Source organism: Thamnophis elegans, chromosome Z (genome assembly GCF_009769535.1).
Source record: "Thamnophis elegans isolate rThaEle1 chromosome Z, rThaEle1.pri, whole genome shotgun sequence".
Classification (NCBI taxonomy): Eukaryota; Metazoa; Chordata; class Lepidosauria; order Squamata; family Colubridae; genus Thamnophis; species Thamnophis elegans.
In genome coordinates, this window is record NC_045558.1 from 124,115,112 (window position 1) to 124,375,631 (window position 260,520).

At 43.6% G+C, this 260,520-nt stretch overlaps 5 protein-coding genes and 1 pseudogene across 11 annotated transcripts; 2 read left to right on the forward strand and 4 right to left on the reverse strand.

The window, feature by feature from the left end:
- Positions 1–22,103: 22,103 nt before the first annotated feature.
- On the reverse strand, positions 22,104–105,393 carry HSD3B7 (hydroxy-delta-5-steroid dehydrogenase, 3 beta- and steroid delta-isomerase 7). Of its 3 annotated transcripts, XM_032235218.1 has the most exons (9): positions 105,160–105,392; positions 100,637–100,764; positions 85,860–85,923; positions 52,600–52,764; positions 36,788–36,931; positions 29,953–30,061; positions 27,694–27,793; positions 25,050–25,212; positions 22,104–23,316 (listed from the first exon to the last, which is right to left on the reverse strand). In XM_032235218.1, the coding sequence occupies exons 2-9, from the start codon at positions 100,646–100,648 to the stop codon at positions 22,877–22,879; spliced, it is 1,197 nt and encodes a 398-aa protein (XP_032091109.1). In that variant the 5' UTR covers positions 100,649–100,764; positions 105,160–105,392; the 3' UTR covers positions 22,104–22,876. The 3 variants fall into 3 exon arrangements, with proteins under 3 accessions (XP_032091109.1, XP_032091110.1, XP_032091111.1); XM_032235219.1 differs by lacking the exon at positions 100,637–100,764; XM_032235220.1 differs by lacking the exons at positions 85,860–85,923; positions 100,637–100,764 and having other exon boundaries at positions 105,160–105,393.
- Positions 105,394–116,612: 11,219 nt separating this feature from the next.
- Positions 116,613–147,082, reverse strand: SETD1A (SET domain containing 1A, histone lysine methyltransferase). Of its 2 annotated transcripts, none has more exons than XM_032235616.1 (20): positions 146,838–147,082; positions 145,106–145,241; positions 143,591–143,743; positions 140,478–140,573; positions 139,131–139,401; positions 138,910–139,016; positions 138,253–138,473; positions 137,065–138,100; positions 135,112–136,032; positions 134,396–134,572; positions 133,342–133,429; positions 132,495–132,628; positions 132,005–132,077; positions 130,638–130,913; positions 126,770–128,230; positions 125,164–125,333; positions 124,079–124,189; positions 123,247–123,366; positions 121,259–121,396; positions 116,613–120,796 (listed from the first exon to the last, which is right to left on the reverse strand). In XM_032235616.1, the coding sequence occupies exons 3-20, from the start codon at positions 143,726–143,728 to the stop codon at positions 120,623–120,625; spliced, it is 5,712 nt and encodes a 1,903-aa protein (XP_032091507.1). In that variant the 5' UTR covers positions 143,729–143,743; positions 145,106–145,241; positions 146,838–147,082; the 3' UTR covers positions 116,613–120,622. The 2 variants fall into 2 exon arrangements, with proteins under 2 accessions (XP_032091507.1, XP_032091508.1); XM_032235617.1 differs by having other exon boundaries at positions 146,724–147,082.
- A 10,281-nt stretch (positions 147,083–157,363) lies between these two features.
- On the reverse strand, positions 157,364–177,345 carry ORAI3 (ORAI calcium release-activated calcium modulator 3). The gene is made up of 2 exons (XM_032237759.1): positions 176,755–177,345; positions 157,364–159,515 (listed from the first exon to the last, which is right to left on the reverse strand). Exons 1-2 carry the CDS (start codon positions 177,007–177,009, stop codon positions 158,946–158,948), a joined length of 825 nt encoding a protein of 274 aa, XP_032093650.1. The 5' UTR covers positions 177,010–177,345; the 3' UTR covers positions 157,364–158,945.
- An 11,909-nt stretch (positions 177,346–189,254) lies between these two features.
- FBXL19 (F-box and leucine rich repeat protein 19) lies at positions 189,255–233,760 on the reverse strand. 2 transcript variants are annotated; one of them, XM_032236958.1, is made up of 13 exons: positions 232,409–233,760; positions 232,168–232,218; positions 223,505–223,709; positions 217,498–217,641; positions 217,310–217,396; positions 215,970–216,179; positions 214,015–214,047; positions 211,955–212,095; positions 206,072–206,784; positions 203,171–203,334; positions 198,683–198,844; positions 195,684–195,902; positions 189,255–193,601 (listed from the first exon to the last, which is right to left on the reverse strand). In XM_032236958.1, the coding sequence occupies exons 3-13, from the start codon at positions 223,676–223,678 to the stop codon at positions 193,384–193,386; spliced, it is 2,265 nt and encodes a 754-aa protein (XP_032092849.1). In that variant the 5' UTR covers positions 223,679–223,709; positions 232,168–232,218; positions 232,409–233,760; the 3' UTR covers positions 189,255–193,383. The 2 variants fall into 2 exon arrangements, with proteins under 2 accessions (XP_032092849.1, XP_032092850.1); XM_032236959.1 differs by lacking the exons at positions 232,168–232,218; positions 232,409–233,760 and adding an exon at positions 231,006–231,228.
- Positions 233,761–239,618: 5,858 nt separating this feature from the next.
- Positions 239,619–243,679, forward strand: LOC116520476 (zinc finger protein 22-like). Of its 3 annotated transcripts, XM_032234701.1 has the most exons (4): positions 239,619–239,802; positions 240,663–240,771; positions 241,275–241,397; positions 242,224–243,679. In XM_032234701.1, exons 2-4 carry the CDS (start codon positions 240,711–240,713, stop codon positions 243,132–243,134), a joined length of 1,095 nt encoding a protein of 364 aa, XP_032090592.1. In that variant the 5' UTR covers positions 239,619–239,802; positions 240,663–240,710; the 3' UTR covers positions 243,135–243,679. The 3 variants fall into 3 exon arrangements, with proteins under 3 accessions (XP_032090592.1, XP_032090593.1, XP_032090591.1); XM_032234702.1 differs by lacking the exon at positions 240,663–240,771; XM_032234700.1 differs by lacking the exon at positions 239,619–239,802 and having other exon boundaries at positions 240,556–240,771.
- Positions 243,680–245,379: 1,700 nt separating this feature from the next.
- On the forward strand, positions 245,380–245,558 carry LOC116523131 (annotated as a pseudogene).
- The last annotated feature ends 14,962 nt before the right edge of the window (positions 245,559–260,520 follow it).

Genomic DNA, 260,520 nt, shown 5'->3' on the forward strand with positions numbered 1-260,520 from the left:
CCCCTCTTTTTTTCTCATTCAATTGGTTCCATGGAGGGAGGGGGAATACTCTACCACTGGGGAAATGGTGGAGCGACAGGAAACCTGATGGTAGCTACTAGGGTGGGGAACCCAAGAAGAAGGAAGGATGGCAGAAAGAAGATCTCTTTTGTGACTGTATGCCTGTACATGTTTGTAATGTGCATGCATGCACATGGATTTGCTCATGCAGGAGGACACAACAAGGAAGTAAGCATATCTCACACATCTTTCTGGCAAGAGCATTATGAAGAGGGTCGAAAAACTCACTTCTCCCTGTCAATTCTCTCTCAACATAAATGTGCCTCTCTGTTCTTTGCACGGGAATCCAGTAACACCTGTGAAGCTAGAGGGGAGAGGATGTTTTCTTGGACCAAGCGCAAGAGCTGATGTGAAATTGACAAGAGTTTGGCAGTTTCCTCTTTGGGGGAAGTGCCAGCCAGAAGGGTAAGTCTCACCCATCTTGTGGTCCACTAATGGATGGGCGAAATGCTTCTCACCAGCGAACAACTCCTACACGGAGAAGGAGTAGAACTGGATGTTTTCAAAGGTCACTTCCAACTATATGACTCTTATGATTGTGGGAGGTTGTAAGTGAACAGTTCATTTTTTCCAAGAACTGAAAGTGAAGAAATGAAAGAAATTGGCACTCACCTTCCCAGCAAGGGTGGGAGGAATAGAGCAAGGGATAAGAAGCCACTGTAGATTTTCTACAAGTTAACTACAGCAACCGATTGTTAACAGAGGGTTTTATTGTTAACAGAGGGTTTTGAAGTTTAACTCTGCTGTTGGTTTACCTGTTAACAATTTGTTTTTACATAGAGTAGTAATAGCAATAGCAGTTAGACTTATATACCGCTTCATAGTGCTTTACAGCTCTTTCTAAGCAGTTTACATAGTCAGCATATTGCCCTTCCCACAAAAGTCTGGCTCCTCATTTTTCCAACCTCGGAAGGATGAAAGCCTGAGTCAGCCTTGAACCGGCAGGATCAAACTGCTGACAGTCAGCAGAATTAGCCTGCAATACTGCATTCTAACCACCACACCATCTTGGCTCTGTAGTAGATCTGTCTGTCTGTCTGTCTGTCTGTCTGTCTGACTGACTGACTGTCTGTCTGTCTGTCTGTCTGTACTAAACAGAGGGCAGACCAAGTCAGTCCTAAATAGATGTAGAAGTTTATAAATTGTGGGCCTGCTTGGCAAGAAGGAGAAATTAACATTATTGCAGTAATCAGCCAGGGGGATAATATATGTACTGTATATGTGATTTTTGTTTTTTTTTCTTCCTTTTTAATGCACATTTTAAATGTTTAATCTATTTTTGCTTTCTTTTTGTTTGTATTTTTGGGGGGAGGGATTTTTTTTGAATTTGTATTTTAACTTTCTAAATAATAAAATAAAATAAAAAATAAAATTGAAATGAAATGAAAGAAGCAGGCGACCACAGCCATGAAGGGGCTTGGTAAGAATAGGTAAAGGTCCCCCTCGGACATATGTGGTAGTCATTCCCGACGCTATTGGGCGGTGCTTATCTCAGTTTCAAAGACATCTCCTTGGTCATGTAGCCAGCATGACTAAAAGCCAGAGGAGCACGTAACGCTGTTACCTTCCCACAAAAGGTTGTTACTATTTTTCTACTTGCATTTTTATATGCTTTTGAACTGATAGGTTGGCAGAAGCGGGGAGAAGTAAAATAGGTAATTAAGTACAAAAAATAATAAGCGTATTGTATGTTCGGGAAGTTAAGGGAAGTAGAAAGGACAATAAATCTGAAGGCAGAGTGGAGCTGACAAATACATACAGGGAATTGAATATGGGGACATAATTATAACTGATACGCCTAAAATGTCAAAATTTGTTTAATCTGACTTGTTAAGATGAAGGAAATTGGGAATCCCTTGGGCATGTTTCCCATCAGTGAATGATAATAAGGGAAGATTTAGAGATGAATTTGAAGGGAAAAAAAACCCAGAATAAATGTGATTTAAGTGAAAGATTTATCCTATTTGGTGACATAAATTAGTAGTGACAATGTGACATAAGAATAGAAATAAATAAATAAATAAATAAATAAATAAATAAATAAATAGTGACCAACAATTCAAAAATCCGAGAATGGCAATTATCTGGATAGGATCTGCTCAGGAAAGTAAAAAACCCATTCTGACTGTGTGGTTTAAGCATTCATATTCATGTATGGAAAAGGAGGGAGAGTGGAATATCTCTAAGAAAAAAAGTTCTGCATGAAAAAGAAATTACTTCCAACCGAATACATGAATTACAGAATAATGGATAGAAACCTATCAAGGAGAGACTTCCTATGGTGACATCATCGTGCTTGGAGCTGAGGATCGGGAATTCTCCTAACCTCTAATTCTAACTTCTTCGTTTGAGCTCATTTCTGAGCGCTTTGGATCCTGAAGGGACTGGCAGATTAAGGGGGAAACTCTGAAGACACTGGGGCGATAAGGCAAATCTCCCAGTGGGTAGGAGAAACCCACTAAACGGATGAGGATCCATCCTGCCACTTGGTCAGGACCGGAGCGATGGCGACCGCATAAAAAGGAAGCAGAGAGAGAAAGCAGTTGAAATCGAGACATCTATTATTATTATTGACAACCCAAAAAAAAGGAGGACAATGCGAAATTGGCAGAGAGGGTGAGCTGGAAAGAAAGAGGCTCTGGGAAGGAAACTGTTTTTACAGTTCAGATTTTTGCTGAAAAGTAGTGAGAGCAGAGACACTGAGTTGGAATTGACAGCATGAATAACTTGAACAAAAGTGGCCACAGTGAGAACAAAAACCCAGCATGGACAACAGGAGTGGGACATAGTAACTGCCGAGAAGACTTGGAAAGCACAGAAAGGATTGTTTAACAGTTGTGTGGGTTGTTGACTTTTTTCTTCTTGCTCTTCCTTCTACTGTTTTGTTTTTCCAAAGAATAGCTGAACTTACAAGTATATGGCATTTATTCTTCCCACAACTTGGAATGGTCCCAGAGACAGTAGAGAGAGAACTGTTTTGGAATGATTAGAGGGCTTCTTTACACACCCACCCTTTATTTTCCTTTGCCGCTGGACTTGTTGTATTAACTGATTGACATTATCAGTGATACTGAGGAGAGGGTAACACCTAGTGGACTATAAATTTGAACCGTGAAGTCTGATGCAAGAAAACCAACGGTGACATAAACTGATATATATACATAGAAAGAAACTAATTACTAGAATTGAATACCTGTATAACTGACACAATTGAGAGACATCTATTTGTATAAGATAACACTGTGATATATAACTCTGTGATATATAATAATTAAGGATAAAAAACAGAATAGAATAATACATATCAATGTTTAGATATTGAAACGTGATATTAAGGAAGGTTAATTATTGTTAAATATTGAGATATATAATTATTGATACCATTGATATTGCTGATAAAGTAGAAGTAAAGTAGAATTTATATGCAATTGTGGGCAAGGATAAATAGAGGGATAAGAATGGCAACTTCAGCAAAATTAGTGAAAAAAACTACACCCAATCTGACTTCGGCAACACCTCTCTCCTCAAATCAAAGATCACTTGAGAGCGCATTGGGGCTGGAGAAAGGCAGAACGATGGCAGGAACAATGGGACCTGCACCAACAATGCAAAGTATGCAATTGATGCTCCAGATGATACAAGAAACATTGATGAAAAGCCAAGAAGTAACGGCTACAAATCATGAAGAGAGAAGGAGGAATCATGAAGAAATGAAAAATGAAATGGGAGAATTGAAAGGAAATATCAAAAACGTGGATGACAAAATTGAAAGGATATAGAATGCCTTAGCAATCAACCAACAGAAAATCCAGAACATCGAAACAAAAATAGAACAAACAGATCAGAAGATGGAAAAAATGGAGCTGGAATATAGACAAGTTAATAAAGAATTAGAGTTATCAATAATCCGACTTGAAAATGAAAGAGCTACATTTTATCTAAGATTCCAAAACATACCAGAAGAGAAGGAGGAAGACCTGAAAGGAAAAATGATTGAAATCTTCACTGAAATTCTACAAAGAAAAGAACAAGAGTTGAGAGGGGACATCAATGAAGCTTACTGTGTGCATACTAATTATGCCAGAAGACATAGGCTCCCGAGAGAAGTGCACATAAGATTTGCCAAAAAAACAACTAGTGATGAAGTGTACAAAAAAACCAGAGAAGGGACGATTACATTATAGGGAAAAGAGTTGATCACGCTTAAACAGATTCCACTGAGAATTCGTGAACAACATAGACAATACCAATTTTTAACAAATCAGTTAAATAAAAACAGAATAATGTACAGATGGTTGGTACCAGAAGGGGTACTGGTATCTTGGCAAGGAAAAAGATATAAGATAGAGAATATAGAAGACGCGCAGGAATTCTATGAAAAGCACTACATAAGGGAAGAAGAACAAGGAAGTAAAGAGGACCTAGAAAGTAGGAGTCAAGAGGAAGAAACATCAGAAGACAAGGAAAGAAACAGGAAAGAAGAACAGAGGCAAGAAAGAGAGAGAGAAGAAAAGGAAGGCGCAAGAGGGAAAAGTCAGATACAAACCAGAAACAACAAAAAACACCCTATCTAAAGATGGACCAGGAAATAACAATCTTGATAAACTTGAATGGACTGAACGCACCAAAAAAAAGACCACAGATGTTTAATAAACTTAAGAAACTGAAGGTAGATATAACCTGTATACAGGAAGTGCATATTAAAAGGGAACATAGGAACTTACTGGAAAACAAAAAATTGGGGAAATTATGTACAGCACTGTCAGATTAAAAAAAAGAGGGATAGCAACCTATATAAAGGGAAAAACTCCAAAGAAGACTACTCTGATGAAGAGGGCAGGATGCTAATGATTGAATTAGAGACAACAGAAAAACCAATATTATTAATAGTCATATATGCACCAAATCAGAAACAAGAGGAATTCTATAAGAAATTACGCAACAAAATAAATGAATTACAATATGAAAATATTTGCTTAATTGAGGATTATAATGCAATAGTGGATAAAAAAATGGACTATGAAAGCAAAAAAAAAGTTACCCAAATCCTTTTTTGAGATGGCAATGGAATATAAATTACATGATATTTGGAGAGAAAGGCACAAAACAAGAAAGCAATATACCTTTTATTCGAAACCCCACCACTCAATATCAAGAATTGACATGGCTTGGATTTCATCTGGTCTATGTAATCAATTAATCAAATTGAAATAAAAGCAAATGAGTGGGCAGATCATAATCCAATAAAATTAAGATGGAAAGGTCCAATAGCAATAGCAATAGCAATAGCAGTTAAACTTATATACCGCTTCATAGGGCTTTCAGCCCTCTCTAAGCGGTTTACAGAGTCAGCATATTGCCCCCAACAACAATCCGGGTCCTCATTTTACACACCTCGGAAGGATGGAAGGCTGAGTCAACTCTGAGCCGGTGAGATTTGAACAGCCGAACTGCTGAACTGCAGTCAGCTGAAGTAGTCTGCAGTGCTGCATTTAACAACTGCACCACCTCAAAGAAGAAGAAAAAGATGGATGCTGAATTCAAATACTGTAAATGAAAAAAGAATACACTCAAATGCTGGAGAAAGAATTAAAACTATTTTTTAGAATAAATGAAAAAGAAGACACCTCAATTCAAAATCTCTGGGGCACTATGAAAGCATACACAAGAGACCTTATGATTGCCTACATGGTGAGAAAAACTAGAAAACAAAAAAAAAGCAACAAGAATGTATGCACGAAGAATTTATGGAAGCCAAAGATGAACTACAGAAAGACCCAAAGAATAAAATTAAAAAAGAAAAAAGAGAGATGATAAAACATAAGATCAATTTAATAACTTGAAAGGAATTCGCACAGAAAATTAAAGCGGCCAGACAAAATTACTTTGAACAAGCCAACAAATCTGGACGATGGCTGGCATACAGATTGAAGAATGAAAGAGAAAAAAGGATGATATATCAATTAAAAGATGATGAGGGAAGAATTCAATACAAAGTGGAAGAAAAGAAGCATATTATTCATAAATACTTTGCAAAACTATACGCACAAGATAGTATGGAGGAAATCAAAATAAAACATTATTTAAACACAGAAAAGGTAACACCGATCTCAAAAGAACAAAGGGGAGGCGATAAACAGGCCAATAATATTAGCCGAAGTGGAATTAGTCCTGAAAAACCAGAAAAATAATAAAACCCCAGGACCAGACGGAATACCGGTGGAGGTATACAAATATAATAAAATAATATTGGAAAAGCTAGGAGTGGAAATGTTTAACAAAGTTTTAGGAAAAGCCAAGATACCTGAATCATGGACAGAAGCAATAATATTGCTAATCCCAAAGAAGAAACCAACCTACAAGAAATTCAAAATTACAGGCCAATTTCATTACTAAACTCCAATTATAAAATATTTGCAGCAATTATGGCAGGAAAAATTAAACAGGTTTTAAATGAACAAATACACCCGGACCAAAATTGATTTTTACCTCACAGACACATTAAAAATAATATGAGAGTCATCCTAGACATAATAGAGTATTACGAGGCGCACCCAGAAAAACAAATGGTACTGGTTTTCCTTGATGCACAAAAAGCATTTGACAACGTAATCTGGAAATTTATAATAGCACTATTGAACGAGATGAAATTCAGAGAAAAAATTATAAAAATGATAGAAGGATTTTATAACAGTCAGACAGCCAAAGTTCTGATGAATGGAGAACTAACAGAGAAGATAGAAATAAAAAAAGGAGTCAGACAGGGATGCCCCCTCTCCCCTTTCCTGTTTATATTAACTTTGGAAATTTTATTAAATGAAATTCGGAAGGACCAGGGAATAAAAGGTTTAAGACTCAAAACTGAAGAATTTAAGGCCCAAGCCTATGCCGATGACTTAGTATTTGTTCTAGAGGATCCATTAGAATCCAGCCTGAAATTAATTCAAAAATTAGAAGAATATGGCGAAGTGGCAGGACTAAAGATCAATAAAGACAAAACAAAAATGATAACCAAGAGCATGACAAAAAAGCAAGAAGAGGAACTGGAAGTAGCAACCAGAATGCAAATAACTAAGAAAATGAAATACTTGGGGATCTGCGTGTCGGCAAAATGTTCCACAATTAAAGACGATAATCATAATAAATTAGTAACACAAATAAAGAAAGATTTAGAAAATAGGAAAAATATTCAGCTATCACTCATGGGATGTATAGCAACAATTAAAATGAATATTTTACCAAGAATTTTATTCTTCTTGCAAGCCGCACCTATTAATCCGGGTAAAACATTCTTTCAAGAATTAAACAAAATAACCGCTAGGTTCATTTGCCAGGGATGAAAAGCAAGGATTAAACTAAAGTCAATGCAAGACAGCAAGGAGAGGGGAGGTTTAGCATTACCAAGTTGGGAATTATACACATCAGCAGTAACAATAACATGGGTGAATGATTGGATAGTGTGAAAATGGTCGCTAAGTGTGAAAAATGGTCATCAGTCACTTTTTTCAATGCCATTGTAATTTTGATCACTATACCACCTTTCTTGCCACAGTTCTTAAGTGAATAACTGCAGCTGATAAGTTAGTAACATAAGTGAATCTGGTTTCCCCATTTGACTTTGTCAAAGGTCACAAAAGGCAATTAAAATGACCCCAGGACACTGAAGCCATCATAAATACGAATCTGTTGCCAAACATCAAAATTTTGATCGTGTGACCATGAGGATGCCGCAACGGTCGCTAAGTGTGAAAATGGTTGCTAAGTGTGAAAATGGTAATCAGACACTTTTTTCAATGCCATTGTAACTTTGGTCACTATACCACCTTTCTTGCCACAGTTCTTTTTGATTATTAATTTTTTTTAATTTTTAATTTAAAACAAGTACAACATCTTTCTTTACATGCTATAGAAAGTGTGTCAGTCGGTCACAAATAAACTTTCGTGCATCTCCTCCACAGTCAACAAACATAACTCATGTTAACTCGAGCATTTTAACTCAAATATTCATACATATCACCATCATCATATATCCATTTTCATTTGACTGTAATTATTATTTAAAAATATTAATAAAAATAATAATCTTAAACAATACATGCCCACACCAGTTGGAAAAGAAAAAATATTTAAAAAAAGACAAAAAGAACAAAAGACAAGGCAGGGAAGAAAAAACAAAACAAAAAACAAAAACAAAAACAAGAAGAAAAAAAAGAACACAGGTATATATTATATAAAAAAAAGTATATCAGCTGGTTACAACATGTTTTGGTGCATCTCTGTTAGAAATCGTGACTGTCCCGCCGAAATCGTGACGTCTGGTCACCTTATTCTTGGGTGAGCTGATCCTGCTGAAGCTTTCTTAATGGCACACCTACTTTCTCCACTTTGGCAATGAAGCACATGGAACAGTTTCTTTTTAATCTTGGCTGAAGTTGTTCTCCAGGCACCCAAAATCGCCCTTCTTACCAACTGCTGCTTATTATGAAATTGTATAAACTGTTACTCAATGCCATCCTTTACTGTTTGTAAAATGATCAAAAATAAGGCAGAAGAAACCACCTAGCCAATCCATAGCATTAAACCATCAAGAACTGGGTTGGGTGGTGCGTATCCAAGCCATTGCAGCTTGTAAAGTGTGATATGCAAAATCAGCCCATTCTGGTTTATTCATTCATAATTCCAGTCTCTGCATCTGTTTGATTTTTTTTTAGAAAAGGAAGGCTAACAAAAATGGTATAAGTAGTCCACAATTTACGACCATTTGTTTGGTGACAGTTGCAAGCACAAGGGAACTGAAAAAAAGCTATTCATTATCATTTTCATAATGACGACTATTGCAGCATCCCCAGGGTCATATGATCAAAATATGGATGGTTGGCAACTGGCAGGAAATGTTCCCTCTAATTATTTTTTTCCAGTGTGTGTGGAAAAGTATAGTGTTTGAGTGGCACATTTTCATGCCCGAGTATCTGAATATTTTTAGCTATAATTGCCATCAGAGCAGATGTTGGGGAGATGGGCAAGGGGGAAAAGGGTCCCCTCCCTCTCCCTCAGACCCCCAGGAAGGAAGGAAGGGAAGGGAGGGGGAGAGAAAGGAAATGGGAAAGAAAAAAAGGAAAGGATGAAGGGAGGGAAAGTGAAGGGAAGAGAAAAGAAAAAAGAAGGGAAAAAGAAATAGAAAGGAAAGGAAAAGGAAAGGAAATGGAAAAGAAGGAAAGGATGAAGAAGGGAGGGAAAGGGAAGGGAAAAGAAAAAAAGAAGGGAAAGGGAAATAAGGAAAGGAAAGGAAAAGAAGGAAAGGAAAAAGGAAAGGAAATGGGAAAGAAGAATAGGAAAGGATGAAGAAGGAAGGGAAAGGGAAGGGAGAAGAAAAAAGAAGGGGAAAGGAAATAAGGAAAGGAAAGGAAAAGAGAAAGGAAATGGAAAAGAAGGAAAGGAAAAAGGAAAGGAAATGGGAAAGAAGAATAGGAAAGGATGAAGAAGGAAGGGAAAGGGAAGGGAAAAGGAAATAAGGAAAGGAAAAGAGAAAGGAAAGGAAAAGGAAAGGAAGATAGAAGGACAGAAAGGGAAAGGAAAGAGTGGAATGGATTGGTACTGCTCAAAAATCAAGTCTCAAGATCCCGTGGACTCCTTTGGCTCAGGCAGTCCAACTCCACACTGCTTCCCTCTCTCCGCAAAGTGAAGGGATCGCAGAGAGGCTGCTGAGCCCAGAACGGGCCTTCAGACGACACAATGCCTGAGCAAAACGGGATGTGCAGAGAAATGCAGGCTACAACCCGCGAATCGTGTTTTCCCTGGAACCGACAAAACCCCAGAGGAACCAATGGGAATTCTCTCTTCTGCAGCATCATTGGTCTCCAGGCAGAGTCATCCTTGACTTCACACACTGGAGGAGAGAGTTCGGTGCAGAGAGAGGAGGGAGGGAGGGGGAATATTTTAAGTCATATTTTTAAGACATTAAAAAACACTGTGTGACAGTTGGAAACTGCTGCACAGCGTTTTCTTGTTATATGTGCGGCCGTTGGATTTAATCTAAACTAGTGAGCCAGAAGGTCGTTCTTTCCTCAGGCTAAATTTTGCAAAGGAGCCCAGATATTCCTCATAGGCCCCTTCTAGCTAATCATGCTGAAATGTCGAGGATTCCCAAGGTGGCCACATGGGTGGAGAGGAGAAGAAAACATGTGGTGACCGCATCTATTGCAACATTTCACAGTTGAGACGTCTTATTTGATCACCAGCCAAAGGTGACTCTCATTTATTGGATTACGCCTTTTTGGCAACCCACTTGATATTTATTAGCCTTTGTTGTCAAGCCAACACCAGCTGTCAGCATATGACTTTTCCATTCAGTCGAGTGGACTGAGACATATCAAACATCCTCAAGATCTCACTAGCGGTAAACAAAGTGGGGAAATTATAGAGCTAGGGGAAGAGTGTGTCTCGGTCACAATGACCTTCCCATCCTGGCCTTGGTGTCCTGAGAGTTCTTTCACCAAAGTTCTATAAAAATGGATTCTCTGACCAGATCCTTCAGAGTCTCCCAAATTGTAAGAGGAGATAGAACATAGAATCATGTTGGTTTGGAAGGGACCTTGGAGGTCCTCTAGTCCAACTCCCTACTCAAGGAGGAGATCCTATACCACTCCCAAAAAATAACTGTCCCGTCTCTTTTTGAAAATCTCTAACGATGGGGGGGTCACAACTTCTGGATTGCCATTGCATCCTGTACAATGAAATTAAATGTGATCTTCAGTGTACAATGACAGTTCAGGTTGTGGTTGTTAAGGAATCATGTGCAGTCATTAAGCATAGCATCAGGTGGTGGTTGGTTTCCTCATTGACCTGACTTATTGGAAGCTGGCAGTGAAAATCATAAGTGGTGATGATATGACTGGGAAGCTATGACCATTGTAACTGTGTACCGGTTGCCAAGTGCCTCAATCATGATACTGTGACTGTGGGGATACTGCGACAGCCAGAACTTCAAGGACCGGCCATAAGTCTTCTTGTTGAGCACTGTTATAACTTCAAATGAGGTGAGGACTACCTCTATAGTCAAAAACCCTTCCCTATCTTTCATGATTGACAAAGGATAATGATACCCCTGACGACAACAATCGGACCAACCCAGTGGTGGGTTCCAGATTCCGTTGCAACCGTACCGGTTGCAACGGGGCCCGGCGTCCTCCACACGGCAGAGCATCTCACAGGTGCTGCTGTATACGCCGTGCACATGGGTGGAAGCACCAAAGAGTTTAAAGACAGGTAACGAGGGCGGGTGGGTGGGCCCTCCAGAGCACCGTACCTGAACAGTACCCGGTGCTCCGGACAGACTCCGGTACGCCCGTACCAGGGTGTACCTCCTGCAACCCACCATTGGATCAATCACTTGATGGGCTCTGTAGTACCCTGGGGTCTCTGGCCTGCTGGCAAAACCATGGTTTTTGAAAGAATGTTGTCGTGGGGGGGGGGGGCTTATTATTTCTGCAAGGATGATGTTCCACATATATCTTCAATTCCTCTCAGCTTAAAAAAACGCATGAACAGCATCTTCTCTTTCTCTTCCTGTCCCACAGTTTTCTCCGCATCTTCCGCCTCCTTGCAGGGATAGTAATCCATGGCTCCCCCAGGGGCCTAGCTGCCTCCTCCGGTATTATATGAGAACGTATAAAATTGCCTGTAACAGTCTTTTCACATTTCAATCCAATTTGTAACAAGGCTGGCCGACTATAGACCCCCCCCCTTGCCCCACAGGGTTCATCCATGGGCGCAGCCATCTTGAATGGAAGTTGGAACTAACTTAACTTCATTAAGCTCTTCTGTGTGCTCTCTTTGTAGAGATGTTGAAGGATGATGTTGTGGCCAGCTTTTCCAAAGGCTAAATAAAGGCTCGCTGACTGAAAATGCCCCTTGCCCCACAGGGTTCAATCAAGGGGAGGGGGAATCCAATCCACCCCATACCCTGAAAAAAGAAGTGCCCAGCTGCAGCATCCATGTGCAACTTTCTCCTCCAGGTGTTACTGTTGCTTCTTACCCTACCCTCAGGTGCTTTGGACAATATCTTGACCTTCCTCTTCTCAGTGATAGCCCTCCAAGTACTGGAAGCCTTCTATCAAATCACTTCTACATCTTTCTGTTCTCATCAAGCCAGTATAAAGCAGTATGATCACTGCACATGATTTTGAAATTATCCCTCTGTTGATTCAACCTAGGATTGCATTAACTTTTTTGGCAGCTACAGCATGCTGCTGGCTCACACTGAAGGGTCTGCTAGGACATCTAGATCCCTCTCACAATTGCTGCTGATGAGCCAGGTGCCACCTATTCTATAGCTGTGTGTCTTTTTTTCTTGCCCAAGTATTCTACCTTACATTCTTCACCACTGAATTGCATTTTGTTGGATGGGTTCCTTGTCAATGTGTCAGATGAGGCAAAGAGCAGCCCTTAGTACACCATTCTCCCTTTGAATCATGTGAATAACAGAATTGGAAGCGACCTTGGAGGTCTTTAGTTCAAGCAGGAGACCTTATACTATTCCAGGCAAGTGGCTAACCAGTCTCTTCTTAAAAGCACCCAGTAGTACCCACAACTTCTGAAGGCAAGCCATTCCACTCATCAATTATTCCCACTGTTGGGAAATTTCTCCTTAGTTCTAGGTTGGTTCTCTCCTTGATAAATTTCCATCCATTGCTTCTTGTCCTGTGTTCAGGTGCTTTGGAAAATAGGCTGTTCCTCTCTTCTCTGTGGCAGCCCATCAGATATTGGAACACCACTATCATATCATCTCTACTCCTTCTTTTCTCTAGACTAGACTAACCCAATCTTGCAACCATTCCTCATGTTTGACCTCCAGTCCCCTAATCCTCTTCATTTTCAGAAAAGTACAATAAAGAGCAGCCAGAAGAGAATGTCAAGTACTATTAGAACTCAGCTGGGACTGGTCAATGGCGTGCATCATTCAACTGACCATTCTTGGACATCTGTCTGATTCAGGACTAGATGAATTATTATGTAACCAGAAAACGATAAAATGGCCTTCCAGCTTGTGAAATAGCCCCCAGATTATTGGAAAAGGGAAAACTCCCAGAAATGTCTTTTCCAGCAACGCAACAAAGAAAATCAGTATATTGTAATAACTCAAATAATACTGCCTGCCCTTTGGGGATTAAAAAAAGCCAGCTGCTAAAGTCAGCAACCTCGCTTTGCCAGCTGGTAGAACTGGATTTCTCTGCAGTGCCCTGAAGTGAGGGAAATGGACAAAGTCTTGGAAAACAGGATGTTTGTGCTACAGTTGGAAGAAGAAAAAAATTAAAATGGAAAGTACAAACAACAGGATTTATGGTAAAAGAGAAAAGAATTGTCACGGATTTCCTTTCTTGCATCTGAAAAACATTTGCCGTATTATCTAAAAAAAAAAAATTCTTGCCTGCTGAAAAAACGTAAATGTTAGAGAGCTTGTAAATTTGGAAATCAAATTGGATTATCAATTTATGGAATTACAAGGTTGTGCTATTCACAGGCATCAAGCTATACATTTAGACAAATGTAGGAAGCTTTCCCTCTTCTCCAGGGAATTTTAGCAGATAACAGTCTAGGAGAAGATGTACCTAAGATTTGTTAAGATAAATCACTGCACCATTCCATTGTTTCTAATTCCCAGAACATTTTAGCGCAGCATGTCTCAATTAAAGCCAAGGCATGCTTCTAAGAATTCCACTTTGTTCTGTGTTGGTTATTATTTATTACTAGCTGATAACCTGGTGTTGCCAGAATATTTATTTATCCCAATTCTGTTTTAGACAGTTTGCATATCAGCACCACAATCACAGCAAAGGGAATCTTTCCAGCCCCATTGATTCAGGGCAGAAGCAATTCTTCCAGTTTCACATTTAATTCAGTTTTATCGAGACAGAGTGAGGCAGGTTTAAATTGGCTGGTTTGGTAGAGGGATCACTAATAGCTAGGCCACAAGAAGGTAACTTGGACCATTCTTTTCTCCAGGCATTCTCGGGGGTCATTGCCCACCTTGAATGGTGTGTCCAGTTCTGGGCACATGACATTAAGGAAGGAATCAGGCATTCTGGAACAGATTCAGAGAATGCTAAAGGAAAATAGCAGTCTAGAAAATGTTATACAGATTGAAGAATCTGGAAAATGCTGAACCTTGAAAAAATAAAATAAACGAAGAGCAGTGGACATCCAAAGTATTTGAAAGATGTTTCACCGAAGAGAAAAACCTCTTCTCTGTTTTTCCAGAGCTCAAGAGTCAGAACAATGAATATAAGATACGAGGAAGCACCTTTGAACTGAATGTTTGGAAATATTTTTTTTTTAAAATAAGATATGTTTAATGGTAAAATGTGTTCAAGCATAGAGGACACATTTCCTCTCTGGGAGATGTTTTAATTCAGATTCCTGCATGAAGAACGGTTGACTTTGATGGCCTCCCAACATCTATATTTCTGAAAACTTACCTTTAATTTGTGCTTTGAGGCGTTGTGCAAACATTCACACTAACCCATCATACTTGAACCTAGAAGATGTGGTTACATCATGATTTATGGAAACGCGGCACAAATAATGGGTTAGGGCAGCTGGTAAACAAGACACTAGCATTTATTTAAATCCCAGCGGTCAGCAAATTCTGAGATTTTGGCTTGGAAGCCCTTTGATCTTTGTAAATCCAGAAAGAGTTCTGGCTTCTTCTTTCTCCTAAATCTTACAAAATTATTATTCCAAGAACTGCTCAGACACACAGATCTCTCTTTTGGCAGCTATTGCAGGAACTGCCCCCAAATTCTGTACTCTTTTTGGTCAGATATATTTTTATTTTGAAATACTCCCCCTTTTGCTCACAGGGCAAAGAGAGACCAAGGCCACAGCCACCCTCGAGTTCTAAAGCTTGACCGAATGTCCAGATATTTGTTTGCTTCTTTCACAACTAGCAGTGATGTAGGGATTTATTGGTGCCTTTGATTTTTATCTTCTTTTTATTTACAGGTTCAAGGCAGTGTAGGTAAGATAGCCAGGGCAGGACAAAGAGAGGTTGACCTAGAGTAACAGAATAAAAGAACGATAGAGTTGGAAGGGGCTGTAGAGGTCATCTAGGCCAACCTTTGTTTTGTAGATTATCAAGCAGGAAACCCAATGTCATTTCAGAGCCAGGGGTGGGCTTCCAAAATTTTAGCAAGGAGTTCTCGGTCTGGTTGCTGGGTGGGCGTGGCCATGGTGGGTGTGGCCTAGTCAGCCTCCTGCACCACAGGGAGGGGGTGCTTTTGGCTTCCCTGGGCTTCGGGGGCTTTTCTTGATCTTCCAGGAGGGCAAAAACGGCCTCCCCAGGCTTCGGAGGCCCTTCTCAATTTTCTGGTAGGCCTGTTTTTCGTCCTCCCTGAGCCTCTGCATGCGCCCTGCACTTACCTGCATCCAAAATGGGCCACGTGAGGACTCCTGGAAGGGGTGGGGGGCAGTCAGGAGTGGGATTTGGGCGTTCTCTGAACTGCACAGAATCTTAGCTAGAGGTTCTCCTGAACCCCGGCGAACCCCCAAGAGCCCACTCCTGTAATCAAACAATTGGTTGTTCAGTTCCTTTTTAAAAGCGTGACCTGTCAAAACCACGGAGGACAAAATCGCGCTCAATGAAAGCGCACATGTGACATCATCACAGCGCGACAAAAAAAATTAAAAATTGAAATAAAATTAAAATTAAAGCAAGCCGATTCACATAAAGGTAAGGGTTAGGGTTAGGGTTAAGTTAAGGGTTAGGGTTAGGTTTAGAGCGTTAGGGTTACGTTTAGCGTTAGGTTAAGGGTTAGCGTTAGGTTTAGCGTTACGTTAACGGTTAGGTTTAGGGTTAAATTTAGGGTTAGGTTAAGGGTTAGGGTTAGGTTAAGGGTTAGGTTTGGGGGGGTTAGCGTAAGGTTTTCGCTTTATTTTTACATTTTTCGATCACAGCGCGATGTTTTCGTCGCGCTGTGATGACGTCAAATGCGCGCTTTTGTCGAGCGCGATTTTGTCCTCCGCGGTTTTGTGGTGGAATCTTTAAAAGCCTCCAGTGTTGGAGCAACCACGACATCTGGAGGCAAACCTGTTCTCCCAGTAAGGAAATTTCCTTACTGTCCCCCCATATTTCTCCTTGGTTCTTGGTTGGATCACTCTCTGATTAGTTTTCATCCATGGCTTTTTGTTCTGCCTTCAAGAGCAGGACAAGAATCAATGGGTGGAAACTAATCAAGGGGAGAAACAACCTGGAACTAAGGAGGAATTTCCTGGCAGAACAATTAAACAGTGGAACAACTTGCCTCCAGAAGTTGTGAATGCTCCAGCGCTGAAGGTTTTTAAGAACAGATTGGACAACATTTGTCTGAAATGGTATAGAGTTTCCTGCCTAAGCAGGGGGTTGGACTAGAAGACCTCCAAGGTCCCTTCGAACTATGTTATTCTAGTCTAGTGCTAAAGTCCACACATTTTATAGTCTCTGAGATTGAGAAAAACTGCTCCAAAGGTTGATCTCTTGATGTTACAGATATACATACAGTGCGTGTAAAGTGTTTCCAACACTTAGGGATGTATTATGGTAGGCAGAGAAAGCCTCCATTATGTAGATGGTGCTTGCATGTTTGCAGCTACACTGATTATATTACCTTGTGGTTTGTATGTACACCGAGAGCTTACACACCGGAGACAAATTACTTTTGTGTCCAATCACACTAGGCCAATAAACAATTTCTATTCTGTTCTTTTCTATTCTGTTTGATGGCTGATCACACAACTCCATAAGCTCAGAACTTTAAAAAAAAAAAAAAAACTGAAACCCCAGATTTTTTTTAAAAATCCCTCTCTTTTGCCAGATTCTCTTCATTTTGTTCACGGATTCTTTGCCGATTATCAGCCTAGTTTAAATTCCCAAACTTTCCCTCCGATCAATCATCCTGGAACACAGTTTACCTTTGGATTGTTTCTAGGAACTGAATTTCGACAAGCTTGTCTGCGTCAGCTGGCAAGGAGCTGGGGAATATATGCCTCAATCTCTTTTGCTTGTTGTTGCACAGGAATGCAGCTCCAAGGAGATGGCCTTTTTAAAAATCCCCATTACAGTTGGGTTGGTAGTTTGTATCTTGTCAATATGGGAGTGGCTGTGAGGCGGAAAGAAAGCCTCATGCCTGGAACAACCAAACCTCTGGCACTGAGCAGCAATAAAACTCCGTAGTTTTATTCAAAGAGCATTTAATAAATCAAGGAAACCTTTGCTGGCTTGTACAGGTAGTCCTCGACATATTTAGTAACTGTTCAAAGTTACATCATCACTGGAAAAAAAGTTATTTATGACAGTTTTTCCACACTTCGCAGCATCCTTGTGGTTCTATGATCAGAATTCAGACACCTGGCAATTGACTCATATTTATGACCTTTTGTTTGCAGTGTCCCAGGATCCCCTTTTTGCGACCTTCTGACCAGCAAAGTCGATGAGGAAGCCGGACTCACTGAACAACCAGGCTACTAACTTAACAACTTCATTGATTGACAATGGTGGCAAGAAAGGTCATAAAATGGGACAAAGCTGACTTCACAAGTGTCTCACTTAGCAACATAGATTTCTGGCTCAGTTGGGGTTGTAGGTTGAGGACTATTTTTACAGTTTGCCTACTGTCTCACAGCTACTATCATTCTGACTGGCCCATGCCAACCTTCTTCATTTATCAGATGGAAAACTCAAATCTAGGAAGCCCCCCCCCCCCCCCCCCGGGCACTTGCTCAATATCTGCTCAACAACTTTAACACCAATTCCAAATGGAAAGCCAATTTACTTGTTGAATGTCCAGTCATAGGAAGACATATAAATGATGCCACAAAAAAGGTGCCTGGCTTTGGACTGCCACACCAGCAATGAAGAATCCTGGATAGGATTCGCACCGCACACAGCATCTGCTGGGGCTCTTCGTATCAATGGGACATGGTATCCTCCCCTCAATATGACTGTGGGATCCCACGTCAAACTGTAGATCACGTTGTGACCGGCTGTAAGCTGAGGGCATATATGGTCATATAAATCAGTGTTTTTCAACCTTTTTTGTGCAAAGGCACACTTTTGTCATGAAAAAAATCACGAGGCACACCACCATTAGAAAATGTTAAAAAAAATTAACTCTGTGCCTATATTGACTATATATAAAGTAATTTTCCCACGGCACACCTTACACTATGTCACGGCACACTAGTGTGCCACGGCACAGTGGTTGAAAAACACTGATATAAATGACGCTGCACTTTAATGGTATCTAAATATAGATCTTATTTAACATTCATATTTCATTGTGCTCTTTGATCTAGGTAGGTGAAATGTAAATATACAGTACATTGCAAATCCATGTATTATATGCAGTGGTGGGAGGCAACCGGTTTAACAACTAGTTTGATGAGCGCACAAACATTGCACACACACAGAAATAATGCATGCTTTTGTACACGTACACAGCGTTAAAAAAACCACCCATTTTAAGCTTTAAAACTTACTTTCTATGTCAGCATTGGTGAGTAAAACAGCTGACGTGCATCGCGCGAATCAGCTGAGCTAAAAAATAGGGAAATATAGGACAAGAAAAGGCATGGGTGGGCAGCTGGGACCAACTGCTCCTTCCCGCTCCTTTTAAAGGCTGCGGTGGTGAGACCCCTCCTGAAGAAGCCGTCTTTGGATCCAGCCATCTTGAGTAACTACCGTCCAGTTTCCAACCTCTTCTTCGTTGGGAAGGTTGCTGAGAAAGTGGTGGCCTTTCAACTCCAGCGGTCCTTGGATGAAACCGATTATCTGGATTCCTTTCAGTCTGGATTCAAGCCTGGCTACAGCACGGAAACTGCTTTGGTCGCGCTGATCGATGATCTCTGGCGAGCCAGGGATAGGGGTCACTCCTCTATCCTAGTGCTCCTTGACTTAGTGCTCAGTGGCCTTTGATACCATCGACCATGGTATCCTTCTGCGGGGGTTGCGGGAGGTGGGAGTGGGAGGCACCGTTCTTCGGTGGTTCTCCTCCTACCTCTTGGACAGGTCGCAGTGTTGGTCCGAGGGCAGAGATCGACCCCTAGGCCCCTTAATTATGGGGTGCCACAGGGTTCGGTCCTGTCCCCCCTCCTATTTAACATCTACATGAAGCCTCTGGGTAAGATCATTCGTCGGCACGGGATAAAATACCATCAATATGCGGACCAATTGCGACCCTACCTGGACCGGGAGGCCCTTCGAATAGTCATTCACGCCTTTGTGACCTCAAGATTGGACTACTGTAATGCGCACTACATGGGGCTGCCCTTGAAGAGTATTTGGAGACTTCAGCTTGTCCAGAATGCAGCCGCGCGAGCGATTGTGGGTGCACCTCGGTACACCCACGTGACACCTATCCTCCACGAGCTGCACTGGCTGCCTATTGGGGTCCGGACACGCTTCAAGGTGCTAGTCGTTACTTTTAAAGCCCTACATGGTATCGGACTTGGGTACTTGAGAAACCGCCTCCTGCCAATTACCTCCCTAAGACCGATTAGATCCCACAGATTAGGCCTCCTCCGAATTCCATCTGCCAGCCAGTGCCGACTGGCAAATCCCCGGGGGAGGGCCTTCTCTGTGGCTGCTCCGGCCCTCTGGAACGATCTCCCCGTGGAGATCCGGACCCTCACCACCCTCCAGGCTTTCCGCAAAGCCACGAAGACCTGGTTGTTCCGGCAGGCCTGGGGCTGATGAATTTCCAGCCCCACTTGAAATGTTGTGACTGTTGTTGTTTTTTACTCTGTCTGTCTTTTGTCCTATTTGTATCCCCTTCCCCCCTTTGGTTGTTAGCCGCCCCGAGTCCCTCGGGAGTGGGGCGGCATACAAATTAAATAAACATTCAAACATTCAACTGCTCACTAGAACTACCGGTTTGCCCGAACCGATCTGAACCGACTGAATCCCACCCCTGGTTATATGCCGTTCACTAAATAAACTTTCCACAGTTTGGCTGGTTAAACCTAGCTTTGATTTTGAAGAAGTACTACTTAGGATAGGTGACGTTCAGACAAAGGGCTCTTCCACCAGAGACCTGCAGCAGCGTCCATCACAATTTCATTGTGACCTGGAACATCTTGGTTGATCTAGATTGTCAAGTCAAATGTGGCTTGCTACACATGGTTGTGGTCAGCTGGGCCCTTTGTGATCTGATCTGATCTGAATTGGTTCCCTGTTCCACCCATCAGTGGAAGATCTTAGGATCAGTTTTGGACACAGTTTTCCCTTTTACTAATGAATGATAAAGGTTTTTTTTTATCTTTTCACCTCCCACTCACCTGTTCGTTAAACTATCTACGATAGCAGTTTGCTGGCACTCATCTCAAATTCAGGAAAATTTCAAATGAAGTCGCTTTGGCCAAACATGTAACATTTGTCAAAAGATGGATGTTCCTTTAGGTCTTGGGCCTGTCTGTTTCTTGGAACCTAGAAGGAACTTCTCACTTCAGTTGAGGTCTGGAAATGGAGCTGCACATATATATCCAGGAGCTGGACTCAAAAGGGGACTTAGTAGGCTTATACTGGGAAAGGTCAAGAGGACAAAGTAACAGCATGACATTTGAACTGTAAGCTGCCCAGATTCCTTCATTACTTGATTAAGATGGGCAGCTACAGAAGTTGAATAAATAAAATAAAGTGCTCTAGAACTTTGTATCAACAAACTTGCTTTAAAAGGAGGGGGAAATTAGCGGATGTTAGTTACAATCTGGAGGGACATGGTGGCTCAGTGGCTAATATGCTGAGCTTGTCAATCAGAAAGGTCGGCAGTTCAACAGTCCGAATCCCTAGCGCCGCATAATAGAGTGAGCGCCTGTTACTTGTCCTAGCTTCTGCCAACCTAGCAGTTCGAAAGCATGTAAAAATGCAAGTAGAAAAATAGGCACCATCTTTGGTGGGAAGGTAACAACATTCTGTGTGCACCTTCAGTGTTTAGTCATGCTAGCTACATGACCACGAATATTTATTTGGACAGCGCTGACTCTTCGGCTTTGAAAAGGAGATGAACACTGCCCTCTATAGTCAGGAACAACTAGCATGTATGTACAAGGGGAACCTTTACCTTTACCTAGTTACAATCTGGAGGTTGTATTTAAATATTGGCTAGGATCAATCATCGGTTAAGTCATTCTGTGGAGTTCTTGTGCTTTACTGAGGCTCCTTAAGAAGCAAATACAGCTGACATGTGAATTCAGTCAGCAAGCCACAGTTCAACAAACTAGACTTAATTAATCAACAAACCATAGCCCATAACAAACTGTGGCTCAGAGTCTTAAAGGGCTGTGCAGGGGAGCAGCATCTGTGTTTAGCACTTGGGATAATTTCAGGTTGCATCCAGGGCTCTCTTATAAGAGGTATAAAGTGAAAAGACGAACAAAGCTGCAGTTGCCTTGCTGTTTTTTTGAACTACCCATCCATAGTTATTCCTATGGAAATGAAACATGTAACTTTCGTCACAGACAGAAGCCAAAAAACAGAGAAATTCATTGTTATGGAAGAAAGCTAAAAATAATTGTACATGATATACAGGGTTAAAAAAAAAACCCTTCATGGCATCCAATCTTCAACAATATAAACAAATTTGTAGGTGAAGCCCCCAAAGTGCTTTTTCAAGAGGCAACTGGACTTTCTGGTTTTTCTTTGAAGACGATTCGCTTCTTATCCAAGCAGCTTCTTCAGCTCTTCACTTTTCAACTGAAAAAGCTTATTGAATAAGAAGCAAAACATCTTCAAAAGAAAAAAAAACAAGAAAGACCAGTTGCCTCTTGAAAAAGCACCTTTGGGACAGCCATGACCTGGATGACTGAGAATCTCTATAGACTTCTAGGTGAAGGGTCTAAAGAACACTACTGGTTATACAGCAACAGATTTTACTCAAGACCACTAATTCCCATCATCCACTGCTTCCAGCATATGACATTCAAATATGTCCCCTCAAGCTCTGTCTCTTGATCCACTATATCCCTCTTTCTTAGTTTCTAAATTTCTCACAGACATCATAAAAGATAACGCTAGCTCTCATGAGAATATAATATATTTATTTGCTTGTTTAACTTAATTGTTGACCACCAAGGAGGTTTTCTAGTCATACATTTCTATTGCACAAGTCATGTAAGATAATTGAGGCTAGAAAATAATATAACAGCTTATTAGTCTCCTTTCATACTTAAGAGTATCTGCTTACTCAGATAAATAGTGACTAGCTAGATTACATCAAAAACATGAATTTCCATCCTTATTGCACTTAGGGGTCACTGAGGTAGGAAGAAAAACACGGAACTAGTCTGTAGTGACAAGGAATGGATCAACAATCCATCTTCCAAAGCTAAGGAATGGTAGAAGATGAGCTGACCTTGCAACCTTCCAGTTAAACTTTGGAGCATGCTAAATCAAAGCCTTGCGAGTAGGTTGGAATGTATGACATGATGGTAACATTGAAGACCATCATCAAAAGTCATTCTGTTTGGGACTTTGGCTGGGGGAAAAAAAAGGCTTCATCGAGTTTGAAAAGGAGACATTGGTGCACTCAGCCAAAATCTAAAATGCATTTCTTTGGTATTTGACATTTCCACCTGGGGAAACAGAGGGTCCACCCATTCTTGCAAGGCTGTAGAGCTGCTTCCAAAGGTCACCTAAGGGCAAAGGTAGCTACTGTACAAATTTCTAACATCACCGTCTAAAACCAGTCAATATAAGGCCATAGCTTGATATTGCAATTATTCTGAGTTTAGCACATCCAAAATCCAGATTTCTAGTCCCCAACCAGGTTCCCTGCAGAGATCACACCATTCACATCGACCCGTCTTGCTTCTCCACCTGCTTCTCTGCCGTAACCTCTTTGAGCCAACCAATTGTGCGATTCCGGCTCTCTTCCCAGGTGAAACAAGGTTGGTATCCAAAGTGTTTCAGGGCCTTGTCGGTCTGTATGGTGAAGGTAGTGCTGGCAATGATCAGGGTGTAGGGGTTGAGGATGGGGGCATAGACGCAGAAGGGCTTCAGGAGCCACTGCAGGAGAGCATTGAGCAGAGCTATCAGATGGAGGAGAAAGAACGGCAGCAGGGGACGGGACCCCAAGAGGCGGAAGCCACATGGCCTCAAGAACTCCATGTTAAAGTCCTCGTAGCTCTTGTATGGAGAGTCATCGTAGCAAAAATAAACTTGGCCCCCGATGATTGAGGGGTCCTCTTGGATCTTCTGAGCCACCAGGAGATGCATCCAAGCCACGTTGCCTACAGAAGGGGCAAGTTAGGAGACCAAAAAGATAATCAAGTGAGAGACGTTTCACTAGCCAATGTCACTTTTGTGAAAACGCAGAGATAACATAGAGACACAATAACGCAGCACCGTTTACTCAAGAAGACACAGCAGGGATAAGATCTCAAATGAATGCATTTCTAAAAATAGTGCTTCCTGCACTCTGCAAATTAGAAGTCTTAACACAAGATCCAATCACACAAGACACTGAAATAGGAATTGTGTGCTTTTGTGTGTGTGTGTGTGTGTGTGTGTGTGTATAGAGGTGTGCTTATTTTTTGAGAAATTTAGAACCATTAATCAGTGGAATGACTTGCCTGCAGAAGTTGTGGGTGCTCCAACACTGGAGGTTTCTAAGATGAGATTGGGCAACTATTTGTCTGGAGTGGCCTAGGGTCGCCTGTTCGAACAGGAGGTTGGGCTAGAAGACCTCCAAGGTCTCTTCCAATTTCATTATTCTGTTATTTTCCAATTTATACTGAGAACAGGGATTTTGGGGAAAGGGTTAGGCCAGGAGTGTCAAACTTGCGTCTTTATGTGATATATTGTGACTTTTCTCCCTTTGCTACACTGCCAGCATGGACATGGCCAGCGTGTGATGCATCTGGCAGGTTGCGAGTTTGACAGCCCTGGGTTAGTCCTTGCTTTTATTTATACTGCAATGGAGATGGCAAATAAATCCAGCAGCTAAACTGAACTCATCTTCTTTTCTTTCTTTCTTTTTAATTCTTACAACATGGGTTTTCAAGTTTCCTGTCCAAATCTCTGAGGGAGTAATAAGTAACTGGTGGGGGCTACACACTTTAAAAAAATTGAAACCTGATCAGGCAGACAAAATGCAAACAATGTCAAGACTCACTGCAAACTTTGCTCCTTTTTTCCTTGGAAAAGGAGGGTGACTGCTGGCTTGGAAAGTTTGAGAAATGTTGTGAGAATTACTAAGGCGTGAATTTGTTTTTTTTCATCTAACCTAAATAATCTAAACATTTTTATTCATGGGGAAAGGATACATTCACTTTTTCCTCTAAGGGCCCAGAGTACCCCACACTTTGAGAACACGTCAAATTAATATGAATCCATATCTGGCTTGTTTCTTGGGTCCGAAATTTATATCCAGGAGCTCTTACTACCAAATGGTAATTCAGAGATGTACTTGAAGTGCAGAGAGTAGGGCAATGGTTCTTAAGAAGTCCCAATTAAAAATAATATCTCCAGCTTAGGGTTGAATTGTGGGGTTCCTGGTGCTCTCTGAATTTGGTTGTTTTCTCTCAGACATTTCATTACCTGATAAGATAATATCAGTGTTGCAAAGGATTGCGGAGTTTGCTCCCTGTTTATTTATAGCAGTTTGCCCTGCCAATGTTAGTGGAGGTGTGTCATCTGAGAAACAATCAAGTAGAAAACAATACCCTAATCAAGGGACTACCAAGGGGGAAAAAACCACATTCCACCAACAAAGGCAGGGGAAGGTACTGTATATAAGAGCAAAACCCACCTTCCTTGGCATTGATGATATTACCTAGTCGGGTAATGAAATGTCTGCAAGCAAACAACCAAGCTCAGAGGGCACCAAGGACTCCACAGTTCTTAAGAAGTTCAGAACCTGATATAAAGATGTACGTGTATATGGGAACACCCCCAAGAAGAGTAAAAGTATCTAAATAAAAGAAGGTGGGTCAAGAATGCACCAGGCACCATCATAACCTACCTACATAGACCCTGCCATGCTCCACAGAGGCTGGGATGGCCCGGATCATGTATTTCTTTGTCATCAGCCCGTTCTCATAAAACTCCTTCATCAGCAGATGGTTCTCCCCATAGATGCCCGTTGGACGAAGGGCACAAGTGACTAGCCGCTTCCCATTCGGCATCTGCAGAAAAGAAAGATTCTCTGTTGCTGATTGGCACATCTGAGCAGGTTGTGGGTGGACAATCCACCATCGAGGCAAGTTAGAAGTTGGTGGCAAAATCTTTGTTTATGTGTTCGTTTGCTGAACTTTCATGTCAATTCAAGCAAGGGATTTAGCCACCCTTCCTCCTGGCTTCCCCTAACAACAAGCTTGAGAGATAGGTTGGGCCAATGGAGAGGAAGACCAAGGTCCAAAGTCACTTTTCCCGTGACATTTCATGGCTGAAAGCGGATTACACCTGGGCTTCTCCAATCGTACTCCATTAAGAGCTCGGTGAGGTAGATTGCGCTAAGACTTTATATGGCCAAGGGTCACCCAACAAAAGTCCATCATTGAGGATGGATTTGAATCTGGGCAAGGGTCAAATACTACCGGTTCACCAAATTGATAGTAAAAAAATGCTACCGGTTCAGGCAAACCGGTATTTCCGATGATCACCTGTGACACACGATTTATATTAGCTAGAAACAGGATTTTCTGCTTTCTATATAATCTAAATCGTGTGTGGCACAGCGGATTCCCCCCTCCTTTGCTGTTCTACTTACCTTTGCAGGCACACTCGGTAGCAAGCTCCACCCACCCACCCACCCGGACGTTATCACATCCATTTTTGACGCTCTGCGCATGAGTGAAATGTCCTGCGCATGCACGGAGTTGGTGCGTGCGCGCTCACTCACATTGCTACTGAACCAATAGCAAAGGTAAGTTGATTTCACCCCTGAATCTGGGACTTCCTTCGCCACTTAATCAAGACAACAGCATTGGATCAAGGGGTCTAGGGTTCAAAGCCCACAAAAATGACTGGGGGAAAAGAAGGCAATGTAACAACACTATACAGCATTGTACATTTGTATTTTGTATTTGTATTTATTGATATTTGTATGCCGCCCTTTTCCCCAAGGGGACTCAGGGCGGCTCACAATTCAAGGGGAGGGGGAGACAAACCGAGTTACATATAGGACAATACATCATTAAAAGCACAACATTCATACAATTCGGGTACGGTGAAGGTCTTTAGCCCCAGGCCTGTCGGGACAGCCAGGTTTTAAGTGCTATGCGGAAGGTCTGGAGGGTGGTGAGGGTACGAATCTCCACGAGGAGTTCGTTCCATAGGGTCGGAGCTGCCACAGAGAAGGCTCTCCTCCGCGTAGTTGCCAGTCGACATTGACTGGCTGATGGAACTCGGAGGAGGCCTAACCTGTGGGATTTAATTGGTCGAGTGGAGGTAATTGGCAGTAGGCGGTCTCTCAAGTACCCAGATCCAATACCATGAAAACAACTAGACAATTTCTTCCCTTGTGCCCTCACTCTGCTGAACACCTATCGCATTTTTCATAGTATAAGAAAGAGGGTAAAAATCTGGGTGTGTCATATACATCGAATACAGCATTTTTTGCTTTTTTGAAGACCCGCCCCTTCACCAAAAAGTCTGAGCATACCGTTATGGAGGCTTTTAGAGAGCTCCTGGAAGCTGGGAAGGGAAGAAATGAGCAAAAAATGGACCATTCCCCCCACCCCCAGTCCCAGCAGCGCTCTATAAGGCGCCATAAGGCTATGCATGCAAATTTTTTTGGCAAAAAACAGGCTCTATCTATCTATCTATCTATCTATCTATCTATCTATCTATCTATCTATCATCTATCTATCTATCTATCTATCTATCTATCTATCTATCTATCGACCTACCTACCTACCTACCTACCTACCTACCTACCTACCTACCTATCTACCTACCCTCTCTCCCTACCTACCTACTGTATTTCTCTATCTCTCTCCATTTCTACCTACCTACCTACCTACCTACCTACCTACCTACCTACTCTCTCTCTCTCCCCATTTACCTACTGTATTTCTCTCTCTCCCTCCCTTTCTATCCCTCTATGTACCTACCTACTTTAAAAAAAATTGCCTCCAAAACCTTGGTGCGTCTTATACTCTGAAAAATATGGTAATTCTCGCAGCTGATAGAAAATAGAGTGACTGCTAAGTGTTTTGTTTGTTTGTTTTTGCCTGAGGTGTATGTATATGAACTCATAGGGTATGGCTGAAGGATTATTATTTATCCCTGTTATTATTTTTTACTTCCTCCTCTTTATTGGCAGTACGCTTCAGTATTGTTATTATATTGTGTTGTTTTGCAAGTACAGAAAAATTTCTTGTGTGTCTAACTCCACTTGGCCAAATAAATAAACCATATCAGTATATACGTAGGTGCAGCTGCTGCAAGTTAGTCTTCTCCACCCCTGAACTCTGCAGATAACGTGACCTGCAATGCACAGATCAATCCGCAGTCATCACATGCTGTCAAAATCTTTTGCAGAGTGCCAGTTTCAAGGAAACAGACCAAGAGACAGGCAGGGTTTGAGATAGAAGGATGCCAAGAAGCACATGGCTTGGTTAACTCGGAAGACATTCAAACTCCTCTCTCAAATTCTAGCTTACCACTTGCCCATTGGCTTCGATGACAAGCCGCTCGGCCTTGGCTTTGCTAAGTGGGTAAGGATGGTGGTGTATGGCCTCATATTTTGTGTCCTCATTGCACCTGCAAGCAAGGAAGAAAGCATCACAGGCCATCAAAACCCTATGCTTGCAACAAGAGCAGTTAACCAGGTTACAGTTAACAGTTATGTATCTTTCTTAAAAGATTAACAGAGTTGGAAGGGACCTTATAGGTCATGTAGTCCAACCCTCCACTCAAGCAGGAGACTCTAACCCTACACCATTTCTGACATATGGCAGTCCAATCTCTTCTGGAAAGAATCTTAAATACACTTTAGCGTTGTTCATTTAAATCCAGTGTAATTGCTACAGTGGCTGCTGCCCCCTGCATTACATAGGAGAGGATAATGCTCCTGAAATGATATGGGGAAGGGGATAAAGGGGGGGGGATCTGTTGCTTGTCTTTACTCCCCATGATGGAAAGGGGTGTATCCAGGGGTGAAATACAGCAGGTTCGGACAAGTTCTGGAGAATCGGTAGTGGAAATTTTGGGTAGCTCAGAGAACTAGCAAATGCCACCTCTGGCTGGCCCCACAGTAGGGTGGGAATGGAAATTTTGCAGTATCCTTCCCCTATCACGCCCATCAAGCTCCGCCCACCAAGTCACAACACACCCACCAAGCCACACCCACAGAACCAATAGTAAAAAAAATTGAATTTCACCACCGGTTGTATCTAATAGGTTTTTCCTACAGGCATCCGTTAAAAGTACAGGTAATCCTCAACTTTATGATCACAACCGAGCCCCAAATTTTTGTCACTAAGTGAGACAGTTGGTAGGCAAGTTTTGCCCCATTTTACAACCTTTCTTGCCCCAGTTGTTAAGCAAATCACTGCAGCTGTTAAGTGAGTAAGATGGTTGCATAGTGGATACCCCATTGGCTTTAGTTGTCAGAAGGTCGCAAAAGGGGATCATGTGACCTCGGGACCCTGCAACCGTTGTAAATATGAACCAGTCGCAACGGTCATAATAAGTGTGAAAAACGGTCGTTAGTCACTTTTTTTCAGTGCCGTTGTAACAGAGCGGTTGAGGATTCCTTGCACCCTGTAGTGAAAATTTTTCAGATTTTCAAGCCTTGGGGTGACTAAACTTCTAACTACGAACAGCAGTCAACTTTCCCTACTTGTTAGAAGGGAGAGCAGAGCCGTTGGCCCACACCCACAGAGAGCGGTAATCCACTGTGACTGTTATGAACTGTATCCCTGTTGCCATGGCAATGCTAGGAGAACCCAGGGAAACCCTTGAATAGGGCCAAAACATGTGGGCTTGCCTAAATCAGGGGAACTCCCTGTTATTTGCAACCAACACTGAAACTCAGTTAACTCTTTAGGGGCTCCATTCCATTTTTAAAAAAATATATGCACATTTAGATAGCTAAAATAATGCGAGAAGACTCAAAAGAATAAGAAACTCCAAATTAAAACATAGAATAATAGGCTTGAAAGGGACCTTGGCCGCCTTCTAGTCCAACCCAAGGGAAATACAATAGAAATTGTATTTTTCAAGAGGCAACTGGACTTCCTAGTTTTTTTTTCTTTGAAGACGTTTCGTTTCTCATCCAAGAAGCTTCTTCAGCTCTAACGGGATAGTGGGGAACAGAAGGATTTATACTCCTTGCAGACAGCTGGTCATTTGCAACCTTTTTAGAGAATAGTTGAGGCCACTTGGAAGTTTGTTTGTGTCCTCAGGTTCACCTGAGTAGGGAGAATGGGTGTGGAGCCTTCTTGGAACTGCTGCAAGGACTGTGTTGTGGAGCTGTGTGTGTTTTTTTTTCCACTGCCCTGTGTTCTTTCACTATTGAACACAGGTGCAGGCTGTCGGGGATGAGTCTGTGTTGTCAATTTGAGGTGCAGACAACAGAGGAAAACATCCTGCAGAAAGCACAGCTCCACAACAACTCAGTTCCACCTATGTGCACTACTCAGGTGACCCTGAGGACAGAGACACTCTAAAAAGAATGCAAATGACCAGCTGTCTGCAAGGAGTATAAATCCTTCCCTGCCTCTTGGATGAGAAGCTAAACATCTTCCAAGAAAAAATAAGAAAGTTCAGTTGCCTCTTTAAAAATCACCCTTGGGACACCCACAATCTGGATGGCTGAGAATCTCTACAGACAACAGAAACTTTAAAAAATTTCCCCAGTTGTCTTAGTCTAACAGAGCTCATCATCATCATCATTTTGAAAAATAAGCAACTCATACCTGTAGAAAGGGTGGCCTTTTATGTTAGGTCCTACGACCTCCATGCTGCTGGTGTAAATCAGATACTGGACTCCTTGCGTGACACAGGCCTCAATTACATTTTTGGTTCCTAGAGAGAAAGGGGGGGAAAAAAGGGAATGAGGAAAGGAGGAGAAACAATGCAAAACCTGGCTGTCCATCAGAGCTCTCACCTGCTGGAAAAGAAACAGCTCTGCCAGGAATGAAAAAGGAGCGATGAAATCTGTGGGGTTTTCCTTGCATAGGAACCAATTGTTTCAGCACCTCATTTTCCTATAATAAACAGAGGCAGAGTGCTGTTGCAACTTTGGTCCCTAAATGAACTGCTGTGAAGTCAAGGACTACCTATGCTGCCTTTGGTGATTGAACGCCATTCTATTCTATTCTATTCTATTCTGTTCTGTTCTGTTCTATTCCATATTTTGCTCTGCTCTGCTCTATCCTATCCTATCCTATCCTATCCTTTGCAGAAGAGATCTTGGAAGGAAGTAACTGGGGAAGTCAAAGTTATTTTGTAAAAGCCAGGATACCTTTGACCTTGTTCAAGTAGCCCTTTCTTTTTTTGCAAATCAAGCTTTTTCCTACACATTTGTCTCATATCGAACATTGCAGATGATTCAGCTAACGGAAAGGCGTATTATTGTAATTCAGCATATCCACCGCTGAGAATGGTTGCACACCCCACCTCTGCTGTGGTCCTGGGGAAAAAGAAACAGGCCCCCAGGGCTGCCTGGAATAACAACAAGGTCAGCTTGTGAATTTTCCCATGCCACAATTGTATGACAAGGATGCAAGCTATCTGCTGAGGCCGTGTGTGTCTCTAGACTGCAGGCGTGAATGATAACAGGAAAAGATTTGGAAGGGATTTGTGGCAAACCCCATTTCCCAAGTTTGTGAACCACAAGAAGCCTGAAGCTAGGACTTCCAGATAGCCCTTAGGAGACGTGTGGGACCCGGAGGCTAAATTCACACCCGGTTACAGAAAACAACAGCTGTCTTTCAAATTTGGCAGTATAACGATAACTTGATCCAGTCTAAGCCTCTGAAGAGATAATAACAGGACGTGGTCAGATGGTCCAACCAATTACAAAATCTATTTAGTATTATTATGATCTGTTCTCCTTCTAACCCCGATCTTATTGTTTCAGGGAATAAGAGTTCTTGGGTTAAAGAAGTGTTTACATTTTCAGTCAATTATCTTTTTTTTTTTTAGGTCTCTTTCGTCTTCCATGTTACTAATTCTGTATATATTACGGCTCTTGGCTATTTCAGAACACTCTTTGACTCACTTCAGAAATTAGAGCAGCTCTGTCTTAGTCCATGTAAATATAGCACTATCATGTAAGAATAGATTGGATCATGTATTGCTTAGTCTATTTAGTTGGTTGTCACAAGCAAGTTGTCAGTGTCGGAGAAAACAGGCGTTAGGCCTGGCTTCTGGAATCATAAACCAGCTACAGCAGTTGTGTTTGCAGGATGCAACTAGACAAGTTTGCTGCTTGTGGTGTCATGAGAAGGCAACCAACAAGGATTACAACACTCCCTTTCTAGCATTTCTGGACTTTTCAATGTTGGCAACTTTAAGATGTGTGAACTTCAACTTCCAGAATTCTCCAGGTGGGATGCTACTTCAGGAATCCTGGGAGTTGAAGTTTACACATCTTAAAATTGCCAAGATTGAGAAACACTGATTGCTAAGGGAAAGTTTGCGGGGGGAGAGGAGGGGACAAAATTTCTGAGACAAAAATTAGGTTTGTCAAGGAAGCAAAATAGAATCATCCAAACAGTTGAGTTTTAGGTAGGCATCCTTTCATTGAAAAACAGAAACAAAAAAGGTGTCAATCACTGAGGGATCTGAGGGGCTCTCCTTTTTCTGGCTTGCAAATGAAAGTCTCTGTTTGTAAAAGATTAACCCAGAGATGTAGAATTTTACACGGTTGGAAACTATTCTCTTTAAATGACTTTGCTATTTAAGCCATCTTGATCTGGTCTGATCTGGTCTTGTTTGGCATTTTGAAATAAACTTGCTGGCTTTAAGATCCAGTGAATGTCAAAAGTCAAATCTCAACCCCAGATATACTGACATCCGCATTCATTCGTTTATTTGTTCATTCTAGTAAACCTTTTCGAGCAGAGATTCCTTGATTATAAATCATAACAATTAAAGAGAGATATAAAGAGTATTGAAAATGACAATTAGTGCATTTCTTGCGTGGCACGACATAACCGCGAACGTCAAAAGCGCGCCGGCAAAAGCGCGCCGACAAAACCGCGATGTCAAAAGCGCGCCGACAACAGCGCGCCGACAGAAGCGCGATTTAAGTTAAGGTAAGGTTTAGGGTTAGGTTTAGGGTTAGGTTTAGGGTTAGGTTTAGGGTTAGGTTTAGGGTTAGGTTTAGGGTTATGTTACAGCGCGCATCTGTCGGCGCGCTGTTGTCGGCGCGCTTCAGCGCTCATTCGTCTCCGCGGTTTTGACGGCGCGGTTTTGTCACCGCGCTTTAGTCACACGCGCTTTTGTCATACGCGCATTTGTGGTGGAACCCATTTCTTGCTACTACAACTTTTCATGCTTGTTTGATGGGATTTTAATATATTACAGGTAGTCTCCCAGTTACCACCACAATTGAGCCCAACATTTATGTTGCTAAGCAAGATAAGGGGAATTTTGCCCCACTTTGTGACCTTTCTTGCCACAGTTGTTAAGTGAATCACTACACTGTTGAATTAGTAACACGATTGTTAAATGAATCTGGCTTTCCCATTGACTTTGCTCAGCAGAAAGTCGTAAAAGGTGATCACATGATCCCAGGACATTGCAATGGTCATAAATGTAAGTCAGTTGCCAAGAGTTTGAATTTTGATCACATGACCACGGGGATGTTGCAACGATTGAAAGAGTGAAAAATGGTCGTATCATTTTTTTCAGTTACTTCGAATGATCACTAAATGAACTGTTATAAGTCAAGGACTACCTATATCTCTGATAGCGAACCTATGGTACGCGTGCCAGAAGTGGCACGCAGAGCCATCTCTCCGGGCACCGGAGAGTCATCTCCTGTTGCTCTTCTAGGTTCCGGCATGCTGGCCAGCTGGTCTTCTCAAGCGCGGGAGAGCCGGAAACTGGAAGAGCCCAACATGCATACACACGCCGGAAACATGATCTTCCGGGTTTTGATGTGCTCATATGTACTGGCCAGCTGTTCATTGCACATTCATGCACATGCCATAAACCAGAGGACCAGGTGGCCGATGTGCATGCGCATGCAAGAAACCAGAAAATCATTTTTCTGTTGCGCGCATGAATCCCTGGGCAGCTGCTCTTCCGGTTTCTGGCATGTGCATGCAGGCACACACACACACTCCCATTTCAGCATTCGGTGCCAAAAAGATTCACCAGCATTGACCTATATATTTCAACATAGGATGGAAAATAATTTCAACTTGAAGGCCTCCTGGTAGGATCTTAGGGGAGCCTAGGCCACGTTTTCCTACCTAAACTCTTCAAATTGTATGGACTTCAACTCCCAATAATCTTCAAAACTAGTGGATTTGAAGAAGGGATTTGCTGAGTTTTAAAACTAGAACTCAGGGAAAGCCTAATGGAAATTCACTCTGAACAGCTGAGCTGTGGTCCAACCTCACAGGGTCATTGTAAAAGCAAGAAAATGTGTGTTTTTAAAATATAATAAATAGAACAGCAGGGCATTTCTCCTCTAGAGACCTCTCAATTCTGCTTCCCAACAGGTTGTTTCTTTTGAAAATTGAGCATTTGTCATCCTGACAGCTGAGCTTGTTAGTTGACTACAAAGTATTGTTGCAAAAGGCTAAATGGAAAACAATAAAATTCCTCTTGGATCATCCTTTTCTTTGCTTGCTTGATCCACCCTAGGACATTAATCATGCAAACAAAAGCGTAAAGATGCCTCATATGTGTGTTTTGTTATTTTTGCTCCTGACTCATCCTAGGCACAATCTTCAAAAGCAAAATGTTTCTCTTAAAAGCCCCATGAAGCTTCTCCCTAATGATCAGAAGGATCATTGCATTGGGCCTCCGGAGACAAACCAAATTAGCTCCAGAAAGGCCAGAAAAATAGGCAAGGATCTTGGAGGCTGGCACACAGCAAAAGGCGAGGGCGGAAGCCTGTGGCATTCCAGCTGGGTCCCTGGGAGTGGAGAGATGAGCAACTTTCTTTGAGGTCAGAAGAATGTTAAAAATAAAATCAGGAAAAATAATACAAAACTAGAAGAGATATTTCAAATACAAATTCTATTGTGTTCCATTCCATTTTTTGTTCTGTTCCTTCCGTCCTATACAATGTAACATTTGTATCAACACTGAACATCACTAATATGATTATACCCCATGCACCAATTTGGGACAGGAATTATAATTTTAAAAAAATGGTGAGAAAGTCTGGACACAAAGCTTGGCTTTCCTAGAAGACCCTTTCCCAGCCCTACCTGGCAGCCAGGGAACTAAGTAGCTAAGCAATATTTCCAGTTACCAACTATAATTCTTTCAGGCCTTGTAAGCCAGAGGTATAAATGTTTTGTTCTTGGAAATGTTGATCATATTTGTTCACAAACAACACCTACAGCCTTCATCTCATTTTCTTCTCCCATCACGTTCAATGAGCCATCATTATATTGTGCCCACACTCATAGTGCAATGCCCTTCCTGCGGCACATGCACCCACACACCCCCCTATGCTCCCCCCTGCACATGCGCGCAGCCCTCACTGAAGCCTCTGGACCTCCGGTAGGCCCGTTGGGCCGTTTTTGCCCTCCCCAGGCTTTAGTAAAGCTCTGGAGCCTGTGGATGGTGAAAAATGGGCCCGATGAGCCTACTGGAATTTCAGAACCACAGGCTCCAGAGGCTTTCCTGAAGCCTGAGGAGAGCGAAAACAGCCTCTTCCCGCCCTCCAGAAGGCCGAAAATCAGCTGGCCAGCGTGCATGTGCGCTGGAGCTGACATAGGGCAATGCCTTGCGTGCCCTCAGATATGGCTTCGCATGCCACCTGTGGCACACGTGCCATAGTAACGCCATCACGGTTATAGTATGTCATGTCTCCATATTCAAGGTTTTAAGAAAATAATCAATGGGTTGGTTCTCTGGCAGATCTACTCCAGCAGTCTGTTCTTCCAGGGGAAAGCCAATTGCAGGAGGAAGCCCATCAATCTCCCAGCAGATGTTCTTCAGCGGCATTACCATCAAGGAGCCATCAATCTACCTGATTTCCATGAATTGCTTCCGCCTTCTTGGGAAACTAAATTACCTCATTTCAAGGCGACCAATTCCAAAGTTGGATTAGACGTTGTGTAAAAAAAGAAAAGAAAAGTCCTTCCTTTTGTCTGTTTATTCTTGCAGTATTCAATTTCACCTCTGGTTCTAACAAGATTTTTTTTTACCTGATTAGGCTGTTGCTTCCTGGGGATCAAACAGGAAATCAGTGACCTAACCATTTATGAGAGAGACTTATCTGGCAGCCACATTAGCAGTTGAGCACTTTTCTTTTCTTTTTTTAATATCAGGCTTTTGAATTGTCTTTAATTGTACTTTAATTTATACTGTTTTAGATTTAAAAAGGTAAAGGTTCCCCTTGCACATGTGTGCTAGTCTTTCCTGACTCTAGGGGGCGTTGCTCATCTCCGTTTCAGAGCCGAAGTGCCAGCATTGTCTGAAGATATCTCTGTGGTTATGTGGCTACATGACTAGACGCTGAAGGCGCACGGAATGCTGTTACTTTCCCACCAAAGGTGGTTCCTATTTTTTACTTGCATTTTTACATGCTTTTGAACTGCTAAGTTGGCAGAAGATGGGACAAGTAACAGGAGCTCACTCTGTTATGCGGCACTAGGGATTCAAACCGCCAATCTGCCAGCCTTTCTGATTGACAAGCTCAGTGTCTTAGCCCCTGAGCCATCGTGTCGCTTGTTTACCAGGGCCTAATTTTCATCCATTACTTCATTTGATTTTATTGAATATACGCTTATATTAAAATTGTATTGTTTAGTTTTGTTATAAACTACTCAGGGAACTTTGGTTACTGAATTGGCTAGATATTTTGATAGACAGACAGATATTTACCAGTAGACTTTAAAAGTACATGCTATCAAGGATGTAGCAAGTAATCTAATTCCCGTTGTTCTAAATTGGGATTTTGAACCAAAGGGTTCAAAATTGCAAACAGATGGCTCAGAAAAACTACAGATGATTCATTCAGATTCATTCATGCTGCCCCACCATTATACACCCCCTTCTGACCACAGATGAAAGAGATAAATTAGAAAAAGCCAAAACATTTTTGGGAAGCCAGTTCTATTTATTCTTAAAAGATGGGATTCAAATAAAAATGATCAAGTTTGGCTTAAGCCTTGGAATATACACTCAAGTTCCTCCAGACGTTTCTGTTAAGTTAGATACGTTTGATGTGGCAGATGGAGTAAATAACCCAACATATAGGAAATGACATCCCCTTAATCAAATCTAAATGTAAAAAGGACTTTCTCTGCTCCTATCCTCTTTGTGGAGTGGAATCTTTCCCACAGGCTGAAAAAAGCACAGCGTTGAAGGTTCCATTCTACAAAATGGGGGTGTGCGTGAATGGATGCAACGATGACAAAATTCCATTAACCTCCATAAGGCAAGCAGATTCAGCAACAAAATGATTTTTTTCCTTCTGCAATTAATTTTGTGCACCTGCCATACCCTTGTTGCTGGGACAAATTCCACAAACTCAGAAGGGGCATCTTCATCTCATTTGCGCTGTGTAGAGAAACTGATCAGACATTCAAAGGTTTTCCTGCCAAAACTTACCTTGCACATTAACTGCCATGATCTTCTGGGGTGGGACTCTGCCCCAGACGTCCACCAGACTGGCTGTGTGAATGACGACATGGGCGCCTTTGACTGCTGGCGTCACATCTTCTGGATTGCTGATGTCTCCTTGGATGAGAGTCACTTTGATTTTCCAGAGCCAAACAGAGAGAAAGAGATAAATTAACTTTTTTAATTAGAGAAAAGACACAATCCACATCAATGGGTGCCTCAAAACTTCTTAAGGGCTTTTTGTGTAAAACTTAAAAGAAAAATGAAGTTGGGATGTATGCCTTTGATGTTTAGATTAGATAGATTATAGAAAAGATAATATTATGAAATAACTTTAGAGACAGGAGTTAAAATACAATTGTTCCTAAAACCGTTGTGAAGAATATCAGAAGCAAATTCTCTGTAGTTCTCCCCCACCCCTTTTTCTTAAATATTCTTGCCTTTTTGCTTTTTCTTTTTTTGGACTAATTGCTCCTTTTTAAAAGTTTCAATAAAAACCATATAAAAAACAAAAGAAAGAGTGGATGGATAGATGGATGATGTTTTTAAGTGTTACACAGAAGCCTGCAGCACAAGTGTACCAACAGAGAAAAACACATAGAAGCGAGAAACACACAATGGAATAAAACTGATACAGTATTGTTGACTTGTTCCTTTCCCCGGGCAAGAGCAAATGGGCAGAAGAGAAACAAGAGGACATCAAGAATAGAGCAACAGCTCCAACTTGGGGGGGGGGGGGGTTGGAATATGTGAATGATGCCTGAAAATAGCAAATGGAAACCCTGCCAGAATTCGATTCTGGACCTTGTGTAATTCTAAACAACCAGAAAGTTCATTGAGGCAGCAATATTTGGCTGCAATGTCTTTTAATGTCAGTGTTCTTCAAATTGGTTTTAATGTTATTTTTAATTTGGTTCACCGCTCAGGGTCATTTGTTAAGATTGAAGGAATCTCCAGGGAAGGAGGGTGGGAGGGGAGCTGGGAAGGAGAAAAAGAGAGGGAGGAATGGAGGAAAGAGAATTAGGAGGGAGGGGAGCTGAGAATGAGAACAAAAGAGGGAGGGAGGGAGGAAGAGAAGGAAGAGGTAGGTAGGTAGGTAGGTAGGTAGGTAGGTAGGTAGGTAAGTAGGTAGGTAGGTAGGTAGATAGATAGATAGATAGATAGATAGATAGATAGATAGATAGATAGATAGATAAACACTGACCTATAGTGCTTGATAAGATTAGATCCAGGAACATGGGGAGGGAGGCTATTAAAGAGGGAAACATTGATAACTCTTCCAAACCATTATTTGTTACTGAGAATAGAGTGTAGAGTAGAGTAGACGCGAATAGAATAGAGTAGAATAGAATAAAATAAATAGAATAGAATCAAATAGAATAGGAACAGAAGCTTTATTGTCACTTTAAATGTACACTAGATCAGGGTTTGAATGCTCTCACATTTATTTTAGGGAGCTCACAGTTACTTCTGACTTTGCTCTCAATGGATTTCCCTTGGAATCCTTACAGATTTAGGACAATCATCCTCATAATGAGGGGCATACCATCTCAAGGGAACTACAAGACAATTAATTGGAGTGCGGTTAAAAAAGATAAATTGTCTATTTATATTTATTATTTAATCTTTAAAAAGAGTGAAAGAAATTAAGCTTTACTTATTACAGGAGATACAAAATATCTGTGGGGTATATTTTAGAATGTAGGTAATCTCATAGTAGCATTGTACAGGTATACTGCTTTATTTCTAAATAAATATACATAGCATATTAGGGGTATCACACAAAAAAACCCTTTACTGCTCAGGTTAAGATGATCAAACAAAAAGTTTTGAGACCTCCCAGTTTAGAAAACCTAGGCAACTTTCTGTCACTTTTCTTGCTTGGAAGAAAACTAAATACAGGTAGACCTTGGCCTATGATGAGTTGAGACCAACTGTTGTTAACATTTGTCATGGCAAATGTTACCATCTTTTTTGCCATGGTTGTTAAACTCGGTTAAGTAAATTGTACAGTCATTAAGCAAATCTGGCTCTCCTGCTTGACTTTGTTTGACGGAGGTTGGCTGGGAAGGTTGCAAATGGCAATGTGACTCCGGGATGCTGTAACCATCAGAGGTAGTATTCAGCCGCTTCTGACTGGTTCGGGTGAACCAGTAGCGGAAATTTTGAGTAGTTCAGAGAACAGGCAATACCACCTCTGGTTGGGCCCTCCTCCCACCCCATCGTTTTCTGTCCTATATTCCCTTATTTTTTTAGCTCAGGTGATTCATGCAGCAGAGCAGATTGCCGCGCCTCAGCCAGTGGTGTGGCCTGCTTTCCAGGTCCACTGGTGGAACCTCTTCTAACCGGTTTGGTAGATATGACGAACCGGTTCTACCGAACTGGTGCGATCCGGTAGGAACCTACCTCTGGCCTCAGCTGAGCTAAAAACCAGCTCACCAGCACCAGCACTGAGACCAAGGATGGTCTTTGAATACTGCACGCGAAGAACGAGTGTGCAAAGCACACTCTCAAAGAACCAGTAGGAAAAGATTTTGAATCCCACCACTGGTAACCATGTCAGACACATGTCAATTGCCAAGCAACTGAATTTTGATCAGGTGACTGTAGGGATGCTGCAATGGTTATAAGTGTGAGTACTGGTCGTAAGCAGTGGTGGGATTCAGCCGGTCCGCACCACTTCGGGAGCACTGGTTGTTAAGTTTCTGAGTAGCTTGGTGAACTGGTTGTTGGAAGAAATTATTAGGGCCGAGAACCTAATCCCACCAGTGGTCGTAAATCACATTTTTCAGTGCTGTTGTGACCTTGAATGGTCGCTAAATGGATGGTTGTAAGTCAAGGACTACCTATATCTCAAAAATTCAGATCACGGTGTGGAGTGCTGCAGGGAAGGTGAATAATGGGAAAACCTCTATGCAGTTTAGCGAAACCAGGCCCTTGATTTTCCTATTTCCACCTACCTTATCAAGCACATCTGCACATATTCTCAGTAAACCGTTGTAATTGTGAACTATTTCAACCGCTATGACTAATCTTAGTCACAAACTGGGTTAACCACCACCTGGAAGGGACTGTGCTTTTAAAAGGAAGGAACAGACTCCAGCAGAGCAATAGAACAGGTGTTTCCTCCCTGCAACAGCATTGCTTTTGGGTTATATACAACAGGACGTGGTGGGGTGGGGAGGAGGAGCAAAAATTGTGCCATGGGAACTCTAGGCAACACCATCCATAAATTACACAATACAATTTTGTAACTCTGGATGACAACATGGTGCAATTCTAGAATTTTACTATGCTGGAGAGTGTGTAGCAGTTAGCACTGGTTCTGAGAAAGAGATTAGCAATTGGGGCCCAGAATGCCCAAACCTCCCTCTTTCCTCCTCACTCCCTTTCCTATTATGTTACAGTAGTGGCCAAAACTGTGGAAACCTTTTTGGAAAAGTGTATTTTTGAGGTTTTATGGCTAATAACATCACTTTTTCTTAGTAGTAGTATATAATTTTAATACATAAAATTATATATTAATGGAAAAATAATTTAATTCAACAAAGTTTGTTCAATTATCTGTATTCTATGAAAAGTAATAGCCAAAAAAAACAGAAAAAGGAAGCACAACTTGCTTAGGTTGATATCAGGTAGCTTTCCTTCATCTGATTGTAACCAATGAGCATGAGTGTTTACAGAGTCAATCAGCTGTCATCTTGTTTTGGTAATGAGCCAACCAGATCACAGCAGAATTCAGTTATTGATGTCATGTATTGAAGCTGAGAGGAGGACATTTGTCAGTGTGTTATGTGATTGCTATCAAGTTAGTTGAGGTTTTTTGCATTCTTTCATTTAGTGAGTTTGTAACGTAATAATAAAATTAAAGTAATTATGCAAAGAGTTGACTGGTCACCCAGAAAGCGATGTGACGAAAATAATGTGGGTGTATAGAAAATGAAATGGCGCAATGCAATGTGAAATTGAGGGCAAGGATTGTTTGGTGCAGACTGCAGAAATTTGGCCTACAGTCTAGCATTCCACACAAAAAGCCACTTTTATCTCTCAAACAAAGGTTGAAAAGATTTAAACATTTTACCTGGACAGAGGATATATAATTTTATGATACTACTCCAAAAGAAAAGTGGTGTTATTAGCCATCAAACCTCAAAAATACTGTGCACTTTTCCCAAAAAGTTTCCACAATTTTCCGCTACTGTATGTCTTCTGACTTCTTTACAGGTAGTCCTCGACTTACGATCACAATTGAGCTCCAAATTTCTGTTGCTAAGTGAGACATTTGTTAAGAGAGTTTTGCTCCAGTTTACGACCTCTCTTGCCATGGCTGTCCTGTGAATCTCTACAGTTGTTTAGTTAGAAACTTGTTTAACTGAATCTGACTCCCCCATTGACTTTGCTTGTGAGAAGGTGACAAAAGGTGAACACATGACCCTGGGAAACTGAAACTGTCGTAAATAGGAGTCAGTTTCCAGGCGTCTGAATTTGGATCACGTGACCATGGGGTTGCTGCAATGGTCATAAATATGAAAAATGGTCATAAGTCATTTTTTTCAGTGCCTTTGTAACTTTGAATTTAATTGTTGTAAGTTGAGGACTACCTGTATATTAAAGAGAGGACGACCTTACTATGTAAGCTCCTCAGGTTAAGAAGTATGGCATAAATATTGGACATAAGCAAAAAGCAAAACTGCCTTAATCGAATTATCTTTCTATCTTTCCCAGGTCCTGCCTTGAATCTCATTTTGCAACACCGCCTGCATTTGATATTCACCGATGCCCCAAGCTTCAGGAGAGAAATGTGGAGCAACTTTTGAAACTCAGCGTTATGGTATGTGGGAAAGGCCTTGGGGACAATGGGTGGAGGAACGCTGCAAAGGAAGCATCAGATAAAAAAACAGAAGCACCACAGTGGACAAGTAACAAGGAAACACCCTCCCTAGTTTCTCAGGCTGTAAAGGAGAGGTGGGGAGATTGTACTTTCATTCTTGCAAGACTCTGTCAATGTAGCTTTACAATAAATAGAATACAGGTCACTAATCCTTGACGTGCGATCACAACAGGGCCCCAAATTGAGGTTGCTATGTGGGAAATTTGTTTGAGTGAGTTTTGCCCCATTTTACCACTCTCCTTGCCACATTTGTTAAGCGAACCCCTGCAATTGTTTAAATTAGTCACATTGTTGTTAAGTGAATCCGGCTTCCCCCATTGACTTTCTTGTCAGAAGGTCGCAAAGGAGATCGCAGGATGCACCCCCCACCCCCACCGGGGCACTGGAACAGTCAGAAATTTGAACCAGTTGTCAAGCATATGAATACAAATCACACGACCATAGGGATGCTGCAACCTTAAGTGTGAAAAATGGTCTTAAGTCCTCTTTTTTCCAGTGTCGTCGTAGCTTTGAACGGTCACTAAATGAACTGTGGTAAGTCGAGGACTACCTCTAAATGAATAGCATTAGCTCCTCTGATTGCACGATAGTGATTCCTATCTGGGTAATTCTGTGGGATCAACATCAATTTTGCAGCTTAAATGTTGCAACAGCACCGTTGCCAGATGCCTGGCAAACAAACAGAATCCCTGGAGCATTAGAAGCCTGAAATTTTTCTTATTGGAAGAGAGTAGATTACTTGCAAGATTGATATGGGCCTCTTAATCAAACAAGCCAAGCTGCATCCTAAATCAGATGAACTACGGAACAATCTCCCCGTGGAGATTCATACCCTCACCACTGTCCAGGCCTTCCGCACAGCCCTCAAGAACTGGCTAGCCTGTCAGGTCTGGGGCTAAGCCTATTTTCGCCCCTCCCGAATGTTGAGTGAATGTTGAGTTTTAGTGTTTAATTTATTTTTTGTTCACATTTCTTTTTGCACTGTCCTACACTCCCTTTCCTTTGTGATTGTAAGCCGCCCTGAGTCCCCTCAGGGAAAAGGGCGGCCTATAAATGTTCAAATAAAATAAAAAATAAATAAAATAAAAAAATAACTAGATCTAAGATGGAAACAATAAGGTTAATAAGCACTGCCAGAACTGTAGGATTAAGCAATTATCTGCAAATTAGGTGTGGATAAATGTTCAATTATTGTGTATTTGGAACAACAATCTTTTACCATGCCCATAGGGGCTTTTAGTTAGCTGACCTGGCTTCCTTTGGAAATGGACTGGTTGCAATACAGATAGTCCCCGACTTACAGCCATAAATTACCACCGACAATCATGATGGTCATACACAGGGTCATCATGCGATCAATCTGATTTTATGACCTTTTCTTATGGCAGTCGTTAAGCAAGGCAATTATAAGGCAAAAGCCACATATGGCAATTATAAGGCTAACGCCGCAGTGTCTAGGCAAACCCATTGTTCTCCATGGGCCAATTTTTTTGCTGAAAATTGGAAATAAACCCTGGATTCTGACCAAAAAAAATATGATTCATTTTCAGTCATGTGATAACAGGACACGGCAAATAGCCAGAAATACGGCCTGGTTGCAGAGTGTCCAAAGTTTAGTCAGAACTTTGGAACCAGATCATAAGTAGCTTTTGGTGAGTCCGTCGTAACTTCAAAAGGGTGCTAAGTGACCGTCATAAGTTGAGGACTACTTGTAGAATCCTAAAATGGGGGGAGGGGACTAGTGCAAAAAAACTCTGGTTGCAGTCTGTGTTATGAATGGGCTATGAGGATTTCCTCAACCCTGACATAACCAAGGTAATGCATTTATTACCTCCTTCTGATAGGCAAGTGGCTTAAAATTTTGCTTACCGACCATTTTAAATTGGAAAGAGACCAGGGGTGGGCTTCAAAAATTTTAGTAAGGGGTTCCCTGTCCAGTTGCTGGATGGGCAGGGCCATGGTGGGAGTTTCCTAGTTGGCCTCTTGCACCACAGTGGTGGTGGGGGTTTGCCCTCCCCGGGCACTGGAGGGTTTTTTTGAACCTCCGGGAGGGTGAAAATGGCTTCCCCAGGCTCCGGAGGCTCCCTGGAGGATGGAAACAGGCCCATTTCTGGCCTTCCTGAACTTCCCGTAGCCCCCTTTTTTGCCCTCCCTGAGCCTCCCGCACGTGTCCTGCATTACCTGCATCCAAAACGGGCCGCGTGGGGACTCCTAGGAGGGGTGGGGCAGGGTGGGCGGGGCCAGCCAGGAGAGGGATTTGGGGGTTCTCCAAACTGCACAGAATCTTAGCTAGATTCTGAATCCCTGCGAACCTCCAGCAGCCCTCCTCTCATTAAGAGACAAAGGAAGAATGTAGATTAAAAGTCTCCAAAATACTACCCGTGATTAAAATGTGATTAACATTTGTCCCTTGGAAGCCTACATGGGATGTGTTTATGGAGATTTTCAGTCTCCAGGTCATGATTGCTCCAAAGACGCTTTATTTTCAAGGGGCAACTGGACTTCCTTTTTTTTTTCTTTGAAGACATTTCACTTCTCATCCAAGAAGCTTTTTCACCGCTTCCATTTCCCACCATCCAGTCAGAGCTGAAGAAGCTTCTTGGATGGGAAGTGAAACATCTTCAAAGAAAAACTGGATAGTCCAGTTGCCTCTGGAAAAAGCACCTTTGGGACAGCCACGACCAGGATGACCGAGAATCTCCATAGACATCCACAGGACATTGTTCACTGCAATGCAATCCTATGCTGAATTTGTATAAAATGCAAAAAAATACGTAGTAGTAGCGGTAATAATAGTAGCTGATGTACAGGCAGCCCTTGACTTACAACAGTTCATTTAATGACCGTCCAAAGTTAGAACAACACTGAAAAAAATTGACTTGTGATCATTTTTCACATTTATGACCGGTGCAGCATCCCCACGTTCACGTGATCAGAATTCAGAGGCTTGGCAACGGACTCATATATTTATGACGATTGCCAATATCTCGGGGTCACTAAATGGGGTTCCATTTTTTGACTCTCTGACAAGCAAAGTCAACGGGGAAGCCAGATTCCCTTAACCCAGTCACTACATTAACAACTGAAGCAATTCACTTAACAACTGTGGCAAGAAAGGTTGTAAAATGAGGCAAAATTCACTCAACAAATGTCTTACTTAACAACAGAAACGTTGGGCTCAATTGTGGTCCGGACACACGGACTTCTTGTAGTAATAGCATGGCCAGTCTGGAGAAGAGAAGGACCGGGGAGACTTGATAGCAATATTCCAATATTTAAGGGCCTGCCACAGAAAGGAGGGGGTCAAGCTATTTTCCAAAGCACCTGAAGGCCAGACAAAGAATAACAGATGGAAACTGACCAAGGAGAGATTCAATCTAGAAATAAGAAGAAACTTTCTGACAGTGAGAACAATCAACCAACGGAAGTTGCTTTCAGATGTTATGAGGGCTTCATCTCTGGAGACTTTCAAGAAGAGATTGGGCTGCCATTTGTCAAGAATGGTGTAGGGTCTCCTGCTTGAGCAGGGGGTTGGACTAGATGACCTACAAGATCCCTTCAAACTCTGTTAATCTGTTAGTAGTGGTCATAATTGCTAGTCTTGCAGGTGACTCAAGACTGATGAATTTTCAGGCCAGAAATGAGATCTATCCTGCTAGTGTTTAACAGAAAGGAAATTCTCGTGGGGCTTTGAGATGTCAAAGTAGTTCAAAGCCAGGGGAACAGAAAAACAAAAAACAAAACAAAAATCTCCCTGGATTTTATGAAGGTTTTTCAGATTCAGAAAATAATTCATTCTTCCTCTTCCATTGCGCAGACCGGAAATCTTCTCATGCCCTCCCAGGAAATCCTGTAGTGACAAAATGCTCACATCACGTGCCAAGAACCCATCTGTCAGGGTTTTTCCATGGCTGTTCCTGAAAACCGGTTTGTTCCACAGATTTATTTCATTTTCCGTCCACCAGCCTTTTAGGCCCTGAGTTCAGAAAGGGCCTCGCACTGGTTTCTTTTTCTCCAGATGGGCAGAAGCTACACTTCCATTTTTTATTTTATCTCTGGGGTTTGGGGTTTTTCAAAAACACAGTCTTGGGTAGCCCTCAAGCCAAGCTTAATTGCAAGATGCACCCTAGTTGCCTTACATAGGCAGTCCTTGACTTATGACTGCAATTGTGATCAGAATTTCCATTGTTAAGGCATTGAATAATGCTTTAAGACAGGCCTGATTTTATAGGGTTTCCTGCCTAAGCAGGGGATTGGACTAGAAGACCTCCAAAGTCCCTTCCAGCTCTGTTATTCTATTCTAACCTTTTTGTCATGGTTGTTAAGTGGATCGCAGCAGCTGTTGAATGACATGCTGTCATTAAGCGAATCTGGCTTCCACCATTGACTTTTCTTATCAAAAGCTTTCAAATGGCCATTATAGGACCTGGTTCTATCATGTTCGGTCTCTGAGCAACTTCAGCTGAGTTAAAGCTTTCCAGTCCAATTAAGGTATAAAAAGTTGAGAGGCTGGACATTTACAATGGTCTTGGTCAAGGACCCTGGCAAAAAATAGCATTAAAATACTCTATTTCTTCACAAACACTTGAATAACCAAGAATGATAGCAGCTGCCCAAGGTCTCCAGCTTATAGCAACCTTTGCTTACATAACCTGGTCATTTAAAAAATCATAGGAATGTTCTCTGATAATGGCCAGTTAAATTAGACTTTTTCCATCTTCAGATCCTTCCTGGCATTGTCTTGTTCATCTTGGCTTGTTTGGTTCAGATCTGCTAGTCAAGCTATGAGAACATGCAATATGGTTGAACAATGGAATATGAAACATTTTTAAGAGTAATCTCACATTCCTTTTTTTTTTGTCCCTGGCAAGTTTATTCCCCAAATTGCTTTCACTTTCTCTTTTCAATGATCTGAAATGAACCCTTCAATGACAGCTGGATTTATAATGAAACAAGTCGCTACTTTCTGGCGATGCTTCAAGTGCTCCGCCCAACTGGCCCTCCCTACTAGTTATTATGTCTCATACAGTTCATACCATCTTCCATAACCTGGGAAGATCTGGAGGTTTCAGAAGTATTTAGGTGAAGAACCCTTATTAAGCTGTTTTAAGTCGACAACTACCTGTACTCTTGGGCTAGTTGTCCGGTTGTAAGTAACATCTCTCAGGGCATGGGTGGGTGGGTGGGTAAAGGATAGCAATAGCAGTTAGACTTATATGCCGCTTCATAGGGCTTTCAGCCCTCTCTAAGCGGTTTACAGAGTCAGCGTATTGCCCCCAACAACAATCCGGGTCCTCATTTTACCCACCTCGGAAGGATGGAAGGCTGAGTCAACCCTGAGCCAGTGAGATTTGAACAGCCGAACTGCAGTAAGCTGAAGTAGCCTGCAGTGATGCATTTAACCACTGCGCCACCTCGGCTCTATAAAGGATGGATAGATGATAGCTGGAGGGAGGAAGGGAAGATAGATGGATGGATGGATGGATGGATGGATGGAACGAGAGAAACACAGATATGATGGATAGATAAATACATACATTGATAGCTGAAGGGTAGCTGGCTGGATAGCCAGACAGACAGAGAGATGAGAGTGGGGCAGGCAGACTGACAAGTAGCTAAAGCTAGATACATACAGATAGAAATAGAGATAGGTAGAGATATAAATACTAGACAGACAGACAGACAGACATAGACAGACACATAGACAGAGGCAGACACATTGATAGATGAATCTTTTACTTATCTATAATTCTTTTTACAATCTCTAGGCCTCATTTTGCCCACATGTCACAGAATGACACAGAAGACCTAAATCCTACAGATATTTGAGGCGCTAAGTCCATCTGCTCCAAGGTTTACAATTACACCCTGCTGTAGAGAACCACAGAGAAATAAGGCACAGATGACACTTCCAAAGATATAGGATTTCAGCCTGGCTCATATTGGTTCTAACATCATTCATGGGGCTAAAAGGGGGGGGGAGGGGAAACCAGTTTTTGCTAGTACAGGTAATATTAAGAATTCTGGTTAGAGACTGTTTCCTGACCTGTATTCTTTCCAAGCATGGTGGAACTTATATCCATCCCACATTAAACCATCAAACCAAGGACTAAAGCCCAGTCTTACGAGCTTCAGCTTTTCAATTATTGAGAAGAATGTCACATGCCAAGCCAAAAGAAATGACACACAGTGGGATGCATGATCAGCTGGCCAGCATTCACAAGCCTCTGGGGCAGGTGTCTCCAACTTTGGCAACTTTAAGTCTGGAGGACTTCAACTCCCAGAATTCCCCAGCCAGCAAAGCAAAGTTGGCTAGGGAATTCTGGGAGTTAAAGTCCACCAGGCCTAAAATTGCCAAGGTTAGAAACCCCTGCTCTGGAGAATGCAGAGTGTGCGTGTTTATAAGCCAACTGCTTTCAGAGAAAGAGATGGTATCTAATGATGACATATTACAGTGTAGAATTTAAATTAAAGGATGCAGCATTGAATATTGGCCCAAAAAATTTCAGTGGCTTTTCTGTGCTGCCATTTATTTATTTATTCAACTATTTTAATCTTGCAAAGTTGATGGATTTTAATGTGTTTCGCTTCCTAGAATCACATTTTCGAAATACATTTTTCAAGCTGCACACGGCTTGTCTTGGACAGAGACCAAGCTGGTTTGCAGCAAAATCCAAAGAGGGAAGAGTCCAAATGTGAATTCACACCATCTCAGCGGAAGCCAATCCTATTGGGCATTAACCTTGGCAGTATCCTTAAAGAATACTGGAAAATGCAGGAAAATTGTATTGTCCATATTTTCCCTTCTTCCTGTTTATCATCTCTCTGCAGAGTTGCTAGCTACTGAAGGCGCTTTGCGCTTTGCCAAAAACACTTCGTCAAAAAGGGTTTGGTTGAAGGATGCAGGCCAGGCGTGTGTCTTAGAGCAAATTACAACCATCTGTGTTTTTTTTTTTATTTAGCTCTGACCCTTCTCTGCTTCTTTGCTCATATGCACACATATATTTGTCTCTGGCTTGGCTTTGTGTTTTCTTTTCTGCGTTCAAAAAGGTCCTAAGGAAAGCAAAGCATTTCCTTGCGTGACCTTCAAGTAGAACAAGGCACTTCCTTCCATGACCAAACCCTCTTAAGAGACTTCAGAGCAGTATCTCATCTCAGGGTATCATGCTTTTAACAGCTGGTCAGCAGGTCTGTGGTTGCCAAAGGGCAGTTCGGTGATGGAAATAAGTCATCTTAGTTGGCTGTTTTTATGGAAGACTCATCTCCTGGACTGGATGACACACCCCAAATGTCCATGACTGAAGATCGGAGTTCCTCCACTGTCAATCCACCTTAACTATAAACCCAATGTTGGTTCTTTTTTTAAAATTCACAAATCAAATAGATTAAAATCATAAGCATGCCTATTCTGAACAGGACATACAGTTCCACCATAAGAATTTTAAAATAGTTATATTGTCTCAGGCCAAGACTTATCTTGGTCCACCATATGGTTTCTCAGAAAGAGCGACCAGATACTTCTAAGGTCTCACAACTGGGACAGAGAGAAATGCTATTCTTCTCATCTTGTTCTATAAGTACCATCAACCTGAAGGTAACACTGAATCCTGAAGACCAGCAACCCTTCATAGATAAACAGTAACAGAGTTGGAAGGGACCTTGGAGGTCATCTACTGCCAAGCCTTTCTGATCGACAAGCTCAGTGTCTTAGCCATTGAGCCACCTAGTCAGGCGATTTTCCTTCATGAATTTCTCTTTGAATCAGAATACTTATGAAGGGACCTTGGAGGGCTTCTAATCCAACTCTCTGCTCAAGCAGGAGACCCTATAATATTTCAGACAAGTGATCGTCCAGGCTCTTCTTTAAAATCTCCAGTGATGAAGCCCCTACAACTTCTGAAGGCAAGCTGTCCCACTGGTTAATTGTTCTCACCCTTAGGAAGTTTCTCCTTAATTCCAGGTTGCTTCTTTCCTTGATTAGTTTTCATCCATTGAGAAACAAATGAATGGATTTTTGCCCTGCCCTCTGGTACTTTGGAAAATAATTTGACCCCCACCCCTCTTCTTTGTGACAGCCACTCAAATACTGGAATACTGCTATCTTGACACTCCTAATCCTTTTTTCTAGACAGAGATTCTAGACTAGAGATTCTGTAACCGTTCTTCATATTTTTTGGTCTCCAGGCCTTTAATCATCGTAATTGCTCTTCTCTGCACTTTTTATTAGCTTTTTTGGCTGCTGCCACATCACTCGTATTTAAGTGATCATCCACTAGGACTCCAAGGTCCTCTCACAATTACTGTTTTTGAGCCAGATTTCTCGTAATCTGTACTTGTACCTTTGGTTTTTCCTGCCTAAGTGTAAAAAGCCTTAGGCTTCTCCACATTAAATTTCATTTTGTTAAATAGGGTCCAATGTTCCAGTCTGTCAAGCTCCCAAGCTGGCTAGGGAATTCTGGAAGCTGAAGTCCATATATCTTAAAGTTGCGGAAGTTGACAAATGCAGACCTATGCTAACTTGAAGCTGGTCCCATTTGAAACCAGTTGGGTAGGAGGATTAAAATACATGTTCACTGAGAACCAAAAGAAGTCCCTCCTTTGTTCAAGTAAGCCAACAAGGGGCTTAGTTTGTCGCAACAATCTTTCCAAGGTTACAATTTTCTAAATATAAGATTTCTTTTAAAATATGCCCCAACGTGGCAATTTCAGTTGTGCCAAAGTAATTCAAAGGTCAGGCATTGAGGAAAAAATGAATTATTGGCTGCCATGGTGCATTTTTATGTCTGCAAACTACAAATCATATATATAGACTTTACTCGTAATTTTTGAAGAGACCTCTTGAAGAGAGAGAAAAATGGAAACAGCTGCCTTTTTTTAAAAAAAGGGGGGGGAGGATCTTTGTATATGAAGGTGCTGCCATCATTTACAAACAGGATCTCATCCAAAAACCTTAAGAAAATTAGCATTGTTTGGGCTGATAGACTGTAAAAACATACATTCATCACCAAAAGTGGTGGGGAAAATATTTAATTTTTCCACTTATATAAAAGCTTAATTTAACCTAGGACTCTGTAAGAAAATCTGGCAGAACAAGATAGAATAACAACTTCGCAAGGATTAGATTGCCTTTTTAAAGCAAATCCTATTTTAATAGCTATATTTTTATAGTTTTTATAGGGTTTTGTTTTAAGCCAGATAGATTTAGTGCTGAGGTTTTTTATTAAATTATTTTTTTTACTGCAGGTTGTTTTAAAGTTGTTTTTCCTTTCATATTCTGCCCTGGGCTCTTTCCGTGGAACAAATGGTATAAATATAAAACTAATAATGCTAACAAGTAATAACTTGGAAAGAAGAGAGAATGACTTAAAACACATTCTCCTCACTGCCTAGCAATGGCAAGTAATATTAAACCAGCAATTTGGGGTACAGAGTTTTCCAAAGATCCGGATTTTGCTTAAAATGTCTTATGAGCCCACAAATTTCATTTGCTTCCTAGAATCATTAGAAATGAAGAGTCTAAATAAATCACAATACAAAATATTTTTGTTAAAAAAATTGCCTTCCCTTTGAGGCTGTCACCCCAATGGTATTATCACACCCACGCCAAAGATAATGGAACACAGAGACCCTTTTGTATTGGACAGCGGTCAGCAGAAGGCCACTTGGACAAAATTATTGTTTTGTTTCATGGAAAAGTGCCTCCTATAATTGTTAAGAGAGCCAGTTGGTGTAGTGGTTAAGGCACCAGGCTAGAACTCAGGAGATCATAAGTTAAAGTCCCACCTCAGTCGTGGATGATTGGGCCAATCACTCTCTCAGCCCAACTCACCTCACAAGCGGTGTTGATATTCTACCAGTTCAGACCGGTTCGCATGAACCAGTAGCGGAAATTCCAGGTGGCCCCACCCATACGCCCCGGTTCTACAGTATCCCATTTAGGCCCTTTTTTAGGCAAAGTGCATGCACGGAAAGCAGAACACATGCATGGATGTAGTGCTTGCGAGCAAAGAGAGCACACAAGCCCACATTTGCAAAACAGTAGGGAAGGTAAGTGATTGCCCCCCCCCCTGTCCACAAGGTTATTATTGTGGGGAACATAGGAGGAGGAAGGTATGTTAGATATGTTTGCCTCCTTGAGTTATTTGTAAAAATAATAAGGGCAGGATATAGACAAATGGTGTTGAGGAAGACTCTTGAGAGTCCCTTGGACTGAAAGGAGATCAAATCAGTCAATTCTGAAGGAAATCAACCCTGGCTGTCCCTTGGAAGGACAGATATTGAAGTTCAAATACTTTGGCCACCAAACGAGAAGAGGGAAAACTCACTGGAAAAGACCCTGCTGTTGGGAAAGATGGAAGGCAAAGGGAGAAGAGAAGGGATGAGCTAGTTAAATAGTATCATTGATGCAATGAACATGAAGACAGTGGAGGGCAGGGAGGCCTGGCGTGCGTGGGGTCACAAAGAGCCGGACATGTCTTAGCATCTGAACAAACAAAGGAATAAATTGCTATGAACAAAGAACATGGAGAAATAATAAGTGGAGCTTCGGTCCCAAACTCAGAAACAGAGTTTCTCTGATCTCTTTGGCTTGGAGATGCAAATGAACAACTCTTCAGAGAAAGGGGGACAACTCAGAGATGTAATCAGGGGTGGTATTTACTTACCTTCCCTACCGGTTCATGAATGTGAGCATGTGCCCACCTATGCACAGGCACTTTTTGCTAAAAATGGGCCTAAATGGGATGCCGTAGAGCCGGGGAAACTGGTTCGGGGAAACCGGTTTGGGAAACTGGTTCGAACCGGTAGAATACCACCCTCTGGATATAATGATGATTTAATCCAAGTGAGCACGTACCAATGACCAGGTACGTGCGCTTTCCTTGTGCATAGAAAAAAGGGACTGACTCACCTCTGTCCAAGCTGCGCATACTTTGATCCAGATGCAAGTCAAAGACCCGTATTTCGGCAAGGTTGGGTTCTTGTTCCAGAAGCATTTCGACCAGATGTTTTCCCAGGAAACCACAGCCTCCCATGACCAAGTAGGTCTGGTTTTTGCTAGTCAACCTCATCTGTGCTGGAAAGGGAGAACCAAAGAGCACACTTAAACCAGGACTGCGAGAAATCGGAATGAGTGGAAGTAGGCAAACCAACAAAAGCAGAAATAGTAGATTTCCCTAGGCGGAGATTATAAACTCAAGAGCAACCGTAAAACCACATGTGTCACATATGGGGAAAAAGGAAGGACCCTGAGACAATACTCCAGAAGGGGGAGGGAAGGAGTAAAAAAACAAACCGCTGGAATGCATCTGTTCTTTCCCACAATTTCTAGGAAATGCACTGACTTTCCAAGTGGCCTTTTCCAAATAGAAAGGCAGTGAACCAACAGTCACGGATCATCACTGCCTTTCATGCGATTGCTCCTAGAGATTGTTGGCATCACTGCTGTCTACCAGAAGGACAACAGCTCCCCTACTTCTCCAAGTTCTCAAATACTCAAATGTTGAGTATTTTTCTAAATTGTTTTGGAACTTCTGGATGTAGGCAAGGAGAGAAAATGGGTTTGAATCAGCTCTTCACCATAGTTTCAATTGGGAAACTGTGACCATCCTAGACCAAACCAAGTTCCAAAACACTAGGGAATTTCTAGAAGCCTGGCACTAGCTATCAATACACAGCCATGTATAATACCTATAGACCAGGGGTGGGTTGCTGCCGGCATCACTGATGCTTCATTGCGCAAAAAGGTTTGCGCAAACGCACAATGTTAGAAAAGGGAGGGGGGAATTACATTTTTGCAATGAAAATTGTTCTGTCCATGCCGAGAAACAAAAATCAAAATGGCGGTGCCATCAATAGAACCGGTTCGGGGGTGTAGCAGGCTGAGTTACTACCTATGCAGGAACCCACCTCTGCTATAGACACTGCAAAAGAAATAATAAGTCAAAGGGGGGAACAAAGAGATCTCAGCACCTCTCCATCAGCAATCAACACCCAGATGAGCATAGATTAACACCATGATTAACATTAGACCAACAATCAAGTAAACAATACCCCAATCAAGAAACTGTTGGCCGAACAAGCCAACAGTAAACAGCCCAACCAAAGAACCTCTAAGACCATTCTAGGGCAAACCACTAGAATATAAACTGGGAGTAAACCCCACTCCTTACCAGCACTGATGATATTACCTAGTTTGGGTAAGGAAACGTCTGCAAAAAAGCCAACAAGCTAAGAGAGAACCAAGAAATCCACGAATCAACCCTAATTGCAGGGTGTGTGTGTGTGTGCTTCTCTAATTATTGCTGAAATCCATGGCATTATTTAAGCCAGGAAGCTTACTATAATGCCACAGATTACATCAAGGACTACGTGACGTTGTGCTTGAGACACAACCCAGAGAAATAATAGACCGCACCACAATGACAATAACTCTACAATACATTTGAACTCAGCTATTGTTCTGGGTTGTTAGTTTTACCTATACAGGCATTACTTGACTCACAACCATTCATTTAGTGATTGTTTGTAGTTAACAATGGTCCTGGGGGGGAAAAGGATATGACCAATTTTCACACTTACAATCGTTGCAACATCCCCACAGTCACATGATCAAAATTTGGGAGCTTGGCAACTGGCATGTATTTAAGATAGCCGTCATCACTATCTTCCCAACCAGCTTTTGACAAGCAAAGTTAATGAGGGAAAACCAGATTCACTTAATGACTGCATAATTCATTTAACAACTGCAGATTCACTTAACAACTGTGGCAGAAAGATCATAAAATGGGGCAAAACTCATAACTGCCTTGCTTAACAATACACATTTTGGGCTCAGTTTTGACTGAAAATCAAGGACTAATGATATCTTAGTTTCAAAAGACCAAAGACGACAACTTTAAAGTTTAGATTAATTTGCCTGTGTTCTGTCTCTTTTTCTTTAATTTGTATCTCTTATCACCCTGTCATCAGTTCAAAGAACACATTTTTCCTCCTAGTTGGATGTGTTGCAAAAACATCTCCACAATATCTTATTTTGCTCTGGATGTCGAAAAATGTACATTATGAATAAAAGGAAGCTGACAGATGAAACAGGGTGGTAATTGCTGGCTTCCTCTGTTTTGAACTTTGGACCACAACCCGAGATGCTACAGCAGTGTTTCCTCAATTGGCAGCCAATTTAAGATGTGTGGACTTCAACTCCCAGAATCCCCCAGGCACCATGGTCAGCGAGAAGGGAAGTCAGATCTTTTAAAAATATACCTGTCTTCTCCAATGCACTACCTTTCAGATGTAATCAACTGAGAGAAGATGCTAGCTAAGAGCCTGGGGCGGGGGGTGGGGAAGCAAATTCAGACAAGTAAACAAAATACAAATACAGATTTCCCTCCATCAAAACCAGTCCATTGACATTCCACTTTTAAGAAGCGCAAAAAATGGGAAAACAAAGACTAAATAAACCACTGATATTTCTGATATTCAGATCGACATGGGTGGTGCATCTCTAACCTCAGAGTCCGGCTGCTTTCTGGTGAATCACGATCCAAGATGTCCAGAGAGAGAGAGGGAGATCTTTGGACTGAACGTAGTATGGAAGGATCGCTTTAGCAGGCAGGAATGCAAGTAGTTCAGCCAAACTTTAGACTATATTGCCAAGTGGAACCTCCCTGTCTTTTTGGATGCTCTGAGTTAATTGAAACATCAGGACCAACTATTTCTTTGCCAACAGACAAATAAATACAAAAACAAGGTGTTCCTTACTTATGATTGATTGGGTTTTTTTTGTTTTTGTTTTTATGTAGAAGATTTATATGGACGCCTACTCACTCTCAGTGATTCTGGGAGGCTTACAAATAAGACTTTTTACTCCCCTGTTTGTCTCTGTGTAAGCATTAGCAGGGTGAAACAGTGCATTGTAGGCAGGGGTGAGATTCAGCCAGTTCTGATTGGTTCAGGCAAATTGGGTGCTAATTTTACATCTGGTTCGCTGAACTGGTAATTTCAAGGACTGGCTGGCCCCATTCTCCAGCCCCTTCCCTCCCATGAGTCTCCATACGGCCCCCTTTTGGATGCCAGGTAAGTGCAGGACCTGCACGGAGACTGGGAGAGCAAAAAACTGTTTCCAGACCTTTTTCTGGCCTCCGGAGCCCAGGAGACGCCGTTTTCAATCTCTTGGAGGTCGAGGAAAGCCTCAGGAGCCTGGGGAAGGCAAAAATGGGCTTCCCAAAAGTCTGTAAACGGTCTGTTTTTGGCCTCTAGAGGACCTCCGGAGATGCCGTTTTCACTCTCTTGGAGGTCGAGGAAAGCCTCAGGAGCCTGAGGAAGGCAAAAATGGGCTTCCCAAAAGTCTGTAAACGGGTCTGTTTTTGGCCTCTAGAGGACCTCCGGAGATGCCGTTTTCACTCTCTTGGAGGTTGAGGAAAGCCTCCAGAACCTGGGGAGGGTGAAAACAACCCCCCCACCCCGCCATGGTGCAGGAGGCCAAGTAGGCCATGCCCACTATGGTCAGACCTACCCACCAACCAGGCAGAGAACTAGTTGCTAAAATTTTTGAATCCCACCCCTAATCGTAGGGCAACAATTTTTAAACCAAGGTACCTCAGATGGGCCAACTTACAAAATGTATCCAAAATCCACGACAGAAGGCTACTGTGGAACTGAAATTTGGCAAAACATATAAAACATTTCATGACATAACAGGAAATGTCATAAGACATTGATTCCGAACCTGCGGTTCACGGACCACTGCCCCCCCTCCGGGCGATATCATCACAGGGGGTCAATGAAGAAATGTTATGATTTAAATCTTGAGTTAAATCTTGGGGGTCTGTGGCCATTCTCTGTGGCCATAAAAGGTATTTTAAGCTGGTCTGTGATGAAGAAAAGGTTAAGAACCGCTGATAAGACATCTCCTCAGAACAAGTCCTGATGATTAATTATGGCATGTACTTCACCGGGGCTATTTTCAAGGTAAATACATCTCTGAATATTTCATTGAATTTTTAAGAACCTTTTCCAAAAGAGGCAGTACATTGGAGGGTCTAGGACAGAGGTCCCCAACCTGCAAACCAATACTGGGCCATGGCCTATTGGGCACCAGGCCATGTGAGTAGCTGGCTGGTGCATGCACATGCACATGCGACCCCACTCACATCACCATCACGAGTGTCACAGGCACTCACCACCCCAGTCGCATGGGCACTCACACCCCCTTTTGCGTGTATGCCACCATGAGTATTGCAGACACATAAAGCCCCACTTGTGTGGTGCTCAGAGTTCATTCACGAAAGTGTTGCCACAAGCATTGGGTGGGTGCTCGTGGCCCCACTCACCGAGCATCATTGCAGGCACTCACGTACCCACTCACATGAGCAACGAGTCTCGTGTGTGTACATACATGCACATGTGCCTACCCCTCCCAGATAACCAATCCCTCTTTCCTCTCCCCCACTTTGGACTGTCAACTCAGAAAGAGTTGACAGTCCAAAGGGGACTCTGGTCAAGGACATTCGCCATGGCCAACTTGCCGTGGCCATTTCACCACAGTCATCTCACCACGGGACAACTTGCCATGGCCAACTTGCTGTGGGACAACCTGCCACAGGAAATTCCACACAGGATAACTCAATGCAATCGATGTTATCCGCCACTGTTTCTTTGACATTATTTCCATTCACAAAAATGGAAATTATGTCAGAGAAACAGTGGCGGATAGATAGCATTTGTTTTGTTGAGTTATCCCCCCCCCCCTGGAATTTTCTGTGATGAGTTGTCCTGTGGCAAGTTGGCCACGGCCAGCTGTCTCCTGGCTAGTTGGCTGCACCAAAATGGCCAAGTCGAATTGGCCATGGCGATATGGCCATGGTGAAATGGCACAGTGAGTTGGCTGCAGCGAATTGTTCCATTCCCTACATTAGAAGTTCTGTCAGTGTTGAAGGCATGAAGGAATCTGGTAAAGAAATATCTCTAAAATAACAGATCATGGATCGTCTAGCCTCTATTTTGAACTGTTCATCATCACAAGTGAAAACATGCCTCTTAGTCTAGACACCAATCTCATTTCTTTGCTTAACGGGAACTCATCATCCAACTGGAAGGGGGGAGTATACGGAGGGAGACAGTCCCATCTAGAAAAACACCCTAGACAACTCCATAAAAGTAATAATGTTCTGGTGAGGAGCATTTATGGATCAGCGACATCTGAAAAAGTTCCCTGGTTTCAACAGATGCCAGCAGCCCCGGAGATATTTCATTTATTAATCACAGTGTTATCAGCTTGCCAAATTAAATACAGAACACAGAACATAGAGTAATAGGGTTGGAAGGGAGATAAGATAGATGAGAGATGAGATAAGATAAGATATAAAATAAGATGTAAGATGTAAGATACGATTATAAGCAGAGGTGGGTTGCTCCTGGATCCGCCTGGATCAGCTGAACCTGTAGTGGTGGTGCTGGGAGGCTCCACCAACCCGCCTGGACGCTTCTGTGCATGCACAGAAGCATTGCATGTGCGCGCGAGCACACAAATGAAGAAGAGCAAATCGGTAGCACCAGGATTTGAAATCCACCTCTGATTATAAGATGCAAGATGTAATATAAGATAATTTTATTGTAATATTTTTTTTTACTGTGAGCACAGCGACCCACATTAAAAATGAAATTCTGTAGCCTGTTCTCAAGAGAAAGTGTATATCTATCCAACACATACATAACACTCACCATATATATATTAATCACTGTTCACTTTGAATACGTAGCGGAAAGAGGAAATTTGAGAGTTCACAAGTTTGATGCTATATGGAACAAAACTGTGACTGAATCTAGGACAGATGTTCTACTTCGGATACCACAAAGCCTCCTCCCCAAAGGTAACAATGAAAAGAGGTCATGAAAAGGATATGTAGCGTCCCAGAACATCTGGTGGATTCTAATCCAACCCCTTGCCCAAATAGGAGACCCTATACCATTCTGGACACATGCCTGTCTAAACTCTTCTTGAAAACCTCCAGTGATGGAGTAGTTTGAGAAACTGGGTATTTTAAGCATGAAGCAATAAAACGCTGTCTTTATTATCACATACCAATCCCGCGAAGAACCTTGACTTGCCTTTTATTTTATTTGGCTACAGCAGGCAAATATTTAAGAGAATTCCTCAGAAAGACCAAGGCACGTACAATTTAGACAACAAGAGAAATTATGTCAGATTATTTAGATGATGTTTAATTCCTCAGTTATTTTTAGTGACTCATAACTTCTTTAAGCCTTCGTATGCTCATTTATGTTCACGCATTATTGTTTTAAAGCACTCTCACACAATTTTTTTTAAAAAAAACAATGAACTGAGCACATAACCCCTTCTTAGCAGAAGGGGTTATTCGCAGCTGTCTTAAAAACAGCATCCTTTTAGACATGCCCTTGGTTTTACTCTGGCCTAAAATTAACTGGTAAGGATCTAAATGCTGCATTTGTTTTGATTACTCAAACTAAACCATTTTACGGTTCATATTATGCAAGGGTATTAAATACACTGTTAAAATGTAGAAATGTTACACATTCCCAAGGCTGAAATGCATGCAGAATGTAAGCAAGTTTTAGCATGAGTGCATTAACACAAACAATGAAGTAAACTGTTTGAAAGCCTTACCAGCCAAAGCTCGAAGCGGAAAATGATCCAAACAATCAGCGAGCAAAAACAAAAGAGGCAGTTGTCACTTAGCACTTTTCTGGAGGCAGACTTGAACCTCAGTCTCAGTCACCAGGTGCGGAAACGTGTCTCAGAACACAGAGGCGCACAAGCTCTCATATAGGAGAGCAAAGAGGAAGCATGGAAGAAAGGAAGTGTCATAACGAGAAAGGTGTAATACTACTCATTTCCTTCCTCCCGTGCTAAGTTCCTATCACAACCCCGAATGTCTGGAATTGGTCAAAGAGGTGGACAACCCGATGGCCTCCAGACCTTTAGGTAACTTCCCCCAGCCAGCTCCATCCATGAAGAGTATAGTCCAAAATACAGGTGGCCCTCTACTTACAACCACAAGTGAGCCTGGCATATCTGTTGCTAAGTGAGACATTGGTTAATTTGAGTTTTGCCCCGCTTTACGATCTTTCTCACCACGGTTGCTAAGTGAATCACTGCAGTTGATAAGTTGGTAACCCAGTTGTTAAGTGAATCAGACTTCCCCATTGACTTTGCTGGTCAGAAGGCCGGAAAAGGTGATCACGTGACCTTGGGGCACAGCAGCAACCGTCATAAAAATGAACCAGTTGATAAGCATAGGAATTTTGATCTCATGACGATGGGGATGCTGCAGAGGTTGTGTAACTGAAAAATGTCCATAAGTCACATTTTTCGGTGCCGTTGTAACTTTGGTCACTAAATGAACTGTTGTAAGTTAAGGACTAGCTGTACTTGGAAGGTACCACATCAGAGGTGGTATTCAGCCGGTTCTTTCCGCTTCAGGTGAACCGGTAGCGGCAGCAATGGGAGGCTGCGTCCACCAGCCCCAACATCATGCGCGAACACTTCACATGCGCAGAAGGCAGTGCATATGTGCAGATGCGGTGCCCACTCATGTTTGCAAACTGGTAGGGAAGGTAAGTGTACCATATCATCCACAGCTAGTGGTTAAGAAGCAGTTGTGAATTTTCTTCTGTACAAGTACTCTCCAACTTCTATACAAGTAATCCTCAACTAAACAGTTCATTCAGTGACCATTCGAAATTGTAATTACACTGAAAAAATAATCTATGGTGGTTTTTCACACTTACACCATTGCAGAGTCCCCAGGATATGTGATCAAAATTCAGACAATTGGCAATAGACTTATTTGTGATGGTTGCAATGGCCTGGCATTATGTGTGATCACCTTCTGACAAGCAAAATCCACAGGGAGGCCCAATTCATTTAACAATCGTGTTAATGACTTAACAGTTGTAGTGATTCACTTAACAACCGTGGCAAGAAAAGTCATAAAATGGGGCAAAATTCACTAAACAACTGTCTCGCTTAGTAACAGAAATGTTGGGCTCAACTGTGGCTGTATGTTAAGGACTGCAGAATAACAGGATAACAGAGTTGGAAGGGACCTTGGAGGTCTTCTAGTCCAACCCTCTACTCATGCAGGAAGCCCTCTACCATTTCAGACAAATGGTTATCCAACATCTTCTTAAAAACTTCCAATGTTGGAGTATTCACAACTTCTGGAGGAAAGTTATTCCACTGATTAAGTGTTCTGACTGTCAGGAAATTTCTTCTTAATTCTAAGTTGCTTCCCTCCTTGATTAGTTTCCACCCATTGCTTCTTAACCTACAGCCCGCATGCAAACTAAGCTGTCTTCAGTTCTCATTTAAGAGTTGAAGGGGACAAATCAAACAAACGTGGCTGAAATTCTCCCTGACTGGGTTATTCCTCGTCTGAGCTACCTTGATATGGAGAAGTCCTGTTTTCTATCTTAGAATCAGGCGGTTTCTCAATCTGTTTAGAGGAAGAGACAAGAAAAGCCAAGCTATGCGGGTCCAGGTTTCAAAAAGGCTTGATGCATCTTTCAAAATAAAAATTTTAGTCTAATACCATTTGCAGTTCCTCAGCATTTTCTTCCACATCCCTGGTTAGAGACACATTACAATAGTTTACTCTACAAAACTGCACAATCAATTCATGCGCTGTAAACTATGGAGCATGCAAAAAAAAAAAAAAAAGTAAAATAAAATAGTAAATAAATCAGCCATTTTTTTTAAAAAAAAGGAGGGAAATCACACTGGTTAGTATAAAATACCCCAGCCACCTCTTCCCACCAATTTCCATGAAACAGTAATATTTTAATTGACTTATTTGTTTTTATTTTAATCTACCTTTATTATTTTTATAAATAAGTCAAGGCAGTGAACATACTAATACTCCTTCCTCCTCCTATTTTTCCTGTAAGGTTGGTTGAGTTGAGTGAGGCTAACACAGGTCCAACATCACCCAGCTAGCTTTCATGCCAAAGGTAGGGCTAGAACTCACATCTCTAACCAGGTGCCTTAACCAATAGACCAAAGTGGCTCTTAAGCCTTTTAAATAACTGCTACTCCATAAAAAAATTCAGGTGAAATCAATTTCAATTTCCATGGAAGTGATTTCATAATTTCGCAAGAACAGTCTCAAAGATTTTATCCTCTTGTATTTCAAATATTTGGAGGGCAGCAGCTGCCAACCTGTGCATTAACAAGAATGAAGACAATATTTCATGCCAGCTATCTATAAAATAAATGAAGTAAGCATCTGCATTGCAAAGTACCATCTGATTAAAATACCATCTGATTTCATTGGAATTTCGCTCCTGGTACAGTTGGCCGGAAAGAAAATCCTATTTTCTCAAATCTTTTCCGTTTGCGATTGCTATTTATCTGGCACCTCTCCTGTTTACCCCATGAATCAGAATCCTGCTCCTTGAGAATGTGATGTTGGAAAAATAGAGGAAATAGCAGTGGTGCAGATTTGCACATAGGCAGCTGTGGTTACATTTCCCAGGAATCTGAGGGGATGATTTATTTGGTCTCTGACAGATTTGATTCGGTTGGGCTTTATTTTTGTTTTTATGATTTAGAGTTTCTCAGATATTTTTCTATCTTGTACTGTAAACTAGTTAATTCATCAAGGGATGGCAAAGGAAAGGAAGCACGTGGACTTAGTTGCTCAAGTTGGAAGAGAACTTTTCCATTCTCTGGATGACTCTCCTGGCAAATCCATTTCAGAATAATTAATCCTTTCACATACTACTCAAAGGCTTAGTCAATAGCTTTCATGCATTTAATTTCTGGGAGGAATCATGATCCAACAGAAATCCTGCAAAATTTAGGGGCAGCCTAGAGTCAATCCATTTTTCTCCAAATCCTGCAAACGCCATCAGTGGAAATGCTGATCTCATGTATAGCTGACCCTATTATACATATGAAAAGGGCAGGGGGGGACTCAATAGATTTTTGTATTTTACAAAGCAGAAACCCTATTTTGGCTGCTTTTTCATAGTTTAATGATGGAGGGAGGCTTTTAGGATTCTTAATGCTTAATAAGAAAGGCCCGGCTCTTCTTTAAGGTGTGGATGTGTCTTTAAGACTGATTGGGGAAGACTGTCTGAACTACTGTATAACAGAGGCAGTAGTGGGTTTCAAAATTTTTAGAACCTCTTCTGTGGGTGTGGCCTGCTTTGTGGGAGTGGCTTGATGGCCATGTGACCTGGTGGGAGTGGCTTGCCAGCCATGTGACCGAGTGAAAGTGGCTTGGCAATCATGTGACTGGGCGTGGCCAACTTGTAAAATGTGGTGAAACTCACTTAACAACGCTCTTGCTTAGCAACCAAAATGTTGGCTCAGAATCTCTGGCATTTGAAGCACGCAAGTCTTAAAGCTGTCAAGTCACCCCTAACCCTTTAGAAAAAAAAAAACAAGGATGTTCAAACTTGACAGCTTTAAGACTTGTGGACTTCAACTCCCAGAATTCCTCCTCCAGTCATGTTGGCTCAGGAACTCTGGCATTGAAGTGTGCAAGTCTTAAAGCTGTCAAGTTACAAGATCCTTGCACCCCTAACCCTTTAGAAAAAAAAAACCAGGAGTGTTCAAACTTGACAGCTTTAAGACTTGTGGACTTCTCGTGTGGAGAAGTCTTGATGATGTGTGGACGGGCGAGGGGAGGGAGCTGGAACTGGTTCTAAACGGCACTGTAGATTTGTGGAACCTCTTCTACAGAAAAGGTTAGAACTGGCAGGAACCCTCCCCTGAACAAAGGCCTCATTCTGATAGTGTTAAACTACAGCTCCCAGCAGCCCTCAAAACTGATCAATGCTCTTTCAGAGTCCTCTTTCAGCCAAGATGCACTGATTGGTTTTGAGTTATGAGATTCATGTAGATCTCCCTTTGTTTTATCCCTACAGCAACTTTGTGGGGTAGGCTAGGCTGTTTTTTGATAATTAAGGATGGATGTAATTCGAATCAGGGGTGAGATTCAGCTGGTTCGGACCGCTTCAGGGGAACCAAATGCTAATTTTACATCTGGTTCGCCAAACCAGTAGTTGGAAGGACTGGCTGGCCCTGCCCACTCCACTCCACCCATCCCAGGAGTCTCCACAGAGCCTGTTCATCATGACAGGTAAGCGCAGGGCTCGCGTGGAGGCTCTGGGAGGGTGTAAAACAGGCCTCCAGGAAGTTCTGGAAGTCGGGAAACAGGTATGTTTCTGACCTCTGCAGGGTCTCCGGACCCTGTAGGAGGCCGTTTTCAGCCTCCAAGAGGCTCAAGAAAAGCCTCCGAAGCTTGGGGAGGGCAAGAAATAGGCCTCTAGGAAATTCCGGAAGTTCGGAAATAGGCTTGTTTCTGGCCTCCGGAGGCTGTGGGAGGCCATTTTCCTCTTCCCGGAGGCTCAAGAAAATCCTCTGGACCCTGGGGAGGGCAACCCTCCCCCCTGCTGTGGTGCCAGAGGCCCTCATGGCCATGCCCACCCAGCAAACAGGCAGAGGACAGTTTGCTAAAAATTTTCAATCCCACCCGATTCTAATCCAACAATCTAATCATTCCATCATACATTAAATCATCAGGTTTATTTGCTCTTTGGCTTGTCTTTGCCCTCAGATTATGGATTTTAAGGCTCTGTCTCAGGGTTCCTCAACCTTGGTAACTTTTAATGTAGACTTCAACTCCCAGAATTCCCCAGCCATCTCCCAGAATTCCCCAGCCAGCATATGTGTGACTTCAACTTCCAGTATTCCCCGGCCATCTCCAAAATTCCTCTGCCACCATATATGTTACTTCAACTCCTAGAATTTCCCAGCCATCTTTCAGAATTCCCCACCCAGCATATACGTACGTGACTTCAACTCCCAGAATTCCCCAGCCAGCAAATGCAAATACTGGCTGGGGAATTCTGGGAGTTGAAGTTCACACTTTTTTCAGGTTGCCACGGTTGAGAAACCCTACTCCATGCCATGGTTTGTGCAAAGTATTCTCTGTTTAACATCCAAAGAGAGGGAAAACTCTACATTAGATTGAGGATGTTCAAGAACTACCTATGGGACCAGTTATTTTTTTAACAAGCATGAGAGTAGAAAGGATTGAGTTTTCATGTGCCAAATGTAAATACTGCCTTTTTTTCAAGGAGCAAATGGGAGTTGAAATCCAGTCTTAAAGTTGCTGAATTTGGAGACCTCTGTTCTAGAGCCAATAGTCTCCTTCGTTTTACACTAAGACCTTAATAATATGTCCCAGATATAATTCAACACCCATTTCTACCATGGTCAGGCAGAAATAAAGCATCTCACAAGGAACCACTGTATCCCACCAGCTCTTACACCCCACTCCAGCCAAAATACCCAATACACTGATCTTAAAGAAGATGTCAATCATGTAAATTGTAAACAGTGCTTTGAAAAGGAGAATTGGAAAATTTTGTTACTAAATATTATGGATGTTTAGCTAGAATAGGACATAAGGACACAGTATTATTGGAGGATTTTAGAAATAGTAAATGAAATGCCAGTATGTGGTTATGTATTAAATTTTGGTATATTTTATGATGAAGCACGTCTAAACAATGATAGTCAAAAAAAACTGGAGGTATGATTATGGTAACATGTATAAACATTTGAGATAAGATATTAGAGTTAATATGATCTATACTTGATGACGGTGGAAGAGATGCACGAAAACCTTTTGTAACCAACTGAAACACTTTCTACAGTATGTAAAGAAAAAAGATTTTATGTGTCATGTTTGTTTTGAAAATAAAAAATAAAAAAGAAATGGTTAAAAAAAAGATTTCAATTATTCAGTTGCAAAACAAATTGCCTCAAATCTTCACAAGTACACCAGTATCTCATACATAAAGAAGGCAAATAGCATGGGATCCACATGTCAAAAAAGGCAAGATGGCTGTCACAACCATAAGAGCCGTGGTGGTGCAGTGGTTAGAATGCAGTATTGCAGGCTGCTTCTGCTGACTGCCATCAGTTCAGCAGTTTGATTCTGACCGGCTCAAGGTTGACTCAGCCTTCCAACCTTCCGAGGTCAATAAAGTGAGGACCCTGATTGCTGGGGGCAATGGGATGACTCTGTAAACCACTTAGAGAGGACTGTAAAAGCACTGTGAAGCGCTATATAAGTCTAAGTATTGCTGTCTGATCACATGGTTGGGACTGCCATCTTTCCCTCCTCTTCCTTGTGGTGATTTCTTAAATTTATTTTTTCTAAAGTTTTTGTTTTATTTTAATATATACAATCCATCTTCCATTAAACAGTGTGCCATTCCGAGTACAAATACTTTGTGCAACAGCAATTAAAATTTATAATCATATTCATTATTTAATCTATTCCCAGCTTATTACCAATACCTTAAATGTCTAATACTATAACAATCCCCTTCTTGATTTATTTAACTGTATTAATCATATTAACTCTATTGATACATTTTCTATATTTTACCCAACTATTTTTACTTCTAATTCTTATATTTATTCTCTAGCCATCAATAAAATGATTCCCATGTAATGTAACAATCTGTTTGTTCTTTCTCTTTAATCGCCAGTGTTAAACTGTTCATTGCTGCACATTCTAATATTTTCCTCATCATTTATTAAATTTATTATGGTTGTTTAGAGTTTAGAGTTTAGAGTTTTATTTCATTTGTATGCCGCCCTTTTCCCTGAAGGGACTCAGGGCGGCTCACAACTCAAGCAAAGGAAGGGAGATACAGACCGTTGACAACAACACAAAACAATACATAATTTAAAAGCGCAACAATCATACCATTCAAGATAGGGGCAATGATTCTTTAGCCCCAGGCCTGTCGGAACAGCCAGGTTTTAAGGGCTATGCGGAAGGCCTGGAGGGTGGTGAGGGTGCGAATCTCCACGGGGAGTTCGTTCCAGAGGGTCGGAGCAGCAACAGAGAAGGCTCTCCTCCAGGTAAGTCGCCAGTCGACACTGGCCGGCAGATGGAATTCGGAGGAGGCCTAGTCTGTGCGATTTAATCGGTCTGGTGGAGGTAATTGGCAGCAGGCGGTCTCTCAAGTACCCAGGTCCAATACCATGAAGGGCTTTATAAGTGACGACTAGCACCTTGAAGCATATCCGGAGACCAATAGGCAGCCAGTGCAGCTCGCGGAGGATAGGTGTTACGTGGGTGAACCGAGGTGCACCCACGATCGCTTGCGCGGCTGCATTCTGGACAAGCTGAAGTCGCCGAATACTCTTCAAGGGTTGCCCAGTCCAGTAAGATCCTCACTTTTTAGATCCCTTCCCATAAGACGATTTTGAGCAGAAGGGGAAGCCATGAAAACTACTTTACGGAATATGGCACAAAGGGGCCCCCACGGGTGGGTTTTGGCAGTCGCTAAAGCCGGTTCACTGTGCATATGAGCAGTGCAATAAAAATTGCTCTGTGCAGGCACAGAAGCAAAAAAACAAGATGGTGTAGCCTACGGTGCCGCCGGGAGAACTGGTACAGGGGTATGGCAGGTTCTAGCAACCCAAGCCACCAAACCACTACTGGTTCAGTCAAACCAATCCGAGCCGGTAGGAACCCACCGCTGGGATGGTCCTTGTCTTACATCCACTTGTTTAATGACTGTTCAAAGATACAATAGTATTGAAAAAAGGTGACACGACCAGTTTTCACATTTACGAGCATTGCAGCATCCTCCCAATCATGTGATCAAAATTTGGGTGCTTGGCAACGGGTATGTATTCATGATGGTTGCAGCATCCCGGAGTCATGTGATCACCATTTCCCAGCTGGCTTCCGACAAAGTCATTGGGGGAAACGAGATTTGCTTAATGACCGCATGATTCACTTAACAACTGCAATGATTCGCTTAACAATGGAGGCAAGACAGATCATAAAATAAGGCACACAGCATTTCACAACTGCCTTACTCCATTGTGGTCGTAAATCGAGGACTAATGTACACACACACACACACACACACACACACACACATATATATTCCTGTTCAGCTTAGAAGAATGAGTTTGTTTTTTTTAAAGGAAGGAAGTGGGAAATGTTCTCTATTCAGATGATGGAAAAGCCCTCACTTTTTTTCCTTTCTTTTTTTTTTTGGCAAAAGCAGCTGTTTCTTTTCTGGCTAATTCCTCACCTCTTTTGGGACCAGTAAATATCAGAAAAGAAAAAGAAAGAGATTTTCACTTTCCATTCAAACTTCTGTCATCACTTTTTTTATTCATTTATGTTGATGCACAATTGACCAGAAGAAATGGGTGTGCCACATCTTAAGTTTGAGTTTTTGTTTATAAGAGATTTTGAAATACAAGACCTTGTCACAATGGTGACAAATAAGGATAGATTTTTTTCCCCCAAAAATTCCTAGCAATTTTTCATCTTGATTAATGAATCCTGTCATACCAATTGCTTTTGCTCATTAGTGAACAGTGATTTGGTTTCAATTATTCTTTCAAAGTGATATGATTGATTATATTAATATAAAAATCATTTCTGTGTTTAATACCTAACATCTAACAAAGTGAAATTCAACATGGAGAAAAGTAAAGTTTTACACTTAGGCAAGGAAAACCAAATGCACAGGTATAGAATAGGTGGTAGTTGACTCAATAGTAGTAACACGTGAGAGGGATTCTGCAGTCCTAGTACATAATCATTTGCTCAGTTTACATATAAGCAGTACAATGAAATAGGCCATGTGCAGATCTGTACATTGGGGAAACAAAACAACCACTTCATCAACAAATGGCACAATGGAACAAACCCATCAGGACTAGATTCACTAGTAGTCCATTTGCATTTAAAAGACAAAGGCCATTCTTTTGAAGAATGTCCACATTTTCCACAGAAAGGATAATTGGTTTGAAAAAAAGGTGAAAGAGGCCATTTATATCAAAACTGAACAGCCCTCTCTCCCCAGAGGGGGAGGGATATGATATCATCTATTTCCAGTCTACAACACAATCTTTTCAGCAGTTCCTAGAAGGCTCCACACCCATTTGCACTACTCAGCTGACCCTGAGGACAAAAATAAACCTCCAAGTGGCCCAGAGGTGGTATTCAGCCGGTTCACACCAGTTCAGGCGAACCGTTAGGGGAAATTTGGCCTGGTTCGCCAAATTGGTAGCGACAAAGTTGACTTTGCCTACCACCCCCGCCTGGCTGCCTGGTCACCGCTCGCTTGCTCTGCCTACCTGGTTACCACTCGCTCACCCTGTCCGCCTGCTCAACGCTCACCCCATCCATCCCAGCCCTATATATGTTGCCTTTACTTCACCAGGTGGCCCAGCTATTCGCCTCGCCAGTTGCCCCCAAGCCTCGCCCGCTCAGCTCAGCTACCAAATGTAAGTAAGCATGCCACCCATTCACCCGGGGCCCCAGGGACGTGCCATTCCCCAGAGCCACCGCCCGCCTCAGCCACATCAGGGAATGCACCATTCCCTGGCTCCGGCCTTGCCCCTGTGGTCACCCGCTTGCCGCCTGCTCTCTCTTCACCAGTTGCCCTGTTTCCCCTCCTTCAGAGGCCCCAACCTAACCCGGCTTCCTCTCCCATGACTGGATCTTTCTTCGGCTTACCTTCCTCCCACAGTGGCTGATCCGGACTTTGGAAGGCAAGCTTTCTTTTTCAGTATGACTCCAAGAAGCCTCCCTACCGCCACCTCTTTGCCAGCTGCTTCCCAGCAGATGGCTGGAGGCTACTGAAAACTACCAGAGGTACCAGAAAAAGCCACTGCCATTGCTGCCCTGTTCTTCATGCCAGCTCACGTGCGCATCCCATTGCCTGCTGCAATGCTCTGCTTGGAGTTGCCCGGCCAGGTCCCTCTGCCACAGCAGGCAATGGGATGCCTGTGCATGGCCGATGCGAAGAACAGGGTGGCAACGGCAGCAGTTTTTTCAGCGACCTCCGGTAGCTTTCGGCAGCTTCCAAACAGTCGCTGCTGGCGGGAAGCGGCTGGCAAAGAGGTGGCCGCTGGGAGGCTTCTCGCAGTCACACCGAAAAAGAGACCTTGCCATCCGGCGTCTATTTAGGATCATCCCAAAATTTGACCCCATACCAAAAAGATACAATGTGAATTAGAATAAACACTCAAAATCAAAGCCAAAAAAAAAAAAAAAAAAAAAGACAAAATACTGAAAATATTCTAAAATACTAGGACATTGCTTATAGCTTCATCTAAAATGATAATTATTTCTCCTTTGATCAAAAACGTTTCCATCTGAGCTGGAATTATTTAGCCACTGCTTCCCAGCACTAAAAAGTGAGCAGGTATGGGTAATCCTCGGTTTATGACCAGAATTGGACCCGTGTTTGTTAAGTGAGTCACACCTGATTTTATGACGTTAAGTAAATCACGCAGCTGTTAGGCAAATTCAGTTTTCCCCATTGACACTGCTTGTTGGAAGCTGGCTAGGAAGGTCACATGATCCCAGGATGTTGCAAACATTGAAAATGTATGCCCTCAATTCTGATTACTGGATCGTGAGATTCTGTGACAGTCTTAAGTACAAGGACCGATTATAGGTCACTTTTTTCAGTGCCATTGTAACTTCAAACAGTCGCTAAACAAATGGTTTTAAATCGAGGATCATCTGTAATCACAATGAAAAGGGAATACATGTTTATTTATTTTGTAGAAACCATGGTTTCAAACTCACAAAGCATGTGAAATGGCTAAGATACTTTCAATTTTTGAAAAAAGAATGCAAAGCTCTCAGTTGGGCTTAAAAGCCATCCATAGACCACCCTTTTGTTTTTGTTAAAAAGGTAAAGGTTCCCCTCGCCACATATGTGCTAGTCATTCCCAACTCTAGGGGGCGGTGCTCATCTCCATTTCAAAGCCGAAGAGCCAGCGCTGTGCAAAGATGTCTCCATGATCATGTGGCCGGCATGACTAAACGCCAAAAGGACACAGAACAGTGTTATCTTCCCACCAAAAGTGGTTCCTATTTTTCTACTTGCATTTTTACTTGCTTTCGAACTGCTAGGGTGGCAGAAGCTGAGACAAATAATGGGAACTCACTCCACTACACGGCACTAGGGATTTGAACCGCCGACACTTCTGATCAACAAGCTCAGCGTCTTAGCCACTGAGCCCTTTGTTTTCGTTAGGGTTAGAAAAAAAGAAATGTACTGACAAGGGATTGATGGAAACTGCACTACAGCATTCTTCTAAGTTGCGGGGAAAGTTACCCAGCTAATAACAGAACCAACGTTTCAAAACATAATTCAAACAGAGAGGTGAGAGATGGAAAATGAAACTTCTGGGCATTGACAGGCATTTAACAACAAAGCTTAGAATGTTGAATGTTTATGTTGAATTTTATTTATATGCCGCCCTTTTCCCCGAAGGGGACTCAGGGCGGCTCACAACTCAACTAAGGGAGGGGGATACAGACAAAAATTAAAACAACGCGCAGCAATACATAATTTAAAACACACAAGAGTCATACCATTCGAGAAGGGGGTAGAAGCTTTTTAGCCCCAGGCCTGTCGGAATAGCCAGGTTTTAAGGGCTTTGCGGAAGGCCTGGGGGGTGGTGAGGGTTCGAATCTCCACGGGGAGTTCGTTCCAGAGGGTCGGAGCGGCCACAGAGAAGGCTCTCCTCCGAATAGTCGCCAGTCGACACTGGCCGGCGGATGGAATTCGGAGGAGGCCTAATCTGTGGGATCTAATCGGTCTAGAGGAGGTAATTGGCAGCAGGCGGTCTCTCAAGTAGAGGAAAAAGGTCTGCATTTTGCACCTTGCATTTTTCTGCACGCTACGCTGCAAAACAATGGGGCATTATGTCAACAAGGAGGGGGCAGCAATACAACTTGATTAATTGAGCAACCTGATTCATTGAGTAACCTGTGGTAACACCCTCATTGTTCCATGAGAGTTAATCAGCTCACTCGGTTATGCGGCGCTAGGGATTCGGACTGCAAAACTGCCAACCATTCTGATCCACAAGTTCAGAGTCTTAGCCACTGAGTCACTGCGTCCCCTTCCAGCTCTATTCTATTCTAAAGTATGTCAGCCTGATTACTCACGAGGAGGCAGCCTTGCCCCCCTTGCCCCCACCCCGCCCCGGCTATTTAGCACAGCCGACAGATAAAGGCGATGCTGGGAACAATGCATCTGTTTCCTAGCTGTGTGTTTTCTGGTCATGATACTGCCTTGCTTTGGATTTACACCGTGCCTTGACTTCGACTGTGCCTCTTAAACCTTCTTGTGGATTTAATTTTTCCTCGTGGGCTCATTGGCCATTGCTGTATGGACTAGCATTGGTCTGCTTTTGGCTCATTTCTGGGGCTTTGGTGAAGGGAAATTCTGGGCCAATTAATAAACCCACCTAACCACTGGTGTGTGTGAGTGTGTGTGTGTGAGAGAGAGTGTGTGTGTGCAGAACAGCATATCTGAGCACAATTCAGAAACTTTATTTTTCATGCTCTGGAAGAAATGAGGTTAGATTATTGGGCATGGCTAGTTTAGTGAAGAGAAGGACCAGGGGAGACATGGTAGCAGTGCTCCAATATTCGAGGGGCTGCCACAGAGAGGAGGGGGTCAAGCTATTTTCCAAGGCACCTAAAGGACAGACAAGGAATAATGGATGGAAACTGACCACCAAGGAGAGATTCAACCTAGAAATAAGGAGAAATTTTCTGACAGTGAGAAAAAAACCAACCAATGAAACAGAAGTTGCCTTCAGACATTGTGGGAGCTTCATCACTAGAGGCTTTCAAGAAGATACTGGACTGCCATTGGTCAGAAAAGGTGTAGGGGCTTCTGCGTGGGCAGGATGGTTAGACTAGATGACCTACAAGGTCCCTTCCAACTCTGATTACCATGTCTATCTTCTTGTGATAGGATAATGATCACAGCAAATTAAAGTACCTTCCAAGATGCTGCTCGAGTTTTGGCAAATGATGCAAGTGACTTTAAATCGATTTCTGATGGAGCCTTGCTTTATGTTCTAGGTGGCTTTGCATAAGTGGTGGGTTTCAAAAATTGTACGAACCTACTCTGTGGGTGTGGTCTCCTTTGTGCGAGTGGCTTGCCGGCCATGTGCCCGGATATGAAGATATGCCGACAACACTTGTCAGAACCACCTTAAATTACCTCACACACAGCACTGGCATGCATCAGAATATGATGTAAACTTGTTTTTTAAAAGGCATCTTTGGTTTGCATTAAAGCAACTTCAACACACGGAATGTTCTGATTGCACCACAAACACAGTAGTCATCCTTACCTTTCACAGAGGCACTGAGTTTTATAAATATGAGCATGATACTGTAGAATAATTATATCCAAGGATTTCAAAAAATTATGGAACCTCTTCTGTAGGTGTGGCCTGCTTTCCGGGTCCACTAGTGGAACCTCTTCTAACCGGTTCGGTAGATTTGATGAACCGGTTCTACCGAATAGGTCCGAACTGGTAGGAACCCACCTCTACTTTGCATCCACACCCAAATGCATAAGGAGGTGAAACAGATTTCGGAAACAGATACCTGAGTAGGACGAATAAACAAATCTGTCTGGCCAATTGGATCATTTGTTGTAGAGACAGATCTGTAAATCACAGAAACCAAAACTCTCCGGCCTACATTCTTTTTCGCCTCGATTTACAGAGAGCAGCCATTAACTATCATTATAACTCCTCCTTTTTCAAAGCTCCAAAGAGCTGAAAAACATGCCAAAGTCTACATCACACTGAGGACTTGAGCAGAGTAAATTCACCTTGGTCCATCCTGCTTAGACTTCTGAAAATTGAATTCAAATTACCCTGCTGCACACTAAGAAGTAGCCTCAATCAAATCCAGTAAAGCAAAGGTAAAGGTTCCCCTCGCACATATGTGCTAATCATTCTCAATGTCTCCGTGGTCATGTGGCTGGCATGACTTAAATGCTGAAGGTGCATAGAACGCTGTTACTTTCCCACCAAAGGTGGTGCCTATTTTTCTACTTGCATTTTGACACACTTTTGAACTGCTAGGTTGGCAGAGGCTGGGACAAGTAACAGGACTTCATTCCATTACACAGAATTTTGGATGACTGAAGTTCTGGTTTAACAACAACAACAACAACAACAACAACAACACCACAGCTTGAATGATTACATCCAGAAAAGTGAAGAACCAATGATTAAGGAAGCAAATAAAGGAGGCCTTTTAAAGACAACTAAGTCAAAAGCTGACTATAAGAAAAAAGTAATTGAGAAGCGAGCTGAAAATTGGAAAAACTTGAAAAGTATTGAAGGCAAAGCTGACCAAAAGCTAACTTGGAACTGGTTAAGATCAGGAGCACTGAAAAAAGAAACAGAAGGCTTTATTTTGGCAGCTCAAGAACAAGCCTTAGCCACAAACTGCATGAAGCAAAAATTCAACGTTACCACCAATAGCAAATGTTGCCTTTGTAATGAGAAAGACAAGACAGTCGACCACTTGATCAGTGGGTGCAGCAAAATTTCACAAACTGACTACCTACAATGCCATGACTGCATTGCTAAGATCATTCACTGGAAATTGTGCCAAAAGTTTGGATTTGACTACAGCAAAAACCACTGGGACCATCAGGTTGAGAAGGTTTTAGAGAATGAGAAAGTCAAGATCTTCTGGGACTTCAGAATCCAGACTGACAGGCACTTGGCCCACAACACACCTGACATAACAATAGGTGAAAAGAAAAAAGTATGGTTCATTGACATTGCAATACCTGGAGATGCACGAATTGAAGATAAGCAGCAAGAAAAAATCACAAAGTACTAGGATTTGCAAATTGAAGTTGAGCGACTGTGGGGGGGAAAATTGTGTGTTGTCCCGATTGTAATTGGAGCCCTTGGAGCAATACCTAAAGGGCTACCTCGCTATTTGGAAATTTTAAATTTATCAGCCTTGAACATTCTGATTCTACAAAACCACCCTACTTGGGACAGCTTATATCTTCCGACGTTACCTTAACAGTTCCTAGGTCCTTGGTTAGGACTCGAGCTGTTGAGCTACCAACCAGCCCCAAAGGCTGCGTATCTCACCAAAGATTAACATAATAATAATAATAATAATAATAATAATAATAATAATAATAATAATATGCCTGTTTAGTGCCCATTCTAAATTAATTATCGGCTATCCCTAGATCCAAGTTTAATGGATAGAGACTTGCCAACAACGCCGTTGGATAAATATTTGGAATGAAAATAAACTGTCTTGGCTCAATTCAGGAAGAAACAACCTTATTTTGATTTATGCTTTTTCATCTTTTAGCTTTTACTTGAATACTGATCAAAGATGTTTGTTTTCTCCCTCTGAGCAGTAGTTTATTTTGTTGGAAGAAATATCCTTCTGAGTTCAGTTCCAAGTGGGGGAAAAGACACTGGAAACATGGGGGCCAATTGGAAAGATGGTTTTAATGGTGGAGTCCTGGGGAAAAAGGTGATCACATGCCTTGAAGATGTTGAAGAAGAAGAAGAAGAAGAAGAAGAAGAAGAAGAAGAAGAAGAAGAAGAAGAAGAGGAGGAGGAGGAGGAGGAGGAGGAGGAGGAGGAGGAGGAGGAGGAGGAGGAGGAGGACTTGCTCGCTGAGAGTCCCTGGGTTTTATGCCCTCTGTTGGGCCCCACCCCGGGGGATCCTACTCCTGTGCAAGAAATGCACTCTGATTGGTTGTCATACTCCCATGGGGCCATGCAGGTGCAATGTCAGCATTCCAAATATCATGCAGAATTAAATCAGAGTCCAAGGCAGAGCTATCCTTAAAGTTCCAATTTAATAAGACAGACATGTTGGCATAAACTGTGGAATCCCAAATCTAAATGCCTGGCCTGACAGGCAACTCTGTAGGCTGTGCTTTGAATCCAAGTTTGGTTGAGAATTGCTGGGTGGTGATGTAATGAAAGGACTTTGGGATTCCTATTATGGCTCTGCCTGTAGATCTTCGTTATGTAGAATAGACTGGCTCAGGCCTTAATGACCCATTGACAAAGGTGGCGGCTATTAAGAGTGAGTCTGTTTCTGCCTAAAAATATGTTCCTCTGGCCCAGGCCTTAATGGTCCATTGACAAAGATAAGGGAATGAATTTCTTCCTCCCTTTTAGGGGGAAATATCCTGCCCTTTAATATTTCTTAAAATATTTCATTTTCTAGGAGAGAGGTGGATGCTAACTTCCTACAATTTGATTTGGCTTTTTTTAAAAAATTGCAAGTCTTTTTAAGAAATAGAGTGTTAAATATTGGATATCAAGATATTTGGAGCATGCCACATAGTGGTGGTGCCAGTTCCCAAAATGAATAAGCTTTTCCCGGCAGTTTCAGCTTACACTGAGTTCTGAGAAATGCCGAGCCAGGAAAGCCGAGAATATAAAGAAGTCTCTTTTAGCGCAGTCACAAAACAAACAAGCACACAGCAAGATCAAATACTACCCACCATTTCAAAAATAGGAAACTCACGAAAGGAGAGAACGAAATTAGAAACTAAACTGGAAATGTTTTCTAAAAATCACCATGGTGCAGAAGAGGATAACAAAAAGTGTCTGTTTGTGTACGTATGAAAGATTAGTCAGCTTAATGCAAAAAAGATGCTGTGGCTTTAGAAAGCGTGCCGAGAAAACCAGCAAAATGATTACGTGATTGGAAACTAATAAAACATATGAAGAACGGTTGCTGGAGCTGCATATGTCTAGTCTAACGAAGAAAGACTAGGGATGATTTTAATGTGAATAAAATGAATAAAAAAGAAATATTGGCATCTTCCATTATCAGAGATGAAAGGGTCAATTTATTCCGCAAAGCACCCGAGTAATGGGTGGGAACCTATCAAAGAGAGATTCAACCTAGAACTAAGGAGAAATTTGCGCACACTGAGAACTATTTTATTTTACTGTACTTTGTTTATTTTTGCATGCTCCGTAGTTCACAGCGCATGAGTTGGCAATTTTGCAAAGCAAACTATTGTAACGTGTCTCTAACCAGGAACGTGGAAGAAAATGCTGAGGAACTGCAAATGGTATTAGACTAATTTTTTTTCTTTTGAAAAATGCATCAAGCCTTTTTGAAACCTGGACCCGCATTAGCTTGGCTTTCCTCTTCTCTTCCTCTAAACAGGTTGGGAAATCGTCTGATTCTAAGATAGAAAACAGGACTTCTCCATCTCAAGGTTGCTCAGACGAGGAATAACCCAGCTAAGGAGAACTTCAGTAGCACTTATTTGGTTTGTCCCCTTCAACTCTAAAATGAGAACTGAAGACAGCTTAGTCTGCATGCGGGCTGTATAGGTAGCCTAAGGAGAAATTTCCTGACAGTCAGAACAATTAATCAGTGGAACAGCTTGAAAGGGTCCATGAAGGATTAGAGCATACACAGAGGGTGCCTAACTTGACCTTTGATTCCCTGCTGACCTGAGCTCCATTGTAACCTAATGTGCCAACTGCAGAGATAAAGGCTCTAGGCAAATTGCCAAGCTTAGCCTAGCTAAAGTAGTCCAGGGGTATTTCACAAGAAGAGTTCTCCACTCCTCTGCTCGCAATAGAATACCTTAAGCCACCAGGCTTGAAATTTTGGGCTTGGACAACTTTGAACTACACCGCCTACGGGCTGACCTAAGCATAGTACACAAAATTGTCTGCTACAATGTCCTACAGTAGTCAACGACTACTTCAGCTTCAACCTCAATAATACTTGGGCAAACAATAGATACAAACATAAGATAAACCGCTCCAAACTCAATTGCAGAAAATACGACTTCAGCAACAGAGTGGTCAATGCCTGGAATGCTCTACCTGACTCTGTTGTTACATCCTCAAACCCCCATAGTTTCAACCTTCAAACTGTCTACTGTGGAGCTCACCCCATTCCTAAGAGGTCAGTAAAGGGGGCGTGCCTACCGTCCCTGTCCTACTGTCCCCATTTATTTATACTCATTCCATATGCTCATGTCCATGTTTATACTTATACCTGTCATCTTGTACATGTTTGACAAACTAAATAAATAAATAAAAATAAATAGACCTTGAAATGCAAAATGTGGGTTCTGTTTGCTGTAACTTAAAATGTCTATTCTGAGCAACCTAATGAGAGATAATAATGGTAGAGTTACATGCCAGAAAATGTATTTCTTTCCCTTTCTAAGGTCCATTGTTTTCAGAGCGCTGAGAAAAATCACGAGGTTTGCACGATACAAAACAATGTTTCTAACAGATCAATGCAAGCTGTGTAAACTATAAGGAGGTTTTTTTTGGGGGGGGGGGCGGATTTGCAAACTCTACACAGCTGCTTTTCTCTCTCTGCCTGCTCTGTTTAAGGTGGTAGATTAAAGGTCACCCAGTTTTGCTTTCTGCGGAAAAATAAAACTGATTGTCAATAGCCTCGTGTTCAGAGTTTCATTCAAATTCATTCAAATCTTACAGGCTTGTCTCCAGAAATTGGGGGGTGTTCCCTCACGGGAGGATTTTAAGAAGATATTGGACAACCATTTGTCTGAAAGGGTGTAGGATATCCTGCTTGAGTAGGGGTTGGACTAGAAGACCCCCAATATCCCTGCCAACTCTGTTATCCTGTTATCGTTACTAATGTGTTCAGGTGAACAAAACTCTTGCTATTCAAATACTCACCAGCTGGACAGCTGAACTTAAAAACACAGCTCCTGAACAAAAGGATTTTAACCTTTGGGGATGGTCTGTTTTGGCAAACGCAGCAAGAGAAAAACTGGGAAATGACATTGTTCACAACACTTATCTTCCTTGGCCCTTTGTTCATTGTTCTCATGTAGGCTTGTAAAAGCCAGGCCATTGCAAACCTACTTGTCTGAAAAGATTCCAGCAAAAAAACATTAAGCTACGGCAGAAGGTTTAGAATTATGATGTCATCCAATGTTTAGAATTATGACATTGTCCCATTCTAAACTACTTTAACCTTAGCAGTTAAGAGCATCTGGGGAACTTTTGCTTGGGAAGTTAAGCAGAGTCAGATGGGGGTTAGCTGTTGGATGGGAGGCCAGTGGATCCCTTTATGACAGGGGTATCAAACTCAAGACCTGGCGGCATGATTCGGCCTGTAGGTGCTTAGATCCGGCCAACGGAGCCTCCCTGGAAACAGAGAAGGACTGGCCCACGGTGCCTCTGCCAGCAAAAACGGAGTGTGGAACCCCCTCGTGCTCTGTTTTTACTGTCAGAGGGTTGCAGGAGACCGTTGCAGTCGAAAATGGAGCTCGGGAGCCCGTTTTCTCTGGCAGAGCGCTTGGGCTGCCACAGGCGCCCCTGACATGAGTGATGTTGAGCTGGCCACGCCCACCCTGACCATGCCCACTCTCCCCTTGAGGTCAAACACAACCCTGATGTGGCCCTCAATGAAATTGAGTTTGACACTCCTGTTTTACGAAGTCTAAAATGAGTCCACAGAGTCAAACATAAATGTCAATGACAAATTTCTTCTACATTGTTGCCCGAGAAAACTTTTTAAATGACTTTGAGACATGGAGCTGAAAAAACCTATACAGTTAGTTCTTGGCTTACGACCACAATACAACCAACATTTTGATGAGCCAACCTTCTCCCTTTCCCAATTATTCTAAAACCTGGCCCACACTCTTCCTCCCCCTCCCCCCAAGGTCCAGGAGCTTAGTTCTTTCTAACCGAGATTACGAGGTTGCAAAATTTAACACAATATGCATATGCATTCATATGCAGTGAAACACAACTGGCATCACTGAATCCTTGTAAACCTGGAAGCATATGCTTTCACTGGTTCATTTTGCTGATTTCACTAATGAAACTATTTCATTATTGCGTGTGCCGGTCAGCTAATTTTTATCCTTCTGGAGGGCCGGGGGAGGCTGTTTTCCCCCTCCCCAGACTTCAGGAAAGCTTCAGGAGCCTCGGGAGGGTGAAACACAGGCCCAAAGGACCAACCGGAAGTTCAGAAATTCCCCCCTACTGCGCGGAGAGGGTCGTGCGCATGCACAGAGGGTTGCACACACATGCGCTGGTGGGCGGGGCGCATTGCATTGTGGGTGTGGGCATGTGCGTGATCATGCATGCACACCCAATTTTGGCACACCTTTACAAAAAAGTTGGCCATCACTGTATTAGCTCATCAAGCAACATATTAGGAAATCTACGCTAATAATTTATAAGATCAAACTACAGATCTTCTTTCGAGATTCCGAGCTTTGCAAAAGAAGGATGCAAAACATTGGTGGATGAAATTATCTGACCTTAAAGATGAAGAGCGTCATATCTCACCTCACATCACTCTTGGTATGTGGAGATCTCTGACAGAACAAATGAGGTCACCCTGATTATATGCAGTTCTGGCTCAGAAACAATTGTTTTCAATATTTTCAAGAACAGAAGAATTCATAAATACTGATCAACTTCATTTCTGCTTCCAAGTTTAATCCATCCCTTTTAAAAACATTTCTCTTGAGGCTTGCAGACTCGAATACTCCCCTTTCAACATTTTTAAAGCCCCAAGAAAGTGGACGTGCTTACTGTCAACAAATCAGGCACCAATGATTAAATTTACATCTTGCCTTTGCCCTAAGAAAAGAGCTGACTAAATAAAATGACTAAACTCTGATTTGAAATATTTCAGCAGGCAGCTGGATCAGAGTGGCCCTATCTGGCTGAGAAACTGAGTTGAGCAAGACAAGAAAATAATGGGATTATAAAGGATTACAACGGAGGAGCACAAGAAATCCAAAGAGAAAAGAATCCGTCCTGTTGCCAAAATAATGAGGTGGACATTTTGTAAAGATCAATTTGAAGATCTTTTTAAAAAAAAATATATCAAAACAAAGGCAGCCAAAATAAGAACTATAATTTTACTCGGGTTGTGAGAATTTCAAGATATAGGGATATTCAGTGAGAAGAACGCTCTTATTTTGCTTTTCAAACATACTACCAAGTTATTGTAGATTACAGATAATCCTCAATTTACAGCCATTCATTTACTGACTGCTGAAAGGTACAGCGACACTGAAAAAAATGACTGTTTAATCACACATGACCCTTGCAGAATCTCTAGGATTACACGATCAAAACATGTATGTAGTACATACATGTATTAACATGTATGGCCATTGCATCACCTCCATAGTCATGTGATCAAAATTCAGACTGTTGGTAACATTTATGACGGTTACAGCATCCTGGGGTCATGTGATCTGCTTTTGCAACCTTTTGACAAGCAAATTCCACGGGGAAGCCAGATTCACTTGAAAACCGGGTTTAGCAACTTACCAGTTGCAGCAATTCACTGAACAACGGCGGCAAGAAAGGCCGTAAAACAGGGCAAAACTCACTTCACAAAGGTCTCACTTAACAACAGGAAATTTTGAGCTCAATTGTGGCCATAAGTCAAGGACCACCTGTACCTCTTTCCCTCATCTCCCCAAGGTCATTCACACGTTCCATTACAGAAGCACCGATAGAGGAAGAGAGTCAAGTTGAAGACACAACTGTAACATCAACATTTTGGCTTGTCTTATGGGCAGGGGTGAAATTCAGGAGGTTCTGGAGAACTGGTAGCGGAAAGTTTGAGTAGTTCGGAGAACTGGCATATAATATCTCTGGCTGGCCCCAGAGTGGGGTGGGAATGGAGATTTTGCTGTATCCTTCCCCTGCCATGCCCACCAAGCCACGTCCATAGAACCACTGGTAAAAAAAAATGAATTTCACCACTGCTTGTGGGCACCTGCAGGATAAGCCTCTTGGAATCACTTCAAATTCCAATATGGGTGGCAAATAACAAACCAGAGAAGATAACAAAAGACAAAGTCACCAGGGTTCGAATCCCAGGAGAGTATGGCTAGTTGATGAGAGATAAATAGCTTGAAATAGATCTATACTAGTCTCACTTTCAGAGGGACGCAGTGGCTCAGTGGCTAAGATGTTGAGCTTGTCAATCAGAAAGGCTGGCAGTTCAGCGGTTCAAATCCCTAGCCCCGCATAACGGAGTGAGCTCCCATTACTTGTCTCAGCTTCTGCCAACCTAGCAGTTCGAAAGCATGTAAAAATGCAAGTAGAAAAATAGGGACCACCTTTGGTGGGAAGGTAACAGCGTTCCATGCGCCTTCAGTGTTTAGTCATGTTAGCCACATGACCACAGAGACAACTTCGGACAGCACTGACTCTTCGGCTTCGAAATGAAGATGAGCACCGCCCCCTAGAGTCCGGAACGACTAGCACACATGTGCAAGGGGAATCTTTACCCTTTATTTCTTTTGTCAGTAAAACATTAATTCAACACAAAAACAGTTTGTCATGGAAAGCGATGACTTGCAAATGCTCCTGGATTGGGGCTGAAAGGCAAAAGCGGAAGCAGTATGCTCCATCCCATATTGGCATAGTCCTGGTTGCCCTGATAGACCAGCCTCACCAGAAAAAAAACACAAAATACAAAGAACCTGCAAACAGAAGTAGAACGACTGTGGCCAAAGAAAGCAAAGTAGGTACCAGTTTTCATAGGCGCCTTGGGTAGAATTCCAAAACATCTGGAGCATCCCATGGACACCATCGGCACTGACAAAAAACCCACCAGCTTCCATCCTGCAACCGATACCTCTAACACCACCAAACACTCACATGTATCTATCCCAGGTCCTTGGGAAGGACTTGATAGGAGGGAGTCCTTCCCAAACCCAGTCTGTCTGATATTTATTTATTTATTTATTTATTTATTTATTTATTTATTTATTTATTTTATTTGTTTGTTTGTTTGTTTATTAGACTTACCGTATATACTCGAGTATAGGCCGACCCGAATATAAGCCGAGGCACCTAATTTTACCACAAAAAACTGGAAAAGTTATTGACTCGAGTATAAGCCTAGGGTGGGAAATGCAGCAGCTACCGGTAAATTTCAAAAATAAAAATAGATACCAATAATGTTTTTGAATATTTATTTCAAAGAAAAACAGTAAACTAGCGGTGTATTCAATGAAATACTTCACTCACCTCATGATGCTGATGTCCCGCTGTGATGATGATGTCCCGTGCAGCCGCGGGAGCGATGTCCCGCCTCCTATGACACACGGCACAGTGATTCCTATCATTGGATCACTGTACCAGAGGAGGTGGGACATCGCTATGTGGCTGCTTGCCATAACAAGGAGGAGGTGGGACATCGTTGCAGAGCGGCAGGAGGGGGAGGAAGGGGAATCGTAAGACAGCCCTGCATTACATTAGAACGTGAGGAGGGGGGATGGTGCGGTGCGCGCTGCGCAGCAAACTGACACAGAGGGAGGGGAAACTCACAGGGGCACTGGGCCATTCACGAGTGTCACCCAGCGGCATGGCCCCGCCCCTTTTTCTCCTCCATTTCGGGCAAATTTTTCACTGACTCGAGTATAAGCCGAGGTGGCTTTTTTCAGCCCAAAAAGTGGGCTGAAAAACTAGGCTTATACTCGAGTATATACAGTATATATCACTTCATAGGGCTTTCAGCCCTCTCTAAGAGGTTTACAAATTTTTTAGCAAATTGAGTCAGCAACTTGCCCCCACAATCCAGGTCCTCATTTCACCCACTTCGGAAGGATGGAAGGCTGAGTCGACCTTGAGCCTGTGAGATTTGAACCGCTGAACTGCAGATCACAGTCAGCTAAAGTGGCCTGCAGTACTGCACCCTAACCACTGCGCCACCTCGGCTCTTATCAATATTATACAATATTATACAATGAACCATAATAATAAGAATAGAAGCAGTAGAAGAGAGGTTGTGCCCTTTGAGGCCGCCATCTAAGAGACAGGGAGGTAAAGGGCTCCAGTGAAGTTGTAAAAAGAGGATCTATAGGATGACATGGTTTGAGAGAATTTAGTTGGGCAAAATCAAAAGGAAGCAACCTGAAACCAGATGAGCTTGTTTCAATAACAAGGGACCCATCTCTTAGAACAATTAACCAGTTGTGGGAATCAAGGACTTGCCTCCAGAAGTTGTGGGTGCTCCAAAGCTGATGATTTGAGGGGATGCCGCAAACAAGAAGGGGGTCAACCTATTGTTCAAAGCACCAGAAAACAAGAGATGAAGCAATGGATGGAAACTGAACAAAGTGAGACGCAACCTAGAACTAAGGAGAAATTTCCTGACAGTAAGAACTATCAACCAGTGGCGCAACCAGTGGCCTTCAGTAGTTGTGGATGCTCCAAAATTGGAGGTTTTTAACAAGAGACTGAACAACCATTTGTCTGAAATAGTATAGGGTTTCATGCTTGACCAGGAGACTGGATTAGAAGACCTCCAAGGCAGGGATGGGCTTAAATTTTTTTAGCAACGGATTCTCTGCCCGGTTGCAGGGTGTGCATGGCTATGATGGGCGTGGCCTAGTAGGCCTCCTGCACCACAGCAGGGGGGGGGGCATTTGCGCCCTCCTCAGGTTCTGGAGGCTTTCCTTGAGCCTCTGGGAGGATGAAGGAGCCAAGGTGGCGCAGTGGTTAAATGCAGCACTGCAGGCTACTTCAGCTGACTGCAGTTCTGCAGTTCGGCTGTTCAAATCTCACCAGCTCAGGGTTGACTCAGCCTTCCATCCTTCCGAGGTGGGTAAAATGAGGACCCGGATTGTTGTTGGGGGCAATATGCTGACTCTGTAAACCACTTAGAGAGGGCTGAAAGCCCTATGAAGCGGTATATAAGTCTAACTGCTATTGCTATTGCTATGAAAACTGCCTCCCCCAGGCTCCAGAGGCGTTCCAGGAGGCCTGTTCCCCCCCCTCTCCCTGAGCCTTCGTGCAGGCCCTGCACTTACCTCACATCCAAAATGGGCTGCGTGGAAACTCCTGGAAAAGGCATGGTGGGTGGCAGGGACAGGGCATGGTGGGCAGGGCCAGCCAGGGATGGGATTTGGAGGTTCTCCGAACCGGCCATAACATTAGCTATGGGTTCTCCCGAACCCAAGCAAACCTGTAGCATCCCACCCCTGCTCCAAGGTCCCTTCCAACTGTGTTTTTCTGTTATCACTCTGCCCCTTATTCCAGATCCAAAACAAGAGACTTAGAGCTCCTTGTTATATTCAGGCAGGAGAGAAAAACAACCCAGGAACATATTATAAAAATTCCTTTCTCACCCATGGTGGATGATCTGTGTCTTCCTCAATTTTAAGTCTTCTACCAGAGTCTGGGAAATTAAGAGTTCTGTGTAGGATCTTAACCCTTCCTTGCACGCTTCTGGATAGAGAGCTGTGATGTTGTTCCTGGAAACTGTTGGAGCCCCTTACTTTGCTTATTTATATTACAAATAGATTTGTGTATAAAATTCCCACAACAGTTTTCATGAAGGCTGAGCATTCCGCATTGTAATTGTCCACCCAATAATTAATCTACGTTTGTACGTGACTCACAGGGAACATCAAGACGTCAATCCGCCATGAAATTTGGTCAATAAATTTATTTATCCAGCATTGCAGGACTGCATTTCTAGAAGTAGCAGTGCAGAAATTCCATTTCCATTATCTAACCACCAATTTCCACATAATAACTATGTAGTTGAAAAGAATTGGAAGATACATATAATTTTGTTCTTACTGTAGTGTGTTGCTTTCTTTCTATTGTTTCCTTCTTGTCTTTTTTCTGCACTATTTAATTACATAAACGATGGATGGAGAAATCTGCATATATAAAGCGAAATACCACCCACGCATCATCACGAAATCTCCAGAACCGTAAAGCCTACAAACTTGAAATTTGGCACGTATGTTCCTCTTGGCTTCTAGGTGCTCGCTAAGAAAGGATTTTTTGAAATGACCATCAGATCATCAGTATTTCTGGAACAGTATTATTTTAACATATGCCAATGCTAGGAAGTTAGACGTTCTACTCCCCCACCCCACCTGAAAGGAACTCTGCTCTAACTGCCAGTTGCCTTATATGGACAGGGCCAGCATGTGACTCATCCAGCCTGCTGGCCAGCCCGATCACATGGTTTCATAGCAAAGCATGGATATCCAGCTAGTTTGGAGATAAAAATAAATTATGTACTGTATGGTGAGAGGATAATAATACTTGCAAATCTTTGTCTGGAACAGATCTATGTGAGTCGTGGTGAAAATAGAGTTCTTTGGAGAGAGGATAGTAGAAATGGATGTATTGTAGAAAATAAAAGTTCTTTAAACCAACCTTGCATATATTTAAGAATTGAAAGACAAGACATTCACTCTAAGGCATTTTATAATTGCAGCTACCATTTTTTTTCTTACAGCATTCCTAGTATCTTGTGAGACACTTACCAGGAATCTGCATTCTTACTGCCTGGGTGGCTTCCAGTTCTGGTATCAACAAAGACTTCAAATGCTAGAAAAAGAAAACAATTAAGGTGAAGTATGTTTCCTCCTTAATGCACCTTATGACTCAGATTATTTTAATTCCTTGTGTGTTGTTTGGAAGAGAGAAACCGTATTTTTTGGACTATATGACACACTGGACTATAAGACACACCTAAATTTACTGGAGGAAAACAAGAAAAATATTTTTTGCTTTTTTCTTGTGGAGTTTCTCTTTCTGTTTTTAAAAATTAAAACATTCAATAAACACTTGTGGTGTTTCTCTTTCTGTTTTTAAAGATTAAAACATTCAATATTTTCTTAAAAAACAAAACAAAATTTTTACCCTCTGTGCATTGCATTTTCGCACTCCCTGGCCCCGAGAACCATTCTGCAGTGCTCCGCGTGGCCCCGTCTTTGCCAAATGGCAAAAAGAGGAGAGGAGAATGGAGGGAGGGGAGAGGAGAAGACAGGAGAATGGAGGGGAGAGGAGAGGAGAGGAAAGGAAGGAGAGGATGAAGAGAAGGGAAGGGAAAAGGAAAAGGAGTATTTGCTCCACAGAAGACGCTCAACTGCAAAGTGAGGTTCTCCAGAAGTAGAAATCAAAGCTTGGCAGGCAGAGGAAAAGTGGGAAACAGAATAATCCACCCTTGTTGCAGGCTAAACCAGAGTTTCTCTGGCTGGGGAATTCTGAGAGTTGGAGTCCCCTCATGCTAAAACCATTGAGAAACACTGCGCTAAACCATCAAAGCTGCAGAGCATTTCAATTCTCCCCTCCCTCCCCAGGCATTAAATCTGCAGAAAGGCACCTTCAAAGCAATGGAAGGCTGGAAAATGCAGCCCCTGCTGCCAGAAGAGGATGGCAAATGATGGGGAGGAAGGGAGGGAATCGAAACCGGAGAAGGAAGAAAGTAGGGGAAGAGAGAAGAGAAAAATGGACAGCCAGCGGCTGGGACAATCCTGCTTGCTTGCACAGGGACCGTCAATGTCTCCCAAGTGAGGAGGAGGAGGAGGAGGAGGAGGAGGACTGGAACACGGGTAGAAACGCCAGCAATGGAGAACAGAGAGCAGATTGTTTCCAAGGGTTTGAGCATGTACTAAGCTGTCATGGTGACTGATGGTAGTGGCTGCTTAATTACCCACTTTATTTCTAAAAACTCGGGGAAAAAGAAGGGGAGTTTTGTTCACTGTGGTTTGTCTGCTGGTTCCTGCAGCATAAAGTCACCTTCCCTTCTCTGTAATCAAAACCCACATTTGTTTGCTGTAGGAACCTGCAGCCACAAACATTTCATGTAGTTTTCCCCAGCCGTCGAGATATCATAACACCCCAAATACTATAACTCCCCAAATACTATAACTCCCGTCAACTCCAGGATGGCAAGAGCTCAAGATGGCAAACCCTAAACTGCAAAACATTAAGAAGCAATATCCATCCCCGCAAAGATGAGAGAGAAACCGTGTTTCGTTCCCCAATCTTGCCAGTTGAAAAATCTCAACAAACAATGCCAATCTAAGTGGATTGAGGTTTGGGCTAACTCCAGTGGTGGGATTCAGCCGGTTCGCACTGGTTCGTACCGGTTTGGCCGAACCAGTAGTTGGAAGGACCCTTTTGTCCACTCCCTTTGGTCCACTCACCCAACCCCATCCCTCCTCTCCCAGGAGTCTACACATGGCCCATTTTGGATGATGGGTAAGTTCAGGGGCCACATGGAGGGCCTGGGAGGGCAAAAAGCAGGCCTACCGGAAGTACCGGAAATCCGGAAACGGATCATTTCTGGCTTCTGGAGGGTCTCCAGAGCCTAGGGGGCCGTTTTTGCTGTCCTGGAGGCTTGGGGAAGCCTCCGGAGGCCGAAAAACAGGCCTACCGGAAGTCCGGAAACAGTCCGTTTCTGGCTTCCCAAGGGCCTTCGGAGCCCGGAGGGGCCATTTTTGCCCTTCTGGAGGCTCGAGGAAAGCTTCCAGAGCCTGGGGAGGGTGAAAACATCCCCCTCCTGCCATGGTGCAGGAGGCCGAGTAGGCCACGCCCACCATGGCCACGCCCACCCAGCAACCGAGTAGAGAACCGGGTAGAGAACCAGTTGCTAACATTTTAGAATCCCACTATTATAACTGAAAAACCAGGCAGGTCCTTTAAAACACTGTAACCTTTTATTCAGTAGCTGAAGTAATGTAACAAAACTCGCAACAATGTATTAAATGAAGCTGGCTGGGCGGCTGCAGGAACAGCTGAAACAATAGAGCAATCAGCAAGGTTGTTGCTTTAACAAGACAGTTAACTGTTTAAACGGCTTGCCTTTTATACTGCAATCACCTGGCTCGTGTTACAGCTCGCGCTGATGACAGCTCGGCAACTGACAGGCACGTCTGATTGGCTAAGACGCACCTGGCTGCTTCCGAGCTGTCATTCGTAACAGCGAGGACTTTCTTCAATACACAACACTTCTTCCCCCCCAGCTGTGCGCAAGCACGCGTAGTCTTTTAAATAAGCAGGGGAACGACGGATTCGCTCAGACCGCCTTAATTCTATTGCAGGCGGATCCTGGCAACGATGTCCTTGTGGTAATTGTGGAGGAATTGCATAACTAAAAGGTGAAGTGTGTGGATGAGACATGGTGGCAGATGATGCTGGAGGGGCATGAGGCTGGTAGTCAGCCTCTGAGGGGTTTGGGCTATATATATAAGGATCTGGAACCCTTGGAATGGGAGGAGCATTTACACCGGCTAGATTTTGTTGAACTTGCAGTTGAAACCCTTGAACATCCGCTTGAGAAGCTACGGCTGCTGTCTTCCGTTTCCTCAATTGATCCAGGTGTCTTCGCCATGAGGATCCATCGGATAAGTCAACCCTATAGGAAACGGGTCCTGTTATTTGTGATATAACTGCTGGAACCCATCTCAAGTCCCCTCCATAATTTCTAGCCCAAACTAGATCCCCCAGTTGGAAAGAACGGGATGGGGTTGGAGGCCCCAGGTTGCCAGACTGAATTCCTGAATAGACGGGATGCAATCTATCCAGGGTGGTCCGCAGGCGCCTGCCCATCAACATCTCCGCGGGGCTCTTCTGTGTCAGAGGGCAAGGTGTGGAATGCTGTGCCAATAAGTAAGCATCCACCCTAGCCTGCCAGTCACCACGGTTTAGCCGGCCCAAAGCCTCCTTGGCCGATCTAACCGCCCTTTCCGCTCGGCCATTGCTTGCCGGGTGGTAAGGGGCAACCAGCGCATGTCGTATCCCTAGTTCAGCCAGGAAAGTTTGAAAAGTTGTGGCTGTAAATTGCGGGCCGTTGTCAGACACCACTGTGTCTGGCAACCCATGGGTTGCGAACAACCGTCGCAAAGCTCGCACCGTGCTGTCAGATGTGGTGGAGTGCATTAGCAATACTTCCACCCATCGAGAGTACGCATCCACAACTATAAGGAAAACCTGCCCATGGAATGGACCAGCGAAATCAATATGTAACCTAGACCAAGGCCCTCGAGGCATCTCCCATTCCCGGGAGGGAGAGGAAGGAGGAGAAGGCCGGGACTGTTGGCATGTCTCACATTTGGCAACCCAGGCTTCAATGTCGGCATCTAACCCTGGCCACCAAACAAAACTGCGAGCAAGAGCTTTCATTCTACTGACCCCAGGATGACTTTCATGAAGGCGTTGCAAAATCTGTTGTTGCAGGACCGTTGGGATAACCACACGGTCGCCCCACAACAGGCAGCCGGAATGAATTGAAAGCTCTGCTTGTCTGTTTTTAAAATGTTTGAATTGAGGTGGTAATGTACCAGAAGGCCAACCTCTCAGGACCCAATTAAGAAGTTTTGCCAAAGTAGGGTCAGACCGAGAGTGGGCTGCTATGTCTGTAGCAGACAAAGGCAATTCTAGCTCTGCAATTGCCAAAACTGAAAGGCAAGGAACTGGTTTAACTTCCTTCAATGGAAGTGGGCAGCGACTCAGGGCATCTGCATGCCCTATCTGCTTGCCTGGACGGTATCGTAAGGCGTAGGAGTACGCCGCTAAGAATTCCGTCCATCGTGTCATTCTTGGGGATAGAATAGGAGGGGTCGGCTTATCACCTGCCAAAAGCCCAAGGAGTGGCTTATGGTCTGTAAACAAGGTGAAATGCCGCCCGTATAAGTAATCGTGGAATTTTTTAATTCCTGACACTGCAGCTAGAGCCTCCTTGTCAATTTGGCTGTAATTCCTTTCTGCTGATGTCAGTGTCCGGGAGTAAAAAGCTATGGGAGCTTCTGAACCATTGGGCAGGACATGGCTCAGAACGGCTCCCAAACCCACGGGCGAGGCATCACATGCTAGAGTCAGAGGCATCTTGTCACTGTATTGGACTAAGACTGCATCTGACGTCAGCAGGGATTTGACAGCTGCGAACGCTTGTGCTTCGCGGCTGCCCCATTGCCAAGGCGCTGATCGGTCCAGCAACCGATGCAGGGGCTCGGCCAGTGATGCCTTGTGTGGAATGAAAGGTGCATAAAAATTTAAAAGCCCCAGGAACGATTGTAACTGCGCCTTGGAAGTTGGAGCAGGTGCGTCCCTGATAGCTGCCAATTTTGAAGGGGTAGGGTGAATTCCCTGGGCGTCAATTGTGAAGCCCAGAAATTCCACTTGGGAAACAGCAAAGAAACACTTGCTGCATTTCAATTTAAGTCCCGCGCCCCTGAAACGGTCGAGGACTTTCCTTAGAACTTTGATGAGGTCTGATCGGCTGTTTGCAGCGATCAGGACGTCATCAAAATATGGTACCACTCCTGGAAGCCCATGGAGCAACCGCTCCATGAGACTCTGGAAAATCCCCGGGGCAACGGATACGCCAAATTGTAGGCGGCGACAACGGAAAGCCCCCCGGTGGGTGACGATGGTTTGGGCAGCCGCCGCATCGTCATCCACAGGAAGCTGCTGGTAGGCTTGCGCCATATCCAGTTTGGCAAAAATACAACCCTGCCCCAGGGAATGGAGCAGATGTTGTACAACAGGGACTGGATATGGGTTTGCTTGCAAGGCGAGGTTGATGGTGGATTTGTAGTCGGCACAGACCCTAATGGAGCCGTCGGGCTTCACTGGAATGACAATTGGGGTCTCCCACGGTGAATGGTCGACTGGCTCCAGTATGCCCTGTGCCACGAGCTTGTCGAGCTCGGCTTCAACCTTGGGCCTTAAAGCAAAAGGCACCCTGCGGGCCTTCAGTCTGATGGGAGCAACCTGGGGATCCAAGTTGAGAGAGATAGGGTTACCCTTGTACCGGCCCAGCTGGCCATCAAAAATGTCAGCGTAATCTGACAAAACTAATGCCACATCAGCAGAAGTGTCTGTCATGGAATGAATTCCATGTATTGAGAGACCCAGTGGGCTGAACCAATCCAAACCTAGAATGGATGGCAAGGGCTTAAGCACAATTAAAACAGGCAAAGTTGTACAATGCTGCCCATAAGAAACTCTGACATTATAGGAACCAACAATAGAAATGCTAGACCCCTGATAGTCCTTTAAGATAGAGTCAGGAGGAGAAAGGTGACAGCGTTTAACATGGGGGCACAAAAGAGAAAATTTGTCCCATGATAACAAGGATTTGGAAGCTCCAGAGTCTACTTCCATGTTGCAAGGTTGACCTTCGATCAATGGAGTGACAATTATCTTGTTCGTACCCTCTGAGGAAGAATTGATGGAGACATCAGGAAGTGGCAGGCCAGCTTGCTTGACGTTGAAGCAATTATCCTGTCGCTGAGCAGACGCGCGGGGCTGAGGACTTCTGTTTGAAGCAGCTGCCCCATAAGGAGGTGGAGGAGCAGACGATGCAGCTGTAGCAGGCTGAGCAGCTCTACAAACTTTGGCCAAATGTCCTTTTTTTCCGCAACGGCGGCACTCTGCAGCCTTAAAGGGGCAGGAAGCCCTGGCATGCGGACCACCGCAGCTAAAACAGGCATTTGAATTAGAAAGTGGACGGCTGATAGACTGCTGCTGACGCGGTTGCTGTCTGCGGGGCTGTGCCCCAATCCTGTCCACCTGTAAATTAAGTAAATAGTCTGGAAGAGGGGCAAGCTCATCAATTAAATTGGTGATGTACGATGGCTGTTGTAGTGGAGGAGGAACCAAGGCAGTTGAGGCTTGACCCGTTGGTAAACTGCCAGCAACTGTCATCTGCGCGAGGTAACGTTCTATCTCGCTGGATGACGAATCTGCCAACTCCGCAGCACGAGCCTCATCTATGGCATAAACTAACGTGACTTTAGGCTTGCCCAAAAGCCGGCGTCTGAGGAAAATGTCTTTTAATCCACAGACAAATTGTTCTGCAAGATTAGCCTCTAAGTCAGGGAAATCGCACTGTGCTGCAGCAACTCTTAAAGCTTGCAAAAACTGATTGACATTCTCTGCAGGCTTTTGGACGCGCCTGCGGTAAGCAAAACGTCTTGCTATTTGGGAGGGGGTAGGGGCATAGTAAGCCTGAAGCCCATCTGTGAGTTCTTGCCACGAGAGGTCATAAACCGCTCTTGGGGCGGCAAAAGACCTTGCAGTTGCAAACATTTCCGGACCGCAAGCTGTAAGAAAAAATCCGCACTTTCGCGCTTGAGAATAACCCTGGCGGTTATTTGCGATCAGGAAGCACTCAAACCTTTCCAGGAATGCTTCCCAAGTCTCACCTCCGACTCCAAAAGGTGCAAAAGTAGGCATACCAGCCATGACGGTGAGGAGAACTCTAAACAACTGAGAGAAGAAAATTGCAGGTGATTTTCTTCAGGTTACAGGTCCCCAGTCTTCGTCGCCAGTATTATAACTGAAAAACCAGGCAGGTCCTTTAAAACACTGTAACCTTTTATTCAGTAGCTGAAGTAATGTAACAAAACTCGCAACAATGTATTAAATGAAGCCGGCTGGGTGGCTGCAGGAACAGCTGAAACAATAGAGCAATCAGCAAGGTTGTTGCTTTAACAAGACAGTTAACTGTTTAAACGGCTTGCCTTTTATACTGCAATCACCTGGCTCGTGTTACAGCTCGCGCTGATGACAGCTCGGCAACTGACAGGCACGTCTGATTGGCTAAGACGCACCTGGCTGCTTCCGAGCTGTCATTCGTAACAGCGAGGACTTTCTTCAATACACAACACCCACCACTGGCTAACGCTGATTCAGACATTGAGGCCTGAAGTATATCACTAGGAGAATACTAGGACCATTCCTGTGCAATGGCTGTTAGAGCCTGACAGTAATTGGCAAGCTGGTGTGTTGACTGTGGTTTCTTTGATAAATCCATAAATGGCCTGGCTTGTCATCGCATTAAGGAGCTAAAGCTAAGTCTTGGCTAAGGATTGTGTATCAAGTACCACAACAAGAAGCATATTAAGGGCGACACGCTTCACACAGATGACACATACACAAACTTATATAAGAGTTAGGCAGGCTCCTGCTGCACATGATGGAAACATATCTGCTCCTGTTATCATTAATTGGATTCTGAGAAGGATCTAGTATAATGAAATGAGATTAGATAGAGAAGATTTCTTGGCTTGGCTTGTCATTCTTCCTTAGGATTCTATGTGTGAGTTGGGCTAAAATGGGGGTCACTTTGTGATCCAGTGTGTGGTGGGAATCCACCCCGTGTTGTGGCCCACCAGCAGCCAGCAGAGCTGGCAGCAGATTCAGACAGTGAGGAGGTTGAAGAGGAACATGAGCCAATCCTGAAGGCTCTGATGAGGACTCTGTATGGGTGGCAGAGAGGGAGCCAGAGCCGTCAGACATTTATCAGCTGCCTTCAGAGTCAGACATCAGTGAGGCAGACAAACAGCTGGAACCTGTTCCCAGTGTGCGCATGCGCAGAGTTGTCAGATAAAGGGAACAGCTAAAGAACAGGAGTTGTCTTGGGAGTAAGGCCACAGGTGGAGGATGAATAGCCCCTCCCAGAGGAAATAAAAGAGGAGCGAAAGGAGAGTGGAGACAATTTGTTCGATTAATTGGTTCCTGACTCTCCGAGGCTCCTTGCCAGGTTTTGCAGATATCGGCCTGGCAGCTCTCCAAGCCAGAGAAGGTCTGTGACTGTAAATCCTCCCTTGAAAGACTTTGCTGGATGTGAATGAGCAGAATTCACAGTAAATTAATAAAAGGGGTTTTTGTCACGATCAAAAGTTGGTGTCATGCTCTTTGGAAGCCTCAGTTAGAACACCCTGATAAATTTTGGGAACTGGACCATTACACCATGCTCTAATGTTATTTACTGTTTTTTTGGAGATTACATGATGTCCTGTTAACTCAGAGAATCAATAGATTTCACCTTCAGTAGCCACGCAAGCAGGTGTACACAGAATATTCTTTCTTCTAAATTTCACTTTTTCCTCCTCCTTCAGAAAGCAAAGCTACTACTGGAATTAGACAGCAATTCATTCCAACGCCAATAATTTCAACATGAATTAATTACGGAAGAACAAGAAATATCGAAGTATAGGTGGTACTTGACTTGCAAACAGATTTAGTGATCATTCAAAGTTACAACGGCATTGTTTACAACAAAAAGTGACTTTTGATGGGTTTTCATAGTTACGACAGTGGCAGCATCCTCGCAGTCATATGACCAAAATCTGGCAATTGGCATGTATTTAAGACAGTTGCACTGTCTTGGGATGATGTGATCACTATTCGGAACTTTCCCAGCCAGTGTCGGACAAGCAAAGTCAATGGGAGGAGCCAGATCCGCTTAATGACCGCAGGATCCACTTAACAACTGGCAAAATTCACAATTCAACAACAATTGTGGCCAAAGGGTCGTAAAGCTCTTTTAACAATTGTCTTACTTAGCAAGGGAAATTTTGGATTCGTAAATCGAGGACAGCCTAAAGTTAATGATCAGGAAAGTCTTGATCACGTTTTGAGAAAAATACCAAACCCAGCAAGTTACAACAAAGCCCATGTACAGGGATTGGGAAAACCACACTTGGGACACTGCACCCAAATTTGGTCAACACAATATAAAAAAGAAGTTGGAAAAACTGCAGAGAAGATTGGGGGACCCTGAAAGCTAAAACACGTGAAGAACAGTTGCGGGAATTGGGTTTGGCTAATCTATTGAAAAGAAGAACTAGGGGGACACACAACAGCAGTGTTCCAATATTTGAGGGGCTGCCACAAACAAGAAGGGGGTTAACCTATTCTCCAAAGCACCAGAAAGCAAGAGATGAAGCAATGGATGGAAACTGAAGAAAGAGAGATGCAATCTAGAACTAAGGAGAAATTTCCTAATGGTGAGAACAATTAACCAGTGGAACAACTTGCCTTCAGAAATTGTGGATGCTCCAACACTAGAGGCTTTTAAGCAATAGCAATAGCAATAGCAGTAGACTTATATACCGCTTCATAGGCCTTTCAGGCCTCTCTAAGCGGTTTACAGAGAGTCAGCATATTGCCCCCAACAATCTGGGTCCTCATTTTACCCACCTCGGAAGGATGGAAGGCTGAGTCAACCCTGAGCCGGTGAGATTTGAACCGCTGACCTGCTGATCTAGCAGTAGCCTGCAGTGCTGCATTTAACCACTGCGCCACCTTGGTAGCCTGCAGTGCTGCATTTAACCACTGCGCCACCTCCACCTCTTCTTAAGAAGGGACTGGACAACAATTTGAGAGTCCGCCTGCTGCCAACTACCTCCAATAGACCGATCAGATTCCACAGATTAGGCCTCCTCCAAATTCCATCCGCCGGCCAATGCCGACTGGCGACTACCCGGAGGAGAGCCTTCTCTGTGGCTGCTCCGACCCTCTGGAAAAAGCTCCCCGTGAGGATTCGAACCCTCACCACCCTCCAGGCCTTCTGCAAAGCCCTTAAAACCTGGCTGTTCCGACAGGCCTGGGGCTAAAGGGTTTTTGCCCCCCTTCTCGAATGGTATGGTTGTTGTGTGTTTTTAAATTTTGTATTGCTATGTCTCGTCTTTTTATTCCCCTGTCTGTACCCCCTTCCCTGATTGAATTGTGAGCCGCCCTGAGTCCCCTTCGGGGAAAAGGTCGGCATATAAATGTAATAAATCCAATCCAATCCAATTTGTTTAAAATGGCATAGGGTTTACTGCCTAAGCAGGGGTTGGACTAGAAGACCTCCAAGGTCCCTTCCAGATTCTATTCTACTCTAATCCATTCCATTCAGTGGTGGATTTCCATTTTTCCCCACTACCGTTTCGCTCGTGTGCACCTGCTCGTGGATGCGCAGAAGCATCTGGGCAGGTGGGCGGAGCCTCCCGCCGCCGCTACTACCAGTTCACCCAATCTGGGCCGAAACGGGAGCAACCCACCCTCTGATTCCATTCTATTGTCAAACTCTGCACTGATTCTCTGAAATTTCAAACAGGGTGAACTTTTCATCTCACTTCGATACATAAATTCAGGGATTTGCTGTAAATAATGCAATTTAACAAGAGTTCAGCTGAACTTCTTAAAAATTTGCAGCTGTTATGGAACGTACAACTGAAAGCAAATAACTCTTCCTGTACGGTTGTTATTCCCAAGACCATCCCAGGGGGCCCTACTTCCTGCAGATGGGCTTCCGCATCCTCACTGCTGATTTTGAAGACCCATCCTCCACACTGGCTTTTAAAAGAAGCTTTAGGAAATTCAGCTCTCCCAAGCAACCTTTAACCACCAACGCAAGAGGTTCAAACCTTTGCCCCGACGTTCCTTTTATTCTATTTTTAACGTAAGTCCACCTGATGTCTGAATGTTTTACGCTCCCAAATTTAATTATTTCTTTCCTTTCGTTGAGGAGCTCAAGGCAACAAACAGCAGGCAAACTTTCTGCTTTTCCCCACAACAACCTTGTGAGGTAGGTTGGCCTGGGAGAGAACGTTGGGCCTCCCTGCTGCTAATTTAACCCCTTAACCAGTACATCTCATTGGCTCATTTGCAAAACCTTTTACTATTGTGTACCCTCCAATTCAGTGAGGCATGCTCTAAACGTCAAATGCAGGCAGTCCTCGACTTACAACTGTTTGTTTAGCGACCATTCAAAGTTACAACAGCTCTGAATCTGCTCAGATCTATTCAGATTCCCTCCAAATCTACGCAACCTATTCTCCAAAGCACCTGAAGGCAGGGCAACAAGCAACAGATGGAAACCAAGCAAGGAGAGAACCAGCCTAGAACTAAAGAGATATTTCCTGATACAACAATTAATTAATGGAACGACTTGTGAAGAGAAGAGAAGAGAAGAGGAGAAGAGAAGAGACAAGAGAAGAAAAGAGGAGGGGAGAGGAGAGAAGAGAAAAGGAAAGGAGAGGGGAGGGGAGGAGAAGAGAGAAGACAAGAGAAGGCAAGAGGAAAGGAGAGAAGAGGGGTGGGGAGAGGAGAGGAGAGGAAAGAAGAGAAGAGAAAAGAAGAAAAGAGAGACTGAACAGCCACTTGTCTGGAATAGTACGGGGGTCTCCTGCTTGAGCAGGGGGTTGAACTAGAAGACCTCCAAGGTCCCTTCCAACTCTGATTCTCTCCTCTCCTCTCCTCAACCATTGCAGCATTACGCACGTGATGAATATTCAGATTCTTGGGAACTGGTTCATATTTACAAGGCCACCTGTAACCTAAATAATTGCCTACTTATTAGAATATAGAAAGAATCTAAGACCAATGACAGGGCAACTGTTATGGCTGTTAGCACCTTGAAAACAATGCAAAAGTTAAGAGAAGTTGGGAGAGGTTGCCAAAACAAATATTGCCACACCTATCTTACCTAATTTTTTGATTGGAGAACCATGTTAACCAATGCTAACAAAGCTATTTCCTGGCTGCAAGAAATTTCTGGGCAGCTGGCACAAAGGGTTTTGAAAGACAACAGGCCCCATCCTCCTCCTCTTTCCCACACTTGTGGGAGTTGCAGAATTGTACAGGGGAAGAAACGAAACCTGCTGTGTTGCTTTGTCCTGGATGGGGAAGTGGAGGGGGGCAGGGGCCAAGAATGTGTGTTCTTGGGAGGGATCAGCAAAGCATGTCTGGCATGTATGCCAAGACTATACAGGTACGTCTCAACTTACAACCTTCTGTTTAATGACCGTTCCAAGGTGCAACAGCACTGGAAAAAAGTGACTTATGTTCTCCACACTTACAACCCATGAGTCATGAGATGAAACTTCAGATGCTTGGCAACTGGCATGTATTTATGACAGTTGCAGTGTCCTGGGGTTATGGGATCTCCCCTTGCGACCTTCTGACAAGCAATGTCAATGGGGAAGCCAGAATCATGAGCCGTGGTGGCGCAGTGGTTAGAGTGCAGTACTGCAGGCTACTTCTGCTGACTGCCAGCTGACTATAGTTCGGCAGTTCAGATTTCACCAAGCTCAAGGTTGACTCGGTCTTCCATCCTTCCGCGGGGGGGTAAAATGAGGACCCCAGATTGTTAGGGGCAATAGGCTGACTCTGTAAACCGCTTAGAGAGGGCTGTAAAAGCACTATGAAGCAGTATATGTCTGCTATTGCTATTGCCATTTAACAACCATGCTACTAACTTAACAACTGCAGTAGTTCACAACAACTTTAGCAAGAAAAGTTGTAAGATGGGGCAAGACTCACTTAACAACTGTCTTTCTTAGCAACTGAATGTTGGGGTCAACTGCAGTTATAAGTTGAGATCTTCCTGTATTGATAGTGGATCAACCATATCTGATCTTCCCAACATTTTTCCCCTGCCTTCTTCTGGTCAAAGAAGGCCAGAAATTGGTGGGGAAAATTCAGTGGGACACTTTTTTCTCAAAAAAGAAAGAAAGAAAGAAAGAAAGAAAGAAAGAAAGAAAGAAAGAAAGAAAGAAAGAAAGAAAGAAAGAAAGAAGAAGGGATATAGTGAGTTCTTGTGCAGGACAACCTGTATTTTTAAATTGTTCCTTAATAATATTCCCAATATTTTTATCAAGAAAAGCACATAGAAAATGACGATGCTGCAAAATCAATAAAATAATCAATGCTGGGAAAGCAGTGCTGAGCACAGGAATGGAGATTTGCAGAATTGTGTGCTGGGAAAGATAGTGTTAAATAGCGCTGGCAATGGGAGATTTGCAACCAAGATCTTTGGTATACTCCTGCCTGTTTCATCACCTCTTTTAACGATTTGCACAACCTGAAAATACACGTCAGCTCAGGCTTTCTCTCTCTCCCCCATGTCACCTGACATTTATATCTCCCAAGCTATTTGGCTTCTGCAGAAGGTCAGCGGGCTTATTATACACACAATCTTTCACTCTCCTTTTAAGGGAGTTCTAGCTTTCACTATTGCTGTAATAAAACAGGGAACCAGGTATGGATCATTCAACAGCTGGATATACGTAGACAAGCTGTCAATTTCCTTAATGATGTAGACAGACAAGCTGTCAATTTCTTTCAAAGATCCCCTAAGGCAGGGTTTTCCAACCTTGGCCATTATAAGGCCTCTTGACTTCAACTCTCAGAATTACCCAGTTAGCATAACTCACCACATTACAAAAACAATGTTTGAGACTTTGAAAAAAGTACAGAGAAGAGCAATTGGGATGATTAAAAGCCTGAGACTAAAATATATGAAAAACAATTGCAGGATTTGGGTTTGGAGAAAAGTCTGGAGAAAAGAGGGACTGAGGGTGACATGATAGCAGTATTCCAGTATTTGGGGGACTGTCAAGATTTTCACGGATATAGGTATGCAGGTCTGGGAGTATTTGGGTCCTTTCCCATGTAAGATTGAAAGTATTTTGGCGACATTTCAACAAGGTCACACTCGTCATCTTCAGGCTGGTGCCTTTAGTTTCGTGCTTGCACAATTTATATATATGGCTCTCTCTCGCTCTCGCTCTCTCTCTCTCTCTCTGTGTGTGTGTGTGTGTGTGTGTGTGTGTGTGTTCCAGAATAACTTTGGAATGCCTTGAGCAATTTCAACCAAATTTGGTACACAGATGACTTACTCTCTGGAAAAAAATGCTGTGGGGGTAGGACACCCCTAACACCCCTCAGGGTGTGTATTCTGTTAAGATACAGCCTGTTGTGCCTTAAAATGGCTTCTACTGTACTGCCGTAAAATGGATTCTACTGTACAGAACAATGGAGTTGCCAGGGTAATGACTTCACAGTACTACACAAGGGAGCTCCCTCTGGTAAGGAGGAAAAGCCATCATTAGACATTACGTTTGGTCTGGACATTTTCCCCCTATAAATAAATACCCGGATAACACCGGGTTATCAGCTAGTTAAGAATAAAAGCCACCTGGAATTAAGGAGAAACTTTTTAACAGTGGGAACAATTAACCGGTGGTTCGCTTTGCCTTCAGAGGTTGCGGGTGCTTCATCACTGAAGGTTTAAGAAGGGACTGGACTCAACAGCTACTTGCCTCAAATTGTATAGGGTCTCCTGCTTGAGCCGGGGGTTGGACCAGAAGATCTCCAAAGTACCTTCCAGGTCTATTCTGTCTCTTAGGTAATGGATAGGATAGGATAAGATAGGAAAGGAAGGAGAGGAGAGGAGAAGAGAAGAGAGACTCAGAGTAGGAAGGGACCTTGGAGGTCTTCTAGCCCAACCACCCTCCCCCTTAGGCAGGAAACCCTATACCATTTAAGACGAATGATTTGAATTGAATTGAATTGAAAATTGAAATGCACAGGTCTTAAGGTGGCCAGGATTGGGAAACTGTCCTACAGGTATCTCCAGCCCTCTGATGGGGGCCACACTAAGCAGGTGTGTCCTGTAGCTTCAAACTGTTTCAGGAAGCAAACTTAAGTCTCATCCAACAGAGAGCTATTCAACAAGTCTTGCAGGAATGCATACCTGAAAGCACATAACCGAATGCAGCTGTAGGATTGTTGTCCGGGCACGTCCAAGCCAAGGCCTGCTTTAAGAAACATTGCTGGATTTTACAGTCAGCACCCTAAGCTCTCCATTAACAACAAGGACACCTGCAGATGGGAAGGGAGGGTCCAAAACGGTTAATATCACAATCACAACCCACACAACTGATGTTTCGGCTCTTTTTTTTTTTTTTTTCCATTTTATTTTCCCTTTATTTGTATGCCGTTAATGTTCATTAACTGCACACTTTCATGGTTGCTGTGCTCACTTTTGGACCCTGAATGATAGCAATATCAACAGCGCTTAGACTTATATACTGCTTCATAGAGCTTTACAGCCCTTTCTAAGCAGCTTACAGAGTTAGGATCTTTGTCCCCAACAATCTGGGGGTTGATTTTACCCACCACTGAAGCAAGGATGGGTTCCGGAAGCCACTACTGCCGGTTTGCTCATGGGTGCACAGAGCGTGCGTTCACATCACATGCACAGTACAATAAAAATTGTTCTGCGCATGCACAGAAGCCAAAAACAAGATGGCGCCGCCTAGGGCGCCCCCCGGGAGAAACGGTTCTGTGGCAGGCCTGGGTCTCTGCCAGTTCCAGCGACCCAGGCTGCCAAACCACAACCAGTTCGGCCGAACCAGTCTGAATCGGTAGGAACTCAGCATTGCCCTGAAGGACGGAAGGCTGAGTCAACCTTGAGCCTGATGAGGATCGAACTCCTTGCAGTGGTGCAGTTAGCTATAGCAATAGCATTTAGACTTATACACCACTTCAGAGTGCTTTTACAGCCTCTGTAAGCGGTTTACAGAGTCAGCATACTGCCCTCAACAATCTGGGTCCTCATTTTACCCGGAAGGATGGAAGGATGATTCAAACGTGAGCCTGCTGAGATTCAATCTGCTAAATTGCAGTCAGCCGGCAGTCAGCCGAAGCAGCACTTCTTTCTAATCACTGTGTGACCACTAATAGCAGACTGAAGATAATACACCTATGCAATGTATAGGTAGTCATCAGTTTACAACCACAGTTGCGAGCCAAATTTCCATTGCTAACTAAGGCAGTGGTTGAATCGTGACCATGATTCATTCAAATTCATTATCATTAAAAACAAGTAAGGGGAAAAACCTTTTTGCCACAACTGCTGACCAAATCACTGCAGTTGTTAAGTGAGTCTTCCGGTCATTAAGTGAATACAGTTTCCCCCGTTGACTTTGCTTGTCAGAAGCTTGCTGGGAAGGTAGTCATGTGGCCCTGAGATCCTGCAACTCTCATAAATAGACGCCAGTTGCAGAGCACACAAATTTTCAGCAGGTGCCCAGGGGAATGCTGCCACAGCCGTTAAGTTCAAGTCATTTTTTTTCCAGTGTTGTTCTAACTTCAGACAGTCACTACATCAATGATTGGAAATCGAGGACTTAGCAACTGCAGAGTTTCGCTTAGCAACTGTGGGAAAATGGGCCAAAACTCACTTAACAAATGTCTTGTTTAACAACCGAAACGTTTAGGCTCCATTGTGGTCGTAAGCCGAGAACTACCTGTATTTTATTCTGTGTGTGTGACTCTGCAAAAAAAAATTAAATGACCGATGTCCTTTCTGGAACGCAGCAGCTGAATGGAGGTAATCAGTCACGGGAAACAATTATGCAATTTGATTCTGTGGTGGCCTGATTGGATCTCCCATATTATGCCAAGTATGGGAGATGCAATCAGGCCGCCACAAAGAACCACAGAGGCCAGAGAAGTAGAAGCATATCTAGAGCAGATTCAGAGCATTTTAAACAGGTTCTTCAGAGCCCTCCAACCAGGGCTGTCTTAACAGCATTATGGGTCTCCAAGCAAAGCAGTGTACGTAAGCCCTTACGACAACAACTCACAGGAATAAAAATGTAAATGGTCGATAACATATATTTATTTTATTGGCACTTCCAACGAAATCGGTGTTGAAAAGCACAATAATACTCAGTAAGCCGTACAGTTGCTGTATTTATATGATACATGGTGCATTGAAGGGTTAACATAGACAGATTAGTACGGGGGATCCCTATGCTTGTGGGGCCCAGGGGCAAGTGCCCATCAGGCTCATGGGTTAAGACAGCCCTGCCTGTAGCCATAGTTGGGCCAAAGTATAATAGTAATGTGCAGAGAGGCTTTACATATAGTCCTTGTCTTATGACCAAAACTGAGCCCATTTCTGTTACTGAGAGGAACGGCAGTTAAGTGAGTTTGGCCCCATTCTTGCTGCAATTGTTAAGTGAATCATTGCAGTTCTTAATAAAATAATTGTTCAGTGAATCTGGCTTCTCCATTGACGTTTGTTTGTCAGAAGGTTGCAAAAGGGATCCTATGACCCCTCGGCCACTGCAATGGTCATAATTATGAACCAGTTTTGCCAACCACTGGAGCTTTGCTCGTGTGACTCTGGGGATGCTGCAATGGTCATTAGTTTGAAAAATAGTTGTAAGCCACTCTGTCCGGGGCCCTTGCGACTTTGAATGGTCATTAAATGAATGGTTTTAAGTCAAGGATTCCCTATATCCCTGCAGAGATGGCCCTGGGTGATCCTGGGATGATTCTGAAGAGAAATCACCTGTGTGGGTGTGAAGGTATGGCACAATCTAAGCCCCAGAGCTCACAGTAAAAGCATTGCCAAAAAGGCATTAAGAGTTGTTAACCTAATTTTGAGAAGCTTCTCCTCGGTAACATTTTACTATAAACTAGGGCATACAAAACCTTTGCCAGACCAATTCTCAAATACAGCTCATCTCCCTGGAGTCCACACTGTAGAACAGACATTAATGCAATTGAGCGGGTCCGGAGGTATTTCACGAGAAGAGTCCTCCACTCTTCTGCTCACAATAGAATACCTTAGTTCCACCAGGCTTGAAATTCTGGGCTTTGGACAACCTGGAACTATGCCGCCTACGGTCTGACCTAAGTGTGGTACAAAGAATTGTCTGCTACAACGTCCTACCTGTCAACGAATCTTCAGCTTCAACCTCAATTATACACAGGCAAACAATAGATACAAACTCAAGGTAAACCGCTCCAAACTCGATTGCAGAAAATACGACTTCAGCAACAGAATGGTCAACGCCTGGAATGCTCTACCTGACTCCGTTGTTACATCCTCAAACCCCCAAAACTTTAACCTTAAACTGTCTCCTGTGAATTCCACCGCATTCCTAAGAGGTCTGTAAGGGGGCATCCATAAGCGCACCAGCGTGCCTACCGTCCCTGTCCTACTGTCCTTATTTATTTGTACTCATTTCTTATGTATATACATATACCTGCTTATACTTACTGTATATGTTTATATGCTACATTCATACTTATATTTGTTTTCTCATACATGCCTGACAAACCAAATAAAGAGGATCCATTGGATCCACCCAAGCTGTTTTCTGTATAACCATAGTTTGCCACTGATTTTCTCTTGTATCCCGCTCAGGCCACATTTAGGGCATTTCCTTATGCTCCCTCATCCAATACTAATCCAGTCCAAATTGTTTTGCATGTAAGGCCAAAGCAAGGAACTCCTTCCTTCCTCTTCCCCCAGATGTGGCCACCTGCAGAGAAACGGTGCAGCCCAAACCTTCCTTTGATAAATGACTGCCCTCCTTTGGAAGAAAACAGAGAGCTGGAGCAAGAAAGCCAAGCCAAAGGATGTCCCAAGGGTGCTGAAAAGGCACCTGTGGGAGAACCATGACCTGGATAGCTGAGAATCTCTACAGACCCTAAGCCAGAGGGTTTATCCAACAGAGCAGAATAACACCTTTGCCCCTGTTATTCGTGCAAAGGAGATCCTGGCAAGCCTTTCCCCCAAATTAGGAAATGGAATTCTTTCTTTCATCGCGGTGCAAACTGTGATTTATGGACAAAGCCAATACGGAGAATCATAACGCCCTAAACTGGGAAAGATGAGTTTGCAAATTAATATTTCGATGGGGGGAAAAAACTCCTTTCAACATGCAAAAGAACAAGAAACCAACTTAAAGAGTCTCTCCATAACGCCGCCCTTACTCCCTGATCAGATTCCCGCGTCCCGGGGTTCAGGATGCAGCTCCCAATCACCTGCTACTCTTAGCGGCCGGGGATGATGGGCAGTATCTCTGGAGGTGAGAGCTCCAGTATCTCTCTGGAGCTCTCACCTCCAGAGAGCGCCTGGAGGGCGGAGGGAGGCTAAGTGAAGCTTTCAAGAAAAAGGAAGATCGGTTTTAACTGAATTGAGCTAAATCGTTCGGCGAGGGCGAGAGGGGGGGGCAGTTCTGCCCGGACTTTCAATCCGGGGGCGCCGGATTGCATCTTTTGCCAAGAGATGCCGTGAAGGAGGGGTGGGAAGTCAATCGGGTTTGAAAGTCTCCAGTGATGAGACCGACACCCGCCTCCCCAAAGTGGCTGCAATCGCGGCAGAAAGGCGCTCTGCACGCTCTCAGAGGCAGAAGGCAGCTGCTCTCGGCACGCGACCCTCGGCCGGGCCACCGTCTTCCGCCGCATACGCACCTGCAACCCACCGCGGACCGTCCGATTTCTCTGCAAAGATCGCAACTCTCTCCCAGCTTCTTCTCGGCGAGCGCTGACTCTCTCTTTAGCTGGTCAGCTCCCCGCCCATCTTTTGAAGTTCCGCTCGGGACAAACTCCCCTCCCTTCATTGGGTGGGGTAGAGGCCGTACCAAACGTGTATTGACCCCTTCTCTCTGCCACCCGCCTTTTAGCCTCGCCCGTGGGTCCGGTCACTCTGTTCTCGGGGCCGGTTTCTGGCTCGATCTGGCTTGGCAAAAAACTTGGATTAATTTCATAGACTCAGAGTTAGCAGAAAGGAGGCCACTAGGGGGCGACAGAGCAAGCGGGGGTCTCAATAAAGGAGAATATTTGTAGCTCCGCGTTGAAATGAGGGGTCCTTGATGCTCTCCGAGCTTGCTTGTTTGCTTACAGATGTTTCCTTACCCAAACCAGCATCATCAGTGCGAGTAAGGAATGAGGTTAGCTCTCAATTTGTGTCCTAGTAGCTTGCCAGGTCAGTGTTGGTGGGAGTGATTTGTGGGGTTCTTTGGTTGTGTCAGAAGATATGACTTTTTTTTTTAATTTCACAACATGTGGACAGACTTAACCATACTTTCGATTGGGAATCTGTGACCATCCAAATCCCCCCAAACACTATAAAATTCCCGGAAACCTGGCAATCTGACAAATTGTCCGTCAATGGTCAAAGAGACATAAACAACATCTGCATACTGTGCAAAAGAGACAATAAACAAGCTAAAAAAGAAATAAAGAAATAAAAAGACTGAAACACCTCCCCACCAGCAATCAAGCATAGATTAACACTAAGATTAGCACCAAGATTAACACCAAGATTAACATCAGACCAACAATCAAGAAGTAAATACCCTGATCAAGGAATACAATGACTCAGTGGCTAAGCCAATCAGCTTGTCGATCAGAAAGGTTGGCAGTTCAGCGGTTTGAATGCCTAGTGCTACGTAATGGCTTCTGTTACTTGTCCCAGCTTCTGCCAACCTAGCAGTTCAAAAGCATGTGAAAAAAATGCAAGTAGAAAAATAGGAACCACCTTTGGTGGGAAAGTAACAGCATTCCATGCACCTTCGGCATTTAGTCATGCCAGCCACATGACCATGGAGACTTCTTCGGACAGCACTGGCTTTTTGGCTTTGAAACGGAGATGAGCACCGCGCCCTAGAGTTGGGAACGACTCGCATATATGTGCAGTGCTCATCTCTGTTTCAAAGCCGAAGAGCCAGCGCTGTCCAAAGACGTCTCCGTGGTCATGTGGCCAGCATGACTAAAAGCCAAAGGCACACGGAATGCTGTTATCTTCCCAGCAAAGGTGGTTCTTATTTTTTCTACTTGCATTTTTTTTACATGCTTTCGAACTGCTAGGTTGGCAGAAACTGGGACAAGTAATGGGAGCTCACTCCATTAAATGATGCTAGGGATTCGAACCGCCAAACTGCCGACCTTTCTGATCGACAAGCTCAGCGTCTTAGCCATTGAGCCACCGTGTCCCCCAAGTTTTGTTTAGAGAGGCCAAAACATGGCATTTTTCTAGGGCCACCAAAATTGTGGAAGAGAATTCACCGCTTCCAGGCCTGCTGAATATAACAGCAGGAATCCACACGTTTTTTAAAGGCATGGATCACTTCCCTGCCTCTTGTGCAATCTGGAAATTAGGGGATCTTGTTGCTCTCTGAGCTTGGTTGTTTTGTGGCAGATATTTCATTCCCCCCAATAAAGTAATATTATTGTGATATTACCAAGTTTGAGCAATGAAACATCTGCAAGAAAACAACTAAGCTCAGAGAGCAACAAGGACCCCTCCCTTCCAACTCTGAGTTACAAATATTCTCCTTTACAGGTAGTCCTCGACTTACGACCACAATTGCGCCCAAAATTTATGTTGTTAAGTGAGAAAGTTGTTAAGTTGGCTTTGCCCCATTTTCCGACTTTTCTTGCAACATTTGTTAAGTGAATCACTGCAGTCGTTTGGCTAGTTACATAGTTGTTAAGTGAATCTGGTTTCTCCATTGGCTTTGCTTGTCAGAAGGCCACAAAAGGGGATCACATCAGGGGATGGTTGCTGGGGGTTTGCAGGAGAACCCCCAAATCCACTCACAGCTGGCCCCAACCACCCCACCCCGCCCCTCCTAGGAATCCCCACACAGCTCATTTCGGATGCAGGTAAGTGCAGGATGTGCATAGAGGCTTGGGGAGGGCGAAAAACAGGCCTACCGGAAGTTCAAGAATGTTCTAGTCCTCGTCTCTACGACTGACAGCCAGCAACAGCCAGGCCGCGCCTGATTGACTAAGGCGCGGCATGGCTGACCATGGGCTGTCAGATGCGCGCCTATTGGCCTCCCTGCTTGACAATTCCGTATAAATAGCTGTCAAGCAGGCCGGAGTCCCGATCTACCGCTAGCCTGTCTACTGTTCAGTTCTTTTTTAATAAAGTGCTGTTAACTTACCTCAGGAGCCTCCTGCCTTGTTCCTTCAGGGAATACATCAAAGGCCAGAAATTGGCCCATTTCAGGCCTCCAGGGGGCAGTGGTGGGTTTCAAAAATTGTTCGAACCTACTCTGTGGGTGTGGCCTCCTTTGTGGGAGTGGCTTAACACCCATGTGACCGGATGGGAGTGGCTTGCCGCCCATGTGACCAGATATGAAGATGCCGCCGGCACTTGTCAGAACCACCTTAAATTACCTCACACACAGCACTGGCATGCATAAGAATATGATGTAAACTTGTTTTTTAAAAGGCATCTTTGGTTTGCGTTAAAACAACTTCAGCACACGCAATGTTCTGATTGCACCACAAACGCAGTAGTCATCCTTACCTTTCACAGAGGCACTGAGTTTTATAAATATGAGCAGGATAGTGTAGAATAATCATATCCAAGGACCAGTGGTGGGTTTCAAAAAATTATGGAACTTCTTCTGTAGGTGTGGCCTGCTTTCCGGGTCCACTGGTGGAACCTCTTCTAACCGGTTCGGTAGATTTGACGAACCGGTTCTACCGAATAGGTGCGAACTGGTAGGAACCCACCTCTGCCAGAGGGCCTCTGGAGCCTGGGGAGGCCGCTTTTGCCCTACCGGAGGCTCGAGGAAAACCCCTGGAGCCTGGGGAGGGCAAAAACGCCCCCCCCCCCAGCATGGCGCAGAAGGCCATCTAGGCCACGCCCACTATGGCCACATCCACCCAGTAACCAGGCAGAGAACTTGCTAAAATGTTTGAATCCCACTCCTGGATCACATGACCCTGGACCATTGCAACTGCCATTAATGTCAGTCAGCTGTCAGACATCTGAATGTAAATCACATGCCCCTGGGGGGAAATGGTCATAAATCTTTTTTTTTTCCAGTGCTGTTGTAACTTCAGATAACTATTGTAAGTGGAGGACTAACTGTACTGGTAACCTGGAAATTTTTTGTGGTCACAAGTAAATTTTAAAAGGCCAGAGTTCCTTTGTGAGGAAAACGTACATTTTTCTCCAATAGTAAGACTCTCCAATAGTAAAACCTCCAGGCCAGTCTGACCCTGCTTCTTAATTTAGATGTAGAATAGCATTTTTGGCTCCAGCACTTGGAAACATTTGGGCCTCTGAGCCTCTACCAGTAGTACTCAACTTACAACCATTTATTCAGTGACATGGTCCTCACAGTTACATCCACTGCAGTGTCCCCACAGTCACTTGATCTCGATCCAGGTGCTTAGAAATCAACTTGCCTTTACTTCGAGAGTCCCAAGATCACAAAGTCAATGTGAAGGAAAGGGTGCAATGATGTCATGTGATGTCTCGATTAACAACTGCACCACTTAATGAATTTTCCGGTCCCAATTTTGGTTGTATGTTGAGGACAACCTAGCTGGCATTCAACACCCACCGTCCCCAGGGAGGATTGAGTCTAAAATGGCAGAGGACCAAAAGACCAAAAGAAACAGGTTCTCAATTCTGCCATGCTGAATAGTGACACGTAGCTACAACTAGGAGGAGGTTACATGCAATGCAGAATGAAAAGGCCTGGAGATTATTTGGCCTTGCTCTTTGGACATGGCCTTGCATAAGGTTATTTAGTCATGATCAAATCTTGCTGATCCAGCAGTAAATTAACTGATTGGAGGTCACTGATAAAAGCCCAGCTTTTTAGAATTTACAGTATTTGATTTTTCTTCCTCCCTTCTTCCCTTCCTTCCTTCCTGCTTTCCTTTCTGCCTGCCTGCTTTCCTTCCTTCCTTCCCCCCTTCCTTCCTTGTTTCCTTCCTTCCTTCCTTCCTTCCTTCCTTTTCTTTGTTTCTTTTCTTTCCTTCCTTCCTTCCTTCCTTCTTTCCTTCCTGCCCATCTGCCTGCCTGCCCACTTTCCTTCCTCCCTCCCTTCCTTCCTCCCTCCCTCCCTCCCTCCCTTCCTTCCTTCCTTTCCTTCCTACATTCCTTTCTGCCTGCCTGCTTTCCTTCCTTTCTTCTCTCCTGCCATCCTTTCATTCATTCATTCCTGCTTTCCTTCCTTCCTTCTCTTTTTCTTCCTTCCTTCCTTCCCTCCTTCCTTCCCTCCTTCCTTCATTTGATCAAGCACTATTGAACTCTGATGAAAAACTAATTAAGAAGATATATACCTTTTTACTGGATTTGAAAATGGAAAATGAACAAATAAAAGATACAATGGTACAATGGGAATTTTTTTGCTATAACCTATAACTTAAGAAATAGCAAAACCCATGGGAAAAAAAACTATACATTAAATATGGCAACCTCTTATCAAGAAAATTTGTATAAAATATTTTATAGATGGCATTTGCCACCTGTTAGGTTAGCTAAAATGTTTAAAAATATGTCTAGCAAATGTTGGAAATGAAACCAAAGAACGGGCACATTTTATTATATATGGTGGACTTGCGTCAAAGCAAAAGAAATTGGGCAAAGATACATAGGCGGCTAGAAAAGATGATAGAAAAACATGTAGATTTTAAACCAGAATTGTTTTTATTAGGTATAACATCAGAAAAAAATGATAAGAAAAGTATTTACTTAATATTAAATGTCTTAACAGCAGTGAGGATTATATTTGCACAATACTGGAAAAATAAGATATACCGCAAGATAAGGAGATAGTCATGAAGATATTAGATTGTGTAGAAATGGATAGATCCAGCAATGAAGGATTGCCTCCAGCAATTGTAAATACTCCCACACTGGAAGTGTTTAAGAAGATATTGAAGAACCATTTGTCTGGAATGGTATAGAGTTTCCTGCCTAAGCATGGGGTTGGAGTAGAAGATCTCCAAGGTTCCTTCCAACTCCATTATTCTATTCTATTTTATTGTACACAAAACAGTTCCTTTTATCTTGCACACTGTCAGCACCAGTCCTAACCAGAGATCTGATGAAGACATAAAGCTGCACGCATTAAGATATCTGTGTCTGCATCCTGCATAATTAAAGCAGGAGAGGAAAAGAGATAGGCCCACCTTTGGGCTCAGTCCTTCCTGAACATTAATACAAGTCACTGAAATGAAAGCATGCTTAGGCCATGGGTAAAACTAAGTTACGATTCTGTGTGAAATTTGCAATGAAATGAAGGGTGTGTTTTCTTAGCTCTTGCCTCCCTTCAGTGAATGTCAAGGTTAAAAAAAAAAAAGCATAGGAAAAGAAAGACCGATTGCTTTTTTGACCAAAGATATAGTATGTTTATTTAGTTTGGACATAATGTACTGTGTGACTCCTGTAATATTGGTTGTACGCTTGAAATTGGTTCAATGTGTTAGGCAACTCAGTGATTACAAATTACAGCATGGTGGGAATGTGATCACAGAGCAGATCCTACGCTACGTTAAGATCTACTAGGATGAAACCTGTTCCCCTCCCCCCCCCTAGAAAATGCCCTAAGATGAAAACAAATATTTATTTTTTGGAAGAAGGACTCTATACTTCTGAATTATTTGTATTGTATTTGTATTTATTATACATTTATAGGCCGCCCTTTTCCCTGAGGGGACTCAGGGCGGCTTACAGTAAAAGGGGAAAGGGAGTGTAGGACAAATACAAAAAGAAGTGTGAACGAGAATAAATTAAACAGTAAAACACAACATTCACTCGACATTCGGGAGGGGCGAAAGTAAAACTTATCCCCAGGCCTGACGGGCTAGCCAGATCTTGAGAGCTGTGCGGAAGGCCTGGACGGTGGTGAGGGTACGAATCTCCATGGGGAGATTATTCCATAGCGTCGGAGCCGCAACAGAGAAGGCTCTCCTCCGAGTAGTCGCCAGTCGGCACTGACTGGCGGATGGAATACGGAGGAGGCCAGCTCTATGCGATCTGATGGGACGCAGGGAGGTAATTGGCAGAAGGCGGTCTCTCAAATAGCCAGACCCACTACCATGGAGCGCTTTATGGGTGGTGAGTAGGACCTTGAAGTGCACCCGGAGATCGACAGGTAGCCAGCGCAGCTCACAGTTGTACCCTTGAATGTGCCCTTGATCCCGTATTCCCCTTTGGTAAACAGGTTATGTTTCATTTAAAACTCATATAAAGTGTGTGTGTGTGTGTGTATACACACACATACACACACAGAGACATATATACATAAATGTGTGTGTGTATGTATATGTGTATGTGTATACACACAAAACATAAAAGCTTTTTATCATCCTAACTGGATTTTAGTCATCTTTTCCTACCTTTTTCCCCAGCAAAAATTGGGGTCTAAACTCAAAGTGTCCAATATTGGCAATGCTAAAGTTTGTGGACTTCAATTCCCAGAATTCCCATCAGAGTATTCTGGCTAGAGAATTCTGGGAGTTGAAGTCCCCAGATCTTAAAGTTGCCAAGTTCGGAGACCCTTGGTCTAAACTTTGCAAACCAAACGATATTCCATCATCCTTATTGATGGACTGCATTAAGAAATGTTTCAACAGAGCAGAAGGGGGAACCACAGCAGTGATGGGATTCAAATTTATTTCACTATCAGTTCTGTAGGCGTGGCTTGGTGGGCATGGCAGGGGAAGGTTACTGCAAAATCCCCATTTCCTCCCAATCAGCTGGGACTCAGGAGGCAGAGAATAGATGTGGGCGGGGCCAGTCAGAGGTGGTCTTTACCGGTTCTATGAACTACTCAAAATTTCCGCTACCGGTTCTCCAGACCTGGTAAGAACCTGTTGAATACCACCTCTGAACCACAAGTTTTCATACGCCGAGTGGCCTTGAAAGAACCACACGAAGTTGCAGTCCACCTTAAAAATGACCACAGGGGCTATAGTTATTTCTGCACCGATATGAATCAGACATGACTGTAATCCATGAAAATCCGTGCGGTAATAAAATGGCTTGTTTTACAAGGTGCCACACGCACATAGCTGCTTTTCTGGTAGATAGATTGGGTGATAAACTTTGAGCTGATCTGTTGGAGGCCAAAGGCATTTTCCCCGTTAGGAAAGTAGTTTGTGTGGAGGGAACAGATTGACCCTTGTTCAAGGTCTTCATGACTGCACAAGACCTTGGAATTAAATCTCTGGATTGATTAAGTTTGAGCAAAGAGAAAGCACGAATGTATTAATCCCATTCTAAAGATGCACTTTAGAGGCAGAAAGTAAAGAGGTAGAAAGTGAAGAGGAACTACGAGCCTCTTGATGCAGGTGAAGGAGGAGAATGCAAAGGTTGCCTTGAAACTCAACATTAAGAAAACTAATATCATGGTATCTGGCCCGCTCAATTCCTGGCAAATAGATGGGGAAGAAATGAAGGTAGTGACAAATTTTATTTTCCTGGGCTCCAAAATCACCGTAGATGGGAACTGCAGCCAAGAAATTAAAAGATGCTTGCTCCTGGGGAGGAAAGCTATGGCAAATTTAGATAGCATACTAAAAAGCAGAGACATCACCCTGCCAACAAAAGTGCATATAGTCAAGGCTATGGCTTTCCAAGTTGCAAGGTATGGCTGTGAAAGCTGGACCATAAGGAAGGCTGAGGGCCAAAGAATTGAGGCCTTTGAACTCTGGTGCTGGAGAAGACTCCTGCGAATCCCTGGGACTGCAAGGTGATCAAACCGGTCAGTCTTAGAGGAGATCAACCCTGACTGCTCTTTAGAAGATCCTGAAGATGAAACTTAAATACTTTGGCCACCTAATGAGAAGGAAGGACTCACTGGAGAAGAGCCTAATGCTGGTAAAGATTGAGGGCAACTGAAGAATGGGGCAATAGAGAATGAGATGCTTGGATGGAGTCATTGAAGCAGTAGGCGTGAGCTTAAATGGAGGATGGTAGAGGACAGGTAGAGGACAGGAAGGCCTGGAGGAATGTTGTCCATGGAGTCGCAATGGGTCGGACACGATTTTGCAACTAACAACAACAAAAGGTGCACTATTTTCCAAACCAAATGCAATAAATTAATGTACATTAAAAATTATGTTAGTGATTATGGTGGATTACAGGTGTTTGAGCATTACATCGGTTGAGAAAAAGGAGGCAGTAAACCAGTGGTGGCTTCCTACCAGTTTGGACCGGTTTGCCTGAACTGGTAGTGGTATGGCGGCCTGGGTCACTGGAACCGGCAACGACCCAGGCCTGCCACACCCCAAAACCAGTTCCCTGGTCTCTTCTGCTGTCATTGGCATGTTTCTGCGCATGCACAGAACAGTTTTCAGTCAACTGTACGTATGCAGCAATGCATGGCGGGCACGTGTGTGAGCAAAGCAAGCAGCGCACGCATAAAACGCCCTCTCAGTGAGCTAGTAGTAAATCAATTAGGAACCATCACTGCAATGAACATATAGGTAGTCCTTGACTTACAACCTTATTTAGTGACTGTTCAAAGTTAGCAATTGGGCTGATAAAAGTGCCATACAGCCATTTTTTACACCTATAACTGTTGCAGCATCCCCATAGTCACATTATCAAGATTCAGACGCTTAGCAACTGACTCATATTTATGAGTCAGGTTGCAGCCTCCTGGGTTCATGTGATCCCCCTTTTGTGAACCTCTGACAAGCAAAGTCCATGAGGAAGCCAGATTCACTTCACCTAACCATGTTACTAACTCAATAACTGCAGTGATTCACTTAATAATGGTGCAGGAAAGATAGTGAAATGGGGCAAAAACTCACTTAACAATGGCCTTGTTTAGCAACAGAAATTTTGGGCTGAGTTATGATCCTAAGGACAATCTGTATTGTACGTTTTGAGAATGTCATGTAGCAGATGGTTTGGAAAAATTTAGAATGGTCTGTGAAACAATAAGAAAAAGGATAAAGAAACATATGAAAAGTTCCTGCGAACACACACACACACAAACACACACACACAAAAACACACACACACACACTCACCCCTGAAGATCAATTGGCATTTTCCATTGACCCTTTCCTCCTTCCTTTTCCTAGAACCTTTCTGTTTCATTTAGGCTTGCCTGCTTAAAGTCTGGAAATGGGCATGAAAAATGGTCCTGTAATTTTTTTAAAAAGTGGGAGGTTTCAACGCAGACAGACTCAAGCTTCTTTTAAAACATGAGGCAGAAGTGGGAGACAAAACAAATAAATAGTGTATCTGCTGAAATTAATATAAATGTAATGAAACTCAGTAAAAATGACTGGGTATATGTCAATGGCCTCATTTGTTCTGACTACACAGTTACCGATAGCCCTGGACTTTTAACCAAATTGAACCCAAAATGTTTCTTGTTAAATGAGGGAGTGTTCAAGTGGGTTTTGCCCCATTTTCTTGCCAGAGTTGTTAGGTGAATCATTGCAGTTGTTGTTAAGTTAGTAACATGGTTGTAAAGTGAATCTGGCTTCCCCATTGATTTTGCATGTCAGGAGATCACAAAAGATGATCCCTTGACTCCGGGGCACTGAAACCGTCATAAATATGAGTCAGTAGCCAAGCGTCTGAATCTTGATCTTGAGACCATGGGGGACGGTGCAATGTTTGTGTGATAAATGGTCATGTTGCTTCCCCCCACCCAGTGCCACTGTAACTTCAAATGGTCACTAAATGAACTGTTGTAAATCAAGGACCTGTGCTTCCCTACCGGGTAAAGTATTTTAGCTTTTATTGACACATAATTTTAGATAATGTGGAATATTCTCGCCACTTTTTAGTGCCATTTAACTTCAAAGTCACTAAGTGAACTGTTGTAAGTCGAGGACTAGCTGTATATGTATGGGAGGTCATTTGTTTTATCATTTGTTTTTCCTATTTTGTGCACCACTAGAGATGTGTTTCAATATGAGGACTTATTATAATAATGTAGTGCAATATGTAAGAGCTGTGGTGGTGCAGTGGTTAGAATGTAGTATTGCAGACTAATTCTGCTGACTGCCAGCAGTTCAATGAGAACCTGATTGTTTGGGGGCAGTATGCTGACACTGTAAACTGCTTAGAGAGAGGACTGTAAATCACTATGAAGCAGTATGTAAGTGCTATTGCTATAATAAGCTGGCATTATTAACTATATGTTAACTTTTCTAAGTTTGGCCCTTCTCACACATACTGCCTGAAAAAGTTTTTTAAGTTGTTACTCCTTAGCATAGCGTTCTTTGAAAAAACATTTTAATTTCCATGAAAGGAAGAATTATTTCACTATAATCAGATGGAACATTTCTAAAGCAGCTACAAATAATTAAACATGCCAAATAAATTGCATTTTCTCCAAAATGTTGTGATTTAATTAACGAAGAACTGATTGATGTTCAGACTTAATTATAATGACTTGGAAAGAACGGAATGCTGGTGCAGATACATTATGCACTAGTAAGAGAAGGCAAATCTGGATGGATGATTCCTAGAAAAAGATAAACCAGATGTAATGATCTTCTGTTATTTCCTGAGAATTTAATTTCAAGCTTGGCCTTCTTTCCCCTTGCAATATCCTAGTGGGACCTATGACTAAAATGGGTTAAATAACACAGTGAACTTTTCAGTTGGTGACTTCAATCCAGTTATTTCTACCTATAGTTGCCCATCATGCAGCCTTTAAATATTTTGGAGCCCACTAATGGAATTTTCAGTATTATTCATGAAATTTGAAGTATTTCCAGGAGATCCAGAGCACAGAAATAAGAACAAAAGCCATACATTTTTGTACAATAAAAGTTTAATGACTTTTATAAAAATGTGCTATCTGGCACCAAGTAATGAATCCACAAATTATTAACATATTTACAAGTAGGAAGCCAGTAAGATCAAACGAAAATATATTTATATATTTATATATATCTCTATATATAATATTTATATAGACAGAATAGGTATGCAAATTAAAAAAAAAACAAACCATCCATCCACTGGGCAGCTAGGGAAGAGGGTGGGGGAGGGGGAAAATCTATCCATCCATGTCCATACATTTCCATCCGTTGTGTTAAAACACAAAACCCCAGGCAAGCTGCCTTTGCTGCTAGAGAAGATTAAATAGCTTAATCCTCTCTGGTATAAATTTTTTTTTGTATTATCTATTTTTTTTCTTGTTTTCTTTTTACATATATGTACACAGGAAAAAAAATCCCACATATAAAGAAAATGAGTAATAAAACATTGAGCTTTACAAGTTTGTAAGGAGTCAGGAAAGAGAGAGGGAAAAAAGGAGAAAGGAGAGAGAGAAAAAAAAGAAAGGAAAGAAAGCAAGAAAGAGAGAGAGAGAGAGAGAGAGAGAGAGAGAGAGAGAGAGAGAGGCCAAATCCAGGGATTTATTAACACATATAATTTACACAGATTTCATTGCTTTATTTAAAATTTAAAACGATCTCATCCATTCTAGCAGGAGGTATGTGGCTAACATGGATGCAGGAAATTACCACTGTAGAGGTGATTGTGTAGCTCAGTTGAGACAATGTAGATTTTGGCAAAAAGGGACACACACACTGGAACCAAAATATCTACTTTTCACAATGAACAGGTGAGAGTAACTTCCCACTAACATAAAAAGGCACATATGTAATTAACTGGAAGGCAAGTGAAGGATGACATCTCTTGAACATATGATGGCTATTGTAAGTACATGATCAATTAGAAAACTAGCCACCGTGCGTAAATAAATTGAGCATCTGGAACACTCAGGCTAGCATATATGCAGAAAAACAGTGTGGATTATTATTACTTTTTTTGCATGACTATTGCATCACTATTTAAATTTAAAAAAAAACTAAAACTGATGAAATATTGCAATAAAACCCACTGAGCAAAATTCTTTAGCATATTCTTGCTGATGCAAATAATTTTTCCCAGTAATCCTCTGACTAGCCCTAGTAGGATTTTACCTGCAAATAATTTTTCCCAGTAATCCTCTGACTAGCCCTAGTAGGATTTTACCTGCAAGTCTAAAATAGGAGGCAGATTCTTTTTAAAAGGTCACTTTTTTCCAAAACACAGGAATTCAATATTCTGTGGTTCTTTGATGAAAACGTTTCAGAGGAAAATATTTAAATCTGATAAAAAGCAGAAGTTTGATGTATCATAACAATTTGGTGCAATTTAGTCAGCTTTTAAGAAACGTCTCAATTTAGGAAAATTGTGCAGCTAAATTTTTTAAACCCTAAAGGAATGTGTGCGAGGCAGCTTTTTTGGAATTAACAGAGTAACATTTAACTGATATTATCTTGTCATAGTTTCAAGCAAAAGCTATCAAGGCTTTATATAATAACTGCACAATTCAGGAGGAATTTGAAAACTCTTAATTCCTTGAGACATTTTACACGATGATGTTCAAAACCAACTGGCCCAAGGATTGGTATTTATAACAAAACCCCAAAGAAAAGCATCTCAGAACAAAGACAAAATTTTGCCACTTCACACAGAGACTTAAAGGATAGGCTAGATGGAATGGATGATTCCAACTATAACTGCTTTAATTCACAATTTAGTCATCTATGTTACATGTTTGTCCCCTAGTACAAGTGCGCAGCCATCTGAGCAGAGGAAAATCACATTTGGAAAGTAAGAAATAGAAAAGGGGGAAATAGTTGGAATTGTTTCTACGGTCAAGTCTCAGGGCCAGTCAAAAAGCAGCTGCAGAATCACCCAGACACAAATATCTGGAAGGATATAGTTAAAACAAAACAGAATGTGATATCAGAGTCAGCCCCCAGCAGCAAAACAGGACCTAAAGAGATTGGTGGTTTAGGACCAAGACAATTATGAAGCTACATATTTGTGTGAATGTTTACACCACTTCTCCACATTCAACCATACTTTTTTCTCAGGTGATTTAGCCTTTCCACTTCTCCTTGCTAAAATGGGTGACCGCAGCTTCCTTATTTTCAATATTTAGGAACATTCCAAGTGGGGAAATGCAGACAACAAAACCACATGACATGAGAAGCAAAAAGTTATCCAGCTGAGTTTGGCAAGTCTATGCAAGGCTTCCACTGCAAATTCAAACCTCAGCCCCCCTGAAAATTTCCTTTGGTCTCTTTAAGCTCGGTGCAGCCTATAAACAAGACAATGGGCTTCCTCGCACTTCTTTAGCTGGTTAAGACCATTAGAAGAAAATTAGGACCCCAAACAATCTTTTCGGGGAGGAAGTATTACTTTAGATAATACTTATCTAAAGTATTATGCGAAAGAACCAGATTTAAAAAGATCCCAAAATGCAGAAGTTTCTTCTCCAAGGCCCAAACTAAACTGGAGCCGACTTCCACCAAAATGAAAGACACCTTCAGCATAAAACACTGACCAGCATATAATGCGGTGAGAAGATGCCATTTAACTATCTCCTTCATTAGCTTTCAAACATTGACAAAAATTTTAATTAAAACCATGTTCTGAACATATTCACTGAATAATAACAATATGAGGAAGGAGCCATTTTCAGGAAGAAGAGATCAATGGGAAACACTTTAAAATCTAGTTTACAGTTCCTATTCTTACTACCGAAACAGGATCATCTCTGCTATCAGGTTATTGGGATGGGCAAAAAACAGGCTGTGGAGAGCTGACAAACCAACACAATCTAGTGGGTGTTATTAGGTAACACTTATCCCAGAAATGGGATTAGCTTGTTTAGCCATCTCAGTACAGCACTTCAGAAGCATACACAAAAAACAACCAGAATGGTGAGAAGACATATTAGAAACAATAAACCCTGCTAAAACAGCTTGATGTGCCTGAAGTCTTTTGTTTTAATGGACTCCATTGTAAGTGGTTAATGAAATACGCATTGCTGAGCTTCAATACTCCATTTTCTCCAGGATAAGAAAAGAAATAAAAAAATCCCATGTTGCATTAAAAGAGAAAGGTGGCACAATGCAAATATAGATAAAAACAGGAGAAGGAATACAATGAAACATATTTACAGCTCTCTTTTCAGTATGAAGTGGACAACAAAAATAAAATATTTACATACAGGTAAACATGTGTTTCTACAAGAAACAGCCAATCCATCTGGACTAGATATATATACACAACTTTCTTCTCCTAAGAAAAAAAAATGGAAGGAGGGGGGTAAGGGTAAGGTCTAAGTTTATGCTATGAGCCAGATGATTGAGGTCGTAACTGTAGGAAAGAAACAGCTTCCTTAATTATGTGGGTTCTGGATTTTTTCCCCTCCTTCTTAATACCTATTGCAAGGCAGACACAAGAAAAGGGAGGTTCGATCTGAATGGCGCCATACAATTACTTTTCAGAATCTTTGCTATTGTAACCTTAAGTGTGTGGTTGGAAGAATAAATGGCAGGTGGAATTAGGAATAAATCATCCGAAGCCAGAAAAGTTTCAAATCTTTGCATATGGTAAAAAATATAGCTAAATGGGACCGGGAAGTGATAATCCCTGGGCAATCTTGGCTATATCTAGCAAGGGTTCAGGGAAAACTCTGAAAATCAGAACAAGTCCACTTAGGAAAGAATTTGCTTCCAGAACTGTTCTCATATACATCTCAATAAACGTAGAATGTCTTATAAAAGAATCCAATGGTTTAAAAAACTCAACTATAAAATTTCAAGGATTCATTAACTCTTAGCTATGTGTACCATTACGACCTTCAAGAACATTGAACATTGAATGGTCTAAAATTATTCATGGGGTTTTCTTTGGACCCTGCAATTCCTAACGCTTTATTAACTGACCTGAAAATCCTTAAACCGAAGGGAATCAATTTTGTTTAGTGTACCCTTCAATGAACAGGAGACTCAAACTTTTTTGCCAAGCTTAAAAGCAGAACTGATGTGTAGGCAATTAAGATTAAAGCTGTTCTTAATACAAGGAGGGAGAGGTGTTTAATAGGTGCTACCTGTTTTGGAGTTGGGTCAAAAATGACAGAAACACCAGTGTAAAAGAGGCAATTGGAAGAAAAGGAAATTTCTCACTGATTAGGAACCCGAGGAGAGGCAAATGGAAAACTTCTAAAAGATTCCAGATGGGTCTTAAGGCGACTGAGAACTTTCCCACAGCAGCCCTGTGGGAAGAGATGCTAAACTACTGGTGAAAAATGGGGTGAGCAAACAAAATAAATAGGAATGCCAGGCTTCTGTTTCAATTCAGGGTCCCCCGACAGTTCTCTGTGCCACATAAGCAGGGAATCTTGTTCTCTTCAATTGGGAACTTGTAGTCATATGTAATTTCCTCATTGATGCCGATAGGCTGCTTGGAGTAGATAACGATCTTCTTCTGGGACTCTATCGTGATGACTTTGGCATAGCAGTTGGGCTAAACAAAGGAAAGACAGACCTAAGTGAAGAGGCTCTTAAAGAAAGCAGAAGGCCACCTTTCAAACTCCATTCTGCAACTGCCATTGTATTAGAAAGGAACAGGAACCCAAGGGCCACTTGGGACTGAAACAAAAAGATGCTGGGAACAAGGGAAGTGGCAAGGGAAACGTACATTCCCGATTGATCAGCATTCTGTGAATGAGTTCAGGAGGGCTCTTTCCCTTTCCCTTACACCAATATTCATTGATGGTTCAGATAGACATCTAGAGTCCTGATCCTGGCAAGATTTCAAATGCTATTAGGCAGAGAGCAGAATAGGCTGTCCTATTCTAAGGAGTGCCAATATATTAAATGGTAAGTCTGTTGAAGAAATCTTTTCTGTCTCATGCAGCCACAAGCTAAACGTAGCACAGTACGGACAGCAGCAAGAATTGCAACAAACCATCCCCATATAACTCACCGTGCAGCAATGATTGATGAAACGAGCAAGATTGCCACACTTGGTAGCATCAATGATTGTGTCATGGTCCACACGGAAAAGATAGCTGCTCCCGATACCTTCCTGGGCGTACCTCTTCTCACGCATATCAGCCACCATCTTTGAAAAGGAATGAGCATAGCAGAGACTCAGAATAGAAGTGAAACCTCCTCTCTTGGGGGAAGGGGGGGGAGTCATGAGACTGTGCAAACTGCAAACTGTGCAGTCTTCCAACTAGCACTTTCCATGCTTTTATTCAGGTGGATGCAAAATCAGCTGGCATTTGTTCAATCCACCCCACAAACAAGCTCTCAGCATTGAGAAAGCATGGCTGTTCAATGCAGACTTCACAGTGCCCTCTAGTGCCAATTAGCTGCATGTGCCTCTCCCACAGACCAACACTTAAAAGCCTTAGGTCAGTGGTTCTCAACCTGTGGGTCGGAACCCCAGGGGTCGCCTAAGACCATCGGAAAACACATATTTTCGATGGTCTTAGGAACCGAGACACCAATTTTATGGTTGGGGATCACCACAACATGAGGAACTGTATTAAACGGTTGCGGCATTGGGAAGGTTGAGAACCACTGCCTTAGGTGATCAAACTCAGGTCAAGTTCCTCTCAATATATATATATATATATATATATATATATATATATATATATATATATATATATATATATATATATATATATATATATATATTTGTGTGTGTGTGTGTGTGTGTTTTATTTGTGCTGATAAATAAATAAAGGGAGACTAGTATAGATTAAAGGACTATATATATATATATTAAAGGACTCATATATAGGAAAAGACTTGGGACTTCCTTAACTTTATAGCAGGTCCTGACAGGATCTGGAGAACCAGTAGTGTAAATTTTGAGTAGTTCAGAGAACCAGCAAATGCCACCTCTCGCTGGCCCCAGAGTGGGGTGGGAATGGAGATTTTGCAGTATCCTTCCCCTGCCACGCCCACCAAGCTACACCACGCCCACAGAACTGGTAGTAAAAAAATTGAATTTCACCACTGCTTTGTAGCTTGAAGAAAATAAAAGCTATGGATTGAGGCTGGAATCACAATTTTGACTATTCCGTGGATGGGGAACTCGAATCAGCCCACAAATACATAAGTACCAACATTCAGCAGCAAATTGCTGAATGCTGATTGTCTGATTTTTCATATTAAAAACTGAATTAAGATGACCTAAAGTTTTAAATAAGCTAAGCACGTCTATAATTCAAGTAAGAAACAGAAGAGACATTAACAAAAGTAGGAACTTTTGAAAAATATGAAGATTAAATCATGAAAAACTGCTCTGCATATCATTGCCAGTTCTCTACTACCTAACTGGACTGAAAAAGAAAAAGGCCCTGTTTGCAAAACTTTTAGATATGGCTATTATCTACTAATCAGAAAATATGATGAAAAATAACAAAAAGTACAATAGTGCTATTAAAACTAGAAAACAGCCTAAATGAGTGACATTTGTAAAAACTAAAAGTATGACGATAGAATGTTGATAGAGGACTAGCATATATTATTCAGTCCAACCATGTTAATTATCTAGTGTTCCATCTTTTAGGTTTAGCACACTGTGTTATTTTAATCTGGTGATATTTATATAATAGTTCTTAATATTATCTTACATAGGGGCTTTAGAGTATTAAATGCAGATAAAAGAGAACAAAATAAAAAAGAATACGGGTATTCTATCAATATTAATTGCAGATGTTCAGATATTAATGTTCCAAGCATTATAACTGCCTTTTCTTCAAAATTAAATTAAATAAATGTATTTTAAAAAAGCACACATTAAATTACAGTAATAATTTTGGTCTTAAGGTAAATTACTTGTTATTAAAATTCTCCAATATGTTGTTTCCTCCGACATCTGACAGGACTGATGAAGGGATTTAAAAACAGTAGTGGTGTTACTTTACAGAGATCGGCCTGCTTTTACTTGCTTACCTGGCGGATATTTTGCCCCACATATTCAATGACCATTTCATCAGCAGCAATTGGCTCCATTGCAAACAGGCCCCACTCATGAATTCGACTCCGTCCAAACCTAAGTTTCTTTTTGCGGAACTGCAGAGAAATATAAGGAAGAGGGAAACCCCAGGAATGGAGTGCAAGTTCTTTATTCTGCTGCCTGAGAGAAACTGCCTTGTATACACAAAAAAAACCCAACATATAAACTGGATTTTATTATGTTCCAAAGGTGCTTTTTTTCAAGAGGCAACTGGACTTTCTGGGGTTTTTTTTTTAAAGACATTTTGCTTCTCATACAAGAAACTTCTTCAGCTCCTTTTTCAGAGCTGAAGAAGCTTCTTGGATGAGAAGCGAAATGTCTTCAAAGAAAAACTAGAAAGTCCAGTTGCCTCTTTAAAGGAAGCACTTTTGGGACAACCATAACCTGGATGACTGAGAATCTTCATAGGTGTTTATAATGGTTTTATCATTTTTAAAAAATACAGGATGATCAGTCCTCAAAATTTTGAAGGGAAGTTGTACCAAAAAGTAAATGTGTCTTCAATTTTGGCCAATTATAAAATAAAATACCTAAAATAAATGAAAAGGGGAAAGGGAGTAATTTAATTTACAGTACCATCGCTGTTCGCCTGCTTAAATAAAAAAAATGCTTTAATATGTCCTAGGCTCAATAGAAAACATCACCAAGAAATATCATTAAACCAAAGTTTACTGTCCCAATTTTTTCCATCCACAATGCTCCCAACCCTAGCTGACATCTCCTCTTCCATTTTTTTTCCCCAATTGCTTAATAAAATCGCTTTAGTACCTTCAGCTGGTTAAGTTTCAGAAGGTCACTGTCGAGGATGGCAGAGGTGCCGATGGCACTCAGCAGACGCCTTTGTTCAGATCGTCGTTCTGACAAGATACGGTTGGTGCCCTGGGAAGACACGACAAGCTTGTTAGAAATAATGAATGTAAAGGAAGAGGTCAGGACAAAGAAAAATCCTCATTATCTGAATTATGGATGTATCCATCCTTGGCAAGATGACAATGCCTTAAGGTAGACAGGGTTTCTCTCTGACAGTGATCTGTATCTTGGCAACTTTAAGTGGTGGGAATGTTAACTCCCAGAATTCCCCAGGGCATCTATCTGGGGAATTCTGGGAGCTGAAATCCACAATACATTGATAACTTATATGCCTATAAAATGATAACTTGTAAGCCAATAAATAAATAAATAAATAAATCTAAATACTTAAAAATCTATAAATAAATAAACCTAAATATCATAAATGAACCGTAACTACTTCTAAATCATGGTATGGCTGACATCTACACGAACCATTATGTAAAATAACAAAGGTTGTTCCTTCCATAGTTACTAGGTTAACTAATTGGAGCAATAATATGATATAAAATGACTGCACACTCAACATTTCCACTTCACATAAATGGCACTTGTTTTCCCATTCTTCTGCTTTCTGCTATTGGATTTTCAGTTTTAAAAACATTTCCAATCTTTATTAATAAAGGAAAATGACTAAACAATTTTAAGCTATGTCTTGTGAAACCTATGCTGAGAAACATTCCCAGGTTGCTGGTGGTGGATCTTCAGCATCTTTTAACCTCACTTGTCAATGATTACAAAATGTAGCAGTAGAAAATTTCAGAGATTTAAGAAAAACCCAATTACACCACGAAGTGAAAATGATGGTGAACGCTTCTCTCGCACAAGGTTTAAGAATTATTGTGGTGCAGAATTTTTCACTTGTGGTTTACAGCCAGTCCTAGTCTTTATAATGTGTGAAGGGTCTGCTCATTACATTTCAATGATTCCATCAGCTATTCTGGAGTCAGTGCTGCACAGAACATGTTTAAGAGATGAGCACACCACAAGAACAGGGGCCAAACCTGGGTATCAGTGGGGTCCAACTGCTGCACCGTGACTGGGCACATGTCAAGGTATTTGTCCTTCTCCTTCTTACTGATGTGGTAGTAGCCCTCACTACGGGCACAACCTGTTTGATGTTCCCGCAGGTCAGATGATTTCCTCTTCCGTTTGGGATTTGCAATATTTGTGAGTGGAGGCAGGGGAGTCAAGGAGAAACATCATACAGAGCTGTTGACATTACCTAGTTAAGTAGTAAAATGCCTACAAACTATCAACCTCAGAGAGCACCAAAAACTCCATAGTTCATCTCTAAGCTACACATCTTATCTACTGGAAGACAAATATGAGCAGGAAGTATTGCTACAAATACTTCCTGCTCATGAGACTCTCCTTCTTTAAAGGACTTGGACCAACAGGAAGGGAGGAGAAAACAGTCATTCCCCTTGCCCTCCAGAAGTTATATCTTTATATGTAAATAATCACAAAAAGAAAAAAGCCTCCCCATTGTGCATCTTACTGTTTTTAACTCTAATTAGGCAGCATTAAAGCTGAATACACAAAACTGAAATCTTGAAATCTTTGATTTTTATGTTTTTTTAATACAGGCAAGACCCCATTTAAGAACCACAATTGGGACCATTTGGTTAAGTGAAGCGGTCAAAGTGAAACTATAACTGTGCTTGTGATATTACTTCAGCTGATCCTTTGTTTTACAAACCCATGAAGGTCTTAAATGCAAGGATTAGCCATAAAGTTACTTTATCATCACAGTCATAATGGGGAAACAGTCACTAATTCAGCCAGCTGCTAAATAAGAACGTGTATCTTCTGCAATTTGTTTTAACCAAAACTTTTGAATCTAGCACAATAGTAAGAGGTAATCCAGGTTTCAATATTTGCCATCAAGCACAATCCAACGACCAATCCCCGCCCCCCCCCCCAACTCCTGGGAGAAGGATACTGCAAAATCCCCATTCCCTCCCCACTCCAGAGAAAGGATACGGCAAAATCCCCATTCCCTCCCCACTCCAGAGAAAGGATACTGCAAAATCCCCATTCCCTCCCCTCTCCTGGAGAAAGTTACTGTAAAATCCTTTCTCCCCACCCCCCTAACCTGCTTTCCATCTCCATTCTCCTGTGCAGGACAACAAAAGAAGACCCAGCCAATCAGCAGGGACTCCAGCAGGGACTCAGGAGACAGCGAATAGAGGGGGGGGGGGCAGCCAGAGGTGGTATTGGCCGGCTCTCTGAATTACTCAAAATTTCCGCTACTGGATCACCACCTGAATACCACCTCTGGTTAACAGTCATTCCTTCTACCTAGAGAATTGCAAATCTTTGAAGGAAAGGAAGGAAGAGGACTAGAATGTGCAAGAGGATTCCCAGGAGAACTCAACAAAATATAATACCCAGAAATTTCTGCTGATGGTATGATAAAAAAGTGCTAAAGTGAGATAGAGAAGGTGTACAGATGCTGAACTACAATTCCCAGCCTGGCCTGTGCTAAAGAACACTGAAAACTGTAGCAGAGACACCTGGGAAGCTGCAGGTTTGCTATCCTTTCAAAACAAGTTCAGGAGAGCCACAGCCTACCCACAAATCTAACACATATTTGAGGAAGGATATTGGTATGCTGGACCCAATGAGTGTCATTCAACCAGTCTGTACTATTGTCCTCATGCAGCAAGCGCTCATACATCAGCCTCAAGTATTTCATGTCTTCAAAATCTAGCCCTGAATTCCAGATGTCATACAAGATTGTCATCTGTTCAAATTCACTGCGTGTCTCATAGACTGGGGACGGAAGTGGGGGCTGGGCAGGGGTGTGCTTATGCGAATGAGAGCGCAGAGATCTCCTACGAATCTCCCCTTCGTCACTGCTGTCAAGGCTCTCGTCATCCTCTTCCTCTTCCTCCTCCTCCTCACTCTCAGAAGGGAACAGACTCTCTGGGCCAAAAAGTAATGCTCCTGGATCCTTTATGGCCTCCTCCTTTAGGCCATGTGGAGGTTTCTTCTGTGGCGGCTGCTGCTCTGGGACAGCAGTTACCTTAGGCTTTTCAAGAGATTGGGGAGGTGGAGGTGCCAGTGCTACAAAATCGCCCACTTCAGATTCAGTTCTGACTTCATTGGCATCTGCCACGATCTCCTCAGGAGCCTCCAGAACCTCACCAATGTGCTCATTATATATGTCCATCTGCAACAGGTCAGCAGAACCAAGCAGTGTTGCCTCATCGTGTTTCCGGGAGACAGTTACTGGTGCTGCACGGACTGCCATGGCGTAGTTATGCTCCATGAAGATGCTGCTGACTTCAAGGGACAACACGGGCGGCAGAAGCAAACGCTTCGGCTCCTGAGATTCATCTGAGGTCTCCTCCAAGTCCTCTCTGCCTGCAACAGTGGGCATCTTGAGAGCCACATCTGCCAATACGGCCAGGTCAGGCTGATTCGCCAGTTCCAGTAGTGAGGAAGCCCCCATCTGTTCGCGTATGAGCAGTCTATCTTCCTCTGGGGGTTGTGGTACCCTCAAATGTTCTGAGCTTCGGGAGCGAGAACGGTTTCGGGACCGACCGGTTGGCATATCCTCTGACCAACATTTCACAAGAGAAGCGTGGTCTGCTGGCAGGTTGCTGATTGTCCTTTGACTGGCTTTTGGAGGCTCCCGCTTGCGGCTCGGAGGAGCCACTAGCTTTACCGGGGAGGCCGTGGGAGGCAGGGGGCAGATAACTGGAACTGGGGCATCTGAGGTTAAGGACACTTGGGGTGGTAGCATGGGTTCCACAGGAACTAATGGAGATTGTGCTTCTTCTGTGGGGACAGGAGGAGGAGGAGGTGGGGGCGGTGGGGCTAGGAGACTCAAGGATGCCAATTCCAGGGGCTTCTCCAAGGTCCCTTCATCCTCACCAGGAGCTGAGAAGGACACCGTTTTCCTGCGCTTCTTGGGTGGTGGCAGAAGTGGGATGGGCGAGAAAGGCCGTTCTTCTTGCCGTGTTCGCTCTTCTGGGGCTGCCCAAACACCTTTCTCCTCTGTTGCTGGGACTAGCAAAATATCATTCTGAGGTAAAGTAGGCTTCTCCTCAGCAACATGGCCTGTATGAGGAAGATAAATTTTATGTTAGTGATTTAATGAGTCCTTTTAGGGCTAGGTATAAAGATGTAAAATGTTTTTTATTTTCAGCAATGAAGGGACAAAAAGAAAAACAATGTCTTTATCTATGGATTCTTGATTTGCTCTATTTATTTAAATGCAGATTTTAATATTAGATTAGTAACATTTGTAGCTGAGCATTGAAGAACAGGGCAGGATGATGCTTTTGAATTGGTGTCTGTCAGCCCTCCCGGGTAAACCAGACAGACAACACAACTAGATGAACTAAATCTTTCTTATTGGCTACATTAAGAGAATTTTGCAAGCCTTAACGTAGAAAACTCCCTGATGCCACTTTTAGCTCTTGATTTAGGGGATTGAAGGCTAAAACATATAAAGAATGGTTGCTGGAACTATGTATGTCTAGTCTGATGAAAAGAAGGACTACAGGAGACATGATAGCAGTGTTCCAATATCTGAGGCTGCCACAAAGAAGAGGAAGTCAAGCTATCCTCCAAAGCACCTGAGGGCAGGACAAGACACAACGGGTGGAAACTAAGCAAGGAGAGAAGCAACCTAGAACTAGAACAACTTGCCTCTAGCAGTTATGAATGCTCCAAAACTGGAAGGTTTCCTGCCTAAGGAGGGGGTTGGACTAGAAGACCTCCAACGTCCCTTCCAAGTTTGTTACTCTATACTTTCTATTTATGAAAGTGGGCCTTTTTTAAGTTTCTTTTCTTGACTGTTAAGCCACTGGGGTCTCGTCCCTCTCTTGTATGATTGTACAGCATCTCTTCCCAGCTTTCCCCATGTTCCATTACATTGCAGAATACCATAGGCAGTCAAGGAAACAACCAAATGGATCCTCTGAAGAAACCTGAGGCACAACCACCAGTTCCAAATTATCCAAAATAATCCAGATTTTTCCCCTTAAATATGATTGCAATGACCTACTGTAATCCCTGTTTTGGCAATCAAAGCAATCATAGCGTCTCATGGGGAAGGCTTTAATGCAAAATCGTATCAATACCATGATGGGTGTGCACAACATTCCAGCAATTCAGACCTGTTTTGAGATCAAACACTTCTAATATGGTTAAAACAGGGAAATGGGGGACACTGACATCCCCTAAACTCTGCTGAAGATGTTGTCTAGCCTGGTAATGAAATGTTCGGAAAGCAACCCACAAGCTCAGAGAATGAACCTCCACCCTCATGGTTATAATAATTGATTTCACAGTCAAAGCAGCTAGTTTGCACACACACAAAATTAGCCATTCTGAGCATGACCATTTGGTGCTTCAAATGCAGATAGTCCTCGACTTATGACCACAACTGAACCCAAAATTTATGTTGCTAAGCAAGACACTTGTTAAATGAGTTTTGACCCATTTTACAACCTTTCCTGCCACAGTTGTTAAGTGAATCGCTGCAGTTCTCAAATTAGTAACACGGTTGTTAAATGAATCTGGCTTCCCCATTGAGTTTGTTCGTTAGAAGGTTACAAAAGGTTATCACATGACCCCAGGACACGGCAACCGTCATAAATATGAGTCAATTGTCAAACATCCAAATTTTGATTGCATGACCATGGGGATGCTACAACGGTGTTAGTGTGAAAAACGGTCTTAAGCCACTTTTCAGTGCCATTGTAACTTAGGCCACTAAACGAACTGAGAGTCAAGGACTACCTGTATGAAACATTCCACATTTCATTTGGAATGTTTTGCATTTCCCTTAATATCATCATTTCCAAGCCTTCTCCCTATTCCTACTCATGAAAATTTATTAAAGTCTGATTTTTAATCTAACATTCCACACGGCCAGCTTATATTAAAGCCTGTTGAAAGAACCTTAAACTGTGAGGGCTCCAGGTGGAACTATAGTGATGGTGAGGGGAAAGAGAGGCAGGAGAATTTCTGTAGGAATGTAAAAAAAAAAAAGATGCCACATGATTTGGTGACAAACTGAAGACAGGTGTCAAAGATGACATTAAGGCTTTATCTCTGATCAATAAGGTAGATAATGTCATTGTCAATGGGCAATGAAAGCTCATACAAAGAGGCCAAGGTTAAAATGGATTAATCTTGGGACATATCAGTTCTGAGGCAGTATCAGAAAAACATTTAGAAATGTTTTCTGGTACAGAAAGATAGAACTGAGTGTTATCGGCAGAAAATTTTCAACAAAAACCGCAATACAGAATTAAGTCATCTAGGGACAGCGTACATGTGTACAAAGCCCTGAGGTTGTTTTTGAATTAGTGGCTGCAAACAGGGCAGATTATTCCTAGCTTCAAAGCACAGGAATTGTGATAAGATGCAGCTGCTGTCCTCCCCATTCCTCAATCTTCATTCTGGAAGGGCCAATAGGGCTTTTCCTAGGTAAACTCAGAGCTCAGCATCTCACCTTGAAGCAGAGCTGCCTCTGACTTCTTTTTGCCCATCTCAACGTCTGTTGCTGGCCATATTCTCTCTTCCGTGCGTCCCAATGACTCCGATGGATGGATATCTGGGGCAGAATCCCCTATTTCCTCCATGCTTTCAACATCATCCTCATCAGATGATGATGAAGACGACAAGGAGGATGAGGAAGAAGAGCTGCTTTCGGAATCAGAGGTGCTGTCACTGTCCTCATCAGACTCCTCGTAAGGTGAATACTTGGATGAACCATCGCTATCACGATCTGTACCAAGGATAAAGAATGAATAAAATTCAATGAATGAATTAATAAAGAATGAATAAAATAAAACGTTTTCCATGTTGCATGATGACGGGTAAAGAATTTAGCTTTCTCAGGATTCCATTATTATTATTACTGTTGTTGTTTCAAATGAAAACAATATATTTCGATGTGAGAAAACTGACGAAAGAGGAAGGCTGGATTTTAGACACATATAATTCATTGTCCTTCCTTCTGAACTGAAAAATACCTGGGAAGTATTTTCTTTTATGCACTTATAGGAAAATAAATAAGACCCAAACTGAAAACTTTACACCATGTTCAGTTTGGGGTTTTAAGCAGTTTAAGCAGTAAGCAGCACATAGGAATATTTATATTAGTAACCCTGCCAAATGCCAATGTCCTGCTGACCTATGGGATAGAGAAATGCTCTGATAATGATAATCTTGGAGTGGTCGATAATCAATGTCGGCTGGCAACTACCCGGAGGAGAGCCTTTTCGGTGGCTGCTCCGACCCTCTGGAACGAACTCCCCGTGGAGATTCGTACCCTCACCACCCTCCAGACCTTTCGCGTAGCCCTTAAGTCCTGGCTGTCCCAACAGGCCTGGGGCTAAAGATTTCAACCCCACTCGAATTGTATGACTGTTGTGTTTTTAATGATGTATCGTTTTTATGTTTGTGACTCGTTTGTCCTCCCTCCCCTTGAGTTGTGAGCCGCCCTGAGTCCCCCCAGGGAAAAGGGCGGCATACAAATAAAGCATCTCAATCTCTCAATGAGTGTACATTTGGAAGAAATGAATTCATTAAAAGCTGTATTAAACACATTTCTAAGCATTTGAAATGATTTGTTTAAAGAATTTACCTGGCTACCCATTGCAACTCCCCAGACAGCATACAATAAACAAAACAAAACAAAACAAAAAACAACCCCAACAACAAAATAAGACAAACAGCTTCAGTTTAAACCCAGCTTTAACCTCCACAGGTATCAATAAACTATTATTACGATTAGTATGATGATGTAAATAATGGCATGACACCATGTATGCCAGCTAATGAGGTCTCATCAATTAATTATTAACTGAAAAATACCTTCAGATTGTTCCCTCTTTCTGCTGCGTCCTCTGGCACGATGTTCATCTTCACGTCGCCCTTCCTCTTCCTCCTAGGGAGATGATGATAAAAAGTTCCATAATGACAAGCCCATTATCCCCTCATCCCCAAAATGCATCCACAACAAAGTCTGGTTAGAAGTCCCAAATCACAGAGCAGTAGATTTATCTCAACAACATTTAAGGCTTACAAAATTATTCTGAATTCTGCAGGGGAACCGTTTCCTTTGGGAGGCTTTTTCAGAGTTAAAAGTTATCCTGGGAATCAACCTGCCATCTAACCAAGCATACAAAGGTAAACAATGTGAATGTGTTACAGAAGGTAAGCCTTCTGTAACACATGCACATTCAAACTGCCTCCAATCTAATTTGTGGTGGGAACCAACTCTACATGGAAGACTAAAAAATATTAATAGTACATGAGCATAATGCTGGCAGGAGCAGCTCAAACAATGTTAGTTTCTTCTCACCTTCTCTGAGGAGGAGTCCTCAGATGCCTCCTCTCCTTCACTGTCCAGACAAAAAAGTTTTCGCCGCTTTCCTGGACCTTTGTTCCTTTCATCGTCCCTCTTGGATGTCTTGGGTATCTGTAAGGATTTTTTATCTGCAAAGTGGAATAGAGAGGGAAAATGAAGACAGAAGCAAGGGACACCAAGGAACTACATCTCCCTTTCCTGCTGCAGCCACGTAGGCTCATCCTCTCCCAAGACAATGAGACCAACGGCCCAGTGAGGAAAAAGCAACATCAGCATTCTATTCTCTAAACCTCCCTGGGCAGCCCATTTCAATCACAGCTGGCCAAACCTATTTTGGTTTCATTTTTTTCTTATCCAGTTCTGCATCACATCTGTTAAGCCATAAAGAAGGGACAACTTGGTTTTTATTCAGATCATGGGAACTTTCCTGGCTAACACAAAAGATACCGATGCTTTGTAAGAAAATAAAAAAATAGTAATAGCACTTAGACTTATATATTGTGCTTTACATCCCCCTCTAAGCAGTTTACAGAGTCAGCCTATTGCCCCCAACAATCTGGGTCTTCATTTTACCCACCTCGGAAGGATGGAAGTCTGAGTCAACCTTGAGCCTAGTCAGATTCGATCTGCCAAACTGCTGGCAGCCGGTGACCAGCAGAAGTAGCCTGCAGTACTGCACTCTAACCACTGCACCACCATGGCTCAATAGATGTTTCTAAGTTCCTCACCAAAGGATTCCTATCAGGTATTGTCCATGTTACTGCACTGCTGTGGCTCATCTTCTTGTCGATTATAAAAGCTTAGAGAGTATAAACAACAACCTGGAAGTGAGGCAACGTACCTTCCTCATCCTCTTCAGCAGGAGTAGAAGGGCGAGGCTGCTTCACTTCGCTGCACTCTGAAATTTCAGAGGGTTCTTTCCTTTTCACCTGTGGCAAAAGGAAACAGTGAGTTTCTGAGGAGAGCACCATGTGCCAGATGGCAAACTAAATCATCTGCCCCCCACCAAAATATGAGTCACACTCTGTACAGCTTCCTGAACAGGAAGGATAACCCAGAGGATACCCTGGCCTTTAGAATGGAATGGAATAGCAGCTGGAAGGGACCTTGGAGGTATTCTAGTCCAACCCCCTCCTTAGGCAGGTAGTCCTACACCACTTCAAAGTTATCCAACCTCTTCTTAAAAACTTCCAGTGTTGGAGCATTTAGAAACTTCTGGAGGCAAGTTGTTCCGCTGATAAATTGTTACAACTGTCAGGAAATTTCTCCTTCGTTCTAGGTTGCTTCTCTCCTTTGTTAGTTTCCACCCATTTTTCTCTTGCACTCAGGTGCTTTGGAAAATAGTTTGACTCCCTCTTCTTTGTGGCAGCCCCTGAGATATTGGAACACTCCTATCATGTCTCCCCTAGTCCTTCTTTTCATTAAACTAGACATACCCAGTTCCTGCAACCGTTCTTCATATGTTTTAGTCTCCAGTCCCCTAATCATCTTTGTTGCTCTTCTCTGCACTCTTTCTAGAGTCTCCACATCTTTTCTACATCGTGGCAACCAAAACTGAATGCAGCATTCCAAGTGTGGCCTTACCAAGGCATTATAAAGTGGTATTAACACTTCACGTGATCTTGATTCTATCCCTCTGTTTATGTAGAACTGGGTTGGCTTTTTTTGGCAGCTGCTGAACACTCCTGGCTCATATTTAAATGGTTGTCCACTAGGACTCCAAGATCCCTCTCTCAGTTACTACTATTGAGGAAGGTACCACTTATACTGTATCTGTGCATTTTGTTTTTCTTGCCTAAATGTAGAACCTTACTCTTTTCACCATTGAATTTCATTTTATTAGATAGTGCCCAATGTTCAAGTTTGTCAAGATCCTTCTGTACCTTAAGCCTTACCTTGAAGGAGGGGAGCCCAAGGACTCCTCGAAAGCCAGTCCCAAAGCCAAAGCTCTCCAGGCCACCTGTCCCACCACTCTTGGCCCAATCCACTAGGGACAGAAGGGCAGGATCTTTCAGTTTGGTTTTGTCCTTCTCCTCTTCCTTCACTAGCTGTTTAACAGTGTTCTGGAAAGGCTAAAGGCAATAAGATGGCAGCAATCATTAGGGGCACAGTGGAAGAAAATAAAATTCCAGATGCGGGGAAGAAAGGACAGTACACAACAGAAGAGTCTTCCAAAGTAGTAAGCTGGCCTACAAAACTACAGTCTGAGAATTATTTTATTAATCTTTCTCTCTCCCTTCCCCCCCCCAGGCCAAATATTGCTAAACTACTCAAATAAACAATACAGGTAATCCTCAACGTATGACCACAATTGAGCCCAAAATTTATGTTGTTACGTGAGAAATATGTTAAGTCACTTTGTTCCATTTTATGACTTTTCTCACAACGTTTAAGTGAATCACTGTTTTAAATTAGTAACGCAGTTGTTAAGTGACCCTGGCTTCCCCCTTGACTTTGCTCGTCAGAATGTTACAAACAGGGATCATGTGACTCCGGGACCCTGCAACCATCACTAAATTAACTGTTGTAAGTCAAAGACTACCTGTTCACAAATAACCTATCTCCCATTTCCTTCCAATTGGACTCAAGATGGGTGGCAAACCAAAATCACCTTGGCTTTTTCCTCTTTGCATTCCCACCACTTGTCAAAGGTGTTGAAAGCCACATTCTCAACCATCTTACGATTGAGGTCTCGCTGCATAATGTTCTTCATTTCCTGCATGAGGGTTGCAAGGACACTGTCCACTACAGAGGCGTGTGGATCTTCAGGAAGTGGTGGAAGCGGAGCCAGCTCTTCCTGATATCCCCATGGAGCTGTCCGGAAATCAAGCAGCCTCTGTGGAGGGGGGAGAGGCAGCTGCTCCGAGGAATGTTGTTGTTGTTGCTGCGGCTGCTGCTGTTGCTGCTGCTCTGAGGTCCCAACTGCTGATGGCTGCTGCATGAAAAGCTGGTCTCGCTGGAAGTGGTGACCGTCCTGCTCCAGTAAGTACCCAGCACCGTACAGAGGACGACCACAGAAAGAAGCCGCGTCCCGGTGATAGGAGAAAGGGTCCTCATACTGGCCTTTGCTTTGACGCAGCTGCTGAAGGCGGCTCAGCATCTGGGTTTGCATCTGGAAAGACATGGGCATCCCACCCCACTGGTTGCCAAGCCGGTTCATGAGCTCCATGGAGTTGACAAAGTCATAGATGTGGGGAGCACCACGGCCTCCACCCACCACATTTGCTCGTCCTCTGAAATCGGACAGGCGATGACCGAGCCGGGGACCGACTTGGCCAAAGTTAGAAAGTGAATGGGTTTTACCCGCCAGGTGAGGGAGGGAGACAGACATGAGAGGCTGGATTGGATAAGAGGGTGGTGGTTCTGGATGATGGTGGGAAGTAAAGGAGGACACCCCCAACTGCATGTGACCCAGAACTGATGGCATAACAGAAAAATGTGGGTCAGAGACCCCTGCCACAGGAGTTGGAGGCTCGACTTCGGCTTCATCTTCGGAAATTTCCATGTCTTCTCCTGAAGACTGCTGAGATGCCTGATTAAGAATCAGAAGGAAAAGAACAGCAAGGAAAGTGATAAAGTGAATGAATTAGGCAGCTAATCTATTCACCTGAAGGCAGTTCAATCAACTCCCACTTGCAGTTCGCAAAACATGAGTTCCCCATTCCTGCATTCTCCTTACCTGCCCAATCTAATAAAGCTACTAATATTCTCAGCTTAAAAATCAAGAAAAACTGAGCCACATGAGTCAAACTTTAAAATGCTTGATTACAGAAAGGTTACTAGTCTGATTTCTAGTTCTAAACATTTCCTGGTTAAAAACCCATTTACCATACTTTTCTGTATAAGACACACTTTTTTCCTCCCTAAAAGGGTGAAAATATCGGTGCATCTTATACACTGAACACATCCATTTTTGCCCCCCCCCAAAAACCCTGCCTCGTGCAGCCAATTTTGCAAAAAATGGGCCAGTTTTTTGCAAAAACAGATGGTTTGGGAAGCCTGTAGAGTGCTCCTGGGGAGGGCAAAAACTTTTTTTTTCTTGTTTTCCTCTTCGAAATCTTGGTGCATCTTATATTCCAGTGAATCTTATAGTCTGAAAAATATGGTAGTTTCCAAGAACTGATTATCTGTAAGATCAATAAAATACTATCTGATAAGCATGCAAATTAAGCTGACATACTATTAAAATAATTTACATTATATACACTTAAAACTAAAGTTTATAGTGCACACAGACAGGGGAAAAGTACACCTATGCATATTATGATCTAGTGGGCTTGTGTTCAAAATTGCAGAATAAAACTATTCTCTAGCGGCTACATTTTATTGTCCTAATGTTCTCTGGCCACTAAACATACTATTTTTTCAGGCCCATTTGGGGATTTTATCCTAGATCCTTAAAAAAACAACACTTGTACTTTAGCAAACTTCTGAAACATTTTTCTGTGTGAATGGTGCTGTTCTGCTCCAGAAGGTTGCTTGTTCAGAGATTGCCAATAGAGAACCACTCATATTAATTCCATTAAACAAGACAAAAAGTAGATTCCAAACCTTGAAAACTTACTCTGTCTTGCCCATTAGCCTTCGGGGATTCGTCCCTTGCTGCCACATCCATGGCTGGCACCACATCTTCAAAGCTGACTGGAAGAGGTGGTGGTGGAGTGCACGGGCCATGTGGCTCTGTTCCCTTGGTCCCACCTTTCTCTTCCTCTTCCTCTTCGGTGTCTGAATTGAGAAAAGAAAACTTGGACCGCTGTTCCTTCAGGAGCATTTCGATGCGGGAGTCCAAACTGCTGTGCTGAGCAAAGGGTACGCTCTCATTGGTAGTCTCAGGGGCAGGGGAACCAGACCGGGCCGGTGAGGTCTGCACAGCAGGAGAATGGGATCGGTCATCAATCACCGGAGCTACGGTCACTGCTGGACTAATGTTGTCTTTAGTTTCCTGAGCAAGAAATTCTGTAGGAGGCAGGGAGTTGGCTGCAAACGTTTCTGCTGTGGGGAGCAGCCGGTAATCCTGATCCACAGCGTGGGGTTCTGCAGGCACAGAGAAGGACTCTGGGGTGGCTGTGTAGGATGGGTAGATCACACTGGGTGCTGGGAAGTGTTCCACACTCTGCTGGGCAAAGCCATGACTGTTCTGGAACTGAATGCTTTCTGATGCCGTTGTCACAGATGAGGAGGAAGCTGCAGTGACAACACAGGTGGAAGGAGTAGTGGTGGTGACAGTGGACGAAAGAGTAGGATCTTCCCGTTGAGAGCGTTCTCTGTGTCGGGAATGGAAGCCAGAGTCGTCCCTTGGATGAGAGCGATGAGAGGAAGAGGAGGAAGATCGCCCTGTGGATGAGAGGCGCTGGTATCGGCTACCACTGGTGGTGGACACACAGCTGCTGCTGCCACCACCGCCACCACCACTAAACTGCTGACTGTAAGGGGGGTAATGATGGTCATTACTGCGGTAGTGAGCGGAGGAAGATGAAGAAGAGGATGAGGCTGGAGCATAGTGCCGACGGAAGAACGAGTCTGAAAAGCTGTTTTCATGCCGAGAGGATTTGTATGATGTTGGCTCTGGCTGGTAGTTTGAGTAGCCTGGGGTCCCTTGCCTTGGAGAAGAAAAGAAAGAAGCAGTTCCATGAACATCTGCGCATCTCTTCTGCCCCCAATGAACTGGCTCTGAAAAGTTCATATATTACTTAAGACAATTTCCCCAAATCTTGTCTCAAGTGGAGGGTGGGAGGAGAAGAGAAACTCTTACCTGCTAGAGTAAGCAGAATCCTGTGAATATGGTGTTCCTCCCCGAGGGGTATATGGAGTCCCCTGGGACTGTGGTGTGTATTGGCCATAGGAAGAAGGTGTGTCTTGTCGGCCACTGGAGTACGGAGTGTCCTGAGAACAAGGGGTGCCGTTGCCAGGCGTTGTAGGCATTGCATTACTCGGGTACAATGAATTGGCCGAATGGTGTCTTCGAGACTCTGACTGTAAAAAGAATAATGTTGACAATCACTTGATATCACTTCTTGCCCAGAGCTAAAGTTCATGTGCAATGCAAAGCCAAGTAGCTCACACCATTCTGCCTAATAGATAAGCATCTATTTTAGATGACACCTAACATTTTCTTAGCTCAGCTACTTCATTTACCAAAATGCACACATGGCAAAATCGAAGACTGAGCTAAGCCTAAAGCAAGGCATCAGCTACTACCTATAGGACACAGGAGAGTTGCAGGTAGGCAATGAATGCAGTTCAGCAGTGGGAGGGAGCAGTATCCTAATTGTATCAAGAAAACAGAAGTTAGTAAGAAATTTTCTCAGAGTAAGTCTTAAATAGAGAAGAAAACCTACAGGGAAGATCTTGTGAAGAAAAAGGGGCACCTAAACTAATCCAGCAGATTCAAATAAGTTTCTAAAGTTACCAAATCAGCTGAGAACTTCTCATTCAGCATTTTGCTTCCAGTTGGGACAGTCTGGGGTGTGAAAGAGCCATTTACAATCAGTTCATAATATTTCATACGTTGTTGACCTATAAAAACAAAAAAAACCCCACCAGTTTATAGGAAGCAGGTGCCATTCAAAATGAGGGAGGGTGGGTCGGTGTGATACTAAATTAGGAAAGTGACTAAAGGAAGGTCATTACCTTTGATGTCAAGCTGGGCATGGATGATGTTGCCCATGACTGAAGTATTATGCAGGTTCTTGACTGTCTCCTTCGCCCCCCTTGTGCTAGTGAAGAGCACCTTGGCCAGGCCCAGGTGCTTACCATTCTTTGGATTATACAGAATTTCAATCTCCTCAATGTCACCATACTTTTTGCACATCTCACACAGAAAGGTTTCCTTGATGTTATCATTGAGCCGGGCGAAAGTCACCTCCTTCAGAGGGATCTGGCCCACATAGTACTCATCTAGCTGCAGAAGGAAAGATGGGAAAGATGGGATAAGGCAGCTAAAAGCAACCTCCACTTACATTAAATGCCAATAAATAAGAAAATATTCAACTGGCAGGTGGGAAAAGTTTTTAAAGAATGCTGAAAATGCTGCAGGACTAAACTTTGGTCAGCTGAGTCCAGATGTCTGGCCCTTGAAGTAGATCAAACAGATATATCTCCATTTAAATTCCTGATCATATTATTTCAAGTACAATCATATTATTTCAAGTACTACCATTTACCTGACAGTAATTTCCAAAATTAAAATGGACACTTTTATATACACCCATACACTTTAGATATCCTTTATTTACAGCTTCTGAAGCTATCCTGTACTTCTTTGAAAAACTCTCTTCTTCTTTTATTTTTTACAGTTGAAGCACACATTTATTATCCATTGATATTCCACCAAAATGTATCCAAAAGAAATACAGAAAGTCTAACAAAATGCAACAACATGGTTTATCCTCTTGGGAGCCACTATTGCTGTTCTTGCTCAGTTTTGAGAATTTTAGTTTTATAAAAGCTCTGTAGCAATCTCCTTGCATACTACCTTATTTTTCAGCATCAATGCCAATGGAGGTAGATATTTATGGTGGAAACTAATCAAGGAGAGAAGCAACTTAGAACTGAGGAGAAATTTCCTGACAGTCAGAACAATTAATCAGTGGAACAGCTTGCCACAAGAAGTTGTGAATGCTCCAACACTGGAAGTTTTAAAGAAGAAATTGGATAGCCATTTGTCTGAAATGGTGTAGGGTTTCCTGCCTAGGCAGGGGGTTGGACTAGGAGACCTCCAAGGATCCTTCCAACTCTGGTATTGTATTGTATTGTATTGTATTGTATTGTATTGTATATGCTTACTGTTTAAGCTAACAGGGCTCAGTTTCCCTATCAACATTCTTCTTTATCCTGAGGAAATCTTTAGAAATGAAAGGAAATCCCAGAATGCATTTCAAAGAAATGCAGGTGTAATACTTGGGGTTGTGCTAATGGTTCTGGAAGCTTTAAAAGAACTGGAGAAAAATGATCTATAACAAAGTAAGTATAGCTTACCTTAAACTTTGGGACTGGAAGAGAAAGATCTCTGGTTTTGGACCATTTCCTGTGTCTCGGATCCTGCAATGCTTTTACAGGAGTGTGACCTGAATCCTGAGAAAAGATTAGAAAGCAGTGGTGAATCAAAAGCCTTATTGACTAAATGGCATTAAGTACATCTTGATTTTTATCAAATTAATATAGTTGCCCATTTCACAAATCTGACTCTAGGATGTGTGCAATAAAAACAGAATTACAGATAAAACTTTAAAGTCATTAAGCAATTAAAACATAAACCTAACTATTATACACTATCCAGATTAATATTATTCTGAAATGGGCAACACATCAATAAATATCATTTGCAGCAAAAAAAAAGTCATACAGTCATGACATTTAATGATCCTATCACTTAGTAAGTTGGGAAGCTTGGTTCACAATTGTGGTCATAAGTCAAGTACTACCTATATATGGATTCACAAATGTCAAATATATAAGGCATTAAACTTGACAAAATGTTTAAAAATCATTTTCTTTCCAGGTTCTCAATGTCTTTGAAATCATTTTGTCACTATTAGTTCTGCTGCTTGTTTGCTGCCCAAGCAAACAAATGTTTAATAAAGAAAAACCTCACAGGCTTTCCTGTATGGAAAGAAAAAAAGTGAATAATAGAGAAGATTCATTCCGCTTCAAGTAACATCTTATTTCAAGGAGATAGCAGCTTGAAATCCCTCTTAATTATACAATGCAGAATTTTTTGAGTTCTTTTGGTTTTGTTTGTGCTATACTAAAACTGGCATTATGAATTTAAGAAAAATTAAAGATGCATGTGATTTACATGACTCTATATTCACATTATCTCCTGTCTAATCCAGTAGAATAGTATTAAAAAATACACTGAGACAAAATCAGACAACCATCTAAAATTGAATTATTAGAAAATGACTTCTATCAAACTTCAAGCACAGTATATTAGAAGAAAGTAAATTTAGAAAAAAGAAAGTAGTGTTCCAATTCTAGGGATGTAAAAAAATGTTTCAATCACAAATTGTGAAATGTCCCATGCTGAGTACAAGATAATCTGTTGCTTTTTAGAAGGGTTTTGCGCTTCAGGCTTAAAACACTTCCAATGTTTGGCATAAGCCATAAATTTATTTCTGGATTCTTCTCAATGGCACTTTTTCCACAAATCAAGCAACAGACAAAACATTCCAATCCTGTATAGGATACACTATATATTTCAGAACAAACCATACCGACCTTAAAGTATTTATTTCACAACCTGAACTGTTTATTTTAATAATGGGAAATTTGTAGTACTATGTCATTGGCATTCAAGTATTTAAATGTTTTATGATGCTAATATTTTGACTGAAAAATTTGCATACCTCAATTTGATACAGATTACAGTGGAATATGTTTTATATTTCAGTGGGATTTCAAAATATTTCCTTTTCAGGAAATTAAAAGAACAGCATGCTGAAGAAGACAATGTTAAGCATCAACAAATAATTATATCATGGATGGCTTAGTATGGAAAAGAGAAAATATGTAAGTATGATTAGCAACTAAGAAACATGAACTGTAATTTTCACAGTGCTTTAAGACCTGTTCCCATTTCTATTTTCAAAGGAAGTTATTTTTCTTTTATGATTCTATTAAGAATTGATTGGGGCTTTAAAAACTAACAGAAAATCTTATTTATGGAACTCAGGGGCTGTCCCTTGCTTGAATTAGAAAGGAAAATATATTTGTCCTGAACTTCTCCATTTGCTGTTATACAGTACAGACTATGAATAAACAGGCTTGGAAACTACCAGGAACCTTGTGCTTCCATTATTATATACCAGCACTCTTTCATAAGCCTTAATCATAATGCAGTTTTCATAATGTTAAAATACATAGAAACTAACTTTCTAAGAAATATTCTTGGAATTTTTGCCTTCTTAGTCTACACAGAAAAGCCTATAATCAACAAGTGTTAGAAAAAGAAAGTAAGTTAAACTCCTACTGATTTTGGTGAAGTTAAATGCTTGAGCATGTTAAGAAAATCACTGGCTACTATCAGATTTAAGCAAAAGCCTAGATCAGTGATGGCTAACCTTTTTAGCACCGAATGCCAACACAGGAGCACTGGTGCGTGCACCAGACCACTGAAACCCAGAAGAGAGCAGCTGGCCGGTACGCATGCGCACACGGCCAGCTGCTCTCTTCCAGATTCTGTCGCACACATGCTCACTGGCCATCTTTGCGCATGCTTGTGACGGAACCTGAAAGTGCAGCTAGTGACGGCACATATGCAGCCAGATTCTCTCTTCTGGATTCCGCTGCAAACATGAGCGAAGACCAGCTTCCCAGTGTGGAAGCGTGCGACAGAACCTGAAAGAGAGCGGCTGGTCACGTGCATATCCACAGAGAGAGCTCTGCGTGCCATCTGTGGCACGTATGCCATAGGTTTGCCATCACTAGCGTAGGCACTCCCTAAATCCAGTCAACTCCTACCTTCCTCCTCACTAAAATTACCACCTTTTTTGGATTCCTAGACCATCAACCACAGGTCTCTTTATCAGAGACAACACACCAGGTCAACTAGCCAATTTTCACAACAGAAATCTAGTGCATGCTAGATAGTAAAAAATGTTATAAAAATTGGTAAGTGGTGGAGAGTAGATGATGTTCCTAAAAGCCAACCTCAATATGACAGAAGGAAATAACAGAATTTTTGGCAACGGCCTTTTTGAAAACTATGGAAAGTATTCAAGTTCTTGTGTTAGTTACATAATCTAAATGTATAATGACACACATAGAAAAAGAGCAGTATGGAATGGGGAGCTTGTGGTAGTCATGAAAAAGCTGGACAAGGATCAGTACAGAGCTGACTCATCCAAAGATTTGTGTCACACTGCACTGGATCTGTTCTCATGTAAGAGACGGAAAGGAAACTAAAATGTCAGCAAAATACAGTGCATGAAGAAAACAGGAGAAGCAATACAAAGAATCTGGAAAAGATATTAAAGAGGACCTAAAGATATTACCAAACATTAGACCATCCATACTCAGTAGGAATGACTCACATGCTTTACAATTTAGTAAAATAAAAAAATAAAAAAAATCTAATACTGTCCACTTACGTTAGTGCTGAAATGCACTCCATCATAGCGGTAGATCTTGTGTGGGCCATCCTTAAGCATAGGATCAACAATGAGCTTGTAGTTTCTCCACTGGAAGTTAGGGTTTTTCTGGAAGTCACCCCCACCTTCCTGATCCATTCTGACTCATTTACACTGCAGGATGCACATGGAATCAAAGGAATATATTAAATGATGTGCTCATTTCCAGCAGAAGTAATTTCAATGAGAGATTCTACTGCCATCCACCCCTGAAACTTTCATACTAAGAATCACCATTTAAAGATATCTTTCTGTATATAAAGGAACCAGAAGTTTTAATATTAAGCACTGTGAAACAATATGCTCACAAATTTTTTCCTGCATCTATTTCAAGATCAGTTTAGCATTCCCAGAGCTACTTACAGCATTCAGTGGCTTATTCCAAAGTACCTGAATGTGCAAAGTTGACTTTGAAAATAACTGAACTCCAACTGTTGTGTTCACATGATATCCTAAATTATAAGGCCTGGTTAATGTACCTGCTCCCCCTCCCCCTGAATAGTGCTACTAAATCTCAAATACTTTGATATTCTTTGTCTAGCATTCTATGGTCAGCTTATTATAATTGTGTCAATACAAGATAAATACTTCTGACTAGAGCAAACTACTAAAAGCTGAGGTCATTTTCTTTTTCAAGAAACCAGTGGACATATTTATACTAATCAAGGCTTGTAGTCTACAGTACAAGACTAATGTAATTCAATATACACAGAACAGAACAGAACTGCCTGGACTCATGATTCTATAGCCTTATTTGTTCAGAGGCAGAGTGAATCTGCAAAATGTAGCACATAGAAATTTGCTTAAGAGTGTTTAAACGAGAACATTCAGACTTTTAAACTTATCTTTTTCTGAAAAGAAAAGTAAACCTCTATTTCTAATGACTGAAGAAATATTTGGTTAGCAAATGATGTGCAATCTCAGAAACTGAACTATGAACAAAGTAAGATGGGACTTTTGTTATATGAAGAAACAAAGAAAATAAGTTGATACCAAATAGTTCTTGAAAATCAGAAAAATAATGATTCATTAATAAAATTGTACTATTGCCTTATGGAGATGTTTAGAAATGGGATATCTCCTCTATTCAGATATCCATCCCTGAATCAAACCATCCTGGAACTCAAGTAATGTAGACAGATGCCTGACCAAAAACTGTTGGAAAAAAACTTCGTAGTAGTATATGCCACAATATTATAAAATTATCATTTAAAAAAAATCCCTGACTATAAGTTTTAGTTATTTTATTTTCACTTGACCGTAAATCATACTTTTATGTCAATGTATTCATAATCTGCCAGATGATTTTTTTTTTTTTAAAAAATCGAATTAATTTTAAGTAGCAATGCAATCTTGGGAACTCTTTTAACTTACATTCTACTCCCATATGCAACTGCTAATTGCATAAGGACAGGCATACATATCTCAGAATACATAGAAATTATATCACAGTAAAAGAAAGGAATAAACTTAAACCTGATGTAGATGATCTCTTCTGTGGTCAAACTACTTGTAAAGTTCAATGTATTGCTATACAATATTTTTTCTCCTTCTCAATAAAACCAGGTAAGAGTTGGTTCAATCCATAATTTGAAACAGAATATCTAAGAGACTAGGAAGAAAGTAGAAAAATGTTTTAAAATGCAAGCAACGACATATTCTCATGAGGGATTCAAACTTGAATTCTTAAATATTTTCAGGCAGTAATATTATAGCATTCTGATTTTATATGCAAAATTCTGATGATAGATTAAATCTAGATATGAGAACCCAAATTTGAACTTTTAGGAATGACTTCTTCCATATGAAGAAATTTATATGTTCACAAAAGACCCCAAATTATTGAAATAATTAAAAATTGAACATTACAGGTATTATTTATAATTAAAGAAAATGGAGCAAACTAAACCCATAAACAATAAACTAAGCTATGCTATAAAAATTTCCTGTGGGGAAAGTTTGGTTCTTTTGCCAAGGGAATAATAAATAGCATAAACATATAATATTCTCTAAGCCTACAAAGCCTGCTGACATAGATTTGCCCTCTTGTTTCAGTTGTAAATGTTATTACCTCAAGTTATTTACTCCTATTTTCTTTATAGCTAAGAAAGTCCATCTTCAAACTATAATTTATAAAGATAATCCTAATTTTTTGATGCTTCTTTATTTTATAGAGAAGCATCATTTCCAATTTTCTCCCCCGCCCTCAAGCAATTCTCTTAATTTTCCCATCTCTACAAGGAAGATATCATATTTCCCTTTAACCTCCCAATATCTCCACAAGCACATTCCCTTCTCTACCCTTATCTTTGACTTCTAGTATCCTGTCTCTATAGAATATTGCCCTCCCACTATATTGCTATCGTATCACTGCTTATCTTTCCCAAAGCACACCAGAGACCCTTACCTCATCCTAACCCTTCTAAATACCTGCTAGATTTTTCCCCCCAAATCAGCTGACGCTCAGTTGGCACAACTGTATAAAGAGGGATGAGTTAAGACTGGCTGAAGGGGGGTGCCTGGGGCAGGAGTGGAGGCATGGATCAACCTGAGGTACCTTGAGAAAGGGTCCCTTGGCAGGTCCCCCTCAAAAACCATCCCTCCTCCTCTGGCCAAATGCTTCCTCACAGCTTTTCATGCCAAAAGCTCCCCTTTTTCAGTCACCGTCCTCAGTATAGTGTCCCATCCTCAGAAAGGCATCCAGTTTCCACAGCAACCCCCTCCCGAACATCCCTGGTACAGGAAACACAACCCTTCTGTGTGTGTGTGTGTGAGAGAGAGAGAGTGTAAAGCTCCCTACTCTCTCTCTCCTCAGCCGGGCCTCCCTCTCCTGCCCCGCCATACCCCCCCCCCGGGTCCTTTCTCTTATAACTCTGCACCTCTGGACCCCATTTCGGCTATTCCCCCCCCCCACTCATAATATTACACTTTCCTTTAACCCCTCCCATTTTTAAATCCCCTCCCCCTCAGCCTCCTCTTCCTCAAACCCGCCCCCCCTCAGGGTGTTCCCCTCTCCCATCAGGTATCCCCGACCCCGCCCACCAGATGCGCAGCCCCTCATCCCCAGCGCGCGCCTCCCCCCCTCCCAACACACCCGTCACTCAGGCGCGAGCCGTTCCGCCGCGGCGTCTCCCCGCACCTCCACACACACTCCCGAGCCGTAAGGGTATCTCGCGCTGCGAACCCTCGCGCGTCAACCTGCTCCTACCCGCTCCTCCCCCCCTTTTCCTCCGATCAAGGGGGCGCACGCGCGGCCCCCTCCTCCAGCTGCTGCTGCTGCTCCTCCTCCTTCGGTCCGGCCTCGCGCTCCGCCGCTGGTCTTTGCCTTTCCCTCCTCGCGCCCTGTGAGGGAAGGGCGGAAGGGGGAAAAGGGGAAAGAGAAGAAAAGAGGGAAAGGGGGGAAAAAGGGTGACAAGCCGCCGCTTCCACCGCTACCGACAGGGACTAAGGGGGCGGGGCCAACGCACTCAGGAGAGAGCGTCTCGCGTCAGACCTCGCGAGATTCGCGGGGCTCCGGGTTTTTTTTTTTTTTAAATCCCCTCATTAACCCTGCCTCTGCGCGAGACTGGGCCCTATTTTATCCCCGAATCGGCACTTTCGAGGCAAGCGAGAAGCGGGGGGAAATCCGCTTCTCACCCCGAGGCCCACCGAGCACGCCAGCAAGTTCGGCGGGAAGCTTTCGGGCGGCTCAGCGGCTCTCTGGAATTTCTTTTCCCCGTCGAGCGCTCCCTCGAGAGGAATCGGCGGTTCCGAAATGGCCGCTAGAACTCCTACGAAGGGAAGTGAGGCGGCAGTTCCGTCCCCGCAGATTCATCCCAGCCTGACAGAGGGGAAAAAGGGCGCGTCATTTCAGGGACCCCGACGGTTCGCCCTGGCGTCGTGATGCCTTGTGGGGCGACAGGTGGCCCCGGTTGAAATTTTTCGCTCGGTTCGGCTGAGGGGCGAATCGGCGTGAGGAGAAGCCACCACTTCTTCCAACGGGACAGGCGACACTTTTTGCCTCAGAGGAGTAAGGGCCGCCGCTCCTTTTCCGCGAGAATGAAGGCAAAATGGGAGACTTCAGTCCCTCGAAAGCCGCTCTTGGCTCGTTCACTCCCAGCTAAAAGGGTGAAACCTCGTGGATTTGAGTCCCAGGGGAGAAACGAGAAGGAGAGGACGCCTGGCTAAGCTATGGGGCGGTTTGAAGATATGTGGGATCTTTCTCAGGCCCAAAACCCAGAGGGACAGATAGTTTTTAAAAATATTTTTTAATTGGCAGAATAGTGGTTTTTCAAGACAGGTGCGTGGGCCTCCGCTTCCACTGGGGAATCCAGCAGGGAAGAGCACAACTATTGTGGTGTTGCATAAAAATCTGTTGGCTTCCTGAAGTTTTTTTAGGAATGGGAGACATACAGTTGGAAAGGGGAAAGGGGGTGGGGGTGAAAGTACAGGTAGTCCTCGATTTATGATCAGAATGGAGCCCCAAAATCCTGTTGCTAAGTGAGACATTCCACCTGCAGCAAGGGCACCACTGAGAGCCCATAGGTAAGGGCTGTGCTGGTAATAGGTAGTCCTTGACTTACAACCACAAGTGAGTCCAAAATTTCTGTTGTTCAGTGAGACATTTAAGTGAGTTTTGCCCCATTTTACAACCTTTCTTGCTGTAGTTAAGTGAATCGTTGCAGTGATTAGTAGCATGGTTGTTAAGTGAATGTGGCTTTCCCCATTGATTTTGCTTGCCAGAAAATTGCAAAAGGGAAATACATGACCTTGGAACACAGCAACCGTCATAAGTATGAGTCCGTTGCCAAGCATCTGAGTTTTGATCACATGATCATGGGAAATGCTACAAAAGTTGTAAGTCTGAAAAACTGTCATAAGTCACTTTTTTCAGTGCTGTTGTAACTTTGAACAATCACTAAATGAATTGTTGTAGGTCAAGGACTACCTGTATTACAGTCCTGTCAAATAAAGATGCATGCAATTCTCCACCACCCCCCACTGGCCAAAAATCACCTTGAAGACTAACAAATTCAGGAGACTCTGTGCCCTTAATAGATGTGGGACAAGCAGAAATCCATCCTATGATTAATATGCTAGAAAAGGTGTTGCTTCATTTGTACTGCCTTCAAGTAGAATGTCAGTAATGCATGCATAATTTGATCTGTTACTGAAAATTTTGGAAGCTTTGCCAGCTCTAGAAAATACGGTACTGGGAAAACTCATGGTAAAGCCAAAGATAAAGATCACTTTGCTTCATTTCATGACTTATTTCTATGAGCTTTCTGGAACTAATAGAATAAACCAGTGATGATTAACCTTTTTCTCATTGCATACTGAAAGCGTGCAGAATAGTGTGTGCCCATGCCTTGCATCCATAATGTAATGTGTGTGCAACACCCATGTGCCCCCCCTGTGCATGCATGTGACTCCCTGTGCTCCCCACACCTTGTGCATGTGCATGCAACCCTCCCCCCACACCCCATTTTGAGCAGAGTAGACCTCCCTGCAGCCTCCTGGGAGCAAAACCGGGTTGCAGGGAGAATGCTGTGACCCCCTGCGCATGCCCCCATGCATGCTCATGTGTCTCCCGCATGTGTCTCGTGCATGTGCAGCAGAGACCCGAAAATCAGTGGCCGGCAGCAGATGCTGTGCATGTGTGGTGGAGCTGAGCTGTGGCGACAGCTCACATGTCCTCAGAGACGGCTCTGTGTGCCACCTTTGGCACGCATGCCATAGGTTTGCTATCACAGGAACAAACATTCCCAGATATTCCTTCTAATTAATGCCCAAGGAGCCTGTTGAAGTCTGTACTAGATGCGTAATAGTGCTTATAAGAGGTAAACGTTTAACAACAGATTATGCTTTCCTGAAAAATGTATTCAATGCTTACTTATTATAATAATCACTGTGACATGATGATGGTTAGATATTTATATTACAGTCCTTGTCGTTAACACATTAATTTAAATATATAAGTAATATATTGCTCAATATGCCCACAGAAATTTACTTTTCTGGAAGGTTCTCTACTAAATTTCATTATGCTTTCTCCAAAGCAAATAGTGTTGTATGGTATGGAGGATAGTGTGGAATTTTGATCAAAGACTGGGATCCAGAATAAGGGTGTCAAACTAATGGAAGGCCACATCAAGGTTGAGTTTGACCTCAGAGGGCCGGGTGGTGACGGCGGGGGATCAGTGTGGTAATGGTGGGCATGGCTGACACTTCTTTACTATAAACATTTTCCTATCTCTTCTACAAGATACTACTGACAAGCATTTATTACTTATTCTTCATACTCCACTAAACCTTTTATATCTAAATTTATACCTCATTGTTTAATAGTTTCCAGGCTTTTTCAGGCAGAAAAACTATACTATTGTATTTTTATTGAATAAAAATACCATAAATAACATAATAATACAAGATCTAACAGCAGAGGTAGATTTTCAGGATAGTAAATAGAAATGGCTGTCAATTATAAATCATTGATTTTAAATTAAATGGACCTACAGTAAGTAAAATCTGGCATTTAACTGTAGTATTAACATAGGATGTTGCTTGTTTTCTATCCAGATCAGGTACTTACTTGAGGCCCCATTATTGTAGTCCAATCCAGTCCTCCTGTAACACTCTGCCAGGCAAAAATGGGCCACGCAGAGACCACAAGGCACATTTTTGGCTGCCAGAGTGCTGCAGGAGGCTGTGGAGGCTGAAAACAGGCTGTGTGGGGCCCGCACGTAGCCCCCTCTTGGTGGTTTGTTTTGGCTGGCAGAGGCACCGTGGGCCAGTCCTTTGATATATCCAGGCTGGCCCCATGGGCCAGATTTAAGCACCCTGCGGGCTGATCTAAAGCAATATTTCTCAGCATCAACAACTTTAAGATGAGTGTCCCAAAGATGCTTTTTCAAGAGGCAACTGGACTTTCTGGTTTTTCTTTAAAGATGTTTTGCTACTGATTCCAGAAGCTTCTTCAGCTTCTTTAAGATAGGTAGACTTCAACTCCCAAAATTCCCAGCCAATTGCAGGCTGGTGGATTCTGGGAGTCGAAGTCACGCATCTTAAAGTTTCCTTGGATGAGAACCACTGATCTAGAAGATCCAAGTACATGTCGTCCCTCACTGTAGATGTTTGCTGGTGATTTTGGGCTGGTCACTCTCAGCCCAATTTATGGCACACGTTTATTGCTGTGGAGATAAAGCAGGAGATAGTATTTATGCTTGTGGTATTTTGAGCTCTTAACGAAATTATTTTATGAACAAACAAAATTCTGTGGATGGCTTATAAGACATTGGAATTAAAATGGTGAAGCAGTTTGTTCGTTGAGCTGGAACATATGAAGAAATTCCACTAAAGTATTAGCAAATCAAAGGACAGGCCATAATGGAAATGAGGTTGTTTTTTCGTTAATAAAAAAAAATGGAGAGTAGTTTAAGAAAAAAGAAGGTGATTGAGTAAAGGACAGGCAGAAATTAGTTTCTTATAGTTGAACTCAATTGAACTGAATTTTTTACTGTAAGCCACCCAAAGTCACCTAGAAAAGATGGACAGTATAAAAATATGATGATTAAAACAATTATGGATTACCAGTATTTGTAATTGTTTCATATTCCCAATATAATAATAGTATATTTGCCTAAAAGAAAAACCTGGAATTCTTTTTTGCAAATTTTCCTAAAGGCTGGACACCTGCTTATCTGTATTTTAAGAAATTCAGGTATTGAAGCAGCACTTTACCTCTGTGTTGAGCTTCTTATTGTTATTCAACTAATAAGAGTTACTTTGAGGTGGGTGGGTGGGTGGGTGGGTGGGTGGGTGGGAGGGAGGGAGGGAGGGAGGGATGGATGGATGGATGGATGGATGGATGGATAGATAGATGATTGATTGATTGATAGATTGATGATAGATGGATGGATGGATGGATAGATAGATAGATAGATAGATAAAAATAAAGTACAGTAAATAAAATAAGCTTTGGGTTATTTCTTTCAAAAAAAGGGGAAGCAAACATGAATAAATTCTAAAGCCCTGGGACTTTTGACCATTCAGAAAAACCTTGTTAACATCATTGCTTTGGCACCCAGCTAAACGTAAAGTTAGTAAACTGCTTCCTAGCTTTGAAGAGTAATTATTTCAATGCAATAGCTTTTTAAATTTAAAAGGTGTTTTTTTTTTACTTTTTTTTTCTTTAAATGGCTTGACATCTAAGTATATCTAGTTGTGAATGGTGGTGAACAGCATTCTAAAATTTAGAATAATAAAAAAACCTCAATTTTCACTATGTATCAATTTACTAACCTTGAAATTCTTTTGATGTGATACCAAAAGAAATACCTGCCATTTCATTCCTATTGTCCTTATTGAAAGGGGATATAAATTGGGATTATAATTAACATTCACATTATCAAATTAAAAATGTAACAAAAATATTTTTAACATTTTAGCCAGAAAAATTATATGTGTTTGTGTGTGTGATTAAACATGTCCATGTTCATACAGTTAAAGCAGACATCTGATTTCAACATTTTACGTATCTTGCTTCCTAAAAACTGCTTTGCTTTGAAATGTGGGGTGTATGTAGTATAGCACTATTATTAATTTCCACTAGGTGGTGATACTATTAAAGTCTTACATTTAGCTTCTGGCTGATCCTTAAAAAGATGAGTGACAGGCAGAAATACTATGGTTCTTCCTGGTTTTGGCTTCCATCTCTTCTCAGAAATAGTCCCCTTTCATCTAGTCCCACATTACTGTAGTTTTCAAAGCCACTTTTGTAGTTGCTTTAGCTGCATGATTTTATTTCATACGTAGTACAGCTTTAGAAAGGATGGCCAGTTATACACAGACAACCTGTTCCATAATTACAAGAATCCTTTAAAATAGATTATGCTGAGTGGAATAATGGTTTGAAGTCTGCAATACAAGGAACTCCGCTGAGAGAAGATCTGGTTCTTCCTAATGCTAGTTTGATTCTTACCATGATTGATTTCAAGCAGAGTTCAATTTAGGTATTTCTGGAATTTCAAAGCTAAAGTGTATTGTCTTATTCTGCACTGAGTAGGCTTCATACATGCTTAGACCAAGAGTGTGAGAATAGGTGTTTCAAATCTCTCTGTCTCTCTCTTGAACATAAATTACAAGATCTTTACCCAATGAAGCCCAAATCCATATCTTACAAGCAGCCGCAAACAGGGCCAGCCTAAATACCTGCTCCTAATTGACAGACAGTAAAGATGATTATAACATAAATAGGCAGGAACTATTACCTAAAGAAAAGCAGTTAAAATACTGTTTGTCCAAAACTTAAAATGACATTTGGAAGTGGTTCAGATAGATGCCATCCTTATTCACTGAAATTTAAGGAGAAAGTGATATAGTGCAAGATGATTGTTATAGCCAATCTCAATATAGTTTTAACCGTCCTATGGAATTTATTTCCTGGTATGATCTATTTAGTGAAACTGACACACAGCTATGCCAAGACCCCTGGAGCAGAATTGATTGCCAGAGCAAACTTCATTTTTACAAAATGTTAGGGAATAGCAGATAGATAGATACAGATTTTTTTTTTAAATGACTTGTTGACATGAAGATTGATTCCTGGCCAGTACATTTTTTTGGAAAGTAAGGATATGCCATCCCTTTGCTTTCTTCCAGCATGCTTTTTGGGCTTCTCTACCATCCAGAAACTTCCAAATAATTTCAGATCCAGTTTAACTCTTGAGATCAGCAAGATCAACTACAGTTGCAAGAAAAAGTATGTGAACCCCTTGGGATTATGTGGAGTTTTGCATGAATTGGTCATAAAATGTGCTCTGAACTTCATCTAAGTCAAACAATAGACAAACACAGTCTGCTGAAAATAATACTACACAAACATTAGATGTTGCCATGGTTTAATTGAACATAACATGTAAACATTCACAGTGCAGGGAGGAAAAAGTATGTGAACCCTTGGACTTAATAACTGGTTGACCCTCCTTTGGCAGCAATAATCTCAACCAAATGTTTCCTGTAGTTGCAGATCAGACCTGCACAATGATCTGGAGTAATTGTGGACCACTCCTCTTCACAAAACTGTTTCAGTGTAGCAATATTCTTGGGATGTCTGGTGTGAATCGCTCTCTTAAGGTCATGCCACAGCATTTCAATCGGGTTGAGGTCAGGACTCTGACTGGGCCACTCCAGAAAACGTATTCTGTACTGTTGAAGCCATTTTTTGTTGAATTACTTGTATGCTTTGGGTCATTGTCCTGTTGCATCACCCATCCTCTGCGGAGCTTCAGTTGACAGACAGATGGTCGTACGTTTTCCTGCAAAATGTCTTGATAAACCTTGGAATTCCATTTTCCCATCAATGACAACAATCCGTCCAGGCCCTGAGGCAGCAAAGCAGCCCCAAACCATGATGATCCCTCTGCCATGCTTTACAGTAGGGATGAGGTTTTGATGTTGGTATGCTGTGCCTTTTTTTCCTCCACACATAGTATTGTGTGTTTTTCCCAAACAACTCAATTTTGGTTTCATCTGTCCACAGTATATTTTGCCAGTAGTGCTGTGGAACATCCAGGTGCTCTTTTGCAAACTTCAAGCGTGCTGCAATATTTTTTTGGGGACAGCAATGACTTCCTCCGTGGTGTCCTGCCATGTACTCCATTCTTGTTTAATGTTTTCCTTATTGTAGATGTGTCAACAAAAATGTTAGCATGTGCCAGAGATTTCTGTAGGTCGTTAGCTGACACTCTAGGATTCTTCTTTACCTCATGAAGCATTCTGCGCTGTGCTCTTGCAGTCATTTTTACAGGACGACCATGCCTAGGGAGAGTAGCAATAGTGCTAAATTTTCTCCATTTGTAGACAGTCTGTCTTACCGTGGACACATGAACATCAAAGCTTTGGGAGATACTTTTGTAACCCTTTCCAGCTTCATGCAAGTCAACAATTCTTGATCGTAGTCTTCTGAGAACTCTTTTCTGCGAGGCATGGTTCACATCAGACAGTGCTTCTAGAAACCGGTAAACCCAAAACAAGTATGTGTTTTTAAAGGGCAGTACAGCTGTCAGCAACACATCCAATATCACACTGATTGGAGTCAAGGTTGGCTCACTCCTGGCTCCAATTAGCTCTTGAAGAAGTCATTAGACTAGGGGCTCACATAATTTTTCCTCCCTGCACTGTGAATGTTCACATGTTATGTTCAATTAGACCATGGCAACATCTAATGTTTGTGTAGTATTATTTTCAGCAGATAGAATTTGTCTATTGTTGTGACTGAAATGAAGTTCAGAGCACATTTTCTGACCAATTCATGCAAAACTCCATGTAATCCCAAGGGGTTCAAATACTTTTTCTTGCAACTGTATGTGTACAACCTGCCCATACATATTTATGATGTGATAGTTTCTGCAACCCTGGTCAAATTGTATGTTTCAACAAATGCCTAACTGAATGCAAGATAACATTATATCTATGGTACTAAGCTATATGTGATGTCTTTCTGCTAATTTTAATGAAGGTTACTCTATGCAGTTTTTAATTCAAAATAAATGCAAAAGGCTGGATACGTTTCCATTTTATTCACTGCTATGTTTTTCTCTATATCATGGGTGTCAAACTCGCAGCATCACACTATCATGTGATGTATCGCAATGTTTTTTCCCCTTTGCGGAGCTGGGGTGGGCATGGCCTGCGCATGATGCATGCGGCCTGCAGGCCACTAGTTTGACACCCCTGCTCTATACAGTAAAAAGGTGATTGTTCTTGTTAGGCCCAAAATTAATTGGACAAAGCTAGTTCCACAGATGAACACTTATTCTAACTCTTCTAATCTTTTGGACTGTAAACAGATTGTCTGCTTTCAATAACTAGGGGCTTCCCTAAACATCTGCCTTAATAATTTGAAACTTCAGATAATATATTGTGACAAAGTAAAGGAGAAATATATATATTCTGTCTTGTTTCTCTCACTCCCTCATGTTTCAGTTAGCATTTGAATTGTGAGAAACATTTGGAAATTATATGGAAGTATTGAAATCTGGCAAGATTAAGAAAAATCTCTGATATGACTGCCTGAAAACTTCGAACAGCAAAGCAGAACCCACAAATCACAAATTCTGAATATCCTGTGCTCTGTACCATCTTTTCACTAAACAGAGCAGGTCAGTGTTCAATCTGTCAAAAATGCAGTTCCAGGAAGCATCTATCAAGACAGAGCACCAATCTGGCCTTTTAAACTTCACAGCTCCTGCAACAGGAACAGTCCCTCTGGATTTTTTTTTCCTGATTAGGGATAAATTTGCATCCCACCCCAAAATGCAAAATAAGAATCAACAATAAAATGTTTTGAGTATGTCTACAATACAACAGCGGCAGATGAAAGAGAGAATATCCAATCCAAGTTGAGCCGTTCCAGCTGCATGTCTCATCTTGGATGAATGTTCCTGTATACAATCCCATGTAATAAAATCTGAGCATGTCAAACGTTGTTACTGCAAAAGTTGGGCTAAAGAACACTGATGAGTGATCCCTTTCTAAATGCAGGGATACCAGTTGGGGAAGCCATGATTTATGCAGAGCTTGTAATAACTCTGGGAGTGATGTATCAGTTAATTTCAGTCTATTCCTTTAATAATTTGACTTAGACAAACTTCATTTTTTTTCTTTAAAAACATTTTATTTATATACATAAACATGCCCCTATTGGTAGTCGCTGTCCTTCAGTAATAGAAATGAGTTCGAGAATACATGATAAAGCGTGTACCAAGCTTTTAGTTGTGTACCATTCACAAGTGTAAAAACTCTAGTCCTGCATGATTAAGATGTAAACCACCTTTGCGTCTCAGATGCATTAGACTACAAAACCCATGATCATTCCAACTCAGATTTATAGGGAAGCTGTGTTCCAGTGCATTCAGAAGCCAGGCTAGTCAAGGCTGATATAAACTAAACTGGTTTCCCTAATACTTTTAAAAGCCAAGCTCCGTACAAGTAATTGAGCTGGCCTCATTAAACTAAATTAATTCATTTTTTAACCGGAAAGTAAAGCATTGCTTGATAGAAGAGTGTTGAATATTTAGCAGCCGCTGTGCTTCAGATATTTTTAGCAGTATCCCCAGCCAACTTCCATGCATTTTTTCTTCTTCTCATTACTGCTTGCGTGATGTGGCACTCTGCTTTTCAATCTCAGCAACTTTTAAGATGCATGGACTTCAACTCCCAGAATTGAAGAATTCACCCTCCCATGCTGACTGGGGAATTCTGGGAGTTGAACTCCATGCATCTTAAAGTTGCTGAGGTTGAGAAACTGACCTCCAGCTGCTGGGAATGTGAACTGGGCTTCCTGTACATCTAATTCTGCTTTGATCCCCCTCCCCATCTTCCTACATGCACATCTTGAAGATGTGTTTTCCTTGTCCAATAAAACAACTATAGAATCCATGATAGAGAAAAGACAGGTTATTTTTATCCATTCAAAAATATATTTTCCATCGTCCCAATTATCTCCAACTACTTTGCTCCCCAAAATGGATGCATGTGGCTCCTAATCCTGAGGAAGCAGAACTCTTAAGGGAGAACATCTGAACATTCATGAAGAGATGAACAGCTGAAGACCGAAGGCTTAAGCTGCTCCACTTCCTGTTCAGCAGGAAACCTTCCACTGTGGCCGTTTCCTTGGATAAAGACCCATATGTACGTCTTGTGACATATTCGATAGAGAGCTGCCTGTGATATCTTGGTCTAACGTTCTTGCTTCAGGCATCTTCTAGAATGTGGCATTTCCTGTCTACAACTGCCGCTCTCAGCATCTTCAACCATAAGATAAGATTGTGGTCCACATCTGTGCAGGACAGGAAGTTGAGGAAGGTGGAAAGAGAGAAGATTGGTTTTAACGCTCAGTGGCTCTCCTCACCAAAGACTGAGGCCAAATCTGTCCTTGAAAGAAAACACAAGGGGCAAGCAAAATTCCACCCCCAAATTCCTAAACTGGACTTAGATTTATTTAACTTCTACCACACCCCAATAGTCTGCTTTCTCCTCTGGAAAAATACCCCAAGCAATGAAGCCATCTCCTACTGGAGCCAAGCAGTCTGTCCCTTCCGTTGTCGTCCCCCTCCCCCCCGGGGTCTGTCCCCCCCTCCCAGGATACTGTGTGACTTTGTCTCTATAAATAAGGATCCCTAGGGAGGGGCAGACAATTTATGACTGGGGGCAAAGCACATATATGGGGATAATATGCATGTTCCAGGAATTCCTGGGTCAGAAGTCCAACTTTCTGTACCGACCCCAATTCTGACAATGATCCAAAACTGATGCCAAGTTTCCAAAGAGGTAAGCAAACAAGCATTTGAGGAATGGCATAGACTGCATGGGAAGAGTTTGGCTACAGAACAGTGTCCCCCATCCTGGTGCCTTCCAGATGTGCTAGGTCAAACACCCTGCCTGGGAATGTGGGATTCAGGGTGTCCCAAAAATGGTGGGCGGGGGAAGGGACTAACTGGAAGAATTGCATTTACAATGCCGAGTCCAAGATGCAAATACTTCCTAGCCCCTTTGAGAATCCAAGGCTAGGCCGTCTGGAGATGCAGCCACTCTCCATCAAACTGATGGAAAGGTTTGGTATTGGGGATATCTTCAGATTGTCCAACAAGCAGCAACTGCACAGTGAAAGCTGAAGGGGACATCAGCTTGAGAATGTCAGGACTTAATTAGGCCACAATGTTAGGCCTGCTAGGGACCTAGCAGGTCGAACACCTGTTCAAAAGTTAGCCCAACGAATCTTGGTTGGTGAACTCTACCATTTCTTATGTACAAAGATGAGAAGAAGAGGGAAATGGACTACAAATGAACGGACTGAACCCACCCATTTCAAAATGTCAGAAATACCAAAGACCTTTTGATTATCTTCTGTTCTGCAGACAAAGTTGAAATCTTACAGGACAAAGCAACAGTCTCACCCCTGGAGAGGCTAAAGCTGTCCCTCCTCCCCCTCCTCTGCCTCAACAACTGCCTCCTGTAAACATTTTACTGTAGGATCGAAAATCTACCAAACGGGGATTCCCCAGGGAAGGCTCCCTAGATTTCACTCCCTGCTCTTTTCAAGAGCAACCCATTTCTCCTGGTCTTCTTGAAAATTGTCTCCTAGGAAATGCAAATACATGTTGGGACGTTGGAAGACTGTGGAGTGACATCAACACCACAGCTTTGGGGTTAAATTCCAACAGTGGCAGTTACTTAACAGTTTTTCCGTCGAGACAAAATCAGGATACAACCGACGTCAGTGGGGCCTTTCTCTCCGAAAGTTCACATCAGTTGCAGTTCAAGTGAGGCTGCCAACTCACACCACTTGCAGAGATGTGGCTTCTCCGTCCAACTGATATTTGATCTGGTTAAGTTCTTCCAGCTCTTGCTGATGCCGGTCAGTTTTGTGTCCCACCAAGGAGCGGTAGAAATGCAAAGCAAAGATGATGAACACGACGCCAACTGGAACCATAATCACCGTGGAGGCCATGGCAGCATTCCAGCCAGAGCTGTCTGTGGGGGCTGTGGCGTTGCCATCGTGGGGCCTTTCTGGAGCGCAGCACTTCCTGCTTGCCCCCATGTTGCCGACAGGCATAAACTTGACCCAGCAGATCAACACCACTTCAGCGAGGAAGAGGAAGATCCCCAAGGCTGTGGAGAAGCCCCAGGCCAGCTCAATGTAGTGGTGCATTCGTTCGTGGGGAGACTCGTTGACCGAATTGAGGTTATGGATGTTGCTGACAGCTTCAATATTGGGCAAGATGCAGGTGCTGATCATAAGAGCGAAGAGGTGGACGGCCACCAGCACCGTCGTGCAGGCACTGAAGGCCACCAGCAGCTGCCAAGGGTAGTCGTAGTCTTCCAGCTGCACCTCCACCATGGCTACCTGGAGAAGGATAGAATGTTGTTAACTTAAAGAAACTAACCGTTGAAAGTCATTCAATGGCTCAGTGCAAATGGGAACCCAGCTTTTTAATCTTATTTTATTTTGGCTGTCAAATTGTTTTTAAAAATGTCTTGGCACTATATTTATTCCAGCAGGATAACCCAATAATTCTCTCTCATTTTACTAATCTTAGTTCAACAGAGCAGATAATTTTTTGGGGGGTGGGCAATGGTAGATGAGGAATTAGAGACCTTCTTACGAATGTTCAAACTTTCAGTTGGTCCAGGGACACTTTCTGGAAAAATAACGAGCAAGGTTTGCACCCCATCACCAATTTTTCCTTCTACTGGGCCTCCAGATGTTTTTTTTATTACCCAAACTACTTTCGAGCTAATATTTCTGTAGTGGTTAAGGCAATGTTTCTCAATTTAGCAACTTCAAGATGTGCGGACTTCAACTCCCAGAATTCCCCAGCCAGCCATGGTGGCTGGGGTATTCTAGGAGTTGAGGCCCACACCTCTCAGAAATGACAAGATTGAGAAATACTAAGTTAAGGCATCAGGCTAGAAACAGATTGACCAGGAATTCTAGTTCCTGCCATGGACATGAAGTCAGCAGGATGGCCTTGGGCCAGGCACTGTCTTAACCCAAGGAAGAAAGCAATGGTAAATGACTTCTGAAATCTTGCTCAGAAAATTGTAGGGGCTACTTCAGGAAGTTGCCAGAAGTTCAGGAAGTTGCCACTGATCAGAAGACGACATAAAAATCAAACAAGTAGAACAGGCCACCTATTTTTGCCTTGCCAGCAAGGTTTTGCAAAAAGCACTAGAGTGAATAGACTCTATCCAACCCCCCCCTTTTTTTTTTATTTCCATGACTGCAAGGAGGCGACGAGTGTCATGCTTGGAGACCTTGAATTAACAAAATAAGCAAGATTGGTGGATTGGTTCGCTGCATGCAACTTCCCTTTCTTTATATATCTTATTTTTTTAAAGAAAAACAAACTTCATAATACCAAGGAAGCTTTGTGGTAAACACAGCACAATTTGCCTAATTTTTTTTTTTAACCCACCCTGCTTTGAACTCAGGAGGAGCCACAGGAGCAAAGTTATTCTAACCCTGTTTGCTCAGAAATAATTCCCTGAGAGATCAAGGACTCCAGCTCCTCAGTGGATCTGTTTAGAATAGTAGCTTCCAGTTCCTTCCAGAGAGATACACCGGCTTTGTAATGTTTTCTTTTTAAACTATTAAAAGAAAAATGAAAAACACAGCAAGAGCTGAAGGGAAAATGTGTTTCAAACCAACGCAGCCAGATACATCCCAATTTATGCTTTCATGTCCAGATGTAAATCGGCTTAACAACTTTTAATCTTAATAACTTTACATTGGGTGGACTTCAGCTCCCGGAATTCCCCAGCTAGCATGGTTGACTGGGGAATTCTGGGAGCTGAAGTCCCCACAACTTAAAAGTTGCCAAGTGTGAAACTTCTTCAATCTGGTGCCATCCTGGTTTGTTGGCCATCTCTAGCTACCATAGCCTGGGATAATAGAAACTTAAGTTCAACACTTAATGACTATCCTAACACTTTGTGACTATCACTAAGTGTTGTATCTTATGATTCTTGATGAATGTATACTATTTTATTTTTCTTTATGTACATTGAGAACTTATGCACCAAAGACAAATTCCTTGTGTGTCCAATCACACTTGGCCAATAAAGAATTCTATTCTATTCTATTCTATTCTGCTCTACTCTTAAGTTCAACACATCTGAACAGTCCACTTATTTAGGTGAGCATCTCCTCTTTCTCCTCTCACTTTCTCATCTACATCTGTACATGAAGTCCTCAATGGGGGCAGTTACAGGTAGCCCTCGACTTACAACAGTTTGTTTAGTGACCGTTCAAAGTTACAACAGCACTGAAAAAAGTGACTTACGACCATTGCAGCATCCCCACGGTCACATGACCAAAATTCAGACGCTTGGAACTGACTCCTATTTATGACCCTAGCAGCATCCTGAGATCGTATGATCCCCTTATGTGACTTTCTCACAGGCAAAGCCAAGGGGGAAGTCAGTTTCACTTAACCACCAAGTTACTAACTTTACAACTGTAAAGTTCACTTAACAACTCTGGCAAGAAAGGTCGCAAAATGGGGCAAACCAGGCTTAAATGCATGGCTCTCAGTTATTGGCCCTCAGTTGTGCCCTTGCTGCTGGTAAAATGACGGAGGTTTGATCAAAACCTACCATTTTAAACCCAAATGTGCTTTTTCTGGAGGCTCCTGGACTTTCTTGTTTTTTTTTCCTTTGAAGATGTTTTGCTTCTCATCCAAGAAGCTTCTTCGGCTCTGAGAGGATAGTGGGGAATGGGAGAATTTATATTCCTTCCTTAAGCACCTTTGGGACAACCATGACCTGGATGACCGAGAATCTCTACAGATTGCTGTTTCTAAGCTTCCCTGGAGCTGCTTAGATGACGATCCCAATTCTTTATAGTTGATTGGAGCATGACGCAGAACAAATAAATAAGTCTCGCCGGTTGTATTGCAGTTCTACCACCCCTGCAGGCATCTCAGCTGCAGAGAGAAGAGACTGTGTGCAACTTTGTCCTGGTGCTTACCTCTACAGCCAAGTATGATCCGTAGTTCCTCTTAAAGTTATTAATCCCCAACTTGGCACAAGAGTGTGCTGCTTGAAGAAAATTGGGGGAGGGTAGCGTCCCATATTCTGGTCTGGCTGGTTATAGCTCCAGCTTTGGCTTAAGTTCCAGTTCTTTGGCAGTTTCCCCAGATAATTTGGGGAGGTGGGGGGGGAGATGGAAGAGGTGGCTGGCTTTAAGCCCCAACAAAATGGCTCCCTCCATCTGATTCAACACCTTCTGGCAGACACGTAAACAGGAGTCTTATAAAGTTCTTGAAAAGGGAAGCCTCTCCAGACCCACAAAAGAAAATATCTCCAAGCACTTTGGTGGGTCTCCCAACAAGGAGGGGGTTAATATGCCCCAGGAAAGAGCCCAACGGGAAGCCATGAATCAAGTTACTGGCTAGGAAAGGGAAGAGAGGCAAGAGATGAGCAGTTTATTTTCCAAAAGTGGGCCACCATTAAATGGAGTGGTGACAGCTAGTTGGCCGAAAGTCCCACAAGATAACACGTGGTGCCTGGCTGGGGATAAATAAGAAGACTTGAAGGATGAGGTAGAGGACACTGACTTCATGCTCAGTTCCAGGGTGGGAACATCCAGCTCTAGATTTTTAATGGCGCCTTTCCCCAAATCCTAACATTAAAAACCCCAATTTGGATTCTCTTCTACTTCCTGCTTTTCAAGAGAAACAAGGAGCGGAAGAAAGCCCTCCCCCCCTGCACAGACGCCTCCATTTAAATGTTGGGCGAAAGTACAGGTAGTCCCTCGACTTACAACAGCCCATTAAGTGACCGTCCAAAGTGACGCAACTGAAAAAAGTGACTTTTTCCACAGTTGCAACCTTTGCAGCATTCCCCATGATAACGCGATCAAAATTCAGGTGCCAGGCCATGGGTTCATACTTAGGACCGTTGCCGTGTCCCAAGGTCATGTGGTCACCTTTTGCGACCTCCTGTCAAGTAAAGGGGAAGCCATATTCACTTAACAACTGGATTACTAACTTGCCAACTGCAGCGATTCACTTAACCACTGTGGCAAGAAAAGTTGTAAAATGGATCAAAACCCACTTAACCAATGACTCACTTAATGACGAGATTTTTGGCTTCAGTTGTGGTCGTACGTTGAGGACTACCTGCAAGGGTATCAGAAGACGAGCGTTTCTCAACCTGAGGCACTCAAGATGGATGGACTTCAACTCCCAGAATTCATGCTGGCTGGGGAATTCTGGGAGTTTTAAGTCCGTCCATCTTAAAGTGGCTCAGGTTGAAAAATTCTACACTAGACTTTTTGTTTCCCCTAAGAATTTGAAAACTTGGCCCTTAGGCTGCCTACCATGTTTTAGGAATGACCCAGATGACAATCTCGTCAGTAGTTTGTGGCTTAGCTTTGTCAAATTTATTAAGATGTTCCATTCTGAGAACAATTCAGATCCCAGAGGGACTTCGACAAACATTCCAATTTTGGCTCCTATAAACCCTGATGGGCCTCCTGCCAGCAGCCGCCTCTATTCCCAGAGACTGAAAGCTGCCTCATATTTCCCTCATTTCTATTTTTTGCAGTTGCTTTTAAAGACGCAATCCTATTTTCTGAAACCCAAGGCAGACCTAATTTTCTAACCCAATCTCAGGCGAAGCTGCTTTGTTAAAAATATATATATATATATATATATGGAAGTAGTCATTGACTGACAGCCATAATTGAGGCCAATATTTTTCTTGCTAAGCGAGACACTTAAGTTGCTAAGTGACTTTTGTCCCATTTTACAGGCTTTCTTGTCACTAGGGTTAAGTGAATCACAGCAGTTAAGTTAGTAACACGGTTGTTAAGTGAATCTGGCTTCCTTATTTATTTTTCTTGTCAGAAGGTCACAATGGGTGATCACATGGCCTGGGGACACTGCGACCCTCCTAAATATGAACCGATTGCCAATCATCCAAATTTTGGTCACATGACCATGGGGGGATGCTGCAACAGTCATAAGTGTGAGAAAAGTCATAAATCACTTTTTTCAGTGCTGTCACTGAACTACCGTATTTTTCAGAGTATAATATGCACCTTTCCCCCCCCCCAAAAAAGAAGGTGAAAATCTGGGTGTGTCTTATACACTGAACACAGCATTTTTAGCCCCCTGACACCCCGCCCTTTTGCAAAAATGGATGTGTAGGGGGTTTGGGAGGCCTGCAATGTGCTCCTGGGGGGTTGGGGAGGGCAAAAATGAGCAAAAAATTGGATGTTTTTTGCTCATTCCCCACTCCAACCCACAGGAGCACTTTGCAGGCCTCCCAAAGCCTACACATGTCCTGTTTTTTAATTGTTTTTGGCTCCCCCCAGCTCCTAGGAGCACTCTGCAAGCCTCCCAAAGCCTATGCTTGTCCTGCTTTTTTATCATTTTTGGCACACACAACCCAGCCCCCAAGAGCACTCTACATGCCTTCCAAAGTCTATGCGTGCCCCGTTTTTTAATCATTTTTGGCTCCCCCACCCATCCCCAGGAGCTCTCTACAAGCTTCCCAAAGCTTGTGCATGCCCTGTTTTTTTAATCATTTTTGACCCCCCCCCAACCCCCAGGAGCTCTCTACAAGCCTTCCAAAGCTTATGCATGCCCTGTTTTTTTATTGTTTTTGCTCCCCCCCCCCCGCCCCATTCCCAGGAGCTCTCTACAAGCCTCCCAAAGCCTATGCATGCCCTGTTTTTTGATCATTTTCCCCTCCCCAGCCCTCAGAAGCACTCTACAAGCCTCCCAAAGCCTATGCTATGCATGTCCTGTTTTTTGCCAAAAAATGGGCTGTTTTTTGCTTGTTTATGGGGGTTGGACTAGAATATCTCCAAGGTCCCTTCCAACTCTGTTATTCTGACTAAACCAGGAGACATTATTTCTTCAAATTAAGTCCTGCGGGGCTAACCTATTTTCAAAGTCTGTAGGGACTGGTTTCTCTCAATAGATTGAGTGAGAAATCTCCCTCTACATCCTTCTGTAGCATTTCCATTCTTCAACTGTCCTAGGCTCTGAGGCAGGATTCAGGCCAATAACAGAGGAGATCAACAACAACTCAGTATATTGTTGCTGGTTTCTCTAAACCAGTGATTCTCAGCTTTAGCAACTTTGAGAGATGTAGACTTCAACGCCCAGAATTCTGCAACCAGCATGCATACTGGCTGGGTAATTCTGGGAGTTGAAGTCCACATGTCTTAAAGTTGCTAAGATGGAGAAGCACTGCTTAAAAATATACAAATTGCAGCTCTGGCCGAGGGACTGTGACAGCTCGCTTGAATCCAAGTGAAATGAGGATTTGCAGTATTTTTCCCTTCCTTAAAATGCCACTTTCCCCCAATTATATGATTTTGGGGGGGGGGGGGGGTGGAGGACAACAAACACATATTTCCAAAACAGAAATTGGTGATTCTGGAACAGGCCTTGCAACTGGTTCAATACTCAGCCTGAGCCCCCTGTTGCTTTGGTTTCCAACAACTAAGATCACACAGTTTTTGCCTTAGGATCTGGCAAGTACATGGCAAGGCTTCCAAAGAGTTGTTTGATCCCTTTCTTTAGGAAATTACGGGTGGCGTCCAATGTCCCACCCGCATTTTGTAACCCAGTGAGGTACTTTATGCTGGGCTGAATGTCAACATTCAGGTCACTCAGCTGCCTCCGCGACTGGATTTGCACTCGTTTCATAAGTTCACACTTGGTTATAAGTGGGGCACCTATATAAATATTTGGAATAAATAAATAAGTAAAGTTGGTCACCAATCCAACCAGTCAGCAATCTCGGGCTTTTAGCTTTACCTGTGGGAGCGACCTCTGGATGTACAGACTTCAATTCCCAAAATCCCCCCATGAGCAGGGCAGTGGCGGGTTGCCATTTTTTTTACTACTAGCTTGGGCACGCTCACGCGTGCGTGCAACACCTCTGTGCATGTGCAGAACAGAGGTGGGTTGCTCCCGGTGCGGCCGAACCGGTAGTGACCCAGGCCTGCCACACCCCTGAACCGATTCCCATGGCGCCATTGGACCACCGCCATTTTAGTTTTAGTGGCTGTGCATGTGCATTTCACTGTAAATTGTTCTGAGCATGTGTGAAGAATAATTTACCCTGAACAGCGCGCACACTTGCGTGCGTTGCGCATGGGTAGCACATTGGTAGTAAAACCGGCAGCAACCCACCCCTGGCGCAGAAGCGTCTGGGTGGGTGGGCGGAGCCTCCCCGTCACCACTACTACCAGTTTGCTGGATGTGGGCTGCACCAGAAGCAACCCAACCTCTGGAGCTGGGCTGTTTCCAAGAATTCTGGGAGGTGAAGTCCCCATATTTGGAGGGTGCTAAGGTTGGGAAAAGGCTGCTCTATCTGTTTTCCTTCGCTGTCTATGATGAAAATAAAGTAGGGCATATTAAAAACTGATCTTTCTTTTAAAATATATTTTTATTCCTTTTGCATTTAAAATAGTGCAGTGCAGTGAAGCTGTTATGGCCATGCAATGACAGTATATATACATAATCTCATCCATTAACTGTCAGTCTACTTGGTATATTATCTATCCTATCCAATCACATTATTTACAGTTTGTTCCAGTCTTGTCACCTTGTCTTATACCAATAATAAAATCTGTTCCAAATTTCATAATATTCCTACTCCCCTTTATTTTTTAAATCTAGGGTGAGCCTATCTGCTTCCGTGCAAACCAAGATTTTCCTAATTATGTTTCTGATGGGATACTTTCTTTTTTCCAATACTGCGCATAGGTTATTCACACCACTGTCAATATATGGATAACTAAATGAAGCACATCCTTAAAAACTAATCTGATGAAGCTACTCAGGATCACTATATGGGAGAAAGAAAATGTGTTGGATACAAGGCTCTTTAGAAGCAGAATATAGACACACAAATACACATTTATTTACATCTAATAAAAGCATTCAAATTCCTTAATAGGTATGGATGTAACCCAGCAGTTTAAATAATAAATATTTAACATACATATGTATGTATATAGCATGTCTAAATGTGTGTTATGTATGCATACACTTTTTAGAGCAGGGAACAGAATTTCATTTTCAATGTGTTCCAGTGTTCCCACAGACAAAAATGGCAATAAATCTTATCTTGTCATATTTTACATATACACACATACATGCATATACACATACAGTTCTTGAATAACAATAGTACATTTAATGACCATTTGAAATTACAGCGGCACTCAAACAACTGGCTTATGACAGGTCCTCGCATTATGACTTTTGAAGCATCATATGTTTAAAATTCAGGCATTTGAAAACACTCAGTTATTTAACAACTGATTTGCTTAACATCCATAGCAAAAGGTTGTAAAATTGGGTACAACACATTTAAATTCTGGTCCGAATTGTGGTCATAAGTCAAGGACTACAGATAGTCAATTATATCTGTAGTCCCCAGCTGTTTTTGTGCCTAAAAGAGGGCGGCTGGATTGCTTAAGAACTGCAGCCATAATCCATCAGAGGAGGGTCAGGTTAAGGGGAGCTGACCTAGGAAACAGGATTCCAAATCCAGAAAACAGATAGAGAAGGCTGAGCCCCCAATTGGTGGGAGAAAGCGAGGTGTAGGGATTAACACGCAATCTCGTATTTATTTATTTTGGAGATTTATATTGCTGCCTATTTGCACATGGCGATTCAAGGCGGCTTACAAGAACATAAAAACATCATATAAAAACTATAAAACTAATAGAAGACAATCCTATAATAAATTAATACAATAATATAACTCCCCCATCCCCACCCCATGCCCCGGCAACAACATATCATAAGAGCCATTTAATGGACTCTATCCCACTCTGCGTTCCCCAGGCCCACTGCCAGAACCAGATCTTCAGCACCTTCCGGAAGAGTGTCAGAGCGGGGGCCATTCTAATCTCTGGAGGAATGATGTTTCAGAGAGAGGGAGCCACCACGGAGAAGGCCCTTCTTCTGGATCCCACCAGGTGTATCTCCCTAGGGCTGTGATGATGAACCTATGGCACGTGTGCCAGAAGTGGCATGCAGAGCCATCTCTCTGACCACATGAACCGTCGCCCATTGCTCTTTCAGGTTCCGATGCGCCGGCCAGCTGGTCTTCATCATGCGCGCGCCGGGAAGATGACCTTCCAGTTTCCGGCACACGCATGCACACCAGCCACCTGGTTTCCAGTTTCTGGAGCGCATGCGCACACAAAGATCTGGTGGCCGGTGAGCATGCATGCGCCAGAAACCAGAAGATCATGTTCCTGGTGCGTTCATGCGGGTGGCTGTTGTTCCAGTTTCCGGCACAGACACACGCACTCCCGTTTTGGCACTCGGTGCCCAAAAGGCTCGCCAACACTGCCCTGAACACTGAAGCGGTATATAAGTCTACTGCTATTGCTATTGCTAAGATATTGTTAGAAGATGGGAGTTTAGAGATTTGTCCAGGAAGATTCTCAGTCATCCAGGTAGGGTTGTCTGAATGTTGAGTCATACCAACTTCTTTTCTTGTTGGTCCAAAAGATTTCGCTGCTTTTCCAAGTAGCTTCCTCAGCCTGAGCAAGTTGGTTGGGCGGGACGAGACACCCCCGTAGATGTCCTCCGGAGTAAGAAATGAAACCTCCCTGGAAAACACGTATAGGATCCACCTAACCAACTTTCTCAGACCGAAGATGCTACTTGGATAAGCAGCAAAACGTTTTGGGCCCACAAGAAGAGACATCTAGTTGACATGACGTAGGCAAGATTAGAGATTCTTAGCAGCCAAATTTGGCTCCTCTGGCCAAGGATGCTTCCAAGAGAACCTACCTACGCCTAACCCCAATCTGACACAGTGAGATGGTAGTAGAGATGGATGCAACCCAGGTCTGCAGGAGGAGAAGCAACCACAAGATCATCGAACCCAGGAATCAACTAATTGATTGGGTGGTCCATGCAACACCCAGCAGTGGAAATCCAGACACATCCCTCAGATGCCAACAGAGGGAAGAAGACACATCAAAGGTTTTATCATCAAAACTGTTTCTGTTTCCATGGCCTCCTAGGAAGAGCATCACAGCAAGCAGGAAGACCAACCTCATCCCTCCCACCAGCCAAAGGAGCGGCTGCAAGAGACTTTTCTTCACCCTTCCTGTAGATCTGAAGGAAAGAGGAACCCCCCTCTCTAATATAACAGACGGGGAATTAAGACATGCTGTGTTGGCTGGGATGTGAATATCTTTTCAAAGCCACCTTTGATCTAAGAATTATTTTTGGTGGTGGTGGGGGGGGCGTTGACAGCACTTCCCCCCCCCCTTTCATACAAACCATATCCAGTTTTTGAAAGATTCCCTTGGCAAATATCTCTGCAGTTTTCTTGGCAAGGTTTTTCAGAAGTTGTTTGCCGTTGCCTCCTTCTTCGGGCTTGGCCAAGGTCCCCTACCTGGCTTTGTACCTAAGGTAGGATTAGAACTCATGGCCTCCTGGTTTCTAGCCTGATGCCTTAATCACTAGACCAAACAGCACATTATCTTTGCCCATATATGGAGCGTAACTCTCTCTGAGCCCACAAGGAAGACTATTCCCTTCTGAACAACATAAATTCTCTTTCTCGGGATTGCATCATCCCAAAGCCTCTGTGCATTTAAAAATAAAACATAGCCATACTCATGGTTTTTTTTGCCAACAATGAGGTATTTTGTGTTCCAGCAAGATCGATAAATTAAATCTGTCCAGCTGCCCAACCGGTTAGAACCAATATGTTAGAACCATATTTAAGACTTCTGGAGAAACTGACTGACTGCTGGGAAAATAATGCTATTTTACCCCAAGGAGTACATGTAATTAATTAACTGTGACACAAATTATGGCTTTTTAACTATCACTGTCAAATTAGAAGCATTCTCAATCTTGGGAAGGTTTTAAGAGCTGGAAGAAACACTAGAAAGTTGGTCAAAATGTAGACAAATGTGTAACTTTATTCCCTTGAAATGTTTTCCCATCTTCCTTTTCTCCAGTTTTGTCATTGTAATCACCTAAGCTGCCAAAATTCTGATCTAGATAAATGGAAGAGGCATTTGTTGCTATTAAAAAAAAAAAAATCAACAGCACGTTTACAGGTACGCCTCGGATTTATGACCATAATTGGTGGTCATAAATTTATGTTGCTAATTGAATTTGTGAGTTTTGCCTCATTTTACAACTTTTCTTGCCACAGTTAACCGAATCATTGCAATGGTTAAGTCTGTAACACAGCTACTAAGTGAATCTGGCTTCCCCTATGGACTTTGCTTGTCATAAGGTCGGAAAAGCGGATCACATGATCCCAGGATCCTACAACCGTCATAAATATGAATCAGTTGCCAAGCATTTGAATTTTGAGTATGTGGCCGTGGGGATGCTGCAGTGGTCGTTAAGTGGTCATGTCACTTTTTTCAGTGCTATTGTAACTTAAAGGGCCACTAAATGAACTGTTGTAAGTCAAGGACTACCTGTGCTTAAAAAAAAAAATCAAAGATGCTTTGAGGAAAAAATAACTCAGGAGACTATTGTGTTCTAACTAGACCTGTTGTTTCAAAGCTAGAATTAAAGAAAAATAATAGGGAGAGGATTAGGATAGGATAGAAAACAGAGTTGAAGGGACCTTAGAGGTCTTCTAGTCCAGCCCCCCCCCCCCCCCCCGAGGTGGGTTCTGGCAGAGACTACTGCCAGTTCACTCAGGAACGCGCCTAGCGCATGTGCAGTAAAACTAAAATCACCCTGCACATGCGCAGAAGCAAAAAACAATATGGCGGCGCTTACGGCAATGCTGAGAGAACCAGTTCGGGGGTGTGGCAGGCCTGGGTCACTGCCAGTTCCACAACCCAGGCCGCCAAGTTATTACCAGTTTGAACAAACCAGAAGGAACCCACCACAGCAACCCCCTGCTTAGGCAGGAAACCCTATATCATTTCAGACAAATGGTTGTCCAATCTCTCCTTTAAAAACTTCCAGGGTTCACCTACCAGCTGAAACTGGAAGGATAAATGGCAACCTATTCAACTAGCTTTCCAACGCTCTAAAGCAACTTTCCCACCATTTTGGTTCCTAATGAATGTGGCAGGCAAATGAGGAGCCCAAAACCCTGATTAATTTCCTGCCTGATTAATTTCCTGCCATGCAGTTCAGCGACTGATCGTAATCAGAGAGGTTGTGTTATTAAACACAGTGAAAAGCTGACTGCCTCAGGCGGCAGGTGTTAGCAGCAACAGCTTTTTAGGGGGAGCAGCCTGCTAAATTGCCCTTCTGTGTTGGGTGCGGCCCCAAATGCGGAAGTGTAAGGCTCTCGGCATATCTGTCTTGGAGAGAGGAAACTTCTCATTTTTTGCTTCAAGCCACCTCTTTCTTGGTCACCACATTATAAAAAAAATAAAAGATGTTGAGGCTGAAAAAAGGGTAGAGAAGAACAACTAAGATAATTTAGGGCCTGGAAACTGAAACATGTGAAGAACGATTGCAGGAATTGGAAATGGCTAAAATAAGGACTATAGCAGTGTTCCAATATTTGAGGGGCTGCCACAAAGATAGGCGGTCAACTTATTTTCCAAAGCACCTGAAGGCAGGGCAAGAAGCCATGGATGGAAACTAATCAAGGAGAGAAGCAACTTAGAACTAAGGAGAAATTTCCTGATGGAACAATTAATCAGTGGAACAACTTGCCTCCAGAAGTTGTGAATGCTCTAACATAAAGAAGAGATTGGACAGCCATTTGTCTGAAATGATGTATGGTCTCCTGCCTGAGCAGGAGGTTGGACTATAAATCCTCCAAGGTCCCTTCCAATTCTGTTATTCTGACCATACCTAGTTAGAAATTTCCTAACAGTGGGAACAATTAACCAGTGATACAGCTTCTAGTTTTAAGATAGAAGAAACTGGACTACCACTAGTCTGAAATGGGGTCTCCGGCTTGAGCAGAGGGTTGGACTAGAAGACCTCCAAGGTCCCTTCCAGTTCTATTCTCTATTCTCTGGCCTCAGATTTCCACCCAACCCATCTAATAGGACTGTTGTAAACAAAGGAGTGGGTGGAAAACCTTATCGGTGAATCTGAGCCCTCCCGGGCGAAAGGAGGGAGAAAGATAAATTAAAATGTGTGGTATACTGAAATTGTGGCAAAAGATATGTTCTATGAGGGCCTTAGGCAAAAGATCCTCTGATGTCCAATTTTTATTAAATTTATTTGCAAATTTTTATTGGCCGTTCATCTTGCTTGTCAGTAGGTCACAGAAAATGATCACATGATTGTGGGTCATAAATATGAACCAGTTACCAAGCATCTGAATATTGATCACATAACCGTGGGGATGTTACAAAAGTCATCACTCTGACAGATGATTGTAAGTCTCCTTGTTCAGTGCCGTTGTAACTTTGAACAGTCACTAAATGAACTGTCGTAAGTCGAGGACTATCTGTACTCTCAGAAGGCACAGTGTTAGGCCACTGCTAGCGTGCCAAAACAGTTGGATAGTGGACGACTGCAGGGGAGGACTCTCTGTACAGCTGGTCCTCAACTTACAGGCATTCATTTAGCAACCGCACATGGTTACGATGACACTGAAAGAGGGACTTATGACCAGCAATTGCGTTTACAATCACAGCAGCATCTCCACAGTCTGTTGATTAAAATTCAGGCACTTGGCAATCCACATGTATTTACAACAGCTAAAAGCGTCCTGGGTTCTTGTGATCGCCACAGGTAACCATCCCAGCCAGTTTCTGACATGCAAAAGCAACCGGGGGGATCTGGATTCACTTAACGACTGCATGGTTTGCTTTACAACTGCAATGATTCACTTAATAACTTAATGCACACACTCAGGGGCTTTTGGGGCTTACGACATGACATGAGCATTCCAGAATTAACATGTGCGCACACACACACACACACACACACACACACACACACGGAGCACCGTGCAACGAAAGAGGGGAAAAAAGTTTCAGCAAATGAGCTCTTCCCTTGTTAAAAAAGCCTCTTGTGGCAGCACCAAATGAATCAGCTTTTGGCTCTGAGGGGTGGGGAAAGCGGCAGAAAAAGAGAAGTCAAAATGGCTGGGCCTTCATCAACAGTGGTGGCGAATTTCCTGGAGTGTTCTTTTTTTAAATCAGTTGATCAGTTTTCCTTTTTGCGTTTGAAAACAAGGCCTATTTTAGGATTTGTAAATAAAGCCGGGAGGGTCTCAAAAGGTGGATAAAGTTAAAGCCCTTTAATCCAAAACATTTTCCTCCTCCTATTTTCCCCACAACCCTGTGAGGTGGGTCAGGCTGAGAGAGAGAAAAAGAGAGAGGGGGGAAAAAGAGAGAGGGGGGGGGGGAGAGGGAGAGAGAGAGGGGGGGGGGAGAGGGAGAGAGACCAGCCCAAAGTCACCTAAACTGGCTTTCTTTTATGGCTAAAGTAGGACTCAAACTCACAATATCCTGCTTTCTAGCCTGGAGCCTTAACCATTAAACCTAACTGTTCTCTTGGATGGCTTTTGTATATCGTTCCTTAAATTTCGCATAGTTTTTAATTATGGCAAGCTGCCTGGAGTCATGAATTTGAGAGGGGTGGCCACATAAATTGAAATAATAAATACGGCATCCAGAAAGGTTGGGCTGACATGTTTACACCCCACCCCCCAACTTTATAGAGAGACTTGTAAACAAAAGTAGTTTTCTTTTTTCCAAGGAGAATGCTCTTGGTTGCTTTGGACTACAACGCCCATCATTTTAGCCAGCAGTATTATAGACTATGGGATCCGCACTCCAAAACCTTTTGAAAAGCATGCCTCGCTTGGGAAAAGTCAGAAAGGAGCCTGGAAGCTGCACATGGCAAATGCTCCTACCCCAGAGCCGTATTTTAAGGCGATGTTAAGTCAGCCTTAAGGAAGGCTTTGGCTCGGTGGCTAAGACACTGAGCTTGTCAATCAGAAAGGTCGGCAGTTTGGTGGTTCGAATCCCTAACGGAGTGAGCTCCCGTTACCAGCCCCAGTTTCTGCCAACTTGGCAGTTCGAAAGTAAACAATGCAAGTAGAAAAATAGGGATCATCTTTGGTGGGAAGGTAACAGCGTTCCGTGCGCCTTCGACATTTAAGTCATGCCGGCCACATGAGAGGCGTTTTGGGACAGCGCTGGCTCTTCGGCTTTGAAACGGAGATGAGCACCGGCCCCTAGAGTCGGGAACGACTAGCACATATGTGTGAGGGAACCCTTATCTTTATCTCTGTCAACCTTAAGACACTTTAAGGCGTGCGGACTTCAATTCCCAGAATTTAGCAAGTCTTAAAATGGCTGAGGTTAACACAACGTTTCATGGCTTGGAGATGCCACAAGGCTGTTTGCGAGGGGAACCATTGGGGAAGAAAAACGGGAAGAAAAACAGTTCTGAACAGTTTTGCAAAATTCAGCCCAGCCATGAAACATAAATCCAATTTTGCACCCCTTTGGGAAAAGAGAGCATAGATCCAGACAGATCCGGAGCCTGCTTTGATGTTCAAGATTAGCCAGTCTTGATATCGATCTGCTGGGGTCAAATTTTAAAAAGTGCAAAAAAAATCAGCTGTAACCTGAGGCATTTAACCTCTGGCCATTTTTTCTGGAAGTGAAGGAAAGATATCCTGCCATGCCAGGGACCACTGAAGGAAAAGCAACGGGAAGGACTGTTATCTGGGGTGGGAAAGAAGGCCCAGAGATACCTGGAGGGAGTTTTCCCTCTTCCTTTTGCAGGAAGGAACCAAGGTTCCCCAGGAGCATGAAGCAAATTCCTGGTCCCGACAAGAACCCCTTTTATTAATTTACTCTGGATTCTGCTCATTCACATCCAATTCTTTCGAGGGAGGATTTACAGTCACAGACCTTATCTGGCTTGGAGAGCTGACAGGCCGATATCTGCAAACCCTGGCAAGGAGTCTTGGAGAGTCAGGAACCAATTAAACGAACTAATTGTCTCCTGCAAACTCCACTCCCCTTTCGCTCCTCTTTTATTTCTTCTGGGAGGGGCCATTCACCGTCCACCTGTGGCCTTTCTCCCAAGTCGACCCCTGTTCTTTAGCTGTTCCCTTTGTCTGGCAACTCTGCGCATGCGCACACTGGGAACAGGCTCCAGCTGTTCCTCTGTATCACTGATGTCTGAAAGCAGCTGATAACTGTCTGATGGCTCTGGCCTCCTCTCTGCCTCCAACACAGAGCCCTCATCAGAGCCTTCCCCAGACTCCAGGTCTGGCCCATGTTCCTCCCCAACCGCCTCACTGTCCGAATCTGCTGCCAGTACTGCTGGCCGCTGGCGGGCCACAACAGAAATAGGGAATGCGTGAAACAGGAGCCTTGTGCCCGCATTTTCTATTAGCAGCGCCCACAGGTGGTCCTTGATTACAACAGTTCATTTAGTGACTGTTTGAAGTCACGGCATCACTGAGAGAAGGGGCTTATGACCATTTTTCACACATACAACAGCATCTCCAGGGTTACATGATCAAAATTCAAATATTGGGCAACTGACTCATATTTACGACGGTTGCAGTATCCCAGGGCCACTGGGTCAATTTTGCAACCTTGTGACAAGAAAAAGTCAACAGGGAGTCCAGATTCACTTAACAACTGTGTTATTAATTTTAAAAGTGTGGTGAGTGATTGGCTTAACAACTGAGGCAAGAAAGAAAGTGGGGCGAAGTGGGGCAAAAACTCAGCAAATGCCTCACTTAGCAACATAAATTTTGGGCACAACTGTGGTCGTATCTTGAGGACTACCTGTGTTTATGACAGAAGTGCCATGTGATAACTATTTTCAAGCTTGTGCCTCTGCATTTGCAGAGCAGCAGAGGTAAAAGACCTATTTGATTGCTGCTTATATAAGGGGGGGAGGTGAGAGACAGATACCTTGGTCCATATACCAAACGAATGGCCCATTGGGATCCCCATATCAAAACAACTTACCTTATGTGCAGCCGGAACAGGAAAATAACATTTAACACAGCACGGACTTAAACAAAATGGTTCGGTTGAGATCTGCATATGTGACAAGTGATTGGAGTAGATTGCAGGGGTGACACCCAAATATAATTTTATCATATTTTATCCATATCTTAAAGTATTGTATCCTATTCCAATTTCATTCTGGACTGTATTTTATTCCATTTCAATTTTAAATCGTATTTTATAAAATTATAAAATTTATAAAATTCCATTTTATATTGCTTTTATCACATTTTAGTAATAATTTGTTTTTGAAACTCTGCACTTTAATATGGCCCAAAGGCTACTCAATAAAGACTCAGGTTGGTTAATGTCACCAGCAACTTTGTGACAAGAAAAGCCAATGGGGGATCCCAGATTCACTTAACAATCGTGTTATAATTCAACAAGCATAGAGATTCTCTTAACAACTTAGCAGCAAGAAAGGAACTCAAATGGGACAAAACGTCACTTAGCAAACGTCTCACTTGGCAACAGAAATGGCGGGCTCGGTTTTGATCGTAACACCGAGGACTGCCTGGATTTGTCTGCGATGCGCCCGCAAGACCCACGGGCGAGGGCAGCGCGGATCACCGGGTAGAGCGAGCCCAAGCCTTCCAGTCCCCCGACCGACGGCGAGGCGCTTCCCTCCCGTCTCCCCACTCACCATGGCAAAGCCGGAGAGCAGAGCCGAAGTGCGGCTGGAGGCTTTCAACTTGGCCCGGCTAAGATAAAGCCGCCGCCAATTCAGGGCGTGTAGCGAGTGCTGGTTGGCGCTCATCAGCTCCAGGTAACTTCGCCGGACGAACTCTCGGTAAGTGGCGGAGACGCCCAGCGGCTCCGACGACTCCGGGTTCAGCGGCTCCCGCTCCCCTTCCGCGCCCTCGCCCTCCGGCGCCTCGGCTCCCCCGCCGGGTTTCATCGGAGCTGCGGGCGGGCGGCTGGCAAGCACCGAGGGGCGGCAGGCAGGGGCGCGCCCGCCTTTGCCCGCCGGGCCGAGCAAGCGGGACACGGACCGTGCCCGCCGGGGAAAGCGGGAGGAGAAGCGCGGGGTGCTCCCGGGAGACGGCTCAGCCTTTTGGGCCAGAAGCGAACTGCACGGAGGACGCGAACGGGGTGGGAAGCAGATCCCGAAGGATCGTAGCCGGCGAAGAGCGCCCGACCACCGGCGGGGAAAGGAGGGAGATTCCGCCGAAGGAAGCGAAACCCGGACGCGGAGCGGCGCCGGGAGGAAAAGTTGCGATTCGCGCACGGGAGGCTGCGCTGCTGGGTGGGGCGAGGGAGGGACGGAGGGAGGCCGGACCCACAGACGGGGAGGGCGGGCGGGGAGTTTGCTTTGGGGCTTAAAGGAGAAGAGGCGAGGGAAAGGGGCGGCGGCCGCCAGTCGCAGAAAAATCGCTTCTCCGCTGGGTTGCTTAGCTGGGCGTCGTCCTTACCCTCCCGGCCTTCCGCAAAGCCACCAAGTCCTGGCTGCTCCAGCAGACCGGGGGGCTTGGGAAACATCCAGCCCCACGGAAATTGTGAATGTTGCGGTTTTTGTTTTTAAAGTGTTGTCTTTGTCCAGTTTTCCCCTTCCCTTGTCTATTGTGAGCCGCCCGGAGTCCCTCGGGAGTGGGCGGCATACAAGACAAATAAATACAAATACAAATACAAAGTAACAGAATAACGGAGTTGAGAGGGACCTTGGAGGTCTTCTAGTCCAACCCTCTGCTCAGGCAGGAAACCCTACACCACTTCAGACAAATGGTTGTCCAACATCTTCTTTAAAACCTCCAGTTTTGGAGCACCCACAACTTCTGGTGGCAAGTTGTTCCACTGGTTAATTGTTCTAACTGTCAGGAAATTTCTCCTTAGTTCTGGGTTGCTTCTCTCCTTGATCAGTTTCCACCCATTGCTTCTTGTCCTCCCCTCAGGTGCTTTGGAGAATAGGTGGACCCTCAAATATTGGAAGATGGCTATCATGTCACCCTTAGTCTCCCCCCCCCCCATTAAACTAGACATACTATGATAAGGAAGATTGAAAAATGTGGCAAAATTCACTGAATTGTCCCGCGTAGCAACAAGAACCTTTGGACTCATTTATGGCCATTAGGTGAGGGCTACCTGCAGTTAAGAATTTTGGACTCCAAATCTTTTTGAGAAACTGAGCAGGTTGGTGGGGACTTGGATGGGAGACTACCAGGCGATCCCCAGGATGCAGGCCAGGGAGGTAAACAGCGAACACAGCCAAAACAAGCAATCTGGCAGAAGGTGGTGCCAATCCACTTCTGAAGAACTTGACAGGAACACTCTTTTAAGATTTTGCAACCATAACCTGGATAACTGAGAATCTCCATAGACATTCTTTTAAGATTTTACACTTCCGCTAAATAAAAGCAGGAAATCAGCTATAAGATCCAATGCATCAAAGCCATGCATTACTTTCCCCAAACTTGTCAATGTGTTTGGAATTAGAAAGCACATCCCCCCCCCTGCAAATTTCAGTTGGGAACTGCAAATGCAGATTTACTTAGAATTAGGCCCTCTGTGTCCAATAAAGATTACTCTAAAGAGGCAGTAGGAATGCAGGTGTGATTTTTCAATCTGCACACAGCATTTCAGAGACAACAGAACAGATATTAGTTAATAGTTAAACCATATGAAGGATTTGTTTTAAAATGGGCCTCCTGAAATGTGCAATGTGGATTTTAAAGGGCGAAGCACCTGCTTTGAGTTTCTTGTGGGTTATAATTGCAGTGCCTTTTTAACCCTGATAAATTTCAGAATTCCCCAGCCACCATGTAACAGTTTGGGGCAGCAACCAATCTTTTTTTCTTGGATATTGGGGCAGCATGGATAATCACTGGTGGTCTCCTTTCCAAGTTTCAGTTACATTGGCCCTATTTAGCTTCTGAGCCAAAACAAAGTCATGCGCCTATGGCCAACAGTTTAGATATCGTAAAACTAAAAGTGTGCACAATGTTTCAAGATGAAAATCTCTTAATCCTTACTCCTGAAACATCTCCAAACCTGAAATGATTCTATTCCCAGAACAGTTTTTACAAGATTGTAAAGGAAAAAGTAAAGGTTCCCCTTGCACATATGTGCTAGTTGTTCCCGACTCTAGGGGGGAGTGCTCATCTCTGTTTCAAAGCCGAGGAGCCCTCGCTGTCCGAAGGCGTCTCCATAGCCATGTGGCCGGCATGACTAAATGCCAAAGGCACACGGAATGCTGTTACCTTTCCACCAAAGGTGGTTCCTATTTTTCTACTTGCATTTTTTACATGCTTTCGAGCTGCTAGGTTGGCAGAAGCTGGGACAAGTAATGGGAGCTCACTCTGTTACACAGTGGTAAGGATTCGAACCGCCGAATTGTCGACCTTTCTGATCAACAAGCTCAGCGCCTTAGCCACTGAGCCACCGTGTGCCCCAACCAGATTATAGGGAGAACTGAACTTCAGTTTGAGATTGAAATACATCAGCCATCAAGCGGTGAAGGTGCCATGCTAGAAACCAGGGGACTGTGAGTTCTAGTCCTGCGGTAGGCATGAAAATTGGCTGGTTGACTTTTGGCCAATCACCGGAGGACTGTGAGTTCTATTCCCGCCTTAGGCATGAAAGCCAGCTGGGCGACTTTGGATGTCAATCATTTTTGTCAGCCCAACCCACCTCGCAGGGTTGATGTTTTTGTGGGAGAAATAAGAGGAGGAATGTGTGTTTTATAAATTCGCTGCCTTGAATTGTTTGTAAAAATAATAAAGGCGGGATGTAAATAAATAAAATAAGCTTGGAATCACACCCAAATTAAACTCTTTCTTCCTTGGACTTTCTTGTGACTTCTCTTCGAATTCTCAGAGGTGGTTTTTGCATTCGGCAGTTTTTTTGTTTTCATAGCTGGAGATCAGGTTGCAGAATGCTGCATCTCATTTCTAGTCATGGAAATCCACCCTCCGTGTCCAAAAAAGGACTTTTCTTTGCCACTTCAGCGTTTTATGCAGCTATAATTTGTTATTTGAACCAGGCCAATGTAGGAAGCCAATCTAAGAGAGAAGTCGGAAAAAGGGGGGGAAACTAGAAAGATCAAATGAATGGGGCAAGAGGGGAGCAAACCGAAGGGAAAAAGAGAAGTGTCTCTCTGCAGGGAGTGTAAGGAGGTAAGTCAAAAGCTTTCAAAATCTGGGGTGTGAATTCAGCAGAATTAAACTTGAAACAAGAGCAGGTCAATTTCAAACTGTGGCTGCCCCCCTGTGGCAGACACGGGAATTGCAGGGAAGTTGAAAGAAGTTGCCATCCATTGATGCAGCGGTCTCCAAACTTGGCAACTTGAAACCTAGCTAACTTCAACTCCATTCTGGAAGTTGAAGTCCGCCAGGCTTCAAGTTGCCAAGGTTGGTGGCCCCTGCACCAGTGGTGAAATACAATTTTTTTTACTGCTGGTTCTGTGGGTTTGACTTGGTGAGTGTGGCAGGGGAAAGATACTGCAAAATCTCCATTCCCACCCCACTCTGGGGCCAGCCAGAGGTGGCATTTGCGGGTTCTCCGAACTACTCAAAATTTCCACTACTGGTTCTCCAAAACCTGTCAGAACCTGCTGATTTCACCCCTGCCCTGCACTGGAGGACAGCTAATAGTTGTCATGTTTTCCTCCAGTTTAAGTAGCTTCTAATGAATTTCACATTTTGTCTTGTACCATCAATAGAGACCGGTATGAGCAATCTATCAGAATGGTGGATGCAGTCAACCTGGCTTAAATTGCCAGAGCAGAGAGAAACATATGTTGCGTCCCCACTTACAAAGTTATACATAACATCTGGGGCAAGGAGGGGAAATAGTGGAATGTATTTTTTTTTACATAGTGTATATCCTGTATGTGTTGATAAACTCATAAGAACACCAGGAGGCAGCATGTGACTTGTTCCTCCTATTATTGGGACTCATCAGATGTATACAGCCAGATATTTGAGGGCAGCCACATGTCTGAAATGGCATGGGGTCTCCTGCTTGAGAAGAAGGCTGGACTAGAAGACCTCCAAGGTTGCTGCCAGTTTGGCCTGGATTGGGCAAACCGGTAGTAGCCGCAGCAGAAGACTCCACCCACCCACCCGGACGCTTCTGCACATGTGCAGAAGTCTTGTGCGTGCATGCACATGAGTGAACCGGTAGTCAAAATAATAGAAACCCACCACTGCTCTATTCTGATTGATTTGACCCTCAGAGAAAGATTCGGCTACTTGAGTTTTAGGTGTCTCAATATAGACTAGGAACTACATATCTACTGCCCCCTGGTGGTCTTTGGGGGAATGGTAAATGCATTTCTGTCCGCTTTCATCCGTGTGTGCACCAACCACTCAACCACTGGACTATATTTATTGACCAAGCTATAATCTCACCTTTCATCCAGAAGCCCAAAGAAGCATAGATACAGCTCCTTCCTCCTGTTTTCTTACAGAACAACCACAAGGTGTGAATCATCTCTGAGTATCTTCTTTACTCTGCTAAAGCACTGAGACCTGGTGATGTACGTACATCCAGTGGTGTTAGAGGGCAACCAATGGTTTATTGTGCCAGATTGATCACTCTCTGTAGTTCCCTCCTGTCTGCGGCAGTTAAACTAGCATACCATGCAGTAATGTAGTATGTGAGGACGCTTTCTATGGTGGACCGAAAGAAAAAGGTCATCAGCTGTTGTTCCACCTGATTTTTTTCCGCAGGACTCTTGCAAAGGAAACAGGTGCTTTTGAAAATTAGAAAAGTATGCTGAACTTTTCTTAAGAATTTTCCTTCTTAGCAAAAAGCAGAAGGCATTTTGTCTCTACTTCCTCCTTGAGTGGTGAAGAAATAAACTCCTGTGAGATAGTTCTCCAATTTGGTTGGTCTCATCACCACTATTATGGCACTTAGCGGCCATCAGAATTGTTCTCGGCCTGCATCAGGGCTGAGGAAAAACAGATTGAACTCTGGGCCAGCGCTAACATTAGACATTATGAGGCAGCCAAGTAGCACAGGTAATCTTAGACGCGCAACCACAATTGAGCCCAAAAGTTTGGTTGCTAAGCAAAACCTTAACTGAGTTTTGTCCCATCTTATCACCTTTCTAGCCACCGTTCTTAAGTACAGCTGAGATAAGGGCAGCCGAGAAGATTATAGGAAGGTCGCTTCACTTTATCCAGGATTCTGCTTATAAGCGCTATGTGCTTAGAGCTCAAAGCATTGTTAGAGACCCCACTGTTTTGACCTAGGCTTTCCAAAAGTACAAAGCCAACTCCTCATCCTGATAAAACCCCTTTTATTTAGTTTAAAGTGAATTCATCTCCAGAAGAGTCCCAGCCAAAAGTCTTTCACGAGAGTTCAAAACCACAGACCTTTATCAGGCTTGGAGAGCTGCTAGATCGATATCTTCCAAAGATATCTTCCACTCTGTAGCAGACAATACTTGGCAAGAAGTCAGGAAGCAATCTTCACCTTAATGAATTGAACTACCATATTTTTCAGAGTATAAGACGCACCTTTCCCCCCTAAAAGGGGGAAATTTGGGTGCGTCTTATACACTGAATGTAGCCCCCCCAAACCTGTTGGTCTCTGCTTCCCGGCAATTTACCTCTTTGCAGCAAACGGGGGCTTACGGAAGCTTCAATAAGCTATAACAATCCCTGCAGCCTATAACAGCTGATGATGGGAAGAAACTAAAAGTTAAACTTTCTGTTTGCTCCACATGGCAAATTGCTGGGAGGCAGATTTTTTTTTTCTTGTGCTAATCAGGCTGTTTGCTGCAAGGAGGTAAGTCAACAACTGTAAATGCCTATAGAATGTTCAAATTATTAGACTTATTTTTTAAAGACTTCTTTATTATTATTCTAGACAACAAAATGAAGAAGCTTTTTAAAATAAATGCTTGATCTGAAGAGGCTCTCTGCTATTGTTTTAAAAAGTGCTATTGTTTTAAATAGCAGATAATAACTATACTTCCAGAAAGCATATCAATTTTAACAGCATCTGTACAAGTATAGTCTGAAATATAACACTACAAACCGTGTATATTGTCTGTACTGTTTGTTGCAAGGAGACAAATTGCTGAGGGGCAGATATTTTTCTCTTGTTTTCCTCCACAAAATCTAGGTGCGTCTTATACTTCGGAGCATCTTATATTTCAAAAAATATGGTAGTTGTCTCCTGCAAACCTCACTCCCTTTTAAGGTAAAGGTAGAGGTTCCCCTCGCACATATGTGCTAGTTGTTCCCAACTCTAGGGGGCGATGCTCATCTCCATTTCAAAGCTGAAGAGCCAGCGCTGTCTGAAGATGTCTCCGTGGTCATGAGGACGGCATGATTGAACACTGAAGGTGCACAGAATGCTGTTATCTTCCCACCAAGGTGATCCCTATTATCCTACTTGCGTTTTTACATGCTTTTGAACTGCTAGGTTGGCAGAAGCTGGGACAAGTAACGGGAGCTCACTCCGTTACTAGGGATTCAAACTGCTGAACTGATCAACCTTCTGATCAACAAGCTCAGCATCTTAGCCCCTGAGCTACCACATCCCTTTCCCCTTCCTCTTTAGCTCCTCTTTATTCCCTATGGGAGGAGCCATTTACCATCCACCCATGGCTTTACTCCTGAGTGGATCCTTGTTCCTTAGATGTTCCCTTCTCCTGGCAGCTCTGCACATGCGCACACTGGGAACAGGCTCCAGCTGTTCTTCTGCCCCACTTATGTCTGATTCTGAAGGCAGCTGATAACTGTCAGATGGCCCTGGCTCCTTCTCTGCCTCTGACACAGAGCCCTCATCAGAGCCTTCTCCAGACTCCAGAATTGGCCCATGTTCCTCCCCAACCTCCTCACTGTCCGAGTCTGTTGCCAGACCTGCTGGCGGCCCATAACACCCACATACCCACTTCACAATCTGTTTCTGTTGCTCCCCTCTGGGGGAAGGTTTCTAAGTATTTCTAGTAGGACTACCAGATTCCGTAAAAGCTTTGTTCCCTATGCCGTCTGGTAAGCTCGCAAGATTCATTTTTCTCGCCATATACATGTATACATCCGAACTAGATTGTGTTGTTTCTTTGTGTCAAATAATATATGTGGGGTATATTTATAATCTTGTACCTATTTATTCATTCTGTCATGTTTATGTATTGGAGGTGGTGACCCTTTGAGAGCTGTAGGCAATGAAATTTCATTTTAATATATGCCGATTAGTGTGCATTCAAAGTGGCAATAAAGTTTTTCTAAGTTCTAAGTGTTTCTCAACCTTGGAGGCTTTAAGTCCTGTGGACTTCAACTCCCAGAATCCCCCAGTCAGCTGGGGGATTCTGGGAGTTGAAGTCCACAGGACTTAAAAGTTGCCAAGGTTGAGAAACACTGTTCTAAGTGAATCATTGTAGTTGTTAGATTAGTAACAACATTGTTAAGTGAATCTGGCGTCCTCATGTGCTTTGCTTGTCAGAAGGACGCAAAAGTTGATTCCCATGACACTGCGACGGTCTGAATTTTGATCAAACACGGGATGCTGCAATGGTCGTGTGAAAACAATAAGAAGTCACTTTTTTCTGTGTTATTTGAACCGTCCTTAAACAGATGATTGTAAGTCAAGGATATACCTGTAGCTAATTTTTAGTTCTCTGAAATGTAGCAGATTTTTCTACAGACAGCCCTCGACTTACGAAAACAATTGAGCCCATAATTTCTGTTATTAAGCGAGGCAGTTGTTGAGTTTTGCCCCATTTTATGACCTTTCTTGCCACAGTCGATAAGTGAATCACTGTAGTTAATAAGTTAGTAACGCGGTTTTAAAGTGGCTTCCCCATAGACTTTGCTTGTCAGAAGGTCACAAAAGGGAATCACTAACACAGCAATGGTCGTAAGTATGAACCAGTTGCCAAACATCTGAATTTTGATCACATGATCATGGGGATGCTGCAAAGGTTGTAATTGTAAAAAATGGTCATAAAGTTACTTTTTCAGTGCTGTCATACCTTTGAATGGACACTAAATGAACTGTTGTAAGTTGAGGACTACCTTTACTGGGTTGGAGTTGTACTGCCAAGGACGTGTTAGCTGGTGCTAAGCTAGAAGGTGGCTCCTTTAATACCACAACTACATTATAAACCAGAATAGAAGAATTCTCACAACCCCTCTTAAGTCTTAAGTATGCTCCAATTTAAGCAGCTTTGCCTTAATCTGGGAAAGGAGGGGGGAAATGCTGTAACAGAATAACAGAACACAGAATAACAGAATTGGAAGGGACCTTGGAGGTCTTCTAGTCCAACCCCCTGCTCAGGCAGAAAATTCTATACCACTTCAGACAAAAGGTGAACTAATCTTTTCTTAAAAACTTCCAGTGTTGGGGCATTCACAACTTCTGGAGGCACGTTATTCCACTGATTAATTGTTCTAACTCTCAGGAAACTCTGTTACTTCCAAGTTGCTTCTCTTCTTGATTAGTTTCCACCCGTTGCTTCTTGTCCTACTCTCAGGTCCTTTGGAGAATAGCTTGACTCCCGCTTCTTTGTGGCAACCCCTGAGATATTGGAACACTGCTATCATGTCTCCCCTAGTCCTTCTTTTCATTAAACTAGACATACCAAATTCCAGCAACAGTTCTTTATATGTTTTAGCCTCCAGTCCATCTTTGATGCTCTTCTCTGCATTCTTTCTAGAGTCTCAACATTTTTTTAAAAATATTGTGATGACCAAAACTGGACGCAATATTCCCAGTGGCGTCTTACCAAGGCATTATAAAGCGGTGCCAACACTTCACATGATCTTGATTCTATCTGTTAATGCAGCCCAGGACTTCAAATATATCTGATCCAGCTTTGTTCTGAATGCCTCTGCATCTCCAAATGGACGGAGGAAGGTCCCCGCTTGTAAAATGATGCCATTAAGAACCGTGCAAATCTCTCCCACAAAGTCCTATGCAATGGATTTTTCTCCTTTCAGACTCGCATACAGCGGTTGCCTCCCCAAGATGCTCCTAGTTGTGCCTGTGCTCACACAGTTGCTTTGCCTTTTCTTTCTTTTTCTTCCTTTTTCACAGTGAGGCCAAAGGGCTGTGTGCAGACATGCAGAGGAGCAGCTTACAAAGGCTGGGGTATGTGTGTGGGGTGGGGTGGGAGAGAAGACATAGCTGCTTTAATAATTTAGGGAACGGTATTTAGCACACACGCTGTTACCCATTGCAGAATATTCTTTGGAAGAACTGACTCAGATCTGTTAGCAACATTTATCCTTTTATTTTGGCTAATTCCAACCCCTCCTGCCCCACACACATATATTACACCTTCTATTTGGGTAGAATAAATATTGGTTGGGGGTTGATTTTCCAAATCTCACATGTAAGGAGGAAAACGTCTCTGCAAATGATAGAAATAAGCCAAGCCTTGCCAAAGCATCACGCAACTAATAGTGAGAAATTTAAAGAGGATTATCGCTACGGTATGTTTTTAAACCCTTTCAACTAGAACCATGGTTTTTTTGTTTTTGTTTTTTTGGCAAGCTTGCAACCATTTCTTACCCACAGAATCAAGGGACCTTGGAGATTATCTAGTCCAGCCTCCTGGTTCAAGGCAGGACACCTTATATCATCCTGGACCAAAGGCTGGATAGACCAGTCTATCCATCAATCAACTTAACAATCAATACATCCAGTTTTTGGTCACCGCATTACAAGATGTTGAGACTTTGGAAAAAAGCGCAGGGGAAAGCAATTGGGATGATGAAAGACCTGGAGACTAAAAACATATGAGTGGTTGCAGGATTTGGGTTTGGCTAGTCTGGATATGACATGATAGCAGTATTCCAGTATTTGAAGGCTGACACAAAGAAGAAGGGGGCCAACTTATTCATCAAAGCACGAGAAAGCAAAACAAGAATCCAATGGGTGGAATTTAATTTAGAAGCACCCTGGAACTTAGGAGGAACTTCCTAACCATGAGGACAATTAACCAGTGTTAACTGCTTGCCTTCAGACGTTGTGGATACTTTGTCACTGCAGGTTTTTAAGAAGGACTGACCAATCACATGGTACAGGGTCTCCTGTTTGAGGAGGGAATTCACTAGAACAGGGGTATCAAACTCATGGCCCACATACATCACACGCTGGCTCTGCCCACCCCTGGTTTAGTGAAGTGGGGGGGGGGGCAGAGTCACGATAAGTTATGTGACGACATGAGTTTGACATCCCTGGTCTAAAAGATCTCCAAAATCCCTTCCGGCTCTAATCTATTCTAAAAATACAAGCCAGGTTCTGCTAAGACTTGTAATTAGGGTGTGGACGGCAGGGAAACATTTCAAGCCGGGTTTTGCTAATTAACTTTCAATTGGGCTCCAGACCATCTTAGTGGCTCTGGAGAAGGGAGCGTTCAATGTTAGAACTTTTTTCATTCGTTCTTTGGACTTCTCTGAGGGCTGGGAGTGGGACAAAGCTGAACATGGTTGGAAACTGGCCTCAATAGAAAGAGGCAACTTTCACTAAGGCTCTCACAACTTCACTTTCCACTAAGGCTTTGTCTAGTTTGATGTCGACAAGTGAAAATGTCAAAATAGTTGTGTCCTTTGGGGAAGATCGTCAGACCTTTGAATCTCAAGACATTTTAACGTATTTATGGGACCAAATCACAAAAGACAATGGTGGGGGTTGTTGCCAGAACACAATCTAATGAAGTCTACTGGTTCAATTACCCTGAACTAACTGATCACAGCTTAAGAGTTAACAAATCCTGCCGTTATTCCTTTTTGATTCACTGCTCTGGCAATCCAGAACATCAGGCTTGATAAAATCATAATTAATATGTGGCTAGGCTACACATGCAAACATATCCAGCATGTAGAATTAAGGCCAAAGAAAGAGGGGCGCTTCTAATTGTTCCTAAAATGAATTAAGCTATATACTGCAGTAGCTGCCGTCATCCCAATGTATCCCCCAGAAGGCCATTGTGGGAAAAGTATGCTTTGCCCATCATCCTTGGCTCTTTTCGAGACACACATTTAATCAAAAAAAAAAGGGCTGGTATCTCACTGGTTCCCTTGCCCTTCTCTTTTGAATTTCCCTTGGGAAGTGCCTAATTTTGGTGCAAATATGAAGAACCTTTTCGTTTCATGTTGTGAATCTGCAAATGACAACTGTTACAGAAGAATCCGGGTGCTGATTCACACCTAAGGCTTCCTCACAATTTTAATTTAACTGATTAAAGGTAACCCCCCCCCTTATACCATCATCCCCGAACCAGAGCCCTTAGGGCAGCATTGCTAACAACAACAGAAATGAAAAAACAAAACAAAATAAAACCTTTGAAAAAACCAAAAGAAGAGTTTATAAAAAAATATTTCCAGAAAATATAAAATAGAAAACCCATCGAAAATTAAAAAAGAAAATAATAATTAACATTCCCCCCCGAAACATATTTTTTTTATTCACAACATTTGTTTTGAAAGGAGATAGAACCGAATATATATATATATATATCTATATATATAGGTTTGAATGTGCATGATGTGTGTGTAAAAGGAGGGGGGGAGGGAATAATGAAAAACAGGCTTTCAAGATCAAAACACTTTCGTTTTTTTGATAATTTTTTTTTTGTTTATATAGCAAACAGTTATTATACAATAATAGAACCCCTGAAATTCAGATTGGAACCTGGTCTCACGTCCCCCTCCCTCCCCACTTGTAGAGTCCCAAAGAGGGCTTGGATAGAGATATGCAGGTCAAACATCACGGAGACGCATCGCTCCAAAAATCGGATTTTTTTACATTTTTATTTCACCCCCCCCTTGCTTTTTTTCCCCATCCCCAGCAGTCTTTGTCTCGATTTCTAGGTGAGGAGCAATAAGAGTCTATCGGAGATTAAAGTTGTAGCTGGAGGATGAACAATTAATTGGTGGGAGATGACGGGTGGTGGTGGAAACACAGCTTTGGTCCACTGAGTTGAGGGGATGCGTTGGCGTGTTTGTGCGTGTGTTTCTGTGGATCGGGGAGACCTATGGAATAGCTCAGCCTTACCCAACTTGATCTTCTCTAAGGGATGGTGGACCACAACATCTACCACTTGGCAGCCCACAAGGAGGCTGGTTGAAAACACCGGGACGTAGACTCCAACACATCTGAGGTTCAATCGTGGTTGCCGGGAGTCTTGGAATACTTTCTGAAGCTACATCTGGGGGTAGGGGAGACACCGGACATGTTTCTCCATGTTCCTTTTCCATTGGGATCGAGAGACGGGCCTGCACCCTGATACAAGCGCCTGTCTTTGGAGTGATAATGGGTGAGGAAAACTGAGGTGAGGGTTAGGGCGATGGAAGGGAGAGCGATCACTTGCGTCCATCTCTACCCGAGCACTGAGCCACGGATGCCTCTCCACACTGGTGCAGTGGGCTTCCCGCCCAACATGTGCGGTCCCTAAAGCAGCAATCTAGAGCAGGAGTGGGCGACGATGGCCCCTTCGCCACCCGTGGACTTCAACTCCCAGAATTCCTGAGTCAACATGGCTGCCTTGGTCAGGGATTATGGGGGTTGAAGTTCACAAGTGGTGAAAGGGCCGTAACTGCCCACCCTTGCTTTAGAAGAATAATGCCACCCTGGGATGGCATTCCCACGTTTTTCCTCTCACTCTTCACCGTTTCTTTTTAAACCTGAGGTATTTTTCTTTTCTTTTTTTTTTTCAAGAGATAAAACATCCATTTAAAAAAAAAAACAATGATAAAAAAATAAACAAACCTCAAAAAATACGCTTGAAAAGAGCATTTCCCTTGGCTGCTGCCACTCTCTTCAGAGGAGAAGCGGACGAGGATGGGAGGCTCACCATGGCAGCCCCCCTCCCCTCCCCAAATATCTGTAGATAGATGGCTCTTCCCTCTTAGTGTATACCTCTCCTTTTACATGAAGGAGAAATGAAGAGTGGAGGCCCCAAAACAACGAGGAGGCTGGTTGTGTGGAATGAAGCCCAGTTTCCTTGTTTTGCACCATGGAGTGTGGGAATGGGACGCGGACAGGACCACTAAATTGAGGACAGGCCATACAGTACATATTTATGCAGTGCCATAAGATCTGGAAAAGATCCACTGACACCCTCCCTCAAATATACAATATTTCCACCCAAGCTTAGCCCCCAAAGCCTCCACTCCTCAAAATTGTTTAATACTTGTTCTGTAAGAGTTGTGAGTAAAGGACAGAACGCTACTAGGCAGAAGGGAAAAAAATAAAAATAAAAGAAACCCTCCAGAAATGGAGATGGAGGAGAGAGAAAAAAAATTAAGATACCTTGGCCCTCTTTGGTTAATGGAGTGAGAGGGAAGGACTTACTTTGTTGACTTTCAGACAAATGGGAAAAAAATAAAAAATAAAAAAATAAAAAAGGAAACAACGAAACCAATTTTCTTAAAACAATAAAAAAAGCACCCAACAGAACCGTAAAAAATAATAATAAAAAAAACACAACCCAACACCGAAAACCTCGCCTCCGATTCCACAAGCTATCGCTGCGTTTTTTTTTTTCAAGTAATGCTTTAGTAATAAATGAACGTTCAAGTATATATTAAAAGAAAATGGAAAAAAAGAAAAAAGAAGATACGTGACCAAATTGTAAATCAGTCTCGTGCCATCCTCCCCTCCCCAACGCACACAGAAAAGGCGGTGCCTGTGTCTGATGCCATCTGAAAACCCAGACGGGGCACAGGGTGAGAAGGATGGTGGGCAGGGTGAGGGAGGAAAAACAGAGAGAGGGAGAGGGAAGGGAGAGAAGAGGAAGGGAGGAAAAGAAGGGCTTTGAAAAAAAAACAAAAAAAACAACCCACCCAACCCCATTCTAACCAAGAGGGGAGGGTTTCCGGACTGGATAAACAGTTTCTTTTGCTGCACTTCCCCAATCCAGTCCAGGTTGTTTCTAGTAACACAAAAGTACGGCAATAAAATAAAATGGGATGATGGGGAAGACAAAGAGATGGGGGGGAGAGAAGAAATGAACAAGTGAAAGCGAAATGGACAGAATTGGGCACCTTTTAAGAGGGAACGAGTCCTCACCCGACCCCAAAGACGGATGTGGCCAAAGGGGCGGAGAGAGCAGCATTGAGCAACGTGCTCCCCGCCTCCCAGCAGAAGGAGCAAAGATGACCGACAGCAGACCCTGCCTCGGCCCAGGACATTCGATTTGCACCACTTTTCTTTTCTACAGTATTTCTCCCCCCCCTTTAAAAGAAAATAAGAGATTTGAGGGGGATCCCACATGCGTACATACCCAAGCACGCGCACACACACACACACACACGTGCACACCCGAACAGCTGGATGGGAGGGTTCAAGTTTGAGATTCGGAGGCCGCGGAGAGTGGCTGGAATTAAGAGAAGGCCCCGCCGACTCCTGCTCAGCCGTAGTTGGCCCTGTGGGTAAGGAACACAGGCAGACCTCCCGCCACGCTCCCCCCCGCTCCCCAAAGTGGTTATTAAAGCTCGTGGTCCAAAATAACAAGAACCAAGGAAGGGGAAGACTGGAGAGGGAAGCTGCGAGGACTTTTCTGTCCAGAGTCGAAAAGCGGGCATGTCGAAGAGAGGAAGAACGCTTTTGGAGGAAGAAGTGATGGGAAGCCCTCTGTGGAAAAGCGGCTCCACAGAAGGTGGAATAACAGAGTTTGAAAGGAGCTGCGGGATCCATCCAGCCTGCCAAAGTGGGATGAAAACAGCCTGAGTGGGAATTTCCTCCAGGAACAGCCCAGGGCCCTGAAACAATACTGTAGACTTGTGTTTTTTTCAACCTCAGCAACTTTTAAGATGTGCGGACTTCAATTCCCAGAATTCATGCTAGCAGGGGAATCCTGGGAGTTGAAGTCCGCACGTCTTAATGGCTGAGAAATACTGTGCTGAGTGGACACGTTGCCCGAGGGGGCTTGGAGGGAGAGGGGAGAGTGGATTTTTAGAGGCCTTTCCTCTAGGAAGGATCCCAACACACGCCGAGTGAGACAGGTTTAGTGCCTCCCCTTTACTCCCTTTCTTTTGGACAAAGTGTTCCGCCTTGCCTCTCTGCTCCCATGAGCAAAACTCTTTATTCCCCCACCATCACCACTTGCAGTCCATACTGGTCAAAAGCAGCGAAGACACACACTGACGCCTTGTGTCTGTGTGTAGGATGAAAGTTAACTTGGCAAAGGAGGAAAGGCCCAAAATTTGGCGAGGGATTCCATCCACATTGTGTGGGCTTGCGAGCGCATGCATATGTAGGTTTAATGCGTAAACAAGACAGCAGCAGGCACGCTGTGCGTGCAGGACGCAGCAGGTGTGTTTCACAGTGTGGGCATCCAGTGAGGCACTGGGGATGACATTTGGCAAAGCTGCATCCCCAGGAGGCCTCAGCTGCATACTGGGATCGGCTGGGAGGGAGAGTGAGGAGGAGGAGAGAATCTCAAGGGAAGGATACCTATAGAGATACTTTCTGGCCTCCAATGGACGGGCGAGAAGAGAATTAGGGGCACAAAGGGCACCGATGCAGGAAGCAGATCAAATGGATGTGCCGGCTCCAGAGACCGTCCGGTGCTGTGGGAAAGAGACAGCGGTAGAGAGAGGCAGGAAGGAGCCCCAGCAGGTACAGCAGTGGGAAAAGACAGGGCAAAGGAAATCCGGAAATCAGCTGGCTGGTCCTTGCTTGGCCCCCTTGGAAAACCACACTGCAGATGCACAACTGGGAAGAGAGGAAAAGGAAGTGGGTGGGCAGGCTGACAAGGACGCGCACTCACACACTCACACACCCTTTAAAAACAATCAAGGCAGCATGTGGGAGGGGGGGGGTAGGGGAGGGCCGATGAGGTTGGAGTGCACATTTGCATTGGGCAAGGAACGGGGGCTGGAAAAACGTAATATATCCGACCCCATCAAAGAAGCTGCCTTCCTCCCAAGCCAGAATTTCAAGGCTGAATGTCAACTCCCCCCCTCCCCTGTCGCCCCGAGATAGCGGGGTGTACCAATGGTGGCACGGAGGGATATTTGGAGGCGGGGGAGGGGGAAAGAGGGGGAGACGCAGTGCATGGTGGGAGGAATACGCATTTTCCCCAGCATTGTAAAGCGACAAGGCTACCTCGGACCCCCACTTACTCCGCGGCTGTCCAGGAACAAGTGGATGGAGCAAAAGGCCACCTGGCCTTCAGCAGGCCGGGCCTGGGGAAGGGGGCACGATCCCCCCTCCCCCACCGGCACCCTCTTTGCTGCACAAGTAAGGGGGTGGAGATGCCACTCCGGTTCAGTGCATGGCTTTAAGTAAAAAGGTTCTCTCAGAGTCCATGTCCGACGGTCGGATTGGTGAAGCTGAGTCTTTCTGCGCCTCCACCCCAGGGCGAGTATTAGCTGTCCTTCAGCAGCAATTTCTCCTCGGGGCAACGAAAAGGAGGTGAGGGTGCGCCGGGGGCGGGGGGCACAGCGTTGCTGTTGGAGACCGAGTCCTCGGCAAATCGGGCACAGGCCTCTGTCGTGATGTGGTGACAGGAACGGAGGTCAATACGGGAGAGGCGTGGACAGCGGCGGAAAAGGGGCAGACACTGATCCGTCAGCCGGTTACATCCTGTCAGGGCAGGAAGAAGGAATAGCAATAAGACTTATACACCACCCTACAGTATTTTAGCGTAGGCGTCCCCACCCTTTCAGAACTCAGGGACCACTAAATTCATAATTTTAAATCCCACGGACCACTGATATGATCTGCCTAATGACTGGCTGGGTGGGCGTGGCTAGGTGGTCATGTGACTGGGTGGGCATGGCCAACTTGATGTCACTCATGTTGAGGGGTGCCTCACCAGTCTCTACCCGCCCTCCCCTCCCAACCATCCTCTTTTGCCCGCCCGGGCTCCTTAGGGCACCAACGGGAAGCAGTTGCTGGAGCTAAGCAGCCACCATGAGAAAGAGTTGACAAAACAGCTGGCTCAGTTCAAACTGGATCTGACCGAGAAGGAAGCTCGGTAGAAACACTTCACTGAGGAGTACGAGCATAGGCTTTCCAAGCAGAGGGAAGACCTGCAGGAATGCAAAGCCAGGTACCGGTGCCTGGAGGCTCAGTGGGCTGAGATGGCCAGCCAGTTCCAGGCCATGATGTAGTCCCTCTGGCTCTTCGCCACCAGTGGTGCTTCTCTCCAGCCTTCACCCAAAGCCCCGCACCAAGAGGTTGAAGCAGACTCCAAATCGGAATTTCTGCCCCCTCTGACCTGCATAAAAAGACCCCAAAGGGGGAGACTCTCTGCAGCAACACAAGTGTTCACTGCACGTATCTGGCCCAGGAGCCGTAGTTTGAGGACCCCTCATTTAATGCAATATAAAAAAAGCAAATAATTTTTCTTGCGGACCACCAAAATTTTCTTGCGGACCACCAGTTGGAAACTGCCGATTTAGAGCAGGGGTTCCCTGCCCCCGGACCATGGACCACCACTAGTCTGCAGCATGCCAGAAACAGGTCCGTGCAAACAAGGGAAACCCTGTCCGCAGGATGAAGGGCAGCACGTAAAACCACACTCACTCCGGTCCGTGGAATACCTTTCTCCACGGAAGCGGTGTCTCGTGCCGCAAAGGCTTGGGGGTCACCACTTTACAATGTTGTCCAGTGGTTTATGGAATCAGCATATTGCTGCCAGCCATTTGGGTCCTCATTTTACCGATTTCAGAAGGATGGAAGGCTGAGTCAACACTGAGCCCTATCAGGATTGAACTCCAGGCTGTGGGCAGAGTTTGCCTGTAATAGTGCATTCTAACCTCTGCGCCACCAAAGCTCCTCCAGAACAGGAGGCTAGAAAATAACACTGGTTTGAGACCATATTTTGAGATCATCGGATAGCACTGGGCTGTGGAGAAAAGGGGCCTGGCTCAGGAAACTGGGTAGGAATTGGGGCTGATTTTATAGGGGGAAAGACAATTTGCCCCAACGAATTAGCAACAGATACATTCTTAGAAATGTAGACAACGAATGGGACGGTGCGACAATGTCATGGCCACTACAGGTAATCCTCAATCTATAGCAGTAGCACTTAAGACTTATATACCACTTTGAAGTGCTTTTACAGCCCTCCCTAAGCAGTTTATAGAGTCAGCCTGTTGCCCCCAACAATCTGGGTCCTCATTTTACCCACCTCGGAAGGATGGAAGGCTGAGTCGATTTTCAGCCTGGTGAGATTCAAACTGCAAAATTGAAGGCAGGCGGCAGGCAGCAGAAGTACCCTGCAGTACTGCACTCTAACCAATGCGCCACCGTGGTTCTATGACCACAATTGCGCCTGAAATCACGGTTGTAAGATGATGGTTGTTAAGCAGATTTGTTTAATTACCATGACGTTTGCCTAACGACTTCCATATAAATTGCTGTAAAATTGGGTCTGGCTTGATTTACAACTGCAGCAACGTACAGCAGAAGTTCAATTTCTAATTGCGATCTTAAATCAAGGACCACCAATATTATCCTAAGACCCTATCTGGTAATGGGACCTGGGCAAGGGGCGACAGGAGAAAAACAGGGTTGCCGGTGTGTCATTGAAGAAGAAAGGTAGAGAAACTTTGGGGCAGATGTTCAATTCCTTAACCACTACACTGCACTGTTTGTCCCTCAAGAAGCGGCATCATTTCAGTGCCCATTCATGCAGGAGCCCATAGGGACTCAACTCACCGGTGAGGTTGAGTTCAGCGAGGGTCTCTCGGAGTGGAGAATTAGCAGCGGTCAGCAGGTTAACAGACTGGTCACCTACATGGTTGCAGTGGCTCAGGTCCAGTTTGGCAAGCTGAGGGGTGTGCCGGATTACCAAGCGCAGAGATGCGTCTGTGATGTCCAGGCCGGAGAGCCGTAGTTCAGAGACATTCTGGAGCCGGCCCCGGCTTTCTGTCTGGCCTAGCAGGGTGAGAATACAGAGGGAGAATGAGCCTCATGGAATAAACCGGGACCTCTGCCCTAAACGGCACATGCACGACTCGGAAAGCTTATTCTAACAGGCTTTGGCAAAACGACACCCATTTGTTTCACTGGAGCAACTCGGACTACGGAGTCGATCAGATTTTCTTTCCTAAAATTAAGGGGCCAGCTGGATGTCCCCAACCAGGTGCACCCCTCAAACTGCTTCTTGACAGATTGAAATTAGGATGTTCCTCAGTGTCCGTGAAGATTTGCCCTGCTCCGGCGGGACTCCGGGCAAAAGGATCTCCAGCGCACGCTGCTTTTGCTGAAGCTTCCCAGCCTGGAAGCCCTCGGCCAGCAATGCAGGGAAGGATGCTCTTAGCCTCCTACCACCTTGCTCACCTCTTCCCTACAGGAGGGCCATAAAAGGAGATTTTTCTGCCCTGCTGCCTCTCCCAGTCACTTGCCGACAGCAGCTGCAAGGTGAGTGAGATCCCACGTGTACTGAGGGAGCTTCAGGCTAGCCACCTCTAGCAATTTTAGCAGCCCAAGTCTGAAGGCTCTTCGGGGCATGGAACGGACACAGGGCCGGGTGCCTCCAGCAAGCATGCAGCAGCAGCATCTGCAGCTGTTCAGGGCTGGGACATCACAGATCAAGAATTCAGACCGGGCCACTCCAGCCAACAGTGCATCCAAGGGCCCTTACATGAGCTGAGAGATTTCTGAGACACAATAGCTGGGGTGGAGATTATAGGCGATCCTAGGCCAGAAGTGATAAGCTCCAAGCCTCAGTGTGCAGAGAAGTCTCTTAGACTGGGCACTGTTAGCAGCTCTGACACAGGGACCGGAACGACCCAGCAGCTACATCAGAGCCTCACAGCTGGTAGAACAGAAGGTTTGCAGAATAATCAACATAAAAATGTAAAGGTTCCCCCACACATGCATGCTAGTCATTTCTGGCTCTAGGGGGTGGTGCTCATCTCAGTTTCAAAACCGAAGAGCCAGCGCTGTCCGAAGACGTCTCCGTGGTCATGTGGCCGGCATGACTAAACACCGAAGGTGCAGGGAACGCTGTTACGTTCCCACCAAAGGTGGTCCCTATTTTTCTACTTGCATTTTTTATGTGCTTTCTAACTTCGGCTAGGTTGGCAGAAGCTGGGACAAATAATGGGAGCTCACTCTGTTACGCGGCGCTAGGGATTCAAACTGTTGAACTGCTGATTTTTTGATCGACAAGCTCATTGTTTTAGCTACTGAGGCACCGCATCCCTTCATAGACGTACGTTTTGTCTAAATATAAGGGGAAATATCTTGGATGGCAAGACCTGCACATCTGTGGATTTCTCATTTCTAGAGTTTTTGAAGAAGATGATGGACAAGCCACTTCCCATGGATGGTTTAACTGCTTCACCTGCATGTCATAGAGCAATGGTCTCCAACCTTGGCAACTTTAAGACCTGTGGACTTCAACTCCCAGAGTTCCTCAGCCAGCAAAGCTTTGCTGGCTGAGGAACTCTGGGAGTTGAAGTCCACAGGTCTTAAAGTTGCTAAGGTTGGAGACCACTGTCATAGAGGACTTCACTAGACGATCCCAATCATCCCTTCTGGTTTTACAATACCTGTAGGAGATGACCAGGCTGAGCCCGAGGGAGGGGGGGGTCAAACCTGTCATCAGTCATGAGTCCCTCTGCACACACACAAGATATCTAAGTCCAGATCGTTGTGAATTCCTTATTCACCATCAAATTACTTTAACTGCTAATAGTTCAGATTCTTGTACAGAGCTTGAACTTACAATAAGCTCTTTATGCCCATTTGAACTGCCTGGATCTCCTGGTGCTTGACAGTACCCAACAACTTAGTACAAAGCATAACACTCTGAATCGTAAACTGCCCCTACTATGGGCTGCGTTGTGAGATAGGAGAGGTTAAAATGGGAGCGGGAATAGTTTGCAACTCAGTGCACTGTTTTGAGTGCAGCCAATGTTGGCCAACTCGGAGCAGATGCTGACAATTTTCCTAGAGGCTTACAATTCAGCCTGCCTCCACAACCGCTTTTAAAGATTGGCAAAGCCTCGAGAGATTTCATGCAGCAATGTCAACATCCCACAAGATTTAAGCCATTCTTAAAAGGTAAAGGTTCCCCTGGCACATATGTGTTGGTCGTTTGCGACTCTAGGGGGCGGTGCTCATCTCCGTTTCAAAGCCGAAGAGCCAGCGTTGTGCAAAGATCTCTCCGTGGTCAAGTGGCCGGCATGACTACATGCTTTGTTGTCTTTGTCTCGTTCCCCCCTTTCCCTTGTCTTTTGTGAGCCGCCCGGAGTCCTCCGGGAGTGGGCGGCATACAAGACAAATAAATAATAATAAAATAATAATAATGCTGAAGGTGCATGGAACGCTGTTACCTTCCCACCAAAGGTGGTTCCTATTTTTTCTACTTGCACCTTTACATGCTTTCGAACTGCTAGGTTGGAAGAAGCTGTGACAAGTAATGGGAGCTCACTCCGTTATACGGCGCTAGGGATTCGAACTGCTGAGCTGACAAGCTCAGCAGCCACTGAGCTACCGCGTCCCCTGTATTCCGTTCTTACATGCAGGTATTTTATGAAACGTCTTTACTGTGGGGAAAGGAAAGGAAAGGGGGGTGCTGGAGGGTACGTCTGGATTGCCTGGCACTTCCTTGGGATGGGAAGAAAAATAGTGGTAAAATTGCTGCACAGATATCCCTGCCCTCCCTCTGTCCGAGAGACCGTTCCCTCCGGTACAGGTAGCTTTACCAGGCTTGGCATCTGTGGCAGGCAAGAGCAGCTCGCGGAGGTGAGAATCCTTGACATCCTCAATCCAACGCAAATCTAGGAGCTGTAGGGAGGGGAAGTTGGCGGTGCCGAGGGCCGACACGGAGCACCAAGAGCAGCCTGTTAGGATGAGCTCCTTAAGGCCTGTTGGGAGAAGAGAACGTCAAGTGGGGAAAAAGAGAACCTTGCAAACAAGATATTTCTCTCTGCTTCTAACTCCTCCCCCACCCATCCCCCACAGTTCCTTCCTCCGTATTCCCTACCATGAACTCGCTTTTCTACCCCAAACTTTTGGTTTCTTGCTCCCAGGTCACAGTGGTTAGGGTGCAGTACTGCAGGCCACTTCAGCTGACTGTTATCTGCAGTTCAGCGGTTCAAATCTCATCGGCTCAGGGTTGACTCAGCCTTCCATCCTTCCGAGGTGGGTAAAATGAGGACCCAGATTGTGGGGGCGATATGCTGACTCTGTAAACCGCTTAGAGAGGGCTGAAAGCCCTATGAAGCGGTATATAAGTCTAATTGCTATTGCTATATACAGCAGTAGGATTCAAAAAGATTAGCTCCGGAGGCTAATTAGCTCCCGGGAGGTGGAAATGGGCCAGTTTCTAGACTCCCGGGAGGCCCATTTTTCGCCCTCCAGAGGCTCTAGAGGCTTTCCTGAACCTCTGGGAGGGTGAAAATGGCCTCCCGCAGTCTCCGGAAGCTGGAAACGAGCCTGTTTCCAGACTTTCAGATGGCCTGGTTTTTGCCCTCCCAGACCCTCCACACAGGCCCAGTACTTATTCGGCATGATTAATGGGCCACGTGGAGACTCTTGGGAGGGGCATGACCAGGTGGGCAGAGCCAGCCAGCCCTTCCAAACAACAAAAGTAGCATCCGGTTCGCCCGAACCAGTCCGAAACGGCTGAATCCCATCCCCACCTATACGACAGAGTTCCCCAACATTCCTTGCTTTGCGGATTGGCGGGGGGGGGGATAGTTCATGTAAATCAAGCGTGACCATGTGCAACTCCATTTACACCATTAGTGTGCACGCATGCCTGCCCCTCACGCAAATGGAGCACGCAAACGCATATGCTCGGCCATTTTCGTCGCCCAGTTGCAAATCAGTCACAGCCCACTAGTGCGACCCACAGGTTGGGGATCCCTGCTGTACAATGTTTCCGGGAATGTCCTTCTTCTCTTTTTTTGGCCAATCTTTTTCTTTATCTCACAAAGCAAGATGGCTGTCCAGCTTCTGCTCTTGTCCTCAAATTTCATCCCTTCCTACAACTGAGCTATGCGACCTATACCTATAAGAGCCAAGGTGGCGCAGTGGTTAAATGCAGCACTGCAGGCTACTGCTAGATCAGCAGGTCAGCGGTTCAAATCTCACCGGCTCAGGGTTGACTCAGCCTTCCATCCTTCCGAGGTGGGTAAAATGAGGACCCAGATTGTTGGGGGCAATATGCTGACTCTCTGTAAACCGCTTAGAGAGGCCTGAAAGGCCTATGAAGCGGTATATAAGTCTACTGCTATTGCTATTGCTACTACGTTCTCAGCCACAGGCCACCTCCCTGCCTCCACTTGAGAGGATGCAAGCGGAAAAGAAAAAAAATCTGCAGGATTCAGAGCTACTAAATCTTATCAAACCTTCCTTGTCCACACGGATAGCTTAAGATTGTTGACTGTGGTTTTTGCAAAGCAGCAGAGCAAAGCAGCAGCATTCTTAACCAATCAAACAGAATAGAGCTGGAAGGGACCTTCCAGGTCTTCTAGTCCAACCCCCTGCACAAACAGGAGACCCTGTGCTTTTTCAGGCAAGCAGTTGTCCCGTGTCTCCAGTCCTTATGCCATCCATCTCGTAAATTTGCAGGATTCTTCCCCCCTACCCCCACCGTGTATATGCATACACTCGAACTAGGCTGTGATATTTCTCTGTGTCATATATGTGTGTGTGTGTATGTGGATTTATGCATAATGGTTATCTTTTGAGAGCTGGACACAATGAAATTTCACTTTAATGTATGTTGATTACTTTACATTTAAAGTGACAATAAAGTTTTGTTCTATTCTATTCTATTCTATTCTATCCCATTCCATTCTTTCTTAAAAACCTCCAGTGATGGAGCACTGACAACCTCTGAAGGCAAGCTGTTCCACTGGTTGATTGTCCTCACTGGTAAGAAGTTCCTCCTTAATTCCAGGTTGCTTCCCTCCTTGATTAGTTTCCATCCCACTACCACCATCACCAGTCATTTGAATTAGGGCATCCAGGGTCATCACTGCAGTGGAAATTAGCCTGGCACAGGTTCTTTGCTTTCTCTTGAATTTGTTTCAAATTAAGAATTTTCTGTGCCCGGAAATTCTGGCTATCCCTTAAAAGCCTAGACCGTTCAATTACTGTATTTTTCAGACTATAAGACACACTCCCCTCCCCCTAAACGAGGGTGAAAATTTGGGTGAGTCTTATACACTGAATGTAGTCCCACCCACCCACTGGCCTCCACCTTTGGCCTCTGCCTCCCAGTAATTTGCCTCCTTGCAGCGAACAGCAAACAGTCTGTTTCAGTTTCAGCACAGCCTGATTAGCACAAGCAGCTGGTTGTTGGTTGGATCAGCCTCCCAACCATCAGCTGTTTCAGAGATTGCCTATTGCTGCCTCTGGCATCCCGTGTTTGGCCTTTGTGCACCCTGTTTTCAGCCTTCGCGTTCCCCATTTTCCGCCCATTCTAATCTCCGCCATCTGGAACGCTCAGAAAGCGTGGTGTGCGGTGGTTGAAAACGGGATGCAGAGGCCAAAAATGGAGTGCACCGAGGCAGCAATAGGCAATGGCAACCTGAAACAGCTGATGGTCAGGAGGCTGATCCAACCGACAACCAGCTGCTTGTGCTAATCAGGCTGTGCTAAAACTGAAACGGGCTGTTTGCCGCAAGGAGGCAAATTGCTGGGAGGCCGAGGCAGATTATTTTCTGCCATGTTTTCCTCTCCAAAAGCTAGGTGCGGTTTATACTTTGAAGCATTTTATACTGTGAAAAATACGGTACCTTTTCGTACATCCAGATTAACACTAAGTGCAGGGTCTTCAGACTGCGAATGTCTCCCCCAATCCTAAGGGGTTAAGCCAACTTAAAGAGAGGGAGCCTTGAGAACTTTGTTCAGGTTGAAACAAAGCTACTGCATTCACTTTTCCTTAAATAAATATGCAGAATTGAATTCTCTGGAATAACCTTTGGAATTTGCATTTCTTGGTTCAAACACATCCTTGCTCTAAATGGAATTCAAATCTGGTGAGATTTGGCTTCACTCTAGCTAGTCCTCAACTTACAACTGCAATAGAGCCCAAAATTTGTTGCTAAGCGAGACATTCGCTAAATAAATTTTGCCCCTTGTTACAACCTTCCTTGCCACAGTTGTTAAGTGAATCACTGCAGCTATTAAGTTAGTGACACGTTCGCTAAGTAAATCTGGCTTCCCCACTGACTTTGCTTGTCAGAAGGTTGCAAAAAGGGATCACAGAACCTCTGGACACGCAATAGTCATAATTATGACACAAATGCCAAGCATCAAAATGTTGATCACATGAACGTGACAATGGTTGTTGTGAGAAAATCCATGATATATTACTTTTCCCAGTGCTGTTGTTACTTAAAACAACCACTAAACAAAAGGTTCTAAGTCAAGGATTACCTGTAATGATTTTGGCCAGGACTTTTTTTATTTTATTTATGTAATGAGTGGGTTCTCATCTCTGGGGGGACATCTGGGAGTTTTGCAGAATTGTCATGTTCTGATCGAGGCTTCCCAAGAGCATGAACAAACTCCTTGTCCCAACAAAAAACCCTTTTATTAATTTACAATGAATTCTGCTCATTCATATCCAGCAAAGTCTTTCAAGGGAGGATTTACAGCCACAGACCTTATCTGGCTTGAAGAGCTGACAGGCCGATATCTGCAAACCTTGGCAAGGAGGCTCAAGAGAGTCACAAACCAAGTGAGCGAACTAATTGTCTCCTGCAAACTCCACTCCCCTTTGGCTCCTCTTTTATTTCTTCTGGGAGGGGCCATTCACCGTCCACCTGTGGCCTTTCTCCCAAGTCGACCCCTGTTCTTTAGCTGTTGCTTTTGTCTGGCAACTCTGCGCATGCGCACACTGGGAACAGGCTCCAGCTGTTCCTCTGCCTCACTGATGTCTGAAAGCAGCTGATAACTGTCTGACGGCTCTGTCCCCCTCTCTGCCTCTGACACAGAGCCCTCATCAGAGCCTTCCCCAGACTCCAGGACTGGCCCATGTTCCTCCCCAACCGCCTCACTGTCTGAATCTGCTGCAAGCTCTGCTGGTGGGCCACAACATGTCAAACCTTTGAACAACTGGATTTCTGGATTTGGAAATAAAATATAAGTGCTCCAAAGAAGGAAGCATTGGCTACCGTTTCATCTCTGTCTCCCTTAAGCCTCCCCGCCCCCTCTCCAATTCAACCTCCAAATACCTTGCAACCTGTTCAGGAGCCACATTAGCTGCTTCTTGGAGATGTTGGTCCAGCTCAGATCAAGACTGGCTGGCTGTCTTCGGATGATTCCGCTCAGCATGGAGGGAGTGATAGATTTCCGATGGCTCAAATCAATGTACGTCCAAAGCCTCTTGTCACAGCACCTGGGAGGAGGGAAGGATGGCCAAAAGGAAGCAATGATTCACGGAATCATGAGAGCTGGAAAGAATTACAGGTAGTCCTCGACTTACAACCACAATGGAGCCCAAAATGTCTATTGTTGAGAGAGACATTTGTTAAGTGACTCCCCCCTCCCCATTTTACAACCTGTCTTGCCACAGTTGTTAAGTGACTCACAGCAACTGATTAAGTTGGTACCCTAGTTGTTAAGTGAATCTGGCTTCCCCATGGACTTTGCTCGGCAGGAGGGCACAAAAGTTGATCATGTGACCTTTGAGACACAGTCACAGTCATAAATATGAATCACCTGCCAAGCATCTGGATTTGGATCGCACAATCATGGAGAGGCTGCAAAGGTCGTAACTGTGAAAAATGGCCGACAGTCCCTTTTTTCAGTGCCACTGTAACTTTGAACGGTCACTAAATGAACTGCTGTAAGTCACGGACTCCCTGCGTTTCTGATTCCTCAGCAGCAGAATCCAAATCAAAGCACCCCAGAGATATGACGTGTGTGTGTATGTATATATATATATGTGTGTGTGTGTGTGTGTGTGTGTATGTATGTATATGTGCATGTATATATGTGTTTTAATCAGGGGTGGGATTTAGCCGGTTTGGACAAACTGGACGCTAATTTTGCATCTGATTCCCCGAACCGATAGTTGGAAGGACTGGCTGGCCCACCCCACCCTCGTAGTATCCACGCGGCCCATTCATCATGCCAGGTAAGTGCAGGGCCCGCATGGTGACTCCGGGTGGGCGAAAAATGGGCCTCCTGGAAGTCTGGAAACGGGCCTGTTTCTGGGCTCCGGAGGGCCTCTGGAGCCCGAGGGAGGCCACTTTCGTCCTCCCAGAGGCTCAAGGAAAGCCTTCGGAGCCTGGGGAGGGCAATAACACCCCCCCCCCGCCACTGTGGGGCAGGAGGCTGAGTAGGCCACGCTCCATGGCCACACCCACCCAGCAAACAGGCAGGGAACCGGTTGCTAAAATTTTTCAATCCCACCCCTGGTTTTAATACACTTTTAATATGGTTATAGTCTCCCATGCATTTGTAATGGTCGAATCAATCTAATAAAATGTACAAAATAAATACATTACCCATAATTTTTTTTCCTTTAAATTATTGGTAACTTTTGTCCTGGCCCCATCTCTTCCTGGGGTGTGTGGTCTCTGACATGCTATTCAAAATGCAAACAGAGCCACCTGCGTAAAAGTTACGTCTCCCTCAATTAAAGCTTTGATTCATTAATCAGCATACTATATTCTGAGGGAGCACAAAGTTATTCAGAGGCAGGTACACGAAAGATTGCCTTCATATCTATTTGTATGACGCTGTTGAGGTCAAGCTGGAGCAGAAGCATTTATATTTTATGACATATGATTATAGAAATAAAGTCTTCAACGCTGACATGCTGCCTGAGCCTCGAGGTTTTGCAATACGGAGAGAACTCATTCCGTACAAAGACGGCGGTGCCTGAATAAGGGGCGATTTCCTGATATTTAGGGAGGAGAATGACGAGCGTCACATGTGACATGATGCATGTCACACGTGACAAACAGCTCAGGGAGTAACTTGCAGAGATGTACAGGGCAGGACTCCCCGGTGCATGCGTTTCTAAATCAGGGGTAGTCAACCTTTTTATACCTACTGCCCACTTTTGTATCTCTGTTAGTAGTAAAATTTTCTAACCGCCCACCGGTTCCACAATAATGGTGATTTTATGAAAACCTAATGAAAATTTTTAAATAATGCGATGAAATTTTTTTAAAAAGTCAATTACATTTTTTTTAAAAAGGAAAGTGCTTCAGTATCGGACAATACCACTACCGCTCGCCATGAAAGCTGGAATGCCCACTAGTGGGCGGTAGGGACCAGGTTGACTACCACTGGTCTAAATTGTGCCTCTGTAACCTCCGTGTTAATTGCTACAACAAGTTTTTAATATTGAAGGATCCAACCAGGGTTGATCTCCGGGACCATAGGTTTAGTCTGAGCTTTAGAACTCGGGCTGAAGCTCATTACCTTTCTGTTCACTTGAGGATGAGCTCCAGCACGAGTCAGAAAGCTCGGAAGAGTAAACCTCTGGTCCCTGTAACTGACCCCCAACATTATCCTGGGACACGTGTTATTCGCCTTCATTTGTGAGTTTTTAATCCCATTAACAGTTTGCCTCGTCATGGATTCCTGGGTATATGAGCTGTGGGGGTACAGTGGTTAGAGTGCAGTACTGCAAGCTACTTTTGCTGACTGCTGGCTGCATTTTGAGTCTCACCAGGCTGAAGGTTGACTCAGCCTTCCATCCTTCCGAGGTGAGTAAAATGAGGACCCAGATTGTTGGGAGCAAATATCATGACTCTGTAAACCGCTTAGAGAGGGCTGTGAAGCACTGTGAAGCGGTATATAAGTCTAAGTGCTGTTGCTATACACATTGCCATTTTTTCCCTCCCCCTCCTCTCCGTTCACAGAATGTGCTTGTTGAACCCGAGGCTCATCTCTCTCTGGAAGGAAGCCTGACCAAACGAAGCAGATCAAGACAGCTCTGAGGTCTGATGTTCATTGCAAGGAGACGGGCCAGGAGCCAGGCGTCAAATTTGATCCCATGGCCTCTTTCCCCCTCTTAGCTGACCGCAGAGTCCACAACGTTGTTCCCCACCTCTGTTACTTCTCTAGCTGGCCAGGCCAACCTCTCCACTATCCTGCCCGCCCACCCATGCACTCACCAACGGCTCCATGTCCGGCACACCCTCATGCAAACGCAAAGCTCCCGATAGCTGAGGTACTGGAAGACGGCCAACCAAATGTCCCGCTGCACGATATGGTCAGAACCGCTGTCCAAGGGCAGGGAGTCGGGTTCAGGGCTGTCCGGGGGAGGCCGGATCACGTGCCTCTCCAGCTGCAGTAGCGGCTTGGGAGGGGATGGCACCAAAGGCCAGTTCAGAAACTGAGTCCGGGCTACCATGCGGAGTCCCGTCTGTCCAGCGGGCCGGCCGGCTTTCCGGCCTCCCGCCTGCTGCTTGGCCCGCTCGCTCCCCCTGCTGGACGGGCGATGATTGTTCTCCTTCTCCTGAGAGTTCCCCCGAGCTTTGGGCTGCTTCCCATTACGCGTCGTCTCCGAGCTGCCGTTGCGCCGCCCTCCCTCCTCTTCCTCGTCCTCCTCGTCCTCCTCGTCCTCACTGGCACTGAAGCCCAGGGCTGCCAAGCGCTGCGAACGGGTGGTTGGGGAGTTGGCTCGGCTCGACACCCCTCCGCTGGAACCGTCGGAGCCCCGTGAATCCGTGTCAGAATCCGAGTCTGAACTGGAACTGGAACTGCTGCTGTTCTTCACCCGCTCCAACATCTGGCACATCTGCTTGAAGCGCTCCAACTTCTCCCGCTGATGGGACTTGTCTGTCTGGGCGGAGGGCTCCAAAGGCCCCGGTGGTCCCTTTGGTTTCTGGCAGGAAAGGAAAGAGCGTGGTGAAAAATCTCACAACCTATTTCAGTACAGGCCCGTCCTTGACTTACAGCTGTCCGTTTAGTCACCGTTATAAAGGCAGTGCAGTGACTTATGAAATGACCTTTTTTTTCATGCTTATGGCCATTGCAGCATCCCCGGGGTCACATGATCAAAATTCACACATTTGGCCATTGACTCACATTTATGACGGCTGCAATGTCCTGGGGTCATGTGATCACGTTTTGCAACCTTCTGACAAGCAAAATCAATGGGGAAGCCAGATTCACTTTACAACCGTGAATGACTGCAGCAATTCACTTAACTGTGCTGAGAAAAAGGTCACACAATGGGGGAAATCTCACTTAGCCATTGGACTTGGCAGCATCAGAAATTTTGGGTTCGGTTGTGGTGGTAAGTGACAGATTACTTATAACTGCTTAATTTGTCTTTTTGCAACCTTACCTCCCCCTTGTAGCTGACAGCATCTGTGCCTCTCCTCAACTAATACGGTTATAGCCATATTGGGAAGAGGGGGGAGAGGACAACCCCAGGATAGGGAAACAGCTTATAACGTCTTAAATCTTCCTTCTGAATGTTTTTGTCCTTAAGGTAGCCAGCAAAATTAAAACTAGAAATTTGGACTCTTAAACAATTGCTACCAACCTGCCTTCCTTTGAGGACCTATAAACTGCAGGAGTCAAAAAGTGGGCTGTGAAAATATCTACAGACCCCCTCACATCCTGGAGATAAATTGCTTCAACTCCTCACCCTCATAATGATGATATAGAGTACTGCCAAGACACAAGAACAGTTTTTTTCCCCTCCAAACACCATCACTCTGCTAAACAAATAATTCCCTCACCACTGTCAAACCATTCACTAAGGCTGCAATACTATTAGTCTTCTCATCGTTCCTATCACCCATCCCCCCCCACTTATGACTGCAGGACTGTAACTTGGTGGCTTGTATCCTTATGATTCATATTGTTTCCTAGTATGATTTGATTGCTTGTTTGTACCCTATGACTATCATTAAGTGCTGAATCTTATGATTCGTGATGAATGTACCTTTTCTTTTATGTACACTGAGAACTTATGCACCAGAGACAAATTCCTTGTGTGTCCAATCACAGTTGGCCAATAAAGAATTCTGTTCTTTTATAGTCTATTTTATTCAATTCCATTCCATCTCCATTCCATTCATATTTTCTATTCTATTCTACCGTTGCCCCTATCTCGAATGGTATGATTGTTGCGTGTTTTTAAATTATGTATTGTTTTGTGTTGTTGTTAATTTGTCTGTATCCCCCTTCCCTGGTTTGAGTTGTGAGCCGCACTGAGTCCCCCTTCGGGGGAAAAGGGCAGCATACAAATGAAATAAACATTCAAACATACAAACAAACATATTCCATTCCATATTTTCTATTCTATTCTATTCTATTCATAGTATCTTTGTTGTCCTTAGACTAGTTCATATAAACCACACGCCCTTCCCAGCAAAACACACACAAACACACACAGAGATAATACCACTGTGCTTTGGCCAAGCCTCATCCACACTTCTTTTGATTTTTATGTCACATTATCAACCCACTTGATAAGCAAAAATTTCCAGCATGTGAAGAAGGCAAGTTTTAATTAATTCTCTAAATATGCTAACCACAGTTCATGGCTAGATAGTCAAGGCTACTAAGAATGTGTGGGACTGCCAAGCAAACAGCATCCTTTAATTCTGATTGATCAGATCTGTAAGGGGAGCATATGGTAGAAAAGTAAAATAAAGATAACTTTGAAATAAACAAAACTGCCTGCAATTTCCCAGAGCTCAACTTTTAAAAGCAGCAGGCAATTGTTAAAGCTAATAGCAGACAGGAACAGCGTGAAGGCCAAGAACTGGGCTTTAAAAAAATGTTTTTGATATGTTATGGCCTGCCTGAAGGGTTTATTATGGTAGAGAAATTATAAATCAAAAGTGTGTGAAAATCATGCTGTTCTCCTACAGGCTAAAATTTTATTTCACTGATTTTTTGTATTTGTTGTATGCTACTCAGGAGACACTTTCTGTAAGATCAGCAGCCATATAAATTTAATTAAAAATAAAAATAAAGATGCTTCTATCCTTGATGTCCTTCAAGAAGCAATTCTTTCTGGTGCATCTATGCCCACTTTGAGATCATTCAGCAGGATGCTGGCCAGATCCTGAGAAAGGGGCTCATCATAGCAATACTGCATCCAGTTTTGGTCACCACACTATAAAAAGTTTATTGAGAAAGAATGCAGAGAAGAGCAACCAAGATGATTAAGGGACTGGAAGCTAAAACATATAAAGAACAGTTACAGGAACTGGTTATGGCTAGACTCGTAAAGAGAAGGACCAGGGGAGACACGATAGCAGTGTTCCAATATTTGAGGGGCTGTCAGAGAGGAGGGGGTTGCCAACCTGTTTTCCAAGGCACCTGAAGGCCAGGCAAGAAATAATGGATGGAAACTGATCAAGGAGAGATTCAAGCTAGAAATAAGGAGAAATTTTCTGACAGTGAAAACAATCAACCAATGGAACAGAATTTGCCTTCGGAAGTTGCGGGAGCTTCATCACTGGAAGCTTTCAAGAAAAGACTGGACTGCCATCTGTCAGAAATGGTGTGGGGCCTCCTGCTTGGGCAGGGGGCGGGACTAGATGACCTACAAAGTCCCTTCCAACTCTGTTTTAGCATTCATTCTTCTTACTTCCAGAATAGCTAGTGCTACAAACAGCCCCTTTTACATGACTACAGCTCCTTCTAGAAGCCCAAGAAAAGTGGGGCAGAGCATGAAGAACTGAAACCCATTGAAAGGTGTCTAAGCCATAGATATACATATCTAACCCCCCTATTCTAGTTCCTTGATCAGAATGCGGTGAGCAACAGCATGGTGGAAGCATCGGAACCAGAGATGTGTGAATCTTGAATAGCTACTGGAATCAACCCTGCACTCTTAGCACAACTGGTTAAACAAACCACAGCTGGATGGGTTCATACGCAACATAGCAATAGCAGTTAGACTTATATACCGCTTTCAGCCCTCTCTAAGCGGTTTACAGAGTCAGCATATCGCCCCCAACAATCCAGGTCCTCATTTTACCCACCTCGGAAGGATGGAAGGCTGAGTCAAACTTGAGCCGGTGAGATTTGAACAGCCGAACTGCAGAACTGCAGTCAGCTGAAGTAGCCTGCAGTGCTGCATTTAACCACTGCGCCACCTCGGCTCTATCCACAAACCAGAAGTGGGCAGCCACAGCCTTCAAACCCAACTAGCCAGATCGGAAAGACAGGCAGACAGTCGTGTGAAGCTTCAAAAGATACCCCCCCCCCCCCCGCCAGTTAAAAAAAAAAAGACAGACAAAACCTCCCAAAATCTCCTTTCCAAACCATGTGGAGATGAATAATGTGGACTTGCCAGGGGGGGGTTCCCCAAAAGGCTAAGTCAAACCCAAGCAACATGGCTCAATAAAGCTAAGCAGAATCACACCGCTGCAAAGCAGGCCGGAAAAGGAAATAGCCCATCCTGCCAGGCCAACCCAAGGCAAGGAGGAGGAATGAACACAGGGCAACTTTGACCCCTCTTTTAAGGTAGTACTGAAAGCAAACCTTTGGGTGCCAAACGCACACTCTTTACATGGTGCAAGACAAGGAATGATCACAGGTGGACCAAGGTCACAAGAACATATGTGCCCTCAAACACTGTGTTGTGGCCTGCCAGTGGCTAGTGGAGCTGGCAGCACATTCGGACAGTGAGGAGGTTGGGGAGGAACATGGGCAAGTCCTGGAGTCTGGGGAAGGCTCTGATGAGGGCTGTGTGTCAGAGGCAGAGAGGGGGACAGAGCCGTCAGACAGTTATCAGCTGCTTTCAGACATCAGTGAGGCAGAGGAACAGCTGGAGCCTGTTCCCAGGGTGCACATGCCAGATGAAGGGAACAGCTAAAGAACAGGGGTCGGCTTGGGAGTAAGGCCACAGGTGGAGGATGAATGGCCCCTCCCAGAGGAAATAAAAGAGGAGCCAAAGGGGAGTGGAGTTTGCAGGAGACATTTAGTCCGCTCACTTGGTTCGTGACTCTCCCAGACTCCTTGCCAGGTTTTGCAGATATCGGCCTGTCAGCTCTCCAAGCCAGATAAGGTCTGTGACCGTAAATCCTTCCTTGAAAGACTTTGCTGGATGTGAATGAGAAGAATCCCTAGTAAATTAATAAAATGGGTTTTTGCCGGGTCAAGGAGTTTGTTTCGTGCTCTTGGGAAGCCTCGGTCAGAACACACTGAAGGTTGCCCAGCCTGGTAGCCAAGTGGTCATTTTGCAAAGGGGGCAGTGGACAATATAGAAGAATACAAGTGGCTCAAATCTGCTCTTTCTACTCTTCTCCAGCCACCACCCATGAGCCGAAACATTTCCTTTCTGTTGACACGGTCAAGCGGCTGAGGTCTATTCCAGTGGTGAAATGCAATTTTTTAAAATACCAGTTCTGTGGGCGTGGCTTAGTGGTCGTGGCAGGGGAAAGATACTGCAAAATCCCCATTCCCTCCCTACTCCTGGGCGAAGGATATTGCAAAATCTCCATTCCCACCCCACTCTGGGGCCTGCCAGACATGGTATTTGCCGGTTCTCCAAACTACTCAAAATTTCCGCTACCAGTTCTCTAGAATCTGCTGAATTTCACCTCTGCCCCTTCCGAAGCCGTTCAGGATAAAACCTGCTTTCAAAGTAATGAATCATTGCAATTGATCAACTAAAGGAGTTTGCTTTTGTAAATTTTACCTGGTTAGGTTTGCCCGATTTGTTGTGCTAACGCAAAATGAACTGGATTGTGATTTAGGGCAGGGATCCCCAACCCTGGGCTACGAAGCAACAATCCCCAGCATGCCAGAAACCGGGGCGTGCAAACGAGCGAAGCCCCATCCGTGCATGTACCACATTGCAGGCAGTGTGCAAAACCATGTTCCCTCCAGTCCGTGGAAAAACCTCTCTTCACGGAACCAGTTCCTGGCGCCCAAAATATTGGCAGGGGGGGTGGGTGTTGCTGGCTTAGAGTGCTGTGTGAATACAGCTAACCTCTCTTTCCCCAGATTTACCAAGGTCTTATAAGTAAGGACGCAGTTTGTGCCAAGGGCATGAGCTGATCCCCTCCCTCCGGGCTCACCTCTAAGTCACTGGCTGTGATCTGGCTCAGGTGAATAGACGGGTGGGAGATGGCCCCCTTCACCTCAAAGTCACCACCACCCATGCGACTCCAGGTCTGCATGGAATCCAATTTGTTTCCATCAAGCGGTTGCTCGGCTCCCTTAAAACAAAAGTAAACGCACAAGTGAAATGGGCTGCGCGAAGGAAAAAAGAAAAAGAAAAGTAAAAAGCAGATGAGAAGGGTGAGTGAGAGGTGCCAGTCAGCTTCTTACACGCAGCTGCCAAAAAGGGGCTCGGCTTGGCGCTCGCCCTGCGACAGTGACCAGGACGGAATCCGGGGACCCCTGGTGGCCTTCAAGGGTAGTGCAGGTTGCTTTTGATCTTTCCAGCGCACAAATAAAAAGACATCTTTTGATGACTCAGTTCTTGGGAAAAGGGCCAAAGTTAAAAAAAAAAAAAAGAATTGGCAAGGAGATGCTAACCATTACTTAATACATTAAAAAAAAAAATGAATAGAGTGGGAGGGACTCGTGGATGCCATGAGAGTAAATATCACTCTGGCAATGATCCGCCTGGAGGACAACCACAACGTACTGCAGTCTCCCTCAGCTTCCTGGCCTACAGGTAGTCCTCAACTTACAACCGCAATTGAGCCCAAAATGTATATTGCCGAGAGATAAATTTGTTAAGTGAGTTTTGCCCCGTTTTACGACCTCTCTCGCCAGTGAATCACTGCAGCTGTTAAATTAGTAACACCGTTGTTAATGTCAACCCGGTTAACCCATTGACTTTGCTTGCTAGAAGGTTGCAATTGGGAATGACATAACCCCAGGACACTGAGACCGCCATACACGTGAGTCGGTTGTCAAGCATCCGAATGTAAATCACGTGACCAAGGGATGCTGCAACAGTCATAAGTGTGAAAAACGGTCTAAGTCCTTTTTTTCCAGTGTAACTTTGAACGGTCACTATGCGAACTGTTGTTAAGTTGAAGAAGACCTGTACTTAATTCCTACTTTGATTAGTCCCAGCAAGATCAGGCAGTGAACCACTGTTGTTGTTAGTTGCGAAGCCATGTCCGATCCATCGCGGCCCCATGGACAACATTCCTCCAGGCCTTCCTGTCCTCTGCCATCCCCTGGAGACCATTTAAGCTCACCCTGACTGCTTCGGTGACTCCACCCAGCCACCTCATTCTCTGTTGTCCCTTTCTTCTTTTGCCCTCAATCTTTCCCAGCATGAGGCTCTTCTCCAGTGAGTCCTTCCTTCTCATTAGATGACCAAAGTATTTGAGTTTCATCTTCAGGATCTGGTCTTCTAAAGAGCAGTCAGGGTTGATCTCCTCTAGGACTGACCGGTTGGATCATCTTGCAGTGCAAGGGACTCACAGAAGTCTTCTCCAGCGTCATAGTTCAAAGGCCTCCATTCTTTAACGCTCAGCCTTCCTTACGGTCCAATCCAGTGAACAATATATAAGTGCAAAGCTGGTGAACGTCATCTAAGCACATCTTGTACACGTAGTCCTCAATTTATAACCAACTGTTTAGTGGCCAAACTTACAATGGCACTGGGGGAAAAAAGGGACTTTTCACACTTACGACGGTTGCAGCATCCCAGTGGTCACGTGATCAAAATCTGGATGCTTGGCAGCTGACATGTGTTTATGACGGATGCTGTGTCATGGTGTCCCCCAATCACATTTTGCGTCCTTCTGACCAGCAAAGTCGATGGGGAAACCGGGTTCACTTAACGACTGTGTGACTAAGCAAGACAGTTGTTAAGTGATTTTGGTCCCATTTTGCAACATTTCCTGCCACAGTTGTAAAGTGAATTACTCACTTAGCAACTGTCTTGCTTAGCAACAGAAAATTGTGGCTGTAAGTCGAGGACTACTTTTAGAGACAGTCATACTGGTGGAGGATAGAGGCAGCTCAGATGGATTCATGACCTGCCTCCATTTCTTTTTTCTTTTGTGGTAGCTTCCCCCCCCTCCCCCCTCCCCTTTCTTGGCATCTTATCCACAGGCCCTTCTTGCATAATGAAATCCAGCCAGGGGAGGGAAAAAGCCAAACCACTCACCTTTTTCAAATGTTTTTCCCGGGTACCTTTCAACTGGAAAGAGAAAGAAAGAAGACAAGTCAGAATTTTTTTTACCATAGCACATTACTTTAAGTAACCTCTTCTGAATATCAAAAGTAAGGAACTTAGGGTTGAGAACATTGTAAAAAAAACAACATCCTGGAGAGCCAAATTAAGCTCTTAAAAATGTTCAGAGATCCAGAATGTCTTTCCACCAGCTGGAGAAATTCTGGGATTTTAAAACTCCACGAGTCTTGCCAAGTTGGACACCTGATTTAGTGTACAGGGGGGGAAAAAAAAGTACGACTTGCCAATGCATCTTTTTTTGGAGTTGTCAGAGCCATCTGATCTCTATGGCTATGGATCCATCGTGTGCAGAGGTGGTATTCAGCCGGTTTGAACCAGTTTGCCCCAACCAATAGTGGAAATCACAGGTGAACCCGCCCATCTGCCCTGGCTCTATGCCGTCCTTTTTTGGCATTTTTTTAAAGCTGCGCACATACGCGTAAGCCATGCCTGCAATCGAAGCGCATGCGCGCGCTCACATTTGCAAACCGGTAGGGAAAGTAAGTGAATACCACCCCTGATCATGTGGCTCACCAAGGTGTAACAGGTGAGGTCAGAAAAAACCGAGTAATAGCCAAGATGCCCGGCAGTTATTTGTATGCTGCCTATTCAGTTTTGCAATAATACAACAGGAGCGTTGCTAAAACCAGTTAACAAGCAATGCCATAACAACTTCTGTTGCCCAAGCCAACAGCTCCCCCAACAAAAAATTTTATCCACCACCCCCACCACACAAACAAACAAACAAAAAAAGCTTTGCAGAAAAGCATAGCCTGAACTGCTTTGCTAATTAACAGCCTCAGTTGGAAGAGAGAAGGGAAAATAATTTAATTGGGACCAAGTAACAGATGTCAAGAACTTTTGGAAGGGGAGTAGACACAGTGATAAAAATGTGACATCGTTAGGAGGCACAGAGGTGTGGGAGACAAAGGGACAAGAACAAAGCTTTGATTCTTCAAAGCCTCCTTGCGATGGCCCAGAAGCCTATCAGGCACAGATCTGATGGATTTTTTTTTTAAAGGGGGGGAGGGGGATTTTTGGACTACATGGGAAAAGAGAAACAGAGCTGAAGGAGAGCTAAACAGGTCAAAGAAAATTACTTTACCGTAATGAAGCAACCACCACAGAATGTAACGGAGGTTGTCCAACTGGGGTGAAGTGGTGGAGGTTGGGACTATCAAACACATTCCCGAGGGCTGCTTTTATACCCCCCTCTCTTATAAGTCTGCTGAGATCATCTGGCTGACCAGAAGGAATCTAGGACAGTGATGGTGAACTTTTTCATCACTGAGAGCCCAAACCTGAACGGACACGCATGCATGTGTATGTATGCGCCGGAAACCCGAAGACCAGCTGGCCGGTGTCCGTGTGCATGCCGGTCAGCTGGTCTTCGGGGTTTCCGGCACATCCATGCACACCGACCAGCTGGTCTTCTTATGCGCCAGAGCACCGGAAATCTGAAGAAATCAGCTGGCTTGTTTTTTGGCCAAAAAAATGCCTGGCACATTCTTGGTTTTTGGCTGTTTTCCAGCGCTCTGGCACCCGCGAAGACCAGCTAGCCGGTATGCATGTGCACACCGCAAACCAGAAGTGCAGCTGGCAGTGTGCCCGCAGAGAGGGCTCTGTGTGCTACCTCTGGCATGCATGCCATAGGTTCGCCATCATGGGTCTAGGAAGAATCTTTTGGGCAGCTCCCCTGGATGGCTTGGAGGACACTGCCCATCCTCTCTCAGTCAACATACCCGGGGCTGAGGAAATGGCTAGTCTCACATGTCAAGAGGGTTTTAAGTGTGTCCAACAAGGGCAGATCGAGTAGGCGTGAGAAGGATCCCGGCCTTGCAGACACATGTGGGGCCTAGGAGTCATAGGCTGAGCCCGTGGCCATTCACCTTCTTCTTGGGTCCCGTCTCGGGGGCTGGGAGCTCCTTTTTGCGCTTGTGAGCACTCATCTGGACCGGACTCTCCTCGGAGGGCGGTGGGGGCAAAGGCGGTGCTGGTGGCAACTTCTTCTTGTTCTGAGCAGGCTCATCAGTCAGCTTCCACCGGACCCCTTCCTCACCATTATCCGAACGCCGCTTCCCTGTGCCGTCCCCTGAATCCTGCGTGGGTGGATAGGAGAGAGGCAGAAATGGGCTTGCATGCTGTGCGTAATTTCTCATTTTCCCATCCCATTTTGATGAATAAGCCACAAGAAGGATGCCTTCACCGGCATGCTCAGTCAAAACCAAACGATTATATTATGACTTAATCCACGGGTCCCTAAACTCCCTGGCATGCCATAAACCGGTTCGTGCAAACAAGCGATGCCCCATCCGTGGGATGCAAGCAGCACACGTAAGCACGCCTTCTCCAGTCCATGGAAAAACCTCTCTCCATGGAACCAGTTCCTGGAGCCCAAAATATTGGGGGCCGCTGACTTAACCCAACATGTCCAATCCTCACCAATGCTTTCAGGACACGAAAACACTGCTGGGCGGCAGGGCTGGGGAAAGGAGGCCAGATAGGGATTTCCTGGACAGCACATCGAATGGAGCCAACCGAATTGTTCTGCCCAAAGGCCGTAAGCAGAGGGGGGGGTCTCTCTGAGAGACTGTCCTCATCCTTACAGACAGTCCTTGACTTATGACCACATCATTGAGCCTGGGATCACAGTCGTAAGTTGCGCCAGTCGTTAAGCAGGCTGTCGCATGACTGACCCCCATTTGATGATAATCTTTTTTGTTGGGATTGTTAAGTCATTGTTTGCAATGGGCGGGGGCTTTCTTTTGGCAGAAACCTGAAGAAAATACCATGTTTCCAGCAAAAAGAAAAAAAAAAGAAAAAAAGGGAGGCTAACAAATCATGGTCACGTGATTCTAGGATGCTGCAAAGGGCCATTGTGGGTATAGGCAGAAAGTGTCCATAATGTGATCATGTAACTGTGAAGGGTGGCAGCCGTAAGAACCATTTGGGGTGGGGGGGGGGTGAGGTTTCCATCGTAACTTTGAGCAGTCACTAAGTGGCCAGTCATAACTAGAGGACTACTTGTCTTAGCTACAGAGTATTACTCTTCATCAGGGGGAAGGGAAAACTGTAGAAAGGAGCGGGTGTGAGTAATTAAGAGCACGAAATAAGGGCAAATGGATCAGAGCAAATGACCCTGTGGGGGCTTCTACCCCACCCGCTCTTTGATTCTCCCTTCTCTAGGATCACCCACCCAGCCACCCACCCACACCCACAAATCACATACTTTCATTGATTTGCCTTCCCTCTTGCACTTGGGGCATTCCCAGCAGTTTGGAATTTCGTTGTTGATGACCCCTTCAGCGATTCCCATCTGCAGAGAGAAAGACCGGTGCAGGTGAATGGAATGCACAAGATATTCCTGAGCGGAGGTGGCGGGGGGGGGGGCACTGTGCAGGGGCTCTCCTCTCTCACCTTCAAGCAGCCTGGATGCACAATCTCGTTGCAAATGGTGCACTCCATGAGTGACAGGTTGAACTTCTCCTCTTCACCCTCTACGGTGTCCTCTTTCCCGGCCTCCCCACAGACCAGGCACACGGCCGTGTGAGGTAGAACTGGCTGCAAGGAGACACAAGACGGAAGGTCAGACGGAAGAAATGCAAAATAGCAACAGCACTTAAGACTTATAAATCGCTTCACAGTGCTGTCCAGCCCTCTCTAAGCAGTTTACAGATAGTTGTGGCCCGCCAGCGGCCAGAGGAGCTGGCAGCAGATTCGGACAGTAAGAAGGTTGGGGAGGAACGAGCCAGTCCTGGAGTCTGAGGAAGGTTGTGATGAATGCCGTTATCAACTGCCTTCAGAGTCAGGCATCAGTGAGGCAGATGAACAGCTGGAGCCTGTTCCCAGTGTGTGCATGCACAGAGTTGCCAGGCGAAGGGAACAGCTAAAGTACAGGGGTCTATTTGGAAATAAAGCAACACAATGAAGGGCCGCTCCCAGAGGAAATAAAGAGGAGAGACAGGGGAGGGGAGTTTGCAGGAGACAACTAATTCACTAATTGGTTTTTGACTCTCCAAGGCTGCTTGCCAAGTTCTGCAGATACCAGCCTGTCAGCTCTCCAAGTTAGATAAGGTGTGTGACCGTAAATCCTCCTTTGAAAGATTTTGCTGGCTGTGAATAAGTAGAAGTATCTGTAAATTAATAAAAAGGGTGTTTTTGCCAGGACAAAGACTTTGCTTCATGTTCTTGGAAAGCCTTGGTTAGAACACAGAGTCAGCAACTTGCTCCTAACAATCTGGGTCTTCATTTTATGGAGGGATGGAAAACTGACTCCATCTTGAGCCTGTGAAAATTGAACTGCAGTCAGCAGAAGTAACCTGCAGTAATCAAGCAGGAAAGCTCTTTCTACTACCCCTAGAAGACGTCAATCATATTTGGGAAGTTTCCTGGAGGCAGCTGAGTCATAGGAGGCCAGTCGGGATACTTGTCCACAAACCCTCCTTTGCTCGCCTTTTAGCAATGAATAAAACTGGACTTTAGATGATTTCCAGAGCTTGGGGTATGAACTTAGTAGTGTAGGTTGTAGGTTTATCTTTTCAGAGGTTTTACCAGTATATAAGGAACAAAAAGGGAAGGACCAGTGTGTAGCAGAGTTTAATGTGTGGCTAAAGGAGTGGTGTAAAAGGAAAGGCTTTTTTTGGTTTTATTAGTCATGATGCCTGCAGCTAGTCCAATGAAAAACTGTACAAAAGAGATGGTTTGCACCCATCCAAGAAAGGGACTGAGTTACTTGGCATTAAATTCACAGATTTTCTGGATAAACATTTAAACTTAGCGGTGGGGACAGAGAATTAATTGATACAGAACATTGCTGTCCCCAGCAATCTAAAACTCATAGGGTTATCAGTGCATGTAACACAGATGTTTGTGCGGGTAAGATTATCACTCCCGCTGTCAAGCAAAACCAAGCATTTAATAGTGAATGCCATACCATGTGCATGAATCATACAAGTGGCAAGAAAATAGGGGTAGTCAGGCATAACACAGGTTATGTAGAGAGTAAACATAGGGTCAATCAAAATGGACTCAAATGTCTATACACCAATGCACAGAGTATGAGGAATAAACAGGGTGAATTAGAAATTCAAGTAAAAGAGGGCAGATACAATATTGTTGCCATTACAGAAACTTGGTGGGATGAAACCCACAAATGGAACATACAGCTAGAAGGATTTAAATTATTTAAAAGAAATAGAACAAATAAAAGGGGAGGTGGAGTTGCACTATATATAAGAAATAACTACATCTCTACAGAAATAGAACACAACAATGATGAGAACTATCTTGAATGCATTTGGGTCACTATTAAAGTTGGGGGGGGGGAACCGACATTGCCATAGGTCTATACTATAGGCCACCCAACCAAGCAGAGGAAGTAGATGAACTTTTTTCTAGTCAGCTAAGGTATGTAGGAAGCACACCACAATAGGAGATTTTAACTACCCTGACATCAACTGGGAAACAAATTCTGCAGCAAGTGGAAGATCCAGCAGGTTCCTAACAAACCTAGCAGACAACTTTGTTTCCCAAAAAGTAGAGAAGGGAACAAGGGGATCAGCCATATTGGACTTAATTCTCACTAACAGAGAGGAAATGATAAAAAGTGTTGAAGCCACAGGAACCTTGGGGGCAAGTAACCATGCAATATTGGAATTCAACATTATGCAAACACAAGTAGTAGAACAAAGTCAAACTGGAGTTGTGGATTTTAAGAGAGCTAATTTCAATAAACTTACTGAGACTTAGGGAAACCTAGGGAGAGCTTGGGAAGAATTCCATGGATGAGAATCCTCAAGAGGAAAACAACTCAAGCAGCTTGGGAATTTTGAAAAATGAGATTACAAAAGCTCAAGTCTAGCACAAAACCAATGAAGAAGAAAAATAACAGTGGCATTCCTCTGGTCCACTAATTTTGTCACTTTATCAAAGAATGCAATAAGATTAGTCTGGCATGATCTGTTTTTGACAAACCCATGTTGGCTTTTGGCTATTTGTTTACTTCTAGTTGTTCGCTAATTCATTGCTTGATTATCTTTTCCAGAATCTTTCTTGGCATTGAGGTCAGGCTGGTAGGTCTGTAGTTTCCTGGATCTATTTCCCCCCCTTTTTTGAAGATGGGAACTAAATCAGCTCTTTTCCAGTGGATCAGAGGAATGCCATTGATGTAGTTTACTTGGACTTCACTAAGGCATTTGATAAGGTAGACCATAACCTACTACTAGGTAAAGTAGAAGACTGTGGGTTGGACAGCATCACCACCAGATGGATTTGTAACTGGCTGACCAACCGCACTCAACGTGTAGTCCTCAATGGAACTGCATCTACATGGAGGAAAGTATGCAGTGGAGTACCCCAAGGCTCTGTTTTAGGCCCAGTACTCTTCGACATCTTCATCAATTATTTGGATGAGGGAATAAATGGGGAACTCATCAAATTTGCAGATGTCACCAAGCTGGCAAGAATAGCCAACACTCCAGAAGACAGGCTTAAGATACAGAAGGATCTTGACAAACTTGAACATTGGGCACTATCTAATAAAATGAAATTCAATGGTGAAAAGAGTAAGGTTCTACATTTAGGCAAGAAAAAAGAAATGCACAGGTACAGTATAGGTGATACCTTCCTCAATAGTAGTAACTGTGAGAAGGATCTTGCAGTCCTAGTGGACAACCATTTAAATATGAGCCAGGAGTGTGCAGCAGCTGCCAAAAAAGCCAACACAGTTCTATGCTACATAAACAGAGGGATAGAATCAAGATCACGTGAAGTGTTAATACCACTTTATAATGCCTTGGTAAGGCCACACTTGGAATACTGCATTCAGTTTTGGTTGCCATGATGTAGAAAAGATGTGGAGACTCTAGAAAGAGTGCAGAGAAAAGCAACAAAGATGATTAGGGAACTGGAGACTAAAACATATGAAGAACAGTTGCAGGAACTGGGTATGTCTAGTTTAATGAAAAGAAGGACTAGGGGAGACATGATAGGAGTGTTCCAATATCTCAGGGGTTGCCACAAAGAAGAGGGAGTTAAACTATTATCCAAGGCACCTGAGGGCAGAACAAGAAGCAATAGGTGGAAACTAATCAAGGAGAGAAACAACTTAGAACTGAGGAGAAATTTCCTGACAATTAATCAGTGGAACAGCTTGCCTCTAGAAGTTGTGAATGCCCCAACATTGGAAGTCTTTAAGAAGATGTCGGATAGCCATTTCTTTGGAATGGTATAGGGTTTCTGCCTAGGCAGGGGGTTGGACTAGAAGACCTCCAAGGTTAATTCCAAATCTGCTATTGTATTGCATTAAAAGCTGCATTTAAAACATTATAAATCCAAAAAGCTTTTTGGTTCTCGTCTCACAAAAAGTCTCCTAAACAGGGTGCTTCCAGCTTAACATATTTTCAGTGTAAATATGTTACACATATTTTGCACTTTTTGCTTTTAAAATGTGGGTCTAAGCTGTAGGAAGAAACGGGACAGGATAGAAAAGGAAACAGGAGGGATTCATTAGCAGCTAGTGGATGAAACCTAACTTCAGTCAGACAGACACCAGAGAGGTCCGTCTACAACTCATTTTCCCGAACAACTTCATTGTTCTGACCGAGGCTTCCAAACAGCCTGAACCAAATTCCTTATCCCGACAAATTTACTGGGGATTCAGCTCATTCATATCCAGCAGTCTTTCGGGGGAGGATTTACCTTATCTGGCTTGGAGAGCTGCCAGGCCGATATCTTCAAAAGCTGGCTAGGAATCTTGGAGACTCAAGAAACAATTAAGCGAACTAATTATTTCTTGAAAGCTCACTCCCCTTTCACTCCTCTTTTATTTCCTCTGGGAGGGGCCATTCAGGTCCACCTGTGGTCTTACTCCCAAGTCGACCCCAGTTCTTTAGTATTGCCTTCATCTAGAAACTCTGCGCATGCACACACTGGGAACAGGCTCCAGCTGTGCCTCACTGATGTCTGACTCTGAATGCAGCTGATAACTGGCATGCGGTTTTGGCTCCATCTCTGCCTCTGACACAGAGTCCTCATCAGAGCCTTCCCCAGACTCCAGGACTGGCCCATGTTCCTCCCCAACCTCCTCACTGTCCGAATCTGCTGCCAGCTCTGCTGGCTGGTGGAGGGCCACAACATTCATGCAGAAAAGGTCTTGGATGACTCAGTTTCTGAGCCGCACCGTCTCAGGGAAAGTTAGTTGTGTGTGGGAATGTTCAACAAAGAAATGGCTGCATGCAGAAATCTAACATATGAAGTGGGAAATCAATCAACATTCTAGCTTTTTTGACACGATGTGGATTATTTGCTTTGCGAAGCACATCTCTGCCTTTACTTAACAGCTCTCAGCAGATGTGAAAGATGCAGCAAAAGCTAAGGTTTAAACCACATCAGTCCGCAGACAAGAACTACATGGAAAAACTAATTTCGTCAAGAAAACTAGTTTGAAACTCTTTTGAGCAAATTAACTTTCCACGAACTTTAAAAGCTTTTTAAAAATAAAAACACTGAGAAATGTACACAAACTCTAGAACTGGGATCCTGAAGATAGTTTAAGGCTGAAATGTGCATTCTTTTTCCTTTTCATTTAAGCTATGGTAGAGCTGGAGGCAAAACGTGTGCTCTGTTGCTCTTCTATTCCAATCCGAGGCTTCAGGAATACTTAGCCAAGGCAGATCAAATCTGGACTGCATTTTTCTTCATCCTCAACAGGATGAGGAACTTGGGCCCTTTAAGACGAGAGAGTCTATGACAATCGCCACGGCCAGCCCACCATGGCCAACTCGCCAACTAACCGCAGGACAACTCGCCATGGCCAATTTTCTGTGGGGCAAGTTACACTAATATCAAAGAAATAGTGGAATAGAATTATTAAAAGAAACAACGCCAAAGAAAAAACGGAATGCAAATGACAAAAAATTAAATTATTTTTAAATTGTTTTAAATAATTAAATTGAATTGTTCCACAGTGAGTTGTCCCGTGGCAAGTTGGCCGTGTCGAATGGCCCCAAAGTGAGTTGGTCGTGGCGTGTTGACTGTGGCAAGTTGGCTGTGGTGAATTGTCCCCGTTTCCGAAGACGAGACGCCCCAACTAGTAAGCTTCACCAAGTTGACTGATCTGAAGAGATGTGGTGGCGCAGTAGTTAGAAGGCAGTATTGCAAGCTAATTCTGCCGAATGCCAGCAGTTCGATCCTGACCGGCTCAAGATTGACTCAGCCTTTCGTCCTTTCGAGGTTGGTAAAAGGAGGACTCAGATTGTTGGGGGCAATGTGCTGACTCTGTAAACCGCTCAGAAAAGGCTTTAAAAGAGCTATGAAGCGGTATATAAGTCTAAGTGCTATTGCTATGCAGGAGTTGAAGAGGCAGACATGGAATTCCATGCCACAGGTCACCATCGGCCTTGGCTGCCCTGAGTCTCTCGCTTACCGCTGTGCACTGCCTCTGCAGGCAGGACTGCTTCATGCGTCCAGGACCCCCAAACTTCTTCATGTCCTTACAGAAATGGCACTCCCCACACTCTGATCGCAGGCACGCTTTACACTTCCGGCACCGCGTCCGCCGCCGGCGAGCTCCAGCCCCTGCCCCTTTGCTGGACGACATTGGCTATGTCCCGCTTCAGCTACTCTCTGGGCTGCAAGGAAGAAAGGCAAGAGAGGCAAACCAGGCTAGTAAATATGGCGCTCCAGATTGGCAAGATGATACGGACAATGAAGATTTGAGGTGAGAGTGAGAAGGACATACAATACAAAGGAATCAAGACTCTCATATAACTGTGGTCCCTGACTTACAACAGTTCATTTAATGACCGTCCAAAGTTATGACAGCACTGAAAAAAGTGACTTATGACCATTTTTCACACTTATGAACATGGCAGCATCTCCTCGGTCATGCGATCAAAGTCACTGAGGTGCTTGGCAACTGATTCATATTTATGACGGTTGCAGTGTCCTGGGGACACGTGATCACCTTTTATGACGTTATGACAAGTAAAGTCAATGGCAAAGCGAGATCCACTTAATAATCATATTAGTAACTTAACAATTGCAGTGATTCACTTAACAACTGCGGCAAGGAATGTTGTAAAATAGAGCAAAATTCACTTAACATCTGTTTTGCTTAGCAACAGAAATGTTGGGCTCAATTAGGGTCGTATGTTGAAGACTACCTGTATTAGGGAGAAAAAGAAAACACATTGCAAGGAGAAAAATGTCCTGCAATCAAAGTCATACGTGATCAGCCATCAACAACATTTGGGGAAAAAAGTCAAAATTAATCAGAGCAAAACGAATTTGAGTTAAAAATTATTGTATCACTTTTTGATTTAAAAGAATGGTTTAAAATCAGTAGAATAGGTAGTTCTCAATGTACGACCATGATTGAGCCCAAAATTTATGTTGTTAAGTGAGAATTCGTTGTGAGTTTTGCCCTATTTTACGACATTTCTTGCCAGAATTATTAAATGAATCACTGCAGTTGACAAGTTAATACCCTAATTGTTAAGTGAATCTGGCTTCCCCATTGACTCTGCTTGTCAGAAGGTTGGAAAACGGGGCCACATGACCCCAGGACGCTGTGACTGTCATAAATATGCAGAGAAGAGCAACAAAGATAATTAGGGGACTGGAGACTAAAACATGTAAAGAACGGTTGCAGGAACTGGGTATGTCTAGTTTAATAGAAAGAAGGACTAGGGGAGACATGATAGCAGTGTTCCAATATCTCAGGGGTTGCCACAAAGAAGAGGGAGTCAAACTATTCTCCAAGGCACCTGAGGGTAGAACAAGAAGCAATGGGTGGAAACTAATCAAGGAGAGAAGCAACTTAGAACTGAAGAGAAATTTCCTGACAGTTAGAACAATTAATCAGTGGAACAACTTGCCCCCAGAAGTTGTGAATGCCCCAACACTGGAGGCTTTTAAGCAGAGATCGGACAACCATTTGTCTGAAACGGTACAGGGTTTCCTGCCTAGGCAGGGGGGTGGACTAGAAGACCTTCAAGGTCCCTCCCAACTCTGCTATTGTATATATTGTATGTAATATGAACAGTTGCCGAGCATCTGAATTTTGATCATGTGACCATGGGGATGCTGCAAAGGTTATACCAATGAAGAACAGTCACAAGTCACTTTTTTCAGTGCTGTTGTAACTTTGAATGGTCACCAAATGAACTATTGTAAGTCGAGGACTACCTGTACATTCCCACACAAAATAGGCGAGATGATGTTAAGTAGCACACTGATCCAAGGAAAGAGGTCCTATGAAAAAAAGAAAGTCAAATCTAGGGGCATAGAGTTGGATGATAGGATTTAATTCTAGCAGGGCCATTCAACAGAATTTTCATGGGTCATTCTCAAGTTTTCAGTTGATCAGAGGACCTGTGTACTGCATGAGTCAAAAAGAGGGCCATGAAAATATCTACAGACCCCTCACATCCTGGACATAAACTGCTCAACTCCTGTCCTCAAAACTACGCTACAGAGCACTGCACACTAGAACTACTAGACACAAGAAGAGTTTTTTCCTAAACGCCATCACTCTGCTAAACAAATAATGCCCTCACCACTGTCAAATCATTCACTAAGGCTGCAATACTATTACTATTAGTCTTCTCATCGTTCCTATCACCCATCTCCCCCCACTTATGACTGCAGGGCTGTAACTTGGTGCTTGTATCCTTGCGATTTATAGAATTGTTTCCCAATATGATTTGATTGCTTATTTGTACCCTATGACTATCATTAAGTGTTCTACCTTATGATTCTTGACGAATGTATCTTTTCTTTTATGTATACTGAGAGCATTTGCACCAAAGACAAATTCCTTGCATGTCCAATCATACTTGACCAATAAAGAATTCTATTCTATTCCATATTTTCTATTCTATTCTACTCTATATAATTTCCAAGAGTCATTCTCAAGTTTTCAGTTGACCATAGATCATGAGTGGTCTATTGTCTCTGTGAACGCTGAAGATTATGCAAAGAGCTCAAAAGCAGGAACTCCTGGAAAGCTAACTGGAATTTCTCTGCTACCTCAACCTTGGAAAAGTTGGGACAATGTTCCTCAAACTTGGCACCTTGAAAACATCTAGCTAGGGAATTCTGGAAGTTGGAGGTTCACCTGTCTAAAAGTTGCCAAGTTTGAGAAATACTGGTTTATGAGCTAGTTAGGTGAAAACTTCTGCCTCTTTAAAGAACTCTGGCACTGCCTAATAGTTGTTTAAAAGAACATGGATTTAATCCACTGTTCTTCAACCCTTGGCAATTTTAAGATGTGTGGAGGTCAACTCCAAGAATTCCCCAGTCTGAAGGTCATACATCTTTAAGTTGCCAAGTTTGAAAAACACCGGATTAATCGAAGAGCAGAATAGGCTGCTTTTTACATTGCTACATACTACAGTGCTTATTCAGCTCTGCAACAGGAGAAAATTATCCAAATTCACTGGAAGAAGCTCTCAACATGCACAGAGAAACATTTTTCCTCTCAAGAATAACATCAGCATTTTGCGTATGGCTTGTTTTTTTTATTTTGCTCCTCAAAAAAGTATTTGGGGCTCAGGGATAAGCCATTTTGATAAAAACAGGGGGGAAAAGAGTATTTATAGCCTCCCTAATATATTTTTTTCTACTAGGGTACAGCTAAAATCAGAGGCAAATCTTAACCACATCAGGATGGTTACAAAAATTGCAAAAGTAAAAATACAGGTATTTAAAGTCCGAAGATCAACATATCAGGGAAACTGCCATTGTTCAGGTGAGGTGAATAAAATTCAACCGTGTTTTTCCAGGTATACAGGTAGTCCTCAACTTATGACTTCAATTGAGCCCAAAATTTCTGTGGTTAAGCAAGACAGTGAAGTGAATTTTCTATGACCTTTCTTGCCACAGTTGTTAAGTTGATCCCTGCAGTTGTTAAATTATGAACGCGGTTGTTAAGTGAATCTGGTTTCCCCCATTGACTATGCTTGTCAGAAGGTCGCAAAAGCTGATTGCATGGCCCATGAACACTGCAACCGTCACTAACATGAACCAGTCTTAAGGGGCATATGATACCAGCAACCATTCGTATTTGGTTCTAACAGCCCCTTTGGCACAGCATCCTGAGTTCCATTGGAGGCAAAATATTTGGTGTACTATATTACCTGAACAATGAATATAATATAGAGCTACTGTGATTAGCAGCAGCTGATCACAAACTAATTCCTGCCACTTTTATTAAGTGTATTATGAAAATAACGTACAGGTAATCCTTGATTTATGACCACAATTGAGCCCAAATTTTATGTTGTTAAGTGAAACATTTCTTAAGTGAGTTTTGCCCCATTTTTGATGACTTTTCTCGCCACATTTCTTTAGTGAATCATTGCAGTTGTTAAATGACTAACACCGTTGTTAAGTGAATCTGGTTTCCCCTTTAACTTGGCTTGTCAGAAGGTCGCAAAACGGGATCACATGACCCTCCCGGGACACTGCAACTGTCATAAATATGAGTCAGTGGCCAAGCCTGTAAATTTTGATCATGTGACCATGGGGGATGCTGCAGCAGTCATTTCCCTGAAAATAAGACCTCCCCGGATAATAAGCCCAATCGGGCTTTTGAGCGCATGTGCTAAAACAAGCCCTCCCCCAAAATATTGCAACACAGCAGCAGCCATGAGGTGATGCTGCTCGCTGCCTCCTGCACCTCAAAAAATAATAAGATCTCCCTGAAAATAAGGCCAGGCGCTTATTTCGGAGGTCAAAAGAAAATAAGACCCCATCTTATTTTTAGGGAAACACGGTAGTTGTGAAAAATGGTCATAGGTCACTTTTTTCAAAGCCATTGCAACTTCAGTGAAGAGTCACTAAAGGAACTGTCATAAGTCAAGGACTACCTGTATACGAAGAGAGGAAAAAAAGAAAAGCCTTTAAAAAAATGAGGCAGGCACAGTAAAAGGGAGAAAACAATACGCAGTTATAAAAATGGCAGCACCTCATTGTGAATTAGAGGACCGAAGTGCCACACCTCCAGATTGTGGAAGACTGATATAAGAACAGCTTTCTGGGAAGGATCCTGAGATGGCTAGAGAGTTGGATCTGGTTTCAACATTTATGGCAGCCATAAGGGATTTAGGAGATAGGTGCAGTCACACCGTCCCATAACCCTATACACAAAGCAGTTAATGCCACCATTCCTCATCTTGTTAGAGAGTTCAGAGAGATATGGATTACAAACAATTATAATAGTGCTGTAGGTGGTTAAAAAGAAATTGGACTTTAAGACTCTTTGAGGGAGATGGGCAGCTCAGAAATATGATAATAAATAGATAGATAGATAGATAGATAGATAGATAGATAGATAGATAGATAGATAGATAGATAGATAGATAGATAGATAGATAGATCGATCTATCTAATCATGTTTCCCCAAAAATAAGACCAGGTATTTTTTTTGCTCCAAAGGATACATTAGGGTTTATTTTCTAGTTAGGTCTTATTTAGGGGGAAAATACAGTACTAATTGCGTCCGTCTGGCTGATGATCTTAATTGGGGCTTATTTTAGGGGGTAGGGCTTATATTACGAGCATCTTGAAAAATCATGCTAGGTTTTATTTTGCGGTTGGGTCTTATTTTCAGGGAAACAGGGTAGATAGACACAATGCGATCGATCTATTACAGGGGTGTCAAACTCATGTTGTCACGGTGTCATCACGTAGTGCATCGTAGCTTTCCCTCCCCTTCATTAAACCGGGCGTGGGAGTGGCCAGTGCGCGATGCATCCAGCCTGCGAGTTTGACACCCCTGATCTATTATGTTAAATCAAATGATAGGGCTCTTTTACATTTCTGTCTTCTCTTCTCACCAATGCATAGAAAGTCACCATGGTTTACATTTATTCTCACATTGTTTTCATAAAAGAAGCCAAAAAGAAAATAAGCTAATTTTTCCCAAGACACAACAAACAGGAAGGAGATAAAAGAGGAGACAAGAATCTATAAGTTAAATAAAAAGAGCTGCTGTCTGTATTGCTTTAGAATGGTTTAGAGCAGTGTTTCTCAACCTTGGCAACTTGAAGATGTCCGGACTTCAACTCCCAGAATTCGCTGGCTGGGGAATTCTGGGAGTTGAAGTCCGGACATCTTCAAGTTGCCAAGGTTGAGAAACACTGGTTTAGAGATATGCAGATTGTTTTGATGTCATTATCTAAAAGAGGATTCTTTCAGAAAAAAAAATCCTTGACAGCAATTATTTCAATCTTGAAAGCCAAGATATAGAAAATCAATAAAAAAAAATTGTTGTGCAAATTGGCAAGAGTATGTGATGTCACCAAAATCCCCAGAGCCTAGTTTTTTTTTTTAAAAAGCCTCTAATTTGGCCTAACCATGAAACACAAATCAAAATCAGAACCAAAGCTGAGATTTATTCTAGCTCACCCAGCAAGGTTGAATGTGTGGGCTTCAACTCTCAGAATTCCCCAGTCAGCATGCTGGGAATTGAAGTCCACATATCTTAACGTATCTGATATTGAAAAACATTGGTCCAGACTGATTCCAAAGACATAGGAGTTCTTGAGTTCTACTTTCAGAAGAATAAAGTGCAACTGAAAAGGTGAAAGTGGAATTTGAGAAAAGTGTCAGGACTGGCAAGGACAACAATGGAAGGGGGGGGAAAACCAAGTGCAAATTTTGCAGCTCAATCCTCAGTTACACCCCCTGTAGACCTGTCAGCCAGAAAATATATGAATTATAGAATCCGAAGGTAAGATGTCTAGAAGGCAAAAACGTTCCCTTTTTTAAAAAAATGGCAGTCTAATAGAAAAGCAATATATTTCTCAGGCCTTTTTTCTGTTGTCCAGAAAGATAAGAGAAGGATGGAATAATGGAAAAACAGAAATTCAGAAGAAAGCATTGTTATCAACTGCAACTCCTACGAAGGACATGCTTACATACAAAAACATATAAAAAGCATTAAAGATTAGCAGCTCAGGTTATGATTTTTTTAAAAATCCTATTTTTTCACACAAATAACCAACATCGTTTAAGTCTTATCACTGCCAATCAATGCTATGAGGGGGACAGAAGAATACAGAATGGCAGAGGTCAGGACAAAATTATTTCAGATTTTGAGCGAGAGGGAGAGAGGGGGGGGGGAGGGAGGGAGGGAGGGTCCGAGAGAGAGAGAGGGAAGGAGGGAAATACAGTTGCCATTTTCAAATCTCAAGCTGCTTTTTGGTTTCTATTTAAAAAGGAAACCATGCAATGTGACCCTTAAAATTTATTTTTTATTTAGCATACGGCAGGGCCCTTAAAGACATTTGACTATGACAGGAGAGGAGAGAAGGGACACAGCAAAAGAATTAACTATACTGGGGACTCATCTCATCTGGGGGTCAGAAATGAAACAAACTAATTCCAGACTGAAAGGGAAAATAGTGAACTACTAAAATAAAATGCAAATATTGTGAAGAGGAGGCGCCTTCATAAACATGCCCGGGATCTGCATGCTCAGTTTATCAGTATTCCAACAGAGCTGGGAAAAACCTACTGATTTCTTGGAAGAAAGGAAGAGAAACAGACTCAATGATATCTACAACGAATAAATAGCTTTCCATTTCTAAACCCACCCCCCCACCCTCCAAAAAAATTTAAGTGTGTTATTCTGAGGATTAACCCAGGAAACAGCAAGAGGTAGGTAGAAGGGACGTAAAAGAGAATCAATGATGAATGACTATCTCTCTCCTGCTTGAGCAACCCATATATATATATGTGTGTGTGTGTATGTACACACACACACACATTAAATACACACACATTCTGTTGATGGAACATTTTGTCTCTTGTCATCATTTTCAGCCCACCTCTACCTCTTTCTCCCAAGCATTTTAAGAGCAGGCAAAAAGACTGAAAGGGAAAACAAACGTATGTATAAGGGAACTTGGCTCAGATACCTCATCACGCCCCAGCCTGGCTTCAGAGCTGACAGGCCCGGTCTTGGCAAGGGTTCCCACACACCTCAACCTGGCCTTCCATGATGCCGGTTGCTGGGTTCCCCCTCAATTCTCTCCGCCAGCTGCAACCTGCTTGACACATCTTTTTTTCTGCTTTCCCTCCCTTCGGAAAGCCTTTTAAGTCAAGGTGTTTGGCGGCGGCGATCCTCCTCGGCTCAATCCTTCAGGATCACGCCGCTTCCTGATGGACATAACCGGAGCCATCCTCTACAGAGGGGCCCCTGAAATCGGTGTGAAACGGCACCTCCCCTCTCTTCCCTTCCTCCCCCCCCCCCCAGTTAAAACATGAGAAATACACAGAGGCAAGAGCGTTTTACGGCTGGTAATTCCTTCCCCTGGAAATCATAGAGGAGAAACTTTGGTTCCACGTTTGCCCCCGCGTACCCCAAAGCCACACTGCTCATCCCCTCTCCTTGCTCTCTCCCAGCTCGGGTCTACCTAGAGGTGACCAGATCCCTTGGAAAAAACACCTGGCAAAATGATACAGCCTAATCTTGATTTCTTTATTTTTCCTTTCACGGAAGAACAACAAAAATCCAAACACACACCAGCCCAAGGTGACAGAACAGAAGCTGGAGAGAGAAGAATATCCAAGAAAACAAAAACAACAAAGGAGATTAAAATGAATAAGAAAAGGGGGAAAACACAATAGTAGATCAGGCACAGTGGTTGGGTGGGGGGGAGAGAGGAAGGAGAGGCAACAGAAGCTCTAGATCAGCAAAAAATATTTGTGCAACCAGCCTGATAGCTTAACATCCCTCCCTGATTTCTGCATCTGAGTTGTTGTGATGCTTTTCTCACATGCTGTGTGTATTCCCCACAATCTACCCATGCACAAATCTGTATTTTGGGAAGTGGGTTCAGAAAGCATGGGAAAACCTGCTCAAAACATAGCTCCATAGGGTTGGAAGGAGAAGGGCTGATTAATTTGGAATTGGGAAGATTAAGGTGGGGGGGGAGGGGAAAGGAGAAAGAATGTGTCCCTAAAAAAAAAGAAAAAGGTTTTATTCCTGGGGGGGGACGGGGACATTATTTGGCAAAGCCAAAAAGGGTAAAGGGGAGGGAGAGGAGGAAAGGAGACAGAGGAAGGATACAGACTTACCTTTGGGAAGCACATCTAGGCACCAAAGACTCTTCCCCATCCATCAGCAGCCTCCAAAAGAGAAAAGATGCAGCCCATCTTAGAATTGTTACACACACAACCCAGGCAGACACTGGCAAAAAAAAGGTGCCAGAGGATGGGAGGAGAATGGAGGCGGGGAGCTCACCCCCCCCCTCACGCCCTTCTCCTAAAATCCCAAGGAAAGGCTTAGGAAGTAAGGTAGGGAAGATGGGTTACTCACCTGCTGTGTGGCCATGGGGTGGATGGCGATTCTAATGCTAGATTTGTTGTCATGGTGGGAAGTGAGGGGTGGGGGAGAGAGAAGGCAGAGAGAGAGAGAGAGAGAGGAGATCCAGCCAGTTGCTGAAGGATCTGTGTTTGCGTGCGGCTCCGAGTCACCCCCCCTCCAACAAAAAATGAGGAGTGGGGTGGAAAAAGGGGAAGAGGGGCGGGCCAATCTCCCCAAAGAGGCTATTACAAATTCATAGCAGCGGTGCCCCCCCTACACACACACACACACACACACACACTCACACAAACACCTCTCTCCCCCTCTCCAGTTCTATCCACTATTTCCTGCTTTGCCCTTGGGAGAAAACAAGGGAATGATATGTGAGAAGAGTTCTCCCCCCACCCTACCTCTCCCCACCGTGCAGTAATCAGAGAGGGAGCTCACACGCTGTGCCATACACACACATACACACACACACACACCTATTGGGGAGGGGGGGGACACCTCCTGCACCCCTAATTTGGGATTAGATCCTTGGCATTCCCTAGGCGGGTGCAACCCCCCCTCTAGCCCTCCTGGCTCCCTCTTGACTCCTCCTCCTCTTCTGCCCACCACTGAGATTTTCCTCAGTTGCCTGAACACCCACCCTCCCCTTTTCAAATGCAGGCAAGACCACTCCCCTCGCTCTCGCTGGAGGTGGAAGAAGAGGAGGAGGAGGAGGAGGAGGAGGAGGGGGCTCTGCCCTTTCTGGCTTCTCCCTCCAACTACATCTCCCTTCACTTTGCAGCAGGAAGGGGAGGAGGGGAGTCTGGAGCTGCACCCCCTCCCCAATGATCAGCTCACAGCCCCTTCCCTCCTTTTGAATTAAGGGCTCATCTAGGGCATGGGTGGTCCGCCTCCCCACCCTCCACTCAGAAAGAGTCCCCCCTCCCAACCCGGCACCCTCTCCAAAGCAATGCCAAGGGGGGTATATTTTGAGGAGGGGGTCTGTTCCCCCTGCGGGATTGGGGCTCTCCCCCTCCCCTCCCCTCCTAAGAGAGAGAGAGAGAGAGGCTGGTGCCCCCCACCCCTTCCTCTGCTCCTTCCCTCAAGGGGGCTCTGCGCTGCCCGGCTGTCCCTCCTCCCACATAAGGGTTTTTTTTAAACCCACCCACCCCCCTTGAGGTTGGCAAATGGGGGAGTGGGCTTCAGACCCCGCCACAACTCCTCCAAGAGGAGAGAGCGAGGCTCCACGGTCCTGGCGGGGCCCCCTCCTCCCGTCTCTCTCATTCTCTCCTCCTCTTTCGCATTCACTCACTCATTCGCGCATACTGATGCACACATCTTCGCGCACACACACAGACACACAAAACCATCATGGCGTCCCCAGGAAGCCCAAAAGGGAAACACTCGCCGCGCGCGGGCTGATGGGAACGGTAGTTTTTTCCCACCCGGCTTGACACATCCGGCTCTATAAGCGATGGGGAGAAAAAGGGACTACGGTTAATATGGCAGGTAAAGGTTCCGCGCAAGGCAGTATGGGGTGTGTGGTTTTATTTTCCCGGCTCTACGCCTTTGAGTGCTTTAAGTTGCCACGGCCAAATGAGGTGTTTTGGACTACAGCCGGGATGGCGGGCGGCTGCTGGAACCACACTGCTTCATGGGAAGGGTAGTTTTGCTTTAACCACCATATCGTATTGCGCCTTGCTTTTAAAGCGAAGTATTTGGACTCCATTGTAAGATGGCCACTAAGCATCATGGGAATGTAGTTCTCTCTTCACGGCCCATTCTTTCATATCTTTATACTATTGGAGAGCATCTGGACTACAATTAATATGGTGGGAGAGGGAGGAAATTCAGCCGAATGGAATTGTGGGAAGTGGATTTAGCGTTTTCAAGACTGGCCAGATCCTCACTTTCAATTATTATAATTCAAAATTAATAATTAACTGTGGCTTATATTAACAATGTACACCCTGCCCACACCAATCCACATGTGTAAGAACCGCCCTTTCTGTTTTGGTCTTGGGTATGTCTGAGCATGTGCAGGGCTTTTTTTCCCATTACGAAGGGGAAGATATTTGGATTTTTTTCTTAAAGAGGAAAGGACTTGCAAATAAAAATGGATCAGTTGTCAAAGTGAATTCAGAAAAATAAAAGTCTAGGGAAAAATAATGGTTTTTAATACCGTTACATGTTTTATAATAGAAAACGCAGTTCCAACTTGCTAAAAACTCAAATTTATAATGGCCATTTTAATTTGGACTAAGTAATTAATCCATTTAAAATCCATTTGGACTAGATGACCTATAAGGTCCCTTTCAACTCCGTTAATCTGTTTTTAAAAATCATCAAATGGTATTCCAGCAGCTTTAAACAAGATACAATGCAATTCATGAGCAATATTTCAAGCGCTGAGATAAACTTTTCTGTTATGAATGGATATTCTATTTTCAACTGAATAGCAACATATCCAGAGGTAAAACCTGAATCTGGCAATATAAGTTTACCTGTGGCTTGACTATGCATTAATGCATTAATTTATTCCAAAAAACCCAGGTTTATCCGTGCAGTTTATCTGTGGATCCAAGCAGTGTGTGGCCTTTTGCAATTGACTGATGGAAATTTCGTCCATGCAATTTTTTAAAGTGCCATCCAAGATTTTTTTGCATGGCACCCATTGCGATAATCACTCTGAAACTACCACATCCTATTTATTCCATACTGTAATCTTTCAATTTCAATTTCCAGGTCTTCATATTTTGTGATCTTCTACAATTCTTTATCTTTGATGTAACATCAATTGTCCACGCCTTCTTTTCAAACAATTGTATCTGATGTGTTTATGATTATTACCTAACCTGCTCACCCATGTAAATCTCTAATACTTTGAATTTTCTCCCTTGAATCTCATGGAAATAATAAACCCTAACTAAATGTTGCCTCCTAGTGGTCAAACGGTGACTTCTAATGTGATAATGTACTCTTAAGTTTGAAAGAGCTTTTTCCAACCAAGTTGCAAGATTGAATCCCCCGTTTTGAATGTGAAACTGATCTGTTTTGACTTTAAAACACTTTTGGACTGTCGAGACCCCATTAAGGACAAAGCACTCAAGGACATCTTGCATGCCACTAATGCCCTCTTTCAATATTGGCTGGTTTTGTGGCCTTTCAGTATTTCTGTGTCTGTTCTTGCCATCTAAGATGCAGTCTGAAATGTTTTTGGTACTGATCTTGGTTGTTCATTTGCAGACATTTTATTAGCCAACTAGGGCACATTATCACTGTTATCAGCCACAAGCCTCACACTCGCATTGATTATGTTATTTCGTTGGGTAATGAAATGTTTGCAGTGAACAAACAAGCTCAGATAGCACCAGGAATTATACAGTTCCTCTGAGCTATAAATATTCTACTGATAAATGTTTTTAGAAGATGCCTCCTTGTGATCAGGAAAGTGGATAAATCAATCGCAACAGGGAGAAAAAGATCAGGAGTCTGAAAGCATCTTTTCCAATAAACACATTTTATTAAAAGGCATAGGTTGAGTGCACTAAAACCTCTGTCCATTAATCAAACGTCAGAAAAGGTACTATTCCCACCAGAGGCTAACATAACTATCTTCTTTCATTGTCTAGAATAATGAACACTGGGAGTTGAACTCCACACATCTTACAGTTGCCAAGGTTGGGAAACAGTAGCTTATGTGGATACCTTGGCCACATGAACCCCTCTGGCACTTTAAGAAACCGGTCCTTATGAAAAAAAGAAGAAAAAAGAAAAGACAATCCTTCAGACAGACCAGTGATGGCTAAACCTTTTGGTGCCGAGTGCTGAAAGCGTGCGTGCACACCCATAATGCAATGCATGTGCATCCCCCCAGTTTCTCCCCCATGTGTGCATGCACCCCCCACGTGTGCCATGCCCCCATGCATGTGCGCCTGACCCTCTACACATGCGCCCTGCCCCAAGCATGTGCATGACCCATCTGTGTGCGCTTTGCCACTTAGCATGTGCATATGACCCACCCATGTGCCCCACCCACTGCACATGCACGCATGACCCCCGTGCATATATGTGCACCCTCGCATGCACTCCACCCCTCACGTATGCGCACGCAGCTCCCACATGCACGCCTCCTCCCATGCATGCTGGGCAGAGACATGAAAACCAGCTGATCAGTGGGAGGTGCGCATGCATGCACAGTAGTGCTGAGCTGGGGGGAACGGCTCGCGTGCTTGCAGAGAGGGTTCTATGTACCACCTGTGACATGTGTGCCATAGGTTTGCCACCATGGAGATAGACATACTGATAACTTCCGAAACTGTCAAAAAGCCCAGGAGAATTGGTACCTTTGAAGATTGATTACCAAATTTTGAAACCTGGGTATTATTAATGGCACAGATTTCTAATTCAATTGATCATTACTAATCTCCCTTCTCCCTTGCTGCATTCATATAGTTGGTAAACAGCTATGTTGTCTTAATCTTCCAGGGCCTCATCAGATAATCCTGAGCAAGGTATTTCTTGGTCAGGTAAGAAAGATTCAAAGCATACTAAAATTGAAAGTTCTCAGGTGATCCGTTCATTAAACGACAAAGAGGGTCTTGCTTGGAGCAGCCCACAGCTCTATGCAATAGTAGTAGAAACAGCTATGCTTCTGCCTTACTGACAGCCATATCTACATCCTGCTCCAGAGTAACCAATAGGCCTGGAAGATAAAAAAAGGCAGAGGCTGTTGCTGACATGTGTCTTGATTTCCCATAATGCCCTGGATCTGGTACAGTACTATACTACATTAGTACTACAGAAGTATTATAATACTCCTGCAGCATTGTGAGAAATCGATGGTTTACTACTGCATCCACATGGAGTAAGGCTGGTAAATATTAATCTTTCTGGAAACCTGTCAGACATGACTCTGGAAAATAAAGTAGTTCTGACCATCAGTGTTACAGTTACAGACACTGTTTTCTACATAGTGGGTCATATCTCAATTGAGAATGTTAAGCTGAGATTGGAAAACTGCTGACGTGTTGTTCAAATTTTCACTCAGCCATGAAATCTAAGGAGTATTTGGACTAGTCATTTTGTCTTAGCCTGAGCACTCCAGGAAAAAATAATAATAATCCACAATTCTCTATACACTAATTAATTTAACTTGCTTGCTATAAGTCTAACCTAACTAACTTGCTCCCTAACCACTTATTGCTACCTAAAGGTCTATCTTTAAGGAAGCAATTGGAGAGAATATGCCTTTAATTATTGTGAAAAACCAAGTAAGAAGGAAACAAGGATATATGTATTCGGAACATTTTTGACAAAGGAAAACAGTTTTTTTTTTAAATAGGCATGATGCTTCTGCAGAAAGGACATTACTTTAAAAATAGTTCTCCACAAAGACATGGGCTTGGCTGGACAAATGCTATGATGAAGATCTTCAAATGTAAAGCTAAAGAGAGATCAAGATAATTTTTTTACCAGCCTGATGCCCTCTGTACGTGCACCATCATCTAAACCAGTTGATAAGTCTTCCAAAGGAATAGTGGAAAATGTTCTCTATCATGAATGGAACTGAAGGACCCTCGCTGCTGATGGCTGATTTAGGCCAGTGCCTCTCAACCATGGCAAGTTTAAGATGTTATTACTTTAAATAATGGCTGGCTGAGGAATTCTGGGAGTTGAAGTCCACATAACTTAAAGTTGGCAAGGTTGAGAAACACTGATCTATGGCAGGGGTCACCAACCTTTCGGACCTCAGGGACCACTAAATTCATAATTTTAAATCCCATGGACCACTAATATGATTTTTTAAAAAAAGATAAATACTGTAGTATTTAGTGCAATATAAAAATACAAATAATTTATCTGCAGGTCACCAAAAAATTTTGACCAGTTGGTGACTGCTGCTCTATGGGATTCCTGGAAACTTGAGTTCAACTCAAAGGAAAACTTACTTTTAAGTTACAGCCTTTTACTAGGAATGAATAGCCCGAGTCAAAAAGAGGGCTGTGAAAATATCTACCGACTCCTCACATCCTGGGATAAATTGTTTCAACTTCTGTCCGAAAAATGCCGTTATAGAGCATTGCACCCAGAACAGTTTTTCTCCCGCATGCCATCACTCTGCTAAACAACTAATTCCCACAACACTGTCAAATTATTTACTAAGACACTATTACTATTCTTCTTCTCATCCCTCCTAATCCTATCTCCTTTTCTACTTATGACTAGAACCTTGTTGCTTGTATCTTTACGATTTATATTGTGTTAATTAGTTTCCTGGTACAATTTTGATTACTTATTTAGTATCCTATTACTATCACTAAGTGTTGTATCTTATGATAGATTGTTGAATGTATTTATGATGACTATGATCATGATTTATCATTTATATCTTTTATATACACTGAGAGCTTATGCCCCAAAGACAAATTCCTTGTTTGTCCAATCACACTTGGCCAATAAAGAATTCTATTCTATGAATAGCAATTAAGTAAGTGTCATAGGCAGGGTACCAACCAAGCACAAACCTTTTCAGGCACACCACATACAGTAGCTTCAAATTAAGATTTGGGGGCACGCAACACCCACACACACCCCAATATATATATATATATACTAATGTGGAAGTGCAAGGCTTTCTCACCTTCATTCAGGTTCACATGCGACATTAAGGCAAAGTGTTGTTTTGGTTGAGCAGGTTGTGTGAACCCTGGCTCAAGTGTTGTTCCAAAGCCACATAGGATGCATCTATAACTGCAAGAGTCCAAATCCTCAATGAAACAGATTCTTCCCAAAGCTGGAATGAGCACTGTGGAAATTCTGCAAGCAGGATTTGATAACAGAATTGGGAGGGACATTGGAAGTCTTCTAGTCCAACCCCCTGCTCAAAAGGACACCCTTAAACCTTATATTCTCTCTCTCATCTCTTTCTCTCTCTCATCTCTCTCCCTCCCTGCCCCCCTCTCTCTCGCATTCTTTTCTCGCAAAATCTGGGGCTGTAATGCATCCCCCGCTGTCAGGGATCCTGTCTGACCCAAACCATCAGATGCAAAAAAGCCACTCTGGGTCAGAAGGAAGAGTTAAAATAATAGAGCTGGAGTCTCCTCCACTTCCTAGACAGAAAGAAGGAAGCCGACGAAGCTTGGAGGGACATTGAATTGGGATGGGAACTTCCTGTCAAAGGGAGTGAAGGGGGGGGGGTAATTTGGAATGTGCGCATGCGCAAATGGGCACATAGAAGGCAGTGAGGCTTACGTGCCTTTCCAGTAGCTGAGGGGTGGGGAGTTGAGAAAGGGGGAGGGTCTCTGAGAGCCCCACCTCCCCAGAGCCCCCTGCCCAAGAAAAAAGCGGGCTGGGTGGACAGAAGACCTGGATTCCAGCCACCCACCCAGCATTGCAAAGAAAGATTTTTTTTATGCGTGAGTATTGTTGGCTTTTTCTAGCAAAACTGCCCTGCAGAAGCTGGGTTGGATAGAGTTTGGGCATCAGCTGGAAAATTGGGGTGGGTGAATGAGTGGCATCTGGGAAGGTAGGTTGCAAATGGGGAGATATCTCCCTTCCCCCTCTCCCTCCCCTCCCCCTCTTTCCCCTTTCTCTCTCTTCTCCCTCCTCTTTTTTCCTACCCCACTCCTTTCCTCTCCCTCTTTAAGAAGACACTGGATATTCGCTTGTCTGAAATGGTATACTTACGACCACAATTCTGCCCTGGATTTATGTTGCTAAGGGAGAAATGGGGAATAAAACATATGAAGAACGGTTGCAGGAACTTGGTATGTATATCTATTCTGATAAAAAGAAGGACTGGGGGGGAGACATGATAGCAGTGTTCCAATATCTCAGGGGCTGCCACAAAGAAGAGGGAGTCAAGCTATTCTCCAAAGCACCTGTAGGCAGGAGAAGAAGCAATGGGTGGAAACTAATCAAGGAGAGAAGCAACTTAGAACTGAGGAGAAATTTCCTGACAGTTAAAAATTAGTCACTAGAACAACTTTCCTCCAGAAGTTGTGAATGCTCCAACACTGGAAGTCTTTAAGAAGAGATTGGATAATTATTTGTTTGAAGTGGTATAGGGTTTCCTACCAAAGCAGGGTTGGATTAGAACGCCTCCAAGCTCCCTTCCAACTCTGTTGTTCTATTTCTATTCTGTTCTATTCTATTCTAAATTTGTCCATTCATTCCATTTTGTGACTTGCCACAGTTAAGTGAATTCAGGGCAGTTGTGAAATTAGTAACATAGTTGTTCAGTGAACCTGGCTCCCCCGTTCACTTTGCTCGTCAGAAAGTCGCGAGTGAGGATCGTGTGCCAACCCCCTCCTGGGATGCTGCGATGAACTTGTTGCCAAACATGAGAATTTTGATCCCGTGGCCACGAGGATGCCGCAACAGTCGTAAGTGTGAAAAATGACCGCAAGGCAAATTTTTCAGTGCCGTTGTAACTTTGAGCAGTTACTAAATGAACTGTTGCAAGTTGAGTACATATTCAATCCCAGCTCACTTTCAAGGTTTGTTGAAAGGATGAAGTAAAAGAAGGAATCCCTGATGAAAGTAAAATAAGAAATAAAATATAAACTTTTAATGAAGCGGAAAGTAGAAAGTTTGCTCTAAATTCAACTTTGAGAATGGAAGCAAATTTTCTATGCTGGTCAGAGGTGGCTTGACTTCATACCTTTTATGAAGCTTGGAGGTAAACCTTGATAACGGAGGATTTTGAATTTGGTGTCTGTAGTCTTTATCTTCCACTCTTGCCACTATTGTTACCCCGGGTTGGATGATGGTCCATCCATTCCCGCTTCTCAGAGATGCCCAGTAGAGATACTTGTGGAGAGGAAAAATCAATGGAACAGGGAGATGAACAGATTTCACAGCCTATTTTTTTCTCTGCCTTGGACAGGATTTCCTGGAGGAAGAGCCAGCATGATTTCTTTGGTGGAGGAAAGGGAAGAACTACAGGCTGTGAATGAAAACCTTGGCCAAGAACCAGAAGAAAAGGAAATCAGGCAAGATGCCCACACAGGTGAGGGGACAGCAAAACTCTGAAATGAATGGACGGAGGGATGATATCTACAGGACGTGCTATTCAATGCAGTAGCAATAGCAATAGCACCTAGACTTATATGGGACGCGGTGACTCAGTGGCTAAGATGCTAAGCTTGTCGATCAGAAAGGTCAGCATTCGGTGGTTCGAATCCCTAGTGCCGTGTAACGGATTGAGCTCCTGTTACTTGTCCCAGTTTCTGTCAACCTAGCAATTCGAAAGCACATAAAAATGCAAATAGAAAAATAGTGACCACCTTTGGTGGGAAGGTAACAGCGTTCCGTGTGCCTTTGGTGTTTAGTCATGCCAGCCACATGACCACGGATAGCACTGGCTCTTTGGCTTTGAAACGGAGATGAGCACTGCCCCCTAGAGTCGGGAACAACTAGCACATATGTGCAAGGGTAACCTCTACCTTTATATACCTCTTCACTGTGCTGTACAGCCCTCTCTAAGTGGTTTAGAAGTCAGCATATTGGCCCCAATAATTTGGCTCCTCATTTTACTGACTTTGGAAGGATGGAAGGCTGAGTCAACCTTGAGCCTGGTGAGATTTGAACTGCAGGCAACCGGCAGTCAGCAGAAGTAGCCTGCAGTACTGCACTCTAACCATTGCACCACCACAGCTCATAGTAGGAACGTAAAATGGAGTTCAAGACATTTATTGAATCATTTGTTTATAGGTTGTCAAGTTTAGAGCCCATCCATCTCTCTCTCTCAGTAACTGAAAATATAAACATTTCATTAAAAAAAAACCTACATATTCATATTTATTCCTTTATAATCTTTATAATCTTTTTGCTAGAGGGTGGAATGACAATGGAGAATGAAGACTGGGAAGAAGAAAAGGAGGAGGAGGAGGAAGAGGAAGGATCTCCAGTTGTCCATGAAGGCCAGGACCTCAAGGTCCCCCCTCAAGTCCTGGCCTGGGAGGAGGCGTGTGAGGCTCTACAAAGCAGGAGAATCCAGAATGGGGACAGGAAAGCCAGATCCAAAAGGGAAAAAACCTCCAGAGGGAGATGTTCTTGGGGTAACCAACACTGTCGCCCTGGCTACCGCTGTGCGGGTACCGCCTCCCCCCGATTCTTTGACTGCCCCGATTGCGGGAAGCGGTTTACTCTGAGTTCTCACCTAATCCGGCACCAGCGGGTGCACACGGGGGAGAGACCGTTCGGGTGCCAATCCTGCACCAAGAGCTTTTCTCAGCGGTCGGACTTGGTGCGCCACGAGCGCACACATGCCGGGATCAAGCTGTACCGCTGCAGCCAGTGTGACAAATCCTTCTCAGAAAGTTCCCACCTCATTCGCCACCAGATGATCCATTCCGGGGAGAAACCTTTTAAGTGCAACGTGTGCGGCAAGCGTTATGGGGACAGCTCCTACCTCACGGTGCACCAGCGAGCTCACACGGGGGCTCGGCCTTACCGCTGCGTTCGCTGTGGTAAGAGCTTCGGCCGATCCTCGACTCTCATCCGTCATCAACAGGTCCATGGGGACTCAGCGCCTTTCCCTGGGGACAAACCTCGTCCCCGAGGCATTTGGACACCATTCGCCTGCCTACCGGGCGATGAGGACACAGAGCCACTTCTCTCCCCTCAGAGGAGGCTCACGTCACCGACGCCATCCCTTGCGTCGTCTGTGCTGTCCCTGGCGCCCCCTCCCCAGATGGACCCCCGTTCCATGAGGATTATGGGATGGCAATGGGGGATAGAATAAAAAGAAAGCTGGTCGAAGGGCAGAGAATCGAAATGGAGTTGAGCCTTTTGGAAGAGGAAGATTGGATGGATAGCGGAGAACACCTTGGTTGCTAGGGTTACCTAAGGGGGTCCAATGTGAAATAACTCCTTGTGAGAACTGATGGACTACGTCAAAAAGGCTGATGGAGGGTAGAAGCAGCTTCTTGGCTGAGAAGTATTTTGTAGTTGAGAATGACGAGAGTTAAATAACTGGTGGGTTTTTTTTGCTTATTAAAGATAATTCAATATTGGGGATTATCAGAAGGGCCCCATAGGACATCCCAAAGGTGCTTTTTTTTAGGAGGCAACTGGGATTTCTTGTTTATTTTTTCTTTCTGAAGACGTTTCTCTTCTCATCCAAAAACCTTCTTCAGCTCTGAGAGGATGCTGGGGAACGGAAGGATTTACACTCTGCATCCTTTTCCTTCAACGATCCTCTAAAAGGAGGTAGATGTCCTGCAGTCTGCAAGGAATATAAATCCTTCCATTCCCCACTATCCAGTCAGAGATGAAGTAGCTCCTTGGATGGGAAGCAAAACCTCTTCAAAAAAGAAGGAAAAAACCCCAAGAAAGTCCAGTTGCCTCCTGAAAAAAGCATCTTTGGGACAACCATGACCTGGATGACTGAGAATCTCCGCGGAGTTTTAGCACGACAGGATTGCACTCCAAAGCAAAAAAGATCGATTGTCTCAGTTACAAAATTTGAGTCCCCTGATTTTGGCTGGGGTAAATTAGCCGCCAGGAGAAGGGTGTGTTGATTGCCAAGGTGGGCGGGGTGGGTGGGTGGTAATTTGGTTTTTGAAGTGACATTGAAAACGAAGAATGTTGTTGACCCGTCAGTTACACGGAGGAGAGTTGCATCCTGTGGCCAGAATAGGGTCGTTTTGTTCAGCTGGTAGATGAGAAAAGAATGTTGCCTTGGTATCCAGTTAACTAGAACAGTGGAGATTTCAAAACAACAACAAAAAAACCCCTTTTTGGGTTGTGGAAAGAGGAGGATTAAAAAAAAACAAAAAACTTGGCCATGTCATTGTACTTGGTGGGTTGCCATGGCGATAGAAGAACATGAAATGGGTGGATGGCTAAACGAGTGGAAATCAAGGGGACTGGATGATTGCCTTTATTTGGCTGCTTCATCAAAGGTGGGAGGACAAGTGACTGAGATGAAATGTTCAGAAATTATCTGGTGGTGCTTACAGAAACGTCAGCATATGCTTACATAAGACTTGATGTTTGCTGATTTGGACTTCAAATGCATCTTCTGCTTTATTATACCAGTTTATTATACCCATCTCCCCCAAGCTGGTGCCTTCCGGGTGCATAGGACTAGAACTCACATCACTCTAGGCCAGCCTAGGAGATGCCCTCTCTATGGGCATGTGAGCCGTCGCCTCAGCTCAGCTCCGTCGCGCATGCGTGCGCGCGCCCCCGCCAGCCAGCTGATTTTTGGGTCTCTGCCGCACATGGGGAGGAGGGCAGAGCATCTGCAGGAGACATGTGCGCATGGGTGGCGGGGGACCGTGTGGGGGTGTGTGGTGAGCCCCCTCAGCTGTTTTTGGTGCCAAGAGGCTGCAGGGAGGCTTACTAGGCCCAAAACAAGGTGGGGTGTGTGAGCGGTGTGCCCTCCATCACGGCTCCTTTTTGCTCCCAGGAGGCTGCAGGGAGGCCTACTAGGCCCAAAACGGGGCACGGGGGGGTTCGCACACGGGGGTGGGGTAGGATGGCACAGGGGGGGAGGATCAGGCGCACATACGCAGGGGGCAGGCCGCACGGGAGGTGGCATTATGCATGTATTTTCAGCACATGACGACAAAAAGATTAGTCGTCACTGGCCTAGGCGTTGCTGAGTTGCCCGAATAAAATGGAAAGTTGGGGGGAAGCCATGCTGCACAATTGTGAGGCGAGCTAAACTTGCGTCGCCGTCTTTGACTGTCCTTCTGGAGTGGGTTAGGCTCCCTGTGAGAAGGGAGTGGATCATCGATCATCCCTGGTGTTGCCTACATTTTTTGGAGGTGGGACTTCAGGGGGAGGGATTTTTCTTGACTGCAGAGTCCTTGGTGCTCTCTGAGCTTGGTTATTTGCTTGCAGATGTTTTCGTTACGCAAATAGACAACACCATTGTCTCTGTCAGCCAACTTGAGAGACCGCCTGCTGCCAATTACCTCCCACAGACCCATTAGATCTCACAGGGTTGGCCTCCTCCGGGTGCCATCTACCAGCCAATGCCACCTGCCTTCAGTATCTGTTCTTATCAGTTTAATATCTGATATGTCCTCTATTTGAGGACTACATATTAAATGGATTTTTGGAACTGGGAGATGGAATAGGGGCTTGTGGGGGCAATATGCTGACTCTGTAAACCGCTTAGAGAGGGCTGAAAGCCCTATGAAGCGGTATATAAGTCTAACTGCTATTGCTATTGCCTTCTCTGTGGCAGCTCCGGCCCTCTGGAATGAACTCCCCGCAGGGATTCGGACCCCCACCTCTCTCCAGGCCTTCCGAAAAGCCGTCAAAACCTGGCTTTGCCGGCAGGCCTGGGGGTGATGAGTTCCCTCCCCTCTCGACATGTATGGTTGTGCGACTGTTGTTTACTTTTATTATTTGTATTTTGTTTTTTATGTTCCCCTTTTTCCCCCTTGAATTGTTCGCCGTCCTGAGTCCTCCCGGAGAAGGGCGGCGTACAAATAATAAAATTCTATTCTACTCTATTCTAAGCGGCGCATGTTACTCTATTAGAACTTTTATTGACTTCGTCCTGGAAATGCCCAGGATTGCATGGAGGAAGACTTTCTGCCCTGCCCTGCAGGATTTCAACGTTGTGTGATCATACTGTTTGTGCAGAGTTGCGTAGAGCTACAGAGAGGGTGAGTAGGGCAACATTGTACAGGTAGTCCTCGACTTGCGACCACCATTTTGCTCCAGATTTCTGTTGCTAAGCAAGACATTTGTTAAGTTAGCTTTGCGATCTTTTTTTTTTTTTTTTTGGCACAGTTGTTAAGCGAATCACTGCAATTATTAAGTGAGTAACACGGTTGTTAAGCAAATCTGGCTTCCCCATCGACATTGCTTGTTAGAGGGTCACAAAAGGGACACTGCAGCCGTCATAAATAAGAGTCAATTGCCAAGCGTCCGAATTTTGATCACGTGACCATGGGGTTGTATGAAAAAACGGCCACAAGCCTGTTTTCAGTGCTGTTGTAACTTCAAACGGTCATTAAATGAAATGTAAGTTGAGACTACCTTTCTGTACCCATTATAGCTCTTAGATGCAGTGATTCACTTAACAACTGGGGCAAGGTAGGTCATATAATGGGCAAAATTGACTTAAATGTTTCATTTAGCAACAGGAATTTTGGGCTCCATTGTGCTCGTAAATCAAGGACTACATGTATCTTCCTACAAACCCTTGGAAGCATAAGGGATGAAATTGGCTGTTGCTTGAAAGTCAGAATTCCAGCATCACATTGGTAATTTCACAGCAATATTTCAGTTGTACGACACCAGGATATCACTGTTGTGCCCCCCCCCCACTCCCAGTGGCCAGTGGGGCTGGTAGCAGATTCGGACAGTGAGGAGGTTGGGGAGGAGCATGGGCCAGTCCTGGAGGCTGGGGAAGGCTCTGATGAGGGCCCTGTGTCAGAGGCAGAGAGGGGGCCAGAACCGTATGCCAGTTATCATACGGTTCTCATGTTCAGAGCCAGACATCAGTGGGGCAGATGAATAGCTGGAGCCTGTTCCCAGTTCCTCCGCATGTGCAGAGTTGCCAGACAAAGGGAACAGCTAAAGAACAGGGGTCAATTTGAGAGTAAGGCCAAGGTGGATGATGAATGGCCCCTCCTGGAGGGAATAAAAGAAGAGCGAAAGGGGAGTGGAGTTTGCAGGAGACATTTAGTTCGCTCACTTGGTTTGTGACTTTCTTAGACTCCTTGCCAGGTTTTGCAGGTATCGGCCTGGCAGCTCTCCAACCCAGATAAGGTCTGTGACTGTAAATCCTCCCTTGAAAGACTTTGCTAGATGTGAATGAGCAGAATTCAGAGTAAATTAATAAAAGGGTTTTTTGTGGGGACCAGGAATTTGCTTCATGCTCTTGGGAAGCCTCGGTCAGAACAATCACTAGCGGGTTTAGAAGACCAGTTTGTCAGGTGGGGAATTCTGGGAGTTGAAGTGCACATGGTCTTCAAGCTGCCAGTGTTAAGAAACATTGCCCTAATCAATGGGCAGAGGAAAGAATCAGGTTTGGTTGCCATCTTTACTATGCACTACATGTGGTTCTTGAATTACGACCGTCATTGAGCCCTGCAATTTCGGTCTTAAGTCCTGATGGCTCAAAAGCAGGCCATCAGGTAACCAGTTCCGATGTTACACCCCTTTTCCCCCCTGCTTTCATTAAATAAATCTATTGTTCTCTATAGGGCGTTTTTTTGCCAGATAACAGAAGTTAAATACTGATTTTCCTCTCCCCAATCACAGTCACGGCAAGTGACTTATAATGTGCCTGAAGTGGGAACTGCGAGGTGGAAGGGAAAGCAAGCAGATGTCAGAATTTCAAAACTGGGTAGTAAGTTGCTTTTTTCAGGTCCATCACAACTTTGAACTGCCATAAGTGGAGGACTATATATGACATTTTTTCACCTTCTAATTTAGGCACCCCCTCCTGCAGTTGTTAAATTTCCAGTGCCCTCCATTCGCCATGGGAAATGACTGTTTCCTGAATTCCCTTCTCCAATGGACAATAATTAAATTGTTCCTTCGGTTATGGGAGCTGAAATCCAACACACCTGGAAATTGCCAATTTTCATTAAGCTTTTGAGAAAAGGAGGAGGATAAATATCGTTAAGGGTTAATGGTTGGGGCTGGCATCCAGCTTGGGAATAAACCATTTTAGATGAAAATGTGGAAACCTTGGACTTTCTCCGTTCCAGAAGACAACAAATGTATTGATGGCTATTTGTGTATTCTTTAACTCTTCTTGTTTTCCTGTACAGTAAATACTTAGTTTAACAGACATCAGACTTGTCATTTAACAGACACAGGTGACAGACAAAATCTGTTTCTGCTCAAAATGTGTTTGCCTGTGTGTAAAATTCCATCTGCTGCTTGTACACACACACAAAGTCCCATTTGTGTTTAATGGACATTCCGCTTTAATGGACACCACTCTGCTTCCCATCAGCCCATTAAATTGAAAGTTGGCTGCATTTGTGTCCTGGTTATTAATGTGGACTTAACAGCCTGTTTAAAGGAGGAACTTTTCATTTTGAAAACTTGAACAAGTCTTAATAATTGAATAATGCAAAGACAGAGACATATCTAACAAAATGAAATTGTAGAGAAAAGTAAAGTCCTATACTTAGGTAAGAAATATATATATAAACTGGGTGAGTTTAATAGCAGTGACTGTGAGAGAGATCTTGGAGTCTTAGCTTAGTGGACAACCAGCTAAATATGAGCCAGCAGTGTGCAGCCAAAAAAGCCAATGCAATCCTAAGTTGCATTAATAGAGGGATCGAGCAATCAATCGAGCTCAAGTGAGGTACTAATACCACTCTATAAAGCCCTAGTAAGACCACACCTAGAGTACTGCATCTAGTTTTGGTCACCATAAAAAAAGATGTTGAGACTCTAGAAAAAGTGCAGAGAAGAGCAACCAGGATGATTAAGGGACTGGAGAATAAAACATATGAGGAACTGTTACAGGAACTGGGCATGGCTAATCTAGTGAAGAGAAGGACCAGGGGAGACATGGCAGCAGTCTTCCAATATTTGAGGGGCTGCCACAGAGAGGAGGGGGTCAAGCTATTCCCCAAGGTCCCTGAAGGCCAGACAAGGAATAATGGATGGAAACTGACCAAGGAGAGATTCAACCTAGAAATGAAGAACTTTCTGACAGTGAGAACAATCAGCCAATGGAACAGTGGGCTTTCAGAAGTTGGGGCTTCATCATAGAAGCTTTCAAGAAGAGATTGGACTGCCATTTGTCATAAATGGTGTAGGGTCTCCTGCTTGAGCGGGGGAATGGACTAGATGACCTATAAGGTCCCTTCCAACTCTGTTAATCTTTTAGAGTCTGAAAAAGCCACTTGAGATTTATAGTGCAAAACCCCCCGACTTTATGGTAAACTTTATGGTAAACCACTTATGGTCTAACCACTACTTTTATCCTTAAAATTAATTTTAGTTCATTGGGTTTTGTCTTCCACAGCAGATAGAAGAATTCCATTTATTTATTGTAATCTTACTTTATAACTCAGATGGTGAACATACCCAACACATCTTCCTCTTATTTCCCCACAACAATAACCCTGAAGGTGACTTGGGCTGAAAGAGAATGATTGGCTCAAGGTTTTCCACCTCGCTTTCCTGGCTACGACTCTTGCCTGTGTCTTGAGCAAACTGGCTCCGGTAAGTTTTATCCATTTGTAATACCAGCCACTTTGAAAGATCTGAGGAGCATTTACATGTTTCCCTCAAAATAAGACCTATCCTGAAAATAAGACCTACCATGTTTTTACATGTGCACATAATATAAACCTTACCCCACAAAATAAGCCCTTCTTGAGAGCCTGTGCAGCCGCCCACCCACCCATTCCATCTGGTTGTTTGCGGTGCTGTGGCCACGAGTTGTGTGTGTGTGTGGAACCTCGCACCGACTTACTTCAGGGCCTCCGCAGCCAGGCCATCCATGCACCAACACCTGCCACACAGTGGCAGCACCAACAGCCATCTGCAGCAGGAGTCCCGCAGGGTCACTTCTGCTTGCTCGCAGCTGCAATGGAGCAGGAGGTATGTGTGCCCGTGTTGGTACTGTGGCTGCAAGGTGAGGCATGGCTGCGGAGCTCTGAGATAAGCCAATGTGTGGCGCATGACAGCTGCACATCCTGCCTAGCTTTTTAGTCACAGCACTTGTGTGTTGCTCAGCCTCCTGCTCCATTGTGGCCGCAAGCAAGCAGAAGAAGTCAGCCGGTGGCCACACAGGGGCTTGCTGGATGGGGCTGCTGGAGCCACCTCTGCAAGGTGGGGGGCATGGGTAGCCTGGCTTCAGGGGTCCTGAGATAAGCTGGTGCGGGGCATGTGAGGCAGCTCCAACCCCTGCCTCGTGGTAGCGGCATAGCGTACCACGTGGCCTGCCCACCAGCAAGTAAGCAGAAGTGGGCTTCCTGTATATGGGGGAAAAGTAAGACATCCCCTGAATATAAACCCTAGTGCGTATTTTGGGTACAAAAGAAAATAAGACCAGGTCTTATTTTCGGGGAAACGGGGTACATAGAGACTCCAAATTGCCAAGGACGTTCGAGTAGTGAATTTTCCATGCAGTATTTTTTTTAGCACTAAATGTCAGGAATCACAAATCGTGCTTCTCACCTATTCCTCTCACTGCTCACAATTCAGTCTCCTCCAGATGTCTTGGAAAGTCCCATTAGCCTCAGTTAAGAAAATCAGTCTGCCTGGGAATTATGGGTGGTGTAATCCGCATCTTTAAACATCCAGGATGGAGGAGGACTGCTGTTTTCCTACAGTCTCTTCAAAACGTTGACTGGGCTTGGATGCTAAGACGACTCCTGTTTGTTTAGGACTTGGATGAGAGACCACCAGGTGTTTCCCCCCCCTGGTCTCCATTTCTACTTTTTTTTTTTTACTGCTCATTGCTTTGCTCCTTCGCTCACAGAGATGCCCCAACAAGAGAAAAGGAAGTCAAAATTTGCAATCTCACCTCTCCTTGTATAAACGGTTACACCAAGCAAGTGAAGATCTTTTGCTTCCAGCTGTCAATTGCACCATCAGTTGGTGGGTTGTTAGTTCCTTTTCTCAGTTAATACAATGCAGCATTTTGTAAATATGCTAGAAAAAGCTGGCAACTCGTCATGGGTATCCTGAAGGCTGTTGTGATTGGGGTAAGGAGATCAAGTGACTTAGATACTTTAATGCACTCTCAGCATTGCAGTTATTTGGGGTGAATGCCCACAAGATAGTCAAACATTTACTAGATGTTCCTACTCGCCCCCAGTAGGTTGGAAATTCAGGCTTAAACACAGCAAGATTCAGTTTCCATATTGATTCAACTTATTGTGGTTGGTTACCCAAAAAGCTCCAAGACCACCGCAGATGGGGACTGCAGCTAAGAAATTAAAAGACGCTTGCTCCTGGTGAAGAAGGCTATGGCAAATCTAGACAGCATATTAAAATGCAGAGACATCACCCTGCCAACCAAAGTGCATATAGTCAAGGCTATGGTTTTCCCAGTTGCAATGTATGGCTGTGGAAATTGGACCATATGAAAGGCTGAGCACCAAAAATTGAGGCCTTTGAACTCTGGTGCTGGAGAAGACTCCTGCAAGTCCCTTGGACTGCAAGACAATCAAACCGGTCAGTCCTAGAGGAGATCAACCCTGACTGCTCTTTAGAAGATCCTGAAGATGAAACTCAAGTACTTTGGCCACTGAATGAGACGGAAGGACTCACTGGAGAAGAGCCTAATGCTGGGAACGATTGAGGGGAACAGAAGGGGATGACAGAGAAAGAGGTGGCTGGATGGAGTCACTGAAGCAGTAGGCGTCAGTTTAAATGGAATCCAAAGGATGGTAGGGGACAGGAAGGCCTGGAGGACTGTTGTCCATGGGATCACGATGGGTCAGACACAACTTTGCAACTAACAACAGCACCCAAAAAACCCTGGATACTTGAGAGACCGCCTGCTGCCAATTACCTCCACTAGACCAATAAGATCCCACAGACTAGGCCTCCTCCGAATTCCATCAGCCGCCCAGTGCCGACTGGCGACTACCCAGAGGAGGGCCTTCTCTGTGGCTGCTCTGACCCTGTGGAACGAACTCCCGAACTCCCCGTGGAGATTCGTACCCTCACCATCCTCCAGGCCTTCCGCACAGCCCTTAAAACCTGGCTGTTCCAGCAGGCTTGGGGCTAAAGACTTGCAGCCCCACTCCGAATGGTATGATTGTTGTGTTTTTAGTAGTGTATGGTCTTTTTGTTCTGTAATTTGTTTGTTTATCCCCCTCCCTTGAATTGTGAGCCGCCCTGAGTCCCCTCAGGGAAAAGGGCGGCATACAAATAAAGCAAATTCCAAATTCCAATTCCAATTCCTTGCTCCCCCAAAATTCATAGCTAATTTCGCTTGCGGGATTTTATGAGAATGAATGGCTCATCCATCTGGAAGTCTTCAGCACAGAGAAAATTTATTTGAATGACTGTCTACAGATTGAAGATCATGAGCCAGATGTTGTGCAACTGGTCCACAAGGGGGCAGCACTCAGATACAATATCAAAACAGAGAGATGTTTCTCGGAATCTGTATAATCTACAATCCCCCCCCCCCCCCCCCCCCCGCTTGCCAAAAGCACTGTGACTGAATGGAAGTGTGGCTGTTTTTATGAATGATAACCGTGCATTTTTTTCCATTGAAGTCATAGAGGGTGGGTGGAAATTGTTTGGATAAGCTTCAGGTTATATCATCACTGGGAAAGCTATCTCAGTTCCTAGGAAAAAGAATCACTTGTTTTATGAGAGGCTCTATAAAACTGATAAATTAATAAAGAAGGGAGTGACCCATCCATCACAGCAATGGGATTGATTTTGTTTCGCAACTTCTTTAGCAACAATCATTGTAGGCCTGTAGTTTAGCCCAGATTTCAAAAAGCTTATCAATTTTAAGTGAATGGACTTCAGCTCCCAGAATTCCTCAGCAGTGTGCTGGCTGGGGAATTCTGGGACTTGAAAATCATTCTTCTTAAAATTGATCAGTTTGAAAAACTGGTTTGACCTATTGGGAACTAGGAATTGAATCAAACCATGATTAGGCAAAGTATGTTAGAGTGCAATCTGGGAACACATCAAAAGTGTGGAGTACTCATTTTGAAATTTATGGCATAATCTACAAATGAACTAAGAAAAAAGCTCTTGGAACAGATAGAAAAAGTATTCAGAGGACCATAGTCCTGCAGATCTATCTAGGTTTCTAGGTTAAATGTTGGTTAAGGAGTGGGGAGACCCAGTTTCTAATCACCCTCCAGCCACAGAAGTTCCCTGGAGAACTTTGGATCAATTGCCCTCTCTTAGCCTAACCTACCTCACAGGATCATTGCAAATAATTGCATGTGACCAGAATGAATAGCAATAGCCTTTAGACTTATACATTGCTTCCCAGTGCCTTACAGCCCTCTCTAAGCGGTTTACAGAGTCAGCATACTGCCCCCTGCAATCTGGCTCCTCATTTTACCAACGTCGGAAGGATGGAAGATTGAGTCAACCTTGAACCGGACAGAATCAAACTCCTGGTAGTCAGCAGAATTAGCCTGCAATACTGCATTCTAACCACTGCGCCACCATGACTCTTAGTCAATAGTAGGGCAATTATGAAATAATTTACAGCAGGACAGGAAATGGAAGCAGCTGCTGCTCATTGCCTTTCAATGAAAACTGGAGATCATTGTTGGACTTTTGCTCCACAACTGTGCTGAAATCTCTGGCACATGGGTGTACAGCAATGGCAATATTGCAGGGAGAGTGTGCCCAATTATTCACCCGCTGCTAAACTCTCAGATCTACCCACGCACAACGATCATCGAAAGTGCCCTTAATTCAGGCTTCATGCTTAAGCAGGAAGAGGTGACTAACTTCCCTTTCTCCGGACAAGCTGCCTTTAGATTCGCTGAATTTTTCCTCGGTGTTGCGTCACCAATTCCTGAGTTGATCCTGAAGAATCTGATTGTGTCATCCCTGCACAATGTTAATCCTCCTGCTTTCCTTCTTGGCTTGGCGACTCTCTTGCAGCCAAGGGCTTTTGCATGGGTTTGCATTTAGCAAAATGCTGTTTGCTTTGACTCTGTTCAGGGTCCTGAATTCAAGCTTGAAAGCCCAGGTCAGATTTTGCACAGTTTCATTGTTGACATTTCACACTACTTGGCTTAGTAATTGGGCCAGGCATAGAATAGAATAGGATAGAATAGAATAGAAGAATTAGAATGGAATAGAATAGAATAGAGAAATAGAAGAGAATAGAAAATTAGAATAGAATAGAACAGTATAAAATAGAATAGTTTATTGGCCAAGTGTGATTGGACACATAAGGAATTTGTCTTTGGTGTAAATGCTCTCAGTATACATAAAGAGACAAGATATATTCGTCAAGAATCATAAGGTATTCCTGCTCAAATTTTCAGCAGAGTGTCCACTCAAGTGCCAATGCACCAGCAGGTTATGTTAAACTAGATGGCCTTAATCCCACTATATAGGGCTTTATCAGACCCCATTTGGAACACAGGTAGTCCTCGACTTATGACCACAATTGAGCCCCAAAAGTTATGTTGCTTGGTGAGAAATTTGTTAAGTGAGTTTTGCCAGATTTCACGACTTCTCTTGCCACAGTTCTTAAGTGAATCACTGAAGCTGTTAAGTTAGTAACCTGGTTGTAAAGTGAAACTGGCTTCCCCTTTGCTTGACAGGAGGTCACAAAAGGTGATCATATGACCCCAGAATGCTGCAACCGTCGTAAATAGGAACCAGTTGTCAAGCATCCAAATCTAAATCATATGACCCTAGAGATGCTGCGATGGTCATAGTGTGCAAAGTGTTCATAAGTCACTTTTTTTCAGTGCTGCTGTAACTTTGAAAGTCACTAAACGAACTATTGTAAGTCAAGGATTACCTGCACTGTGTCCAGTTCTGGAGGTAAGGTAAAGGTAAAGGAAAAGGAATCCCTGAGGATTTTACTCTGCTAATCATTGCCAACTGTAGGGGGCAGTATTCACCTCCATTTTAAGGCCATTGGGCCAGCGCTGTCTGTAGATATTTCCACAGTAACATGGCCAGCATGACATCGGATACCACTGTTACTTTCCCACTGAAGTGGTACCTATTTATCTACTTGCATTTACACGGGTTTGAACTGCTAGGTTGGCAGGAGCTGGGGTGAGAGCAAGAGCTCATTCTCTTTTAGGTGACCCATTATCTTGAATGGGACAATATTAAAGGGTGGGGGAATGACATTGCAATAGGTGTATACTATAGGCCCGTGATGGCGAACCTATGGCACGCGTGCCACAGGTGGCATGCAGAACCATTTGTCAGGCCATGTGAGGCATTGACCTGTCAGCTGGCCAGCGCGTGCATTTCAGCCTTCTTTGGAGACCATTTTTTGCAGGCTTCCTTGAAGCCTCTGGAGCGCGAAAAACCAGTCCTAAGGTCAAACTGGAAGTTCAGGAATGTACTTCCGGTTTGCTTATAGGGTCGGTTTTAGCCCTCCTGAGCCTTTAGAAGGCTTCCCTGAAGGCTCCGGAGGGCAAAAAACAACCCTATGAGCAAACTGGAAGTCACTTCCGGTTTGCTTGTAGGGTCAGTTTTAGCCCTCCGGAGTGTTCAGCGGCCTTCCAGAGGCTTCCCTGAAGGCTCTGGGGAGCAAAAAACAACCCTACGAGCAAACTATAAAGCTTCTAGAGCCTGGGGAGGGCAAAAAAAGCCTGCCAAAAATGGGGGGAGTGCTGGTTGTGCGTGCATGCACACTGGGGTCATGTGTATAGCATTATGGGTGTGGCATGCCCATGCACGACCCTCCTGCGCTCCCCCCGCTTTTGGCATGCGAGCCAAAAAAGACTCACCATCGCTGCTATAGGCCACCCAACCAAACAGAGGAAATAGATGAACTTTTTGCTAGTCAGCTAACTAAGGTATGTAGGAAGTACATCATAAATGTAATGCGGGATTTTAACTACCCTGACATCAACTGGGAGACAAACTCTGCACCGTGGAAGATCCAACAGGTTCCTAGCAAACCTAGCAGACAACTTTGTTTTCCAAAGAGTAGAGAAGGGAATAAGACAGTGGCGAAATTCATTTTTTATTACTGGTTTTGTGGGTGTGGCTTGGTGGGCATGGCATGGCATGGTGGGTGTGGCTTAGTAAGTGTGGTGGGGGAAGGATACTGCAAAATTTCCATTTCCACCCCACTCTGGAACCAGACAGAGCTGGCATTTGCTGGTTTTCCAAACTACTCAAAATTTGCACTACCAGTTCTCCAGAACCTGTCAGAACCTGCTGGATTTCACCCCGGGAAGAAGGGGATCAGCCATATTGGATTTAATTCTTACTAACAGAGATGAAATAATAGAAGGTGCTGAAGCTACAGGAACCTTGGGGGTAAGTGATTATGCAATACTGGAATTCGTGTGCTCACATTGCTACTGAACCTGTAGCAAAGGTAAGTGGATTTAATCCCTGTTTAGACAGTATCACAGATTGATTTGTAACTGGCTGACCAACCGCACTCAACATACAGTCCTCAATGGAACTGCATCTGGAGTAATGCATGAGGGAAGTAATCAATGGGGTACCCCAAGGCTCTGTTTTAGGCCCAGTATTGTTCAACATCTTCCTCAATGATTTAGATGAGGGGATAAATGGAAAACTCATCAAATTTGCAGGCGACACCAAGCTAGCAGGAATAGCCAACACTCAGGAAGATAGGCTTAAGATACAGGAGGATCTTGACAAACTAGAACCGTGGGCGCTATCTAACAAAATGAAATTCAATGGTTAAAAAAAAAAGTAAGGTTATACATTTAGGCAAGAAAAACAAAATGCACACATAAAGTATATGTGGTATACTTTGCTCAATGGTAGTAACTGTGAGAGGGATCTTGGAATCCTAGTGGACAACCATTTAAATATGAGCCAGCAGTGTGCAGCAGCTGCCAAAAAAGCCAACATAGTTCTAGGCTTAATAGGGATAGAGTCAAGATCACGGGAAGTGTTAATGCCACTTTATAATGCCTTGGTAAGGCCACACTTGGAATAATGCATCCAGTTTTGGTTGCCACAATGTAAAAAAGATGTTGAGACTCTAGAAAGAGCGCAGAGAAGAGCAACAAAGATGATTAGGGCACTGGATATGAGGAGCAGTTGCTTGAATTTGGTATTTCTAGTTTAATGAAAAGAAGGACTAGGGGGAGACATGATAGCAGTGTTCCAATATCTCAGGGGCTGCCATAAAAAAGAGGGAGTCAAGCTATTCCCCAAAGCACCTGAGGGCCGGACAAGAAGCAATGGGTGGAAACTTTCCCAAGAAAACTATATGAATGTATCCACAATCCGCAATCACCAAGACCAAGGAACAATCTGAGGGAATTTCCCCACTTTTTAAAATAAATGTTATAGTTGATGTTCTCTGCCTTGTATTTCCCAATCAATGGCAATCTTTTTTTTTTTAAACTGGTGTTTTTCAAATTTGCAACTTTATGATGTGTGGCCTTCAATTCCCAGAATGCCCATCTAGCATGCTGGCTGGGGAATTCTAGGAGTTGGAAGTCCACATATTTTAAACATGACAACCTTTTATTTTTTTTTAAAGTGCTCTTAGGAGTACAGCCAGTCCTACATAAAAAAAAAAAAAATACCCGGTAGTTTACCAGGTAAATTCTTTCTGAATAATTTCATTTCTATTCCTTTTTTAAAGTCACTTTTTCCCCCTTAAAGGTGCAATGATGATTCATTCTGCTAAACGGAAAAAGAAATCTATTTTTAGCCATCTAGCATTCCGTCAGAGAAGTGAGGGACACCCTCAATTGTTTATTTGTCCATTAAATCATTAAAGCATTTCCTGCTTTGGGCAGTAGAGAATGATTTGAAAAACCCACAGTTCTTGCCTACGCTGTTATCAGGCATGTTCTGTTGATTGATGATTAAAAGTTTAAGGGATTCTTGTTTCAGCAGTTGTATCATTTTGAAGTTTTTGTTTTTTTTAGAGGAATAGGAAATGTGTTCATTTATTTTTATTTTTTGAGATAAGGGAAAGAGGATGTTCTGGCCTCCTTTCTTTGAAGAGGAGTGGGAATTTAGTGACAAAAAAGGATTTACGGAAACTAAGGGCAAGCATCCAATTGTAGCCCTCTATTGTAGAAAGTTAGCATTCTCTGCTAGAAGAATGAAATATTTTGAAGAATATTAAATTATTATTATAAAAATATAAATAATATATTTATATTATATATAAATATAATATAAATAATATATTATATTAAATATTATATTTATAATATTAAGTATTATATTATATTTATAATAATATAAATCTTTTATAATATAAAAGATTAGTATATTTTCCGAAAGGGAAAAATGGAGCAACATGTTTTTTTTAAAAGCAGCCCCCACCTTTCTTAATAGCCCTCAGCAGATGCCAGCACTTTAGAGATAAAGAGAAGAGGTGGTTCTAATGGTTTGGAGCAGTTTATCAGAACCGATAGCCAAAATAGCGGCCAGAGGTGGGTTGCTAATTCTTTTACTACCAATTCGGGTGCACTCCTGTGCTTGCTCCTGCGCGGGCGCGACGCTTCTGAAGCATCCGGGTGCATCCAGGCAGGTGGGCCTCCTACCACCATTACTACCGGTTTGACCAATCCGTGGCACGACAAAACCGCGCTGGTCAAAATCGCGGCGATAAAATCGTGGCGCTAAAGCCGCAACGTCATCACCGCGCGTCATCACTGCCGCGACAACAGCGCGGCAACAGAAGGGCGCTTTAAAACGGCGCCGCAGCAGAAAGCCGACTTCATTTAAGGTAAGCGTTAGGATTAGGTTTAGGGGTTTGTTTTAGGGTTAGGTTTAGGGTTAGGTTTAGGGTTAGCGTTAGGTTTAGCGTTAGGTTTAGCGTTAGGTTTAGGGTTAGGGTTAGGGTTAGGGTTAGGGTTAGGGTTAGGTTTAGGGTACTGAGTGCTTGGGAATGTGCGATTTTGCCCTCCGCGATTATGTCATCGCGGTAGGGTCGCGTTTTTCCTTAGCACTTAGAACGTTGCGAATTAGTCTTCGCGCTTATGTCTCCGCGCAGAAGGGCTTCGCGGATTTGTGGTGGAACCTGGCCAATCTGGCAGCAACCCACCTCTAGCCGCCCCGGCATCCCATTTAGGCCCCTTTTTAGCCAAAAGCACATGTGCATGCGCACATTTGCAAATCAGTAGGGAAGATAAGTGAATACCCTTACCCAAACCCCCAAACCTTTAACTTTAGACTGTCTACTGTCGACCTCCCCCCATTCCTAAGAGGTTTTTAAGGGGTGTGTATAAGCGCACCAACATGCCTACCGCCCCTATCCTAATATTCCCTTGTATTTGTATTCATTTCATGTATTCATAATCATGTTTATACTTATATCTGTTCTCAAATTCATGCTGGATGAAATAAATAAATAAAAAATAAAGAGCTTCTTGAAAAAAGCCAAGTATTTAGATAGCTCTATTCATAGGCAAAAATTCCCTGCAGCAAGGTCAGAACAAAGATAGAATTCGCCCTCACCCACAATAGAAATTGCCTAGTGACGTGCGGTGAGGTTTATGGCTGGTGAGGCACTGACACAGTAGTGGGTTTCAAATTTTTTTAGACTTGTGGACTTCAACTCCCAGAATTCCACAGCCAGGCATGCTCAGTTCTGATTTAAAGCAACAGCATTTGGTTTTCTCCTTTGCGAAAAAGTTTCCTTCATTCTTTTTCTTCTCCCTCCCCCTCCTTCCTCCCTCTCTCCCTCTCTCCCCCCTCTCTCAAATATACACATGCACACAGAGAAGTTGGATTGGACTATCTCTCCTACCTCCTTCCTTCTCTCACTCACTCTCTCAAACAAACACAAACACAGAAGTTGGATTGGAGTTGATCCGAGCCTTTGATTGCTGGCGGAGCCACATTGCCTTTTCAAACTTGTAATCAGTGAAGCTAGGCTTATATAGTTTTATCGTGTTTGTGTGTGTGTGTGTGTGAAAAGGCAACGTGGCTCTGCCTGCAATCAAACTACACTTGGGGAGGCAGGGACATGCTGGCAGGGGAGGCAGGGGAGGCAGAGCCTCACCACTGTCATGAAAATAAAAAAAATGTAAAAGGAAAAAGGCGAGAGCTGAGATGAGGCTGAGCTAGTTGCTGCCAGAGTCACCGTGGATGATTCTGCTTAGTGCTTAACTGTTTAAAAAAGCCTCTAAAAAGCACTCTCTACAGGAGAAGGCAGGAGAATGACGTGCCTCACCTACTGGTGCAACTTTGTGTTTGTGTGTGTGTGTCTGTGTCTGTGTATGTGTCTGTGTTTGAGAGAAGGGGGAGGGAGGGAGAGAGGGAGGAAGTAGGGGAAGAGGGAAGAAAAAGAAAAAGAAAGAAAGAAACTTATTTAGCAAAGGAGAAAAACAAATGCTGTCACTTTAAATCGGAACTGAGCATGCCTGCTGTGGAATTCTGGGAGTTGAAGTCCACAAGTCTAAAAAAATTGCTGCCTCACCAGCCATAAAACTCACCGCACATCACTGTGGAGAGGGATCTACACTTGAGGATGAAGTTTGAATTCCTCCCCCTCCCTCCGATCAACACATACCTTTTCCAGCTGTTTC

Coding starts and splice junctions, on each gene's coding strand:
- SETD1A (XM_032235616.1), bottom strand. CDS start 143,728: ATGGATCAGGAAGGTGGGGGTGACTTCCAGAAAAACCCTAACTTCCAG. Junction 134,573..135,111: donor GCAAAGAGGAAAAAGCCAAG/GTGATTTTGGTT, acceptor TATTGCCTTTAG/CCTTTCCAGAACACTGTTAA. Junction 124,190..125,163: donor TGGACCCCACTGATACCCAG/GTTTGGCCCCTG, acceptor GTGTCTTCCCAG/GGCACCAACCGTATCTTGTC.
- HSD3B7 (XM_032235218.1), bottom strand. Junction 52,765..85,859: donor AGTAAGAATGCAGATTCCTG/GTAAGTGTCTCA, acceptor CTCCCTTTCCAG/CACAGATGAGGTTGACTAGC. Junction 36,932..52,599: donor TATGCGCAGCTTGGACAGAG/GTGAGTCAGTCC, acceptor GGAAAATCAAAG/TGACTCTCATCCAAGGAGAC.
- FBXL19 (XM_032236958.1), bottom strand. CDS start 223,678: ATGTCGTCCAGCAAAGGGGCAGGGGCTGGAGCTCGCCGGCGGCGGACG. Junction 217,397..217,497: donor TGCATCCAGGCTGCTTGAAG/GTGAGAGAGGAG, acceptor TTCTCTCTGCAG/ATGGGAATCGCTGAAGGGGT. Junction 212,096..214,014: donor GGGAAAAACATTTGAAAAAG/GTGAGTGGTTTG, acceptor TTTTGTTTTAAG/GGAGCCGAGCAACCGCTTGA.
- ORAI3 (XM_032237759.1), bottom strand. CDS start 177,009: ATGAAACCCGGCGGGGGAGCCGAGGCGCCGGAGGGCGAGGGCGCGGAA. Junction 159,516..176,754: donor TGCTCTCCGGCTTTGCCATG/GTGAGTGGGGAG, acceptor ATCCTTCTCCAG/GTAGCCATGGTGGAGGTGCA.
- LOC116520476 (XM_032234701.1), top strand. CDS start 240,711: ATGAACTTGTTGCCAAACATGAGAATTTTGATCCCGTGGCCACGAGGA. Junction 240,772..241,274: donor ACGAGGATGCCGCAACAGTC/GTAAGTGTGAAA, acceptor TGCCTTGGACAG/GATTTCCTGGAGGAAGAGCC. Junction 241,398..242,223: donor CAGGCAAGATGCCCACACAG/GTGAGGGGACAG, acceptor TCTTTTTGCTAG/AGGGTGGAATGACAATGGAG.